We start from the raw sequence: 288358 nt of genomic DNA, 5'->3' as shown, positions 1-288358 counted from the left end.
GGGGCCGATTCACTAAATTCGAGTGAAGGATTCGAAGTAAAAAAACTTCGAATTTCGAAGTATTTTTTGGGCTACTTCGACCATCGAATGGGCTACTTCGACCTTCGACTACGACTTCGAATCGAAGGATTCGAAGTAAAAATCGTTCGACTATTCGACCATTCGATAGTCGAAGTACTGTCTCTTTAAAAAAAAACTTCGACCCCCTAGTTCGGCAAATAAAAGCTACCGAAGTCAATGTTAGCCTATGGGGAAGGTCCTAAGTTTTTTTGATCGAAGGATATTCCTTCGATCGTTGGATTTAAATCCTTCGAATCGTTCGATTCGAAGGATTTAATTGTTCGATCGAAGGAATAATCCTTTGATCGTACAATCACAGAATTTGCGCTAAATCCTTCGACTTCGATATTCGAAGTCGAAGGATTTCAATTCCTAGTCGGATATCGAGGTTTAATTAACCCTCGATATTCGACCCATAGTGAATCAGCCCCTAAGTATGATGTAGAGAGAGATTTTCTGAGACAATTTTCAATTGGTTTTCATTTTTTATTATTTGTGGTTTTTGAGTTATTTAGCTTTTTATTCAGCTGCTCTCCAGTTTGTAATTTCAGCCATCTGGTTGTTAGGGTCCAAATTAACCAGGATAAGAGACTGGAATATGAATAGAAAGATGAGTAATAAAAAGTAGCAATAACAATACATTTGTAGCCTTACAGAGCATTAGTTTTTTTAGATGGTGTTGGTGGCCCCTAGGGTTGCCACCTGTCTGGTTTTGACCCGGACAGCTTGGTATTTTGAAGGGCTGCCTGGGTCAAAACTTCCTGCTCAGTTTTTCAAATAAAGAAAACCGGGCAGGATTCCCCATGATTGACACGATTATCCCCATGTCATAGCCGCACCCCTCATGTCTGAAATCACACTTGAAACTAATATCAATAATGGCAGCTGGCAGTTACAGAAAGACAAATTTATTTAATCACACTTAGTAAACATGGGAGCTGTATTAATGGGTGATTAACTGCAGACACATTTTTGTTTGTCTTGTACTTTGATTCACATGAGAATTATAGTATTGGTAGAGGCTGTTATGCAAGGCTGGAACTAGGTGCAATTTGGAGGAGGAAAAACTGCACTATTCCTTCTGCTCTACTCTTCTCTGGGGAGCAATGGGAAAAAGGGTGTTGACAGCAAAGGATCCAACTGGGAAGGAGCGTGGGATTGTTTCTGGCAGCAGGAGCAGTGAAGGCCCAGCAGAAAAAGGAGGTGGATTTGCAGGTCTGGACTGGGATTCAAAATAGGCCCTGGCATTATTGGTACACATAGTCCCAAACAGCCCCCCATCAACTGACTGTCTATGGCATCTTGCAGCAGCCCCTCTGGCATTTGCCAGAACCTACAGATTGCCAGTCCTGGCCTGTGGGTTTGTGTTTGGCAGTGGTGTGTGCTGTGGTAGGCTTAGTGTGGCCTTGGGCACCCAAATCTCTTGGCCTGGCTGTGCTATGTTTCGCCAGGACTGTCATTACAAATCATGATGTCCCTAGTTAGTAGAACTGCTCTCCCCAGAGCGTCCCAGATTTTTACATAGTAGTAAGTAAGGTTGAAAAAAGACACACGTCCATCAAGTTCAACCTTTTTTTTTCATCTGCCTAACTGGCAGTTGATCCAGAGGAAGGCAACCAACTCATCTGAAGCCTCTCCAATTTGCCTCAAAGGGGGAAAAATTCCTTCCTGACAATGGGACTAGTCCCTGGTCAACTTGTACTATGAGCTATCTTCCATATCCCTGTATTCCCTCACTTGCTAAACACCATCCAACCCCTTCTTATACCTATCTAATGTATCAGCCTGTACCACTGATTCAGGGAGACAATTCCACATCTTCACAGCTCTCACTGTAACAAACCCTTCCCAATATTTAGGCGGAACCTCTTTTCTTCTAATCGGAATGGGTGACCTCGTATTAGCCCAATACCTGATTCTGGGTCACCTAGAATGTGGCCTGGGGAAAAAAGTAAGCAACTTTATTTACTGTGGGGTGCTGACATCCCCAGTTTACTGACTTTCTCTCTCCGTTAAGGTAGCCCACTATTCTGGTCAGTAGAGTGATAGAATGTGGCCTTGTCTATACACATTTAATAACAAACTCTTGAATTCACTTAAAGGAGAACTAAACCCTAAAAATAAATATGGCTAGAAATGCCATATCTTATATTCTGAACTTGTTGCAAGTCTAAAGGTTTAGCATCTCTGTATTAGTAATGATTTAGAAGTTGTCATGGGAGCTCCCCATCTCAGATTTCTTTTTAGAAATGTCAGTGGGTCTGTCACAAATTAGGCAAAAAATAAAGTTTGCCTATCAGGTAAACTGATCTACGGGACTGATTATTAAATCTGAATTATTTACAAATCAGCCGTATATTGTGATATTATTATATTACAGGTATGGAACCTGTTATCCAGAATGCTCGAGACCTGGGGGTTTCCGGATAACGAATCTTTCCGCAATTTGGCTCTTCATGCCTTGTCTACTAGAAAATCATGTAAACATTAAATAAACCCAAATTCATCTGCTTCCAATAAGGATTGAGTATATCTTAGTTTGGATCAAGTACAAGGTATTGTTTTATTATTACAGAGAAAAAGGAAATCATTTTTAAAAATTTACATTATTGGATTGTAATGGAGTCTATGGGAGATGGCCTTCCTGTAATTCTGAGCTTTCTGGATAACCGGTTTCCAGATAATGGATCCCATACTTGTATATATACATATATAGAGACAGAGTGTATTGTGCATCACCTCTTGCGGAAAAGAAGATTATTGTTATTGTGTTTTTTTGCTAGAAGACCCCACACATATGATAAGACCTTCATAGGGGCACATAGGAAAAGTAAGATTGGGTAATGGCCCCTTAGTATTTGCTTATAAAACACAAGAGCCATGAATATCCTGTAAATTATATTCTTATAAATAAATCCTTAGAAATTGTTATAATCAGAGCTTAGTGATGTTATTTTTGACACATGAATCACTGAAAATTGTGTATTATAATAAATAAATTGCTGTTGCAAAATATGAGGATATTAGAATTCACCTCGGAGTTCCTCTGTAACTTAACCTTATTTTACAAGAGGGGGTTCTTTATACAGTATGGGGCAAATTTACTAAAGGGCAAAGCGACTAGCGCTGGTGAAAATTCGCCAGCATGACATCATTTCGGGACTTCGCCAATTTACTAAAGGGCGCTGGCATAAATTGGCTAGCGAAGAAGATAGACTTTAGCGCTATACGCTTTAGCACTCTAACGCCAGGCGAATTTACGCTCTGGTGAATGGACGTAACTTCGCAAATTCACTAAGATGCGGATTTTAATGAACGTTACCTCTTGCGCCAGACTTGCTTAGCCTCCTCAGACCAGGCGAAGTGCAATAGAGTAGATAGGAGTTCCTCCAAAAAAATTTGACAATTTTTCTAAGTCCCAAAAGATTTTTCAGGGTGATAGGCTGCAAAAGATCGTACATTTTTTTAGGGTACCGGGATTCCCCCCTACATTTCCTTACATATGGCACATAAACTATACACTGGGCTCATGTGTAGGGCAATATAACAACTTTATTTTATTAAGGTTCCCCGGGCTTGTGTAGTGTAATGTATTTGCTGCAACATATACGTCCATTGAAATTTAGCTTCCAAACATACTCATTGTGCAGTAGAGTATAAGATATAGGTTTTGTACGTACAGGAGTGATTCTACCTCTAAGAATTAAATAAGCATTAGCTCTAAACTCTGCCTATTTCTCTATTTGTCTTTATTTTACAAGCACTTTCTCCTGGGTGAGAAGATGTGAAAGAAAGGTTATAGACTTTCCAATAAACTTCCATTGGGATAAATTATCCACAGTCTGAAAACCCTTTTCTCAACTTATTAACTTGGGCGACAAAAAAAAAGTGTCAGAAGTGGGGAAAAGTATTTAAATTGTGGTAAAAAGTTTTCATAAAATGTGATGAAAATAAAATTCAAATTGTGCAAAGGATATTCAATATATGTAAATTTGACCTGTCTGAAATATAAAAACAAAAACGGCTTCTGATAAATCTGAAGCCTGTCGACCAATCAGAATGTCCAGGCCCGGACTCCCAATACCAATCATAGAGCTGCTATTGAAGGTGAGTTGGCTTGCATTATCCGTGCTTCTTTTGGAGGAATACAGTCCTCACCAAAAAAAAAAAACTGTCAGCACTGACGTAAGTTGAAACCCTTCATTTTGTGATTAAGTGCTGTTTAAATCAAGAGCTATTGAGAGCAGGTTTAATTGTGTTTACCTGGGTTAGACCACCATGATCCATAACCTGAGGGCTCTTCCAAGCCAGCCACCCAAATTGTCATTCACTTACCATCTAATTAAATGCACAGGCCAACCACTCTCTCACTGGGAATACAGTAAAGTGAATCCACCTGTCAAGCAAAGGGACATTTACATTAATGACTTGCTGTAGTTCATCCAGAAATCATTTAAAAAAGCAAAAAAAATATGTTTTATTTTTGTATTTCCTGTTAATGATTTTAATGTGTTTTTCTTCTATTGATAGGATGAAAAAATCTGATCGACAAAAAATGCCAGAAGTATTAAGAATATATACAAGTTTCCATAGACTTAAGTGGGTCCAAGCAAGATCGATTGGTCTTTTGGGCCTCCAAACAGTGAGGTCCCTGCAGAGAAGCAATTGCAGGCAGAAGGACTGTGGGTAAACAGCTCAGATGTATTTCTTGATTGTGCCTGCAGTGACTGTGTTATTATTATTATTATTATTATACATGGGTATATGTATGGGACCTGTTATCCAGAATGCTCAGGGCCTGGGTTTTTGTTTTTTGCATAAGGGGCCTTTCTGTAATTTGAATCTCCATGCCTTAAAGGAATTGTTCAGTATAAAAATAAAAACTGATTAAATAGATAGGCTGTGCATAAAGGCTGAAGTGAGTGGATGTCTAACATAATAGCCAGAACACTAATTCCTGCTTTGCAGCTTTCTTGGTTTCCACTGATTGGTTACCAGACAGTAACCAATCAATTACTTGAGGGGGGGGGCAAATAAGTCATAACTGTTGCTTTTGAATCTGAGCTGAATGCTGAGGATCAATTGCAAACTCACTGAACAGTGGCCCCCCTTATAGTCACTGACTAACTCAGATTTAGAGAGCTGAAATGCAGGAAGTAGTGTTCTGGCTATTATGTTAGACATCCAGTCACTCCAGCCTTTATACATTACATTTTTGCCTTACTAACTATTTTAGAAACATTTATGATTTCGCACAGCCTATCTATTTACCTAGTTTACATACGTGTATGTATGTATATTTTTATTTGTATAGCGCTACTTGAGGGAAAAGCACTGTACAGCAAAACAATAAATTAGTAGTAAGAAACAAGGGGTCAATGCAATAATAAGTAACAATAAGTGCATTATTAGAAATACAATTCACATAAATATAATTACAATACAGATAAAGGGGCAGATGTATCAAGGGTTAATTAATCCTCGATATTCGACTGCCGAATTAAAATCCTTCGACTTCGAATATCCTTCGAATCTAATGGTTCGAAGGATTTTAGTCCATCGATCGAAGGATTATCCTTCGATCATAAAATTGTTAGCAAGCCTATTGGCCTCGGTAGGTTTTAGGTGGCGAACTAGGGGGTCGAAGAATTTTTTAAAGAGACAGTACTTCGACTATTGAATAGTCGAATAGTCGAACGATTTTTAGTTAGAATCAATTCGAAGTCGAAGGTTGTAGTAGCCCATTCGATGGTTGAAGTAGCCATATTCGACCATTCGAAATTCAAACTTTTTTTTCCTCTATTCCTTCACTCGAACTTAGAGAATGGGCCCCTAAGTGTTCAGTATCAAGGAGACAAAAGGGTGGAGGACCCTAACCCATAGGGCTTACAGTCTAAATGGGAGGGTAACTTACAGACACAATTTGGAGGGGTATTAAAGTGCTATAGCAAACAACCAATAACCAATACAATTTACAGAGGGCCCTACCCAAAAGTGCTTACTGTAGGCATTGGATAATCGCCTGTGGCCAAAAAGTAGCTGTGAGAATGGGATGCAGTGGCGTAACGGGGCCCAGTCCCCCTCACCAGACCTACCTGAAAATTTGCAGTGTGCAAGTGAGTGGCTGGGAGGGGGGGGCATTGATACAGCGGTTGATGATACGGGGGGGGGTGATGCCCGGTGAAGTTAAGTAATGCCACTGATGGGATGTCAATATATACACAAGATAATAATAATTTTCGCCCTGAGTGTTTTGAGAGCACACACTGTCCCCTTGTCTGTATTGAAAGGATGGGATTTTCATTTGGCACCCTTTCACTCTGAACACTGATACAAGTGCTTCTATATGCCCATGTGTACTCACTGAACAACACTTTGGAGGAGAGTACAGGAACTTGCTCTGAAAATGATTACATTTGTGCAAGGCTAAAGTGCCAGTGCCACTGCAAATAGATAAAATCACAGTGGTGAAGTAGCCTAGCAGCAAGTGGGTCCTTGTTTGAACTTTAGTCAGGGCACCATGTGCTAGGAGTTTGTATGTTCTTTCTGTGTCTATAGGGTATTCTGGTTTCCTCCCAATGCCAACAATATACAGTCAGGTATGGAGCAGGGACTGGTGAATACAGCACTACAGACTATGTCGGTGCCATATAAATACAATTGAACATATATATACATAACGGCTTTAATATATAAAAATAGCTACACATGAAGACAGTTGTTAAACCGTTAGTTCCCCCTGCACAATTATCCACAGTGAGTATAAAACAAAGACCTCTCTCCATGAGATTAGCTAATAGATGCACAAAGACAACAGAAAAGTAAGTGTCAGCTCTGTGTGACAACACACTGTCTCCTACTGGCCCGGCACTTCTCTCCGCTGAAAGGGATGCCTTCAGGGATCAGGTCACTTGAATTCCCTGCAAATTCAGTGTCATCTTGGCTTGACCAGTTCTGGAAGGGCATATTAACCTCCTCTTGTGATTTTCAGAGGACCATTTGAGTTTAGTGAGTAATTAAGGGTCACATGCAGGATAAAGAACCAGATAATCTTGGATTACGCACAGGAAGCTTTGTTTCCAAGACAACCCTGGCCGAGGGGGGTGTTAAAGCTGAGGTCAATCAGTTAATGAACTGGCAATGGGCAATGACTCCAGAACTTATTGGAACTAACAAGACTGGAAGTTAAAGGAACTCTTATAAAATTGGTTTCTGGCTCAGAAAAAAAAACAAAGACTGTTTTGGATACACAGTCTAAAGTGCTATTGGCAAAGTTACACAAGTATTTATATAGGAGAAGAACAGTATAAAAGTTAATATTTTATTTGCTAAACACAAAGCTAACTGACAATGAAAGGGATGTCATAAAACAAAAGGAAAGAAAGACAAAGAAAATCTTACTTTTATCAAAAACAGAGTTCCTCTTTGTGACTGCAAACAATGTGTAGGGTTTAGTAGTGTAGACACATATTTATTTTTCCTTCAGTGGTTACATAGTTACATAGTTAAATCGGGTTGAAAAAAGACAAAGTCCATCAAGTCCAACCCCTCCAAATGAAAACCCAGCATCCATACACACACCCCTCCCTACTTTCATACAAATTCTATATACCATACTTATATTAACTATAGAGTTTAGTATCACAATAGCCTTTGATATTATGTCTGTCCAAAAAATCATCCAAGCCATTCTTATAGTCATTAACTGAATCAGCATCACAACATCACCCGGCAGTGAATTCCACAACCTCACTGTCCTGACTGTGAATAACCCCCTACGTTGCTTCAAATGAAAGTTCTTTTCTTCTAAAGGGGTGGCCTCTGGTACGGTGATCCACTTGATGGGTAAAAAGGTCCCCTGCTATTTGTCTATAATGTCCTCTAATGTACTTGTAAAGTGTAATCATGTCCCCTCGCAAGCGCCTTTTTTCGAGAGAAAACAACCCCAACCTTGACAGTCTCACCTCATAATTTAAGTCTTCCCTCCCTCTAACCAATTTAGTTTCACTTAGTCTCTGCACTCTCTCCATCTCATTTATATCCCTTTTAAGGACTGGAGTCCAAAACTGCACCGCATACTTCAGATGAGGTTCTACTGGCAGAGACTCACGTCAGTTTTAAGACAAGACTGGATGCCTGTTTAGACAGTGAGAAAATATTCGGTTTGTAGCCTTCCTCTGTGTCCACTAGATTTTAAGTAGTAATGGTGGTGCAGAAGTGAAGTCTTAGGTTCAAATCTGTCCAGACAAAAAGAAGAGATCTTCTGCACTCATCCATATCAATATATGAAGGTGTTTTGTGCTTGAAGCTACTAAGTAGAAATGGGATTGCTTTTCCATACATTGCATTATATGCAAGCTGACCAACTACGACAAGCCTGGCAAGTCCTACACCCACATTCATTGGATTCATAAAGGATTCCAGCATTTCATTAGGCATTTATAAAGGTACAAATTTAGGGTTTGATCAATGCAATGCAATGTGGATTTGAGTCCTAGCCTCAAATCTAGCCAGAAAACAGTTTGTATGTTGTGTTCAAGGGTTTTGAACTATTGTATAGCAGACACACAGAACATACTAGTTCTACTAGAGAGCCTACATGTTACTCGTTGTTTCCATCACTGTAGTATTTTAACTTCTTAAAGGAGAACAAACTTCATTCCAATCAGTCTTTTCTCTGCCAAGTTTGGTCTGCCTTCTCTGAAACTCTATTATCTTCTCATCTAAGATCTGCCTCCTTCCCCTGCAACTTCTTGCATTTTCTGAAGAGGTACAAGGATAGGAGGCAGGTCTCAGGCACCAGATGATATAGGCCTACACAAGGAGCAGACTGGTTGGAAATGGATTGGTAGGGTTCACTCTCCTTTAAGCTGGGGCCATATGGGTGACTAGGTCATCCAGCATAGCCTATGTAATGCAGCTAGCTCTGTAGCATCTAAAAAGTTGGGATCCTTAATATCATATCTAGATTGAAAGTTCAAATAAGCAGGGAAATTTAAAATTGGTGACATTTACATTATAAGCCCTGATGCTCAAGACTGTTTAGTATCACTGATCTTTAGATTGTAAGCTCTGCAGGGCTGAGAAGGTTTCCAACCCCACTTAGAAACGGAAAGAAAATGTACAAATTATTATCTTGTTTAATCAGTGTCAGGCATAACAATCATGTCTTCATACAGTTGATTTGTAAATAACAAATCTTTTAAAGAAAAGTAAAACCATCATTGCCTCCCACTTTTTTGATATAGTAGGAGCTGTGAATCTCTCCCAGCACTTTGTCCTTATAGTTCTTGCTCAAGCACTGTAAATATTGAACAAAGAACTCAAGCTCTTTGTCTGATGATAGGAAGAAACCTCTTCCAATAAAGGTAGAGAGTATTTCCGTTTACAGTTGATCACATTGTGTTCCTCGCTATTTCTGTTATTCAATATCTTCCTAACTACTTTGATGTGGAAGAACAGAAAGATTTACTGGAGATTTTCTATTAAATAATTATTGTGAAAGTTGACACTGGAGCCAAAATAGTAAGTGGGAGACCTTGAGTCTATGAACATTGAAGAAAAGATAAATTGGGACTTTGTAGATAAGGAGATTGATTACTGGACAGCCCAAGTCATGCCTAATGTGCACTCAATGCTATGGGAAAAACATTTCCACTGGGAACCCAATTTACACAGTCATTTTACATTCAAATCAGGCAGCCTACTGAGACTTTTACATATTTTAGGCATCTTGGACTCTTGGTCCCACCTTATGCAAACCTTTAGTAAGAACCACACATATATTTACTATTTCATCAGGAAAAACCCCATAAATAACCCCCTTTTGCCTCTTGCAGTCATGGGTTGGCTATATATGTTGAAAAGATCTAATTCAGACATTCTTTGCTGTGGAACATTTGACCAAGCCTGCCCTTAGCTCATAACAAATTTACAAGCACACAAAACATGACCCTGACAACTGTTCAGTTTGGGATTATGCATAGTTACATTTTAAGGATCTACCCATACATTTCAACCTATTTGCCACTGATTTGAATCATAGTTAGGGTGCAGCCACACTGCTTGGGAACCTCACATCTCTGCATTTCTCTGTATAAGTGGCTTACTGGTGTGATCCAGCGATGAAGGAGCAGTAATCGCCTCACACAAAACACATGGCAACACAAAACTCACCTTGAGTGTGGACAGGGGGGGGGGGTGGAGTGGAGAGTAACCAGTGAGACTTAAGCTGGCCATACATAGGGAGATCCACTCGTTTGGCGACATCACCAAATGAGTGGATCTCTTCCCAATATGCCCACCTTGGGGTGGGCAATATCAGGCTGATCCGATTGTGGGCCCTATGTCCCAATGATCGGATCACAACGAGGATAATAGGGGCATTTGGATTGAGGACCACATTAATGAACCGATGCAGTCCTTGACCCAATGGGATATTTACACTCGCCCGATCATCATCTGCCCAACTTTTGGCCAGATATCGATTGGTGAAGCCTGTCGGAGGGCACCATACACTGCCCAATAAGCTGCCGATAATCTGTTGGTAGTTTTTGTCTGCTTGTTTATGGGGGGCTTAAGCGAGCGAGGTACCAAGTGTTCCTTGTGGCCGAATACGACGTAACGACGATCGCACACAGGCACACATCTGTGAGCAAATTCGTACGCCTGTGCATGTGTTGAAAGGGCTGTGAAGATGCAACCTGGAGACGGAAGCACATCCGAGTATGCCCCTAATCGTTATTGGAAAAATTTGTTGAGACATATGCAGCTTACCATTACTGATCTTACAAATCGGAAAGCAATTATTTAATCACCTTGCATCCTGTACATATTGTTCAAATATATTACTGTTGTCAGAATGCCACATGTTTCTATTGAAAGGTTAATAGTGGCCCAAGAAAGTGCTATCCTGAATCATTTCATTTCACACATGGTCACTTCCTCTTATTTTAACACCTAATTGTCAGATCCAATTACGTCTGGAGAAGGGTAATTGTGCCGCTTTTGTTTGGAATGTTAGAGTTTCATCTGATAACCGGTGATCATCTGATCTGGATACTTTTATGGCCTCAAACTTTGTATCTCTAAAGAGAAAACCTAACAAACACTTGAAGTTAATGACACAATTATATGTACCATAATCACAAATAATCTCTTATTTGTAGCTGTGTAGACCACCTGCACACTCTCTAGCCCTGCTTTGTGATATAGTGATATATGGAACCCTGGGTAATTATATATATAGAGTTCCCACACCTACAAACTGCAAATAAAAGGGTGGGAGAAGCCTGGATTGTATGGTGGCCTATATTTCAGACATGCTAAAGCTCAATCACAAAAAATTATATTTTTGGGGTTCAAACCCTGTGAGTTTAAGGGTGGCGACTATGATCTTCTTGAACACAACAACAGCTATTCTTACACATAATATATTTAATTAGTAAATATAGCATGAATAATAATGATGATAATTATGTGTAGATGATAGCCAGCGATATTAAACTCATTGGTTGCTCTATGCTAGAGTTTTCCATAGAACATGAAATAAGAGGGAGACAAGCAGCAGCCTGCTTTGTGGCTGGATCACTACTACATGTATTGATAACATAAAAAAAGAAGGGGCACCTTCTACAGGGATAAAAAATACTTGTCTAGTCACACAGCATACTACACCATTGTGAGGCTTGGGGCAACCTTGGGATTTAGTTGTTAAAGTCTTAATGCAAGGTAGACCTCTCCAACCAAGGATAATACTAAACACAATACAGCAGTCTAGTAGTTGTGGATCTCAGTGGCTAGAGATAAGGACTTGCAGTCCATAGCAGTGGCTTTTAGAGAAAAAGGGCTGAATTGTAGACCAATTTAGGCAAACTTTGATGCCCTATAACAATAATCCCCAAACAGTGGCTCATGAGTATCATGTTGCTCATCAACCCCTTGGATGTTGCTCCCAGTGGCCTCAAAGCAGGTGATTATTTTTGAATTCCAGGCTTGGAAGCAAGTTTTAGTTGAATAAAACCAGATGCATTGCCAAACAGAGTCTCCTGTAGGCTTCCAATCCACATAGGGACTACCAAATAGCCAATAGCATCCCTCATTTGGTACTCCAGTTTTTCATGCTTGTGTTGCTCTCCAACTCTTTTTACATTTAAATGTGGCTCATGGGTAAAAAGATTGAGGACCCATGCCTATAGTCTGGGAATCTATGATCTTGAATAGGACCCATCAGGTCTGATTTGCTGGTTACCAACATCTGCTTTCTGTGAGACTGGGTGCCACTTTTACGATACTGTTACCCTCATATTCGGCGTCTGAAGAGAGGATCCACCGCCGGCGTCTGAAGAGAGGATCCACCGCCGGCGTCTGAAGAGAGGATCCACCGCTGTCTGAAGAGAAGATCCACCGACGCCGTCTAAAGAGAGGATCCACCGCCGTCTGAAGAGAGGATCCACCGCCGCCAAAGGAGAAGAAGAAGCCACCGCCGAGGAAGAAGACGTCACTAAGAAGAAACTGCGTGAAAGGGCCTCGGCGAACTTGACAGGTAAGTCCCACTGGCCACCAATGTTAACCCCCCCTGGCCACCAATGTTAACCCCCCCTGGCCACCAATGTTAACCCCCCTGGCCACTAATGATAACACCCCCCTGGCCACCAATGTTAACCCCCCTGGCCACCAATGTTAACACCCCCCTGGCCACCAATGTTAACCCCCCTGGCCACCAATGTTAACACCCCCCTGGCCACCAATGTTAACCCCCCCTGGCCACCACCCCCCTGGCCAACAATGTTAAAGGAAAACTATACCCCCCAAACAATGTAGGTCTCTATTAAAAGATACTGAGTAAAACAGCTCATGTGTAAAACCCTGCTTCATGTAAATGAACCATTATCATAATAATATACTTTTTTAGTAGTATGTGCCATTAGGTAATCATAAATAGAAAATTGCCATTTTAAAAAATAAGGGCCGCCCCCTGAGATCGTAAGATTCACTGTGCACACATACAAACCACATGTAAGGTCACATGAGCCAATTAACAGACAGAGTTGTGCCTTTTGCTTCCTCACTTATTCCTGTTACAGTTAGTGTTGTAGTATTTCTGGTCAGGTGATCTCTGAGGCAGCACAGATAGAGTCACGAAATGGTGGCTCAAGGCAAGAGATGTAAAAGGGCAATATTTATGTAAATATATATTCCAGTTTGGTAAGATTCTTTAATATGTCATTCAATTTGATATAAACTATCTGTTGCTTAAGTATTCATTTTGGGAGTATAGTTTTCCTTTAACACCCCCCTGGCCACCAATGTTAACCCCCCTGGCCACCAATGTTAACCCCCCTGGCCACCAATGTTAACCCCCTGGCCACCAATGATAACACCCCTGGCCACAAATGTTAACCCCCCCTGGCCACCAATGTTAACCCCCCCTGGCCACCAATGTTAACCCCCCTGGCCACCAATTTTAACAACCCCCTGGCCACCAATGTTAACACCCCCTGGCCACCAATGTTAACCCCCCCTGACCACCAATGTTAACCCCCCCTGGCCACCAATGTTAACCCCCCTGGCCACCAATGTTAACCCCCCTGCCCACCAATGTTAACCCCCCTGGCCACCAATGTTAACCCCCCAGCCACCAATGTTAACACCCCCTGGGCACCAGCATTAACCCCCTGGCCACCAGTGCAACAAAGGGGGCCCTGCATACTAATGTTACCCATTCTGAAATGTTGGGAGGTATGTGACGACATATGTTCTAGCGCCCGTTAATTTAACGGGCTTAATGTCTAGTAAATTATAATAATGTTGGATCAGTTACAGACCAACTAGTTTGCGTTCAAATGTAAATGCACATTTAAAAGTTATTTCAGGACACTCATGTCATTTGGTCCTTATTTATATCTCTGTAAGACTACAGATTACAAGGCCCTAAAAGGTCAAGTAGTCAGGGCAGACACAAGGCATCTGGAAGCAGACAGAAAGAGTGGTTGGATAGCAACAAAACTCATCGTACAAGAGGATTATTTTTGTAGGTTATACTGAATTTAACAGAAAATCAATGAGGGGATTTGTAGAGTAGACAGAAGGCATCTTTCTAAGGGTTGGAGGCAAGATGGGATAATAAGGAGCAGACTAGCGGAAATTTACCAGATAATGCTTTTTTTTTTAATTTTTCTATCAAGAACCTGGGCTGGATTTACTTATGAGCTTTGCAGAAATGCAGGAAAATTGGAAGATTTCTTTCTTGGAATGTGCATTTATTGCTCTCCCAACTGTCTGCTCAATTTATATCAAAAGTGAAATAATCTCTATGTTTATATCTCTGTGTTTATGAATCCCAGAGTATCTCTTTTTGTATAGCTAGAGTACAGATATGCAATAGTATGTAATAGTTTAATATTCTGTAACTTGTGGATCTATTCTATGCTATTGATGATTGTTTCATCACACCGGATTCATGTGTAGGTTTCCACCTATTTAAGGGCACGTTAGAAACGATTCAAACTTTTCTCACGTTCTTGTAAAAGGGAAAAATATATTTTTTGTAAATCCATAATATCCACTGAAATATATTCACTGAACAAAATGTTTCTGTAGACCACTGTAGGCCATTAAGAAAATGTTGGCTTTATAATAACAGTTGAACAAACCCAACAGAAAAAAAAGATTTCTTAATAGTTCTTAAAGGGGTTGTTCACCTTCCAAACATTTTTTTAAGTTGTTTTCAGATTGTTCACCAGAAATAAAGACTTTTTTCAATTACTTTCCATTTTTTTTTTCTTCCAAAATTGAAGTTTAATGTTTTGGGGGTTATTTACTAAAATCTAAATTTATCTCATAATATTAAAGGGGTGCTTCACCTTTAAGTTAACTTTTAGTATGTTATAAAATGGCTAATTCTAAGCAACAATTCAGTTTTAAATTTTTTATAGTTTTCAAATTGTTTGCCTTCTTCTTCTGACGCTTTTCAGCTTTCAAATGTGGGTCACTGACCCCATCTAAAAACAAATGATCTGTAAGGCTACATATTTATTTTTACTTTTTATTACTTTTCTTTCTATTCGGGCCTCTCCTATTCATATTCCAGTCTCTTGTTAAAATCAATGCATGGTTGCTAGGGTAATTTTGACCCTAGCAACCCAATTACTGAACTTTCAAACTGGAGAGCTGCTGAATAAAAAGCTAAATAACTCAACCTATCTTTTGCAACCTATACACCTCCCCATCAGCCTTTTTCACAGTGAACAATATAAACTCTCACTGATTCCCTATAAGAAAAGGCACTAGACAAGGCTGCCCCTGTCCCCTCTTTTCTTTAACATAGCATTAGACCCACTACTCTGACACCTGGCACAAAACAATAAATTCCAAGGCTTCACCATAGGACAAGAACAATACGAAATAATAGCATTTGCAGATGATATCTTCCTATTCACAAACAAGCCAAATTGTGATATTCCTGTAATTATGGAAACTATTAACAGATATACCACCTTCTCAGTTTTAAAAATAAACTATGATAAATCAGAAGCCATTAAGTTAAAACACACTACAGATACAGATTAGAAACAAGATATCCCTTTTAAAAAAGCAAAGCATCACATCACCTATTTGGGCATTAAATTCACAAACCACCATACAGAGACCTATAAATTAAATATAAGCCAAACCATATCCGATATCCAGAGTGACCTAGCAAACTGGAAGACCGCAAGCCTCTCATTTTTGGGAAGAGCACACCTTATCAAAATGATATACTTTCCCAAAATATTATATAAAATGCAGATGTTAACCTACTACTTAAAACAATCAGATCACAAATTAATAAACAAAATATTTAGAAATTTTATAGGGGGGGGGAATGTCCCCGGATTGCCTTGTTCAACACCCCAAAACAAATGGAGGCATAAATTTCCCAAACATGACAGATTACAATGAAGCATCCCTGCTGCGTCACATTGGAGACTGGATATATAACACTGACACATACAGCAACATAGACCTAGAACAATAACTTATGGGAACCACATATTTGAATCCCCTAATACATCCTCCTCCCAAGTAACTTACACAAGCACAAAAAGATAATCCCTTATTCATAAATACATACAAATCCTGTTCATACGCCACAGATGGAAAACCACACAACCACTCTCTATCTATCGTGGACTGGTAATAAAGAATTCACAAGTGGCCTACTGACAAACACCTTTAATAACTGGCACAAAGAAGGAATCTATTGTATAAGGGATATACTTACTAAAAATATATGACATATTCAGAAGCCTTGGCCAAATTCCCTGCCCTCTGTGATCAACACTTCTATTACCTCCAGGCCTCACGTTATGCGAGAGATGTCTTTCGAAGGAAGCAAAACCAAGATCTTTCAAACCTCCTTTCCCCTCACATATGGAAAGGAGTCAACACCTCACATTCTACATCCTATATTTATAAACTCATTAGGGTAACCCCAGATTCATCGACAAACGACACTCCTTTCGGAAAATGGTCAGAAGCTATACCAACTATCACCACGTCTGACGTAACTAAACTCCACTCCCACTCCATGAGACTAATACCATGTAGCCAATACCAGATCATGGCCTTACAACTGCTACATCAATCATCCCTAACTCCCCTAAAGAGATTCAAAATGGGCATGCTATTCAATTCAACATGCCTAAGATGCTCAGAAATGGAAGCCTCACTGATACACCTGCCTGCGCGGTACGAATCAATTAATTGTAGCCACAACGACTCCAATCTGACGTAAATGACAGCTGAGTCCACCAACATAGGTAACTTGAAACCTGAAAAAGGGCCCTTGCTGCCCGAAACATGTCTTGTGGATGCACAATAAATACTGAATAGCAGGTACTCTGCTTTTTGCTGTTTCTTGATTTACCAATTTAATGCATTGAAGTTATTCCTGTGGTTGCCGTTGACGGAGCACCAGTGTGAATCAAGAATATCCATCAAATGCTGGGTGAATGTGTGTTATCTCTAAATGTGATAGGTAACTAAGGATGACCTATATCTTACAATACAAATAATAGGCATGTTTGACTCTAGTTCAATTATCTTGTTTATTTTGTTGTTAAAGTTTTTCAAAAATATAAAATGAATCTTCAGTACCTATCCTATGTAGTTGTGGTGGTAATTTAAGAAGTGTGAACACCGCCACCCCATCATAACAAGTTTTAGATTTCACCTAATGTGCTTTTCTTTTGCATACATTCATGTAATATGTATGTGTAGAGACCCTGAGATTTGGGTGTATTTATCTCAGGCATTCCTCTTTAGTATTTGGACACCTAAGGGTTCTTTAGTTAAGTTAGGCAGCTATGTCCCTAGTGGGGTCCACACTAGTACCTGGGGATTGTCCACTAGATGGCACTGTTTGATAATATAAAAGGGTTTAGCACCATGCGGTCTGGGTCTGTCCTGGGACTTTGCCTCAGTGTGAGGTACTACAGGTCCAGATCTGCCGGAAAAGTTAGTTAAGCGTGAGATAGGGATAGTACTACAGTAATAGTCGCTCTAGGAGTGAAAGTTAGCCCAGGGTAGCTAGAGAGCAGACGTGGCTCCAACGAGGAGAAATAGTGGGGTTAGGACCCCGTGGTATTTGAACCACTAGTGCAGGGACTACAGTGGGTGAGTTGAGGACCAGATAGGATACCAAGACCCAAGATCCCAGGCTGAATACAGTGGGTGAGGTGAGGATCAAGTCCGGTGCCAAGATACAAGACCCCATGCTGAGAAACCCATGCCTTAGTGCTCAACCATAAGGATAGTGCCAGTGAGAGTGGTAACTATTTCCCAAGTCTATTGTTACTGATCTATATTGATTTCTACTCCGTCTGTTGCATCTTCTAACCCCCTGGAGGGAATATTGTTGTTGGAGACTACTCTATAACTGCCAAGGAACTTCAAAGTACTGTAACCTATGATCTTGCCGGTGCTCTGTTAATAAACCAGTTATAATTTACTGCAAAGGACTTGTCTGGCTGAATCTACTGCTGCATTTATCCACACCAGGTACCGGGAGTTGCAGGGAGTTGCACGGGTACACTTGGGGTCTGGGGCACACTACAAGCAGTGTTAGCCTGGTCACACACAGCCTTAATACACAGCAAAAGTACACTCAAGGGTGTGCTACATATGCTTAAAGGAGAAGGAAAGCTACTGAAACATTTTATTGCCAATAGATTAGCCACAGTAGTGCAAGTTATAACACTATATTTATTCTGCAAAATGCTTTACCATACCTGAGTAAACAGCTCTAGAAACTTTCTCTGTTTGCTTAGGATAGCAGCTGCCATATTAACTTGGTGTGACATCACTTCCTGCCTGAGTCTCTTCATGCTCATTCATAGCTCTGGACTCAGATTACAGCAGGGAGAGGAGGAGGTAGGGGGAGAGGAGCAAACTGAGCATGCTCAAGCCCTAGCCCTGGAGGTTTAAGCTGAAGGCAGGAAGTCTGATACAGAAGCCCATGAGTACACAATAGAAGGAAAGAAATCCTGTGTTTCCTTTGACAGAGGACTCAGAGCAGCATTATTTTGAGGGTTTACTGGTGTATTTATATAGACCTTTCTAATAAAGCTTACTTAGTTTTAACGTTTCCTTCTCCTTTCAATAACAATCATTTAAGACCTCCATATGTGTAAAACAACACTTTATTAGTCATGCACTTATGTACAAATTTCAATAACACAACTGTAGCTTTACAAAAGTGAAATCCATTGTTTAGATATGCTGGACTTTCAATAAAAACTATTTTGAAAAAAAAAAATCCAAATTTTAAATATTATTCCTTTTTTCTCTGTAATAATAAAACAGTAGCTTGTACTTGATCCCAACTAAGATATAATTAATCCTTATCGGAAGCAAAACCAGTCTATTGGGTTTATATAATGTTTACATGATTTTCTGGTAGACTTAATTATGGAAAGATCCCTTATCCGGAATACCCCAGGCTCGGAGCATTCTGGATAACAGGTCCCATATCCGTATAATAAAAATATCATAATGATATAATATCTTCTTCCATGATTAATTCTCAGCCCTGCAACATTGTCTGCTCTTTGGCAAATACACAACAGCACTGGGTCTTTAAAGGGGTTGTTCACCTTTGTGTTAACATTTAGTATGATGTAGAGAGTGATATTCTGAGACAATTTGCATTTGGTTTTAATTTTTTTTATTATTTGTGTTTTTTGAGTTATTTAGATTTTTATTCAGCAGCTCTCCAGTTTGCAATTTCAGCAGTCTGGCTGCTATGGTACAAATTACCCTAGCAACCATGCACTGTATTGAATAAGAGACTGAAAGAGGAGTAATAACAATTATCAATAACAATAAATCTGTAGCCTTACAGAGCATGTTTTAGAAGGGGTCAGTGACCCCCATTTGAAAGCTGGAAACAGAAGAAGAAGGCAAATAATAAACTATGAAAAATAAACAATGAAGATCAACTGAAAGGTTGCTCAGAATTAGCCATTCTATAACATACTAAAAGTTACCTTGAAGGTGAACTAGGAGGAGAACTAAAGCTTAACTAAAGAAGTAGCTAGAAATGTTGTACATGATGTTTTGTGCTTCTGTACCAGCCCAAGGCAACCACAGCCCTTTAGTAGTAAAGATCTGTGTCTCCAAAGATGCCCCAGTAGCTCCCCATCTTCTTTTCTGCTGATTCACTGCACATGCTCTGTGCTGCTGTCACTTACTGAGCTTAGGGACCCACTCACAATATACAGTACACATAGAATAGAAATGTCACAATATAAGGCTGATTAGTAATTAATACAGATAATTACTACATGGCAGCATAGAAACCAGTGCAATTAGCATCAGAATTTAATAATCAGCAAACCTGCAGCATCAGCTTATATTACAGGGGAAGCTCATTTTCTGCTGGATAATTAGTGACGAGCCCTAAGCTTAGCTTCTCAACAGCCAATCAGAGCCCACTGAGCATGTGAGTGTCACAGACACTTTCCAAGATGGTGACCCCCTGTGACAAGTTTGAAGTCCTGGATCATTGCTGCTATTGACAAGCTGAAACTTTAGCCTCGTGCAATAAATTCACTATATAAAATATGGCATTTTTGGCCACATTCATTTTTAGGGTTTAGTTCTTCTTTAATATGATTTTATCACAGCCTTGGGCAATACCCCTGCAAGGATTTGAAACCCTGACTGGCACATGGGCTGGATATGTAAATTATACGGTGAGGATGCTATAAACAAACAAACAAGGTCAGCAAGATCTGGAGAACTGTATTAATAATTGTGATAAACACACGGAACAGCATTTCTGCATATGTAGCAGGGACTAACTTAGTAAAATCATTTAAATGCTGAGGATAAATGCAAAGAGATGTTAATGAGAACTAGAATTCTGCACTGGACTAGCAGAAGAGACTGGCCATCTGGTTCTTTTTTGCTGTCAAAGTTAATGTTTCTTTTTTTTTTACCCTCTACCTTGTACAGGTATGGGACCTGTTATCTAGAATGTTCGGAATAATGGATCTTTCTGTCATTTTGGATCTCCATACCTTAAGTCCACTAAATTTAAATGTTAAATAAACCCAATAGGATCATTCTGCTTCCAATAAGGATTAATTATATCTTAGTTGGGATCATCTATCTATCATCTATCTATCCATCCATTATCTATCTATCTATCTATCTATCCATCCATTATCTATCTATCCATTTATCCATCCATTATCTATCTATCTATCCATCCATTATCTATCTATCTATCTATCCATCCATTATCTATCTATCTATCTATCTATCTATCTATCTATCTATCATCTATCTATCTATCTATCTATCTATCTATCATCCATCTATTATCTGTTGTCTATCTATTATCTATCTATCTATCTATCCATCTATCCATTCATTATCTATCTATCTATCTATCTATCTATCTATCTATCTATCTATTATCTATCTATCTATCTATCCATCTATCAATCCATTATCTATCTATCTATCTATCTATCTATCTATCTATCTATCTATCTATCTATCTATCTATCTATCTATCTTTCTATCTATCTATCTATCTATCTATCTATCTATCTATCTATCTATCTATCTATCATCTATCTATCTACCTACCACCTATCCATCCATCCATCTATATATGAACGTAAGGACCCCCCCCACACACACACATATTTTTGTTTCTTTTCCTTAGTTCAAGTTGTGCAGGTACAGCACCCGATTTCTATCTTTTTCTAGGGCCCAGCAGAATATCCTGACACAAAAGGCTTTATTTGATTAGGGGATTGGGTGCAACAATAGCCATACACAGTGCACTGATGGGCCCACATTGTTTGTTGTGTAGTGAAATTTGCTCATTAGAAAGTGCCAGTGGGGCGGCAAAGTAAAGCTTTATTCTTGTGCTAATGGGAGAACTGTTTGTATCAATAGACCTGTATGCAGAGGTTAGTAATGCTTTAAATATCAATAGGAGGTACAAATTGCTTGGGATAAACATTTAGATAGAGTCCACAGGGGGCAGGTATGGAAGCAGGACTAAACAAATATATTTATTTAACATTTCTTTTCTACCTCGTCCCGGTCTTGCTTTGGGAGATGCAGGTTTGCAGGGGGCTCTATATAAGCTCAGAAGGCTTAGTGCCAAATCTTGGGGGTCATTTGCCTTTATGTTATGGCACCAACTAAAACAGTAGAAATAAAGTATTACAATTCATAGTGCAAGATTTATTTTGCCTTTAATCAAAATAAACTGGCTCAGGAAACAAAAATTAGACATTTCTGTTTATGTTATGTTATGGGATCATCTCCATAACGTGTCTGTACTATGGAACACAAATTGGTTTTATGTATTCTGCATTCCATCAATGGGGGTACAATTACTGACTCACTGGTAAGAACTACTGTTAGATAGGAAAGGTGGGAGAATAGGGCAAAAAATGACTGACACAACAAGGAGATGTTGCAAAAACAGTGCTGGATGGTAAGACCAGGGGTCCATGAGAAAAACTTACCCAGTAGACCTACTCTCCAAACAATTCTTCCTCCTCTCTCTCTTTACTCACTTTCTGAATTTGCATAGTCTCTTCTCTTTACGTACCTCATCTAGCCTTCCATTCATTTCTGCCCTTTGTTTTTTATGCAGAAATTTGGAACTGCCATGCCATAGAGCAGTGCTCCCCAATTCTTGGCTCGTGAGCAACGTGTTGCTTCACCAACCCCTTGGATGTTGCTCCCAGTGGCCTCAAAGCAGGAGTTTATTTTTGAATTCCAGTTGTACTGCCAAACAGAGTCTCCTGTAGGCTGTACCACCCAGGAACACTTTTCACTATTTTGCTATTTTGTTGCGACCCAACTCTTTTTACATCTGAATGTGGCTCATGGCTAAAAAAAAAGTTTGGGAACCCCCGCTGTAGACATACAAGGCAAAATTTTGGGTGACCATGAGGGACAACTGACACTTCGGACCTTTGCCCGAAAAATCTGAATATTTTGTGGTTTTCGTACTTTATGGCCCAAAAACCCCGAAATCATCGGATAACGGTACTGACATAAGCGCAGACACTGGGACCTTCCCCATTGACAGGACACAGAGAGCTTTGAGATGCCGGGTTTTTGGATTCTGAGTTTTCATACCATCCTGAAAAATTCTGATTTTTTTTAAGGTCTATCTAAAAAAGGTTGGGAACCCCCGTTATAGACATACAAGGCAAAATTTTGGGTGACCATGAGGGACAACTGACACCTTGGCTGACCTGGTGTTTTCCTGGTTCCCTGGTGGGCCAGTGAGACACTATAAATGAACACACATTAATTTCTACAAAGGGAAAATTATAACAATTTTTGGACTCAAAAAAAGAATTATATCAATAAATAATGGTGCTATAATTGTATCCACTGGTTTCATACATTAATTTAAGTAATTGGACATGGTGGTTGATAGTTTCACACGTTTGGTGAGAGAGAAGGAACAATAGTTGTTGTACACATTAGTGACAATTACAAAACGGCTTCTGATTTTTTAGCTCAGATTTTGTTTCGTAAAAGAATGTTTTGTTTTGTGCTAGAAACGAAAATTGGTTAATTCCCTGTATAGTGATTGGATTTTATCAAAATGGCTCACTAGGGGACAGATTTTTCAATGAAAAATCCTTTCTGTTCACATTTTATCAAGAATGTGAAAAAATACAAAACTGTTAGGGATTCTATTTTTTTTTCTTTATTAAAAAGTTGCACCTTGGTCCACTGCTCAAATGTGACCCATCGACCCATAGAATAAAATTGTTGTAAGTGTTCAAAACCGGAGAACACTTTCTGGGTAAAGCGGGAAATGCTATTATAAATAAGCCAGATCATTAAAAAAATTGTTTTGATTCTGGAGCAAAAATATGAAGAACTGCAAAAATGTAGGGAGAACTTTCAGAATTTCTGGAAAAGTTTTCAGGACATCAGGAAAATGTGAAAAAAAAACTATTTGACCAGTGGGGAAAAAAAAGCAAAAATGTATTAATAACAATATAATCTTTTTTCATAAATGTTATGTTAAACTTTTTCAAAACACCAAACAAAAATTTTAAAAAAATACAAATGAATAAAATCATGACTACATTGTGGGGGTTATTTATCAAGCTCTGACTTTACCTCATTATTTCTAAGATAAAAATCCAAGCAACTCCGAATTCCCGAATGGACCTTATTTATCATTCAAAAAAATAGGTTCGGGCAAACTTCGGACCCTTGCCCTGAAAAATCAGAATTTTTCTTGGTTTTCTGACTTTTTGGCCCAAAAACCCCGAAATCATCGGTTATCGGTACTGACGGCAGCACAGACACTGGGACCTTCCCCATTGACAGGACACCGAGAGCTTTGAGATGCCGGGTTTCGGATTTGGAGTTTTCATACCACCCCGAAAAATTTGCATTTTTTTAAGGTCCAAAAAATTTGAATTTTTTGGATTTTGGGTATTCTGAGCTTAATAAATAACCCCCTGTGTTATAAAATACACAAAAGCCATGAATATCCTGTAAATTATATCCTTATAAATGGTGAGTTCTAATGTCATCAGTTATAAACGGTGAGTTCTGATGTCATTTCTGTCACATGACTCACTGAAACTTGTGTCTTATAATAAATAAAGAACCCCCAGTTGCAAAATATGAGGATATTAGAAGTTACCTCGGAGTTCCATGACCTTCAGCATCGTGTTTTTATATGGTAGCAGATATTCAAGAGCGCTCACAGATGTAACAGTAAATGAATATTTTTGAAGTTCACAAAATCGCCCACATCATGATGTCACATCGTAACTTAGGGGCAGATTTATCAATGGTCGAATTTTGAAGTAATGGGAGTTTTTTTGAACTCCCATAACTTCAATATTCGAAGAAAAAAGACCAATCGATATTTTTTTGCAGGTGAATAGGCTGTATTCGAATACTTCGAACCAAAGTAAGGTCGGATTCGATCGAATTCGATTCGAAGTGTTTTAAAAAAAAACTTTCGATTTCTCAAAGTCCACCATAGGCTAAAACAGCAATTCGGCAGGTTTTAGATGCCGAATGCTTGAAGTCAAGTTTTAAAGAGTCAGTACGTGATAAATGTCGATATTCAAATTCAAAACGAATTTTGGCCTATTCAATAGTCGAAGTACACAAAAATAGCTCCAAATTCAAATTTATTTACTATGTCTTTAATGAGGAGCTCCCAGACATTGATTGATTGGAGCCTGGTTCAATCAACTGGTAATTTCTAATATCCTCATATTTTGCAACAGGTGGTAGTTTATTTATTATAATACACAAGTTTCAGTGAGTCGTGTGAAAGAAATGACATCAGAACTCACCGTTTATAACTGATGACATCAGTACTCACTGTTTATAAGGATATAATTTACAAGATATTCATGGCTTTGTGTATTTTATATATATATATAGAGGAGTGGAAGCCGGCACAACTTGTAAACAGGTACAGGTTGCCTGGGTGCAACAAGCCTAAAAAATGTAAGGTAGAAAACAGCAAAAGGAAAAAAGCTTGCACTCACAGGTCGTATGAAAATACTAAAACGTTAGTTGCTCGTTTTTGATCCATTAAACATTTTAGTTTTTTCATAAGACCCGTGAGTGCAAGCTTTTTTCTTTTTTCTACTATATATATATATATATATATATATATATATATATATATATATATATATATGTACTGTATATCTACAGTTTATATAAAGAAGAAGAGACTCTCGCAGTGAAGTGCCAGTGCAAGGACCTGTTTGATTTAATGTGGGTCTCACAATACAAAGCTCTATACATTTCAGATAAATATACGTGGACGCAGAGGTAGCACAACTACACCAAATATTCTCTCTCTCTTGGGGACTAACAATTCCCTAAAACGTAAAGGAGTTTTTTTTTTTTTTTGTCATTGCTAAACCCTCATTAACTCCACTCATGCTGTCTCTCTCTCTGCTTGCCGGTTCTTAAGTAGCATTTTTCTCCAAAAAAGGGAACCAATTAGCACCTCATCAGCTCCAATTAGAGGAGACAAAGGCAGGGTACAGATAACTCAATGAGAGGCCCTGGCATGACAACATGTAATCACTTAAGACAGTATTCAGCATTCATTGTGCTTGCTGTGCTGCCTCTATTCTTTTTTTTTTTTTTTAGCCTTCCTTTTGGATGCTCTTAAAATTGTTTTTGTGGGAAGACTGGCCTCCCGGGAGTCTCATGGAGTCCATTCTTAGTGTACCTGTTTATAGCTTCTCAAGCAGGCTGGCCGCAACAATTGCATATTGTATCTTTAGTGCTTCCTTAAACTCAGCCCTTAATTACAGAATGTTTTCAGTGAACAAGTTAGACATTGGCTTTATGCTCATTAATTGTTCTGGTGCTACTGTCTTCTAATTACGCAGGAGAGCTACAATGTAATTTTTTTTTTTACCTCCTCCTTATCTTCGGCTGACGGGGGTTCTTTGGAGCAGTTAATATGTTGCCTGTTCTAAATACCCACCATCGTTAATTAGTGTGGACAGATCCCTAATTTCCTCAGCAGCTTTCCTCTCCATTTAACCCTGTTGTTTTCACATAGGCTTGGATGGCTCTCCATAATGAAATTACCTCATTAATGCCTTTTATATCTACACAGTTACTTGTCCGCCATCCACCATTTAGATTTAATTGACCGCTGTCAAAAGCAACGTGGGCATTCTTGTCTCCGATTAGGGAATTTTTGGGGAGATTTTTTTGTTTTTGTTTTTAGGGGGGCGGACAGATTTAAATTATTAGGATGGTGAGCAGTGAGTTATAATTGAGTACAAGCAGCACTTCAGCAAAATATTTCATGCGTTCAAAGCCGGTTAGTCTGGTCTACTGACTATTAACCACTTCTGCCGGGGGGTTGGTTTGAGGGTTTTAAACTGATAGCACGGAATGTAGCAGCGGCAAGCCATTTTTAATTTTTACATTTCTAATTTAATTTATTCTTTTTATTTTATTTTTTGACAATTTTTTCATTATTCTATTTAAAATATTATTTATTATTATTTTATTAAATATTAATTATTATTATTTATTATTGAAAAAATAAGGGTATGGAACCTGTTAACCTGCGCGGGACCTGGGGGTTGCCAGATAAGGGATCTTTCCGTTATTTGGATCTTCATACCTTCAGGGGCAGATTTATCAAGGGTCGAATTGAAATTTTGAAGTAAAAAAAAATCGAATTTCGAGCTATTTTTGTGTACTAGGGAATAGTCCAAATTCAATTTGAATTTGAAAAAAAATTATAAAATTCAAATATCGAAATTTATCCTGTACTGTCTCTTTAAAAATTCAACTCTGACCATTCACCATCTAAAACCTGCCAATTTGCTGTTTTAGCCTATGGGGGACCTCCTAGAACCTATTTGGAATCAATTGGTGGATTTTGAAAAATCAAAGTTTTTTTTTTGAAAATACTTCCAATTGAATTCCATCGAATACAATCTTACTTCAATTCGAAGGATCGAATACAGCCTTTTTTTTTTAGAATTTCAAAGTTATGGGATTTCAAAAAAACTCCCATTACTTCGAAATTCGACCCTTGATAAATCTGCCCCTTACTCTACTAAAAATTAAATTAAACATTAAACCCAATAGGCTGGTTTTGCTTCCAATAAGGATTAATTATATCTTATTTGGGATCAAGTACACGGCATACATTTAATATTACAGAGAATTAGGGAATTCAGTTTATCATTTTATTTATTTGGTTAAAATGTAGTCTAAGGGAGATGGCCTTCTCATAATTTGGAGCTTTCTGGATAAGGGGTTTCTGGTTAACTGATCCTGTACCTGTGCACCCCCTTTAAGAAAAATATTCAGGCTAGGTTTCCTGTACCCCATTGGCCAGGAATTCTTTGGAATCATCAATATTATTATTTTAAATAAATAAAATTATTATATTAAAAATTGCCCAAGCCTTCATGATTCATTATACAGGTATGGATTTGTTATGCAGAATTCTAGGGACCTGGGCCTTTCCAGATAAGGGATCTTTCCAGAATTTGGAAACCTTACCTCAAGTCTATAGAAAATCATGTAAATATTAAATAAACCCAATAGGCTGGGTTTGCTTCCAATAAGGATTAATTATATCTTAGTTGGGATCAAGTACAAGCAACTGTTTATTTATTACAGAGAAAAAGGATTATTTAATAAAATAATAAAAGATTATTTCATTCTAATGGAGTCTATGGGAGATGGCCATCATGTAATTTGAAGCTTTCTGGATAACGGGTTTCTGGCTAACGGATCCCATACCTGTACCAAAACATCCGAAATACTGACTGATTTGAGATGTGAATTTCTATATTGATACAGCTGGTCGTATAATTGTAAATTATTCAAAAGTGTAAACTTACTTCTTTTTTTAGGTTCACTAAAACATATAATTGATGTAGCTTGTCCTGCCCAGGAAGCCTTATCTATCTATATATATATATATATATAGAGAGATATATATATATATATATATATATATATATATATATATATATATATATATATATATATATATATATATATATATATATATAAATGCATTTATAGGAGTGGGTGCAGCCTCAATTGCTCTGATGAGTAAATTCAATCCAGAGAAATGAATAAAAGAAAGCCCTCTAATGGCCAAATGATAAAAATGAATGCTGGTTTGGGATGATCAAGAGAGAGCTTTACATTTGTATTTAGCAAGCTCAACTGTACAGAACCTGATGAATTACAGTTGCTACCTGGCACTTCTTGGACTATAATTCAAGGCTAAGGCCTCAGTACAATAGTGTACAATAGCAAAGTGGGACAATTGATTTTTTTAGACATTTTATTGAACATCCCTGACATATGTGGTGCAAGCAGAACAGCTTCTCAGGACATTGGTGTTTTCAAAAGATGGCCAATGTATCATTGTATAGTAATAATTTATCATATATAGTGATGGGCGAATTTATTCGCCAGGCACAAATTCGCAGGGAATTCCCAGCGATTGGTTGCGGTTGCAAAAATTTGCTGGCGTCCAAAAAAATGGACGCCGGTGTCTGTTTTTTTGGACGCCGGCGCGTTTTCACCAGCGTAAAAAAAACGGACGCCGGCGTCAAAAACAGATGCCGCATCAAAAACGAGGCGCTGTTTCACAAATTTTCCCTGGAAATTTGCGAATTATTCGGTGACACGCCACAGATTCGCCCATCGCTAATCATATATAGGTATGGAATCCGTTATCCAGAAACTCATGATCCATAGACTCCATTTTATCCAAAATAATCAAAATTTTTAAAAATTATTTCCTTTTTCTCTGTAATAATAAAACAGTAGCTTGTACTTGATCCCAACTAAGATATAATTAATCCTTATCGGAGGCAAAACCAGCCTATTGGGTTTAATTAATGTTTATTTGATTTTCTAGTAGATTTAAGGTATGAAGATCCAAGTTACGGAAAAACCCCAGGTCCAGAGCATTCTAGATTACAGAACCTGTATTTCACTTGGATATGGATAAATGTTTTTGCAACTTTTTAAAAAAAATAACATGGTAAAATTCTGTCAATCCTCTACGTTGTTTGTAAAGTTTTAAATGGTTTTTGCAACCTCACAACACACAGAAAACAAAACCCAGAGGGAACATTTACATTTGCTTTATTAAATGGCTCAAATATCTACATTTCTGGAAATAAATCAAAAAAAGTAATACGAATTGGAGTTTTCATGGATGGCAACTTGTCAAAAAAAAACCGAGTTCGTCCATTTGGAAATATTCCTTTAACTTTTCCCTATTTTTTTCTGCAATTTACACTTTTTCGAGTGCCAAAATCAGCACCAACTAAAAAAAATGTTGCGGATGGTCATTTTAACATGAATAATTTAGGCAATTTATATAATTTAAAACTATACAGTTAAGGGAACTGTTATACAGAATGCTCAGGACAAAAGGTTTTATGGATTTAAAATTTAAACATTAAATAAACCCAGTAGGCTGGTTTTGCTTCCAATAAAAATTAATTATATCTTAGTTGGGATCAAGTACAAGTTACTGTTTTATTATTACACAGAAAAAGGAAATCAATTTTAATAATTTGGATTATTAGGATAAAATAGAGTCTAGGGAGATGGCCTTTTTGTAATTCGCAGCTTTCTGGATAAAAGTTTTCTGGATAACGGATCCTATACCTGTATAAAAATTAACTTGGTGCAAAAAAAATGTTCTGCAAGTTTAAAAAATAACATAATCCTGGCAATAACTTTTCTTTTTTTAAAAAAAGGCCTAGAGAGAAATTTGGGAAAATAAATTTAAATTGCTAAAAAAACAACAACATATTTTTGGAAAAAAAGTGTAATAAAAATAAATGGCAAATATGTAAGTCAATTGGAGAAAAAAAAAATCAACCTATAGTAAATTTTCAATATGTCCCATAGTCTGTGGGTGTTGTTTACTAAACTACGAATTTATCTGGTCAGGCTTTTTCGTTTTTTAAAAACTAAATTTTTTGAGATTTAATATAGCCCGATGCTGCAAAAAGCTCAAATCTGAAAATCCGCCTTCTCATTCCTACAGAGGTTGTATATAAGTCAATGGCAGAGGTCCTTATCCTATTTGGAAGCTCTGCGCTGAAATTAGCCTGAAAATCTGACCGTTAGGAGCGATTCGGGAATAAAAAAACCCCAAAAAATTATACGATTTGGGGTAAATAAATAAATAAGGTAAAACTGGGTATGGGAGTTTGGTTGTGGTTTTTTTTATTTAAATAATGAGATAAATTCCGATTTTAGTAAATAACCCCCTGTGTGTAAATGATACTGCAGAGTGTATTGTGTATCAGTTCAAACAGATTTTAAAAAATGACTTGTACGTCCAGTTCAGCAACTCTTGAACATTCCATTATTGAGTTTACAACTGATAAATTGATTTAATTATGTTCTTAGGCCCAGCTTGTGTACTTTGGCACTTCAGTAATAAAGTCTTAGTAACTTGGAAATTATTACTAATTTGTTCATTATCCCGGCAAAGAATGAGGCTTTAACCTTGCGCTCGCTGCTTTAGGGATTATGGGATGTTATACCAACACTGCAGCGAGTAACAAAGGCCGGGCACAACATAATGAACTCTCATGTTTGTTTTTGCCGTTTGCGTATCCCAAAGACTGCCCTTTGTTCACACACAAAACTTTTCCTGGGAGAAATCTTCCCGCAGCACCAGCCCTCAAACTTCCAGTTGGATATTCTCCTAACAGAAGGAATCCTGCAAAGCTGTAAAGCACCCTGGGTAGTAAAGGGGCTCACGTAGGAGGAGTATTTCTGACTTAGTGTATAAACTAAAAAATGCCAAAAATTGCCAAAAGCTAAAAGACTTTAGAGATAAATCAGTGTTTGGCATGAAAACTAGTGATGGGCGAATAAATTCAGCAATTCGCAGTGAATTTCCGCGTTTCACCAACGACTTATAAACTTGAGAAACTGCGGACAAAATTTGCCGGCGAAAAATCTGCTGCGTCGAAAAAATTGATGCACGTCAAAATTACTCGGACGCCCGTTGACTTTAATGCATTTGGACAAAATAGGCGCGCATATAAAAATTGTCGTAGGCGGTGAAATTGATGCGGGTCAAAATAATTTTGACGCCCATTGACTTCAATGCATTTCACAAATTTTGCGGCGTTTGATGAATTTCGCAGAAAATTCACAAATTTTTTGACGGAGCGAAACGGGGCAAAGTTCTCCTGCCTCAAATTACGGAAAGAATGTCTCCCATAAACTCTATTTCATCCAAATAATGCAATTTTTTTAAATTTTTCTTTCTCTCTCTATAATAATAATAAAACAGTACCTTGTACTTGATCCCAGCTAAGCATAACCAGTTTATTGGGTTTATTTAGGGGGTTATTTATTAAAATACAAATATTTCACTAGAAAACGCAAATTTTTAGAGGAAAACAAACTTTCATTTTTCAAGATTTAGGGGCAGATTTATCAAGGGTCAAATTTCGAGGGGTTAAATCCCTTGAAATTTGACTGGGGAATAGAATCGAATAGGGAATTCGGGCGAATTTACGCGCTGGCGAATAGAATGGGCGAATAGTCGAGCGATCGAATATTCGATCGAAGGATTTTCATTCATCGAATGCCTTTTTATTCGATCAAAAACTTAGGAAAAAAAAAGGCGAAGTAGGCAGTCGAATGATTTTTAAAAGAGACAGTACTTCGACTATCGAATGGGCGAATAGTCGCAGCGTTTTTTCACTCAATCTATTCGAATCATTCTACTCAGGCGAATTTACGCCAATTTGATATTCGAGGAGCACAAAACCTGAGCTTAGTAAATGTGCGCCTTATTCTACCTCGATGCTGCAAAAAGCCAGAATCCAAAAATCTGCCATCTCTGACCTGTCGAGGTCCTGTATAAGTCACTGGGAGAGGCACCTAGCTCAATTTGAAGTTTTTGTGGTCTTCACTGAAAATCAGGCAAAAACATAAAAAATTCAAGCACTTCGGCAAAAAAGCCCAAAAAATTCCAGCAATTCAGGAAAAAGCCTGAAAAATTCAAGCTATAGGGTTTTCACTTGATTTTATAGGGTTTTTTCTGCGATATATTAAAATGAATAAATAAGCTAAAATCGGGCATGGGAGTTTAGTCATGTTTTTTTTTTTAAATAAAATATGAGATATATTTGGATTTAAGTAAATAACCTCCTTAAAGGAACAGTAACACCAAGGGGCACATTTACTATTGGTCGAATATCTAGGGTTAATTAACCCTCAATATTCGACCGTCAAAATAATATCCTTCGAATATCGAAGTTAAAGGATTTACCGCATTTCCTTCGTTCTATCGATCGAAGGAAAAATCGATTTTAATCCATCGATCTAATGATTTTCCTTCGATCAAAAAAGCTTGGAAAGCCTATGGGGACCTTCCGCATAGGCTAACATTGGTGCTCGGTAGGTTTTAGGTGGCAAAGTAGGTGGTCAAAGTTTTTTTTAAAGAGACAGTACTTCGACGATTTTTAGTTCAAATCGTTCGATTCAAAGTAGTAGTCGAAGGTCTAAGTAGCCAATTCGATGGTCAAAGTAGCCAAAAAAATACTTCGAAATTCAAAGTATTTTTTATTCTAACTCTTCACTCGAGCTAAGTAAATGTGCCCCTAAGAAATGAAAGTGTTTTAAAGTAATTAAAATTTCATGTAGTGTTGTCCTGCACTGGTAAAACTGATGTGTTTGCTACAGAAACACTACTATAGTTCATATAAACAAGCTGCTGTGTAGCAATGGCAGAAATTTAAAAAAGACTATATGGCACAGGATTAATAATGGATAACAGATAATATTATGTTCTACAGAGCTTATCTGCTGTGTAACATTTCTGGCCAATCCGTGAAATACAGTATTTTGGCAGAAGGCTTTTTGGAAGGACTCCTATCATGGGGGCTGGTTATGTCACCATTAGACCTAGACATAAAGCAGCTGCTGTCCCTCAAACCAAGTAAAATAATGATTGCAGGGGCCCCAACTAGTGATGGGCGAATAAATTCAGCAGGCGCGAATTTGCAGCGAATCTCTGTGTTTCGCTGCTGACGAATAAATTCACAAAACTGCAGCGAAAGTTTGCTGACATCAAAATGTTTTGGAGGCGCGTCGGAAAAGTCACTCGCGTCGAAACCATTGTGTGTTAACATTATTCAGACGCCCATTGACTTTAACTCTGGCATCAAAATTGACGTGAGCATCAGAATTTTTCTGCGAATCTAAATGGGACAAATTCTCCCATCACTAGCCCCAACAAAGACTACGGCTGTACCCCATTTACCACCATGCCCTCATCCAGGTGGTGCCCAGCTGAACATAGAGGGCCCATATGTGGCCAGTTGATATCATTGCTGTAGGCCAGGGATCCCCAACCTTTTGAACCTGTGAGCAACTTACAGAAGTATAAGGAGTTGGGGAGCAACACTAGCATGAAAAATGTTTTCGGATGCCAAATAACTGCTGTAATTGGCCATTTGGTAGCCCCTATGTGGATTTTCAACCTACATTGAGACTCTGTTTGGCATTGTACCTGTTTTTTTTACAACCAAAACTTCAATTCAAAAATAAGTATCTGCTTGAGGCCACTGGGAGCAACATCCAAGGGGTTGGAGAGCAACATGTTACTCACGAGTCACTGGTTGGGGATCACTGCTGTAGGCAGATGAAGACACAAAAAGTAATGTATCTAACTGATATCAGCGTCTCCGACATATGTCAGCCATATTGCACTTTCTGGAATTCCGATAATAGGACTGGCCATTAAAACAGTTTTTTTAACCCTTTTTCCCAAAAAAGTGACCTGATCTTGGCATAGACATCTGTTGTTAGGTTTTTAACACAATTACTCCATTTAATAGGATATGCACATAGAATAGCACAAATATTTGGATTCAAGTGGGCATGGAAACAGGGATCAATTGAACTCATCATAATGAAGCCCTGTGGGAACCAACCACGGATAAAAGAAGCTGAGGAGTATGTCTAAATGGAGAGGGTACTATAGAGAAAGAGAGGGAAGCTGCCCTCACAGTCGTTTGGATGAGTGCAGTGCAAATTATTCAATGTTGGCCCGACAGAAGTGTTGGAGCTAATTAAAAGCAAATTCCCCCGAGGCATCTGTTGAAGGCAGGACCACCGTATTCTGCAATTGCTAAAAGCTGATTGGGCAGCTATAGGTTTTAAAGGGATAGAGATGCTTAACGTGGAAGAGTCCTTTGTAATAATACTATCAAATGGTTATTGAAGTCAGTGATGGCAGATGCTCAGCTCAATAACTGCTAGCTGCTGTTGTTGAACTACAAAGGCCTATCTTTATTAATGGAGGGGCCCAAGATAGAGACTTCGTGGGCGGCCTATTATTTATATAAAGTAGGACAGTTCTACGGTCCTTCAAGTTAAGTTTTCAGCAATCTGCACATGTAATTCTACAAGAGCCTAAGGGCTGCAGGTTAAGCAAATGTCCCTATTTGGCCCCTATTGCTAAAGTCTTACCCGATATACCCCATATGCCATATACCACACTCCCTTCCCAAAGACTATGGTAGTATCCCCACTGTTACTATAGGCACCACCTCTCCCTACTATACCTGCTATCCTACAGTCACTGTCCCCTTCCCAGAGACTATTATCCCACTGTTACTATAGACACCATCTCTCCCTACTATACCTCCTATCCCACAGTCACACTCCCTTCCCAGAGACTATTATCCCACAGTCACACTCCCTTACCAGAGACTATTATCCACTGTTACTATAGGCACCATCTCTCCCTACTATACCTGCTATCCCACAGTCACACTCCCTTCCCAGAGACTATTATCCCACTTTTACTATAGACACCATCTCTCCCTACTATACCTGCTATCCCACAGTCACACTCCCTTCCCAGAGACTATTATCCCACTGTTACTATAGGCACATAGGCACCATCTCTCCCTACTATACCTGCTATCCCACAGTCAAACTCCCTTCCCAGAGACTATTATCCCACTGTTACTATAGACACCATCTCTCCCTACTATACCTGCTATCCCACAGTCACACTCCCTTCCCAGAGACTATTATCCCACTGTTACTATAGACACCATCTCTCTCTACTATACCTGCTATCCCACAGTCACACTCCCTTCCCAGAGACTATTATCCCACTGTTACTATAGACACCATCTCTCCCTACTATACCTGCTATCCCACAGTTACACTCCCTTCCCAGAGACTATTATCCACTGTTACTATAGGCACCATCTCTCCCTACTATACCTGCTATCCCACAGTCACACTCCCTTCCCAGAGACTATTATCCACTGTTACTATAGGCACCATCTCTCCCTACTATACCTGCTATCCCACAGTCACACTCCCTTCCCAGAGACTATTATCCCACTGTTACTATAGACACCATCTCTCCCTACTATACCTGCTATCTCACAGTCACACTCCCTTCCCAGAGACTATTATCCACTGTTACTATAGGCACCATCTCTCCCTACTATACCTGCTATCCCACAGTCACACTCCCTTACCAGAGACTATTATCCACTGTTACTATAGGCACCATCTCTTCCTACTATATCTGCTATCCCACAGTCACACTCCCTTCCCAGAATCTATAATCCCACTGTTACTATAGGCACCATCTCTCCCTACTATACCTGCTATCCCACAGTCACACTCCCTTCCCAGAGACTATTATCCCACTGTTACTATAGGCACCATCTCTCCCTACTATACCTGCTATCCCACAGTCACACTCCCTTCACAGAGACTATTATCCAACTGTTACTATAGACACCATCTCTCCCTACTATACCTGCTATCCCACAGTCACACTCCCTTCCCAGAGACTATTATCCCACTGTTACTATAGGCACCATCTCTCCCTACTATACCTGCTATCCCACAGTCACACTCCCTTCCCAGAGACTATTATCCCACTGTTACTATAGGCACCATCTCTCCCTACTATACCTGCTATCCCACAGTCACACTCCCTTCCCAGAGACTATTATCCACTGTTACTATAGGCACCATCTCTCCCTACTATACCTGCTATCCCACAGTCACACTCCCTTCCCAGAGACTATTATCCCACTGTTACTATAGGCACCATCTCTCCCTACTATACCTGTTATTCCACAGCCACACTCCCCTCCCAGAGACTATTATCCCACTGTTACTATAGGCACCATCTCTCCCTACTATACCTGCTATCCCACAGTCACACTCCCTTCCCAGAGACTATTATCCCACTGTTACTATAGGCACCATCTCTCCCTACTATACCTGTTATTCCACAGCCACACTCCCCTCCCAGAGACTATTATCCCACTGTTACTATAGGCACCATATCTCCCTACTATACCTGCTATCCCACAGTCACGCTCCCTTCCCAGAGACTATTATCCCACTGTTACTATAGGCACCATCTCTCCCTACTATACCTGCTATCCCACAGTCACACTCCCTTCCCAGAGACTATTATCCCACTGTTACTATAGGCACCATCTCTCCCTACTATACCTGCTATCCCACAGTCACACTCCCTTCCCAGAGACTATTATCCCACTGTTACTATAGGCACCATCTCTCCCTACTATACCTGCTATCCCACAGTCACACTCCCTTCCCAGAGACTATTATCCACTGTTACTATAGGCACCATCTCTCCCTACTATACCTGCTATCCCACAGTCACACTCCCTTCCCAGAGACTATTATCCCACTGTTACTATAGGCACCATCTCTCCCTACTATACCTGTTATTCCACAGCCACACTCCCCTCCCAGAGACTATTATCCCACTGTTACTATAGGCACCATCTCTCCCTACTATACCTGCTATCCCACAGTCACACTCCCTTCCCAGAGACTATTATCCCACTGTTACTATAGGCACCATCTCTCCCTACTATACCTGTTATTCCACAGCCACACTCCCCTCCCAGAGACTATTATCCCACTGTTACTATAGGCACCATATCTCCCTACTATACCTGCTATCCCACAGTCACGCTCCCTTCCCAGAGACTATTATCCCACTGTTACTATAGGCACCATCTCTCCCTACTATACCTGCTATCCCACAGTCACACTCCCTTCCCAGAGACTATTATCCCACTGTTACTATAGGCACCATCTCTCCCTACTATACCTGCTATCCCACAGTCACACTCCCTTCCCAGAGACTATTATCCCACTGTTACTATAGGCACCATCTCTCCCTACTATACCTGCTATCCCACAGTCACACTCCCTTCCCAGAGACTATTATCCACTGTTACTATAGGCACCATCTCTCCCTACTATACCTGCTATCCCACAGTCACACTCCCTTCCCAGAGACTATTATCCCACTGTTACTATAGGCACCATCTCTCCCTACTATACCTGTTATTCCACAGCCACACTCCCCTCCCAGAGACTATTATCCCACTGTTACTATAGGCACCATCTCTCCCTACTATACCTGCTATCCCACAGTCACACTCCCTTCCCAGAGACTATTATCCCACTGTTACTATAGGCACCATCTCTCCCTACTATACCTGTTATTCCACAGCCACACTCCCCTCCCAGAGACTATTATCCCACTGTTACTATAGGCACCATCTCTCCCTACTATACCTGCTATCCCACAGTCACACTCCCTTCCCAGAGACTATTATCCCACTGTTACTATAGGCACCATCTCTCCCTACTATACCTGTTATTCCACAGCCACACTCCCCTCCCAGAGACTATTATCCCACTGTTACTATAGGCACCATATCTCCCTACTATACCTGCTATCCCACAGTCACGCTCCCTTCCCAGAGACTATTATCCCACTGTTACTATAGGCACCATCTCTCCCTACTATACCTGCTATCCCACAGTCACACTCCCTTCCCAGAGACTATTATCCCACTGTTACTATAGGCACCATCTCTCCCTACTATACCTGCTATCCCACAGTCACACTCCCTTCCCAGAGACTATTATCCCACTGTTACTATAGGCACCATCTCTCCCTACTATACCTGCTATCCCACAGTCACACTCCCTTCCCAGAGACTATTATCCACTGTTACTATAGGCACCATCTCTCCCTACTATACCTGCTATCCCACAGTCACACTCCCTTCCCAGAGACTATTATCCCACTGTTACTATAGGCACCATCTCTCCCTACTATACCTGTTATTCCACAGCCACACTCCCCTCCCAGAGACTATTATCCCACTGTTACTATAGGCACCATCTCTCCCTACTATACCTGCTATCCCACAGTCACACTCCCTTCCCAGAGACTATTATCCCACTGTTACTATAGGCACCATCTCTCCCTACTATACCTGTTATTCCACAGCCACACTCCCCTCCCAGAGACTATTATCCCACTGTTACTATAGGCACCATATCTCCCTACTATACCTGCTATCCCACAGTCACGCTCCCTTCCCAGAGACTATTATCCCACTGTTACTATAGGCACCATCTCTCCCTACTATACCTGCTATCCCACAGTCACACTCCCTTCCCAGAGACTATTATCCCACTGTTACTATAGGCACCATCTCTCCCTACTATACCTGCTATCCCACAGTCACACTCCCTTCCCAGAGGACTATTATCCCACTGTTACTATAGGCACCATCTCTCCCTACTATACCTGCTATCCCACAGTCACACTCCCTTCCCAGAGACTATTATCCACTGTTACTATAGGCACCATCTCTCCCTACTATACCTGCTATCCCACAGTCACACTCCCTTCCCAGAGACTATTATCCCACTGTTACTATAGGCACCATCTCTCCCTACTATACCTGTTATTCCACAGCCACACTCCCCTCCCAGAGACTATTATCCCACTGTTACTATAGGCACCATCTCTCCCTACTATACCTGCTATCCCACAGTCACACTCCCTTCCCAGAGACTATTATCCCACTGTTACTATAGGCACCATCTCTCCCTACTATACCTGTTATTCCACAGCCACACTCCCCTCCCAGAGACTATTATCCCACTGTTACTATAGGCACCATATCTCCCTACTATACCTGCTATCCCACAGTCACGCTCCCTTCCCAGAGACTATTATCCCACTGTTACTATAGGCACCATCTCTCCCTACTATACCTGTTATTCCACAGCCACACTCCCTTCCCAAAGGCTTCTGTTGCATTACATCCAGAGAATTGAATATGTATTATATGGATGACCTTTATGAGTCTCTTTTCTATCTATATGTGCTGCCAGGTTATTGGATTTACAGTAGACAATGCCTACCATTTGCAACACTGCTATTTGAACAGTAGGGTGGTTTTACATCTTAAAGGCGAACTAACCCCCCACCCCCAATGTGAAAAGCCCCATCCACTACTCTCCATAGTGCCCCCTCCTGCTTCCTCCCCACATAGTTCAGTAGTGAAAATGTGTCCCAAATTGTGAATCTCACATATCTGTGCAGAGTAGCAGAGAGCTCAAGGGTGCAATTTTCCTCATCTTCGGTTTTCTTCGGATCCTCTTCCTTTTCTTCGGCCATTTATGGAGTTTTCTGCGCAGTTGGTGTGAACACCGGACTGGCTCCAACTGGGCATGCGCAAATATCTCAGTATCTCTTCCTGAAGAAAACCGAAGATGTGGAAGATGGCAGCCTTTAGCTTTACTGCGATACTCTGCACGGATACGTGATATTCACAATTCACATTTTTCACTAATGCGGGGAGGGGGCACTATGGAGGGTAGTGGATGGGGCTTTTCACATTGGGGGGGTTTAGTTCTCCTTTAAGCAATAAAAGCAGGAGTGCACCCATGGAAATGCCTCACCTGTTGTAGGAGGTGCAGTGAATATCAACTCCCAGGGATGTGGATCAACAACTGTGCCAAAAAATAGCTGGAATAGGTACATAACTAAGCAGTCCTATGTTTCCTATGAACAGTCATTTTATTTTGTTAAGAAATAAATTTGCCTCAAGGTGGCAGTGCAGTTGCGGTGATGGAGTGAAAATATTAAAAAAAAGGCTGCTCTGCTCCCCCTGGTGTTAGTTTAGCACATAAACACATTTATAATACAACTTGCTGGAATATTACAAATATTTATGTGTGCAGTGGTCATTTGTGGGGTGCTGGAAAGTGCAGAATAGAGAAATGCTAGGAAATTATAATTGAAATATATTCAGAGCCTAAATAAATCCTTCTTCTTGGATGTGTAGTTCTCTCCTGCCATGGAGTGCAGGTGCAATTAACTGGGTTTTCATCATGAGGGAAATAAAGCTTCATAGCACACATGCAAGTAATTACTGTATATCACACTTAAGAACCATCCAACTTGTAAATATGCCTGTGCTTCAAGCAGCTGGTAACATATTGATATTAATACCCTTTGCAGCTGAGACAATAGTTAACTGGGGGCTGCATTTGCTGCCTCACTGTGTGTCTCAAACACTTGTCTTTAATAGGTAGGCTGCTATTCAGACTATACATTTTCATACTTTATTAAAGTTTCCCAAACATTTCAAAGGGGTTGAAAATCAGATTGCACCCTGACGCCTTTCATGCTGATCTCACCTAATCATAGACTGAAATGGCAGAACTCACTGTTGCTTGCTTTATCCCTCGTTTAGCCAAAACATCATAAAAAAGGGGTCAATTATAAAACATCTGCCTCCAATTCCAGAGTACGAAGCTACAAAATTGTACCCCTTAATGCTAATTTACATAGGCAGGCAGTAAGGACACTGTTCCATGGCACCATTTGCCCACTGGTACATCCCTCTTTGTACAAATTGGTGGGATAGGGGACCCCTATGTACCTCACCTAACCCACCTCCCATGAAGACAGAGCTGCAGACCACTGTTATATCCCCTGTCAAGGAAAAGGTTCCTGCCCTCAATTATGGAGCTCATGTATGGGTGCTTACCACAAGGCAGGGTACAAAAACATGGCAGTTAGCACATGACAGTCAGAAGAAAGGCATAGGAACATAGGCCCCAATGTCTAACTGTATCACTTCCTGGGACCAATTGCATATGTGCTAGATTACTGTCAGGCACAAAATTACATTCAGTAACCATTTGAGTTCAGGACATGGCACAGAGCCCATGGCATGTTTAATGTGGCTGCTTTGCCTTTAATTAAAAATAAGCTCATTTAAAATTGACAAGGTTGATATTCTAAGAACTTTTGCAATGTACATTTATTATTTGTTTTCTTTTAATTCCAAGATATTAAACGATACATGTACTGTTAAAGGAAAACTATACCCCCCAAACAATGTAGGTCTCAATTAAAAGATACTGAGTAAAACAGCTCATGTGTAAAACCCTGCTTCATGTAAATGAACCATTATCATAATAATATACTTTTTTAGTAGTATGGGCCATTGGGTAATCATAAATAGAAAATTGCCATTTTAAAAAATAAGGGCCGCCCCCTGAGATCGTAAGATTCACTGTGTACACATACAAACCACATGTTAGGTCACATGAGCCAATTAACAGACAGAGTTCTGCCTTTTGCTTCAACACTTCTTCCTGTTACAGTTAGTGTTGTAGTATTTCTGGTCAGGTGATCTCTGAGGCAGCACAGATAGAGTCACGAAATGGTGGTTCAAGGCAAGAGATGTAAAAGGACAATATTTATGTAAATATATATTCCAGTTTGGTAAGATTCTTTAATATGTCATTCAATTTGATATAATCTGTTGCTTAAGTATTCATTTTGGGGGTATAGTTTTCCTTTAACATGAATGAATTTTGTTACAACAGCGCCACCTGCTGGTCATTTTCCCACCAGTCTGACCACCAAGTAGTCAAGGAAGTTGTCAGGAGAAAGAAAGAGGCTGCTCTGATGTTCTTCTGCTTAGGAAAAAAAAATAAAAACCTTTCTTAAATCTTTCCTAAGCAGAAGAACATCAGAGCAGCCTCTTTCTTTCTCCTGACAACTTCCTTGACTACTTGGTGGTCAGACTGGTGGGAAAATGACCAGCATTCATGTTAACATATCTTGGAATTAAAAATAAATAAATAAATAAATAATGAAGGTAGATTGCAAAAGTGCTTAGAATAGCACCCTCAGCAATTTTACATTCACTTATTTTTAAGTTTACTTATCCTTTACCAGTACATGTATCGTTTAATATCTTGGAATCAAAATAAATAAATAATGAATGTACATTAGTGCTTACAATATCACCTTCATTAATTTTACATTCACTTAATTTTGAGGTTAATTTATCCTTTAAAACTTGTCATGGGGCAGGTGAAAAGTAAAGGGATCTGTTGTACCCTGTACCCCCCAGCACTCCCCAACTTCCATATTTGAATGATGTGGGAGATAGGTAGGGTAAACACTTACATGTCTAAGGGTGTGAATGTTGATTGTTTGTTCCCCCAATAGTTTTTGCACTTTGTATTATATAAATGAGCCCTCTGTATAGTAGTAGCGATGTCCAACCAGAAACATGCACACTGGAATCCAGGGAACTGTACCCAGCCAATCAAAACCCATGCAAAGGTTCCCCAGAACCACCTGTTTAATGAGTGGGTTACATGCTGGTATATTATATAGTTCCCCTTTAATCAAGACCGGAGCTGCGTATTATTTGTAATTGCCAAACATAAGTCAAGATAAGTCTGCTTAACAGTCTGGTTTGGGTGTTTAAGTGTGAATCAGTATCACATTCCCCCACCCTAAAAAACAAGTGGGTGTGAATTTTAACTCCAATGCCAGAGGTCGGTAAACAACCAGAAACCTTTATTTTGAGCCGTTTCAATAAATGCCAAAAGATTTGAGGAATTAATAGCAGCTTTGTAATTTACAAGGGGAAACAAAGCATATTTTTATTACTTTACATATTTTCCTTTGGAAATGTCGCCATTAATGTGAGTATATATATGTATATATATATATATATATATATATTTTTTTTTTTTTTTTTCTCTGCGTATCAGTTGTATGTGGAAAGGTTATTAAGCAGCACATGGATCTAGGTGTTAAATGTGTCACATGTGAGGAATCAGGATGGGCTATGAAATGCAATATCCGCACAGTGCATCTCCCAAGCTCTCGTGGCTCATATTTGGGTTTTAAAAAGGATTTTTTTTTTATATATATAAAAAGGAAAAAGTAGTGAAACATTTTCAGAGCAGGTTTAAAGGAAAGTGCGGCTCAATAGCAATTTCACTTAAAAGAACATATACTATATATTTTAATACTGTATTATCCACTGTATTTCTAATGAGTGCCATGGAATTGCAAAGGTTCTCCATTGAAGTTCTGATTGGCCACTGGCTGAACTTGCACAACATCCAATCAAAACACTAAACCACTGTCAGTAAAAGCAGCAGAACATGAATGACAGAGGGTTCTTTATACAGGTGCAGGTATGGATCCATTATCCAGAAACCCATTATCCAGAAAGCTTTGAATTACGGTAAGGCCATCTCCTATAGGCTCAATTTTATCCAAATTTTATCATCTGTCAGGAAATTGATCGGCCAGGTCAAAAAATCTTTGTCGGTCCCAGTGCAATGTATCTATGTTTGCAGGGCCAAGCAGGCAGCTCCCCTTTGATTTCCTGGCAAATTGGTCTTTTTAGTTGATGGTAAATTCGTATGATCGTTCAGAGAAAATCGTGGTCTCACGATGAGGATCGGATCTTTTAAAAATCTCAACATCTATGGCCAGCTTTACTTATTCAAAACAGAAGTAAATCACATTCTGCTCCTTAGATAACACTATTACATTGCAAATTCTTCTTCCGGCCCAGTAGGAGGTCATAAACAAAGTGCAGGATAAGATGCACAGTTGCGTGCTGCTGTATTTCATGCTTCATTGACTTGCACTCCCCCCATGAATACAGCGGTGCCAGTATGTAGAAGAGCTGTATTCATGAGTAGCAGCCTGCGGGTGGCTTAAGGAATGAGCACTAAAAAGGTAAAATGATGTGCTCCTTAGTGTGCTAGCACTTGCGTCGAGGGCTCTTAAACCCCTAAACGTCATATAAGCAGCCCCGGTATAATTCCAGGTTTTCATTGGCCAGTTGCGCCTGTCTCATACCACTTTTCCTACATTCATATTTAGAAATGTTTTCATTTTCCTGCCTTTTTTAAAATGCATCCAGCTGGTGGGGGGTTCTGTGGACAATCTGAAAGCAATTTGGCTGGTACAGCACTCGCTCTTCCAGGATATCAAACGTTCCATTACAAACACATGCCCGCAGAATGCTAACCAAATACTTTCCCTCTCTCTCGTGTCACAGAGATTCAACCCCAATGGCCTAATGTGCTGCTAATAAGTGGAGACAGCAGACGAAATGGATTCCCAGTCATGTTTTGCGGCAGAATGCGATGGGTGGAACGTGCTTGCAACACGGAAACGCGATGTCACTGCGGCAGTTGGACGGGATTCATGGTAAACGGGTCGGAGTGAGAAAGGGTGAAAAGGACAAATACAGCATGAATCAGTTCAGAACATATTCTGTCAATAGTCTCCTTGTTTCAATCTTTAAACAGCATTTTGAGCATTAGAGTGGAAATTCTACTTCTACACTGGCTCTAGTTCAGTTTATTTTTCTATACTGTATGTTCTGGAGGCGTAGATTTTTTTGTCACGTGATACATAAAATGGAATACTTCTTCCTCCAAAGCCTCTAATACAGTGACCCCCAACCAGTGTCTCATGAGTAACATGTTTCTCACCAACCCCTTAGATGTTGCTCCCTGTGGCCTCAAAGCAGTTGATTATTTTTGAATTCCTGGCTTGAAGGCAAGTTTTGGTTGTATAAAACCCAGGTGTACTGTCAAACAGAGTCTCCTGTAGGCTGTCAGTCCACCTAGTCAATAGTTGATGATATCTGCAGTACTATCTTGAACCTGATTTGCTTGGAGGCCCACCTGAAACCAAAGACCCATGTCCTGCAAACCAACATTCTCTTCTCTTTAACTTTCCGCTTCCCTTCATATTTATAATTTAATCTTCCCTCTCTCTGCCTCCTTTCTCTCTCCATTCGGTCTTTCATTGTTCCATTGTTAATCATCCCCTCGTACCGCTCTTCTATCCCTGGAATAACTGGAACCACTTAAAAATATCAACCGATATCTTTGTACCACAGTCAATTATTATGTAGACTTGATGCTGATGGACCATGTCCCCATTGACAGGTAAGGAGGTGATTAGCTACAGTTTGTGCTTTCTGCAAGTCCGCTCTTTTAGGATGTCTGCCCAAAAAATGTAACAATAGATGATGTACGTTATCTGTTCCCTGGTAGTCAGTCATACATATGTATAGGTCTCATGCAGTTGTCTAGGGTAAGGGACTAGACAAGTCAGTTGAGTACAATAAATGCCAGTTTTTTTTCTCCATCAGCATATTTGTTCAGCAGTGACAGGTGCATTCTGGCCTGAAAATGCGCAATAATAGGCAGCTGCCTTTCAGGTCAATGGTGGGCATTGTGGGTGGGCAGTGCGAATTCTCCAGCATAGAAACCCCATAATGAGCCTTAAAGTGGTGGTACACCTGTAAGTTAACGTTTAGTATGTTATAGAATGGCCAATTCTAAGCAACTTTTCAACTGGTCTACATTATTTTTTTTATGGTTTTAAAATGATTTGCCTATTACTTCTGACTCGAGCTTTAAAATGGGGGTCATTGACCTCATTTAATAAACAAATGCTCTGTAAGGCTACAAATTTATTGTGTTTGCTTCTTTTTTATTCAGAATTGAATGTGTGGCCAGTCCACAAAGGCCCCGGTCTAGGGTGGCAACATTTTAGGGGTCGCATTCTAGTTTTTTCAGTAGTACTCCATCACGAACTGGAGCATGCGCAGGCTCGAGAGGGAGTGGTGAGCTCGAGTGGGGGTGTGAGAGCTAGGACCAACTGGACAAGGGGCAACCCAATTAGAAATCCAGGCCTGTTTTTATTACTCATCTTTCTATTCAGGCCTCTCCTATTCATATTCCAGTCTCTTACTCAAATCAATGCATGGTTGCTAGGGTCATTTGATCCCTGGCTACCAGATTGCTGAAATTTCAAACTGGAGAGCTGCTAAATAAAAAGCTAAATAACTAAAATACCCCAAATAATAAAAAATGAAAACCAATTGCAAAGTGTCTCAGAATATCACTCCCTACATCATACTAACAGTGAACGCAAGAGTGAACAACCCCTTTAAAGTTGCTTTTTGTGCAGAAAAACCAACAATAGATACTTTTTCCCATCAGTAAGAGTAATAGATCCAATGATAAGCTCTTGGGACCCTGCAGAAAAAGCAGATGTTCTGTTACTTGGAAAAATCCAGTAGTAAATCAACATTCAAGGCACCTGGAGATAAATCATCTCAGAACATTGGCTATGGAATAATCCCGGCATTTTTAATTCAATTTTCAGTTCTGTTGCTGTTCCACCGGGGCTTCATATTCCTGGATTTTCCGTGCCAGACTGACATTCGCGTCTTCAAGCAAAGACCATAATTAGCTCGTTGGCTGTTTGTGGTCGCATAAAGGTTATTAATGGGTTCAAACTCAGGAGATAAGAACACAATGATTTAAATGTATAGTAATTACATGAGCTATGAATGATTTCCCTTTCTGGTCGATCCCTCTCCGATGTATTATTCAAACTGCGATGTGAACCTGTAGCGGCGTGACATGCTACTGACTAACCAGCTGGGTCTGATTAGCCTCAGGCGTCTAATTAGCACTCCTTAAAGGAGAAGGAAATGTTAAAACTGAGTAAGCCTAAGGGCAGGACTACATGACACGCTTGGACCCGACACGTTGCAATGCGACTTAATGTGTCGGATGTTTTACATAAAACGGAAGTGAAGGAGAAATCGCATGTTACAACTACATTGATCCGACGTCGGATGAAATCACAGCTGCTAATCTGTTGTGTAACTTGAGCCTTTTCTCCTTTGAATGGCTGCTCCCATTACTACACAGCAGCTTATTTATATAAACTATAGCAGTGTTTCTGAAGCAAACACATCAGTTTTACCAGTGCAGGGCAACAATATATTATATTTGTATTACTTTAAAAACACTTTAATTTTTTGATGTTAATGTCCCCATAAGTTATAGTTATATGTTATAGAATGGGCAATTATAAGGGCTTAAAGGAATAGTTCAGCGTGAAAATAAGAACTGTGTAAATAGATAGGCTGTGCAAAATAAAAAATGTTTCTAATATAGTAAGTTAGCCAAAAATGTAATGTATACAGGCTGGAGTGACTGGATGTGTAACACAATAGCCAGAACACTACTTCCTGCTTTTCAGCTCTCTAACTCTGAGTTAGTCAGTGACTATAAGGGGGGCCACATGGGACATAACTGTTCAGTGAGTTTGCAATTGATCCTCAGCATTAAAGGAATAGTTCAGTGTGAAAATAAAAACTGGACAAATAGATAAACTGTGCAAAATAAAAAATGTTTCTAATATAGTTAGTTAGCCAAAAATGTAATATATAAAGACTGGAGTGAACAGATGTCTAATAAAACAGCCAGAATCCAACTTCCTGCTTTTCAGCTCTATAAGTCTGAGTTAGTCAGTGACTTGAAGGGGGGCCACATGGTACATTTCTGTTCAGTGAATTTGTAATTGATCCTCAGCATTCAGCTCAGATTCAAAAGCAACAGTTATGATCCATGTGGCCCTCCCTCAAGTCTCTGATTGGTTGGTAACCAGGGTAACCAGTCAGTGTAAACCAAGAGAGCTGAAAAGCAGGAAGTAGTGTTCTGGCTATTATGTTACACATCCAGTCACTCCAGCCTTTATTCATTACATTTTTGGCTAACTAACTATATTAGAAACATTTTTTATTTGCACAGCCTATCTATTTACACAGTTTTTATTTTTACACTGAACAATTCCTTTAAGCTCAGATTCAGAAGCAACAGATATGAACCATGTGCCCCCCCCCTCAACCCACTGTTTGGTTACTGCCTGGTAACCAATCAGTGGAAACCAAGAGAGCTGAAAAGCAGGAAGTAGTGTTCTGGCTATTATGTTACACATCCAGCCACTCCAGCCTTTATACATTACATTTTTGGCTAACTTACTATATTAGAGACATTTTTTATTTTGCACAGCCTATCTATTTACCCAGTTTTTATTTTTACACTGAACAATTCCTTTAATTATTTCTTTTTTAAAGGTTTTTAATTATTTACAAACGATAATTTGAATGGAACACGCACTCCAGGAGCCAAGCAGTGGCGATAAAACAATTATTAATTAATTATTGTTGGTATTATTCCCCAAGCTACGGGTTCGGGGCTCTGTCACTTACTGAGCTTAGGGACCCACTCACAATATACAGTTCACATAGAATAGAAATGTCACAATATAAGGCTGATTAGTAATTAATACAGATAATTACTACATGGCAGCACAGAAACCAGTGCAATTAGCATCAGAATTTAATAATCAGCAAACCTGTAGCATCAGCTTATATTACAGGGGAAGCTCATTTTCTGCTGGATAATTAGTGACGAGCCCTAAGCTTAGCTTCTCAACAGCCAATCAGAGCCCACTGAGCATGTGAGTGTCACAGACACTTTCCAAGATGGTGATCTCTGCCCATTTCAGGGGCTATAAATCATGTTTGGATGTAGTTATATGACAGGAGATTCTAAGCAATTGTTTTCTGTGACCATCAGCAATTTATTTTTTTTCATATAAACAAGAATTACTATGCTGCTTGCCTCAAGTGAGCCACTCCTCATGACCTTCAGTGGAACTGTACCCTCTGCTTTGGATTACTTGAAATATATATATATATATCAACCTGTGCCAAAAGAGCAAATTGAGCACTTTTGGCTCCATTAATAAATGAGTCCCCCACTCATCACATTGCTTTTTACAGGGGTGGTTTGCCTTTAAGTTAATTTTTAGTTTGTTATAGAATGGCTAATTGGACTTCATTTTATCTTTTATATAGTTTTTGAATTATTTGTCTTCTTCCTCTATTCTTTCCAGCTTTTAAATTGGGGGTCACTGACCAAATTTAATATTCAAATGCTCTGTAAGTCTACTAATATATTGTTATTGCGACTTTTTACTATCTTTCTATCCAGGTCTCTCCTATTCATATTCCAGTCTCTTATTCAAATCAATGCATGGTTGCTAGGGTCATTTGGACCCTAGTAGGGTTGTAACTAAAGAGGAAGCAGACCCTGCGGCTGCAGGGGGCCCAGGAGGTATAGGGGGAGAATATATGTAAATTCTACATATATTGGCAAAACAGGACAACCTCTGGATATGTTGGGGGCTCAGTAAAATCTAGGGGCAGATTTACATAGGGTCGAATATCGAGGGTTAGTTAACCCTCGATATTCGACTGCCGAATGTAAATCCTTTGACTTTGAATATCGAAGTCGAAGGATTTAACGCTAATCCTACGATCGAAGGATTAATCATTCGATCGAATGATTAAATCCTTCAAATCGAACGATTCGAAGGATTTTAATCCATCGATCGAAGGATTTTCCTTTCATCAGAAAATGCTTAGGAAGCCTATGGGGACCTTCCCCATAGGCTAACATTGGCCTTGGTAGGTTTTAGGTGGCGAAATAGGGTCGAAGTATTTTTTAAAGAGACAGTACTTCGACTTTCAAATGGTCGAACGATTTTTAGTTCAATCGTTCAGATTCGAAGTCGAAGGTCGAAGTAGCACATTCGATGGTCGAAGTAGCCATATTCGACCATTCGAAATTCTAAGTATTTTTTCTTCTATTCCTTCACTCGAGCTAAGTAAATGGGCCCCCTAGTTACACCCCTAGACCATAGAAACCAGATTGCTGAAATAAAAAGCAAAATAACTCAAAAAATGAAAAGTATATGAAAGTGAATACACCGGGTGCTACTCCCTGTTGATCTATGCTGCACCATGTGTTTAGCTGCAATACTCGGAGCTAACGGCTCCCATACACGGGCCGATAAAAGCTGCCGACAGACTGAGTCAGCTTATTGGACCGTGTGAGGAACCATCCGACGAGCTTCCCCGGTCGATATCTGGCCGAAAGTCGGGCAGATGTAGGCGACTGTTAGAACAAATCGATTCCAGAAGACTGGCGGTTCCCACTGTCAGCTGTTATCAAGATGTTAACCACTGGTGCTTAGCAGTATGTAGAAGATTGCACATGCAATAAAACTTTGATAAAAATATAAACACAGTAAAGAAAAGACAACCAATTGTGAAATCTGCCCAGAGCACAGGGTACAGGGTTACATTTAATAATTGTCATCAGGAATGGTTACAATATGGAACTGTAAAAAAAAAAAAAATAGACTAATGTAGTTTTAAAGGCCAAGGAAAGTTAAATTACGAGGGCACACCCCGCAGTGAGCAATACAGGTATGAAGATTTGTTATCCAAAAACCCATTATCCAGAAAGCACTGAATTACAAAAAAGCTCCCATAGACTCCATTTTTTCCAAATAATCCAAATTTTTAAAATGATTTCCTTTTTCTCTGTAATAATAAAACAGTAGCTTGTACTTGCTCCCAACTAAGATACAATTAATCCTTATTGGAGGCAAAACCAGCCTATTGGGTTTATTTAATGTTTAGATGATTTTCTAGTAGACTTATGGTATGCAAATCCAATTCACAGAAACATTCCTTTTCCTGAAAAGCCCCAGGTCCGGATAACAGGTCCTATGCCTCTATAACTAACTTCACCCGAGTACCCCACTTCTATAAAGAATGAACTAACCAGGGGTACCTTGCAGGGTAGCATGGTGGCATGATTTTTATTCTACTCCCAGATGTTCCTTGCATGGGATTGGGGTGGGCACATGCGAGGAACATTTCAACTTCCAAAATAAATGTATTACACATGGATCCAGTCCAAGCCAGAAGGAACACCTGAATAAAAATGGAGCCAATGTGCTCCCCCTGCAAAGTTCCCATTCCGGCTTGATTTTCTATAGAAGAGATGCACCAACCCGTGTCATAATGTTATCAAATTGCTCAGTGGAGCTCTCACTGTTAGGGGTCTGTCTTGCTGAAGCTATGCCTGCGGTTGTCCATTTGTCCATCTGTAGTGTAGCTGGCCAGTCCCCCAGCCATAAGTCCAGCCTTTTGCTTGGATATTGTAATAAAGCCTTAATACTATACGAGAGCTATGGGAGAAGATAAGGATATGTCCTATTTAAAGGACATAATCCCTTAGGGTGCCAAAAATTAGTCTCCCCATCAGGCTACAAATGTATTGTTATTGCTACTTTTTATGACACATCTTTCCTCTCCTATTCATATTCCAGGCTCTCATTTAAATAAGTGCATGGTTGGTAGGGTAATTTGCACCCTAGCAACCAGATGGCTTAAATTGCAAAAGAGACTCAAAAACCACAAATAGTAAAAATGAAAAACAATTGCAAATAGTCTCAGAATATCACTCTCTACATCATACTAAAAGGTGAACAAGCCATTTAAATTTGCTGGGACAGACATATGTGCGGCAGTATAAAAAGCTGGCTTTTTACACTGTGCAAACAGGACAGGGCAGTTTTCTACTGATAGAAGCACAGGCGCAGGGAATCAGGTAAGTGAATACAATCACAGGGGGGTGCCTACGTTTTGGCACCCCCTAGTGATTTTTGTCTTTCCTTCTCCATGCATGAGTGAAACGAAGCAAAATGAAAATAATTATACATTTATATGTATCTTAATACCACCATTAGACATGTACAACAGGAGAATAGAACAGAAGAAACATATGGACCCCAGATTAAAAAATTCAGGAAATTACTGTTGCCCTTTTATTCATCCCCCTATTTATAAGATCAATGCCCAGCAACAGTGACGGAACTGCCACTACCGGGGGAATAGGGGGTGCAACTGGACCAGGGCCCGCACTCCCCCCTCTCCGGTAAGAAGATCGTGTACAGAGGGGGGTGGGGGGCACGGCTTGCTGCCAGCTAGTTAAGTTACTGAACAGCAACCTTGCTACCAATACAGAATAATGGTTCCTTAATATACAATAAAATGTATTTAATCCCACACACTCAGATTCGGGGAGATTAGTCGCCCGGTCACAAATCTCCTCTTCTTCAGGACGACTAATCTCTTCAAACTGCCTTCCCCTACCTTCCCGCCGGCTTGAATGTAAATCGCTGGTGGGGTGGCACTTGGAGCAATTCGTTTTCTGAAGTTGCCTCACGAGGAAACTTCGGGCGAAGTGCAATCCCATCGGCGATTTACATTCTAGCCAGCGGGAAGGCAGTTCAGGGAGATTAGTCGCCCTGAAGAAGAGGAGATTTGTCGTCGGGCTACTAATCTCCCCAAATCTGAGCGTGTCTCTGCCCTTAAACAAGCAAGGGTAGAAACTGATACTGGGGTAAAGAAAGAGATGGGCATAAGGACTAAGAAATAAAGAGGAAGTGATACAGAGGCAGAATCAGTGGAACAAAGTGGGCTGGGAAACAAGACAGGACACATCTAGTATAGGAAAATCTAAAAACAACTGGACTTGCTGAGTAATCAATGAAGACGTTTCACCACTCATCCGAGCATCTTCTTCAGTACAACTGACTGGTGTGGGAAGTTCTCGGCATATAAACTCTTCCACTAATCCAATCACAATGGCACATTGTAACTCTTCAGAGAGGTGACATCTGAAGAAATTCACAGAGGTGTTGATTCTGTGTAGTTACTGTGATAGGATTATCTAATGTGTCATGTAACTCCTAGATACAGGTGTTGTGAGAGTTGCATGAATGGATGTGTGAAGTGTTCTTAAACCGCCGGGGTACAGATGTTAGAACAGCATTGTATGTATCAGACAGGTGGTGTCGATGGCCCCCGCCTCTGTTCAGGGATGGTTTCTCCACCTTGACATGAATCGCCTCTTTCATGCCTTCTTCAAACCAGCGGTCTTCTTTATCCAATATTTGGACCTTGCTATCTTCAAAGGAGTGTCCCTTGTCTTTTAGGTGTAGAAAGACAGCTGAGTTTTGCCCTGTAGAGTTTGCCCTCCTATGCTGAGCCATTCATGTCAAGGTGGAGAAACCATCCCTGAACAGAGGCGGGGGCCTTCGACACCACCTGTCTGCTACATACAATGCTGTTCTAACATCTGTACACTGAGGTTTCAGAACACTTAACACATCCATTTTTGCAACTCTCACAAGTAACACCTGTTTCTAGGAGTTACATGACACATTGGATAATCCTATCACAGTAACTACACAGAATCTACACCTCTGTGAATTTCCTCAGACGTCACCTCTCTGAAGAGTTACAATGTGCCATTGTGATTGGATTAGTGGAAGAGTTTATATGACGAGAATTTCCCACACCAATCAGTTGTACTGAAGAAGCTGCTCGGATGAGTAGTGAAACATCTTCATTGATTACTCAGCAAGTCCTGGAATCTTCTGACAGCCGCAGATGCTGATTTTTGTACTTCAACAGTGACTAAAGAACCATCAAAACAAATTTATTTAAAATAGCTCACTATAGTTCTCGTTTTCAAGATAATGTCAGATTTTAAACTACTAATACAATGAATGTAAAACAATACCCCACCTGCTGGTCATTTTATCCAACTGATAAAAATTAATTTCTTGAGAAAAGAAACATTTTGTGGTGTTGATCTGCTTAGAATTGACCTGAGACAGATTGTATGACTCTTCTCTTCTCACTAACTTTATTTTCTAATTAGAGTAACACGACAAGATGCTTTTTTCCTCAAGAGATTCATTTTCAGGCGACTGTACTGGCCAGCAGTTTCGAATTCGGTGGATGGTTTAAGTTTCCTTTAAGCATTATTGATATGAAGTTTTTGTGGAGAGAGGTTAAATGTTTTCACATTTTTCCATATAACATTGTTTTTCTGAGGGGCTCCATGGCAGTCACCCCTGCTCAGACCCCCTACAGGCAGCTCCATCTTAACATAAACCATTACATGGAATAAACAGACAACGTTGACCTCTAGTTTTGGGCAAATTTCGCGAAACGGCGAAAAATTCACAAAATAAATCGTGAAATCGGAAAAGTTCACGTAAAAATTGCAGAATTCGGACATTTTCACGAAAAAAATTTGAAATTCGGCCATTTTCACAAAAAATTTTTGTGAAAATTCGCCTGGCAAATTAGTGCCAGGCGAATTTATTCGCCTATCACTATTGACCTCTCTTTACTTGTGGTTTGCAATATAATGCTACATATGCAAGTCAAACATATATATATACTGTATCATCTGCCAGCCAATTATCAAATATATAAAATATTTAGGGGCCCATATTTATAGTTGTAATCTTCCATTTTTGTGTGTTTGTCTTTCACCTCTGGCCAATGGGAGCTGTAGAATCTGGATATTCCATAGAGGGATTCTGGCTACATTTTCACAATGGCGAAGCAACACAATAATACAAAATAATAATATTAATAACAATAAATTCAAAAGTCAAAAATAGATACTCTTTACATTTTCAGTGCATCTTTTTTTTTTTTATACATTGAGAAAAAAATATAAAGTTATTTCCGTCTGGAGTTGCGGCAGTTAATGGCGGCTGGATTTGTCTGTTCTTAGGTTCTTTGATACAGTTCTGTGTTTATAGTCCTCTCCTGAACCAAAGTCCACTGAATCGTGATGGTTTGTAAACTCGTGAGGTAAGGGAAACTCTTCTGCTGAAGAATGTGTCCTGCGTCCAAAGACTCTGTCCTGTAATTCGGCAATGTCGTTCCTTATGTCTGCCATCATCAGGAGCAGGAAGTCAAAGGAACCTGGTGGGCCCTACAAAAGAGTATATAGAGATGTCGTCATAAGAGCTTCATGGTGATACTTTGTGACCAACCATTTTATAATGAAACATGGAAATTCACAGCGAATTTGCGCCTGCTGAATAAATTCGCCCACTGAGCACCAATTGTCAAGTCAAGATTCTCTAGGGGTGATGTCTGTGTGACTTTCCTATATGAAGTCCTAAACCATGTGCTCAGATTCAGTTAAGGTACCTATCTTCCATTCCTTTTTCCTATATTGCTCTATTCCTTTTCTCCTATTGATCGTTTGGTTCTAAAGGTGGCCATACACGGGCCGATAAAAGCTGCCGACAGACCGTGTCGGCAGCTTATTGGCCCGTGTATGGGGCCCCCCGACGGGCTTCACCGATCGAGATCTGGCCGATCGGATGGGACAAAAAATCCCGTCGGATCGCGGCCGCATCTATTCGTTGATGTGGTCCCGCGATCCGACCGCCCGTTTAGGTATCGTTAGGATCCGATCGTTGGGCCCTAGGGTCCACGATCGGATCAGCCCGATATTGCCCACCTCAAGGTGGGCATATCGGAGGGAGATCCGCTTGTTTGGGGACATTGCCAAACGAACGGATCTCTCAGTGTATGGGCACCTTTAGACTCGCCCTGATCTTGAACTTCCTCTGCCTTCATCCTCAGATCAAGAAGCCGATGGGATGCTGCTGTGACAATTTTTTTTGGCAAACTACTTCCATACAGCCAGGTGCAATGCAAATTGTTCCTTTACAAGAGCTTTCCTTTTTAAGCTCTGGTGTCTGGTGTCGCGAGTGGGTGCAAGAACGAGGGCTTGTCCACTGGATGTGGAACTAGGAGGAGGCCTAGTGGGTTAGGACAATACATGGTGGACAATTGGGGTGGGGGTAGAGGTGCAGGAAAAAGCTGAGAGCTGAGTGAGGTGAAATGTTGGAGACCAGGCTGTGCCTTAATAATACTGAGTGCCTTACTGTCATTAAATGCTGGGGGGGCTTGAACTATGCCACAATTAAATGGTAGGTGGGTGGTAATATGCTATTAAATGCTGGTGCCACACTGTGCCATTAAATGCTAAAGCTGCTAAGTTTTTAAATACTAGAGGTCAGGACATACCATCAATCCAACATTCCATCAGAGAACATTCTACTATTCCAGTTATGGTAACATTCAAGCCTGTAGAGCTGTGCCAGTTGTTGTTCCTCCTCAAATCTTGGTATATTTTACACTTTTGCCTATAATGCACTAAGATCTGGAAGCACCTAGAGGTCAGGCTTTCATAGACAAATCACCATTCTGAGACCAAAGTCCCTCATAGTTTGAGTCAATAATAAGGATAGTCTACCTATGTTTGAGGAGACCCTGAAAACAGAACACTTGGTTCCCATTGAGTAGCAAAGCTGAGCACCAAATATCTTAATAAAGTTATAAAGAAGATTATGTTACCTTTGCAGTAACAGGGACAATACAAGGCTTATTCATTTTACATTTAGACATTCAAATCAACACATATATATGATATCCATACTATAAAGATTGCTCACTTGGAGGAAAAGAAGACAATATTATTTTACTTGGAGTCTGGTTCCATTTAGGCAATAAGAGCTGAACAATGGGAGAACTTTTGTAGAAATATGGTTCAATATAAAAAACATCAACATCCTGACGCTTATGTACTCCATAACACGTGTTAAGCTGTATAAGTTGAGCCTGGGATTTCTCCCAAACGTTGATCTTCCGAGATGGGTGTGACCATGCTGGCAAAGTCCTTCACATTCGCTGGACCCGCCCTGGGGTGTTATGGAAATCAGTAAGAACTTAAACAAAATATACAGCTAAAATGGGTAGATTTTGGATGCCTTGACCATCTTTCCGCTACACCTTTGTCTATTTAGTTTTGCTCTTGGTAAATGAATACCTTGCTAAATGCTCAGACCACAGACTAGAGAACCAGCCAACATGAAGGAACTTGCCAACTTCCAAGTGCTGGTTTTGTTCAAGGCTTTGCGATATATCTTTACAAAGAGATGCTTGGCAGATACATGAAATACAGAACGTAGATCATGAAAAAGCCCTGCAATAAGCGCAGGAATGTTGGGATTAGGCTGCCAGTTACAGGTGTTTTGATCCCATCATTTTTCCCTGAGAAGTGCAGGAATCGAGCTATTAATGCTACAGCCATGTAGGGGGTAATATATGGGTAATATTTGCTCAAAGCCTCTGTTTTGTGGGTGTCTGGTAACAGTGGTGGTGCAAAAACATGTCATAGAGAAGTCAAGCACTTGATAAGAATAACTGGTCAGCGCTGCGGAATATGTTGACCACTCTATATACACAAGTTAATAATAACGTTAATTTAATATTTTCATATTTAGGTGAAACTTACCGGAGGTCCTCTTGGTCCCGGAGCACCTCTGTCTCCCTGAAAAGAAGGAAAAGATTCCTTAATATTATTGAAGGAATACAAAGAGATGATAGCAAATTTAAAGGAAATTCTGCTCTTCTCTTACATTTGGAATGTCTAAGTCCCTTAGTACCCTGTCTCATAGCGGCACTGGCAAACATATACGCAATAAGGCCGGATTTCGTGGATAGGCTCCCTCCCCAGCATAGTACAGATATGGGATCTATTTTCCAGAATGCTTGAGGTTTTCTGGATACGAGATCTTTCTGTGATTTGGTGCACTGATAATACACTGATAACCTGCAGTTACCCCCATGAATACAATGCTTTATAAGGGGTGGGCCATGGGAGGCATGAAGGTGTTCCTTCTCTTTTTCATTGAAGGGGTTGTTCACCTTTAAAGTAACAAGCAGTGATAGGGAATATTGTCCCAGTGCTCATATGGATTAAGGTTCATGAATTAAACAGTCTCGTGTTAAATATCACAATGATTCATCTTTAACCGTCCAAGGGTCACACTCTATGACAAGCCCGGCTATTATTTTTCCTGCACTTCTGTGCTGTTGCAAGTGTATATGTTCTATATTAATGTGACTCCAAGCCCAAACTAACACTACAAATCCTATAGCTTGTGTTTGATTAAAGGGGTTGTTCCCCTACTTTTAGTATGACGAAGAGAGGGATATTCTGAAACAATTTGCAATTGGTTTTCATTTTGTGGTTTTTGAGTTATTTAGCTTTTTATTTGGCAGCTCTCCAGTTTTCGATTTCCGCAATCTGGTTGCCAGGGTTCAAATGACCCTAGCAACCATGCATTGATTTGATCAAGAGACTGGAATCTGTATAGAAAGATGAGCAATTAAAACTAGCAATAACAATAAAGCTGTAGCCTTACAGAGAATCCCCATTTAAAAACTGGAAAGAGTCAGAAGAAGAAGGCAAATAATTCAAAAACTATAAAAAAAAATTAGGAAAAAATGAAAAAGTTTGCTTAGAATTCTCATCTACTGTATGTATAAAATGGACTGTGCCCGTACCTTTGTGCCATCCTTTCCTGGTGCCCCTGGTGGTCCCTGGAGAATAAAAGGATACTTTTGAATTAATTCTGAACCACATATTAAAGGGGAACTCCACACATAACTTGAACATTTTGAAAAGTAAACATATTTCAAGCAACTTTGCAATATATATCAGTATATATTCAAAAACTATGCAGACTTTTCATGATTTCTAGTGTTCCCGAAGCCTAGCCCCCTGCTCTCCTGCTGATCTGTCTGACTACTTTGCTGAGCTGACTGACAACTGTTACTTTGTATCAACAGCCATCTGTCCTGCATCCTCCAAAGCCCACAATTCCCTGCACACGTGATTTCAACAAGGAAAGGAACATCCCAGTGCAATGCATTGTGGGTTATGTAGTTTCTGCATGCTGTCTGTAAGCTGTAGAGAAGTTGTTACAATTTGTAACATCAGTGTTTTAGTTTCTCCTTCCCTGCCAGGATTTCAAGTGATGCAGAAAGAGAAGAACTGTTAAACAGCTGGATTTCAGCACAGAAATGGCATTTATTCATACTTTTTGAAGAAACAGGTAACTGTGATGGGTATATTATGGGTTTCTGTGTTATGTGAGCCTCTTTCTCAAATCTGGAAGCCGGGGTTCCGCTTTAAAGAAAAACACGTAAGCTCTGATAACATCAGTTCACCCAATTCTCCCCTGTTAAAAGCAAGGGATTCCCAAACTGAATAAATAAATTTGAACTGGTGGAGTTTCTCAAAACATTCCAGCATTTCCAGGTGCACATACCTTGAAACCTTCACCCAAAGAAAGGATAGCAACTGTTATTGAAAAATATTAAAGGTTGGCACAATACAAAAGAGTGGTTAAAAACATTTATTTTAAATTAAAAACATTACAAAAAATCAACCTTCTCCCTAAAGGGAAACTGGCCATCTAATAAATACTTACAAGGGGGCCTCTCCGGCCTTGTTTGTGGTGAGAGATTTCGGGAGACGGCCCAACTGGACCCATCAATCCTCTTGGACCCGGTGGGCCAGGAGGTCCCGGTATCCCAGGTTGACCCTCACTTCCTTTCGGTCCAGGTAATCCTTTAAACACAAAGAGAAAACAAAAAAGAATCCTCAAGTTTCACCTAAACAAAGTGGGAAAATGAAAAACATGTGCCGTTCCCCAGACCCTTTTTATTCAAGTACAAGTTATTAGGATGCTTATAGGAAGGAATGTGGGGTTCCCAGTGAAAACAAGAGTCTGGCAATTAACTCTGCCCCGTGCACCATGGATTCATTTACAACGAGCAGTCATCATAACACTGGCACGCTGAGTATTTATGTCTGTTTTTCCAACATACAAATAGTTTACGTGTTACACTGCAGATCAGTATTATTCTAGGTTTTGATATATATCGCTTTCATTTCTAGTCAATGTTCAGAATAGAAGAGCTCCGTCAGGCTGGAATTCTTTTAGGAGGATTTTCAATGAGCTCCAGATAAGAGACTGCAATGAAGAAAGTTGTAACTGCAGGGGAAGAATGTTTTTAAATGCCTCCAACATGCAATTAACTATTTAACATGTGAAGAATAACGATGAGCACATTTTTACGTCAGCCACATATATGCATGAAATTCCACATTTCGCCATCCAATTTTTTTTTGCGAAACTGCTGCAAGAATTTGCAGTGGAAAAAATTGACAAAAAAGAAAAATTAACATAAGAAAATACTAGGGATGCAACGAATCCACTATTTTGGATTTGGCCGAGCCCTCGAATCCTTCTTGAAAGATTCGGCCGAATACCAGACCGAATCCGAATCCTAATTAGCATATGCAAATTAGGGGTGGGAAGGGGAAAACATTTTTTACTTTCTTCAAATTCGGATTCAGTTCGGCCAGGCAGAAGGATTCGGGCCAATCCGAATCTTGCTGAAAAAGGCAGACTCCTGGCTGAATCCTGAACTGAATCCTGGATTCAGTGCGTCCCTAGAAAAAATACACCCATTGACTTTAATGCATTTGAACAAAAAAGTCACAGAGACAAAAAAAGTTGCCACAAGGAAAAACACCCATTGACTTCAATGCATTTGATGCGAGAAAAAGTTTTACGCATAAAAAAAAAATGTTGCCGCCCATTGGCTTCAATGCGTTTCGCAATTTATTCACAGCTTCACAATTTTTTTGCCGAACCAAAATGGGACAGATTCGTTCATCTCTAGGGAAGGATACAATGCACACTGTCACTGCCTTGGTTCAGTTCCATCCCAGATGAAAGCCATGAAAGCAGTTCTCTCCAGCTCTTCTGAGCACTTACGCATTTACATTCATTCTTTTATTATTATATTTTAGACCGTTTTTGAAACTGCTGATAAAATAAATCTGAAACAACACTTACATTGTGACTGACAGGCTACAGTGGGCTGAAAACTACTATTGTTAAAGTTGGTACCGTATATACTTGAGTATAAGCCGTCCCGAGTATAAGCTGAGGTGCCTCATTTTACCTACGAAAGTATGAATTGACTCGAGTATGAGCCTAGGGTGAGAAATGCAGTAGCTACTAGTAAGTTTCAATAATCAAAAAACCCTTCTTAAAAAAAATCTCTGCAGGCTGTAGCATTTGCTAAAGTCTGTTTGACTGAATTGGCACATATTATTATTTATTTTAGTCATCAGACAGATTATTATCAATATAATTCATTGTTTAATTTTCCAAGTGAGTGAAAGATTTGCAATAAAAGAAAAAATACAATAATCCATCCTGTTATGGCTGGTTAGTGTTTCACTGTCTGCATTTCTCACTGTCTGCCAAATATATAAGACATATATAAGACATTAAAATTTAAAAACATTCGCATCGGCAGGATTGTAGAGGAATAAAAGATAGTCACATAGTTATCCTCAGGGTTAGGTCAGATTCGCATCCAGAACCGCATCCAGCGGTAAAAACATAGTGCAGGTGCATCGCGGTGCAGCGTTCGTGAAGCAGTAGGGGACTGTTGCTCGCTCAGTCCATGTCCACTCAGAGGCGCAAACAGCACAGCCGCGTGCAGTGACATTGTGCAGAGACACGTGGCACGTGATGACGTCATCGCGCACGACCAGGAAGGTACGGGGCCGGTTCCCTCTACTCTCCCTTCTGAGTCTTTTCGGGGAGTGATTATGAGCAAAGTTGTGGGGCACGGGACACCTGTCAGTAGCTCAGACATTCGTGAAGTAGTAGGGGGCTGTTGCTCGCTGACTCGAGTATAAGCCGAGGTAGACTTTTTCAGCACATTTTTGGTGCTGAAAAACTCGGCTTATACTCGAGTATATACGGTAACTTAAATAGGTAAACAGAAAAAATACCTGTCCCTTATTTTAAAGGGGTGGTTCACCTTTACATTAACTTTTGGTATGTTATAGAATGGCTAATTCTAAGCAACTTCTGATGCTTTCCATTTTTTAAATAGGGGTCGCTGACCCCATCTAAAGAAAATGCTCTGTAAGCCTATCAGGGCCTCTCCTATTCATATTCTCTTGATTCAAATCAATGCACGATTGCTAGGGTAATCTAGACTCTAGCAACCAGATTGCTGAAATTGCGAACTGGAGAGCTGCTGAATAAAAAGCTAAAAAACTCCAAAACCACAAATGAAAACCAATTGCAAATTGTCTCAGAATATCACTCTCTAGTCTACATCATGCTAAAAGTTAATTTAAAGGTGTACGACCCATTTGAAGCAAACCTTAAAAATAAGTGAATATAAAAATGTGCTATTCTAAGCACTTTTGCAGTGTACATTCATTATTTATTTATTTTTAATTCCAAGATATTAGGATACATGTACTGTTACAATGAATGAATTTCGTTACAACAGCGCCACCTGCTGGTCATTTTCCCACCAGTCTGACCACCAAGTAGTCAAGGAAGTTGTCAGGAGAAAGAAAGAGGCTGCTCTGATGTTCTTCTGCTTAGGAAAGATTTGAGAAAGGTTTCAGAGCAGCTAGGGTTGCCACTTTTTCCAAAAAATGTTACCGACCAGTGGTGGGGGCGGGAACTAAAGAGGTGGGCCATGGCACAAAAAGGGGTGGAGCCGCAGGGACCATGACGCAAAAAAGGGCGTGGTCACGCCACACGATGTCCAGAAGAGGAAAAAATTGTACGTTTTCACAGGAGGGCCAAGAGCTTTGTTAAGGGTATTACGAATAACCGGCAACTACATTGCCGGTAAATTTGCAATACCGTCCTTGGCAGATGTTTTACTGGCTAGGCCGGTAAAATACCTGCCGGGTGGCAACCCTAAGAGCAGCCCCCTAGGCTTTGCCCCCCCCCCCACTTCTCAAGGCCTTCTCACAAGGGCCAACCCCACAGTTTGGGAATCCTAACGTTGAATTGTTTACAAGAGGCCTTAGCAAACTAGGAGACAGTGACCTTCGAATGCATCAACCTCTGGGCTTTTTAGGCAGATTAGAACAATGATGCAGTAATAGCCCCTGAACATGAATACTGAATAATCTGCCCACCACAAGGAGAAAGTTGGGCATATCACAAGGTGTCAAAATAATCAGCAGCCCCCCAGATACAACACTGTGTTCTATTACTTCTATACAACGTAATAAAGAGCAGGAACCCACCCACAACAGTTATTATAAGCCATTAGATGTATAACATTGCCTGGGTGGTGTACACAGAGCAGCAGAACATTATCTAATATTGTTGACGGCTAAGATTTATGAGGCTTCATCAGAAAGATTAGGAACTGCTGGGTCGTGCCGGGGAATGGGGAGTCGACAAAGAGCGAATGGAACAGTTGAAAGTGGAATCCTAGAGATGAACTGCAATTACTGAACACGCATTGTTTCAACTGTTTCCAGATCATTTGTGGAATGTAATCCTCTGCCTTTTATTCCTCAGCATAACGGGGATGGAAAATGGGTAACAAGCACTTAAGGGAAAATGGCAGCCTTTATTCTGAACTCCCTATCTCCAATAATTCTGCTTTATGGAATACACAATCTGCATTCAATCCCCATTCTTCCCTTATAGGGCCAGAACTGGTCACACACGAGTGAATAAAGGATTCCTTATCTAACCCAATAATAGAAACACCAGTCCTCGTCTCTATGTATAAATCACCTGGTGCAGAGGTAAAAAGATTGGGCTTGTTTAAAGGATAAGTAAACCTTAAAAATAAGTTAATGTAAAATGAACGAGGCTGCTATTCTAAGCACTTTTGCAATGTACATTCATTATTTATTTTTATTAATTCCAAAATATTAAAGGATACGTGTTCTATTAATATGATCTCATTTTGTTACAACAGCGCCACCTGCTGGTCATTTTCCCACCAGTCTGACCACCAAGTAGTCAAGGAAGTTGTCAGGAGAAAGAAAGAGGCTGCTCTGATGTTCTTCTGCTTAGGAAAAAAATTAGAAAACTTTCTCAAATCTTTCCTTAGCAGAAGAACATCAGAGCAGCCTCTTTCTTTCTCCTGACAACTTCCTTGACTACTTGGTGGTCAGACTGGTGGGAAAATGACCAGCAGGTGGCGCTGTTGTAACACAATTCATTCATGTTACCAGGACATGTATCCTTTAATATCTTGGAATTAAAAATAAATAAATAATGAATGTACATTGCAGAAGTGTTTAAAATAGCACCCTTATTAATTTTATATTTACTTATTTTTATGGTTTCCTTATCCTTTATTGAAAAAAAAGTGAATATTATTGCAAAGTCTGGTAGATCACTTGACTATGGCAATAACAGTGCCTGGTACAAACAGATATCTTTTAAAGCAGACATATACCCAAGAATGTTCTGTGTAATTTACATTAATCATATATTTTTCTTTTACTTGTTATCATATTAGCAGTGAAAAATGTCAGCAATCTGATTGCTAAGGTCCAAATTCCCCTAGCAACCATGCATTGATTTGAATAGGAGACTGGAATATGAATAGGAGAGGCCTGAACAGAAAGATGAGTAAAAAAAAGTAGCAATAACAATACACGTGTAGCTTTAAAGATTATATGTTTTTAAATGGAAGTCAGACTCAGTGACCCCCATTTGAAAATCTGGAAAGAGTCAGAAGCAGGCAAATAATAAAGAAACTATAAAAAAAATTAAAAATGATGGCCAATTGGAAAGATGCTTAGAATTGGCCATTCTATTATATACTAAGAGCTAACTTTAAGGTGAACACCCTTTTGAATAGCCAAAATACTGGCTGATGAATTCACAAAACAAATAATCAGTATATAGTTAATTTCAACTTAGCACCTGAGGATTCTGCACTTCAGCAAATTCTATTCCCTATGTTTCAGCTGTTAGTGCTTAATATGCCTCATTCTTATCTTATGAGCGTTCAGTTGTTTATACACATTTCGTCGTACACATTTCATTACACATTTGGTTTTTATTTTTGCTCCTTTATTACCGAAGTTCTTTTTCCATAACGGCATTTATTTCACGATTCAGCTGCCTTAGCAAAGTGGCTCATCTCATCTTTGTATCTCTTCCTAATAATGACTCACTCTGGGCCGCGCTGCTGCTCCCCTGTTTATTCATCTTTAGCTGTTTACTGACTTGGCGCTAATAGAGAATTTGTCAGGTCAACAACCATCTTTTGGCTTGTCATTCCCTCCCAGATTTATACATCTATTTTTCCATGTGCCGAGGGAGGAGGTGGTCATACTGGATAGATTTATACTCATGATAATTGTGTTTGGATTGACCCTGTTCCAAACTGATCCGTTAAACCTTTACAAGTGTGAGAATTTACAGGTGTGAAGATTCTTAGGATTCCTGAATGCAGATTTTAGGCATTAGAGCTTTTTCCCCCTTAGCCTCGGGCTATTTCCTTTTTTACTTTCCACAACCATTCTCCTTTCCATGCCCCCATATTCTGTGTAATCCTGCCCTTCTGTTCCTCTCATTTTCTTTCCCTTCACTTTACTATATTCTGCTTCTCTTTGTTTCTCTTATACTCTTACCTCCTCTTTAACTCCAAGTTCTTCTCACCTCTGTTTTTCATTCATCTGCTTTTTTTTTCTTGTCACTCCCCTTTCCCTTCAACCTTTTACTTCAACTTCTATACATGCTAACTTCTCTATCTCTATCTAACTTCTCTACATGCAAAGATGCTCTCTTTTGGCAAGGTAGACGGTGGAGCAGATCTCTTCCCTATATGGGCACCTTGAAGTATGATCAGATCAGCCCTATATTACATAGGGCTGATCTGATCGTGGCCCCCAGGACTGAACAATCGGATCACAATACCAGGAATGCAGGCGATGGGCGCGTGGACCGATGGGGTCCTCGATCCAACAGGATTTTTAAACCTGCCTGATTGACATATGCCCGATTTTCTGCCAGAAATCATTTGGGGAAGCTTGTTGGAAGGCCCCATATTCTGGCCAGTAAGCTGCCGACTTGGCCTGTTGGCAGCTTTTATCATCCCAGGTATGGCTGCATTAAGTCTCCACCAGCTTTACTTTCTGTTTATTCATTCTTCTCAATACTTCTACTTATGTTTATATCTCATTAATTTCTTCACTTCTTCACTGCCCTTTTATTTCTTCCCTTCAACACTTACCTCCTGTCTAATTCTCCAGCAGTTTTTCTCTCCTTGTCCTCCATTCTATCTTCTCTGCCTTCTATTTACTGCTTTTTTTACCTTTGTCACTAATCCCAATCTTTCAAAAAGCCCTCCTACCCTCCTCTCCTTCCCCTCATCCTTCCTACTTTTTGCATTCCTACCTTCAGTGTGACAATCAACCAGGTTCTCTCTCATCTTCTTCCTCCGATCTTTCACAGTTGTATTTTCTGTTTTCTCACCATTTTTGTGACACTCCACATTTCCTATCACCATCCCTATACTCCCTCTTCCCTACTACTCCCTCTTCTCTGCAGTAAGATATAAAACAAACAAGGAAAGCACTAGATAACTCAAGTGGGATATATCCTATGTTATTGAATAGTGGCCTATATCAAATGGAGTGTCTACAAACCAATGAGAATATATATATATATGTACACAGAGGGACTTCACCTCCAATTCGAATAGCCCACTAATATTACTTTACAAATTCACGACTTAAATGTTGTATATAAAATTAAAAGGCAATTTTTATAAGTCACCATGCCATAAGATATTAAAACATTTAGAACTAGCAGTGCTGCGAGTAAGATGAGGGATCCCTCTCCACTGAGTGTTTGCTCGCCAAGTGATTCAAACGAGTCGTGTGTGAGAAGTGCATGCATCAAAGAAATGTACTAACAAAGCTATTGCAATTAATATGTAATGACCACTGTAGATGGCCTTAATTATATTATGCTATGAAGAGGTGTGCATGTGGAAAATGTAGAATCCATATGTTGGTAAGGACGCTGTCCCGGATGGCACCAAATGAGAGAGTTTGTCAGGACAATAATGCTCCCAGTTAAAGCTCCTGGGTCCACAGAGCAATGGTAATGGGTCCCATGATGATGATATAAACTAATCAGCTTTAAATGGAATGGCAGGGTCAGTGAGGGGCTTTTTGATAAATGTAAACAGCGTTGTAATCAATATTGTGCTGAGTAGGCATCTGGTCGGGTAAAATCCCCATATAAAGATTTGTGTGCCAAAAGGCCAGTTTAGTAATTTAGCAGTCGCGTTAGTTCAACTTATGGGTGATATAATGTCCTGTGGATAATCCCAAACTCTGCCACAGCTAGCCCCAAAAAGATGAAAGTACGATTACCGACTGTAGTGCATTCTCATTCAACACGGCGTCCCTTTATCCTACTCAGTAGGTCCCAGATATCTTGCCCTCTCGACAAAGTCATTTCTGTCACATGACTCACTGAAATTTGTGTATTATAATAAATAAAGTACCCCCAGTTGCAAAATATGAGGATATTAGAAGTCACCTCGGAGTTCCATGACCTGTATAAAAACACTCGGCCTTCAGCCTCGTGTTTTTATATGGTCATGAAACTCCTCTGTAACTGTAATAATATCCTTAATAAACATATTCCTTTCTAAGTACTCTTGTGTCCAGCTCTTTTCTGCACTATAGAACGTCTGTTTCTATGAATAAGTCTGATACCACATCAGGACTTTTCCATCCCTACAACCATGGTAAATTGAACCTGCCCAAGAGAAGCTGCCTGGAGATCCCTCAGAAGAAACCCAAGCATGGATTTGGATAATATTATGATCATGCATCCAACACACAAGCACAATTAAATGTCTTAAGAAAGTAGAGATCCAAGCTGCCAGGTCACCCTGATTTCACAAGAATAGTTTAGTATTGAGGAAGGTGTAACAGGAACAAGGTATACAGATTTGCCCAACACAAAACTCTTGACGGTGGTGCAACTGTTATATGTTCAAGTTTGATTTATGGGGCAATAACACAATGAAACTTTTTATAACATGTGAAATTTAGTCTGGAAGTTTGTTCTTACCTGGGGGTCCTTGTGCACCAGGTAAGCCAGGAGGACCCTGCACGTATGTGGTAGAGGCCAACACCTTCTCAGCAGTTATATGTTTGCTGGATTCCAATACACTGTTTGGGAGAAAAGCAAGCTAAAAAAAGGAGACATGGCTGTTAGTGAACAGGGAGTTACAGGCTACAGAAACAGAAATATATTAAACAATGGAGCACAGAGATCTACTGCAGGGCAGAAAACAAAGTGCAAAAAAGATGGCAGACTTGTACCCTGGCCTGAAGGTAATGAATAGGCCCATGTCTCATGTAGCATCAAATCTAAATTTTATATATTTCCGGTATATATTTTTTCTTCCAAATCTTTTATTTCCATGGACACTGCCAGATCTTAGTAGAGACCGACTACTGTGTCAGAATTTGCAGAGTAGGGAAAGGGACTTGGATATACATACAGAATATATACATTGTAACATAAGCTGCTCTTAAGCAGAAAGCTGTGCCGGCTCGATGAAACTGTTCTCAGGGAATTATTTTTGGATGTACCTGATTAGCCCTTTGATTGGCTGCCAGATGTAGGAAAGAATATGTGGTGAAAATTGCAAAATTGCAAATTGAGAATAAATGGCTTTGGAGTTGCGCAAGTAAATCCAAAGAGCACGTTGCTTTCCTGAGCGGTTCTCACGCCGGCTTAGGCTGCAGTTCGTTATTAATGGCCGGCCTGCGGTGTATTCCCTTTATGTGCTGTCTGGGCTTTTAGACATTAATATAGAGATTTTTTTTTTGACAGCAGTCCCTCAGTCTGATTTATGCTATACACTAAATGCTTTTAATCACACGGGTGTCGTACAGACCTAAAACATAATGACAGCTCAGAGTTTTAAGCCAATGATTTCCAAGGCCATATTAAGTGCCGGTAGGGACGGAGGCAATAAGTCTTTGTGATGGGGCTGACTCAAAGAAAAGGTGAGTGAGCTAGATGCCATAGACTAGTGATACACAATGTTTTATACCACCCCTAACCACTTGTGCAGACACACACACTGGCATTAATGGCAGTCACAGTTCACATCAAGCAGATTCTGGCCCAGAAAACTCAAGGAATGAACCTGCCATGTGTGCACAGTGTCAGGCAGTTGCCATTAAAGTCAGCTCACTTAACGGGTGGTTCAGAATATTACAGGTATGGGATCCTGTATATTATCCAGAAAGCTACGAATTAAGAAAAGGCCGTCTCCCATAGATCCATTTTATCCAAATAATCCACATTTTTAAAAAATATTTCCCTTTTCTCTGCAAAAATAAAACAGTAGCTTGTACTTGATCCAAACTAAGATATAATTAATGCTTATTGGAAGCAAATCCAGCCTATTGGGTTTATTTAATGTTTACATGATTTTATAGTAGACTTAAGGTATCAAGAGCCAAATTATGGAAGGATCTGTTATCTGGCAAACTCCAGGTCCCGAGCATTCTAGATCTTATACCTGTAAATTAACTCTAGCAACTAACTTGTGGGCAGCAGGGTTTAATACAGGTAGACCTGGCCGGTAAAAATGATGGTTGATCCCAATGTTATCAATAGGGAAAAAAGATAAATATATAGGAATGCCCGTATTTTTTTCTAGAAAAGGTGTCAACCCTAAATACAGGTATGGGATCACTTAACCCTGAGACCAGAACGTTTGGAATTATGGGAAGGCCGTTTCCCATAGACTCCATTTTATCCAAATGATCCAGATTTGTATAAACCATTCTTCTTTGTCTGTAATAATAAAACAGTCGCTTGTACTTGATCCCAACTAATACATAATTAATCCTTATTGGAAAATAGTCATTTGGGTTTATTTCATATTTACACGATTTTCTGGTAGATTTAACGTACGAAGATCCAAGTTACGGAAGGATCTATAATCCTGAAAACCCCAGGTTCCAAGCATTCTGGATAACAGATCCCATGCCTGTAGATTAATTCTTGTAAATATCTCGTGGGCAGCTACTGGGTCAGGGTGTAACATCATTAACTAATATTAAAGCTGCTCCATCAGTCTCCCTCTGGGCCCCTGGTAGCTCCTGGGCCCACAAGTCATTGCAAAAAAGTTGGTCTGGCCAAGAAGGTGGATGTATATGGGGACTACTGACATTTTGTGATATGAGTTTCATATGGTCATGAAGAATATATATATAGAGAGAGAGAGAGAGAGAGAGAGAGAGAGAGAGAGAGAGAGAGAGAGAGAGAGAGAGAGAGAGAGAGAGAGAGAGAGAGAGAGAGACATAGAGATTAATATAAAATCTTATGGGGAAGTGAACAGTGTCTTTATGGAACACAATGGAATTGTATTATTTATATAATTGGGCGACCCAAGCATATGTTTAGGAAAGGCAAATCCTACATCAAATGCAACACAAAGTCATTTCAGCTAGGTGGTCGAAGTGTTTCATATCTTCCTCCAATCCTGGGGGGTTTTCAGCAAATTCAAGGCATGTATGGAAAAAATCAGGTACCTTTTGCTTGAGCTGTAAAACGGTCTGTTTTATTTGGTGGAAATCCTTGCACGTCTCCGAGCAGACCCCGGCCTTCATCACATTGTTGGATTTCTCGAAATCTCCTTAAAATCAAAGCATAAGTCGGAATGAGAAATCGTTAGGAGATGAATGAGCTTGGGTGCTGGGCTTTCCCTTTGCAAAGTGCATTCAGGGTGCCGCAGAGCAAAGGAACGCAACCACACCAACTGAAATTGACTGTACGCATTTTTAAAATGCAGTTAGTATTTCTATGGCCATGAGTTCAATTTCCACCAGGGTCGTACCTGCATGGGGTTTTTAAAGGTCACACCAGGCAAACTTGACAATGGGCAGTAACCCATGGCAACCAATCAATTGCTGCATTCATTGTTCTACTTGCAGCTTGCTTCAAAAAGCTAATCACTGATTGGTTGCTATAGGTAACTGCCCATAGGCAAATTAACCTAGTGTTAATAAATGAGTCCCACTGACACAAGCTTCAGTTTTGCCATGTGATTGCGTTCCATTATCCACACTGGTCCTCTTTCCCCCTCCTCTCCTTTAGCTTAAGCCCGGTGCTGGTTATAGAGGCCGGTGCCTCTCCTACTTGAAGATCCGTAAAGCATACCAGACACACGATGGCAAGTGTAGCGGGGTTTATTGCGTCATTGCGTTCCATTACTCAGTTCATTCAGCGGTGAACGAGAATATCAGGGACAACTGTTTTTCCATGCTAGGCTACTTGTTGCACATTCATTATTAAAGGAGAAGGAAAGTCATTGCCCAAATGTTAGGCACCCCCAAATGGTTGTATTTACTTACCTGACACCCCGGGGCCGGTGCTCCTATCAGCAGAAAACTGCACCGGCCCGGAGTTATTCCAGCAAGCACCATGGAACGTCAATCTTCAATTTCCCGGGGAAGACGTATGCGCACTAAATAGTTGGCTTTTTCATTGAAATTCAGCTTTTCGCACTAATTCACATGCACACCCGCGAAAAGAAAGAAGAAGAGGATCTCTCTGAGGTGCTCGCTGGAATAACCCCGGTGCAGTTTTATGGGGGTTTAAGGTAAGTAAATAGATTCACTTGGGGGTACCTAACATTTGGCACCCCAAGTGGGATACAACTTTTTTTCTCCTTTAGAGGAAACTCACGCCATGTACAAAGTATATTCCTGCCTGGGCCAATGCATTTTTTGAGCAATATGGAATGGAATTCAAAAAAGGGGTTGTCTATCTTAAAATAAATGTATTATTGTGCAAACATGGGTCCTAGTTCAACCCACTGCTTGTTTTAACCCTTTTTTGTGCTGGCGACACTTTGAGTTCCCATGGGAATATTGTCATGGCATAGATAAATGAATAAACCGGAAACACAGAATATAAATAGATACATGTACAGTATGAGCCGGCAGTTTACAGCCTGTATTCTGCAGATGGTGGCATTTTAAATATTGTCTGTCCTGTCCCTATAGACTGGCATTAGAGAGTTTCTCAGTGGGTATCACTTCTGCCGTACAGTGCTGGGTCCTGAATTTAATTCCAGCCAGGGGCACTATCTGCAAGGAATGTGTATATCACCCTGTGTCTGCCTGGGTTTCCTTCACGTAATACTACGCTTTCCTCCTACACTCCAACAACATACAGTCATGTTAATTGGCTCCTGATAAAATTCATCATATTGGGGCATAAATATGATAGGGACATTAAGGTAATGGCACGTGGGACTGTGGATAAGCGAGGCCCCTCGCTGGCATCAACCTTCTCCTGCGACTGCACCCAGAGACACTGCGATGGCCGAGTACAGGCACATGGAGCAGAAATTCACACTCCACTCGCACTAATGAGCAATCTTTATAATGGCTTCAGAATATGTCAGCTGCTGGTGCTTTAAAGGACAACTTAACTCTAAAAATTAATGTGGCTAAAAATGGCATATTTTATATAGTGAACTTATTGCACGAGGCTAAAGTTTGAGCTTGTCAATAGCAGCAACGATCCAGGACTTCAAACTTGTCACAGGGGGTCACCATCTTGGAAAGTGTCTGTGACACTCACATGCTCAGTGGGCTCTGATTGGCTGTTGAGAAGCTAAGCTTAGGGCTCGTCACTAATTATCCAGCAGAAAATGAGCTTCCCCTGTAATATAAGCTGATGCTACAGGGCTGAATATTAAATTCTGATGCTAATTGCACTGGTTTCTGTGCTGCCATGTAGTAATTATCTGTATTAATTACTAATCAGCCTTATAATGTGACATATCTATTCTATGTGTACTGTATATTGTGAGTGGGTCCCTAAGCTCAGTAAGTGACAGCAGCACAGAGCATGTGCAGTGAATCAGCAGAAAAGAAGATGGGGAGCTACTGGGGCATCTTTGGAGACACAGATCTTTACTGCTAAAGGGCTGTGGTTGCCTTGGGCTGGTACAGAAGCCCAAAACATTTCTACCTACTTTTAAGTTTAACTTTCCTTGTCCTTTACGATAACAGGGTACATGAAATCAGTTTATTAGGATATATATATTAAATAAGGAGTGCCTTGCCTTACGTGATATTATATACAGGTGGATCTATATGGGGACCACTGAGTGGCTGACTTTGTGATCATTAGTGATGGGCGAATTTAGAATTGTCGACAGGAGCGAATTCGCTGCGAATCTCCACGTTTCACGCAGGTAAATAAGTTCCCAAAATTGCCACGAAGATTCGCCAGCAAAAATTGGCTGGCATCAAAATATTTCGCAGCAATTTTGCGAATTTCTTCGCCAGCGGCGAAACATGGAGATTCACAGTGAATTCGCTCCTGGCAACAATTCTACGTGTCCATTGACTTTAATGGGCATCAGAATTGTCGCCAGTGTCAGAATTGTTGCTGGTGTCAAAATTTGCGTTTCGCAAATTCTTCGCCTTTTCTCGAATTGTGCAGGAAATTCGCAAATTGTCATCGAATCGAAACGGATGAAATTCGCCCATCACTAGTGATCATATGAGTTTCATATGGTCATGATAAATAAATATTGAGAGAGAGACAGAGAGAGACAGAGAGAGAGACAGAGAGAGAGAGAGAGAGAATATATAGAGAGTGTACCTTGTGATCCCTTTGTACAGGTTTTCCCATCTTCCTCCAGGGAGTAGCCCTCAGGACACTCACATCTGTAACTCCCCGGGGTATTGATGCAGATATGAGAGCAAACCGTCTCGTTCTTGGAGGCGCACTCATCAATATCTAGAATTAGAGAGAATATAGATCATGAATAAAGGGTGAAATCTATTGCCGTGGAGTTGGAGAAGAGAAGAAAAAGTACTGCTGTCTTTTCCCCAGGGCCTTACACTAGTCTCACTTGCCCCTTGATGTCAGACCTCTTACACTGCAATAACCGGGGTCTGCGTCAGGCCACAATGCGGTCGCTGGCTGATGTAGGAAGAAACCACAGTGTTGGGTTTTAACCAAAGTTGCACAAAGCTGGAAGTGCAGTTTAATCCCCTGTAGGGATCTGGTTACATTATTTTCCAGCAGATCCAGAGATCTTTTTTATGTTTATGACACTTAGCAGTGAAGGACTTTCCTGCAGAGCCCAACAAAGCCCATGTTGGGGGGGGGGATCACTGACAGACTGGGGGTGCAGCACTAGAAAGCAAGAGAGTGTAGCATTTAGTCAGTACTGGGGTGCACGGGATCCCCTTCTCCTGTACTTGCCAATGGTGAGAGCATATAGAAAGTCTTACATCAGATTGCACAGAGCAGATGTACCAGAGGAAAAGCAAACCATGGCTCGTTATTAACGTATTTAGCACAGGGCTTTCCAACATAAATATACAAACAGAGCCGGGCAAGGGTCACGCTGAGAGCCCGCAGCTATTCAGGGCACTGTTTGTGCTTTTAATTCAAAGTGAATGTTACAGAATAATAAACCCGACGAGCTATTTAATCCTTGAGCTACATTTGGGTTGCAGTGAGAAAAAATAGAGGGGAAAGAATTCTGAGCAGCCAAACGTGATTCCTGATAAGATTCTATTTCTATGTTTCTATGTTTAAAGGCAAAGTAAAGGGCAACGAGGAGTGGGCTGTATCACTCTCTGCATCATACTAACAGTTCATTTAAGGGCTCTTACATACGGCCGTTTTTGCCTGCACTCTCCTGCGTTTCGTTTTCTTCCGTTCAGCCGCAGGGGAGCGCAGGAGTAGACGCAGTCAATTATTTTGAAGGGGGCTGTACCCACACAGATGTATATATGTGCCAAACGCAGGTTGAGAATGCATTTGTCGCATACATGCGTCTGTGTGAGTACAGCCCCCTTCAAAATAATTGACTGTGTCTACTCCTGCGCTCCATTGCGGCTGAATGGAAGAAAGCGGGAAGCGCAGGCAAAAACGGCCGTGTGTAAGAGCCCTAAAGGTGAACAATCCCTTAAACTCACATTATATCACAAATATCTAAAAAAACCCAGTTTCTTTCTCTCGCCTTTCTCTCCAAACACATAAATAATTCTGGTGTTTCTCTGCCACTGATCATAATCCTCAAGGTAAATCATTTTTCCGAGCGTGACTTTAATAAATATCGCCTTAAACGTCTCCATCTGGTGCGAGGGGTGTCCAACATCAATGAAAGGCAGAACTCCCCGGTGCCCTGAAGATTTATTCTGTGACAAGAGAAGAACTTTATAAAGCAGCGAGACCCGACGGGCTGCCAGGCGATTCCTGACATTTAATGAAATTGTCCAATAACACATGTCACTGAATCCAAGGGAATGAAGATGATGCAGCGCTCCAGCCAAACAGATACTTCTATATATAAAACTAACCCAATTATCTAAATAGCACAACTATTAGTGGATTGGTATGGGGAAAGTGCTCAGTGGGCTGCTGGTTATAATAGTACCAGTCCCCCAACTCTCTCTATTCTTGGAATAAATATGTTTATTTTCTATTGTCTTTCTGCTTTTGGCTTCTGTGAGTCAAAAAATGCAATGTAGTGTTAGTAGAAAATCCTATCCCAGATATTAATCAGGGGGAGAATGTAGTGAAAGTGCAAATAGGGCATCTATCTTGTGCAAACTTGCCCTATATTGATCCACCCATGAGGGCTGAAAATTAGTGATGGGTGAATTTATTCGACAGGTGCTAATCTGCGGTGAATTCGCGCGATTCGCCGCTGGCAAATAAATTTGCGAAATCGCCGCGAAAATTCGCCAGCGTCAAAAAAATGGACGCCGGCGTCTGTTTTTTGGACAGTGGCGCAGCTGGCGAATTTTTGCAGCGGTTTCTCAAATGTATTCGCCGGTGACGAATCGCGTGAATTCAACGCAAATTCTTTTGTGTTGCTTCCTGCACTCACACCATTCCACTGAATGCTGTTCTTGGACTTCCAAGAAACGGACGCCGGCGTCAAAAACGGATGCCGGAATGAAAAACAAGATGCTGGCGCCGTTTCACAAATTTTTGGCCGTTTCGGCAAAGCGAAATGCCCCAAATTTGCCCATCACTACTGAAAATCAGTTCAAACTCACAGAGTTAAAAGAAGCTAACTGACCCCATAAACATCTAGGTTCCCCTTCAAGGAGGTGAGCACCTTGCAATTACTGCAAACATCACTTTTTCTGCACTTATTTGCAAAAAGGGGTTGTTCACCTTTAAACGAATTTTTAGTATGACACAGAGACTGATATTCTGAGACAATTTGCAACTGTTTTTTATTTTTTATTATTGATTGTTTTTGAGTTATTTCGATTTTTTATTCAGCAGCTCTCCAGTTTGCAATTTCAGCCATCTGGCTGCTATGATACAAATTACCCTAGCAACCATGCATTGATATGAATAAGAGACTGGAATATGAATAGGAGACGGACTGAATAGAAAGATGAGTGATTAAAAGTATCAATAACAATACATTTGTAGCCTTACAGAGCGTTTGTTTTTAGATGGGGGTCGGTGACTCCAACCTGAAAGTTGGAAAGAGTCAGAAGGAAAAGGCAAATAGTTCAAAAACTGTAAAAATAAATAAATAATGAAGACCAACTGAAAAGTTGTGTAGAATTGGCCATTCTACAACATCGTAAAAGTGAATTTAAAAGGGGTTGTCTCCTTTGACTTTACTTTTATCATGATGTAGAGAGGGATATTCTGAGGCCATTTGCAACTGGTTTTCATTTTTTATTTTTGTGGTTTTTGAGTTATTTAGCTTTTTATTCAGCAGCTCTCCGGTTTGCAGTTTATGCAGTCTGGTTGTTAAGGTCCAAATTATCCTAGCAACTATGTATTGATTTGAATAAGAGGCAGGAATATAAATAGGAGAGGCCTGAATATGCCTCCCATGCACTTAGACTGTAAGCTCTATGGGGCAGGGACCTCCTTCCCACCATGTCTCTTACCACATAGCACTTAAGCTCCTTGTCCTGATATGATTCTGTATATATTTATTATGTGATTTGTCTTCCCTGTGTATACTTTGTACTTGTACTTTTATGCAATGTACAGTGCTGCGGCTCCTTAACAGCGCTTTACAAATAAAGTTATACATAAATACAAACATACAATACATTTGTAGCCTTACAGGGCATTTGTTTTTTTAGATGGGGACAGTGACCCTCATTTGTAAGCTGGAAAGAGTCAGAAGAAAAAAAGCAAATAATTCAAAAACTAGAAAGAGTCAGAAGAAGAAGGCAAATAATTCAAAAACTATAAAAAAATAAATAAAGACCAATTGAAAAGTTGCTTAGAATTGACCATTCTATACTAAAGAGTAACTTAAAGGTGAACCACCCTTTTTAACCACACTTATGTTACAGCTGTACAGAGTAGTAGAGAAGTGGAATTCCACCCACCTCTGACTCATAGAGAACATCCGTGTTTACATGGTAAATTAAAAGGAACCCTTCCTATACTGATGGTTAAATTTCCTTTCCTTAGTTTGCCACAGCCAAGCCCTTCACTAAACCCTTCTGCTTTTATTTACAGCTGAAATGCAAAATCTCCAATATTGTTACTGATATTCCTTGTCCTTTACTTACCCCCCAGGCATTTTCGATGGAGAGAGACTATCACTAAACTGCCAGAACGCTGACTATTGTAGGACAGTTTACTAAGTTACATCTGCCCTATGACAACAATGTGCTAATTTATACTGTAATAATGAACTGAGCCGTATATGCTTCATACAGTAATGTAAGTAGCAGACGTTGCTAAGGGGGGAACAAGGCAGGGGCTCCCTGTTAAGGTGAAACGAGGATGAAACGTGAGAATCCTGGCACCGGCCCATCTCCCTGTCGGCACTGTCCTGTTTGGCAAGTGGCTCTGAGCTGCACTTATTGGTCTCAGTGATCACAATACATTTGTCCAGTTCTCTCCATGCAGTCGGGACTAAGAAACTTCCAAATATTTCTTCCTTAATTGAACTGTGCAGCTTTCTGTGCCAATAAAGACCTCTCTAGGCATATACTGTATACAGGGACCTGGCACAGTAATGGAACGGTTTACGTTAAATGGGCACAATGTACATTGAAAGCCACTACTTGCACCAGGATCCTGAGCTAATTAATCAGCTAACAATAAGCAAGAGGTTGGATCCCTTGACTTGAAGAAGAAAGCCCAGCTGTATTTATTGGTTGCTGGCGTAAAATAATTTCCACGGCTCCATTTATATTAAGTAGGACCAGGGGTGATCCTGCCCATTTTGCCGTCTGAGGTGGCCTTTGTTCTGCGCTACAGCAATTGCAATCTCTGCACTAGAAGAGCCGAATTTCTGGGTTGAAAAAACAGTTCTTCGGCTCTTTGTTACCAACAACGGGGAAGCTGCCGATTAAGGCGAGTTTCTCAGCTCCTCATTGGTGGAATGCCCCTGAGTAGGACTTTGTCACTATTGACTGTGAGCTTAAAGGAACAGTAACACCAAAAAATTAAAGTGTTTTAAAGTAATGAAAATCTCATGTACTGTTGCCCTGCACTGGTAAACCAGATGTGTTTGCTTCAGAAACACTTAGTGATCATCTAAGGTCGGCTACTCTCTTCATGTAGTGCTGAATGTAATATCTGGTTTAGAATGCAGCACCAACAGGCAGAGCAACTTCAGCAGCAGCTTGATAGTTTTTATTGCTCAACGTTCTATTCAGGCCTCTCCTTTTCATATTCCAGTCTCTTGTTAAAATCAGTGCATGGTTGCTAGGGTAATTTGGACCCTAGCAACCAGATTGCTGAAACTGCAAAATGGAGAGCTGCTGAATAAAAAGCTAAATAATGCAAAGACAACACGGGAAATTTGTAATTTTTCAACGAAGCGAAATGGGAGAAATTTGCCCATCACTACTCTAGACATTTTGGGGGTCTGAAAATTAATTTGCTGTGGGGCCCAGTAACATCTAATTACATATTCCTAAAACAAAACAGTATGAATTCAGCAGTATGATGTTCTAAAATGTGACTCTGGTTTGCGGCACAGACACCCCTAGAATTATCCATTTGAACAAGATTTGATTCTATCTCACCGCCTCTAGGTGTCAGTGTCGGGAAGCAGTTGGCACATAGATTTTCCTATAATAAGATCACTCGAATTGCCTTAATACATGATATCTTTGATAATATGGAAACTATACAGTCTGACTTGTTTATATTTTAATTATGATGTTTGCTATTACTATACATTTTAATTATTTTATGTTTTTGTTTATTTATTTTTTTGTCTGTTATATCCTCCTTTGGGAAGAGAGACAGGGGATATATAACAGGGGGCTATATGATAGGGGGCTGTATATATATAAACACATCATCTGTAAAATATCCTCCCTTAGTCTGGGGTGAGACAGGGAAAATATGAAACACAGAACATTCATCCATCATATCAATAAAATGCAGGAAAAGTTTAAAAAAAATTAGACTCCTACTAGAATACTGAGAATTCCATTCTCTATATGTTTTATATAAACTATCACTGTGAATTTGATTTAAAACTGTTACTTTTAGGCAGAAGTCAGAGTCTGTCCTTTCAGTGGTAACTGCCATTTGCCATAATGTCATATTTTATTACTTTTCTAAGCAACTTTTCAATTGCTCCTGAACGATTTTTTTTTATATATAGTTTTTTTAAGTATTTGCCTTCTTCTTCTTACTCTGTCCAGCTTTCTAATGGGGGTCATTGACCCCATCTAAAAAACAAATGCTCTTGAGGCTACACAACTCTTGGTAATGCTACTATTTAGTACACGTCTTTCTATACAGGCCCTCTCCTATTCATATTCTTATTCAAGTCAATACATGGTTGCTAGGGTAATTTGGAACCTAGCAACTAGACTGCTGAAATTACAAACTGGAGTGCTGCTGAATAAAAAGCTAAATAACTCAAAAACCACAAATTGTAAAAAAATTCAAACAATTGCAAATTATCTCAGAATATCTCTCTCTTCATCATACTAAAAGTTAATTTGAAGACGAACAAACCCTTTAGGTATTAATTAATTAACCTTTAGGTATTCAGGGTCGGACTGGGAGAAAACCTTATTGGCCCTGGCTCTCATGGGCCCTGCTGGCCCAGATTCGGTCCCTGTCACGGCTGCCCTGAACCTCCTCTTGGTCCTGGTTGTGAAAGGTAAATGGTGCGAGAACACGTGGGAGTGAGGGGTATGCGAGTTCAGCAGGGGCCCCAGAGGGGGTTTTGTGGTATGGGTGGGTGGGGGGTCACAGGGGGACCTCAAGACAGTAGCCACAGGCCCCCGAATCCGACCCTGAAGGTATTCCAAAGGTATTTTGGGATTATTGTTGCTGAAATCTAAATTTTCTTCCAAAATTCAGTTTTTAAACAGCGGAGACAACAGCCTCTTGCAGTGTTCCTGGAGTTTTGCACCATCCACTAGTTACTGAAAAGAAGCCCCACAGTAGAAGGAAGCAGAATCAGCTGGCCACCCCAACTAAAAAAGGCCACCACAACTGAAGAAGCCCCCCTATCCTGTCCATGCCTTTGCTGGACATAGAAGGCAAAAGAAATGAGCACAACTTTGGGTCAAGTGCAACCAAAAAGCACCTCCTTGTTCCAATAACCATGCCATTCCATGCCTTGTCTCTCAGCAAGACACCAACCTTAACTTTCAGCTCAATCATATTTTGGTTTCCAGGGTCCTTATCTCACTTTCTAATCTCCTCTCATCATATGTATTTCATTGACTGTGGGTTTTCCCCTCTAACCAACATTCCGTACTCTTGGGTGTGTTGAATATGATAGATGAAGCCTGTGCCGTGTTTGCTCTGTATACAGTCCCTGGGGTATATATTAGCAATTATCTGCTTAGAAAGCACTTTATAAATGACTCTACTCCATACAGGTAATATGGGTTTCTATCATCAGGTCCATGACAAAATTCCTAAAGGCCGATCCGGGAAATCCCGTTGCTTGTCGGACGCTGCCTTCTAATGACAGTAATAGAGATTACAGTGGGATACTTGCCTCTTACCGTGACAGTGATTCATTAGACACTGATATATCAGTTACAAGAGAAATACTTTGAGCATTGTTATTAATTAGCCTATTATATTCAATGACAATATAACAGACTCTAAAGCTCCATCAAAGGAACATGTGAGTGAATTCCACTAAAGCCCCTCCGGGGAGCACAAGACTGAGAGATGGATATAGGGAATATTAAAGGTAATTTCTTGCCGATTATCTACAATAGATACAATATTAATATATCAAAGGTTCTTTGTTGACCCTCAATGCTTTCATTTTCCCCTTCACATTTGTCTTATACAAATATCAATAGAGAGAATTATTAATCTCTTTACTTTGCTTTCCATTTGAAGACCAACGCTGGAAGCTCTCACCAGGGGGCTGTCCCAATGGGTGTGGTCTTATGTCATGGGGTGTGGCCAGCTAAAGCTGCCTGCAAAGAATTTTTAACGGGGTTAGAATAAAGAAATCTTATGATTGTTCCTATCCTGTTAAGTGGCATACAATGCAATGGCCAGGTGTTCCCCTGTACTAAATCGAAAGCACAATTTTAATGTACAGTATTGTGGCCCTTAAATTAGGGGTGTGGCCAAGGCAATTGTGATACCATTTATAGGCATAGGGTTAGCAGCGAGAAACCCTACATTTGCTCCTAGTCTGTATATGAGTAACCATCCAACTGTCAGCATATATATTCCCCTGGACTAAATACAAACCTACAACAAACTGTAAATGTATGGTATAGAGGCCTTTATAAAGGGGTTGTTCACATTTGAGTTAACTTTTAGTATAATGTAGAGAGTGAAATTCTGAGACAATTCCCAACTGGTTTTCATTTTTTATTATTTGTGTTTTTTTAGTTATTTTATTAGCTTTTTATTCAGCAGCTCTCCAGTTTGCAATTTCAAAAATCTGGTTGCTAGGGTCTACATTACCCTAGCAACCATGCATTGATTTGCATAAGAGACTGAAAGATGAATAGGAGAGGCCTGAACTGAAAGACAAGTAATAAAAAATAGCAATAATAATAGATTTGCATTTTTAGATTTGAAAGCTGGAAAGAGTCAGAAGAAGAAGGCAAATAATTAAAAAAAATATAAAAAAGAAATATTGAAGGCCAATTGACAAGTTGTTTAGAATTAGCCATTTCATAACATACTAAAAGTTAACTCAAAGGTGAACTACTCCTTTAAACTATCTATTATTTCCCTCTGAGACAGCCAGACCCTGATTATAAATTCTAATCCCTGCTTCGATTTTTGACTATTAAGGAGAAACTTTAAAAAAAAAAAAAAAAGAAATATTACTGGAGATTAAGTTTATGAATTCCTCTGTCTTCCAAACAATTAGCAATCTCAGAAAAATGCATGAGGCTTGTGCATATTTATAATAACATAATTGAATAAAACAATTCAAGAGAAGGACAAGGGATGAGTTACTAAACGAGTGCTAAGGAATGAGTCTTGTAGTGCCAGGGCTTTGTTTTCCCTATGAAAGCAGCAATAGTGTATGGGGAGGAGACAGAGCTTTGTGTGGTTTATGTTGGACCTTGATACATAATGGTCACAAGTGCCTCCAATAAATATTCTCCTACTCCATTGGCTTTGTCAGTCTGTGATAGAACAATGCCATGAACTTGGCTTTCATTATAGTAGGTAAATACCAAATTACTTATGTTGCATTAAGATTATATATTGGAGTCTAATCCGTCCAAATATTAGCCTCATGTTCTTAAGTGTTTGCAGTTCACTGTGTCCATGGCAAATTGCCTTAGCCGAAGGGAAAGCCAATACATCAACAGACATTAGAAGTGATCAAGAAGTTCCATAGTGACCATAAAGAGCCAAGCTGTCCAAGATTTTTCATGCCGCTGGATAGTAATCTGCTATGACATGAAAGGGGCCAGATTATTATAAAACAATGATGGTTTTTGGAGATCTTGGCCATACTGGGGCCATAGGAAAATCACAATCACATCGGGGCTGTAGGTTTTACTTGGACAGCCATGATACAGAGGGAGAAGGCTAAAGGCTCACTGTCTTTATGTAGGACATATAATGATACGATGAAGAAGGTATGAAGAGCTGGAGGGCTGTTCCATTAACCATTCCATTGTCTGTGAAGTGTTTCGGAATTAACCTCCATATTAAGGACAAAATGTTCTTATTGGCTACTGGATAATATGGTCAAGCAGTAGCACTAGGAATGTTTTAATGCTCTGGCCGGCTAAACATTGTTCTATTCATTTGACTATGGTCATGCCATGTGCTTGTTGGAATGTTCTTATAGCAGTGATTCACAATTGTTTTATTTGTGAGCCACATTCAAATATAAAAAAGAGTTGGGGAGCAACATGTGCATGAAAAAAGTCCCTGGGGTGCCAAATAAGGGATGTGATTGGCTATTTGGAAGCCCCTATGTGGACTGGCAGCCTACAGGAGACTCTGTTTGACAGTACAACTGGTTTTTATACAACCAAAACTTGCCTCCAATCCTGGAATTAAAAAATAAGCAGCTGCTTTGAGGCCACTGGGAGCAACAATGGGTTGGTGAGACATTTTAGTCACGAGCCACTGGTTGGGGATCACAGTTTTTATAAGCTACAGGATGATCTAGGCCTTTGAGCATATGCTGGTCAAACCCTATGAAAGTTATAATGGTAGGATTCACTGCCAGAAGGACTAATCCCAGCAAAATGTCCTCCAATTAAAGCACTTGCAAAAGGTTCAGCATGAAAAAGAGGCACCGGCTAGCATGAAACACAGAAGAGAGTGAAGGGATGACAGAAAAAAATAATAGTAATATAATTACCTAAGCAATAGGGCTTCTCTCTGTTCTTGTGCCTCTCCCGGTCATACAGGTACCCAGGATAACACGTACACAGGACTCTCCCAAAGTTGTCTGTGCACTGCTGCTCACATGGTGCCTCTGAACAAACATCATAGTCTGCCAAAAATAAATAGTAGGAAAACATGACTCCATGACTTACCCTTGTGTTGTACTAGTGTTTAGGTGGCAGAAGACACAAAATGATACAGATAATACTTTCTAGTGCATGAGGATAAATTCCCTTAATAAAAACACACCTTGACACCATAAAGAACTGTGCCCTTCACTTACACACAGCTGTGGCCCTTTTCTCCAGGTTATAACACAATATAGCACTTATGTTACTAAACAAGCATTTTATACCATTAAAAGAAGCTAACATGGGCGTACCTTAAAGGAGAAGGAAAGGCTAAAATTAAGTAAGCTTTATCAGAAAGGTCTATATAAATACACCAGTGAACCTTCAAAGTAATGCTGCTCTGAGTCCTCTGTCAAAAAAAACACCACATTTCTTTCCTTCTATTGTGTACTCATGGGCTTCTGTATCAGACTTCCTGCCTTCAGCTTAAACCTCCAGGGCTAGGGCTTGAGCATGCTCAGTTTGCTCCTCTCTCCCTCTCCCTTCCCCCCTTCCTCCTTCCCTCCCTGCTGTAATCTGAGCTCAGAGCTATGAGTGAGCAGGGAGAGACTCAGTCAGGAAGTGATGTCACACCAAGCTAATATGGCAGCTCCTATCCTAAACAAACAGAGAGAGCTTCTAGAGCTGTTTACTCAGGTATGGTAAAGCATTCTGCAGAATAGATATAGTCATATCGCTTGCACTATTGTGGCTAATCTATTGGCAATAAACTGCTTCAGTAGCTTTCCATCTCTTCTAAGCAGGTTTACTAAGGTTTGAGTTGTGTTTTCTACAAAAATCTGAGTTTGGAAGTTGTTTTTTTTGGTCAAAACTCACATTTTCGGGTTAAAAAAAGCCCTAAATCTCGAATTTTTTCGAGATTTATCATACCCCGATCCTGGAAATAGCTTGAGTCTGGGGTCATGTAGAAGTCAATGGCAGAGGTCCCTTGAACCATTTGAATATGTTAACAGCCTGCATGATATTCGAGTTGTTTTCAGAGGGTTTTTTCCTGATTCGAGCGATTAGAGGGTTTTTTTTCCCAAAAACTCGAGTTTTCGGGTTTCGCAACTTGAACTAGCAAAATCAAGTTTTTTCCATTCGAGGTTTCTCTTAAATAAGAAACCATTCAATTTATGAGTTCATTCAAGTTCATAAAAAAATTCAACCGTTGATAAATAACCCCCTAGATGCCATGGGGGCACTGCCATTACTGGGGATGTGGCCAGCTAATAATCACATGTAATAGATTACCCCAGGTATAGTATTAGCTGGGATACACCCTTACATTTGCTCATAGAAATTTCCATGTACTAAAAACAATTCAGCATGAACAGTCCCTAAATTTACTTTCAGAATGGGTAATGCCTTATACTAAGTACAGTTCAGCAGGAACAGTCCCTAAATTTACTTTCAGAATGGGTAATGCCTTATACTAAGTACAGTTCAGCAGGAACAGTTTCTAAATGTACTTATAGCCTGTACAGAGGGGTACTATAAATCTATACTATCATGGGTAATTCAGCAGGAACAGCCCCATAGGTGTGTTCAGTGCAGAGAGATCACATAAATCAGTGCTAGAATACCGTAAGTATTCCCCTGTATTAATACACTTGGCCTTTAAGTGGTGGACCTCTTCCAAGCGCAAGTCTATTATCCCTATAGCTACATTCTGAGAATATAAATGCCAGTACCAATTGTTCTTCTGGATCAGGATATATTTTGACTAATAATAGTTTAGAGGGCAGATCCATTCACCGAAAAAATATTTTCGTTATTAATAAATGGAATGTGAAAAATCTAAACCGTACTTTCTCAGCTGAGAGAGACCCCGATGGCGGGGCAGGGAATAAGAGCTGTCATCACATGGAGCGAATGGAAGAAAGACATTCTGCATCTCTATAAGCCACATTAATGCCAAAGAAACCACTTTTATGGGATTGTTCTCTGAAATCTACCCCTTTCCACTTCAGGGGGCTTTAATGCAAGCTGGTCATCAACTGCCATAAGTTATGACTCATGACGAGTCGGGATGCCAAAGACCTGCTAATCCCCATGAAATGCACGGATAAACTTTAACGCCTGCAGAGCTTTGCTTGCCCTTGGGGGGAATGGAAAGGTTCGAGTTAATGGTGTAAATCCTTTGGATTAGGACCAAGGAGTGAGGTACTGTAAATTGGCTCTAATGAGAACAAGATTGATCAAATTGCCTATTGTCAAGCTCAGAATGGCTTTCTAATATACAGGGCAATGGCAACTGTCTCTTATCTGATTGATTTCAAGGGCAATTAAACCTCAGGTTTTATTTTCTCTTTGTAATTTGTCTAATGGCAGTATTGTCAAGTATGGGACCTGTTATCCAGAATGCTTAGGGCCTGGGCTTTTCTGGGTAATGGATCTTTCTGTAATTTGGATCTTCATACCTTAAGTCTACTAGAAAATCATGTAAACATTAAATAAACCCAATAAGTTGGGTTTGCCTCCAATAAGGATTAATTATATCTTAGTTGGGATCAAGTACAAGTTACTGTTTTATTATTACAGAGAAGAAGGAAATCATTTTTCAAAATTGGATATTATGAGAGATGGCCTTTCTGCAATTCAGAGCTTTTCCGGATAACGAATTCCATACCTGTATTACTCAGTTGTTATAGCAACAAAGGAAAACATACAGGTTTCGATTAGCACAATCATATACAACTGCACTGACAGGGACTGAGAATCCATTACAGTAGTGTAACTAGAATGTCCCCCTGCAAAAAAATCTTCAGAAGGGCCGAGCGCACTTCGATCCCCATCCTCCTGCCCTCTTCCCACCTCCGCCAACTTCCCACTCTGACTCCGCCCACTCCCTGTCTGGAATCCGCCCACTCGGAAGGGGGGTTTTCTTGTTTGCTATAAAGGAGGCTACTGCAGGTCTACTTCCTCTACAGTTATGCCACTGATCCATTGCACAGCTTGATGGAAGCTCATGTCTCAAAGAGCTTACACTCTATTAGCAAAACAAATACTAGACTGATTCCAGTTATAAATAAATGAAACACACATATATAGAGGTCAAGCAAGAGGGACAGTTGGGTTGCGGCCTGGAACCGTTCCCATGTTTCTACACTTAGCAGAAAGCCACGTACCTTCTGGAATGCACTGACCCAGGACGAATTTATATCCTTTGCAGCATTTTTTCCTGAAAGACAAAATAAAAGTAAAATATCGGACATATAATAAAATAGCATTGTGTTATAGCACAAGCTACACAGAGTGGAATTCTTGATACATTTTACTGTATTAAATAATGAAACAATGCAAGGGCAGCTGGTAGGTTGGACAGTAAGGATCAATTTACCAGAAAATATACACTATATGGACAAAAGTATCCAGATACCTGCCTGTCCAACATCTCATTCTAAAACCAAGGGGAGTAATACGAAGTTGGTCCTCACTTCGCTTGCTCCTCTACTCTTCAGGGAAGGCTTTGAACCAGATGTTGGAACAATGTTGGTGGGATTGATAACAATTTATACATAAAAGGTTGATGTTGGGTAGTCAGGCTAGTTGGGTTAAGGCCAAGGTTCTGTATAGGAGTCAAGTTCTTCAACCCCGTCACAGCAAATACATTTTGTATAGCCCTTACTTGGAGTATTGGGGATCATTGTTGTATTAAGCCTTCCCCCAAACTAGCAATGGCATGTGTACTGGCAGTGAAGGGTGTGCCTTAACATACTTGGCCATATAGTGTATTTAATAAAAGAATAATTGTTAATACCATTAGTTTTAGTTCAATGAGCTACCCTGGTGATCATCATTGATTGCACCATTGCATCTAGATCAGTGATCCCAAACCAACCCCTTGTTGCTCCAAGTGGCCTCAAATGCTTACTTTTGAATTCCTGGCTTGGAGCCCAGTTTTGCCAAACAGAGCCTCTTGTAGGCTGCCAATCCAAATAGGGACTACCGATAGCCAATCACAGTCCTTATTTGGCACCCCCAGGAACTCTTTTCATGCTCGTGTTGCTCCCCAACTCCTTTTTAAATTTGAATGTGACTCACTAGTAAAAAAGGTTGGGGACCCCTGAATTACATAATAAGAGAATGTAAAGGGTTGAAGCATTTGGAGACAGACAATAGGGACCTGGTTATCTCTAGTGATGTCATTGAGGTATTACAGAAAGGGGTAATGGCAACTGGCTAGCAAAGTATTGTGGTGCTTTCATTGCCTTAAGAACAAATGTTGCCATTGCTCAGCTTTACTACAAGTTACTATTGCTTGGAAAATACCTCCTTGTAGTGTTGTATGTTTACAGGGAAGGGACCCCATTTTAATCATTTCTTTTGAAAATATTTGATCCAAACTGGATATGAATAACTGGTCATATATTGTAGATAAATACTGTCATAACAATTCTTACATTTAAATCCAGCAATAAAATCCTATGAGAAACAGGTTCCAGGATGTTCTCTAGCTCCCTATGGAACTCGCTGCACTTTACACCCCCCCCCCCCCCATTGAGCTTCTGGGGAGGTTTTTTTTTATTGTCTTTATAGTATCCAGGAAAAAAACCTTTATGTCATAAATACTTTATTTTAGCTGTCGTTGCTGACATTAAAGTTTATGCTGATTCATGGCCAATAAAATATAGGTAAAGCTTTCTCATCTGCAAGCCAGGTTGCCCTATAATGGAGATTAACAGGAAACTGAATCCAGAGATGCAGGACGTGGTGTTTGTCCCGGGGCCTGATTTCTATTATGTGTCGGCCCAGAGAGCTTTCATGTGGGATAGGGACCATCTCACACTACTTATAAATCTCCTGCTGTAGAAATGCCTGAGAAAGGTGACATCCACAACAGATCATATCTGACAGGTCACCTACTGGCACGTTCCATTAAAAAGTATTTACAGTTATGGATCTGTTATCCGCAAACCTGTTATCCAGTAAGCTCTGAACACGGGAAGGCTGTCTCCCATAGACCCTACTTTAATCAAATAATTCAAACTTCTAAAAATGATTTCCTTTTCCTCTGTAAAATAAACAGTAGTTGGTACTTGATCAAAACTAAGATATAAGTAATCCTTATTGGAAGCAAAACCATCTTATTGGGTTTTAAAAAATGTTTAAATCACTTTTTAGTAAAGGAAAAGTAACCTCAGTATCTTTGTGAACTGAGCACCAACACTTGAGCTTTTGGAGTATGCGCAATTGGAAAAAGAAAGCTCTGTAAATTACAGAGAAGAAAGAAGAGGATCAGGAAGATACCAAAGCTACCGAACATGGTGCCCCTGAGCTCCGCACATACATTATAGTCAGTGTTGCTGGACGGGTCATTTTTTTAGTAGAAAACCATGCGGGGGGGGGGGGGAAGCAGGGAGGGAGCCAGTGGATGGGGGTCAATGGGGTTTTTAGTTGTAGGGAGGTTTACTTCTCCTTTAAGGTATGGAGATCCAAATTATGGAAAGACCTCTTATTTGGAAAACTCTAGGTCCCAATCATTCTGGATAACAGGTTCCATACCCTTAATAAAAACCATTCATGATGGGGGTTGCCCGATTAATTTTGTACAGTATGTCAGAAACAATAAAACAGTAGCTAATCCCTTTTAAAGGAGAACTAAACCACCCATAATGCTGTAAATGAGTCCCTACAGACCATATCACTCCCACTGTTTCCCCCAACTTGCTGCAGATCAGTGCCATGTTTGGCTGCATAACTTTTGTCCCTTGGTTCCATGGTGGTGATGACCCAACAAGGGTCAATTCCATTCCTCTACTCCATGGAGGTGATCAGCTGCCAGGACTACGCCAACTAGAAGACCCTTGTGTCCTTGTGTGCATGCACAGGGACTACAGCATTAAACATATCTGTTCAGAAGGAGATGACTGAGCACCTATAATATTCACCCACAGACCATTTACAGTAATGCTGCACAACCACTGCAACTTTACCCAAGGAAAAGAGGACAAATCCCCAGCAGGCCATTGTAGTTTAAGTGCTTAGAATGCTCAACAGGGTAACCTTTCAAGAAAAGAAGTCATCAGACGTTATGGCTTCTCTCCCAGGTATTTCAACCCAAAAGTGGTTTTAAGTTACTGTGATTTGTTTAAGGTCTGCCACAGACATTTCCCCCCGAGGGCTGGAAAACAAAGCAAATCATTCCACTCTGCAAGAGCTGCTCAGGTTCATCAGATCAGGAGTCGGAGCAGGTTTTCTGGGAGTTGGAAGTCACTTTGGGAAAGGTTCTTTGAGGCTGTAAATAGCAATATCCCTATAACAAGGAGAGCTGGCGCCAGGAACAATCACTTTTTTAAATGTCAGAATACTGGTAACCTACCAGAAAGGCTTATACACCCAATTTCCTATCATAAGGATTGTGTGGAAACAGGTGCAGCTTCAAGGAGGTTCTCAGCAGGGTTGTATTTATGTCCTCCAAGCTATTTGTGGACCTTGCGCTGCACTAGAACTCAACAAATGGGGGCCAGGTGTTGTCCTTAAAGACTAAGAACCTCCAGGTGGAGCAATATTCATATACGCTGTTACTACTGCCATCTTGCCCGGGACTAGTTCTGCATTGCCCACTAGAACCAGTAGCTGTCTCCAGGGGCTCCAAACAAGGCCGGACCTTCCATAGTAACATCCTCCAGAACAATGGTTGTAGGTAGGAAAAGTTGGGAAAAACGTACTACAGAATAAAATGGTGACATTGATCCCCTGTGGAGAGTCCACCCCTGTTGAACCCCTGGAAACAGCTAATGGTTCTAGTTGGTAATTCATTATCTATGCATAGGCACTGCTTTGCTCACAGTACAAGGGTGAAACTAGGCAGTAGTGATGAGCGAATCTATTCCGAACAATTCGCAAAACACAAATAACAATGGTCGTCAACATTTTTTTTTACATGCGTCTAAATTTTTTATGTGTGACAATTATTTTATGCGCGTGACAAATTTTCTCACTTCAAATGCATTAAAGTCAATGGGCGTGTTTTCTTATGGCGACTTGTTTGACCAAATGCATTAAAGTCATTGGGCGTATATTCTTTCGCCAACTTTTTTTTGTCCAAATGCATTAGTCAATGGGTGTTTTTTCTTATGGGTGTTTTTTGTCAGCTTCTTTTTTTTGGTTGCGGCAAATTTTTGCCGCTGTTTCCCAAACAAATTGCAGATCCATGGCTGGCGAAAAAATTACTACTAGGCAGATGATTATGTACTATGAGAAGCTCTTTGCCTCATTATTACTATGAGGTAGCCTAACACTAGTACATGTTGGCTCTTGATGCACCTTGTACCTACATGTGCTTCTTCTACTCCCATGAACTTGATTGCTAGCGAGGGATTTACAGGTACTGTCCCTTGCATCGTACAGGTACTCACTTGCCATGCTCCCTTGTCTGCTAGTCAATGTAGTGAGTGCAGTTTGCAACCTATGATCTGCTATCAAACACAACACTGTGTTTCAAGGATAAGTAAACCTTTAAAATAAGTGACTGTAAAATTGATGAGAGTGTCATTCTAAGCCTGTTTGTCATTTATATTAATCATTTATTATTTTTTTTATTCCAAGATATTAATGGATATATGTACTGTTAATATGAATGAAATGTGTTACAACAGAGCCACCTGCTGGTCAGTTCCCCACCAGTCTGACCACCAAGTAGTCAAGGAAGTTGTCAGGAGAAAGAAAGAGGCTGCTCTGATGTTCTTCTGCTTAGGAAAACAATTAGAAACCTTTCTCAAATCTTTCCTAAGCAGAAGAACATCAGAGCAGCCTCTTTCTTTCTCCTGACAACTTCCTTGACTACTTGGTGGTCAGACTGGTGGGAAAATGACCAGCAGGTGGCGCTGTTGTAACAAAATTCATTCATATTAACAGCACATGTATCCCTTAATATCTTGGAATAAAAAGAAAATAAATAATGAATGTAAATGACAAAGTGCTTAAAATAGCACTCTCATCCATTTTACATTCACTTGTTTTAAGGTTTACTTATCCTTTAAAACAAGTGACTGACTGACTGATCCCCAGTCAGTACAGAAAGTCATAGGTTTTGTAGCTACACCCAAGCTCACAGCAGTAAATTCAACTTTGAATCATATAAGAAGTATTTATTGTAACATGAAATCACTTGTAACTATAACTCTTTCTCCCTTTCTTCATCCTGGAACCTGTCAAATGTAATTCGCTGATAGGGATAAAGCTGCGCAGAACATTTCATTGAACACGTGCAAATCTCATATGCTCCTTGAGGAACATTATTAAATGATGCTGAGGAAATCCTAGGTAAGTCCTCCATAGAAGGCACTAGATTGAGTTTCAAAAAGAAATTGGACAGTTTTATGACAACCACGGTAGAGGACTGCAAATCCCGGTTTAAGATTGGGATTTTTTCCTTCAATGTCATTGGAAATCCTGAGACAACCGATAAAAGATTTGGTTGCAAGATTTATTGAAACTTAGATCAGTCAATGTACAATCCTTCCCCTTGGAAGGTCCAACTATGCCATTGTCTGGTCAGAAGGTAGCAATGGTTGGCATAGTTCTGGGTTCAGCATATAGTACAACTTTTAAATTTACAACTCTAAATTTCAACTTTTAAGGGGAGGTCCCCAAAAAAGCAATTGCATGCCCAATCTGTCACCCCTGTGCTGGGCCCAATGGAGCAATGATAAGATCATAACGCATGCCTATGAAGACCCATTGGGAGAACGATGGCCCTTGCCTGGTGGGATTTCTTAACCTGCTTGAAAATATCCGGACAATTTTCATCCAGATTTCATTTAGGCAGGTCTTGAGACTCAATGAGAAAGAGTAGGATACAAGAAAAGTTCTGTATACTGGGAAAACACAGCTTTACATGGTAGGTAATATTCTGGGTGAGAACCACAGACAAGCCTAGGTGCATAGGCCTAACTACATGGGAAGCAGACCCTGCAGTGGCAGGGGGGCCCAGGAGGTATAGGGGGATACATGATGCCCTAATTCATTTACAATTTCAATAAATATTGGTAAAACAGGTCAACCTCTAGACATTTTGGGGGCCTGAAAAGTAATTTACTGTAGGGCCCAATAATATCTAGTTACACCACTGCCTTGGTGTAAGAAGGTTAGTTATAAATTATAAATTGTTCTATAACATGTAAAGATCGAGTTTATCATTTCAGCACTGAGAAAGTTACATTACCAGAATTTACTTTAATCCCACCATGCGGCACGGCTTCATCTGAACCAGAGCCTGAGACATTACGATTGATGTGCCCCAAAAGCTCTGATGACTTCTGGTGAAAGTATTATGAGCTGCTAACAGCGTTAATGTACCCTGCAAACTCACAGGCAACACGCCAATGTCCCCCTGCTGAATTTATCAAGGAGTTCCCAAGCTACTGATGGGCCTCACAATTCATCAATTACAGGCAAAACAGAGAGAAATGTGAATGTGAGTTTGTAAATCACCACTGTCTTAACTTCACATTCTGACGCCCAGCGTTTTATATGGATACTCTTCTTGTAATACATTAGCTCCCAGGCCAACTTTGTCACCCCCAATGAACTGGCCTTTCCTTGTCGTTTAAATGCAAGAGGAGACGCACAGAGGAGTAAAGCACTAGCGAGAATGGGGGATATGAGCTCAGCTTCTCTATATATTTATTTTTCACTCACTTACACACGCGGGAACTCCAAGTACTGCTTTAACCTTCAATCATGCAGCACAATGGTGTGAGTAAATATCAATGGATGATGTAAATTGCACTTAGCCTGCAGAGAACATCCAGCAGTCATCGGGGCACATTTACTAAAGAGTGAATTTTCTCTTCATCTAACTTCATTGAAGTTTACCTCACTTTGCCAGGTGAATTTTCACAACACGTGGGAAATTTACTAAACGGTGAAGTGGCAAACGGTGGCGAAAATTCACCAGTGTGACGTCATTTCGGCACTTCGCAAATTTACTAACGGGCGCTGGCGTAATTACACTAGCGATTGAGATAGACTCTGGGGCAACTTCGCATTCTAACGCCAGGCGTATTTTCGCTCTGGCAAAAGAGCGTTACTTTGCAAATTCACTGATTTTTTGATTTTACTGAACATTACCTCTATCGCCAGACTTGCCTTCGCCACCCCAGACCAGGCGAAGTGCAATAGAGTAGATAGGACTTGGTCCAAAAAAAGTTGAAATTTTTTCTAAGTCCCAAAAAACGTTTTTTACAGGGTTATAGGCTGAAAAAGATCAAAAAATTTTTTTTGGGGTACCTTCCTTCCCCCCTATATTTGATAACATATATATATAAGCTATACTGTAGGCACATGTGTAGGGCAATATAACAACTCTTTTTTATTTAATTAAGGTTCCCTGGGCTTGTGTAATGTAATGTAGTTGCTGCAACATATACTGCCATTGTACTTTAACCGCATGCCGTATGCAAATTAGCCAACGCTAGCGCAACTTCGATCTGATGATCGTAACTTCGCAAGAGTTCGGTACCCTGTGCACAACCTGTGCGGATCTTCGTGAATTAGCGTTGTCCAGGTAGAATTTACACCTGGCGAAGTGTTGCGATGTGCGCAAAGCCAGCTCTGGCGGATTTTCGGAGGTAAGTAAATTTACCCCTTCATCTCCATATTTACTTAAAATTGTAAGTTCCCGTTTTTAAGAGAAATGTGGTGAATTTTCTCCAGGCGTTAATTGTCTGTGAAAATTCACCAGTAAATTTCCCCATACAATAGTAGTAGGGAATATTCTTTAGAGAATTTTTCACCATGGTGACAATAAGCATGGAAAGGGTGATGTGTAGTGATGGGAGAATAAATTCAACAGAAACTTAATTTCCGAGTTTCAGCACCGGCAAATAAATTTACGAAACTGTTGCGAAAATTTGCCGGCGTATTCAAAACATTTTGGGCACGCGCCAGAAAAGTTGGCACATGTCAACATTATTCAGACGCCCATTGACTTTAACGCCAGCGTTAAAATTGACGTGAGCGTCAAAATTTAAGCAGGTGTCAAAATTCACTGGAATTTTGCTAATTTTTCGGCTAAATGGGACAAATTTGCCCATCACTAGTGATGTGTATTGTGATTTAAAAGTGGCTGCTCTATCTTTATAATGGAAGTAGCCAGCCTGAACCTGGCAAAGTAGGCTTTGGTGAAAAGGGTAATGTTTGATAAATTAGCAATTTTACTCTTCTTCACCTCAGCTGCCTAAATGGCATGTAACTAGATGTAACTGGGCCCACAGCAAATTTATTTTAGGGCCCCAAAAATATCCAGAGGTTGTCCTGTTTTACCCATATATATTGAAATTGCTCATTAAGTAGGGCCTAATGGGGCCCCCTATACCTCAAGGGCCCCCTACAGATAGGTTCTGCTTCCTCTGTAGTTACACAGATAAGTAATCCTTATTGGAAGCAAAACCAACCTATTGGGTTTCTTACTCAAATGGAAACATAAGGTATGGAGATCCAAATTACAGATCCCTTATTCGGAAGGGCATTCTGGATAACAGGTCCCATACCTGTATAGGAAAACATTGGTGTATCAACCATTCAGCCATAGTCCCAAAAATACAGTATCTTCAATAAGCAAATAAGTTTCCACTCCAACTGAAACCTAAGCGACCTTCAAGCTGAGCTTTCAGATGTATCTAGGAGAGTCAAAAAGCACACGCTTCCAGGTCTTCAGTTTGATCCCCCATGCCCCATGCACAGTCTTTGAACCACTGCCTTCCAATAAAGTAATTATTTACTGAATATCACATGTTGATGGTGAAACCTCTTTCCTAGCTGTAGAGCAGGAGAACGTTCCTTTTGGGCAGCGCACCTGCCCCAGTCATTGTGCTCATCTCTAATATTCCCAAAGGCTTTCCAAAGAAATAGCTACTATTACTATTATTTACACGTACTATTGCAATCCTTAAACAGACAAGGACCAGCAAGGTTCTTATATCCCTTATATCCATGTGCAGATGAGGATGGTATCTAAGAAGTATTGCTGTTCTGCAAGAGCCGCTCTTTCTCCCCACATTTTTTGACTCTCGATTAGAACCAAATGGAGATGCCTCCGCCATCTGCTTTTTATACTCTGCAACCGCATCAAGCCATCTGTTTCCATTTCTTGGTTTCTATTTTGATTGTAGTATCTAAGGTATGATCCCAGAAATGCTGATCACACGTTTAAATAGTCTAAAATCACAGGAGTCTTTTATCATTACCGGGGATGGTACAGGAAGCCTTTCAGTTCGCTAATAAAGGGTTTTGTTTCGGTGCCAGCTACAAGTGCCGAAATAAATTGGAGTGATTGCTTAGAGCTTCCCTTCCATGTTTTGTCTTCCTGTTATATGAAATACTGCTCAGAGATCTGTTCCCCATTAGAAGTACTTTAAAATAGCTGCAGCCTCCTTCCTGGCAAAAAAGGTTGGGCAGCAAACGGAAAACTGGCGTGCGCTCGGAAAACGGAGGATGGTTGGATTCCAAAGAGAGACAAAACAATCTGCGTGCAGAAACTTGACTTGTATGGAGTCTCACCGACCGGTAAATAAACCCCAGCATCAATTAATGGCTTGTCCTCACCAGTGATTGACAGTTTTCTATTGGACACCTAAGCAGGGACATGTGTAATGGATGAGAAGAAACAGTGCGTGTTGGGAGCTGTCATGATTTTCCTGATGGGTCCCTTAATGTGAGTGAATTCAATAACAGGCCTAGACTTCTGTCGACATAAGGAAGATATGAATCATTAGCTCAACATTTACAGGTATCCCTGTTCTACCCTTTAACTATGGGAAGGCCAACTCTCATATACTCAATTTTAATCAAATAATTACAATTTTTAAAAATGATTTTCTTTTTCAGTGTAATAATAAAACAGTCGGTTGTGCTGGATCCCAACTAAGATATAATTAATCCTTATTGGAAGCAAAACCAGCCTATTGGGTTTATTTAATATTTACATGATTTTTTAGTAGACTTAAAGGAGAAGGAAAGCTACCAAAGCATTTTATTGCCAATAGATTATCTGCAATAGCCCAAGCTATAACACTATATTTATTCTGCAAAATGCTTTAAATACCTGAGCAAACAGCCCTAAAAGCTCTCTGTTTGTTTAGGATAGCAGCTACCATATTAGCTTGGTGTGACATCACTTCCTGCCCGAGTCTATCCCTGCTCACTCATAGCTCTGGGCTCAGATTACAGCAGGGAGGGGAGGAGGGAGGGAGAGAGGAGCAAACTGAGCATGCTCAAGCCCTAGCCCTGGAGGTGTAAGCTGAAAACAGGAAGTCTGATACAGAAGCCCATGAGTACACAATAGAAGGAAAGAAATGCGGTGTTTCTTTTGACAGAGGACTCAGAGTAGCAGTAATTACTTTGAGGGTTTACTGGTGTATTTATATTGACCTTTCTGATAAATCTTTCTTAGTTTTAGCTTTTCCTTCTTCTGGATAACTGGTCCCATACCTGTACATGTAAAATCAGTTCCTTCTAAACTCCTGTAGCTCTTACTCACCTAGTGCTTGTTACCCACCTTGTTACCCCAAACCTGCAGCCACTTCCCTTAGCCTAAGAGAAGGAAATGGACTAAAGGTGGCCATAGATTAAGACTTTTAAACAATATTTTCAATATGGAAGGACCTGAAATGATCATTTAAATACACAATTTGACCATCACCATCAACCAAAAAGACCATTTCAAGCAATATCATATAGTTGAAGCTAGGAAACCGTGGGTAGCTCTCTGCTTGGCCCTACAAATAATTGGACAATGGATACATTTTACTGTGACAGATGAACATTTTCTTACTGATTGATTTTTCTGACTGATGTTAGATGAAAATCATTAGATGCATGCTTGTTCGGTGCCCACTAACCTCATGATAATTTGACAGGTTTATTGGACCTGACGAAAACTGGTACTGTCTATGGCTACCTTTAGACATTGTCTGATTGGATAGCTACGTATCGCTCTGCCATGTGCCTCCTATTGTATTATAATCAATAGCATTGTATCATTAGAGTCCTGTGCAGTATCTGGGGTCATAAATGGCCTTCTCCACAGCAGAGACAACTTCATAGGTTTCCTCATAGCATTTATAGTCCGATACCATAAAACAAAGCCAGTATTGATATTGCTATTCAAGTAGTGGCCGACAGGATCCAGGGGCATTATTCTAAAGGGGGTCCAGACAGGTATGACAGTCCAGATTTACAGGTACCAAAAGGGTAGAACTTGGAGTTGACAAAGGTTGGTTGGATTGGTCTACATCAGGGATCCCCAACCTTTTGAACCCATGAGCAACGTTCAGAAGTAAAAGGAGCTGGGGAGCAACATTAGCATGAAAAATGTTCTTGGGGTGCCAAATAAGGGCTGTGATGGTGAAACTTCAGGTGAGTACTACAGGTATGGGACCTGTTATCCAGAATGCTCAGGACCTGGGGCTTTCCGGATAACAGATTTTTCCGTAATTTGGATCTTCATACCTTAAGTCTACAAGAAAATATAAACATTATAAAACCCAATAGGCTGGTTTTGCCTCCAATAAAGATTAATTATATCTTAGTTGGGATCAAGTACAAGCTACTGTTTTATTATTACAGATAAAAGGGAAATCATTTTCTAAAAATGTGGATTGTTTGGATAAAATGGAGTCTGTAGGAGGCAGCCTTTCTGTAATTTGTAGCTTTCTGGATCCCATACCTTTACTAGACAGATACAAAGGAGTAACAAACACTATAGAGAGAAAGTCTCAGTTAGTGAAAGAGAATGGCAGGGCTCTGCGTGTGTACGACTGCCAATTGCACTGTAATGCTACGCTTAAAGTTTGCTCGAAAACATGTGTTGTTTGTGCAATATTTCACCATTACCGAATGCTATACATGTACATAACACATACAGTTCTCTCTCTCTCTATTCAGGGTCACAGATTGCACTCACAAGCCAAAACATCTGCTTCCCAGAGATGAGAATGTGTTGGGTATCGACCAATGGCTCTCATGCACTAATGTGGATATGGACGGATAACGCACATAAAACCCTCGCAGGGTACACTCTCTGTATATTAAAATGCAAGTATTGGTGTAGTGCAAAGGTCTCTGATATGGCTACTGCTGTTTATTGTTTTTCCTCGTTTTACGATATTTAGTACATGTGTGATCAATAGATGAATGTATTGGTTTCCTAGTGTCATTTTAATGGTTCTTGTGATATTGTGACTGTTCTTTACAATTTAAATGCTCGTTATATACAGGGCTGGTAATGCACAGAGCTTCCTTGGCTCCTAACTTATTGGAACTAGTCATAGATAGCTGCATATATACAGGTATGGGATTATCCAGAATATTCGGGACCTGGGCTTTTCCAAATAAGGGATCTTTCTACTTTAAGCTAATAAAACATGATTTAAACATTAATTAAACCCAATAGGATTGTTTGCCTCCAATAAGGATTAATTATATATTAGTTGGGATCAAGTACAAGATACTGTTTTATTATTACAGAGAAAAAGGAAATAATTTTTTTTAAAAAAGTAATTGATTGAAATGGAGTCTATGGGGATTGCCTTCCCGTAATTTAGAGCTTTCCAGATAATGGATTCCATACCTGTATATTAAAAGCATCAAATCTTGCAGTATTTAAGAACTTTGCAGTTGTAAATAAGCCTCAGTCTAAAGCATCTAGACAAAGAAAATATCAAGAGAATGAGGAGGTCACGGATTAAAGAGAGTTTAGCTTGGGGATCGGTAAAACAAGAGTACAGATATGGGACCTGTTATCCAAAATGCTTGGGACCTGGAGTTCTCTTGATAACGGGTCTTTCCATAATTTGGATCACCATACTTTAAGTCTACTAAAATATAATTTAAGCATTAAATAAACCCAACAGGGTTGTTTTGCCTCCAGTAAGGATTAATTTTCTCTTAGCACTAGGTACTGTAGTATTATTAATGAAAAAAGGAAATAATTTTTAAAAACTGGAATTATTTGATTTGGCCCAATAATTTGGAGCTTTCTAGATAGTGGGTTTCCTGATAATGGATGCTATACCTGTATCAGGCTCTCCAGGACAGACTGAGGGATTAAACCGCCTCTAATAGACATTCTCTTCTCTTGACACCATATTGAATCCGGATTTCATATGAGCTTAATAAAATTCATATATATATATATGTACCAAGTCATGCATATAAAAATATAGGGTTGCAATGAATGTAAGAAATAAACGATGTTTGCAAATTCCCTTTAATTGACATCAGACTTTGCTCAACTTAACTTATGAATCGCACAAAGTTGAAATAGAAAGGCATCACCTGCTTGTAAATCTCCTTCTGGCCGGAATTAAGAGACTCTTGCCCTTGGAATGTTTAGTTCAGAAACAATTATCAAAGGATCTATCTGTCTTCATACGATAGGGAGGGGGATTATATCTGTTTAAGTTGAAGACAAGCTGTTTTTCCGTTTTTATTGGAAAAGAGAAGACGTTATCTGATGGAGAACCTCTGCTGACACTGGAAAGTCTATTCACCTAAATACCTAATAAGGTTGGTATGTTGATGAACTGCACCTCTCACAGTCATTGGGACAATTTGTATTCTTTACAAGGTGTGTAATCTTTTAACTATTCAGATTTAAAAAACAGCCAAATGCAGGCAATATAGTTATGTATGAACTCATCAAACCTGAATATTCACATCTAGAGACCCATTTATCAACATTCTCATTTTAGTGGTTTTAGAGGTTTTTGAAACCTCGAATAAACTCATTTTCTTTAAAATCACAAAAGCCATGTAATTTATTACAAGATCCGAATATAAGAAGCACAAATGGAAACAAGAAATCTGTGCAAAACGATGTGCAAAGAAAACCCCAGAAAACCTCTAAAAAATCAAGGTTTTCAGACAAATACTAACTAACGAAAAAAAATTGGAAAAACTCTAAAAGTCTGAAAGGCTAAAAAAAATGTCCAATTGGATCAGAACAGCTCCCATCGACTTCTATGGGATCTCGACTGTTTTAACTTGGCGAAAGTTCTATATTTAAGTTTTTACACTTGATAATCTTGGTGGACCTTGAGAAAAGTGGCAATTGGTGGGCCCATACCATTGCACAAAGCGTAGCAATATTTTTAAACCATGCTTACTTTTTTGGCCACACCAAAGAGATGGGGAACAAGACATTCATGAAAAAAATCTCTGGGGTGCCAAATAAGGGCTGTGATTGGCTATTTGGTAGCCCCTATGTGGACTGACAGCCTACAGGAGACTCTGTTTGACAGTACAACTGTTTTTTATACAACCAAAACTTGCCTCCAAGTCTGGAATTCAAAAATAAGCTCCTGCTTTGAGGCCACCAGGAGCAACATCCAAGGGGTTGGGGAGCAACATGTTGTTCTTGAGCCACTGATTGGGGATCACTGGTCAAAAGTGTCCTTGGCATTAGTAGCAAGTTTGGTAATTACTTTAATGGAATCTTAAAGGGGCACTATGTTTTGCCCTTAAACACCATAAGCTAGCTGGCAGACAGATTGACACTCACTAGAGGACTGATTTGGAGTAGAAGTCTACTTATTTACGTAGTCCATTATTTTGTCTTCTACAGCACAAGGTTCAAAAACTCTTTTCAGTAACATGTGAGTCGACAACAATTCAAGAAATTGTTCAGATCATGCCCAGGAACCTCTGTTTTTGGGATGATAGGTAAATATATGTTTTTTAGTGCAAGTTCGAAGGTAGAGCACTCAGGGTCTTGAAAATCTAGCCAAAATTGTGATTGCATTACAGAAGAATTTACCCCTCTATAGTTACTAATTTAAAGGGGTTGTTCACCTTTGAGTTCACTTTAGAATGATGTGGAGAGTGATATTCTAAGACAATTTGCAATTGGTTTTCTTTTTTTTATTATTTGTGATTTTTGAGTTATTTAGCTTTTTATTCAGCAGCTCTCCAGTTTGCAGTTTCAGCAGTCTGGTAGCTAGGGTCCAAATTCCCCTAGCAACCATGCACTGATTTGAATAAGCGACTGGAATATGAATAGGAGAGGCCTCTATAGAAAGACGAGTAATAAAAAGTAATAATAACGATACATTTGCAGCCTTACAGAGCATTTGTTTTTTAGATGGGGTCAATGACCCCCATCGAGTAATAAAAAGTAATAATAACGATACATTTGCAGCCTTACAGAGCATTTGTTTTTTAGATGGGGTCAATGACCCCCATTTAAAAGCTGGAAAGAGTCAGAACAGAAAGGCAAATAATTCAAAAACTATAGAAAAGAAATAATAAGACATTGAAAAGTTGCTTAGAACTGGCCATTCTATAACATACTAAGGTGGTTATTTATCAAGGTCCGAATTTATCTCAATATCGGCTGCTACAAACTCCGATCTAACCTGCTTGGCTTTTTAACGCATTTTATTATTTCATTTTTCCAAAAATTAGCTTTGGGGGAAAAGCTCAGATTTTCACAATTTTTTCATGAATTTTCCCCGAAATCTCCGAATTTTTTGGAGTTTTCACCCGAAAGCTCCGAAAACATTGTGAAATTGCCCGAAACCTCAGACACAACCAAAAATCAATGGGACTGTTCCCATTGACTTTTATGCAATCTCGACAGGTTTGACATGCTGTGGTTTTTATATTCGGGCTTTTTAGCCCTCGGGGTTTAGTAAATTCCAAAAAATTCGTGATTTTATAAAAAAAAATCTTAATTTTTTTTGGATTTCGGGGAATTTCGGGTATTCGGAGCTTAGTAAATAACCCCCTAAAAGTGAACTTGAAGGTGAACCACTCCTTTAATGAAACAGAGAGAAGTAAAAAAAACTGACATGATGACAATTGGTCTATTTCATATATTAGTATTGAATGACTTTAATAGATAACCACCTTATCCCCAAATAAGCTCAGAAACCCCATCAGCACATCTGAAATAATAATGAACATTTCAAAAAGAAAGATGTTTATTGTATTTATGGCATTTCTGAAGGAATGGCATGACAGATAAATGTGGGAAATGCAAATCCGACTTGGCACATTCCCCAATATATAAAACATTTTAGTGTTTTTATATGACCGCACCCTGAGAGGCTCGCTGGTCCCTATAAAATATATCATGAGACATGAGGAGTTCAAACGCAAGTGTTCTCACCAGTTGGAATTGCTCAGCAATACCTTGATATATAGAGAGACACGCAGCCAATGGTAGATCTTGATTCCATTTATCATCACCTCCAACACTTTTCCCAAGATTTTCTTGCCTTTTTTAGGAAAGTGTTGGAAAGAGAAATATTAAGAGAAAGCGCCACGCTGCAGATGGCCGTTCATTTTCATTTGAGATAAAGTGTTTAATATTCAGGGGATTTGTATGTTTATTTTACCCAGGCCCTTTAAACGAGGTAACAAATTCATGTTTTTTTGACACTAATCCAATTTTGGGTGTAAATGAAAATTGTTTTCCTAATGATGAAGCCCCAGATAATCTGAGATAACCCTAAAAAACTAATTTTCAGGAGATCAGAAACTGTACTGCAGAACAAGATCTATCCTGAGATATAACAAATGTAACAGACAAATGCCCTTGGCCGGATTTAATGATTTCTCAGGTTCTCTTACACCAGAAAAGGCTAACGATCTCTGATCTACACACAACAGCTGCCAGGAGTAGTTTCTGAACCCAAAAATAACCATATAGGGGGTTCCACGTGGACTTCAACAGATTACTAGGTCTACATTGAGAGGTAGTGCCACGTTGCTATACTAACATTTATTGCCACCACTAAGATGGTGGTGGTATGGGTGTAGGATTGGCCTGCAAACATCATAAAGTTGATTTCCTGCATAAACTTTGACTCATTTGATATTACAAATGGATTCACAAGCAGCCAATCCAGTGTGCCTTGCAAAATCAAAGTTACAAGAAGGATATTACTGCCACTGATCTCATATTGCAGTGATATTGAACACGAGTTTCAATCAAGGCTGTTAAAGTTGGGTTTGGGTAATTTTTGCCATATTTATGATGTTTGCATGTGATTCTTTAGGCATAAGTCTACTTTGTCTGTTGACACAGCTCTGGGATGTGCCAATAATCGTTCTTCCATGCAGTTTATAGACAGACGCAGTAGATGCAATGGCACTCGACCCTTTAACGAATAATATGTGCTACAATCGTGTACATTTTACAACAATCATACTTGCAATTTGAGAATTAGCTTTTATGTTCCAAGATGATATCACCATATTTTGAGGGTTATTTATCAAAATTTGGATTTGTGTACTTTTTTCAATCTCGACTAAACTAACTTTTTTTTAGAAAGCATAAATGTCTCCTTATTTATTGAAAAAACATAGCATGAAAAGCACAAGCGAATGCAAGTTCATAACAAATACAACCATGAAAACTTTTTGTGCGGTTACAACCAAAAGAAATCCCGAAAAACCTCTATTATTTTGATATAATTTGATATGGCCAGCTCACAGTGACTTCTACATAACCTAGCCAGCTTTTAGATGGCAACGTTTTTTATTAAAGTTTTTCATGCTTTTTACACTAAGGGGCAGATTTATTAAGGTTTTAGTTGTGTTTTCCACGACAATCCGAGTTTTTTCGTTTTTTTTGGACAAAATGTACTTTTTCAGTTTAAAAAAACCCCTAAAATTCTTGTACCCCAGCCCTGGGAATAGCTTGAATCCGAAAATACACCATCTAAAACCTGTAGAGGTCATGTAGAAGTCAATGGCAGAGGTCCATTGAACCATTTGAAGAGGTTAACAGCCTGCTTGGTGTTTTTGTTTTTTTTCCCGAGGATTTTGCAGGAAAACTCAAATGATTTGAGTTTTTTTTTCACCGAAAAACTCGATCAATTTGAGTTTTCAGGTTGCGGGACTTGAACTTTAGGTTTATCACATTCAAGAGGTAAAAAAATAATACATAAAAACTTTGGTGGTTCATAGTAATTATTCTAATAATTCTAATAAAGATTTTTAGCACTAAAAAGTTTGATTCAGGGAAATTAATAAAAAAAAAAAAATAGGAATGTTAATAAATCGGCCCCTTTATTTTTTTATTAAGAATGTATAAAAATTAAAGACAACTCGAGTCATGTGATCCTTTTACCAAATCTTAGGTTTGGCAACACGTCTGCAATGCTTCAAACCATATATTGCCCAATCATGCTTTTCCTTATAAGAAACTGTTGATGATGAACGTGGGGTTTGGAGGTTTGCGGGACACAATGCAGAGTTCTCAATTCAGATTTTTGTCTATACTTCACTGTTTATATATGATCTTTTCATTACAATGGACGTGCCAAGCACAAGGAGAACTTAGGAACCAGCACAAGTGCATATGAAGGCGAGTTATGGAATATGAATGATTTCCTTCCCATAACTGTAACAGATGGAAACGGATTATACAAAAGGATTCACTTGAGTTGATAAGTAATTCTCGGCTCCTTCACATCTCTCTTACAAAATCTCTTGGCAGTACGAGAGAGTTCGGTGCCAGTGTATAGATTTGATATCAAAGGCGCCACGGCAGCACTTGAAATGCAGGTTTGATTGTGTAATTCTTAGATATAATAATATGAAGAAGGTACAGTGCCAAGATCCAACCAGAAGTAGTTACATACCATTATAATAAGCACGGAGATTGCTTTCCATTTCCAAGGGATAAGTACAGAAGAATGAAGTTGGCAACTTTAAAATGAACTGCTTCTCTCTTTCAGGGGTTCAAAACTCTCAGGATTTCAGTAGGTCAGTGCAGCAACTCCCAGTATCCCAAGCCAGCCCATGTTTCTTAACTAAACAAAGCAGAGATGCCTACAAAATGCAGCAATCTTCAAAACTGGGCCACAGGGTTGACATTCATTATATGCCAAACATTTTTGTCCCATGGCGTGTTTTTCTATAATTAGTACAGATATGGGACCTATTATCCAGAAGGCACGGGACCTGGGGTTTCACGGAAACCCCAGGTTCGAGTGAAGGATTCAAAGTAAAAAAACTTCGAATTTCAAAGTTTTTTTTGGGCTACTTCGACCATCGAATGGGCTACTTCGACCATCGAATGGGCTACTTCGACCTTCGACTACGACTTCGAATCGAAGGATTAGAAGTAAAAATCGTTCGACTATTCAACCATTCGATAGTCGAAGTACTGTCTCTTTAAATAAAACTTCGACCCCCTAGTTCGCCATCTAAAAGCTACCGAAGTCAATGTTAGCCTATGGGGAAGGTCCCCATAGGCTTGCCTAACTTTTTTTGATTGAAGGATATTCCTTCGATCGTTGGATTTAAATCCTTCGAATCGTGCGATTCGAAGGATTTTATCGTTCGATCGAAGGAATAATCCTTCGATTGTTCGATCGTACTATCTGCGCTAAATCCTTCGACTTCGATATTCGAAGTCGAAGGATTTCAATTCCCAGTCAAATATCAAGGGTTAATTAACCCTCGATAATCGACCCTTAGTGAATCAGCCCCTAAATCTACTAGAAAATCATGTAAACATTAAGGGGCTGATTCACTAAGGGTAGTTCGATAGTCGTAGTCAAAGGTCGAAGTAGCCCATTCGATGGTCGAAGTAGCCCATCCTTCACTCGAAGTTAGTGAATTTTGTAGGTCTCTATAAAAAGATATTGCATAAAACATCTCATATGTAAAACCCTGCTTCATGTAAATAAACAATTTTCATAATAATTTACTTTTTTAGTAGTATGTGCCATTGGGTAATCCTAAATAAAAAATTCAAGACAGATCTGGACCGAGATTCAAAATAGGGCCTGGCATTTGGGGTAAACAGAGGCCCATACAGCCCACACGGGGGCCCAAACTGTCCCCCACCAGCCCAATAAATAGTCACTGTCTATGGCAACTTACAGCAGCCCTTCTGGTATTTGCCAGAACCCGCAGATTGCCAGTCCAGGCCTGATTCAAGGTGCACACAAACAAACTATACATGTTAGGTCACATGAGCCAATTAACAGACAGAGTTGTGTCTTTTGCTTCCACACTTCTTCCTGTTACAGTTAGAGCTGCAGTATTTCTGGTCAGGTGATCTCTGAGGCAGCACACAGACCATCACTAAATGGTGGTTCAAGGCAAGAGATGTAAAAGGACAATATTTACTAAAATATATACACCCGTTAGGTAAGATTCTTTATATGTCACTTAATATGATATAAATTATCTGTTGCTCAAGTATTCATTTTGGGGGTATAGTTTTCTTTTAATACAGCATTGCCAACTGCCAAACGCAGACAGCTCTATATTCATGGGGCAAATGAATTTCTCTCCAAAACAGAGAAACATGTATTGTACAGAGCACCAACGGGGTCTATTTGGTAAAATCAATCCTTTATTCATGATGATTAAAATACAGGAGCTTTCATGAACATGATGAGGACTTCTGGGGGTGCGGCAGACTGTGCGTTGTAGCACGGCGTGGAGTGAGGTCCAATGAGTGCTACTGGTTTGTCCCTTTTCTCCAAAACAGAGGTCAGAGACCTGCAGCAATTCTGCAATACCTCGGTGCCCACTTCCCAGGAGGTCATCAATGACCCCTTTGGTCTTTTAAAAGACCATAAACATAAAAAAAAAATTTTAAAAAAAAATTTGTTTCTACATGACGAAAAAAAACCACCAAGACACAATTAACTTTAAATTCGCAAAGTCTTTATTAAGAAATAACTTACCGATTCTCCACTTTGTGCGGCGCTCGATTTCTCCTCCCTGGCTATCTCCTATAGAAGGCAGGGAGGAGAAATCGAGCGCTGCACGATGGATCGTCGCCGTTTCTGTAAAGGAGCGCAAGCGGAGAATCGGTAAGTTATTTCTTAATATGGACTTTGCGAATTTCAAGTTAAATGTGTCTTGGTGGTTTTTTTTTCATTTAGTACAAACACATTTTTTTAAAAATATTTTATGTTACTGGTCCTTTAATCCACATTCCACCTTGTTTAGACACCAGTCCTTTGTCAAGTACCTGTCAATGCAGTTTTACGTCTCCCCAACTGGAAGAGCTCTCCTTGGGTTGGCAAATAGAGGCAACTACCTTGGACCCTAAACTTGATCAGGACAGTGAGGGGCAGGCCTGGACTTGGAGTCAAAATAGGCCCTGCCATTCCAAGTACACAGAGGCCCAAACAGCCCCCTACCAGCCCACTATATGGTATCTTTCTATTGAACTATACACTAGCCCCTCTGGCATTTGCTAGAACGCACAGATTGCCAGTCCGGGCCTGGTGAGGGGTCCTGCACTGTTTACAAAATAATTTGCCTATTGACTCCTCCATGAATATGGGGGTCCCTGCAGTGGATAGCTTTCCCAAAGCCCCTCAACCCCTTAGGACTGCTCTGCCCAATGGCTTATGGCTTCTTTGATTCTTCAGAACTAATGCTCTCTCTAACCAGGCCTGTTTTCTGATCCTCTACATTAGTGATAAATGGGTCAGAAAACTTGTGACCAGTACCCAACCCTAAATTGTCCTTAAGGGATAGGTAAACCTTAAAAATAACTAAATATAAAATTAATGAGGGTGCTATTCTAAGCACTTTTGTAATGTACATTCATTATTTATTTATTTTTAATTCCAAGATATTAAAGGATACATGTACTGTTAACATGAATGAATTGTGTTACAACAGCGCCACCTGCTGGTCATTTTCCCACCAGTCTGACCACCAAGTAGTCAAGGAAGTTGTCAGGAGAAAGAAAGAGGCTGCTCTGATGTTCTTCTGCTTAGGGAAAAAATGATAAACCTTTCTCAAATCTTTGTCTCAGTGAGACGCCCATTGGATAAAGGCCACTGCTTCACTGCTTTACAAAGATATCCTCTGCCTTCTCTTTCAGAACAAATACATTTGATAAAATTGTGTTGCCAGGCGGAAAATATTTTCTTTAACTGATAAAAGATAACATAAAGTATTATTTTGCATGGAAAACAGTCCTTTCCAAAAATTATAATATAAAATAGTCAGGGATTTGCTAAATGCATTGAAATTGGCGACTGTTTCGAGTGCTGTTACCACGGTGATGTTTAATGTGTGTAATGTATACAGGCCTTTATAGCAGATCTTCTTGCCCATATACACATGTATGATTCACAAAGATCTCCGGATACTGTAATCTGAGAATGTTTTGTTCTGTGGGCTATAAATGAGCTTTTGGAATATTTTGGACTCTAATGGCATTCTTGCCAAAATAAAAAGTTCCAATGTAAATAAAGCAAAGCTTTTTTTATTGCATTAGAAGACAACAGTAAAAAATAATTATCCTGTTACCTGCTGTCCAATCTTTTAAAGCATTAAATTACGTAATTATTAATATTGCCAAATCTACCAATACCATAACAGGGGGGAGTAAATTCCATAAAGGACAGATTTAACAGAAGAATTAGAAGTAGGGCCGGGTATCTATACAGCCCCTAACACTGCTGCTCTCATATCAAATCTACTACTCTGTTGTAACAGGTTTGCACCACATTTGCTCTCAAATAGCTCCCATTCCAATCGTTTATTTCGCAGTACAAAAAATAATTGTGTACGGCTCCTCTTGCTGATGTTAGACATACTGCAGCATTCTGTTATCATTTGGCCCCTTTATTGGACTAAATGATATTTTATTTGGCTAAAGGAAGCTGCAGGATTGCCCCACCCATAATAATATATAAAAAATTGAATAAAATAAAATAAATAAATAAAATAACTTATGTCCACAATCATTTCCCCTTTCTCTTTGGATACAGATATCTGAGGTTCATACTGTACAGATTTTTGACCCAACTGCAACATTAAAGGGCATGTAAAGGCGAAAAAAATAAAAATCCCATTTTTACTTATCTCCAATATACTTTAATTAAAAAATGTGTACTGTTTTTATAAGAAACCTGACTGTATGCAGTGAAACTCTCCCTTCATTTACTGCTGTGGAAAAGAATTGTCAGACGGTCCCTAACTGCTCTGCAGGGAAACAATCATACTTATGAACAGCCATGCAGAACTCAAGCAGCTTTGTTTGTTTCCCTGTAGAGCAGTTAGCGACTGTGTAGAGATTTGTATTGGATTTTATTTTTGCCTATGCCAGTGAAAGAAGATCTATGATTTTTAAATTATTTAAATTATTAATGTAATGTAAAGTAGGGATTCACCGAATCCACTATTTGGTATTCGGCCCAATCCCTGAATCCTTCATGAAAGATTCATTCGAATACCAAACCCATTAGGAATCCTAATTTTGCATATAGGGTCAGGAAGGAAAAAGTTGAAAAAAATTTAAACTTTGTTTTGTGACAAAAAGCCACATGATTTCCCTTCCTGACCCTAATTCCCGTATGTAAATTAGGATTCAGATTCAGTTCGACCAGGCACACGGATTTGGGTGAATGTGAATTCTGCTGAAAAAGACTGAATCCTGGCTGAATCCCAAACTGGATCCTGATTCAGTTTGGGATCTTAGCTTAGCTTCCCTAATGTAATATAATTATCTGGAAGTTATGGACGCTTGGAATATGACTGCAGCTTAGTTGAAGACTCAGTCAAGAGCAGTCAAGTTGGAAGTCAGTGTCCACCCATGGGCTCTTTTAGTCCAAGGTTTGAAAAAATTACTTACTGAAAAACAGATTACTTGGGGCTTATTTACAATTCATTGGCACTAAGCACCAACGCATGAGCACAATTAAGCCAAATAAAATTATATATATATAAATATATATATATATATATATATATATATATATATTGCACTTGTGCCTTCCAAGTTGGTGCCAGTGTTACAGGGGATAATGTCGTGTAAGCCCCTTAGTGTTATTATCTGAATTGAAGCAAAGTTTTTAAATCCCACAGTCTGCAGCCAAAATACACGTACGAGCTGTACAGTACGAATGGTTCAGGTTTAAACAACAAAACGTATATGCCAAAAATCATCTTAAAATGAAGGACAGATTCCTTGGCTGTTTGGGGTTTTTTTTCAATAAGAAATGCAGATAAGATATAAAGTTATGGACTTCATTTCAGGTTTATAACGGAAGGAGAGCCCAAAGCTGTGAAGTCAGGAATGCGGTATTTATGAGTTGGCTGAGGGAGAGCTAGGAGGCCGTATTGCTGGCAAGCGGGTGAGATTTTGGGGAAGGTCAGTTTGGGTTTGTGTACCTCACAAACACGATTCCAGATGTCTCTACTGAAGAGATTAGGGGCATGATATCCTCAACACTGAAGAATGAAGCTTGGAGGCACGCGTGGATTTGCATACGGAGAGAGAAGATCAGAGATCATCAGACGTTCTTTTGATATTCCAGCAGTTCCTAACAGATTCTCAGGTTCAGCAATTACCAAATGAAGAACAGAGAATTTTTACAATGTCAACCAAGTTAAAGAGGGATTCCACCCCAAAACAGTTTTATGAATAATAGCAGAGAATGTAATTCCAAGCAGCTGTCCAATATACAGTAATTGTCATTGGTTTTCAGGTTATTTGTAAATGTATTTGCTTCTGAAAGCAGATTCTGTCTCTTACAATTCCCTCTTCTTCTTCCCCTGTCGGCTCCCATTGTAACACTGTGTCAATAGTCAGCTCTCCCCCAGCCAAGACTACAGTTCCCACAATGCCTTGCAGGTTCTGTCAAGTTTGCAATTGGTCTTCATTATTTTTTAATAGTTTTTTTAATTATTTGTTTTCTGACTCTTTCAGCTTTCAAACGGGGGTCACTGACCCCATCTAAAAACAAATGGTCTGTAAGGCTACACATTTAGGGCCTTATTTATCAAAGTTTGTATTTTAATCGAAAAAGTCCAACCAAACTAGAATCCATGATTGGACCTTATTTATTAATAAAAAAAAGCATAATTTATTCAAATCGGGGACAAACCAGAAAACGTGAAAATCTGAATCGTGCATTTTTCAAGTTTTTTCCTGAATTGCTAGATTTATTCGGGCTTTTTCTCGAAAAGCCCAAATTTTTCAGGCTTTCGCCCAAAAAGACTGAGATCGATTTTCAGGCAAATTCCAGTGCATATAGAAGTAACTTCCAAATAGGTAGGACTTATATACAACCTCGGCAGGTCTGAGATGTCGGATTTTCAGATTTGGACTTTTTCCATCCTCGGAGTATATTATAATTATAATTATAATTAAAAAAAACCTTTAATTTTTCAAGTTTTTGGCATGCGGACTTTAATAAATTTACTGTTATTTCTACGTTTTATTACTCATCTTTCTATTATACTGGCCTCTCCTATTCATATTCCAGTCTCTTATTCAAATCAATGCATGGTTGCTAGGGTAATTTAGACCCTAGCAACCATGATTGCTGAAATTGCAAACTGGAGAGCTGCTGAATAATAAACTAAATAACTAAAAAAAAAAACACAAATAATAATAAATGAAAACCAATCGCAAATTGTCTCGGAAAATCACTCTCTTCATCATACTAAAAGTGAATCAAAGTGAACCACCCCCATAACAGACTTGAGAAAAAAGTTAATAATAGATGTGTGCAAGGCATTGTGGGAACGCATTGTTTCTGTAGTTGGCCAATTGGTGAAAGGAAAAGCAAAGGACAGACAGAAACTGCTTTCAACTGCAATTTCATTTACAATTAACTAACTGTAGGCAATTATACCATCCATAGTCTTTAAAGGAATAGTAACACCAACAAATACAAGAGTAATGAAAATATCACGTAGAGTTGTCCTGCACTGGTAAAACTGATGTGTTTGCTTCAGAAACACTACTATAGTTCATATAAACAAGCTGCTGTGTAGCAATGGTGGAAACTGAAAATATGTCTCAGGTTTTACAGAGCTTATTTGCTATCTGCTGTGTAAACTGAGCCTTTTCTACTTTGAATGGCTGCCCCCATTGCTACACAGCAGCTTATTTATATAAACAATAGTAGTGTTTCTGAAGCAAACACAGCAGTTTTACCAGTTCAGGGCAACACTGCTTTATATTTTTATTACTACGAAACACTTTCATTTTTTGATGTTACTGTTCCTTTAATCAGAGACACACAAGGATTGGTGCCTGTCACGAGTGGGCGGGGCTGTGGGCAGGTGTAGATGTGACTGACAGAGAAGGTTTGGGGAGACCAGGGGCATTGTCTATATGTGACACATTTGCATTGATGAATACTAGCAGGCGATCCAGGCATGTATTATTTATGGGGCCTAAACAGGCAATAATAGTTGCACTTTATGATCAGGGACTCCCAATCTGGAATACATCTGGAATGTATTAAACTACAACTCTCAGTATCCACTGGCAGCCCTCAGCTGTTGGTAGATATCTAAAATAAAAAGAGAGAAAGTGCACACCCTTAGATTGAGCTACAGGGTGCTAATCCATAGGTGACTCCGCATAAGGGTCTCCAGAAAAATTTACAAGAATTCAAATAATGGATAGCACACCCAATTTGAAGAAAAATAAGTAAATTTAATACAAAAAAAATAATAAACAAAAAATAATAATAAGGTAAGAAGGTGAGCCCAACGCGTTTCAACCTTAAGGGTCTTCCTCAGGGGCAAAAAATCAAACAAAAATAAAGAAAGGCAGGTTGGTAGAAATCTAGACGTTACAGTTAACGGGCAGAAGGTAGGACATTTGGGACTATGTAATAAAACACTTATGGGGGAATGTAATAAAAGTCGGTAATGGAAAAATTATTCGCAATGTGAAAAGTTATGCTTTTGCGCAAAAAAACTTTGCTTTGGGCGAATTTAATATAGCTTTTGCGAACCCGGAAACTGTTTAACGGCCACTTCCGACAGAATGTTTGCAAATGTTATAGTTTGCACCAATGTGCAGTAGATGTAATAAAACTTCTTACTGAAAAAATCGTTATGTTTGCTCCAAAAGATTACGACACCTTCAAGCACTCCTTAAGAGTGCGCAATTAAAATTCGCAATGCACAATTACAATTCGCAATGTCATAACAGTTTAAGGATTTTGAGGAGATGTGGATTTTTATTCTTATTAGTGCAAATTGTTTTTCTCTTTGCGACTTTTATTACATTCCCCCGATTATGTTTGCCCAGGAGCAGTAACCCATATCAACCAATCAGCAGGTAGCATTTACTGGTCACCTGTTTAAAAGCAAAAATCTTACTGGCTGTTATAGGTTACTAGTCCTGGCAAACTTAATGCCTTTTATTACATTTGGGGGCTTAGTTTAGAAACTCTAAAAATGGCAACACACCATTTAAATTTCTTGCCAAGAAAACTGGGCACTTAAGCACACATCTTCTTTGCTTTGCCTTAAACCAAACAACATTTTGGGGCTGAAAGCATCTCACAGCGGCTGAACCAGCGCACATGCCGGGCCTGTAACTGACTGTGATGTGCAGCAGATGATTTATCCCTGAATATAACCATGCAGTGAGACAATATTATTACCATCATAAATAAGGCTGGGATAGTTGTGAGTGTTGACAGCACCTCGTCTTATTCCAAAGCCTCTTCCACTGAGCAGAGAAAATGCTGATTGACTTGGGCACCAGCCACGAGCGAGCGCCTGATTATTGCTCTTGCACAATTCCCATCCGAAAAGCTCAGTCCCATCCAGAAAAAGTCTTTGCTTCTGTTAATATAATACCTGGCTCTGCATGGGCCTTGTAGTATGTTCATTTATCAGTTTTATTTGTACATTCTGATGGGAAAGCTGAAGCATCTCCTCCTCTGCTCTTCCTTCGAGCTAAGAGAGCATCTGCATGTATATATATATATATATGTTGTTATCTGGGTTCAGAATACTGTAGTGATGCAGGGATGGTCAGGAAATTGCTGTCCTTAGAGCCCCATGCACAAAGCATTTACGTAAAGTATTTGAAAGACAAGGAAAGTTAAACTAAAGAAGTAGCTAGAAATGTTGTACATTATGTTGTTGGCTTACAGTATGTACCAGCCCAAGGCAACCACAGCCCTTTACAAGTAAAGATCTGTGTCTCCAAAGATGCCCCAGTAGCTCCCCATCTTCTTTTCTGCTGATTCACTGCACATGCTCTGTGCTGCTGTCACTTACTGAGCTTAGGGAGCCACTCACAATATACAGTACACATAGAATAGAAATGTCACAATATAAGGCTGATTAGTAATTAATACAGATAATTACTACATGCCTGAGAACACAAAGCTAGCATGAATACAGGGCAGACTTCATGTTAATGCCATCAGTGGACATAGCCGATATAATTCAAACTTTGAATAACGCCCTAGAAGACATACATAGCTAGTATAAATGCAGAGCAAACCATGTTTAATGCCCCTGGAACACATATGAGTATAAATGCAGTGCCAACATCACGTTTTAATGCCCCTGAATACATAAATACAGCAGAAATGTCATAATTCATGATCCCGGTATACATATAGGGCTTATTTATCAAGGTCCGAATTAATCTCAGTATTTCTAATATCCAACTCTGAATTCCCGAATGGACCTTATCTTTGATGAAAAAAGCCTGAAAAAATAGGCTCGGGCAAAACTCAGAAAACTTCTGAGCTTTCCCCGAAAACTCTGAATTGTTTTCTGAGATTTTTGCTCTGAATCCCGAAAACCTTTGAATCCCGGCATGGACATCAGCGCAGACACTGGGACCTTCCCCATTGACTTATACAGGACCTTGAGAGCTTTAAGATGCCGGGGTTTCGGAGTTTTTAGACCATCAAACTTTAATAAATATAGAATAATTCATAGTTTTTTTTTTTGCTCCGAAAACGACTAATTATTCGAGGTTCAGATATTCGAACCTTGATAAATAACCCCCATAATGTATAAATCTAGTGGTGATTCCATGTTTAACGCCTGAGGACACATAGCAAGTAATGCAGAGTAAACTTCATGTCTACTGCCCCCAGAACAATTAGTTGTATCCATATAGTGCCACATGTTGTTCACTGGGCTCATACCTCAGCAGCTGGGCATAGAGGTGCAAGGCCAGAACAGTTCTCATATATTTCATTCAGTGAAATTAACAGAAGTTGCTAAGGGGTTGCAGGTAGTTGTAGTTCAGTGACAGCTGAAGGGCTGTACGTAGCATATAATTCTCTAATAATATAATAATTAGTGATGGGCGAATTTTGCGCCATTCACTAATTTCATGCGAAATTTGCGAAACTGTGAAAAATTCGCGAAATGGCGCCGTCTCGTTTTTGACGCCGGAGCCCGTTTTTGACGGCGGCGTCCGTTTTTTCCGACGCATCGATAAAAATTTTTTGACGCAGGCGAATTTTTGCCGCAAATTTTCACGGGCGTTTCGCAAATTTATTCGCTGGCGGCGAATCGCGCAAATTCGCTGCGAATTTGCGCCTGGCGAATTGATTCGCCCATCACTAATAATAATATAATTCTCTAATAAGATAGGGGTCCAGATTACCTGCCTTACCAGGGGCTTCAAAATCGGTGTACATTTTACAACATATGACACCAACTTAAAATTAATGTAAAATGATTATTGTAAAATGATTGTAAATTGTGTGAAAGAATGAGCGCTAGTATACCTCCTGCCCCCCCCTTCTGCCCCCTGTAGTTACACCCCTGATCCTAAGCACAAAAGCCTTATGAATCGCTAGTACCATCTTATAGTAGCGCTGCGCTACTATAAGATGGTACTAGCGATTCATAAGGCTTTTGTGCTTAGGATCAGGGGTGTAACTACAGGGGGCAGAAGGGGGGGCAGGAGGTATAGGGGTCCATGAGGCCCTAATTAATTTACAATTTGTAAACCAGGTCAACATCTAATTAATTTGCTGTGGGGCCCAGTAATATCTAGGTATGCCACTGCATAGGATATTCTTTAAGCCTTTTGTCTTTCTTACTCCACTAGTGTCGTTGTCTTCTCTGAAAGTTCAGCCCAAATGTATCAGCCAATGAGAGGGTCTAGAATAATACGGGGAATTATTATAACAATAACCATATTGTTTCTGTACATCTGAGCTGGTGCAAATCCACTAAGCACAGCAAAAGGATTTCAGCGTGTATAACAATCCGCCCACATTTCATTACGAGATTTCCATTACCTTTTAGCTCTGCTAGAGAGAGAGACATGCCATCCAGCAAAAGCTCCAACGAAGGGGATCCCTTGGGCCTTATTATCCAATGTCTCTGATTGGTGTTTATTCATTTAGCGGCTACATCTCATTTAGCACGGGGAGAGCAAACAGCGGTTTGTTGTGTTTATCGAGGCTATTAAATTATAATGCTTTATTATAGCAGATCATTCACTTGTGTTCACGTTTCCTCCCTCCCCGTAAAGAACCCATTTATTTTCCCCCGAAACTGGCCACCAATGTAGCTGAGTGAATTAACTGCCCAGAATGAAAACAGTTCAGTACAGTGTTTATTATTTATAAGCAGCGATCATTATAAGCAGCGATCATTTGTTTGTCTGTCTCGGGAGCAATGAAGGATTTCCGTGGGACTGCGATGCTGCAGCCAAACCAAATTCTACAGCTGATGACCGGTGTAAGGAGCCATGCCTTGTAATGCTAGTAGCCTGCAAATCAGATTGGGCTGCCATTGATTAGGGTGGCACAGATACCCTTGGCATGGGCTGGGCTGAATGATCCTTAAAGGAGAAGGAAAGGCTAAAATTAAGTAAACGTTATCAGAAAGGTCAATATAAATACACTTATAAACCCTCAAAGTAATGCTGCTCTGAGTCCTCTTTCAAAAGAAACTCGTCATTTCTTTCCTTCTATTGTGTACTCATGGGCTTCTGTATCAGACTTCCTGTTCTCATCTTAAACCTCCAGGGCTAAGGCTTGAGCATGCTCAGTTTGCTCCTTTCTCCCCCCTCCCTGCTGTAATCTGAGCCCAGAGCTATGAGGGAGCAGGCAGAGACTCAGGCAGGAAGTAAAGTCACACCAAGCTAATACGGCAGCTGCTATCCTAAACAAAGAAAGATCTACTAGAGCTGTTTACTCAGGTATGGTAAAGCATTCTGCAAAATAAATATAGCGTTCTAGCTTGTACTATTGTGGCTACTCTATTGGCAATAAACTGATTCTGCAGCTTTCCTTCTCCTATAAAGAGGTGGTTCACCTTTAAAGTAACTTTTATTTAGTATGTTGTCGAATGGCCAGTTCTAAGCAACTTTTCAATTGGTCTTCATTATTTATTTATTTTTATAGTTTTTGAATTATTTGCCTTTTTCTCTGATTCTTTCCAGCTTCAAACGGGGGTCACTGACCCCATTTGAAAAACAAATGCTCTATAAGGCAACAAATTTAGTGGTATTGCTACTTATCTTAATATTCAGGCCTGTCCTATTCATATTCCAGTATCTTATGCAAATCAATGTAGTGCTGAAACTGCAAAACTGGAGAGCTGCTGAATAAAAAGCTAAATAACTAAAAAAACACAAGTAATAAAAAATGAAAACCAATTGCAAATTGTCGCAAAATATCCCTCTCTACATCATTCTAAAAGTTAACTCAAAGGTGAACAACCCCTTTAAGGCACACAATGTTGGTTTAGCAGGGCAGTCATTAGAGGAGGAGAGCCTTCTGGCAATTTCAGGAACCTTGGTCCCCTTTAAAAGAAAATGAAGAATTAAAATAGGTATGCCAAGTCTTTGGGGTTATTTACTAATTTATCTCATATTTTATTTAAAAAAAAAACACAACCAAACTCCCATGCCTGATTTTAGCTTATTTATTAATAAAAAAAACTCGGTTTAATCAGATCCCGGATAAACTTGATAAAATCTAGAGAAACCCCCGAATTGCTCAAATTTTTGGGGCTTTTTCTCCATCTGCTCTAATTTTTAGGGTTTTTTTTCCTGAATCACTTGAAGTTTTTGAATTTTTGCCCAAAAACCCCAAAAAAGTCAGATTTTCAGGCTTCACCCAGCGCAGACCATGAAAATGTCAAATTAAGGAGCCTCTCCCATTAACTTATGCAAGACCTTGACAGGTCGGAGATGGCGGATTTTCGGATCTGGGCTTTTTGCAGCATCGGGGTATAATAAATCTCAAAGAATTCAAGTTTTTTTTTTGTAAAAAATCAAGTTCTCTAGTGAAAAAAATTCGAACTTTTAGAGATTTTAATAAATAACCCCCTTTAAAGGAGAACTAAAACCTAACTAAAGAAGTAGCTAGAAATGTTGTAGATTATGTTTTGGGCTTATGTACCAGCCGAAGGCAACAACAGCCATTTAGCAATAAAGATCTGTGTCTCCAAAGATGCCCCAGTAGCTCCCCATCTTCTTTTCTGCTGATTCACTGCACATGCTCTGTGCTGCTGTCACTTACTGAGCTTAGGGAGCCACTCACAATATACAGTACACATAGAATAGAAATGTCACAATATAAGGCTGATTAGTAATTAATACAGATAATTACTACATGGCAGCACAGAAACCAGTACAATTAGCATCAGAATTTAATAAACACTTCCAGAACATCTAGACCAGTGATCCCCAACCAGTAGCTCGTGAGCAACATGTTGCTCTCCAACCCCTTGTATATTGCTCCCAGTGGCCTCAAAGCAGGAGCTTATTTTTGAATTCCAGGCTTGGAGGCAAGTTTTGGTTGTATAAAAACCAGGTGCACTGCCAAACAGAGCCTCAATGTAGGTTTACAATCCACATAGGGGCTACCAAATGGCCAATCACAGCCCTTATTTGGCACCCTAAGAACATTTTTCATGCTAGTGTTGCTCCCCAACTCTGTTTACTTCTGAATGTTGCTCATGGGATCAAATGGTTGGGGATCCCTGATCTAGACAGAAGGGTGGCATTGGTTGTGTTTATATGTGGTCAGGGAAGTCCAGCAAATTGCATTAATTAGGACCCTGATTAGCAAAACATGATCAGAGTTAGGAAATAAACAATAATCCAATCATTCCCCCCCCATGCTGCGAGCCATTAGAAAGTATGAAACGGACTAAATACATTCCATGCATAAAACTGTGTAAATTATCCCATTTTCTCCAAGCCTTATCCAAACCAGATGCTAACCCATTACCCTCCATATGTGTAACAACTGTAGTCATTATTCTGACCCTGAAAATCAATATTTACTATGCAATTGGGGTCCCTAAGGGGCCAATTCACCAAGCTCAAGTGAAGGATTCGAAGTAAAAAAACTTCTAATTTCGAAGTTTTTTTTGGGCTACTTCGATCATCGAATGGGCTACTTCGACCTTCGACTACGACTTCGAATCGAAGGATTCGAACTAAAAATCGTTCGACTATTCGACCATTCGTTAGTCGAAGTACTGTCTCTTTAAGAAAAAACTTCGACCCCCTAGATCGCCACCTAAAAGCTACTGAACCAATGTTGGCCTAAGGGGAAGGTCCCCATAGGCTTGGCTAAGTTTTTTTTGTCGAAGGATAATCCATCGATCGTTGGATTAAAATCCTTCGAATCGTTCGATTCAAAGGATTTAATCGTTTGATCGATGGATTATTCCTTTGATCGCTCGATCGAACTTTTTGCGCAAAATCCTTCGACTTCGATATTCAAAGTCGAAGGATTTTCATTCCCCAGTCAAATATCGAGGGTAAATTAACCCTCAATATTCGACCCTTGATGCATCGGCCCCTAAATGTGACTACTTGTACTGGACACCATTCAAAAAGGAAGTGTTCTTGTGTGAGCAAAACTGCCACATGCTAAGACTGACACCTTGTGCTCTCATCCTCACAGCATGCTCATCTGAAATTAAAGGGGCACTTCTACTAAATGCAGTCTCTGGCACATGTATATTGAAAACACCATGGGGGTCATTTTCTATGTGTGGCAAGGTGCAAAGTGCAAAAAAACAAATTAAAATTTTTAGCTTAACTATTTAAGTACCGTATCCTGTGTTAGCCATCTGTACCACTGCAGACTGGGTCCTGAAACTGTGATTTCTCTATTGTATATACACCAAAGAAACCAACTGATTAAGAACCAAAATATTTGTGTGGAGGATAAGAGTGGATAAAACCTTTTCGCTATGGATATAAATAAACATTACTGGGGGGGGGGGGGGATTAGCCTTTACCTTTGAAGCAATCAGTTCCTCATTTTCTATATTTCCCCTCAGATTTGTGTTTTACCAAACCTGTTGCAGTATTTATATGCTCTAAAACAATCATCTCTCCCTTCTGGTTTCACTCCAATTAACTTCCTTCCATCTGAGCTGAGCCACAAAGGGAGGTGCTTTTCTTGATGGAATGAACTGCAAACAGTAATGATTTAATATCATTTCAAATGACAGGCATTTTTGTTCCGTGTTTTTAGCTGAAAACTTAGGGGGTTATTTATCAAGGTCCGAATGTATCTTAATATTTTCTGCTACAAACTCCAATCAAATCGCTTATTTATTATTACATTTCCCTGAAAATTTGCTTTGCGGGAAAAAATCAGATTTTCTTGAATTTCTCTGGCTTTTTCATCACTTTTTCACAATTTTCACGATTTTTTTCAGCTGAAAACTCAGAAAATCTCAAGGTATTGCACGAAACCCAGTGCACATCAAAAAATCATTGGGACTTCTCCTATTGACTTAAATGCAACCTCGACAGGTCTGAGATGCTGGATTTTCAGATTTGGACTTTTCCATCCTTATATATATATATATATATATATATATATATATATATATATATATATATATATATATATATATATATATATATATATATATGTTTTTGTTGACAGACATAAATATAATCTGTGGTTGTACACTAAGGGGCAGATTTACATAGGGTCGAATATCGAGGGTTGATTAAGGAGGATTTAGCGCAAATAGTTCGATCGAGCGATCAAAAGAACGATTATATCCTTCAAATCGTTCAATTCGAAGGATTTTAATCCATCAATCGAACGATTTTTCTTCAACCTAAAAAACATTAGAAAGCCTATGGGGACTTTCCCCATAGGCTAACATGGCACTTCGGTAGGTTTTAGGTGGCGAAGTAGGGGGTCGAAGTTTTTTTTAAAGAGACAGTACTGCGACTATCGAATGGTCGAATAGTCGAACGATTTTTAGTTCGAATCGTTCGATTCAAAGCCGTAGTCGAAGTAGCCAATTCGATGATTGAAGTAGCCAAAAAAATCATTCTAAATTTTTTTTATTCTATTCCTTCACTCGAGCTAAGTAAATGGGCCCCTAAATGTCATGATGAAGTGAATTCAGTGAGCCTACATTTTGTTAGAACATATTTTGTTTTGTGACAGCCACGCCATACTTTATTTGTTTTCAAAGGATTCATTAGGGCTCACGCAAAAATAGACACAGTCATTGTGTAGATTGATGCTATTCATAAGAGGCATCACCAAAGTTGCTCCCTGAACTTCTGCATAGTTGCAGCAAGCGCTGTTAAGTCAGTCCATCCCACTGTAACACATTGTGCACAAGTGCAACTATTGAGGCTTGGGAAGAATCCAGTCAGTTGATGCAGTGCAGTGCCCAATGAATGATGTGCTTGGAGGAATGAAGAAATCCCAACTCCGAAAATGTTTTAAATCAGCGGATGTAATTGCCTCACACACATCACACCCTGGCAGCGACAATTAGGCTGGGATTGTTAGGAAAACACTGCATTGTGGGTAAAAACATGGTGACTTTTGCCCTTTAAACACTGCACTTGTAATTGTAAATGAGCCGTACTTTATGCTGCAAAATTAATTTTGTGAGCAGAAAATGCTTTATTTGTTCACCAAATGAACTCAGATTAAATACATTTTCTGACCATGACATATATTCTGTGATCAAAAATTGAATTCTAAAGGGGTTATTTATCTTTACCTTGCAAAGAGGGTTATTTATCAAAGTCCGAATTTATCTCAATATTTTCTGCTACAAACTCCGATCAAATCCGCTCTGGTTTTTCACGCTCATTTATTATTACATTTTCCCGAAAATTTGCTTTGCAGGAAAAAATCTAATTTTTCACAATTTTTTTCGCATTTTTCATCCGATTTTCAAGATTTTTCACCCGAAAACTCAGATTTGTGGGGTATTGCAGGAAACCCAGCGCACATCAAAAAAATCATTGGGACTTCTCCCATTGACTTATATGCAAACTCGACAGGTCTGAGGTGACGGATTTTCAGATTCAGACTTTTCCATCCTCAAGGTTTAATAAATTCTGAAAAATTCGTGGTTTTTAAAAATACAATTTTTGCATTCGGAGTTTCATAAATAACCTCCTAAGAGTACACAATACAATGCAGCAATTTTAGATTTTGTGCATCATTCTAAATTATTCATCCACTTTTTTTTTTTTATATATTTTTACTATGGCAGATATTAGTTTTCTCTACACGTAAAAGTCCCTACAACTGTCTCCTAAAGCACATACTAAATAGTCAATCTGTTGCCAGAGATGTCTAATGGGCCGTTGCCGGGAGTAATGATATGGTAAGTGCAAACATATTAGCTGCCAGGGTCTGTGGCGGAGAACTGGGCGGCAGAGCGTAGCAGAACCTACATAATCCCCGGGAAAGGAGCTGCTGACAGGGATAATGATAACTACACACAAACATATTCAGGGTCAGCGCTAGAGTTATTCAGGGGTTCATTTTACTTAATGGAAAGTGCATGAGGTCATGGTTTAAATGCCCACACACATACAGACGCACTCCTAGTCCTCTATATACAAACCATCATCATATCTGGTTTTATAGCCGATGTCTGAGGAAACCAGAGTTGCCTTTAGCTGCCCAGTGGTGGGGGCTACTGACATGAACTGGAACAAGGTAAAGCTGAGCACACTCCCTCTTTTCTTCAGATAGCCTGGTGCACATGTAAGAGGGTATGGAAAACCCCAAATAGGGCAATTGTGTAGAAATACACTGGCACTCAAGGCAATTAAAGTGCAGGGTTACCCCTTGCTGTTTATTTTGTGCGAACCACTGACATGACCCTGACACATAGTGAGACCCCAAAAAGCAGGATCTGCCAGGAGGAATAGATTAAGGGGCCCATTCACTAAGCTCGAGTGAAGGAATAGAGGAAAATAGAGGAAAAATAGTTCGAATTTCGAATGTTTTTTTTGGCTACTTCGACCATCAAATTGGCTACTTCGACCTTCGACTTCGAATCGAACGATTCAAACTAAAAATCGTTCGAATATTCGACCATTCGATAATCGAAGTACTGTCTCTTTAAAAAAAACTTCGACCCCCTAGTTCGCCACCTAAAACCTACCGAGGCCAATGTTAGCCTATGGGGTAGGTCCCCATAGGCTTTACACGGTTTTTCTGATCGAAGAATAATCGTTCGATCGATGGATTAAAATCCTGAGAATCGTTCGATTCGAAGGATTTAATCGTTCGATCGAATGATTATTCCTTGCGCTAAATCCTTCGACTTCTATATGCAAAGTCGAAGGATTTTAATTCGGCAGTCGAATATCGAGGGTTAATTAACCCTCTATATTCGACCCTAGGTAAATGTGCCCGTAAGCTTTACTTGGGGCTGTTCAGTTCAGATCTGTCTGTTTGGGTTTCAGCATTGTAAAACTTGAACCTAAATCTGCCCAATACCCACCTCCAATGTCAAAGCCCTAATGCATCACTTTGCCCCCTGATGACACTAGTCGTGTTGTGTCGGATACACGCTGCGACTTTCCGACATTTCTATTTCTTACCTTATTTCCCGCGCATCCGACTTGACGCCAGCGTATCGTCGCGTGGCGTCTGATAAATCCCCCATGTAGTTCTACCCTTATATTCTCTGCACAGCTGGTTGTAGCTCCTGAAACATGTAGCATAAACCATCTGACCCGCAGAAGAACTGACTTCTGATACGCTGTTTCAAGAGTCAGAACCAGCGAACAGAAATGGGTAAATAAACACTACTTTCTATTGCAAATACATTTACGCTGCTGTAGGTCAGAGCAGACAAAAGGTCGAGTATGTTACTTCTTTGGTTTTCGATCCCACGGGCTTCTCTTTGTTTCTCTATTGCCCGGGTTACAGAGGGCGAGTGTTTTTATTCTGCTTTTCTGTTTGATTGCAAAGAAAACAAATAACGCTGCACAAATTCCATTGATTTGCTATCACATGCCTGCAGGCCCTTTGCTCAGGTGGTTTTAATACGCCGCTTTGTGACATGAATCCCCAATGGTCTGGCGAGGCTACTGAAGGTATTCGTGGAATGAGCTGGGGGTTTCTTCATTCCTTCAGGATCTAATTAAAGGTATTACGTAGGGCTTTATAAAATGTTACTCGGGAGTTAAGAAAAAATATGAGAAAATGCTGCCAGTCCAGTGACCTGTAACAACCAATCGGCAGTTGGTATTTACTAGTCTAGCACAGGTATAAATATTAAAGCAGACATCTGATTGGTTGCTATGGGTAACTAGACCAGGATATAACAGATTCAATAAGGCTACTCCATGTTTGTTCCTTGCGAGGCAGATAATTAGATTACCAGTGCACAGACGATTGTCTAATTTAATTATCTGCCTTGCATGGAACAAACATGGAGTAGCCTCATTGAATCTGTTATATTGTCTATTTAATTATCTGCCAGGCAAGGAAAAAACATGGAGTAGCTTCAATGAATGTTATCCTGGTCTAGTTACCCAAAGCAACCAATCAGATGTCTGCTTTAGTACTTCTACCTGTGCTAGACTAGTAAATACCAAGTAAAATGCATAACGGACTCGTGATAATAAAACAATCACAACAAAAGGTAGATAGTGATTAAAGCAATAGGTAAAACATATTCTCTTGTTGAACAATGGGGTGTGTACTGCCCATTGAAGCTCAAAACCAATTATTTTAATACAAATATGATATTAGCTAATGCTGGCAGGTATGCATGCCTATAATGTACAGTAAATGGAAGCATACAGGGTGCTGAGAAAATTGGCGCCAAACTTTGAAGAAGTAGGGGGGAGCCAAATAGCAATCCTCTTCAAATGAGGCTGGTAAAAATGATGGTTGATCCCAATGTTATTAATAGGGAAAAAAGATAAATACTGTATATATAGGAAGGCAGGTATTTTTTCCAAAAAAGGTGGCAACCCTAGCTTCCAATATTCTGGCTGGTGATTAGTGTGATATTGGAGCGGCCGTGTGCATGGCTCCTGTATATAAAAGCTATATAAAAGCACTGCCAGTTCTATATAAAATCATTTGTATAATATATATATATATTTTTTTATAGAGTGTGACCAAAGGCACACATTTTGTGGGGTGTTTTAAAACAGTTTTAATCACTGCCCTGGGTCCCAGGCTCCAGCCTCTGCACAACTGGTATGAAGATATTTGCGGTCACAGCCGCTACCCTTGTGAATATGTTGTTACATAACAATGTTTTTATTGCCCCAGTTAAATCCGATAGTGCTTCAATGGGGCTCTGAAGTCACACCCAAAATATTGGGCTGCACCCCCTGTTCTGGAACAATCATTTCACAACAGACACTACAAACCGCAGCTCACGCAGTGCCTTGTAAACTCCTCCGTCCCCATGTACATTCATATTCTCATGCCTGGAAGCAATAAAATCCCACATTTATTAATTAAAGAAAGGTTTTCTACTTATTCGAGGGATGATGTCTATATGAGACAGAGCAATCATAGCCATAGTAGTGTCACACTGAGGGGCACATTTACCTAGGGTTGAATATCGAGGGTTAATTAACCCTCGATATTTGACCGTCAAAGTAAAATCCTTCGACTTCGAATATCGAAGTCAAAGGATTTACCGATATTCCTACGATCTAACGTTTCGAAGGCTTTTAATCCATCGATCGAAGGATATTCCTTCGATCAGGAAATTGTTAAGAAGTCTATGGGGACCTTCCCCATAGGCTAACATTGGCCTCGGTAGGTTTTAGGTGGCGAACTAGGGGGTCGAAGTTTTTTTTAAAGAGACAGTACTTCGACTATCGAATGGTCGAATAGTCGAACGATTTTTGGTTCGAATCGTTCGATACGAAGTCGAAGGTCGTAGACGAAGGTCGAAGTAGCCCATTCGATGGTCAAAGTAGCCATATTCGACCATTCGAAATTCGAACTATTTTTTCTCTATTCCTTCACTCTAACTAAGTAAATGGGCCCCTGAATATTACAGAATTTATACTGAATTTCAGCCAATGAAAGTGTCTGTATCTAATAATACAAATTCATACCTTTAAATTCTCCCTATTTAGACAACTTTTTAATTTAAAATGACAGGTTTACATTTACAAAAGAGCCCTGAGCCATGCAGCACAGCAATGGCTAATAAAACTCATTATGGGGAACCAGCAATGAATTGTTACGTCAAATCTTTTTATTTAAACCTTGCAACCAAAACTTTTAAAGGCGGGTCTCTGACCACACTGCTCTGGTTTTTGCACAATGAAAAAAAATGCAATTATAAGCAATCTGGCCCATGTATTGCATTGCTGGTTCTGTCTCTTGAAACAATATACCCTTGCATGCTTCTTTTAAAATTATTAATCCGCTGGCTGCTATTTTGTTTCAGAAGTCAGAACCAGCAGGGCAGAGAACAGCCAGGGACAAACAAGATACTGTTTTCAATAGCAATTACAAATAACTTTTAAACTACTGGCAATATTTCATGACTTGTGATGAGAGAATCTGTCCCATTTTGGTGGAAAAATCTGAGAAACTGCAAAAATAATTTGCGAATTTGAAGTCAATGGAAATGTTTAGGCTGCGTTTTTTTTGTTTGTTTGTTTTTTGCGGAATCTCTGCGTTAATCCGTGTCTGGTAAAAAAATGACATCACTATTCATGACTGTAGATAGAAAGGTTGCTTAGGATTATATTTTCATTTATCAAGTAAAAATGTATATAGGACCTTTTATCCAGAATGCTGTAAACCTGGGTTTTCTTTATAGAGGATCTTAATGTAATTTGGAACCCCATATCTTAAATCTGCTAAAAAATCATGTAAACATTAAATAAACCCAATAGGCTGGTTTTGCTTCCAATAAGGATTAATTATATCATATATAATTTTAATTATATATAGTTGGGATCAAGTACAAGCTACTGTTTTATTATTACAGAGAAAAAGAAACTGTGTTTAAAAATTTGAATTATTTGGATAAAATGGAGTCTATGGGAGCTCTCTGGATAACAGGTTGCCAGGTAATTGATCCCATACCTGTATATATTTTTATAACTAATAAAAGGAAATAATACACAGGAATAAATAGGGACTGTTTATAGAATTCGAACCAAAAGCAGATCATAAAGAGTGGTTTACTGAGTGTTCTCTCCTCCAGATAAACCGTTAGATACTCTGATTTACTTAGGGATGATCGCTAATGAGCTGACAAGGAGTTCACGGAAACAGGATCAATATGGACACAATGAATATTCTGACACTTTATTTTAGAATTAGGGCTTTTCCTGAACTCGCTGCTAAGCCTAAAGCATAATTATCATGGTATGGATTATACGCAGCTGTTAATGTATCAAGTTGAACAAACTTTTATGATTCTTGACGATCGGCCAAAGAATCTCGCAGTTTTGTGCTGTGTTTGCCGATGACCTAATTCTATGTGTTTAGCGGAGCGATTTGTTTTCCCATCACACAACATTCTTATGTAAAAACGATTTTCTTAAATGCACATGGGGGGGGAGAAGTGATTTTAATTAAGTGGAAATGACTCTGCTCTTTGCCGATCTGTGTATCATCTGTTTGAAGGAATGACAAAAGCTCGGCAAGAATACAGGGGGGATAAATTTAGCCGCTTGTCTGGTTTCAATAAATTGTCAAGTTGCGATTGTTATTATTGGCTCCTCGGAGGCCTTGGCAAGAACAGGAATGAGGAAATACTAAATTGTTTACCAAGCGAGAGAACTGATTTGTTATTTGTAACAACAGGACTCCGGTGGTGTAAGGCTACGGGGTACATTTATGAACCCCTTGTTTGTGTTTAACGATCAGTAACAACTATTATTTCTCCTGAAATTGCCTATAAAAGAGACTGCATAACATTTAACACAAACCTAATTTTTTGTGGGTTTGGGTTGTTAGAGTTCAATGCCATGTGCTGAGCTCTAACACCTGTATTAAAGAGTTGAATCCATTTGCTGTTTTTTTCTGAAGAAGTGACACATGCTCTGATCTGCTTTGACACGTCAGTCTATTCATGTTCCTGAAAACTGTTAATAACAGTGAGAAAATTTGATTTGCTCAAAATCCTACAGAATTTCCCAGTTGGAATTTTAGTAAATCCTTCCTGTATTATTATTATTTCTTGGGTGTATCTTTGGATAAGCCTGTTAAAGCAGAAGTATAGCCAGATACAAAGGGGCCTCTGCTGCAACTACGTTCCCATGAAAGCCCAGATTCCCAGTACAGAGATTTGCGCAGCAGGGTTGACAGCCACCATGATTGCTGGACAGGAGCATGCCCACTAAAAGCCAATCTATTTTTATTCCAGTGCACATGGTCTTGGACTGTGACCCCCAACCAGTAGCGCGTGAGCAACTTGTTTCTCACCAACCCCTTGGATGTTGCTCCCAGTGGCCTCAAAGCAGGGGCTTATTTTCGAATTCCAGGCTTGGAGGCAAGTTTTGGCTGTATAAAAACCAGATGTACTGTCAAACAGAGTCTCAGTGTAGGTTGACAATCCTCAAAGGGGGTACTAAATGGGCAATTACAGCACTTATTTGGCAACCCCGGAACATTTTTCATGCTAGTATTGCTCCCCAACTACTTTTACTTCTGAATGTTGCTCACGGGTTCAAAAGGTTGGGGATCCCTGGTCTTGGATAATAAACTCCAGGAAGCCCGGCAGGGGAAGTCAAGTAGCCAAATATGGCACAGTTAACCCCACTTTGAATCTCTAGACAGGAACAGGGGAGTAGGGCCATTCTTGGGAGTGTACTTGATGCAGTTGTAAAGGAGGCCTATACAGTAGTGATACAAGGGTCAAAAACTATTCCAATAATGTCCAACCTTAATATTCCCTCTCCTAACCTGGACCCAACTCAACCCGCTGTGATGTCATCATCAGTTATAGCCTTCTCAGCTTGCCCATCTCTGATGTGACCGGAGTGGGTGGGACAGACAGAGTGACTGGCGCACAATGACATCACAGGCAGGGAGAAGAATAGGCAGAGTGAGACCCACCACCCTCCTTCAACCTGTTAAAAAAGTGTTTGGCAAGATGAAGTTCAAGACAGCCCACTCAATACTACTGTGCCGGGCCCTACTGGCTGTATCTAGCATTATGTCTCTTTTAGTGGAGGTAAGCTTTTGTGTTGACTTTCCTGGAAAGTGAGCAGCGGCTCTCCAGTTAACTTCACTGTTACATGGATATGTCTGGGTGGAAAAGATAACTGTTCATCAAGTTCAACCTTTCTGTGAAGCCATCAAGCAGCATTGACCAACTCTAAGTAAAAAAAAAAAAACTTGTCAGCTGATCCCTTCTGTCTGCAAATAGCTGCAAATATATTATTATTAACATGTATTTGTATAGTGCCAATATATTGCATAGTGCTGTAAAATATAATATATATGTATCCACACAAAAACAGATATATTTATACTATCCTTTCTGTCTGGGTAAATTGCCTGGTCAAGAAGACATGCAAGCCATTCTTAAAGACATTAAGTGAACCTAACATTCCCTTAATGATAACTGCATAAGGTTTTGGAATATGTAAGTTGAGATATCCAAACCCAAATCTATGAATCATGGATAGCGATTGGTTTTTCTATAGCGGGGGGCCCACAACCTTTTTTTATCCAAGTTGTAAAAGGAGTAAGGGAGCAATGTAGTCTTGAAAATTGTTCCTGGTTGGTGCATAAAAAATGCCATCACAGGCCATTTGGTAGGCTGGCAGCTTACAGGAGACTCTAGCAGTACACCTGGTTTTTATGCAACTAAAACTTGCCTCCAAGCCTGGAATTCAAAAATAATCACCTGCTGTAAAGGCCACTGGGAGCAACATCCAAGGGGTTGGTGACCAACATGTTGCTTGTGAGCTACTGGTTGGGGATCACTGGTCCATACGTCTGAAAATGTCATTGGCCAACACAAAGGTGACCATACAGTGCCCTTATGGGTTTAGGCCCAACCACTCATCGGGATACGATACATCCTAGTTCACAAGAAAGATCACAACAATTCTGAGAATTCTGGTTCTGTGCAATTTTTTAAGATTTATGCAAGTCTGGTGAGTGGGGATCTCTTGTAGCAACCTGAACGCAAAGCAAAGTTTAGTTCCCAGACAGAATGATTCTGAGAGGCAGTAAGTACGGCAATGGGGGCGCACCACAATTTTATTTAATGGCCGGTCTCTATAGAGTAAAGCAGTTTACTAGATGCTCTACTCATAAAAGCAAATAGAGAACTCGGCACTGACATTTTTTGTCAAAACAATGAATAAGAAGAATTTGTTAAGGGCTTAGAGCGTCCATCTCCAGGGAGCCGTTAAGAGACTGACTAACTGTTAAGAGAGCACAAGTATGGCGCAGCGCGAAGGGAAAATCATTAGCAAGGGGATGATCCGACTGCCAAAATAACATAAAGAGGTTTCAAAAGTCCAAAATGGAATTTATGGCCTTAAAGATACAGCTTTACGTTGCAGCATAAATCGTATTTGCAATAAAGCGTAATCCCCCTGTGAAATAAAACACCTTGTGCACTGAATGGCACGGATGTGCTGATATTATTCTCAGGGAGGATGGGGGGGAGGCAGTTTATCAGCTGAACGTTCATATAAAATCCTTCCTCAGGTGGAAAGTGTCAGGAACAGACGGGATAAGAGCCGCACTGGAAAGCTTCACTTTTTAACTTTAAACGCACCTCTCATTGCTGTAAATAACGCTCACCTTAACTTAAAGGGGAACTTTTATGTATAAAAAAGAATCAATCTGTAATGTATGCTTAATACATGTGTATGTCATCTAGTTATTATTCCTCTGATTGTTTTTTATATAGAGAATTGCAGAAACTCAGCATCCCTCAGTCTGAAGTTCATTCCACTACAACCGACTGATGGATATATAGTGAATAAAGTAACCTTTATTGTAAAATATAAGGATATTATAAGTCACAGAGGAGTTCCATGACCATATAGAAGCATGAGGCCCAAGGCCAAGTGTTTTTAATCAGGTCATGGTAATCCGAGGATACTTCTAATATCTAGGGATGCACCGAATCCAGGATTTGGTTTGGGATTCGGCCAGGATTCGCCCCTAATCCTCCGGCCAAACCGAATCGGAATACTAATTTGCATATGCAAATTAGGGTGGGGAGGGAAATCGCATGATTTTTTGTCACAACAAGGAAGTAAAATATGTTTTCCCCTTCCCACCCCTAATTTGCATATACAAATTAGGATTCGGATTTGGTTTGGTATTCGGCCAAAACTGATGGATATATAGTGAATAAAGTACCCTTTATTGTAAAATATAAGTATAATAAGTCACAGGGGAGTTCCATGACCATATAAAAGCATGAGGCCAAAGGCCAAGTGTTTTTAATCAGGTCATGGAACTCCGAGGTCACTTCTCATATCTAGGGATGCATTGAATCCAGGATTCGGTTCGGTATTCGGCCTTTTTTAGCAGGATTCGGCCGAATCCTTCTGCCAAATCTGAATCCTAATTTGCATATGCAAATTAGGGGCGGGGAGGGAACTCCCGTGACTTTTTAGTAAAAAATGTTTTCCCCTTCCCACCCCTAACGTGCATATGCAAATTAGGATTTGGATTTGATTTGGATATTTATGGATATTTACTCTTTATTGTAAAATATAAGGATTATAAGTCACAGAGGAGTTCCGTGACCATGTAAAAGCATGAGGCAAATATAAGTTACTTCTAATATCCTCATATTTTCCAACAAGGGATACTTTATTTATAATAATAATAATTAGTGAGTCATGTGACAAAAATGACATCACTAAGCTCCGTTTATAACCGATGACATTGATAAGAGCCATTTATAAGGATATAATTTACAGGATATTCATGGCTTTTGTGTATAGGAACACCACCATTGCGTCACTTTCTGTACATGAGCACTGAGTATCAGACCAAGACACAAATTTATTGAACAGTGAAATCAGACTTCCGCCAGAGTAGAATTCCCACACTCTCTATCCATTTCTATGGGATTTTTAAAGACCTACGGGTGAAAGTGAATCATCGGCATTTGATAAATACACCTTTACAGGGGTTGTTTACATTCAACACTTTTTTCAGTTCAGTTGGTTTCAGATAGTTCACCAGAAATAGAGACTTTGTTCTTTTTTGTGACAGTTTTCCTAATATTGAAGTTTAATTTTTCACCTTATGTCTTTTTGAAGCAGCTCTGGGGTGGGGGGGGGGGTCGCCGACTCTGTAACTGTCCTAAATTGATACTTTAGTTCGGCATCGGACTGGAGCACTGGGGACTCACCAGGGATGTGCCAACAAGGGCCCTCCTGGCAGCCCCCTTCTGACTCCCAAACTTACTTAAAGTGATACTGACACTAAACATTTTCTTTTTAAAATATGAATGTACATTGAAAGTTACCTATAGGTTATGTTGATTGTTTCTTGCTGAGAGGTCTGTTTTTGTAAGTAACATTTAGTTGAAGTTCCTAAACCTGACAGTTTTGCCAACCTGACTGTCCTATCTCAGCCCGTCAGAGTTTCTAATGCTAATAGGAATGCAACTAATCCACTATTTGGGATTCAGCCGAATCCCCGAATCCTTTTGTGAAAGATTCGGCCGAATACCGAACCGAATTCGAATCCTAATTTGCATACGCAAATTAGGCCCAGGAAAGGAAAAAGTGGAAAGAAATCTTCCTTTGTGACGAAAAGTCACGTGATTTCCCTACCTGCCCCTAATTTACATATGCAAATTAGGATTTGGATTCGGTTGGTCCAGACACAAGGATTCTGCTGAATCCAAATCTTGCTGAAAAAGCCCGTATCCTGGCCGAATCCCGAACCGAATCCTTGATTGGGTGCATCTCTAAATGCTAACCGACTACTGGCAGCCACCTCATAGAGGAAAATGGGGGTAAGAAAGGTAATTGAACTTGAAAAATGCCCGAACGCAGGCCTGAAACATTGTATTGTTGCAGTTCATAAAGCCATGTGCTAAATAAAGGCTTTTTAAACTTTAAATTTCTGAACGAAGCTGTGTCATATATTGGGGTAAGAAAGGTAATGTAAAAGCATCAGGCAAATACTTTTATGGAAAAATTATAAATAGCATTGAAAGACAATGTTATTATGGATATAAAAAAAGGTTATTTTCTGGTGTCAGTATCTCTTTAAAGGGCCTGGGCCAGCGAGGGCCCATGAGGGCAGCGGCCCACCGTGTTTTTCCCGACCCTGCATTAAATAATGCATTTTGTTATGTTTTGGTAGCCGAGGATGAGTAGAGTATAACAGTGCTTCATACCTCCCAACATTTTGGAAATAAAAAGAGGGACAAAAAAGTTGCAGCGCGTAGCGTGGCGGGTTTATTTTTACCACGCCCATTTTTGTGGCCACACCCCCTAATTACCATGTTCATTTTAAAAAATTTCGCAGGTTATAAAAATTTGAACATCTTTCTGTGTTTTTTTCCCAGTTATTACAGTTTTGCTAATGAAGGTGAATTGCCCTTAAAGCTGTGAGTCGAACATTTCCCAAGGGACCTGTTACAATTACTTATTTGCTTATCTGGATACATTTGAATTGTTACAAATGTATCTCATCTTCTTGTGTGGCTGTTGGGGCTCTCTGCCAAAAGCCAATTAAGTTAGAAACTTTTTCTGGCTGTTCAGGGCTTAGAAAAACTGGACTTTCCAGTACAAATGAGGGACTGCAGGTTGAGCTGTCAAAAGAGGGACTTTCTCTCTAAAAACGGGACAGTTGGGAGGATATGGCTTTATTAGCAGGCTCATGCAGCCATTACACAACAGTAAGCAACTCTAACACCACAAGCTGTATAGAAAGTATGCACAGTATAAATCTTGAGGACAGTGACATCTACACACTACATATTTCTTATCTTTGGCCCTACTGAGCCGAATGCTGGAGTTTAGTGTTTCAAAAGTGAACATCCCCTTTAATCCTATAGAAACGGATAGAGAGAGTCATAATTCCACTCTTTGGTAAATGCTCCCCAAATGCTCATACTTTTTCTATAATTCATTATCAAACGCACCTTGTCGGCCATGTATCACCTAAGGATTGGGAACCTAAATATGGGTCCCATGCAAATGAATGCATCTAAATTATTACATGGCCTGTAGTCATTATTGGTTCATTTTTAAAGGGATGCAGCAGCCACAGTTCCTTATCCACTGCAACATGCAATACGAATATAACTGTAATTCCGACATGTCAACTATTGAAAGTAAGAATCAATTCCTGAAATTGGCTGGCCCAAAGCACATACTAGCAGCGGGTTATATACAAGCGGCTCATGTATTCCGTCCCAAAGCAGCTCCCTGCACCTCTAATAGAATAATTGCTGCCTTTAACCAAATGGAATAGTTACAATTACAAGGTTATTCTGACCTCTTGTAATAACAGCTTCAAAGTCAACCTTCCCCTTCAGCTCCAATTCAGATACTAATTAAACAAAATACACCACGGGGATTGTGGGAGTTTGAGAAATTGTTACATGCCTACAAAGAATTCAGTAGGCGGAATACTCACACAGACGGAAATACTGTAGCTACCGCTGGTGTAAAGTATCACTTGTATCTGACACTTCAATAATTATTGTGTGCCCTGGGTGGTTTCTAAAATTCGGGGAACACACTCAGATTTGGGGAGATTAGTCGCCCGGCGACAAAACTACCCATCTGCGGGGCGACTAATCTCCCCAAACTGCCTCCCGCCAGCTGGAATGTAAGTCGCCAGCGGGATGGCACTCAGAGCTCTTCGTTTTCCGAAGTCGCCCTAAGTTGCCTCACGAGGAAGCTTCGGACAACTTCGGAAAATGAATCGCTCCGAGTGCCATTCCGCTGGCAATTTACATTCTAGCTGGCAGTTCAGAGAGAAGAGGAGATTTGTCTCCAGGCGACTAATCTCCCCAAATCTGAGCCTCGGCCCTGACCCTAACATTAATTGTATTTGCTGTAACACAAATCCAGTACATTTAGATTTATCTTAACATGCACAATCTATCATCACTTACACATTAAAGGGGTTCACCTTTAAATTAACTCTTAGTATGATGTAGAAAGTGATATTCTGAGACAATTTGCAATTGGTTTTTATTTTTTTCAATTTCAGCTGGTTGCTAGGGTCCAAATTACCTTAGAAACCATGCATTGATTTGAATAAGAGACTGGAATATGAATAGGAGAGACCTGAATAGAAAGATGAGTAATAAAAAACAGCAATAAAATAAATGTGTAGCATTACAGAGCATTTGTTTGTAGATGGGGTCAGTGACCCCCATTTAAAAGCTAGAAAGACTCAAGAATTCAAAAACTATAAAAAAAAAATTAAGACGCGTTGAAAAGTTGCTTAGAATTAGCCATTCAATAGCATAGCAAAAGTTAACGGCCATCAAGTTCAACCTTTTTCCTGACAGTATTTGTTTTGTATCGTTTCTTAATAAAAAACCTTGCTGTTCCCCTTATTTTCAGGTTGTAATAGAAAATAATGTCTGGTTGTCAGGGACACTGACCCCGGCAACCATCATGTAAGACTGAGCACCTGCCAGCAAACCAAAACTACAGTTTGAGATCCAAGTGCAGACCATGAAAAATGTAAATACTACAGGTATGGGATCTGTTATCTGGAAATCCATTATCCAGAAAGCTCCGCATTACAGAAAGGCCGTCTCCCATAGACTCCAATTTAGCCAAATAATCCAAATTTTTAAAAATGATTTCCTTTGTCTCTGTAATGATAAAACAGTAGCTTGTACTTGATCCGAACTAAAATATAATTAATCCTTATTGGAAGCAAAACCAGCCTATTGGGTTTATTTAATGTTTACAAGATTTTCTAGTAGACTTTGGGCATGAAGATCCAAATTATGGAAAGATCCATTATCCAGAAAACCCTAGGTCTCGAGCATTCTGGATAACAGGTCCCATGCCTGTATATGTGAAAATATAAAGTAGCCAATCAGCAAATACTTTTTATCAGAACCATTTAGTGTGAATTATGAAAATGATGACTCGATTTCTCTGACATTTATGGGACCGTAACGTCAATGTAACCTCTTTTAGCATAAAAAATCTACGTGTAAAATGTACACTTTATGGGTATTTATATTTGTGCAAGGAGTTGCCTATAATCTGCTATGTAAGACACAAACATTTGCTGGGATTTATTTCCGCACTGCAACAATAAAAGTTAAGTGGCTCTTTTACTGGGCTCTTGGGGTCAGAATGTCTCAGCTAATATCTGCGTACAGACTCTAATGCTACTCGGTTCTCTCTAATGCTACTCGGTCCTGCTATAAACAGGTGAAACAAGGTCGTCTTGTTAATAAAATAGCAAAATAGAAGTGTATTGTGCAACTGCACGTTCCTTTCTGCTCTGCTGGATCCCTCGTGTTAAGTTCTGGTGATGTACTGGAACAATGAGCTCCAATCACATGTACTGTATATTCCATGACTATTATCCCACCGTTACTATAGACACCATCTCTCCCTACTATACCTGTTATCTCACAGTCACACTCCCTTCCCAGAGACTATTATCCACTGTTACTATAGGCACCATCTCTCCCTACTATACCTGCTATCCCACAGTCACACTCCCTTCCCAGAGACTATTATCCACTGTTACTATAGACACATCTCTCCCTACTATACCTGCTATCCCACAGTCACACTCCCTTCCCAGAGACTATTATCCCACTGTTACTATAGGCACCATCTCTCCCTACTATACCTGCTATCCCACAGTCACACTCCCTTCCCAGAGACTATTATCCACTGTTACTATAGACACCATCTCTCCCTACTATATCTGCTATCCCACAGTCACACTCCCTTCCCAGAGACTATTATCCACTGTTACTATAGACACATCTCTCCCTACTATACCTGCTATCCCACAGTCACACTCCCTTCCCAGAGACTATTATCCCACTGTTACTATAGGCACCATCTCTCCCTACTATACCTGCTATCCCACAGTCACACTCCCTTCCCAGAGACTATTATCCACTGTTACTATAGGCACCATCTCTCCCTACTATACCTGCTATCCCACAGTCACACTCCCTTCCCAGAGACTATTATCCACTGGTACTATAGACACCATCTCTCCCTACTATATCTGCTATCCCACAGTCACACTCCCTTCCCAGAGACTATTATCCACTGTTACTATAGGCACCATCTCTCCCTACTATACCTGCTATCCCACAGTTACACTCCCTTCCCAGAGACTATTATCCACTGTTACTATAGGCACCATCTCTCCCTACTATACCTGCTATCCCACAGTTACACTCCCTTCCCAGAGACTATTATCCCACTGTTACTATAGGCACAATCTCTCCCTACTATACCTGCTATCCCACAGTCACACTCCCTTCCCAGAGACCATTACCCCACTGTTACTATAGGCACCATCTCTACCTACTATACCTGCTATCTCACAGTCACACTCCCTTCCCAGAGACTATTATCCACTGTTACTATAGGCACCATCTCTCCCTACTATACCTGCTATCCCACAGTTACACTCCCTTCCCAGAGACTATTATCCCACTGTTACTATAGGCACAATCTCTCCCTACTATACCTGCTATCCCACAGTCACACTCCCTTCCCAGAGACTATTATCCCACTGTTACTATAGACACCATCTCTCCCTACTATACCTGCTTTCCCACAGTCACACTCCCTTCCCAGAGACTATTATCACACTGTTACTAAAGACACCATCTCTCCCTACTATACCTGCTATCCCACAGTCACACTCCCTTCCCAGAGACTATTATCCCACTGTTACTATAGGCACCATCTCTCCCTACTATACCTGCTATCCCACAGTCACACTCCCTTCCCAGAGACTATTATCCCACTGTTACTATAGGCACCATCTCTCCCTACTATACCTGCTATCCCACAGTCACACTCCCTTCCCAGAGACTATTATCCCACTGTTACTATAGGCACCATCTCTCCCTACTATACCTGCTATCCCACAGCCACACTCCCTTCCCAGAGACTATTATCCACTGTTACTATAGGCACCATCTCTCCCTACAATACCTGCTATCCCACAGTCACACTCCCTTCCCAGAGACTATTATCCACTGCTACTATAGACCCCATCTCTCCCTACTATAACTGCTATCCCACAGTCACACTCCCTTCCCAGAGAATTATCCCACTGTTACTATAGGCACCATCTCTCCCTACTATACCTGCTATCCCACAGTCACACTCCCTTCCCGGAGACTATTATCCACTGTTACTATAGGCAATATCTCTCCCTACTATACCTGCTATCCCACAGTTACACTCCCTTCCCAGAGACTATTATCCACTGTTACTATAGACACCATCTCTCCCTACTATACCTGCTATCCCACAGTCACACTCCCTTCCCAGAGACTATTATCCCACTGTTACTATAGGCACCATCTCTCCCTACAATACCTGCTATCCCACAGTCACACTCTCTTCCCAGAGACTATTATCCACTGTTACTATAGGCACCATCTCTCCCTACTATACCTGCTATCCCACAGTTACACTCCCTTCCCAGAGACTATTATCCACTGTTACTATAGGCACCATCTCTCCCTACTATACCTGCTATCCCACAGTTACACTCCCTTCCCAGAGACTATTATCCCACTGTTACTATAGGCACAATCTCTCCCTACTATACCTGCTATCCCACAGTCACACTCCCTTCCCAGAGACCATTACCCCACTGTTACTATAGGCACCATCTCTACCTACTATACCTGCTATCTCACAGTCACACTCCCTTCCCAGAGACTATTATCCACTGTTACTATAGGCACCATCTCTCCCTACTATACCTGCTATCCCACAGTTACACTCCCTTCCCAGAGACTATTATCCCACTGTTACTATAGGCACAATCTCTCCCTACTATACCTGCTATCCCACAGTCACACTCCCTTCCCAGAGACTATTATCCCACTGTTACTATAGACACCATCTCTCCCTACTATACCTGCTATCCCACAGTCACACTCCCTTCCCAGAGACTATTATCACACTGTTACTAAAGACACCATCTCTCCCTACTATACCTGCTATCCCACAGTCACACTCCCTTCCCAGAGACTATTATCCCACTGTTACTATAGGCACCATCTCTCCCTACTATACCTGCTATCCCACAGTCACACTCCCTTCCCAGAGACTATTATCCCACTGTTACTATAGGCACCATCTCTCCCTACTATACCTGCTATCCCACAGTCACACTCCCTTCCCAGAGACTATTATCCCACTGTTACTATAGGCACCATCTCTCCCTACTATACCTGCTATCCCACAGCCACACTCCCTTCCCAGAGACTATTATCCACTGTTACTATAGGCACCATCTCTCCCTACAATACCTGCTATCCCACAGTCACACTCCCTTCCCAGAGACTATTATTCACTGCTACTATAGACCCCATCTCTCCCTACTATAACTGCTATCCCACAGTCACACTCCCTTCCCAGAGAATTATCCCACTGTTACTATAGGCACCATCTCTCCCTACTATACCTGCTATCCCACAGTCACACTCCCTTCCCGGAGACTATTATCCACTGTTACTATAGGCAATATCTCTCCCTACTATACCTGCTATCCCACAGTTACACTCCCTTCCCAGAGACTATTATCCACTGTTACTATAGACACCATCTCTCCCTACTATACCTGCTATCCCACAGTCACACTCCCTTCCCAGAGACTATTATCCCACTGTTACTATAGGCACCATCTCTCCCTACAATACCTGCTATCCCACAGTCACACTCCCCTCCCAGAGACTATTATCCACTGTTACTATAGGCACCATCTCTCCCTACTATACCTGCTATCCCACAGTCACACTCCCTTCCCAGAGACTATTATCCCACTGTTACTATAGGCACCATCTCTCCCTACAATACCTGCTATCCCACAGTCACACTCCCTTCCCAGAGACTATTATCCACTGTTACTATAGGCACCATCTCTCCCTACTATACCTGCTATCCCACAGTCACACTCCCCTCCCAGAGACTATTATCCACTGTTACTATAGGCACCATCTCTCCCTACTATACCTGCTATCCCACAGTCACACTCCCTTCCCAGAGACTATTATCCCACTGTTACTATAGGCACCATCTCTCCCTACTATACCTGCTATCCCACAGTCACACTCCCTTCCCAGAGACTATTACCCCACTGTTACTATAGGCACCATCTCTCCCTACTATACCTGCTATCCCACATCCACAGTTCCTTCTAAGAGGCGTTTATCCCCACAGATACAGGGGTACTAAGACTACCAACTATTTGTTGTGTAGTCTCCACACTGTCCTAGTTTCTTCCTACAAAAGGTGCCAACCGTGCCATAAGGGGCCGCCATTATTTGCACAGCCTTAGGCACTTGACTTGACCCTGCATAGATCCCTTAAGGACAGATCTGGAAATTACAAGTTTCATTAAATGTCACATGAGTAAATTGCCAAACATTCTTACAAATAAAAGGCTGATAAAATGAGCACATTCTAACATACTTTTCATTCTCTGTTACTGTTCTTATGTGATAAAAAACAATTCCCATTCCATAGGGAAAGTGGCAAAGCTCCAACATACACACTAAATTAGCCTAATAAGGGTTTATGGCCCCTGAGAACATTAATACCTGAAAAATAGAATTGTCTTAACCTAATGGGGCCTAAATAAGCCCTGTACTTGCCCCACGTGGGAGTGACATAAATAACAGGAGACTTTCGCCATCGCTATTATTGCATAGGTGGGCGGCAGCCAAGGGAGTGCTATAAGGTTTTTGTTTAAAATTAAGTAATGTTTCTTAGCGACATTAGTTCACATTCTTCTCAAGATGCTTGATCCTTAGTTTCCACCCCGCAGAATACGCTTGGCAGTGTTATTTTGTGTTGTGTAGCCATATGGATTGCCAATTTCCATTAGGAAGTCACAGTGCGGGGGCCGACCTATCAAACCGCAGGTATAAGAACCTCCTTTTCTCCGAAACACTTGAAATCATTCATATTACCAGAGTCCAAGCTCGTGTTCCCCCCCCAACATTTCTTTTGCTTAGGGAAAACCACATTTTAAGGGCTGATTTTAAGAGGCACTTGAGCTGTGTATTTTTGTTTTGTCTCAATGCTCAGTCCTGCTGTACAATTCTCTAACTAAACCAGCCCTATCCCCCCATGCCCCCTATGACCTTCAGTATGGCCTGTCTTCTTTATTAAGAGCTGGGGCGTTGGGTAGGCCATGATATTACAATATAGACTGTGAATCAGCTCCATCTCCTGAGATACAAAACAAAATATAGTCTAATGTACATTTACACACAGGGTATGGCCTTGAGGGTCAGACAGGGTGGGCTTTTCTGTGAGCCCCAGAGAATGCCTTTTCAATTGGAGAAGCCACACAGACGCTGACTGAATAACTCTGCAGCCGTGCGTCTTTGTATTGCCTCAGTACTCCTCCTTATAAGGTACAGTAGGGGGCAAATTATCCCTTATAACTCCTTATAACAAGCCTTGTGCCTTGTGCCTTTATATGGTCAATGTGACTTCTAATATCCTTATCATTTACACTAGGGGGTACATTATCCCTTATAATACATGAGTGATACTCAGAGTTCCCTGTGTAACTCAGTCTGTAGCCTTGTGCCTTTATATGGTCACAGAACAACCCCTCAGTGACTTCTAATATCCTTATCATTTACAGTGGGGGGGAACATTATCCCTTATAATACATGAGTGATACTCAGAGTTCCCTGTATAACTCAGCCTGCAGCCTTGTGTCTTTATATGGTCACAGAACAACCCCTCAGTGACTTGTAATATCCTTATCATTTGCAGTAGGGGGTACATTATCCCTTATAATACATGAGTGATACTCAGAGATCCCTGTATAACTCAGCCTGCAGCCTTGTGCCTTTATATGGTCACAGAACAACCCCTCAGTGACTTCTAATATCCTTATCATTTACAGTAGGGGGTACATTATCCCTTATAATACATGAGTGATACTTAGAGTTCCCTGTATAACTCAGCCTTGTGCCTTGTGTCTTTATATGGTCACAGAACAACCCCTCAGTGACTTCTAATATCCTTATCATTTACAGTAGGGGGTACATTATCCCTTATAATACATGAGTGATACCTTTCGATATCTTTAGAATTTATAGCATATGGGGGTTTCAATTTTATGGTATATAATAGTTATAGCAAGGATCTATCCAGACGACTTTGTGTAAATATTTGTCCATATTATAATCTTGTTATCTAATGGAATATGCAATTAAGTAACAATAAATTATATTTTGCCACAAGTGCAGCAAACAGCACCGGGTCATTACAATGTTCCTGGTGATGGAGAGTGAGTTGTGCAATAGCCGGCAATGAGCGAAAGCCCTGTATCTGGATGTCCATTAAATAAAACGATGTACTGATAGTTCAGGAGAAGGAGGACAGATCTGGAGACATCAGTGTTTCCTTTGTGCCGCACTCTCTGGGGAGGATGGATTAGCGGGAGCTTTTAACTTCTCATTAATCTTCTAACATAAAAGTCATATTTGTCATCGGCAGATCTCAATCCCAGGATTAAACGATACTTATTTCATGGGATTGTGTTATTTATTTTTTGTAACCTAAACTTAAAGAAGAGCTAAGCCTCAACAAAGAAGAAAGTTAGAAATAGGTGTTGGGCTTCTATACCAACCTAAGCAAACAACAGCCCTTAAGCAGGGAAGTATGATCCCCTGAAGATGCCCCAGTATCTCCCAATATTCTTTTCTGCTGATTCCCAGCTGTCATCTGAGCTTAGGGACACACAACATATTGTAAAAATACAATAAAACAGTCACAATACAAGGCTGATTAGTAATTAATTCAGCTCCGAAATCAGTTAAGTCTGCATCAGTATATAATAGTCAGCTCTGTAGCATCAGCTTCTGTAACAGACGTAACCTCACTTCCTGCTTCTCAACAACAGCCCAGAACACACTGAGCATGTGCAGTGCCACTGACACTCAATAAAGGGCCTAACAAGAAAGGAAAAGTAAAGATATGAGAAAGTATTCTATTTTTTTTTCCTAAGCAGAAGGACATCAGAGCAGCCTCTTTCTTTCTCCTGACAACTTCCTTGACTACTTGGTGGTCAGACTGGTGGGAAAATGACCAGCAGGTGGCGCTGTTGTAACAAAATTCATTCATGTTAAGAGTACATGTATCCTTTAATATCTTGGAATTAAAAATACATAAGTAATGAATGTACATTGCAAAAGTGCTTAGAATAGCACCCTCATCAGTTGTACATTCACTTATTTTTAAGGTTTATTTATCCTTTAAAGCGGCGGTTCAATTTTAAATGAACTTTTAGCATGTTATAGAATGGCTAATAGAATGGCTAATTATAAGCAATTGTTCAACTGGCCTGCATTTTTTTTCTTTTTACAGTTTTTTTTAATTATCTGCCTTCTTCTTCTGACTCTTTCCATCTTAAAAATGGGGGTCACTGACCCCATCTAAAAAACAAATGCTCTGTAAGACTACCCATTTATTGTTATTGCTACTTGTTCTTACTCATCTTTATATTCAGGCCTCTCCTGTTCATATTCCAGTCTCTTATTCAAATCAATGCATGGTTGCTACAGCAACTTGGTTCCTAGCAACCAGATGGCTGAACTTGCAAACTGGAGAGTTGCTGAATAAAAAGCTAAATAAATCAAAAACCACAAATAATAAAAAAATGAAAACCAATTGCAAATTGTCTCAGAATATCACTCTCTATGTGATTCTAAAAACAACCCCCTTTAAAATGTATCGATATATTTAGTGGCATCAAAGGGACTAAGAGAACCAACTTTGTAGCTGGCTAGTGCTGCCTATAAGACTGGATATGGTTGGGGCTGCCATATAACCCTGTCTTTGTAAATATCACATTATTGTCAAGAGCCCCTCTTCTCTGTAACTGACCCAGAGTGCTAAAACAGTACATTCAGCAGCTCTCTGTTAATTCAGTTCCAAAGAAGTCATATTTTTGGACATTGACATTAAAAGCTATAAAAGTATCTTCCTTCACTTAAGCTTAATTAGGGGGGACGTTCCTCCCCGGGCCTGACCTCTGTAGGTGGTGGGAGGACGTGTAAAGATGGTTTAAAAGCTTTTTTTTTTTTTATAATCCTATCCATATCCAGTATATATATTAGGTGTGACAGATAAGCCTCATTAACGGCACTTCCTTCAATCCCTTAACCGTGGATTACTCCCAATGATCGGCATTAAAATAAAGGCCAAACAATACACATTCAAATGTGTCCAAGTCTGTGTTTTTTTTAATGGCTGCCTTTTATTTAAAAGGACAATTCCCCAATGAGGTGCTTTCTCTTTCTCTCTCACTCTCTGCCTTCGTTTCTGATGCTGAGAAATTCGTACAAAATAAAACAGAAATAAATTACAGAGGGATTTGATCTGATGATTTTTGCCAAACAATTTAAATGGCCACTCACTGGGAAATAGCGATCTCTATCAGATTTGCCAGATGACCGATTGGCTGGCCACAGCTCTCACAGCCACAGCCAATCCCTCTGAGCCTCATGGGGTGTCCGTTTGCCAAGACGCCCACTGCTCAACTCCCTGTCACCAGCAGGTAAAAATACTGATCATTTATAAGGTGATGTGCTTAACCTGCTGCAAGTGGATATGTTTTGTATTATTCACAAATATGTTGCATTCAGGGGCGTAACTATAGAGGAAGCAGACCCTGCGGTTGCAGGGGGGCCCAGGAGTGTAGGGGGCCCAGTGAGACCCTAATTAATTAGCAATTTTAATATATCTTGGTAAAATAGGCCAACTTATAAATATTAAAAACTTAAATTGAATTTGCTATGGGGCCCAGTAACAACTAGTTACGCCACTGGTTGCATTCAGAGTTCTTTTCTCTATTATAGGTTTCTGCAGTGTCAGACTGGGGTATCTGGGCCCACTAGGGCGGTCACCCCAAGGCCCTACCACCTAAGCTGTGGGTGCCCCCTCCGCCCCACTGTGTACCCCCTCTTGCTGCCACTGCCTTGTCCCACAAATTTTCGGCTGCTGGAGAACAGTTCCCCTCACACCACAGATCTCGGGCAGGTAGTGGGCCTGGAGCACATGGTCGGACTGGGCTAGTGGTCCTTGCAGACCCAGACCAGCTCCCTGCCAAAAACTGTGGGTGCTCTCCCCTGATCTCCCCACCAATCATGGCCACAAGGGACAGGTACAAGGTAAACTTGGGGGAGGGGTTGCAATGTTGGGTAGTGATGGGCGAATTTCTCCCGTTTTGACGCAGGTGGTAAAACACCGGGCCAGGTGGCAACCCTACTCCCAAGTCTTGAAGTCCTCCATATGGAATACCCAACATTACTGATGGGCAAATTTATTTTGATGCTGGCGTCAAAACTTTTTTGACACCAGTGATAATTCCGACGCGGTGATAATTTGAAGTTAATGAGCGTCGGAATTGTCACCGGTGTTGGAATTGTCGCCGACACCAGAATTGTCACCGGTGTCCAAAAAATGTTGACGCCAGCGTCAAAATTTTCGTTTTGCCGCAAATTCACACCTGCCGAATAAATTCGCCCATCAGTAATGTTGGGTATTCCATATGGAGGACTTCAAGACTTGGGAGTAAGGTTGCCACCTGGCCGTCATATTACCAGCCCGGCTGGTAAAAATGATGGTTGATGGCAATGTTATTAATAGGGAAAAAAGTTAAATATATAGGAAGGCCGGTATTTTTTTCCAGAAAAGATAACAACCCTACTTTGGAGGGGGGCCCGGGGTGTGTGAGGGCCCCGGAGGTGGCAGCCCATTCTGACGATGCTGGGAAGCAGGGTTCACTGGGATTTTTCCTGGTATCCCACTGATCCAGTCTAACCATGGTTTTCTAAGAAACCTGCCAGGTCCTGACTGACAGAAGATGGAATAGGTTGTACCAGCTGAAACTTTTTAGGTTACGGGTGCAATTCTGTTAGTAATTCCTTTTTGACCCAGTTAATACCTAGATGCAGTTCAACTATGAGCTGTAGTGGGTCTTGCAGGGGAGGAGCAGCCTGAAATCTCTAGCTATTAGTGATGGGCGAGTTTGCGCCGCTTCGCCGAAAAATTTGCGAATTTCCATCGAAATTTGTGAAACAGCGAAAAATTTGCGAAACGGCACCGGCGTCTCATTTTTGGCGCCGGCATCTGTTTTTTTACGCTGGCGGCCGTTTTTGATGCCGGTGTCCGTTTTTGACACCAGCGTCCGTTTTTTTTACGCAATTTTTTTTGACACCAGCGAATTTTTGCAGGTGTTTTGCGAATTTATTCGCTGGCGGCGGATCACGCAAATTCGCGCCTGGCGAATAAATTCGCCCATCACTACTAGCTATGCCCCTGCAGGACAATATGGCCATACTGTCACTATTCTGTGCAGCCCAGCAGAAGCTTGCAACTCACCACTATGTCTTCTTATCCGAAATACTTAAATGGAAAAGTAACATTAGCCAGACCTCAGCATTATGTCTCCCAAATGCTCCGCGGTATCTCCAGCGCTGCGCAAGGTATGACTGCTTGTTGACTGCACAGTGATTTGTAACCCAGCGAGCACTTCAGGGGGAATTAAGAGAATGGTAAATGATCGGGCAAAATGAAAAGAAAGGTCGGATATGGAATCTCGAACTTAATGCCAAGGTATACAATGTAACGCTTTTAGAGTATTAACATTTCATGCTTATCTTCTACCCTATTCGACATAATATTTAGGCTGTATTCCTTAAAAAAAAGGTGCAGTGACCGGGGCATGTTAATACATAACAGTCAGATGAGAGGGATAACAGGAACGTTGTGTTGTATCACATAATCCAGACAGGACACAACCATTCTGTATTGTGATTTATCTCAGCACTTAGGCTCCTTTTATGCTGAAATGGTAAATGCAATGATTATTATGACATACTAATACATGAACTATAAGTATGGGGCCTGTTATCCAGAATGCTCAGGACCTGGGGTTTTCCGGATAACAGGATCTTTATACCTTAAGTCTACTAGAAAATCATTAAAAATTAAACATTAAATAAACCCAATAGGCTGGTTTTGCCTCCAATAAGGATTAATTATATCTTAGTTGGGATCAAGTACAAACTACTGTTTTATTATTAAAGAGAAAAGGGAAATCATTTATAAAAAATTTAATTATTTGGATAAAATGGAGACGGTCTTTCCATAATTTGGAGCTTTCTGGATAGCAGGTTTCCGGATAACGGATCCCATACCTGTATAAAATCCATTGGACAGTTCATCTGCACATCACTGGGTACTTGTGGCAAATCTAATAAAGGAATCATTTTGGTCGGAAACAATCTTATACTGTACAAAAATAGATTTGAGATTTGGAGAATTTGACAGTCAAATGCAATGTAATATGTTTTCATATGTGCAGGATAGAGGAAGGGTATTATAATACAGGTATGGGACCCGTTATCCAGAATGCTTGGGACCTGGAGTTTTCTGGATAATGGATCTTCATAAGTCTACTTGAAAATCATTTAAACATTAAATAAACCGAATAAGCTGATTTTGCTTCCAATAAGGATTAATTATATCTTAGTTGGGATCAAGTACAAGCTACTGTTTTATTATTACACAGAAAAAGGAAATAATTTTGAAAGGAAAAGTAAACCTTAAAAATAAGTGAGTGTAAAATTGATGAGGGTGCTATTCTATACACTTTTGCAGTGTACATTCATTATTTATTTATTTTTATAATTCCAAGATATTAAAGGATACATGTAATGTTAACATGAATGAATTTTGTTACATCGCCACTTGCTGGTCATTTTCCCACCAGTCTGACCACCAAGTAGTCAAGGAAGTTGTCAGGAGAAAGAAAGAAAGAGGCTGCTCTGATGTTCTTCTGCTTAGGAAAGATTTGAGAAAGGTTTCTAATTTTTTACAACAGAGCAGCCTCTTTCTTTCTCCTGACAACTTCCTTGACTACTTGGTGGTCAGACTGGTGGGAAAATGACCAGCAAGTGGCGATGTAACACAATTCATTCATATTAACAGTACATGTATCCTTTAATATCTTGGAATTCAAAAATTAATAATGAATGTACATTGCAAAAATACTTAGAATAGCACCCCCTCCATTTTACATTCACTTATTTTTAAGGTTTACTTATCCTTTAAAAAATATGGCTTATTTGCATAAAATGGAGTCTATGGGAGACAGACTTTCCGTAATTCTGAGCTTTCTGGATAAAGAAAATCTGGATAACAGATCCCAAACCTGTACAGAGAGGTTATTTACAGTAAATAATTAAAAGTAATTACAACAACCTTTTAGTCAATATTTTAAGTGTAAATACATGGATCTGGCACATTTGTAAAACTTACAACTCCCAGAATCCCTCCTAAATAAATCCAGTGCACCATGGGTATATTATAGGTGGGTGATCCAAGCAAAGAATCCTAAATGAATCAGTTATTAAAGGAGAAACGAACCCCGTATTTGTTTTGTCATATATATTAAATGTGCTATAATATATTACTAAATACAAGCAAAAGTATGCTTAATTTTTAGTAAACGTCACAAATACCAACATCAGCTGAGCTGCGCTGGGCATGCTGGGAGTTGTAGTGCTGCCACATCAGGGGCACTAAAAACTTGCCTGTTCTTGTAAAGCTTTTACAAAAATCCTTCCTAGAAATGATGTTTATAGATGGGAATGGTCTCCAGCAACAGTAAGGGAGGCAACGAGTGTTATCAGGTGCAGGAAAAAATGGCAAAAAATCTGAATATCAGTGGTTCTCATCTGTCAGCAGTGTCCGCTCCTATGAAAAACTGACTTCTAACAAGATCCCAGATGCATAAGGTTTCTTCTTTCATTTAAATTCCCAGTAAAGAAAAAGAAAAAACACACATAAATGTCTATGAAATCAGAGGATTTGTGGGGCCACGACTATTCTAAATACACAAAAGACGGTATTAATGCCTATGCCATTGCCTGGAATGTATAGGCACGGGATCTGTTATCCAGAAACACGTTATCTATAAAGCTCTGAATTATGGATAGGCCATCTCCCATAGACTCTGTTTTATCCAAATAATCCAAGTTTTAAAACAATTTCCTTTTTTCTCTGTAATAATAAAACAGTAGCTTGTACTTGATCCCAACTAAGATATAATTAATCCTTATTGGAAGCAAAACCAGCCTATTGGGTTCAATTAATAATTACATGATTTTCTACTAGACTTAAGGTATGAAGATCCAAATTATAGAAAGATCTGTTATCCAGAAAACCCCAGGTCCTGAGCATTCTGGGTAACAGGTCCCATACCTGTATTAGTATAATGCCGGCACAGAACCCTTTCTTTGTGCTTGTATTTCATAGAAACAGTTTAGGTTCATGGACTTTTTTTTTTTTAGCATCAGGCGACACAGCTGAATCCTGTCTCTATAAGGGCAAGAGAGAATGTTCCCAAACGGCTGGATGCTACAGTTTCATATCAGCAAAGAATACAGCTGAACTGTAAGAACAACAGGCCTCCCCAGCATTCTTTCTCTGATAAATGAACTAGTCCCTTACAGTGTTTTCAATCAATTACTGCATCTCCCAATTATGTTCTGTTTATGGCATGTCTTCAAATAACAAAAAACTATGTTACAAGAGGCAGCTGCTGTTTTGCTGGCTCATATTATTCTTGTCAAAGCTGGCATTAGTTGCAGTTGGACTAAACCTACTATCCCTTCCCAGAGACTATTATCCACTGTTACTATAGGCACCATCTCTCCCTACTATACCTGCTATCCCACAGTCACACTCCCTTCCCAGAGACTATTATCCACAGTTACTATAGGCACCATCTTCTCCCTACTTACCTGCTATCCCACAGTCACACTCCCTTCCCAGAGACTTATTATCCACTGTTCTATAAGACGCCATCTCTCCCTACTTACCTGCTATCCCACAGTCACACTCCCTTCCCAGAGGACTATTATCCCACTGTTACTATAGGCACCATCCTCTCCCTACAATACCTGCTATCCCACAGTCACACTCCCTTCCAGAGACTATTATCCACTGTTTACTATAGACACCTCTCCTTCCCTACTTATACCTGCAATCCCACAGTCACACTTCCCTTCCCCAGAGACTATTTTATCCCACTGTGCTACTTATAGGCCACCATCTTCTCCCTACCTTATCCTGCTATCCCACAGTCACACTCCCTTCCCAGAGACTATTATCCCACTGTTACTATAGGCACCATCTCCCTACTATACCTGCTATCCACAGTCACACTCCCTTCCCAGAGACTATTATCCATGTTACTATAGGCACCATCTCTCCCTACTATACCTGCTATCCCACAGTCACACTCCCTTCCCAGAGACAATTATCCACTGTTACTATAGGCACTATCTCTCCCTACTATACCTGCTATCCCACAGTCACACTCCCTTCCCAGAGACTATTATCCCACTGTTACTATAGGCACCATCTCTCCCTACTATACCTGCTATCCCACAGTCACACTCCCTTCCCAGAGACTATTATCCCACTGTTACTATAGGCACCATCTCTCCCTACTATACCTGCTATCCCACAGTCACACTCCCTTCCCAGAGACTATTATCCCACTGTTACTATAGACACCATCTCTCCCTACTATACCTGTTATCCCTCAGTCACACTCCCTCCCAGAGACTATTATCCACTGTTACTATAGGCACCATCTCTCCCTACTATACCTGCTATCCCACAGTCACAGTACCTTCCCAGAGACTATTATCCACTGTTACTATAGGCACCATCTCTCCCTACTATTCCTGCTATCCCACAGTCACACTCCCTTCCCAGAGACTATTATCCCACTGTTACTATAGGCACCATCTCTCCCTACTATACCTGCTATCCCACAGTCACACTCCCTTCCCAGAGACTATTATCCACTGTTACTATAGGCACCATCTCTCCCTACTATACCTGCAATCCCACAGTCACACTCCCATCCCAGAGACTATTATCCACTGTTACTATAGGCACCATCTCTCCCTACTATACCTGCTATCTCACAGTCACACTCCCTTCCCAGAGACTATTATCCACTGTTACTATAGGCACCATCTCTCCCTACTATACCTGCTATCCCACAGTCACACTCCCTTCCCAGAGACTATTATCCCACTGTTACTATAGACACCATCTCTCCCTACTATACCTGCTATCCCACAGTCACACTCCCTTCCCAGAGACTATTATCCACTGTTACTATAGGCACCATCTCTCCCTACTATACCTGCTATCCCACAGTCACACTCCCTTCCCAGAGACTATTATCCACTGTTACTATAGGCACCATCTCTCCCTACTATACCTGCTATCCCACAGTCACACTCCCTTCCCAGAGACAATTATCCACTGTTACTATAGGCACTATCTCTCCCTACTATACCTGCTATCCCACAGTCACACTCCCTTCCCAGAGACTATTATCCCACTGTTACTATAGGCACCATCTCTCCCTACTATACCTGCTATCCCACAGTCACACTCCCTTCCCAGAGACTATTATCCCACTGTTACTATAGGCACCATCTCTCCCTACTATACCTGCTATCCCACAGTCACACTCCCTTCCCAGAGACTATTATCCCACTGTTACTATAGACACCATCTCTCCCTACTATACCTGTTATCCCTCAGTCACACTCCCTTCCCAGAGACTATTATCCACTGTTACTATAGGCACCATCTCTCCCTACTATACCTGCTATCCCACAGTCACAGTACCTTCCCAGAGACTATTATCCACTGTTACTATAGGCACCATCTCTCCCTACTATTCCTGCTATCCCACAGTCACACTCCCTTCCCAGAGACTATTATCCCACTGTTACTATAGGCACCATCTCTCCCTACTATACCTGCTATCCCACAGTCACACTCCCTTCCCAGAGACTATTATCCACTGTTACTATAGGCACCATCTCTCCCTACTATTCCTGCTATCCCACGGTCACACTCCCTTCCCAGAGACTATTATCACACTGTTACTATAGGCACCATCTCTCCCTACTATACCTGCTATCCCACAGTCACACTACCTTCCCAGAGACTATTATCCACTGTTACTATAGGCACCATCTCTCCCTACTATACCTGCTATCCCACAGTCACACTCCCTTCCCAGAGACTATTATCCCACTGTTACTATAGACACCATCTCTCCCTACTATACCTGCTATCCCACAGTCACACTCCCTTCCCAGAGACTATTATTCACTGTTACTATAGGCACCATCTCTCCCTACTATACCTGCTATCCCACAGTCACACTCCCTTCCCAGAGACTATTATCCACTGTTACTATAGGCACTATCTCTCCCTACTATACCTGCTATCCCACAGTCCCTTCCCAGAGACTATTATCCCACTGTTACTATAGGCACCATCTCTCCCTACTATACCTGCTATCTAACAACCATAGCCACTTTTGCTTTTGTGTAAAGCCCGATCTATGTGATGTATGTCCTTATAATACACAAAAGCTATGAATTTCTTGTAAATTATGTCCTTATAAACGGTGAGTTCTGATGTCATCAGTTATAAACAGTGAGTTCTGATGTCATTTCTGTCACATGACTCACTGAAACTTGTGTATTATAATAAATAAAGTACCCCCAGTTGCAAAAGGATATTAGAAGTAACCTTGGAGTTTCATGCCCTGTATGGTCATGAAACTCCTCAGTAACTTATAATATCCTTATAATTTACAAGAGGGGGTACTTTATTTACTATATTATAACCTCCCTAAACACAGCTCTGATTCTTGTCATTGGACACAAGAAACAATGCATGGCATCTTTAAAAACAAGCATTAAGCAACTGTAGAGCTGGAAAACTGTGAAGTGGGGTACGTTCTAGTTCATAACTATCGCCTCCCATCTGATTTTTGTATAGGGGGGGGACTGTATACTGAAGAGAGTAACTTTGGAAACCAGATCTATTAACCAGACAGTGCACAGGCAGATGACTCTTAGGTGGTGAATAGACGGCATTGAGGGGGTATTGGGATGATGTTTAGGGGCAGAGGGATGATTTTTAGAGGGGAAATTTTTAGAAGCAGAGAGATGATATTTAGGGGAAAAGGGTTGATGTTAGGGGGCCACCAGAGGCCTCCCCTTTAGACTAGAAGAAAAGAACTTTCATTTGAAGCAACGTAGGGGGTTCTTCACAGTCAGGACAGTGAGGTTGTGGAATGCACTGCCGGGTGATGTTGTGATGCTGATTCAGTTAATGACTATAAGAGGGACTTGGATGATTTTTTGGACAGACATAATATCAAAGGCTAATGTGATACTAAACTCTATAGTTAGTATAGGTATGGGTATATAGAATTTATGTGAAAGTAGGGAGGGGTATGTGTATGGATGCTGGATTTTCATTGGAGGGGTTGAACTTGATGGACTTTGTCTTTTTTCAACCCAATTTAACTATGTAACTATGTAACTATGATGTTTAGGAGTGGATGTTTTTTGTGAAGAGGCACAGTTATTACGTGGATTAGTCTATTTTGGAAGCCCCAGCTACTGCTTTTTTTCTGAAACCCAGACATGCATGCCTAGGTAAAAACCAGACACATGGCATACCATTGTCCATTGTAGCTGCCAGATGTAGTTCAACAGAAATCAAGGACTCTGAGTAAATCTTACCCTGAATTTGGCTCTAGGAACCATAAGTGCAGTGTTAAATTGGGACCCAGAGGCTCTCCCAGTGGGCCCTACCACATTGGCTCTATCTTTCTTTTACCAGTGGCCTGTATAACGTCCATACCATTTGATACTGTGTTCATTTAATTATTGTGAGAGTTGTCATTGGACATCTAGTCAATACAGCCACTAGCATGGCTATCATTTCCGCAAGCCTAAAGGTGGCCATACACAGGGAGATCCACTTGTTTGGCGACGTCAGATCTCTCCCAAATATGCCCACATTGAAGTAGGTGATATCAGGCTGATCAGATTGTGGGCCCTGGGGGCCAGTTCGGAGGTAAAGTGGCCGGTCGGATCGTGGGACCACATAAGCGAAAAGATGAAGCCACGATCCAACTGGATTTTTTAACTTGCCAATCGGCATCTGCCCGACTTTCGGCCAGATATCGATCGGGAAAGCCCGTCGGGGGATCTACACACGGGCGGATAAGCTGCCAACTTGGTCTGTTGGCAGCTTTTTTTCACCCGTGTATGGGGGCCTTAAGGCAAATGGCTCTCCATCTGTCTCGCTAGGGCTGCAAGAAGCACATATGGGGAGGAATGGTTTCACAATGAATGAATTGTTACCTGTTACTTTAAATATCTTCCTGCATACAGCCTCCTTATCTACTGGCCAATCACCTGGGGGAGATTTACTAGAGGCCATATTTCAGCCTGAATTTGCACGGTCAATTTCTCTGTGGAATCAAGCAAATTAGCCAGTGATTGTTATCTGATTGAACCAAGGCAGCTATTTCCTATGAGATAACACTGCGTGCGCATGTTTCCAATGAGCGAGCCTGGAAATTTCACAGCTAATCTCACTCGGCAAGTGAAAGAGTACGTGGGCACGCCCTTCTCTGAGAAATGCCTAGTTGGAAAGTTATTGCTTAGCAAAGCCAAGCAAATATTCTGATAGTTCTCTTCTCGTTTAAAGGGGCAGTTACCATGCATAACTCAGTGCTTTAAATTAATCTGCATGATTTCCATCAGGGGTTTATCTCTAGAGCAGGGGTCCCCAACTGCCGGGCCGCGGGCCAGAACCGGGGCGCTGACAGTCTTGAACTGGACCGTCGAGCCTTGCGACTGAATTGGACGCTGATGCGCCAAAATTGGATGCCGACCCCCCCCCCAATCCTTGCAAAAAATTTGGCTCTACATCGGTCCTCGGCCCAAAAAAGGTTGGGGACCGCTGCTCTAGAGGGTGCAGGGTTAGTTAGCTGCATTACAAGATAAGTAAACCTTAAAGGGATACTGTCATTGCAAAAAAAAAATTTTTCAAAATGAATCAGTTAATAGTGCTACTCCAGCAGAATTCTGCACTGAAATCCATTTTTCAAAAGAGCAAACTGATTTTTTTATATTCAATTTTGAAATCTGACATGGGGCTAGACGTTTTGTCAATTTCCCAGCTACCCCTGGTCATGTGACTTGTGCCTGCACTTTAGGAGAGAAATGCTTTCTGGCAGGCTGCTGTTTTTCCTTCTCAATGTAACTGAATGTGTCTCAGTGAGACATGGGTTTTTACTATTGAGTGTTGTTCTTAGATCTACCAGGCAGCTGTTATCTTGTGTTAGGGAGCTGTTATCTGGTTACCTTCCCATTGTTCTTTTGTTTGGCTGCTGGGGGGGGGAAAGGGAGGGGTGATATCACTCCAACTTGCAGTACAGCAGTAAAGAGTGATTGAAGTTTATCAGAACACAAGTCACATGACTTGGGGCAGCTGGGAAATTGACAATATGTCTAGCCCCATGTCAGATTTCAAAATTGAATATAAAAAAATCTGTTTGCTCGTTTGAGAAATGAATCTCAGTGCAGAATTCTGCTGGAGCAACAATATTAACTGATTCATTTTGAAAAAAAAATTTTTTCCCATGACAGTATCCCTTTAACAACAAGTGAATGTAAAATGAATGAGGGTGCTATTCTAAGCACTTTTGCTATGTACATTCATTATTTATTTTTTAAATTCCAAGATATTAAAGGATACATGTACTGATAACATGAATGAATTTTGTTACAACAGCGCCACCTGCTGGTCATTTTCCCACCAGTCTGACCACCAAGTAGTCAAGGAAGTTGTCAGGAGAGAGAAAGAGGCTGCTCTGATGTTCTTCTGCTTAGGAAAGATTTTCCTAACCAGAAGAACATCAGAGCAGCCTCTTTCTGATATAGACAAAATAAAATTTGAAGAAAGAAGAAGCAGGAAGACGATCGATTTGTGGTGCTCGCTGGAAGAACCCCGGACCAGTGCAGTTTTCTCCTGCTGTCAGGTAACTAAATGCGATCACTTGGGGGTGTCTAACTTTTACCACCTTCAGGTAAAAATAACTTCCCTTCTCCTTTAAATATCAGTAATGTTGCAGGTTTTTGTATTTTCTGTGGCCAGACCAGGTGGCACTGTGTTTAAACAACATACCAAAGATTGCTGAAATTGCTGAAACCATAGAAATAATAACAAACACAATGCAAAAATAGTAATAAAAATAGTTTTTTTGATTTTATCTGGCAAGTAACACACCATGTCCATACCATAAAGGAAGAAATTGGCCTTCCCAGTTAATTTGATCCTCTTGATATTAAGAGGATAAAATGAACTGATAAGGCCAATTCCTTCCTTTACTATATGTCTATTGTGTGTTACTTGCCAGAATGAATTTATTTATCTGCCTCCTGAGATGCTGGTGGGTCCTACAGAACCAACAAAAACCACAACATGCTGCAGAATAACATTCATAGTTTTCAAGGGGACATTCCGATAAATGAAAAAGGGAAGGAAAAATAAACAAGGTTTTTAGCAGGGGTGGATTCATGAATAGGCTACCCTAGGCATACCTCCCAACTGTCCCGTTTCACGTGGGACAGTCCCGATTTTGACAGCTCAACCTGCAGTCCCGGGTTTGTTACTGAAACGGTCTGAGATTTTCTTTGCTCTCCTGCACTGAACATCCAGAAAAAGATACAACCTTTCTAACTTAATTGGCTTTTGGCAGAGAGCCCAGAATATATACTTTTGTAACAATTTAAGATAAGCAGGTCTCTTGGGGAAACTGATCTGCAGCTTAAAGGGCAAGTCACCTTCATTTTCAAACTGAAATAACACATAAAAACCACAGAAATGTGTTCAAACTGTCATAACATGGCAAATGGACATGGAAATTAGGGGATGTGGTCACAAAAATGGGCATGGTCAAAAACGTTTTCACCGCGCTGCAAATCTTTTTGTCCCTCTTTCTATTTCCGAAATGTTGGGAGGTATGCCCAAGGGAGGGGTGCAGAGTACCTGCTTGGAGAAGGTTGGGCAGCCAGACAAGACATGTCTTGTGAGTGGAGTGCACCTGAGCTCTATCAAAAAGATCTATTTAAATACACCAGTAAACCCTCAAAGTAATGCTGCTCTGAGTCCTCTGTCAAAAGAAATACTGTATTTCTTTCCTTCTATTGTGTACTCATGGGCTTCTGTATCAGACTTCTTGTTTTCAGTTTAAACCTCCAGGGCTAGGGCTTGAGCATGCTCAGTTTGCTCCTCTCTCCCCCTCCTTTTTCCACCCTACCTGCTGTAATCTGAGCCCAGAGCTATGAGTCAGCAGGGAGAGACTCAGGCAGGAAGTGATGTCACACCAAGCTAATATGGCAGCTGCTATCCTAAACAAACAGAGAGCTTCTAGAGCTGTTTACTCAGGTATGGTAAAGCATTCTGCAGAATAAATATAGTCTTATAGCTTGCACTATTGTGGTTAATCTATTGGCAATAAACTGCTTGGATAGCTTTCCTTCTCCTTTAAGACAAGATGGGTTGCCTAATATTCTCCCAGCAGGTACCATGCACCAGGCCGGAATGTCAATCTGTGAGTTTTGGCTAATGCCAGAGGGGCTGCTGTAAGGTCCCATAGGTAGTCACTATTTAGTGGGCTGATGGAGGACTATTTGGGCCTCTGTGTTCTTGGAATGCCAGGGCCTATTTTGACTTCCAGTCCAGACCTGCCATGCACCCATCCAGAACCAAGCCCAGCAGCACAGATACAAATAAATGTAAAATAAAATACAAATAAAAATCAAAATGCCAGATTATACTTGAAAAAATAGATTATGGTCCTCTTGTGTCTCCAGATGCACCCAGGACCCTGATAATTGTTGCATGTTTCTAAACTTTTGGGAGTGGGATCAGCCTAGAAGGGAGGTCTGTGGAAAGCGTAGCCTAGGGGCCTCACATCTTATTAATCCGCCTCTGGTTGTTAGGTACCTCAAAGTCATTCTAGCCATTTATCAGCTACTCCAAGCATTGCACCACCAATCCTTCCCCCAGATGTTTTTAGGAGGGAATGTGCACAAAACAGAAATCTTGGAAAACATTCTGTACTGCGCATTCAATTGCCCAATCCTGATAGGGCAAACTTTGCAGACCAGAAGAAGTTGGTGCAGTGGCCAGTAGTGATGGGCGAATAAATTCGGCAGGTACGAATTTGCAGTGAACTTCCGCATTTTGCCGCCAGTGAATATACATTTGCAAAACTGTTGAGTAAAATTCTCCGGCAAAAAAAACACGCGTCAAAAAAAAATTGGGCGCTCGTAAGAATAGTCAAAATTATTCAGACGCCCATTGACTTTTCGGACAAAATAGGCACGTGTATTAAAATTGTTGCGGGCGTCGAAATTGACGCGCATCAAAATAATTTTGATGCTCATTGACTCAATGTGTTTCACAATTTTTTTGGCGAAACAGGACAAATTCGCCCATCACTAGTGACCAGGAAACTGTCCCAGACTGGTGCATTTTTTGAAAAAGAGAAGCAAAGCAGGTACGGGACGAAAATCATTTGATAAACCCCCTCCCCCAGTGAATTTACCTTTCATTCTCCTTTATGTGTTTTGTACAGTTATGCAATCTAAAGACATTTGCAACTGAAATTGAATTTTTAATATCTTTCATTCTGTTGAGGGACATGTCCTATTATTATATTTTATTTATACAATTTCATATTCCACATTGTTTCCATCTGTCCCTGCCCCAGTGGAGCTTACAATCTAATCTAATTCCTATGACCCCCACACACTGTGGCTATGGGCAGTGCACTCAAGAGCCAATTAAGTGGTCTCTATGAATTCAGTGTTTCTAGGAAAAATATTTTTAGAACAGAATTTATTTTTCTTTACTCTGTTTCAAACTTAAAACGACCCTTCAGGTGTCCTGCCGCTAATTATACGGTTATGTCACATACAATAAATAAGCCGATATCTATCCAGCGAGTCCAGCTTGGCGTTTCATAAATACGCTCCCCAGGTTACTGCCTGCACACAACTCTCAGATATCCAATCCAATTTGGCGATGTTGTTCCCCTGAAATCAATGCGCCATCTTGACAGAACAATATTTACATTGTCAGCGAACAAAATACTTGACCTTATTGATACACAAAATAATCGTCTCTGTGATCCCCACCACCAGCAGACTCAACTTTCACCTCTCTTTCAAGTGGAATTTAAACTGGGTTACCCTCAGACTCCACGTATTAAATAGCAGTTCTCTCTCTCACTCTGTAAGCACCGAAAAATATTTCTGTTATATAAAACATTAGTCTGTTTGTAATTCTAGAGGCTCTGCTGCCTTTTGGGAAGCTCACCCCCTGCTTTCAATCAGAGGTGCCCATATAACTCTGTCTCTTGTCTCCTAGAGTGAAGCCATGCTTGTGCAAGACAAAGTGCCCTGGATTAAGTTTTCCACGTATTTGGGTATTTTACCAATTCAGTAGTAACACAACACCCATGTTCCCAATTCTGATGCCAAGATTGCTTATGTATGTATGCGTTTATTTATTTATATAGCACCACAATTGTGAGCACAAACAGGGGTATAGTAATAATTAAGTTATAGATTAACAACAGATAAATAAATAGAGCCGTTTGGATGAGGTCCCTTGCCCAAGGAGTTAAAATATATTAGATTTATAAATGTAATTTATCTTTATAATTACATACTTCTAAGGAGGGATTTCATTGGACAGCTGTCCAGTGCATACTTTCCCCATGAACCACCCAGGCATTCTATTCTGCACACGGGTTCTTCAGAACTTCAGCCCTTTAATCTATAACCTCCAAGCTAAGGGCAGTTGTGTGGCCCACAAAATCCATTTTATCACTGCAGAGTTTATTATAGCACCGGATCAGGGGTCAGGGACACCCTTTGTTACAGTTATAGGAAACAATGGTGTATTAGTCATTCAGCCATGGTTGCAAGAATATCTAGTGCAGAAAATAAGTTTTATCACCCTAATTAACGTCAAGCTGAGCTCAATTGCTGCTGCTCCAAGACTCCCCAGGCGACTGAAAAAAAGCATAGCCACTTGCAATGGTCTCACAGGCAGCAATGTCCCAGCAACACCCAAATGTCACAAGGAACATGAGTAGATTTGCATATGAAGAATCAGAAGAGGAACAATGGGCAGATGTTAAGCTGGCCATAGATGTTGAGATTTTTAAAAGATCAGATCCTCATTGTGAGACCACGATTTTCTCGGAACGATCGTACGAATCAACTAAAAAGACCAATTTGGTAGGAAAACAAAGGGGAGCTGCCTGCTTGGCCCTGCAAACATAGATAGATTGCACTGGGACCAACAAAGATTTTTTTGACCTGGCCGATCAATTTCCCTATAGATGTCGGCCGAAAAATCGTAAGATGTACGATCGTTCGAATCCCACTAACCGCACGATAATTTCGAAGGATTGACGGACTTCCCTAAAATCGGTCGTTCGGCAAGAAGAATCGTCACGTCTATGGGGAGCTTAAGTCTGCAGGCAACTAATCCCAGCAAGGCACCTTACAGATATGGTGCCAATGAGTGGTTATTCCTGGTACAGAGACATTCTCCAAAACTGTCTTCGTATTTTTTTAATTATAATAATAATTATTATTATTATTTGACATACGGTATTTACCTACTCAGTGGTTATGCTTAACCAACATTGTTTAGCAGTGGAAAAAGTACATGTGACAGTCAATACAGGTCGTCTTGGGGTATCTCCAGGGTTGGTGGTGTCTATATATAGTCAAAAGGCTCAATCCCAGGAGACAAGTCAGTAGAAGAATATAACTTACATTCTCCAAGGACGCCTGAGAAATTGCCAGATTTGGATTTATTAGCCCCTTATACTATGGATGCTCAGAATCCAGATTTGGTTCAGGATTTGGCCAAAATAAATCTGAAACCATTAAAATCAAGGGGCTTTAGACCATGTCAACATGGAAGGTGCCATTTTTGAATTCATATTTTTTTTATAGAATTTGCCTAATTTGCATTTGCAAATACGATTCGATTTTGGATAGGGATTTGCCCAAATCATAAATGGAAGGATTGTTATTCTGTAGAATCAGAAAAAGTGCATTTGGTGTGTCCCTTCTGAATACTGATGTAATGGTGGGAGTCCAGGGAAAACAGCAAGTCATTCAGGGCTGAAAAAGCTTATTGCCCTCCTTTCCACTGCTGCCTCAGCTCTCATGAGCCCACCATCCTCCACCAATTTGTATATATGACTACCCTGCACTGCTGGCTGTCCCAGAACATATGCACTAACCTCCAGCATTGGTTGTGTGCTTGACCGGATATTCTCTATTGGCCACACTCAATATTTTACATTTAGTAATGAAGAAGCTGCTCGGATGAAACGTCTTCAATGATTGATAAGCAAGTACAGTTGCTCTAGATTTACTTCTACTAGATCAGTGATCCCCAACCAGTAGCTAGTGAGTAACATGTTGCTCTCCAACCCTTTGGATGTTGCTCCCAGTGGCCTCAAAGCAGGTGATTATTTTTAAATTCCAGGCTTGGAAGCAAGTTTTGGTTGTATAAAAACCAGGTGTACTGCTAAACAGAACCTCAATGTAGGTTGACAATCCACATAGGGGCTACTAAATGGCCAATCACAGCCCATATTTGGCACCCCAAGAACATTTTTCATGCTAGTGTTGCTCCCCAACTCCTTTTACTTCTGAATGTTGCTCACGGGTTCAAAAAGGTTGGGGATCCCTGTACTAGATATACCATGACCTGGATGAATGAAAACCTTCATAGACTTACATTTAAGATGTGTTTCCTCCCTAGATTTTGGCCAGATGACTAAGATGCCAGCTAAAGATGAGTAAGCAGTAAAAAATGGTTTACACCACATCTGTCTGCTTTAGATTTGCAGCCCCCCTGCAATTCAACACAAAAACATTCATGTAACTCATCAGGTAACGAGTTTCACAATGCAAATTCCAGGCCAGATCACGTTCCTGCTCACCCCACAAATAGAAAAGCAGCACGTGTATCGCCATCCATCTATGACAAGTACCATAAGCATTTCCAGAAGAACTGGAGCAGCCCCAGGTTTGAAATTCACTAAACTATGCAATGTAGTCATACGTGGGGCAGAAACTGGGGGTCTGACCATCATTTCATTGTAAAAATGAGCATTGAAGGAATCTTATATCATTTTCATTCTAAAACTTTAGTACCCATGCCTATAAATATACGAACTGTTAATATAATAATTCTCACCAGAAGTGCACTGTGCACTGAAAAATTAAGTTACATATTCCATACTCCTTCCTTTATTGCAGGCTGATGAGATTGTTATAATGAGGTCACTACTAAAGGTAGTAATTGGTATCTTATTGGAAGGTCTCAAACAATGGAACAAACTGAAGTTACTGACCCCAGAACTTCCATCAGGAGAGATGAAGGGATCCCCTTGGGCAGGTATGGGGGGAGGCATGAGAGAGAGAGAGAGAGAGATAGAGAGAGAGAGAGAGAGAGAGAGAGAGAGAGAGTCAGGCATAATGGGGTGTAATGGGCAAATTGGGGAGTGGCAAGGCATAAAATATCGGTAGCCTTTTTTTCATTGATTTTCTGTTAGACTTAGATGGCAGGGTCCACCACCCAGGGGTCAGTATGCTAATAACCTAGGCTCCTTTGGGTGGAGGCGCTACTAACTAAGTAGTATGGAAACCCCTTGATTGCTGAGCAAGGGCCATGACTGGTTTCACAGCAACATCATAAATCAGTCAGTGCCCTACTAGGCCCCCTAAATCTCCTTGTGCCCCTCCAGAACTGCAGCCTTTATAGCGCTTCTGCAATATGGGGCCTCTAGTTAAAATTACTCATACACTGAGATACTACAACAGGTTTGTCCCTAAAGCGTTATACTGTCACTTTATTCTTTTAAAATAGAAATTAATGGCAGAAAGAAAACCATGAAAATAAGTCATTTTGAGGCAATTCAGCAGAATTTGGCTGCAGTTGACTTATATCCTTTCAGTGCCTGTTCCCTTGCGGCGGCCGTTGTGTATACAGTATTTCTACAAACCCACTGTAGCCGCTCATTAATGTTTCATCGTGTAGCAGCACTCAGTCATGTAACAGTTATTACATCTGATAAGATGCATGTGTAAGGAGTAGGGCGTTCCAGTCTCTGCAGCACAGGATCTTTCATACGGAGCCCAATAAGACATTCTACATAAGCAGCGCAAGGGGAACCCACACAAATGACATATTTGGGAAGTCAAAATTCCTCGGGGACAGTAGGAATGTGAAATGGCACAATAGGGCTGAGTGATTTGTGCTTATTTATAAGATGTGCCATGGAATTTAGCAGTGGGGTAACTATAGGGGAGCAGCGCCTACTGGGAAAGAGGGGGCAGTTAAGGTGTCATTGTGGGGTGTAAGTCCTAGCAACTGCACAAGAGGAGGAGACCAAAAAAATGTAATAAAGAAATTACATAATGTTTAGCCTGCAGCCCTTGAGCTGTTGCAGAGCTACTATATCTACTATATATTATACTTCTTTACTCTGTGCATCATATGGTGCTATGTTCACACCTGTCAACCCTACATCATTTTTGGAGATTTTGCCATATTTGTACTCCCTAGTAATTAGGGTTGCCACCTTTCTGGGACATGCAGTTCAGGCAGGGGGAGTGCACCAGCGCCGCCACGGGGTAAACCGTTGACATTGTGGGGTATATTTATCAAAGAGTGAAGTTAATAGCGAAGTTCCGCCACTAGAGTGAAATGCCGCCACTCCCCATTCATTTATATGGGATTTTTAAAGGCGTATTTATCAAAGGGTGAACTTTCACTTTCACCATTGATAAAAACGACTTTCAAAATGAATTGAGAGCTGCGGAATTTCACTCTAGTGGCGGAACTTCACTCTTTGATAAATTTACCCCTACGGGTCCTCCCCCCCCCCCATTGGTCACAGTGTCTGCTTCCTCTATAGCAGTGATCCCCAACCAGTAGCTCGTGAGCAACATGTTGCTCTCCAACCCCTTGGATGTTGCTCCCACTGGCCTCAAAGCAGGTGCTTATTTTTGAACTCCAGACTTGGAGGCAAGTTTTGGTTGCATAAAAACCAGATGTACTACCAAACAGAACCTCCTGTAGGCTGTCAGTCCACATAGGGGCTACCAATAGCCAATCACAGCCCTTTTTTGGCACCACCCAGGAACATTTTCTGTGGTTGTGTTGCTCCCCGACTCTTTTTTAAATCTGAATGTTGCTCACGGGTGAAAAAGGTTGGGGACCCCTGCTCTATAGTTACACCACTGGCCACAACATTTGCACCAGGGCTAGTAACACACACAGCAACCAATCAACAGACAGCAGTTACGGTTGCTATGGGTGCCTGGTGCCGGCTTTGTGTTTTTATTACAAGGTATAGGGCCAGTGTAATTACAATCAGCAGGTACAGTAACATTTGCTGGTCTGCTGTTTAAAGCGAATATATGATTGGTCGACACATGTTACTTGACATTTAGCAACCTTTCTAGCAGTTTTATGTCCCCCTCCACTCTCACCTTAACTTTTAAGCCAATAAGTATTTACCATTTGTAATATAAGGTAACCTATAACTTTATTTCAACTTTAGTTTTGTCAAAACTGCGGTTGCTTTAAGGGGGCTGACCAAAGCCTTTATTTTCCCCTCCTGTTCTACCTAAAATGTGTTATAAGTCCTTTAGCAAATTGACCTAAGAGCAAGATCACTAGCGAAGTTTCCGTAGGCACAAATGAATGCTGGTGCATCTTCGCTATGGAATGCTCGAACAGCTGAAGTAACGCTAGTGAAAAGTCGCCAGCGTTTGACGCCTGGGATGAAACTTCGCATTTTAGTGTATTAGCGTATTCGTAGCGCATTTGTGCCATGCAAAGTGGTGCGATGGGTGCGAAGCTGGTGCTGGTGAAAATTCGCCCCCGTTAGTGAATGCTTTCTAATAGGATACAAGTAAATGCTGCCTGTTGATTGGTTAACGTGGGTTGTATTACATTACTTGGGCGGCCCAGGTGCTCACATGTCCAGTCCACTCTTTGCTTCCAGGAGGCAGAAAATGTTTTTATCATTCACACTGAAGGAATTTCCCAAAGATACACACTGGAAAGCCTTCGCTTACTCACATTACCAAAAATGATAAATCATAGCGTAACATTTTCATTGAACTGGACGTCTCTTTGGCCGCCGGTGGGAAGGAAATGGCTGTGCCGTTAATCTGGCAGCCGGGAAGAGCTTGCAGGATGAGTACCAGAGAATTCACATTCGTTCCCAGCAGGGGCCCTATAGGAATGGGAAGCCGCTTAAACACGTGTTGTTGGAGTTATTAACACAATGGGTCCGGGGAGCCATTAGAAATCACCGCACAGGCGCAGGGTAAAAGAGAGTTTTCTACTGGCTTTCTGATTTTAGGTGAAATTTAAACTGAAACGTCCCCTGCACCTATCCTGTTAGATTGTAAGCTCACTGGGCTACAAGACGCTTTCCACTGGACTGTTACTCCCAGCCACCCACTAACAACAATAATGATATTTTATTACAGTTTGATGTTCTTAGTATTCCTGTCATGGCTGAACAACCTGGGGGCCCTCAAGCTGTTGCTGTACTGGAACTCTCAACTTCCCTTACATTCCAAATGAAAATATTGGGAGATGTGCTATTATAGGGTCAGATTGGGCCGGTGGGACACCTGGAAAAAGCCCGGTGGGCCCCACTGACCCAGGCTCGATCCCCGCTGGGAACTGTGGGTGCTCCTCTTGTTGTGGCCACAAAAATGTACACTAGGGGCTAGTGACTCGGACACCCAAGTACAAGCCTGGGCTTTTGTACCAGATATGTCTCCTGTACTTTTCAAGAGTAACCATGATAAAAGGGGTGGTTCACTTACAAGTTATCTTTTAGTATGTTGTAGAATGGTTAATTCTAAGCAACTTTCTTTTTTTTTTTTTATAGTTTAATTTCCCTTCTTCTTCTGACTCCTTCCAGCTTTAAAAAGGGGGTCACTGATTTAAAAAAACAAATGCTCCGTAAGGCTACAAATGTATTGTTATTGTTACTTTTTATTATTCTTTTTATTCAGCACTTTCATACTCATATTCCAGTCTCCTATTCAAATCAATGCATGGTTGGTAATTTGGGCTCTAGCAACCAGATTGTTAAAATCTCAATCTGGAGAGCTGCTGAATAAAAAGCCAAAAAACTCAAAAACCACAAATAATAAAAAAATTAAAACAAATTGCAACTTGTCTCAGAATATCACTCTCTATATCACACTAAAAAATTAAAGGTGAACAACCCACAGCCCAGTCCAGTCACCCGATGCCCCTGAATCATTTGCTTACATCGCCATGGAAACTGAAATGCAAATGAAATCCTCAAAAGCAGCCTAAGCCTGGTTGGGGTAGATCAGGGGCTAAACTAGAGCTAATCTGGGCCAGACACACCTGGATGTCTTTAGATCTGGGTATGCCTTCCAAAATGTAAGTCCCCCAAACTATATAATTTAAGACACACCCCTAGTCTAACCACTCTGTGCCTATTTATACCCTGATACAACCCTGATCTTAAACCCAGCCCTTAACTGGGGCCCACGATTTGGGACTATGCTGAAAAATGACGGACCATTGGGAGGTAAGCAACCAACCAAATATTTCCACCCATTATTCACCATGCAGCAGACTAATGAAAGCTAAAGGTGGCCATAGACTCAAAGATCCGCTTGTTTGGCGACATCGCCAAACGAGCGGATCTTTCCCCGATATGCCACTAACGCCATGGCTATATCGGGGGTAATTTGAACTTTCGGCCTTATGGCCGATCGATCGAATTACTATGCGCCAAGGGGCTCCGACGGGTCGGTCGGTTAAAAATCAAACCTTCTCAATCGATATCGTGGAAGATATCGGGAAGACCCGTCGGAAGCCCCCATACAAAGGCAGATAAGCTGTCAAATCGGTCCAAACGACCGATGTCGGCAGCTTTATCTGCCCGTGTATGGCCACCTTAAGTTGAGATTGGTTGCTCTGGGTTACTGCACTGGAGTCAATTTTCCCTGGATTAATAAAGGGACCCCAACAACTGGAGAAACATTTGTTCCTGAGAATCTTTTTCCTTGAAACAAATGAACGGCTTCTGAGCTGCGTCGGGCCAGAGCGAGGTCACCATGATGAGCTTTCCTGGCAGGGACGCGATGAAGAATTCCATATTTCTGGCTATTGTTCTTCAGTAATGGTTCCACCATACCGCTTGCCAGGATGTGTCCTGATACATTGCTGTCATGTTAAACCCATTCCAGCTCCAAATAGACTTGTTTCCATCACAACATCTCCACGGATTCTTCTGCTGAATACTTTAATGGCTAATCCATTGCCCTTAAGCAATAAACAGAGGCCATGGAATAAGTTTAGACAGGGATATCCAGCAGCCTTTCATCTTTAACTTGTGATTCCCCCACTCCCACAACAAGCACTTTAGTTGCAAGAGGAAGGTTGATAGTTGCACTTCAGTAACGCAGTCACAGTCTCGATATCCCTGCAGTGTATTAAAGGAGTGGTTCGCCACCCAAAAATTTTTTTTGCATTATTAAAAAATGTTATGTAGTGGCGGTCACCTTTTAACACCTCACCTTTAACACTAGGGCCATGCCGGTGAAGGGCCATGCCTAGAGCAGCACTGGAAATAGGTCTAGAACTAATTCTGAATACCATAACTGTAGACCAGTGATCCACAACCAGTGGCTCGTGAGTAACATGCTGCTCACCAACCTCTCAGATGTTGCTTCCAGTGGCCTCAAAGCAGGTGCTTATTTTTCAATTTCCGGCTTGGAGGCAAGTTTTGGTTGCATAAAAAACAGATGTACTGGCAAAAAGAGCCTCATGTAGGCTGCCAGTTCATATATGGGCTACCAAATAGCCAATCAGAGCCCTTATTTGGTACCAGAGGAACTTTTTTCACGCTTGAGTTGCTCTCCAAATTTTTTACACTTGAATGTGGCTCATGAATAAAAAAGTTTGGGGATCCCTGCTGTTGACAATAATGTAACTTCATGAACCTCAACCTCCAGGAAAAAAAAGTTCTGGTCTCCTAAACTATATGTACATAGAGACTATAACTATTGGATAAATTGGAACAGCTTAGGGACCTGTTATGGGATCTGTTATCCGGAAACCTCCAAATTATGGGAAGGCCATCTCCTGTAGACTACATTTTACTCCGTGAAGGGCGATGCCTAGAGCAGCACTGGAATAGGTCTAGTACTAATTCTGAATACCATAACTGTAGACAATGGTGTAAAAGCATGACCCTCAACCTCCAGAAAAAAAAGTTCTGGCCTCTTAAACTATATGTGCATAGAGACTACGACTATTGGATAAACATGGAACAGCTCAGGGACCTGTTATGGGATCTGTTATCTGGAAAGCTCCAAATTACAGGAAGGCCATCTCCTATAGACTACATTTTAATGAAATGATTTAAAATTTTAAAACATATTTCCTTTTTCTCTGTAATAATAAAACAGTAGCTTATACTTGATCCCAACTAATATATAATTAATCCTTATTGGAGGCAAAACCAGCCTATTGGGTTTATTTAATGTTCAAATTATTTTTTAAGTAGACTGAAGGAATGGAGATCCAAATTACAGAAAGATCTCTTTTCCAGAAAACCTCAGGTCCCAAACATTCTGTATAACAGGTCCCATACCTGTACTATGTAGAGTAGCAGAACTGTGATGGTGGAAGGGATCGGGGAGTTGCACTACTACTAGTTCTATGGAAGCTTTTGCTCTGTTTCCCCTGAATGTCTCCATCTGATATAATGCATTCTTAATGCTCTCTACTGTTGGGAATGTACAGTAAATAGAGCAATTTATTCTCATTAGATCACTGCTAAGCCAAATATTCCTCCTTTTCAGTGTAAATGGAACGACTAATGTTTTAATCATTAGAGCTGTAGAGAGCTTGTGTAATGCTGAGGAAAGTATCTCCGTGCTATAAGCAAGTGACTAGTGATGGGCGAATTTGGGGCGTTTCACTTCACCAAGAAATTCGCGAAACGGAGAAAAATTTGCTAAATGGCGCCAGCGAATCGCGGGAATTCACCGTGAATTTGCGCCTCACTACAAGTGACATGGCACCCACCAACACCACTGCTCTACCTTTTCATTTAGATTCAAGAGGGAGGCCTCCTCAGGGCTACTAACTTTTATTTATGGAATTCATTTTCCTTTAAGCGACTATATCTTTCCTGTGTCCCTCAAACCCAAGCTGCTGCACCTTGGACCCCAAGAAAGATATTACCACTGAGCTCTGGAGCAAAGTACCCCCTATCCAAAGGTCCTTCCGGGGGTTTTGACATTATGTGAGTTTAAGTAACAACATACAGTATATTACAACAAATGTGCTATTAATGCAGCCTGTCACCTTCTCCTTAATCCACGTTCACATGATCCAATTAGTCTACATGCGTTAAGCTTTCATTATATGTTGGCATATGCTGGAATTTGTAGTCCACCAAGGTTTGTGGACAAATTCAAGAACCAGAGAACATATATTGGTAAAATAGGACAACCTCTGGATATGTTTGGGGCCTAAAATTCATTTGCTGTGGGGCCCGGTGACATCTAATTATGCCCCTGTCTCCTACATTCTTTGGAGGTCCCTTAGGGCAGAGCCAGACGAGAAGATTCAAGGAGATTAGTCACCTGGCAACAATCACCTCTTCTTCGGGCGACTAATCTAACCAAACTGCCTTCCCGCTGGCTAGAATCTAAGCTGCCGGAGGGGTGGCACTCGGAGTGCTTCGTTTTCCGAAGTCGCCCGAAGTTTCAGGGAGATTAGTCGCACGAAGAAGAGGAGATTTTGTCACCGGGCGACTAAATCTCCCCAAATCCCCATGTGTGTCTCTGCTCTTACAGAGAGATTTAGGTGAACATTTGTTGATGTCCTAGATAGCCTTGGAATTATATCAGCATGGTGGATTAAATAATGTTTTCATTTGTTTGAACCTTGTTATGGCTGAATGTTGGACCTCAAAGTGGTGGGTTCAACTATACCAGTACAATGTCCACTAATAAAGTTAGAGCAGATAAAAGGTTCTGCTCCTCTACAGGAAATATGAGTGACATATAAAAATACATTAAATGTCACCTAGAATATTCCCAAAAAAATGAATGTCCTCTTAAATTCCGATCAAGCAAAAACTGTAATGATGACTCAGGTATTGTAGCAAGTCCAGGGTGTCCTAGTAATTAAAATCCTAAAAATAACTAATAGTGTGTAGGACTTGTTCTGTCATCACATTGCCATTACTTTTTCATTCAGCCCAGGAAATTTGATCAATCTTTTATATAATCAGTTCCTTTGTTTGGAGAAACCAATTAGTAGATTTAAGGGCAAGTTAATGGTTCATATGTATAATATCCAGCGACATGGAACATGCCAAAACAAGCAACGCTCATTTGTAAAGACCACCAATATCACACCGACGCCCCTGCCCGCTTGAATGGATGTTCTCCAAATACTGGCCGTATTCCACAATCAAATAATAAACGAGAATCAGGAAAAAAAACTCAAATTCAGTGTAAAAAATGCAAATTGCAGCTTTAATTGACAGGCGTTATAAATAATTAAGCTTGACTTAACACGTCGTGCCAGCCAGAAACGGACGCCTGGGACTTTAACGTAAACCTGGGGTGTTAGCCAACCATACGCAATCTAATCAAAGGTCTGACTGTGAACAGATTGAAGTCTAATTATGACCTGAGAAAAGTAATAATTCTGTAATGTTTTGAAGCCCTCAGAATTTGAGAGGACGATGAATCAAGAGCCCACCCATACTTTCCATGTATTCAAGGGACTTACTACAACTGCTGTTAATATAACTGGAATAAAACATGTTACTATGGACTCTACACAGGGAATACTGTTACAGTATAACCCATATAACTTAAATAGGTATTCCATTTGATTTTCAATACAGATAAGAGCATGAATGTGTTATTATTGTGGTTTCACACTCTTCTGTTTACGCATAGTAAGGCCTTTCTGTGCTGAAGAGACGCAAATATAAGTCATGGAAACCCAACATAAGAAGAGGATAACTCAGGGGTCCCCAACCTTTTTTTTACCTGTGAGCCACATTCCAATCTAAAAAAAGTTGGAGAGCAATAAAGGCATGCAAAAAGTTCCTGGGGGTGCCAATTATGGACTGTGATTGATGGGGATACCAATTATGGACTATGGTAGCCTCTTTGTCAACTGGCAGTTCTGTTTGGCTGTACACCTGGTTTTTATGCAACCTCCAAGCCTGGAATTCATAAATAAGCACCTGCTCTGAGCCACTGGGAGCAACAACCAAGGAGTTGGTGAACATGTTGCTGGTGAGCCACTGGTTGGGGATCACTGGGATAAGTGCTAATAATTAACTGCCAACCATTTGTTTTTTCTAAAGTTTCTCATGGCTGGTCAGTCAATTTGGACCATACTACCCAACCATGTTGGCAGGATGGCTTGCAGTTTAGCATATAGTTACACTAGCACACCCGGGCTCCTATTTAACAATCCTGCCTGGGCCCCTGGGGAAAAGCATTCCCCCAGCAACATTGTCACTTGATGAAGGGGCACACCACTGAAACACAAGGGCCTTATCCCCTGTTTTCATTGCCTTGAGTGCTCGTACCTTTTCCATTCCTAGTTTGGGGCAGTTTTAACAGACCACCATGAGATCCTATCAGAGATAATCTATATAATGCTGATGCACCTTTTTGGGAAGTGTTTGGGCAGGGCTGTATTTAGGTCCGGTGCCATCCTAAGTAACCCCAACTGATGTATATGACATCACGAGCAGTTACTTCTAATCGCCAATGCACCATGGCTTATATCTCCCCTCCCCCAGCTCCGCCAGTGGATTTAGGAGGTGTTCTTTGAAAATAATATATTCTATTAAACGCTTGATTCATTGTTCAGAGGCAACTGGACTACAATACAGTTGTCTTTGACAGAAGGAAGGCTGATATCAATGACTGCTACAGGCTTTCATTCTGCATTATAAAGTAGAGCAGTACTATTGGACTTTTCCATATAGTGTGGCAATGATCCCTTACATCAGTGATCCCCAAACAGTAGCTCGTGAGCAACATGTTGATCTCCAACCCCTTGGATGTTGCTCCCAGTGGCCTCAAAGCAGGTGCTTATATTTGAAATCCAGGCTTGGAGGCAAGTTTTGGCTGCATAAAAAACAGGTGTACTGCCAAACAGAGCCTCAATGTAGGTTGACACATAGGGGTTACTAAATGGCCAATCACAAGACTTATTTGGCACCCCAGGAACATTTTTCATGCTAGTGTTGCTCCCCAACTCCTTTTACTTCTGAATGTTTCTTATGGGCTCTAAAGTTTGGGGATCCCTGCCTTACATCATACATTCACATGACCAGGTGTATTTCATTATTCATTTACTTTTTATTAACCAAAAAGTTTATGGCAATTCTAGTACAGGCATGGGACCTGCTATCCAGAATGCTCGGGACATAGGGTTTTGCGGATAATGGATTCAGCGCATCGGAGTTCACGGCTACCATCTTCTTCTCTTTGGTAACCTTTGGGTCTTCTTCTTCCAGTGCTTTCGGCAATTTCCGCGACTTTCGGCACACTGGCAGACTGCTTCAACTACTTCTTGAAGATAACCGAAGAGAAGAAGATGGCACCCGTGAACTCCGATGCGCTGAATCTGCAACGAGGGGTAAGTAAAGAGTTGGGGCATTTTCCCAGGGTAACACCTAGGCTAGGGGGAGCAGGGAGGCATCTATGTAGGGTAGGGGGGTAGCGGATTTTAATATAAAGGGTTTGGTTCTCCTTTAAGGCCAAAATATTTCACTGCATTTTTAGATGTAGTCATTGATAAAGTGCAACAGTGCAAGAGAGACATTAATCTGCCTTGATTTAGATGGTGTCAGGTACTCCCTCGTCGTATCTGCTGGGATACACCCTGAAATCTGTGGTCTGTATTTGGCCAAATAATGAAAACCACAAACAGCAATTATTTCTGATATGGTTATATATTGTGTAGGCTCAGTTCCACACACAGGCTCAGTCTGCTGGAGTCAGTTATTCTCTGCTTACTGGGAAATATACAGGTATGGGATTGTTATCGGGAAACCCATTATCCAGAAAGCTCCGAATTATGGAAAGGTTGTCCCATAGATTCCACTTTATCCAAATAATCCAAATTTTTAAAAATGATTTCTCTTTTCTCTGTAATAATAAAACAATACAGTGTACTTAATCCAAACTAAGATGTAATTAATCCTTATTAGAAGCAAAACCCAATATTGGGTTTATTTAATGTTTACATGATTTTCTAGTAGACATAATGTATGGAGATCCAAATTACAGAAAAAACCCTTTTCCAGAAAAGCCCATGTTCCGTGCATTCTGGATAACAGGTCCTATACCTGTACATTATTTACTACATAAACTAAAAGTGATCACAGCGATCTCTATAAACAGACACTATGTGCAACACTCACCAGACACAAAATGATTGAGCTTTGTACAACTGCACTCAACAGCCTGCGAGATGAATGGCTGCTGCTCCCTTTGATTGAGCCCAGGAGAAGTTCTGCCGGAGGCTAATGAGGTCTGAGTCCCTCTCAGTGTGAGTAGGAATGACAGACCAGGAGATTTATGGTATAATTGTAATGGATGATGGTGCTTTTGCCACCGGATTTAAAAGTTGAAATGTATTGCCTGTGCCTAAGTCCAAGGCAGGAGTTAGAGCCCCAAGGAATGTGTGAAGGCTGGTGAACTAGTTTGTAATAGGGTAATCTAAAGCAAACATATCAAACCTTATGACCCTACAGCTTTTGTTGAACTAAACTTTCTAGTACATTTCATAAAATATGTTTTTGTTTTGCTGTCTGACTCCATATTAACCACACAAGGACAGGGCAGGTGCTAAAGGTGGCCATAAAGATGCAGATTTTATCTGTCGATTTGGGCCCTTTAATCCAATATTGCAGTTTATCTGCTAGTGTATGGGGACCTACGATGGGCCCACCCAATATCTGGTCAAAAATCGACCAAATTTCGATTAGGAAGGTTTGATTTTCCCATCAGATAATATACCCACTGTTGTAGGCTCATCATAGGTTGGCCTTCAAGCCAATGGTAGGATTAAAGCCCCATACTGTCCTCCTTAGGTTGGCATATTACTCACCAAATGAGTAGATCTTATAGTGGAAAGGGAGTCAGCAGGCCCCTCTTTGGGAGGAATTGGATTGGCCCATTGTTTGCAGCCATGTCACACATCATGCAATTAGTGTAATAGTAACGCTTAGTTTTTGCACTTTGACAGCAGAACCAATGTCACATTCCCCCTCACTACAGCTAGGGTTGCCACCTTTTCTGGAAAAAAAATACCGGCTTTCCTATATATTTATATTTTTTCCCTATTAATAACATTGGAATCAACCATCATTTTTACCAGCCAGGCCGGTAAAATATCAGCCAGTTGGCAACTTTAGCTACAGCTGAACCATCAGATTGGCCAGACAGTCTTTGTTTTGGAATAAGTGGCAGGTGTCCTTCTCCCAAAATAGCTGAACACAATTCAAGAAAGACACATCAATCTAAGAATGTTAGACCACCATATTATATATATATATATAATCCTAATGTCTCAATTGTACCCTAACCTTTAGTTTGTAAACTCTAATCTCTAGGTCCTTCTAACCCTATTGTACTCTGTAATCCTTGTTTGTTATCCACCATTTATTCCCTGTTTGCTATAACTGCAGTAAAGCACTGCGTATCTTGACAGCGCTATATAAATAAATGATGATGATGATGATTATACCATGCTTCCTGGCCAGGATCACAAGTTCAAGAACTCTTTGGGCTGTGCCATATATGTGTACCATGCATTCACCGGCTGCTACTTATCCAAATAATACCAGGAACTAAGCCCATTGGATGGTCTGGTCTTCAGTAGCAGGTTAGGAGACTAGAACACACAGCAATATGCCTCATTATCTTACATCTTATTGATCTCCTTCCACGGCATAAAATATGTGGCCCCAGGACGTCCCTACCAGTATCCTAGAAGGTCCAAAGTGATTGGTTGCTCACTGTGTATTCTAAATAATGATGGGGCTTCTGCCGAGCCATTCATCTTCTACCAGCTGGGTCTATAAGGAAGCACACAAATGCCACAGTCAATCCTATTCAGAGGTGTCCATGAGTGGGTGTCAGGTCTGATACTTGTGTGATTACTCAATAAGCATGGCTGCCTGCAAACAAACAAGGATAACTTCTACAGAAGCAGTAACCACTGACATGATTTAGTAGTAGAGTAATCCTGTGATCCAGGTTCCCAGCTTGTGTAAATAACTCATGATCTTTCATGCCCTCTAGCTACAGACCATTCCATTTTCCCTTTCCAGAAAATGCTTCTCCCAGGAGGGGGGCCCTGACGTGAGGGAAAGTCACAAAAAGAAACAAGGGCTTTACATGCTGATTTCACATCTTATTTGGGTTATTCAGAACAGCAGCTAATGACACGTGGTGGGTTCTGGGGACACTTTGATGTGGGGATTGAATTACACACCAAAGGGGCTTCATATGGTCGGCATGAATATTTTCCTCCTTGCTGAGTACACAGGCGCAGCTAATAAAAGCTGAAAAGCAAACACATTTGCTGCAGTTTCTAGGTCACAAGAAGTCTACTAAATAAATTCACTTTATTCTGCGCTTATGGCACGTTATGTCACAGGCGTTTGAATTATAAGTATGCGAAACCTCCCAGGGAGAATAAAGCCGGGACAGAGACTTGGAATTCAGTGTTAATGGCTGAACAGAACATTATATTCTGAATGTTCCTCGGCTTATATGACAGACCCGAAGTGTATTGGAAGCAAAAGTGTAAATAGAAATGATGCCTTGCTTATAGAGATGGTTCCTTTGTTATAGTTTCATCTTCCTCTGCAGACCAGAGAATAAAGGCAGCCATATACAGGCAGATAACAGATGCTGACCCGGCCCTCCAGCAATTTATTGGCCCCTGCCCAAGCAATGTTTGGAACCCCTATCCCTCCAAAGCCTACCCAGGTATTCAAAGAGTCAGGGCCTTGTATTGTTTTTCCCCTGAACATATTAATTGCTGCACCTCATAGTTTTAAATAGAGTTGCACTGCACTGTATGATCACATGTCCCAATATCTGCCAATAGGTTCCTTTACACACCGACATACTGTATATTCTTCAAAGCCGGCATTAAGGAATATATTTAGCCAGGAACACAATTGGATGGTGGAGGCAGACAGGACAGAAGAGATTTGTCAGGGGCCCAGAAGTAAAAGGGGGGGGCTGAACAGCAGACAAAGGGGGGTTGAGAGCCACCAATGACCACAGTGCTTACCTTGAAATTGAGTTTTGAAAGGGGAAATAAGCACTTTTGTGGTCTTGGGACTAAATGAGTCGACTTTCCAGCTCTTCTCTGGTAGAGTGCATCGTAAGGCAATATTGGAATGCAAGAAATGGTGCAAAGAATGCTCCGGTCTTGTAACCCATAGCAACCAATTAAATGCAGATTGATTGCTATAATTTATTAGACTTGATGCAAAATTGTGAGTTTAATTGCATTAACTATACCCTTCCTTCATTAGGAGCCAGGGCTGTATTTAGGTTTGGTCCCACCCTAGGCACTAGTCCTTACAGTGACTCCCAACATGCGGAATGACACACTTCTGCAAATGTCACATCCAGATTACCCTGCACTGGGCCCTGTACCCCTGCCCCCACCAGCTCTGCCACCGGATTTAAGCAGTAAGGAGAGGGTATTTTTCTTTTACATTTTTTTCAATTATATTGGCACCCAGGTGCTGCCACCCAAAAGCTACTGCCCTAGGCACAGGTCCTTGGGTGCCTATATACAAATACAGACCTGTTAGAACCCAAAAAGGTTTAGGGGCTAGACCAGGGCTAGGAGACTAAGCCATTGCATTGGCCATCTTTAATGTTAGTTGGCCTTTGACCTCTTAGCTGTTGGTGGCAGGGCCATGTGCAAAATATATGCTGACCTATGGGTCTTAAACTGTTGTTGAAATACAGTTCTCAGCATTCTGTCTAAGCAAGTAAAAGGGCCCAGGTTGGACAGCAATGAGCTTATTATTACCATCTTGTCCTAGTGCCACCATCTTGTCCTACTATACCAAATCATTAGCAATGGTTTTATTGCCATAATCTATCTCTATCATTTATGGATTGGTCATCCCTGTAGCTACAGCCTGACTCACTGGTGTTGATAGAGCCATAAAGGAACTTGAAGATAGCGATACCCATAGATAGTCAGTCTAGGACTTCTGCCCTACAGCTGGGACTAAAGAACTAATTGTACCTTTGTGATCTATTCCATCTGATAGCTGCTCTCAATAGGCCACAATATAAGATAGATGTGCCATTATAGCATTCGTCCCTATCACTTTAAATAATATCCTTTCTTTCATTTGCATTTAACGCAATTTTGAGTTAACAATTGGAATTATTTCTTCCTTTGGCAACGTCCAATAACAGAACTCCAGGACATTTCAGTCTCGCTGTGGGTAGAGATCCTTTGTTCCCTATAGCCCGGCGTGTGGCTGAATATTTTGACATTTGTGAAACACTTTCTGCTCCAAAAACTCAATATTGCTAAAACAAAACATCACAACTGGTTATTTAAAATGCCATAAAGTATCTAACGCCATCCAGAATCTGGATCCATATAATCTGATACTGAGGAACATCTGATTGCTGTCAGGCATCGGAGCCAGGTCCGGACTGAGAATTAAACTAGGCCCTGGCATTTCAGGTACACAGAGGCCCAATCAGCCCACACAGAGGCCCAAACAGCCCCCACCAGCCCACTAAATACTGACTTTCTATGGCACCTTATAGCAGCCCCTCTGGCATTTGCCAGAACCCACAGATTGCCAGTCCGGGCCTGATCGGAGCCATAGCGGAACAGCATCAACGCCACAGATCTCAAACATGGGATGGCAATGGGCGGCGGAAGGTTGCCTTTCAGATTGACGTTCATATTTATATTCATGTTAATATAGATTAACCTATTCTAAGCAACTTTGAAATTGGTCTTCATCATTTCTTTTGTATGTTGTTTGAACTATTAGGATTCATTTCCAGCCTGCAACTGAAAATAGAGCCTAGTTGTCAGGGTCGCTGACCCCAGCTGTGAGTATGTGGTTTTATTATTTGTTTTGCTTCTCTTCTGCTTTCTTTTCATTTTCGTTGCTACTTGAGCTATTATTGAAAGCTAACGCCCAGCAAACACTGATAGCAGAACTGCTGGGAGTTGCCTTTCAATAACAGCTGAAGGTACTATGTAGAATAGTCCCAATGGTGTAACTAGATGTTACTGGGCCCCACAGCAAAACAATTTTAGGGCCCCCCAAAAATCAAGAGGTTGTCCTGTTTACAAATATACAGTGAACTTGCTAATTAATTAGGGCCTCATGGGGCCCCTTTACCCTCTGGGTCCTCCTGTAACCGCAAGGTCTGCTTCCTCTGTAGTTACGACCAGGACTGCCATCAGAAATTGCCGGGCCCCATACGTCAAAATTTCCTGGGCCCCCTGGGCTGCACCCACCGCAAGCCCCACCTACAGGTCCGCCCTCCCCACCCCCACAGGTCCGCCCCCCCCCACCACACAGTAAAAAAACAAAAAAAATATTGGTGGCTAGGGTTCCCACATGTTAATAAAAAGATATTGGTGGTCAGGGCCCCCCATAAAAAAACATTTGTGGCCAGGCCCCCCCATTAAAAAATATTTCTGGCTAGGAGCCCACATGAGAAAACAAATTGGTGGCCAGGCCCCCTCCCACATTATGAGAAAATTGGTGGCCAGGGCCCCTTAAACGTCCATGCCTTCCGGAAGTCAGTAGAAAGATGGGGGGCTGGCTAATCACCCTTACCCTTGGGGCCCCCTACAACTCTCCCCCCTGTCCCCCCCGATGGCTGCCCTGGTTACGACCCTGAATAGTCTGCTTTATATAAGTCTATTTTGCCTAAGCACTGGTACAACTAAAGACATAGAAACGCCACTGCAAGACAAATTAGGAAACCCTTGTAACAGAGAAGAAATATTCAGCTCTGTCTTCTGCGTGCTAAGGACGAACAACAGCTAAAAAAATTCAGAGTATGGTAGAAATTAGAAACACATTACATGGTTTTATGGGAATGAGACAGGGTACAACAAACAAACGTTGCTCCACTACAAGAAAAAGCCTAAAATCTAAAAAAGAAAAAAGAAAATCAGACCAGGTGGAGAAGTGTGGGGAATAGCACTTATTCCAAACAACATTAGAACTGCCCCACAAACACAATGATAAATGAGGTGCAGAGTGAGTTGAGTGTAGTCACACCACAGACGCACAAACAAGTATTTATAATGGACGTAGTTCAGAATTGTGGAAATACACTGCCCTGGGGTTGCGAGGGGCTGCTCCACTCCAATCAATTACATGAATTATAGCACAATCTAGTCAAAATTGATGTGAGTTCCACACTAGCCTACTGGTGCATTTAACTTTTTGCGATAAAAACTATTACCAGATATACATACTGGTATGCAGTTAAACATTAAGAAGAACATCAGCTGTCCAAATTGTTATGTTTTGGGTAGCCAAGGATGAGTAGAGTATAACAGTGCTTTATTAGCAGGCTCTCATGCAGCCATTACACAATAGTAAGCTTTCACTTTCACTTTTTAAGCTGTCAGGAAGTATGCACAGATAAGTCTGAGCACAGTGACATCTACAGGCCATTTGTATAAACACAACATAGTCCCACTATAATAGGAAAGCATTTGGGCAAATGTAATAAACAACAACAATGCATCTTAAAGGAATAATATACATTATGCACATCACATAGTCCTTGGTCCATGCAAGTTGTTTTCTGATTCTCTCAGTACGCCTTATAGGTTCAAGTTCTTCAGGCCTATTGCAGTTGACATCAGGAGTAGGAACATGTCCTTCATCGAATGGAGCTTCTCCAAAGTCATATCTAACAGGAGCAAGATGACTTGCATTCCATATGCGTCCATCAGACAGTTCATATTTGTATGGTCCTCGCTGGCGTCTCACTTCAAGTGGTGTAGTAGATTTAGATTGTCCTTGTTTCAGTATTCCTGGTTTCTTAATTCTGACTAAAAATCCAAGCTGAAAGTGTACTTCTCTGGCACCATGTTTTCTGTCCATATAAGCCTTGCATTTGGCTTATTGACGTTTCACAATCTCAGCAGTAGATGATTTTGTAGGCACAGTATTTCGTGGAAGTTTGATGTCTGCAACATGTAACTTAGTGCGCATTTGTCTGCATCTGTCTGTCATGTAATAATTCAGCTGGAGATGATTGAGTTGTTGCATGGCGCGTTGCTCTGTAGTTATATAGGAAATCTGCTGTAAATAATTTCCAAGATTTCCCAGTAAGATTTGCTGTCTGTAGTGCTTCTTTCAGACTTCTGTTGAATCACTCGATTTCTACATTTGCTTGTGGGTAATACACTGAAGATTTCCTATGCTCAATATTCCTCTCTCTCAGAAAGAATTTAAACTCAGATGAGACAAACTGTGGTCCGTTGTCTGATATTAACTCCTTTGGATTACCTTCTCTGCTGAAGACTGTAGACTGAAATGTTATTACTGTAGCTGATATTATATGAGAAACAAATGCAATTTCAGGCCATTTACTGTAATAGTCTATCAAGGTTATAGCAAATCTGCAGTCTACAGGAGCATCTGTAAAAGGACCGACAATATCAATAACAAGTTTTTCCCATGCTGAATCAGGGAATGGTACTGTTTTTACATCTGGTCTCCACTTAACTTTGTGTACAAAGTTCTTTGCACAGCCCAGTGAAGTGTTGCTTTGTGGTGACATTTTAGACATTGGCTGTGTGCAGGCCTGGACTGGCAATCTGTGGGTTCTGGCAAATGCCAGAGGGGCTGCTATAAGGTGCCATAGAAAGTCAATATTTAGTGGGCTGGTGGGGGCTATTTGGGCCTCTATGTACCTGAAATGTCAGGGCCTATTTTAATTCTCAGTCCAGACCTGGCTGTGTGGGAGGCACTGGTGCTGTAGTAATGAGACCATCAACTAATTCTAGGTTTAATGCAGCAAAGAGATTCCTTCCAAGTATAGCAGATCCCTTATTCACAATGTAAAAGTCATATTTTTCAGTATTTGATTCAAATTATAAAGTCACTGGCAAGCAACCAAGCACAGGGATTGGATTCTTTAAGTAACTGACCAGTTTCAGGGCAGGTGCAACAAGCGGATCTTTTGCAAAGTATTTCAAGTAAATCTCCTTTGGTAGTATAGAAACAGCTGAACCTTTATCAAGCATGAGGTTAATGGAGTGTCCCTTGTCAGCAGAAGCAGTACTGACACTGACTCTGGAATAAATGTACCAGCTTTATCCACACTTAATACTGCGACATTTGTAGTAGTGACTTCATGAACATCTTTAGCAGAACTACCACAGAGAAAGCAGTATTTTCTATTTGTATTTGCTGTATGGTTTTGCAGTGTAGGTGAATCCCTTTCCTTAGCACTGTATTGTGCCTGTGACTGTGCATTATTAGGCCACAGTGCTGAATTCACAGTCTGTACATTCCCAGCAGTTCCCTGACTGAGAGTTTTAGGGGCAAATTCAATAAGATTCGTAGTTGCGCCAGGTGTAACTTTGCCGCACTTTGCCACACTTCGCCAGGCGTAGTTTCGCCAGCGCTTCGCAAATTCACTAAAATCCGAAGTTGCGCTCAGGGGTAGCGTAAGGTTGTGAAGTTTCGCTAGCGTTGATTCGCTAAGTAAAGCGAAGTTACGCTAGCGAAGGCTAATTTGCATACGGCGCCAAATTCAAATTTCAATGGAGGAATACGTATCAGCACTACAAATGCCTAGAAAACCTTCAAAACATCAAATAAAAATTTTATTTTGCCCTATACATGTGCCCACTGTCTAGGTAAGTTGCCATGAGTCAGGAAATGTAGGGGGGAAGGAGGGGAGCCCCAAAATTTTTTTCGATCTTTTCCAGCCTATCACCCATAATGTAGAAAACACGCCAGCGTTTTTTGGGACTTATAAAAAATTTTAACTTTTTTTGAAGCAATCCCTATCTACTCTATTGCGCTTCGCCAGGTCTGAGGTGGCGAAGGAAGTCTAGCGTAAAAGGTAACGTTCAGTACACTGCGCGCGTTAGTGAATTTTCGTAGTTACGTCACTAGCGAAATTTAGCCAGGCGAAAGGGTGGGAAGTAACACTAGCGAAACTACGCCAGCGTTCGTTAGTGAATTTGTGCAGTAACGAAAATGCCAAACGCTAGCGAAGTAACTGCGCTTAGTGAAATTGCCCCTTAGCCTTTGCCACTGCTGTTTCAATTTGGCTAGTAACTGTAATAGCCTTTGCAAGGGTTAAATCCTGCTCTAGGAGTAGTCTCTCTCTAATGAGAGGTGAGATTGTTTTTTCCACTATTTGGTCTCTTAGCATTTCATATGTTAGATTCCCAAACTCACAGGTAACAACCAGCTCTCTCAAAGCTGCTACAAATTGTTCTGTGGATTCGCCATTACACTGTCCACGTTGGCGCGTTTCCGCCACCACATTTACTCTTTACTCACGAAAAAGTTCTTTATAGCAGTAAGAGCAGTTTCATAAGTATCATCAGCTAATGGTAATGTATAGCATCCAGGCAGTGAATAAGTAAAGCACTCTTTCTAGCAACAGAAATCTCCCCTTGGTCAGCAGCAATAATGTAATTTTCAAACATACGGATCCAAGTAGTAAAAGTTATGGTAGGCTCACCAGGGTTTGGAAGAAAAGGCGCAGAGGTAGAAGAGCCATCCTTGTCATCAATTTGTTATGTTTTGGGTAGCCGAGGATGAGTAGAGTATAACAGTGCTTTATTAGCAGGCTCTCATGCAGCCATTTCACAACAGTAACTTTCACTTTTTAAGCTGAAGTATGCACAGATAAGTCTCAGCACAGTGACATCTACAGGCCATTTGTATAAACACCACACAAATTCCTGTTGCTGGAGGAGGAAGGAATTTGGCAACCAAAGTGGTGGACAGCAGTGAGAATTGCAACAGATGTATGCTTGCAGAGGCCTTCAGGCCAATTTCTACCTGCCATATTGGATTTTTGTTTCTATATGGCCTACAAGACATGTTATACTAGTTCCCACTCCTAGTTAAATGTCCATTCTACCCCACCTTCCAGCCTACCTTGACAATATTAATACAGTAGAGAACTGAGCATTCCTTGAATACACAATTTCATGCACAACGTAAAAGTAATTTCTTTTGATAACGCATAGGATTCTGGAACTGAAATCTGATGGTGTCCCAAGAGATCAATCTGGTTACAAAAAAGCATTTAGTTAAAATATGCAAAACACATTAAAGCTTCCAGCTGTTTAACGGAGCGTGAAGATGAGGTTTAACGTGCGTTGACTCTGAACCAAAAAAAAAGGGCAAGAATATTATGTTCCGCTGTAAATGCCATCGCTGTTGGTTAAACCAACTGATTTAATCAATGTTATGTTAAATTAGCTCTACAAAGAAGAGTCTAAAAGTAGCAATCTACAATGATTATTATTTTTACCTCAAAGAGGATTTTTCTGATCTGAAACTTGAGCAGCCCTAAGGACTCTGGAGGAATGTGTATCCAAATCCATACAGATTAGTACAAGAAAAGTCATACAATATGGCCCAGCACACATTCTCCTCTAAAATAATTATAGAACACTCAACTGTCATTGCCCAGTTCCCACCAGAATCTTGAAGATGGCTGCAGCATCATATAGGGGAGACAAATCAATGCCCAGTAAAGAGGGTTTTGATACTGTAGACTGAAGCAAATTGGAAGATGGAACACTACAAGGGATTACTTCTCCTTTAATTAGATTTGTGTAAAGCCATTTCTGTAAGTACTAGATTTCTTCATGGCAATATTCTATGCATTTAAGAGGGTTGAGGCCACTGATTATTACATTTAACTCAAAGTTGCCTGGAGACAACAGGAGCCAACCCACCTACACTGCAAAAGAGGATTCTCTCAGTTAAGGTGCCACATACTACTCAATATTCTATACTTTCCAACTGATAGGGCCAACAGACAAATACCATTAATACAATACGAATGCAATTAGTCGCCAGGATAAAAATCTCCTCTTCTTCGTGGCGACTAATGTCCCCAATCTGCCTTCCACCGGCTAAAATGGAAATCGCCTGGGGACAGGCACACGGAATGCTTTGTTTTCCGAAGTCGCCCGTAATTGCCTCACAAGGAAACTTCAGGTCGACTTTGGAAAGAGATTAGTCGCCGAGAAGAAGAGGAGATTTGTTGCCTGGCGACTCATCTACCTGAATCTACCCATCTGGCCAGACCCTAAAACAAACTGGTTTTTGAGGGCCTCCTTCTTTTTCAGTCCGCATTCGTTTTAGGGTCTGTCCACATGGGCAGATTCAGGGAGTTGTCGTCAGGCAACAAATCTCCTCTTCTTCGTGGTGACTTATCTCCCCAAACTGCCTTCCCCTGCCTTCTGCTTGCTAAAATGTAAGTCGCCTGTTTTCCGAAGTTGCCTCACTAGGAAACTTTGGGCGACTTCAGAAAACGAACCACCGCGAGGGCCATGCCGCAGGCGGTTTTTTCATTGCAGCAGGCGGAAGACAGGGGGAAGCAGTTCGGGGGGATTAGTCGCCCCAAAGAAGAGGCGATTAGTCACCGGGCGACTAAATCTCCCAGAATCTCCAGGTGTGACATCAGCCTTATGGTTTGAGGAAGAACTTTCTAATTTGGTATCTTGCCATTCATGTTTTTAACTGATTTTTGGTGTTGACACTAGTGATAATGTAGAGGATAGTCAATTGAATGATAAAGTAATTCCTTTCAGTCCATGCCAAGGTAGGATTGTGAACTTTTCTTGGATAAAAAACATGCTGGCCTTCCTTTATTTCTATCTGTCTTCACTAATAACGAAAGAGGCTGCTCTGATGTTCTTCTGCTTAGGAAAAAAATAGAAACCTTTCTCAAATCTTTCCTAAGCAGAAGAACATCAGAGCAGCCTCTTTCTTTCTCCTGACAACTTCCTTGACTACTTGGTGGTCAGACTGGTGGGAAAATGACCAGCAGGTGGCGCTGTTGTAACAAAATTCATTCATATTAACAGTACATGTATCCTTTAATATCTTGGGATTAAAAATAAATAATGAATGTACATTGCCAGAGTGCTTAGAATATCAGCCTCATCAATTTTATACTTATTTTTAAGGTTTATTTATCCTTTAAACACAAAACGGTCGTATTTTTATCAAAGTACCTTAATGCACAATTTGTTTATAATTTATTAAGTGTTCACAACATAAAATAGATGAATACAAAAGTACACCAAATAAATTCTGGATGTAGAACTCAATGGCTGTCCTTTTCTTGCAAAGATCTGTCTTTCATTCATGGTTTTAGAGGTTTTCGGAGATCCGTTTATTGGTTGTCGTACGTTCACAAAAAGAATTTGAGGTTTTCTGATTTTTTTTTTCTGAGTGGCTAATTTTGCTTGTGCTTTTTATGATCTGATCTTTCATATCATTCATGGTTTTAGAGAAAATGAGTTATCATGGTTTCAAAAAGCTTTAATACCACTACAATTCGACCTTTAATAAATGGGCCTCCCAGTGTAATTTTTACTGGCCATTTGCTAACATGCCAGATGGCAACCCTATGCCCAGGAACATTATCAATGTGTCACGTTTGGCACCTTATATCCAGAACCAGTGTTGGGCTCCCTGGTCTCGGCTCTTGCTTCTGCCTTTAACAGCCGCCTTTCACCTTGGGAGGAGCCCTCAGCTAATTGGATGCCGCAAGGTCTTAATAAGAGAGGAGCAAAACTACAGGTTCTGGACGAGCAAAGGGGCACGATCGTTTCACCAAGGATACTGAATGGAAGACAACACAGCTTGGAAGACAGACTAGACTATGCAGCATGGACAGACAGGCTGGGCCAGCACAAGCAGAGTTAAGAATAGTCAGACAGGCCAGAATCAGGATTGGAGAACGTGGAATAATCAGTCAGGCAAGGGTCAGTTTGGAGAGGTCAGAATAAACAGGCAGACAAGGGTCAGGATACAGAGTTCAGAATAGTCAGGCAAGGGTCAATAACCAACAGGATTCACTTAGAAATAGCACTAGAAACAAACTAAATTGAACCTAACAATGGGCAATGTGTTCAGTACTGAAATCCCTAAATACTTTTGAATTTCACGCCAATGCGCGATGACGTCATCACACCGGCGCATAAACCGAGAAGCCCACGGCCGCACGTGTCATAGGGGAACCAGCAAAGGAGGAAGCAGCCCACCAGGGAGAGCCACTGGACCACCAGGGTAAACTAATTCGTTACACAAGGAGCCTGACCCATGCCTAGGACCTATTACAAAGATCCAAGATATATTGATCTGCTAGGACAGATTGAGCGAGGGAGAGCAAGAATCTGAGCCTTTAGTACAGACAGAAAGATGAAGAGCGAGACACAAAGGTACAGAAAGACAAAAAGAAAGTGAAATCCCCACTGAGAAGCCCCAGCTGTTGCAGATCAGCCCTGTACATTGTATTTGCTGACAGGAGTGATTTAGGGTCCCACAAAGCTAATTCATTTACATGCATTTTAAATTACAACTGACTCAAAGAACTGAAACTGTCAGAAAAGAAGTTATTGGCCCCGTAACCCCCAGAACCCTGCATGAGTGAAATCTGGGGGGCAGTTCTTGGGCAGAATTCAGAACTGTGTGCACTTACAATATCCCTGTTTGATTAAACAATAGGATCAGAGAAACACAAGGATGTGGAGCCTCTACTGTTTTACTGCTTGTTTACAGGCACTTCATTTCACTGCGACTCAATAAAACAGTGGCGTATCACAGCTCAGCCCGCTGAATTTTACGTTTCTACTGTGGCCACTTTACAGCCAGATCATTGCCCCTGTACGTGGCATTAAAGGATTAGATGACTTCTCTCTCTTTTGGCATATTCATCATGAGCCTTCTGTAATATCTACCAGCTGAAGGCTTCTCCCTCTCAGGCAACCTTCTCTGTCCCCACTGAACTTTCACCTCCCAAAATCCATTTTGGCTTGTGTTCCAAATGTGAGTCTTATTAATTTGAATTTGAGTTTCCTAATTGTTTATGCATTAGCTGCAAGGCTGAATACAAGGCAGACACAGTTCACTTACTCCAGGGATTGCCTGGTTTTTATTTTTAGTGCAAGCCCTCCTTGAAGGTCCAGTCTTTGGTGAGCTTATATATATATATGGCAAATATTGTCTACCAGTTATTCCACTACAGTTCCAAGAATATGTAGAACAACAAATAAGTTCTCACCTCCAAATATCAACCTAATAAACCTTTAAGCAGGGCATCAGACATATCTAGAATTTTTCATAAATCTGACCAAAACTGGCCTTAAGCTGCCCATACACGGAGAGATCCGATCGCCTAGCAATGTTGCCAAACGAGCGGATCTCTCCCCGATATGCCTACTTTTAAGTGGGCGATATCGGGCTGATCCGATCATGGGCCCTAGGGTCCAACGATCGGATCCAAATGCTGCCAATACGGGCAGTGGGATTGCAGGACCGCATCTACGAACAGATGCGGCCGCGATCTGACAGGATTTTTAAACCTGCCCGATCGATGTCTGCCCAACTTTCTGGCAGATATCAATCGGAGAAGCCCATTGGAGGGCTCCACGCATGGGCTGATAAGCTGCCGACTTGGTCTGTCAGCAGCTTTTATCGCCCAGTGCATGGCCACATTTAGGCTGAGATTTCAGGCTTATCTAGGAGAGCAAAGAGACTGTCTCCCATTATCTTGCCCTAACTGGCCTTCAAGCTGGACTTTCAGGTGTATCACGAAAAGCCAATGGGCATTCTACCTAAAATTCAACCTAAATATCACCTCAACTGGCCTGTAAGCTGTGCTTTTTAGGCAAATCTGTTGGCTTCATTTATTCTTCTGCCAATGGGCATTCTCACCTTAACTAGCCTGCTAGCTGGGCTTTTCAGTAAAATCTGTTGGGTTTATATATTCTTCTTCCTATATATTCTCCCTTAAAATTACCCTATCTGGCCTTCAAGCTGGGCTTTTCAGTCAAATCTGTCGGGTTCATATATTCGGAATTCTCCCTAAATCTCACCTTAAATATCTTCCAAGCTTGGCTTTTTAGACATATCTTTAGGGTTCATATATTCTTCTTCCTATAGGCATTCTCCCTAAATATTACCTAAAATGACCTTCAAATTGGGCTACCAGGTGTATCTAGCAGAATAAATACACATTATTTACATATCTTCCACTAAATGGAAGATAAACCACCACTGCTCCTTAAAACCCCAAGCACAGCATCCCATTAGGGAACCACAGACTTAGGCTCAGGTGAAGGAGAAACCCTTGGACCCAGCCTTGCAGTTACTCATTAATAAAACACTGTTTACCTATTCTATGGTGTCAGCTTGATACAAACTGCATTTGCAGAGCCTTCTTCTATATAGTCATGGTTTGCCCTCCTGACGGAGAAAGTCAATTATTGGACCAGTTCATTGTATAGAAATAAAATAGTTGGGAATCCACAACTGTAAAATAAATGTTGTGTCAGAAGCCTCCCCTACATCTCACGTTTCTACATGCTTTAGATATCATTCATGGTTGCAAATGTAATGTTAGCTATCTGTAATGTCATCAACCCAATTTTCTTGCATTTAAATGATCTATAGGATCATATTTTTAGGGAGATTTCCAAAGGACGTGGTACTGACATCCACATTCATCTTATTGCCAGTGGTCCCAATCTACATAGAAAAATCATCTTAATGATCTGCAGTTGCCGCACCCCACTCTTTGGCTGTTCCCATTTTTTAACCTTCTTCTTTATCATTTAATATTTATCACATGATGTGTCAGGATCCATGGTTTATCAAAGTGATAACATTAATGCAGTTCAGATGTACACCGTACTTATGGAGCGTTTATCTTTCTGTTATCTTCCTCCATATATATGTATGCTGTAATCTACAAGCAAATAAAAGAATGAAGGAAAAAAATGCCCTAACCTGATAAGGAATAAATAATGTTGTGTTTCCATTGCATTCTATTACCAGGAACACAAGGCTAAAGGTTTTATCCTGCGACCAATTATAGAGCCACAATATCAGCCTAATAGAGTCAAATGCAAAAATATTAACTGTTTGCTTTATTTATTTATAAGATTATATTAAGGTGTACAGGCAGTGTTAGCCTTGCCTAAGCAGCCATCATCTTTCCGGCAGGCTAGCCAAAAGATCCCTTATGTCCTTATATACTGCCCTACAATTGCACTCCAATCGATATATATGGATGGCTAGACAAGTTGAGATATATAAACTGGTGATCGTTGAGGAGTTAGATGCTTACGGATCTCTTTGTTAGAAATGTATTCTATTGCTAATAAGGTTGCCACCCAACCAATAAAACCGGTGGGTCCCGGTCCAGTTGGACCCTATGGTCCAGGCACATAAGCAATCAATTAAGTTCAGTGGAGGAGCACTAGGAGCGATATTCGGCACAGCACTGGAGTATAGGAGGTGTTGGTTTGTTTGTTGGAAGGGGCCCTTAATTGAGATAGTGGACCCTTATCTTGGGCTTTCCGGTGGGCCCTACCTCCCCTAGTCTGAGACTACTGCCAATGTACCCAGTATAGGAATTTTTTGGCTCCTGTTTCATTGAATAAACTAAAATCAATTAGTCTTCTTTAATCCCTTCAATTTAGGGTTATTTCTTATTATATATTTTATAAGGTTTCCACCTGGACAGTGTTTTACCAACCCAGCCCATAGCCAAGAAATAAGCTGGGTTGGTAAAAAAACTGGCCTGGTGGAAACATGGAAACCTTATAAAATATATAATGAAGAAAAACTCTAAATTGAAGGGACTGTTAAATGTTAATTATGTATGCAATACATCTTCTGTGCCAATGACATTTCCCCCAGTGTTCAGCAGGTGCCAAGGCGTAACTAAACTAATATCTCAAATTCGAAATAATGTAAAATAATAATATAAATGATTTTGATAAAAGAAGAGAATCATTCTCGATCTATATATTTAAATCTTTCACTGACCCGATTGCTAAATAAATAACATTTTGTTGTTGGATTTTACTAGGGTAAAACACTGATTGTGGTTGGTTCAGTCGTCAGTATATATTTCGGTTGGGATTGGCTGTGCAGGACATGCGATGAGAGAAAAGTAGCCAGCGAGCGAGGATAATGGGTAATAATTATTGTGCAGAGATAAGGAGAATGAGAGAAGCCCATCTGTGTAAAAGGGTGATCCTCCAGCTTGTCACGCAAAAGAAAGTTCTTGGCCAACGAGGATTTCCAGCAATTTCTATCAGCCCTATGATACAGTTACTGTGCCAAATCAAGATTATAGCTGTCAGTATTAAAGGACCCAGAGGGGAAACATTTGGGTGTTGAAGACAGAACACTTCCCTTGAATTAGATAATGCTGAGACTTCAAAAGCCATGGCTTGTAGTCTGGTGCTTGTTACTGACATCCCGTCCCCATGGCAAGCTAATAACTCTCAGGCTTGTGTCGGAATAAGAATAGTATAATATAATAAAGGTATAATACAAAAAGATAAACTCCACACACTCCTTACAGCTTGCACCAAACAGAGCTATTTATTGAGTGAAAACCTATACAAATGCGCAGAATAGCACCGGTTATTTTTTTGTACTTGCAAAAATGGAGTTTTGTTCAAACTATCTCCACCCGTGTTGCTGCTCACTCTCCTACTAAGGCCACACCAGCCAGGCCAAACTTATACTCATGCAATAGTGTAGGATAGGAAGGAGCTGACCAGGCCCGGATTTGCGGCAAGGCCGCATAGGCCCGGGCCTAGGGCGGCAAAAAATAGGGGCAGCATGCCGCCCAGCCGCATTATGGGGACGGTCGCGTCCCCATTCAACGACATCAGCTGTGCCGGCGTTTTTTCGCCTGGTCGGACCGCGCGGCCTAGGGGCGGCCGGAGAGGAAATCCGGCGCTGGAGCTAACGATCCACAGACTTTGCTGCAAAATAGGATCATCAGCTCCTTCCTATCCTACACTATTGCATGATTATTTTTTTGTACTGTACTGTTTAGATATCAAGTCAAACAGAAAATCTAAAACATTGAATGAGGGTGATACCTACTGTCTCTCGCTGTACATAATGTATCTGGGTGCCAGCACCCACTCGTTTTCACTGTATATGATGTAACTACTGGCACTCGTATTAAAATGTGATTGTGATGTCAGTAACACTTTCTCTTATTATAAATAATGGGCGTGCTCACTACTTCTCACAGTATACTTCTCTCCGGGATCTGGCTGCACTTTACCCCTTGCACTGGATAAAAAATCCCTATTGGGGTGCAGAGCATCCTGGCAGCCCTGTCCATAGCGGGACCCAGTAAAGGGCCCCAGGGGCCATGAATATAACACTGCCGATTGCAGGCAGCACTGTATTCATGGGGCAAATGTAGATCTCTGCAATCCAAACCAGAAGCACAAATATCTCAATAAATTCTGCTCTCTTTCTGAAGAAAAGTGCAAAAAGCATGGCGGATTAAGCAAATGCTCTGCATTTTTCACTCTGCCCTACAGGTAGTAAACAGTCCCTGTTGTCTTTTACTGTATTATGTCCTTTAGGTGTCAGTGCCGCCTGTCTTATTCTGTATAATTTACAAGGGCAGGGGCATAACTACGGATGATGCAGACCCTGCGGCTGTAGGGGGGCTCAGGAGGTACAGGGACCCAATGAGGCTGTAATTCATATTTAATAAATATTGGTAAAACAGGTTAACCTCTCTAGACATTTAAGGGCCTGAAAAACTCATTGCTGTGGGGCCCAGTAATATCTAGTTACGCCACTGTACAAGGGGATACCGGTGCCCATTTCGTCTTTCTGTAAATAAAGTGCCTCTTATTCTATATATAATGTTCTTTGGGAACACCCAGCTTTGTCAGGATTCTGTTCCGTGGAAACAATTACTTAAATATTTATTGCTATATTTAACAAACAACTATTTCTTATGTAACCTTAACATAATAAATATCTGAATGAAAAGCATGAAACAGGAGGGTGATTTAACTATGGAGGGGTTGTGGATGCACACCTGAGGCCAATTTCAAAATTCCTGTCTAAGTAATTCAAGTAAATATGCAAGTGCATGTAATTTTGAAACAGGGTTTTTTTGTTACAAAGTTATGATCATAATATTGATAAGCCACCAGGAGGGTGATTTAGACAAGCTGATTGTTGACAGTGTCTTGAGATCTATTGATCACCAGCTAAAGGTCTACTGGTAGATCCCCATCTACCTTTTGGGCACCCCTGGTTTAGGGTGTCAGTACTCACTCTCTGTCACTATGCTTGGGGTGGCAGAACCAATCACTGTATAATAAGATGGGGTGCTATTTCCCACTGCCTTTCATTGTATATTGTCCTTGGGGTACTGGACCCACTTCATTCTTATTATACAATGTATGACGGCGATGCCATTAGCCATTTGTCTCACAATATAATGTGCGAAAAAGACATTGACAATGTAAACCAGCTATCTAGCTGACAGTGAGAGCTTCCAGAACATATAGTTGCTCCCAACACCCATGGATATGTCAAGCCATTGTACAACACTTCCTACTTGCTGTAACTGTCTTCCCCCCCCCCCCGCCAGGCACCACTGAAACTGTTTCTTACTCCTTTAGGCAAAAGCCTGAAAATTATAAAACTTGTTATAATTTACCTATTAGTTTTTATTAGCTTTAGGCTAATTTATCTCTTGGACTTAGAGGTACCCAAGCTTCCACAGTCCACTGGTTTATACTTAACAGAACTCACTGTTGTTAATATAGTTCCAGGCTCTGGAATATTATTGACAACCTTGGGCAGATAACTGGCTTTTTGTATATATTTTTTGGCTTAAATTAGAATCACAAGGATTGTGTATGCCCATGTAGTTCAGCTCAATGATGACCTGATATATGTTATAGTAGGGATCCCCAACCTTTTGAACCCATGAGCAACATTCAGAAGTAAAAGGAGTTGGGGAGCAACACTAGCATGAAAAATGTTCTTGGGTGCCAAATAAGTGCTGTGATTGGCCATTTGGTAGCCCCTATGTGGATTGTTAACCTACATTGAGGCTCTGTTTGGCAGTGCACCTGGTTTTTGTACAACTTAAAATTGCCTCCAATCTTGGAATTCAGAAATAAGCACCTGCTCTGAGGCCACTGAGCGCAACATCCAAGGGGTTGGAGAGCAACATGTTGCTCACAAGCTACTGGTTGGGGATCACTGAGTTATAGTATAGTTGGAAATTAAAACTATTGGTGGCCACCAGGGTATATGTTTACCATTCATTTCTGAAGCTGGCCATAGAAGTGCAGATTTTATTCTTTGTGTGACGAAAGATCGTTCGTTTAAATGTAACAACCTACCACTAACCGTTCGGATTAAGTAAAGTAGTAAAAATAACAATTCTGATGATCTGGCCATTAATTGACAGACAGCAATCGTGCGAAAATTATTTCCGACATATAGTACTGACAGTCTCCCCTTGATATTGTACATAGGCAATAAATGCAGAGATATTATCATTAGCCGACAGAAATCTTCTAACCTGTCCAATAGACTAAACGACTAGTCGCCATGTTGCGAAAAATGATCCACATATGATCCGAAAACTGTACAAACCTTTGTTTCATACAACTTTATCTTTGCGTCTTTGCGTCTATGGTCAGCTAAGTCCTGTAAGTGCTGTGTATGTTCAGCACTTGAGCCCCTGAAAGCTACAGGAGATCTGGCTTTTACACCAATGTACAGATACAAAAACCCCAGTGCCATTACATATAGTAACACAATCCAAGCTCTGCAAACTGCAAAGTTTCATGGGTCGCTGGGATGACTTCATTTTCGTCTTTCTTAGCAAAAAGCTGTGCTAGATCCGAGATTTCCTGACATATAGTTGGCCGGGGCAGAAGCAACGCAGTACGGATATTGCTCATTTGCCAAATGTTTACAGTTGAGAGTAAAGAAGCTCGGAGGTGGGAAGGGGAACCAAGGAGTTGAGTAGAGATTAAAGACATTGTCATTTTCAGATGACAATCAAGAACGTTAAGAAAAAACATGATGAGCACCACAGGGACCAATGGAAAAATGATGTGTGGAGCTCTAGCAGACTTGCAGTCTCAAGGGACAATCTCTGTTCCAAATCAGGCCTCCGTTATGTAAGTTCTCACCACATTTATGCAACATGAATCCGACACTAATAATTAAAGAAGCTGTAGCGTAATGAAAGGTATAATGACTTCCCGCGAGGCCTTATAATCCGTAAAGCTTTTCACTTATTTCATTTGTGGACATCACAGGTCATTAAATGTGGCTGACAACCGACAACTGTTAGATGGAAAGCGATGCCTCTGAATTTGTGTTTCATACTGGACGTGTGTCCTCTCCTGTTAGTCTGTCCCACCACAGGCCTTCCTGCCCAGCTCAGCCTCACATGTCAACATGTTGGTAATAGCCATTGGGTTTGTGTGTATACTAACACAATATGGCTACATTCTGACAAGGGATATACGCTATTCCATCTATAGAAGGCTGTTAGTTGAGGAACATGCCTTTTTACAAGCGTTCCCATGTAGAGGAGAGGCCTGGTACGTAATTGCATCTGTAATTCAGTAACAATGTGATGCATCTCTGTAGAATTCACACTTGTGTTAAAGATTTCCAGAGCTGCGCTAGAACCGTTCATCCTCCATGCAAAATTAGACAGCACATTGGATGAAATCCATCAGGACTGTCCCCTCAAAGACCTCTCTGGAATCGGAGTGTAAACATACTGGCAGATTTCTTAATTTAAATGTATTTGTATACTAATCAACTAAACATTAGCAACACAACTACAGTGCTGGCAAACAATGTTTGCTGCGCTCATTGAGACCTTTAAAGGGAAAGTATCAACATATTTTTTCATAGTGATTAAAGTGGGCTTTTTTACAGCCACATTTTATTCCACTTTGAACCCGAGTTTTATGTCTGCAGTTTAGGAAACTACAGAGAAAGTAATGATTTATGGTTACGGCCATACATCTATAGGGTAAGGAAGGCAGATAAGCAAAGGCAGGCTAAGAACTTACACCTATAGGATAAGGGAATGCAGGGTAAGGACATATACCTGTAGGATAAGAGAATGCAAGGTAAGGACATACACCTATAGGATAAGGGAAGGCAGAGTAAGGACATACACCTAAAGGTTAAAGGAAAGCGGGGTAAAGACATAAACCTATAGGATAAGGGTAGACGGGGTAAGGACATACACCTATAGTTTAAGGGAAAGCGGGGTAAAGACATACACCTATAGGATAAGAGAATGCAGGGTAAGGACATACACCTAAAAGATAAGGGAAGGCAGAGTAAAGCGGTGGAAAGCGGTGTAAAGACATATACTTATAGGATAAGGAAAGGCAGAGTACCTATGGGTTAAGGGAAAGTGGGGTAAGGACATACACCTATAGGATAAGGGAAAGCGGAGTAAGGACATACACCTATAGGTTAAGGGAAGGCGGAGTAAGGACATACACCTATAAGATAAGGGAAAGCGGGATAAAGACATACACCTATAGGATAAGGGAAGGCAGAATACCTATAGGTTAAGGGAAAGCAGGGTAAGGACATACACCTATAGGATAAGGGAAGGCGGGCTAAGGACATGCACCTATAGGATAAGGGAAAGTGGGGTAAAGACATACACCTATAGGATAAGGGAAGGTGGGTAAAGACATACACCTATAGAATAAGGGATGGCATGGGTAAGGACATACACCTATAGGATAAGGGAAAGTGCGGTAAGGACATACACCTTTAGGATATGGGAAGGTGGGGTAAGGACATACACCTACACGATAAGGGAAGGCAGAGTAAGGACATACACCTATAGAATAAGGGATGGCATGGGTAAGGACATACACCTATAGGATAAGGGAAAGTGAGGTAAGGACATACACCGCTAGGATAAGGGAAGGAAGGCTAAGCACATACACCTATGGGGTAGCAAAGACAGGATAAGAACATACAAACAGATCACTTACTCAATATAAATGCTCTGGCAGAAGTATAAGCTGGAGAAAGACAATCAGTTAATGTGCACATGGTGAGTAATGAGAGCAAATTCTGGTGCTCTCTCGAGAAAGAGAAAGAATGTCCTGTAGTGAGAGCTCATGCACAGAGATTGCCACACTTGATGGGAAACTGAGAGTAAGAAACAGGGGAGGTGCAGAAATAGCAGATAATAAATAAAACGAATCCCTTGTCCTCTTCAGCTCCTGGCAATTTCACTGAATTATTAAAGGCTGGTTATTACATAGACTTCATTAAATGGTTTCTAACATATTGGTTGCATCTGGATTAAAGGGTGAAAACTATTCTTACTTTAACAGGGTTGTTCATTCATGATTACTGACCTGATTCATATCTGACTGTGGCTGACAGTTGGTGGTCCCATCAAACGATGGATATAGTGCCCTATAAATAAGTCCCAAGCACTGCCATAGTACAGTGTCTCTGCATGCTCATTCAGGAGGTGCTGGGAGTTACAGTTTACAGTGACAGAAAGTGCTGGAAGAGTGCCCAGCAGAGCTGATACTTTTTCAGTCTGCTTAATGTGACATTTGCCCTTTGTGATAAAATCTGTTCCCAAGGTAAGAGCAATGGGCTTCACTTGTTTGCTGGGGACATAAGAGAGAAGTAAATAAATCCCAGTCCCCTGGAGTATGTACCAGCACCTAACTCACTTTCATGTGTCCCTGTGTGTCAGCCGGGGGACAGACAGTGAACACATGGCCAGAAAACATCAGGAGGAGACACGGCTCTGCTAGTTCTCTACTACTAAAGTGGCAAATTATTATCTTTTATTTATACAACGCTATCACATTAATGCTGCACAGACTTATGAAGGGGCACTGTGTATAATGTTTGGCCATTCCCACTTAACCATGCCCAGCTCCTAGTTAGAGACATCTGTTGCCTTGAACAATTATGAAGATGGTGTTTTTAAAGGAATTGTTCAGTTTAAAAATAAAAACTGGGTAAATAAAAAAAAAATGTTTCTAATATAGTTAGTTAGCTAAAAATGTAATGTATAAAGGCTGGAGTGACTGGATGTGTAACATAATAGCTAGAACACTACTTCCTGCTAGTCAGCTCTCTTGGTTTCCACTTCCAAACAGTAACCAATCAATGACGTAAGGGGGCCACATGGGTCATAACTATTGCTTTTGAATCTGAGCTGAATGCTGAGGATCAATTGCAAACTCACTCATCAGTTATGTCCCATGTGGCCCCCCTTCAAGTCACTGACTAACTCAGAGTTAGAGAGCTGAAAAGCAGGAAGTAGTGTTCTGGCTATTATGTTACACATCCAGTCACTCCAGCCTTTATACATTACATTTTTGGCTAACTAACTATATTAGATAAATTTTTTATTTTGCACAGCCTGTCTATTTACGCAGTTTTCATTTTTACACTGAACTGTTCCTTTAACATGAGCCTGACTACATTGCTTTGAAGTTTCCACTTCCTGCAGATAGAGATTAACTTTGGGGACACTTTTGGCCAGGCACAGAGCTCCTGAAATTGGTCTTGTCCCTGGAAAATCGGGTTAAACCAGAACTTTATCCAATCACTAGCACACATCCCATGTCAGTATTAGATTCATCTCAGGAGCCAACTGACCTGCCTGCATGGTTGTCACCTTTGTGCTAGGGCTGACATGCTGCTATTTCGGGAGATTAGTCACCCAGTGACAAATCGCTTCTTCTTCGGACGACTAATCTCCACGAATTGCCTTCCCACCGGTTAGAATGTAAATCGCCAGCAAATGGATCGTTTCGGCTTTCCGAAGTCGCCCGAACTTTCCTCGTGATGCAACTTCAGACGACTTCAAGTGCCATCCCATCAGTATTTTACATTCTAGCCAGTGGAAAGGCAGTTCAGAGAGATTAGTCGTCCGAAGAAGAATCGGTTTGTCGCTGGGCGACTAATCTCCCGAAATAGCATCGTGTATCTGCCCTTAGACTATTACTCGCGCGTCTGTCTGATTATGACAGTGGGAAAGGCAATGACATGTTGGGAGTGGGGCAATGATGCAAATAAAATGGGGATTAGGAAGGTCTATCAGGGATGTGCTTTGGGGAGGGTCAGGGTCAACTTGGGGGGGGGGTTCAAATTTCCCACCAAGTACATAGATGGTAAATTTGCAATACCCGCCTCAATTGGAGCTTTATTAGCTTGGCCGGTGAATTACTGGTCGGGTACCTACCTGCTGATTCTGCTCTGATCAGAATCAAACTCAGACCTAAAAGGTTCTTCATGGTCTTTGTGTACTATAACAATATAAGTTTATCCATAGAGCTTTAACCTGCATTGGTCAATGGCTGACTCTCCAGCTGTTGTTAAACTGCATCTCTTGCCGGATGTGCTACGAGTTGTAGTTCAACAATCTCGGCAATATTTTCTTCCGTCCATCCCTGGCGGACAGATTATTGTAAACAAATGTGGTCAGAATCCACAGATGAAACCAGGACAACTCCGAGCACTACAGTAACTTGGTGGGTGATTGCAGGAATTTCCAATGAAATGAATGAACTCACAGGCGTAGGAAGGAACGCTGGCAAGCCGCACATTGAAACTGATTGATTTGTGGTTTGGAGAGAGTAAATTAACTTGGCCACACATTTTACTGTAAATGCATTTTTAAGCCAAGTTTAAAAAAAATGTAAATATGACAGTTTTCCTTAAAAATATCTGTTCCTCCCCAATCTGTACAAACTCTTATCTAGTTGCAAAAAACAAAGCTGAATTAACCCCTTTGCAACCCTGCCATGTATTCGTATATAAAGGTGGCCATAGATAATATCGTACAAAACAAATTTTTATACAATATTCGGTGCGTGTATGGTGGGCAAAGAGCCGACTGATATCAGCAGAAGACTTGGATATCAGTCGGCTCGTCGATCGGGCTGGACAGAAAATTTTGATTGGGTGCCTGAACTGAAAAAAAAGTGTTGGAAGGTGAACAACCCCTTTAATAATTAAGAAAAATGTATAGCAACGAGGTACCTGTCTATGCAGTCCTAATTTACCACCATATCCCAGATACCAGTGTTTATGTCGTACTAACACCAAACTGTCACGAAACTGGGCTCAGGTTTTGGTATCTTGTTCTGGTGCCAGATTACAATCATTCCCCAGTTATTCCCAGTACAAATGTATGGTGGAGTGTCTACATACAGTAAATGGCTGGCATAGCTCTCTCTAAATAACCGCTTGTTGCCATACTACACATACCTGTTTTTATCCCCATTCAATTCCAAGGGCTGCCTTGCTGCATATTCACGCACATGTTATATTCTATAGCTCCTAGTTAACACTACAGCCTTTATTTATTGATGTCAACTCTTATCCTCCAAGTACCTAGTACAGGTATGAGACCTGTTATCCAGAATGCTCAAGACCTAGGGTTTGCTGGATAATGGGTCTTTCCATAGCTTGGATCACTATCCTAAAAATTCATTTGAACCTTAAAGGGGTTGTTCACCTTTAAATTAACTTTTATTATGATGTAGAGAGTGATATTCTGACACAATTTTGCAATTGGTTTTCATTTTTTATCATTTGTGGTTTTTGAGTTATTTGGCTTTTTAATTCAGCAGCTCTCCAGTTTGCAATTTCAGCAATCTAGTTACTAGGATCCAAGTTACCCTAGCAACCATGCATTGATTTCAACAAGAGACTGGAATATGAATAGGAAAGGAATAAAAAGATGAATAATAAAAAGTAGCAATAACAATACATTTGTAGCTTTACTACAATGAAGAAGTCATTGTACAAACATTTTTTGAAACTGCACCCACCCGGGGGAGTTCAAGTTAGACCCCTGCAATATTGCAGTGTAATTGGGATTGTCGGGAAATGGACACTATTGTGTGTGTAAATTAGATTGTCAGCTCCACTGATGTAGAAAGGTATGTGGATCATTCGGCATTGGCTGTAATGGGATGTGTTATATGGGATGGAAAGATAATACCAGGTGTGTCACATGAGTATAAAGAGGATGTATCCCAATGAGAAGGAGGACTAGTCCTGACCTAAACAAGGTATGTTTAACTGTGATGGGTCGGACATCACTGACCCATAGAATAACGCATTTAATAATCCCCTAATGATCCCTTTGTCCCTCTTACAATTCAGGAGCCCCCCTTTAGCAAATGGCTCAACCCATCCATGATTGCTCATTGGCCTAAAAAAAGATAAGTATTGGCTAAATCCACGTAATTAAGTCATTATCACATTACGTTTCGCACAGCCCATTCCCTGTGAGACGGCAGGAGCCGAAGCCGAGTCTTTTCTATTTATCCAGAAATGAGGGGCAGTTTTTTATTTTAAAGGCCAAGTTAATGGGCTATTTTTAAAACAGGATACCGCTTAATAAACCAAACAGTGAGTTATTACAGGATGTCGGTTCCTTGTTAATGAAACATACAGCGTCCCTCTTTTTTTTGAGTCAGTTATGTTATTTTTCAGTAATTGATATTTATATATTGTTTCTAAACATTCATTTCTCTTCCATCTCCTTCCCGGTACAATAAACTTGCTGAAATTGGTGAGCTGCTACTTTTCCTTCAGTTTTGGCTGCATTCTTAGATGGAATGCTATTTTGTAGAGGGCAACAGTGTTTATGTTAGCAGAACCAGTCACCTGTGGCCCTAAAGGTGCCCATAGATGTTACAATTAAGATCTTTCCAGGAAATATCATTCTTTTCAATACACAGGTAGAATTCTACCTGTATCTGATGATTCAGCACTAACAATGGCTGATGTTTGGATGCGTTCAAAGTAGGGATGCACCGAATCCACTATTTTGGATACGGCCGAACCCCCGAATCCTTCATGAAAGATTTGGCTGAATACTGAACTGAATCTGAATCCTAATTTGCATATACAAATTAGGGGTGGGAAAGGGAAAAAATTACTTCCTGGTTTTGTCACAAAAAGTCACGCGATTTCCATCCCTGCCCATAATTTGCATATGCAAATTAGGATTCGGATTCAGTTGGTCTGGGCAGAATCCCGAACCGAATCCTGGATTCGGTGCATCCCTACTTCAAAGGTGCCCGATCAAAATTTTCCAAAATGTTCTGATATCCAAGTCTTCTGCTGATATCAATGGCTTGTCTCCCACCATACATGCACCAGATATTGTACGAGGATTAGTTTCGTACAATATAATTGGTGCGTCTATGGCCACCTTAAGATTCTTACTCTCCAAGGGTTTATGGCTAGGGTCAGTCAATTGTGGGTTTTGGCCTGAGAATCCTCTCCCCCACTGCTCCTCAACTCCTGCTCTGTCTGCAACTGGAAGTATGGTTTCCTCTCCGGTGCAGGTAGACATGGCAGATTTCAGCACTGAAACGCATCAGTTTGCATTTTGCACCAAAATCCGTCCTGCCTGAATTAAAGACGGTAGCAGCAGGGCAGTGGATTCTCTGCCTGAGGAGCCAAAATGGCAGCCCTGCTGGGCCTAGGGTCCCTAGTCTGACGCTGCCCTGATTATCCTATGTGCCAGTTCAGGTGTACTGAACATTGGTAACATAGAAAGAGGATTCACCCTGTGTGTGCCACCACTTCACTGAGGCAACATTACTGATGTTATAGTTACCTCCTGCCTTAGCCACCCCCAGGAACCTGATGGATCCCAAAAAGCATGACAGAGGAATAAGGGTCAAGAAAGGGTAGCACTAAACCCTAACATTAAATTGACTAACAAGATGATGACTAACAAGATTGATCAGCATGGGAATTAGAAACAGTTATAATAACCACAGTTCCAAATTCAGCCCCCATTAGACTGAATATTTGTACAATCCAACATATTTTATGATTCATATACATTGCCCCCGATAATGTTTACATTCCGGTGGGATTGCTACAAAAACCTGAGCCAACTGATGATCTTCTTCAGCAGGGGCGTAACTACAGAGGAAGCAGACCCTGCGGCTGCAGGGGGGCCCAGGAGTTAAAAGGGACCCCATGAGGCCCTAAATAATGAGCAGTTTCTATACATTTTGGCAAAACGGGGCAACCTCTGAATATGCTGGGGGCCCTAAAATTAATTTGCTATGGGGCCCAGTAACATCTAGTTATGCCACTGTTCTTCAGGTCAACAACCAACCTATCATTGTACAGGTTGTACTACCCTACACTTCCATGAGAAGAAGCAAGTGACTATCTTGATATACAAACTGCAAAATGGCAGCATGTACAACTTTGGATTGGTTACCATAATATGATCACATGCCCAATACTTAAGCATCTAAATACAATTTACAGTATAGACAGTCAGGCAGGAATCCATCCAATGTTTATGATGATCATATCATAATGGAGGCCTAGGTAGAGCATTCAGGAGAAAACCACATTAAGGGGCCGATTCACAAAGGGTCGAATATCGAGGGTTAATTAACCCTCGATATTCGACTGGGAATTATCGAAGTCGAAGGATTTTAGCGCAAATAGTGCGATCGAACGATCGAAGGATTATTCCTTCGATCAAACAATAAAATCCTTCGAATCAAACGATTCGAAGGATTTTAATCCAACGATCGAAGGAATATCCTTAGATCAAAAAAACTTAGGAAAGCCTATGGGGACCTTCCCCATAGGCTAACATTGAGTTCAGTAGCTTTTAGGTGGTGAACTAGGGGGTCGAAGTTTTTTCTTAAAGAGACAGTACTTCGACTATCGAATGGTCGAATGGTCGAATGATTTTTAGTTCGAATAGTTTGATTCAAAGTCGTAGTCGAAGGTCGTAGTAGCCCATTCGATGGTCGAAGTAGCCCAAAAAACACTTCGAAATTCGAAGTTTTTTTACTTCGAATCCTTCCCTCGAAGTTAGTGAATCGGCCCCTTAATGTCCTCGTTCTAAGGAATTTTCTAACCAGTCGGATAAATTTACCATACGTAGAAGCTCCAGTATATACATTTGATGTCAGCCCCTGCCTTGCAGAGTTTACAGTATAACTGGATGTATAGCACAACAAAAAAGGAGTATCTGGCATCAATTTCCCTGCATATTATTGCTATATACACAGCTGAAAGGCCCTCCCTAGTGCAGAATTATTGTGAGGGTCAAGGCAATCATAAAACTGTGATATTTATGGCTAAACACAGTTTGTACTGCGAGTCGGAGCTGCTGTACAGCGAGAAGCCTGGGGAGCTGCGGAGGCTCAAGCCAAGACTCCACATACTAATATTTTGCTGACCTGCCATATTCTTTGTTTAGGAAGATAATTTAACTATAACAAGTAAGCAAAGATTTTATTAGGCTGATTAACTTCCTCATCTCAGATTCTTCTTTTTTTATTAAACACAGATGCATCTAATTATATCCAATTCTCCTGCAAAGAAATGCTAATCTGGGAATTATATGATACACTGCCCTCCAGCCTACAGTCTCCAGCATCCTCAGCAAGACTATGAAACACTTATAAAAGTAGAGAATGATATATATATATATATATATATATATATATATATATATATATACCCAGTGTCGCACTGGGCTGGCAGGACACTTGGAAAAAACCCAGTGGACCCCCCTTGGCTCTTTTGGAACCCGCCGGCCCACACCCACTCCTGCACTCGCACCCAAAAAACGTCGGGGAAGGCGGTGGCAGCGGCATAGAGGTGGTTGTGGTGCCTGGGAGATGGTGTGGGGAGCCCCTGAGGCTGCAGGCCCGGTGGGCCCCGGGCCCCCGAGTCGACACTGTATATACCTAGTTTAAAGGGATACTGTCATGGGAAAAAAAATTTTTTCAAAATGAATCAGTTAATAGTGCTGCTCCAGCAGAATTCTGCACTGAAATCTATTTCTCAAAAGAGCAAAAAGATTTTTTTTATATTCAATTTTGAAATCTGACATGGGGCTAGACATATTGTCAATTTCCCAGCTGCCCCAAGTCATGTGACTTGTGCTCTGATAAACTTCAATCACTCTTTACTGCTGTACTGCAAGTTGGAGTGATATCACCCCCTCCCTTTTCCCCCCCCCCAGCAGCCAAACAAAAGAACAATGGGAAGGTAACCAGATAGCAGCTCCCTAACACAAGATAACAGCTGCCTGGTAGATCTAAGAACAGCACTCAATAGTAAAAACCCATGTCCCACTGAGACACATTCAGTTACATTGAGAAGGAAAAACAGCAGCCTGCCAGAAAGCATTTCTCTCCTAAAGTGCAGGCACAAGTAACATGACCAGAGGCAGCTGGGAAATTGACAAAATGTCTAGCCCCGTGTCAGATTTCAAAATTGAATATAAAAAAATCTGTTTGCTCTTTTGAGAATTGGATTTCAGTGCAGAATTCTACTGGAGCAGCACTATTAACTGATGCGTTTTGAAAAAAACATGTTTTCCGATGACAGGATCCCTTTAACTGTTCCCTCCTTGGCATTAGTTATGGAGCCTGTGCCCTTGCTGTGCTCTGAGTTGTGAAGATTCAATACAGTGGTTAATGGGACGTTTTATCATGGTCTAGATCAGTGATCCCCAACCAGTGGCTCGTGAGCAACATGTTACTCACCAACCACTTGGATGTTGCTGTCAGAAGGCCTCATTTTTGAATTCCATGCCCGGAGGCAACTTTTGGTATAAAAAAGCAGATGTACTGCCAAACAGAGACTCCTGTAGGCTGCCAGTCCACATAACAAAACCCTTATGTGGCACCCCGGGAACATTTTCCATGCTTGTGTTGCTCCTCAACTCTTTTTACATTTGAATGGGACTCATGGGTAAAAAAGGTTGGGGACCCCTTGTCTAGATTCACCTCCCTACCATAGCTATCACTACATTCCATGGACAGTGTCTGCTTTGGCTTGTTTCCGGTCCTTGAAAAAGCTGCAGGTTTTTAAAGAAGAACCGTGTCAACAGTCAACATAGAGTCCCTGCCTAAGCCGGCCCTTCCTGAACCATCAAATCATTGCTCCCAAAAATGGGTTTGTTCCCCTTTACAAGTCCTCCTAAGGCAGAGTGAAGCAGCAAGGTTGGCATCCACCATGTTCAGCCACTTACATTTACTTGAGGTTTTGTGATAAATATGAATGTCAAAAAGAAGAATGTTGCTAGAAACTGATCTGATTCTGGTTTCTAGTGTGCATGCTCCTGGACTATGAAGCACTCCACTCTGTTTGAAAAGGCATGATAGTGGTATGGGAAGGCAATTTTACTGAGGACTAATGTGTTTAGTAAGGGAAGATGTTTCAGTTATGTTTTATATCACTGCTGTCATATATGTAGCCTCCAGCGTTAAAAAAAAAACAAAACATACCCGTATGTCAGAGTATAGTTTAACAAGATCTGCCTTCATCATTGCGTGTAACATAGACTAACAAAACGTATTTTGCCTCGGGCTCCTCCGCCACAAGGGACATCCCTGATGAAGAATTTTCCAATTTACAATCTGGGTTTCACTACTTTCAAATTGTAATAATGAAAATAACTTGCATTATGGAGACCCCCCGGAATCAAATGCCTCCGGCTGGGACACTTGATGGAATATTTGTCCAGAACATCCAGGGAAGTGACAGATTGATGGGTGTTTGGTTATTGAGATGTGTAAGTATGTGGATAATACGTCTTCTTGGGTTTATAAACATGTAATGGCTGTAATACACAGGCCTGATGGATGGTAAGAAGAGTTTTATGAGTAATATTGTTTTGTATTTCCCAGTGTCCGCTCTTCCTTATTTCCATCTAATTATGTCTCCTCATTCAGAATAAAAATGAAATTCTCACTTAGGAGCTGATTTACTAAAGGGCTAATTGACTAACGCTGGCAACGATTCAGCAGCGTTACCGCTTTCAGGCACTTCGCCGATTTACTAACAGGCGCAGGCATAACATCGCCAGCGAAAGAGACAGACGCTAGCAGTCATTTGCACTCTATCGCCAGGCGAATTTTCGCTCTGGCGAATGGAAGTTACTCAGCAAATTCACTAAGATGTGGATTTTACTGAACGTTACCTCTTTCGCCAGACTTGCCTTCACCAGCTCAGACCAGGCGAAGTGCACTGGAGTGTATAGATCTTCCTCAATCTTCTGTTACTTCATATTACTACATCATATTTTTTAGTGGAAAAAGTCCAAAAAACGCCGGCTTCTTTTCCTTGAGTGATAGGCTGCAAAAGTCCTTAAAATTTCTTTTGGGTAACTGGTTTCCCCCATACATTTCCCAACACATGGAACATAAACTATACAATGGGCTCATGTGCAGGGCATTATAACAACTCTATTGTCTTTATTAAGGTTCCCTGGACTTGTGTAGTGTAAAGTATTTGCTGCAACATATACGTCCCTTCAACTTTATAATTTCTCGCCGTATGCAAATTGGCCTGAGCAAAGACCTCTAACGAAGTTTCACTAGGCATAATTGAATGCTAGCGCATCTTCGCTTTGATTGCTGAAGTAATGCTAGTGAAAATTCGACAGCGTTCTGCATCTGGACGCAACTTCACATTTTAGTAAATTAGCGTTGTCTCAGCAAATTTTCCCCTGGCGAAGTGTTGCGATGGCTGCGAAGCCGTTGCTGGTGAATTTTCCCCATAGTGACATAGTGAGTGTGCTGCTTCTCTGGTCAGACCAATAACTGGCAGGTATGACCAGAGAACATCTCAGGCTTGGGGTATGTATACCTCCCAACATTTCAAAAACAGAAAGAGGCCGTGGTGAAAATTTTTATACCACATCCATTTTACAGAATTTGGCAGGTTATGGAAAGTTTTAACACATTTCTGGGGGTTTTAGGGTCAGGTTTTATGTGTTATTACAGTTTTGCTAATGGAGGCGAATTGCTCTTTAAGATGCAAGCCACAGTTTCCCCAAGAGACCTGCTTATCTTAAATCGTTACAATTGCAACTGCTGAGTATTCTAGGCTCTCTGCCAAAAAAGCATCTTGTTTAATTAAGGTTTAGAAAAATTGGGGTATATTTATCAAAGAGTGAAGTTAGAGATGGCCACAGTCCGCTAGAGTGAAATTCTGCCATTCTTTTTATGTCATTCTTTCAAATCCACCTTTTTTCTACAGCTCTTCTTTTCTACTCTCTCCACCTCTTCAGCTATCTTTCCCTTTATTGTATGTACTGAATATATTTATTTATTTATTTATTATAGCACCACAATTGTACAATATGTAGCGCTTAACAAGGCTTAAACGCAAACAGGGGTACAGTTATTCTAAAGTTATACTGTAGAAAATAGAAAAATCTATGCTAAAATGCTTTGTTGGAATGAGGTCCCTGCCCCATAGAGCTTTCCACCTTATTCTTCCTTCTCTCCCCACCCTCAACTCTTCTCTTTCATCTATTCTCTGTACATTCAGCTCTATCCTTTCTTCTTATGTCCTCCTTCAACTCACTTCTGTTCCCAATCTTTCTTCTGCTATTTTCAGCCCTCAGCTCTCTTCAACTTCATCCTTTATTATTCTCCCCCTTTCTGCTTCACTTCTCTTCTTTATCGCCATTTCTTCTTCTCACTTTCCCCTTCAAATCACTTTTGTTTTCTATTTTTTCCTCTCTTCTGTCTACCCTCTTTTTTCTACTATCGTTTCCTTTGCCTATCTTCATTCTTCACTCTACTCCTCTTTTCCTTCACTTTCTTTTCTCCTTTCTTACTACTTCTAACTTCTCCTCGTGCACTTTTCCCTCTTCCACTACTGTTCTGAATGAGGTGCCCATAGCTAGTGGCTCTGCAAAAGGTTCAACGTCCAAAGCTATCATTTCTATAACTATAATGGAGGGATCCCTAACCTTCTTCTTTTTTTTTTTTTTTTTTACCCCTGAGCCACTTCCAAACCTAAAAGAAGTTGGAGAGCAACATAAATATGCCAAAAAAGTTCTTGGAGGTGCCAAATAAGGGCCTACAGAAACCAAAACTTGCCTCCAAGCCAGGAACTCAAAAATAAGCACTTGCTTTGAGGCCAACCCACTAGTTGGGGATCACTGCCTCAACCAATACAAGAAATAAGGAAACTTCCACAATTGTACAGATCTTTGCAAATATGCAAAGAAGAAAAAACGATAACCAATAATAACTACAACCTTATGTTCTACTGCCTAAGGGTAAATGAAAATCAGATAAGGCCCGTAAATAAACTTTAATATTGCCGCTTTACACTAAAGGGCTGCTATATCTTTTGTTTGAGTACAAACATATCTTTTGTCTGAGTAGAAAGAAAAAGCCAGAATGTACTTGCAAGTTTCAGTACCACGCGACCGGCCAGCCTTCATTACACCGAATCATTCCGCAAGCCGCAGACACAGGCTAAGGATACATTTAAAGTATATGAATTTGTGTGGTATCACTGAACAAACCACAACAGATTACCAAACTATGCATGGGATTGTTTCCTTCGAAAACAGAGCAATGTGATTTATCATGTGCCATAAAACACAGCTCATTAAATTGTACAGCACACTCTTCATTGCTTTATCTTCAGTGGAAAAACGAGGTACATCACCTCGTTATGCTCTTTAATCTGACACCTAATTTGCAGAAGATTAGTCTATCAGCATATCATTCTAAAGAGAGTTCACAATGCACAATGTCTCCAAACACAGACAGATAACAACGGGAAAAAAAAAAAAACCCTCAGCTTCGTGTATGAAGAAATATCATTGAGGGCTTCACACAATCTGCGTAGGCAACATCACCAATGAAGAATTACCGTATGTGCGGGATGTCAAATTCACACACTTAGTTTCAAGTTTTGGCAATAACTATACTAGTGGTTTCCAAAATATGGGGAGTGCCAAGACTGAAAGCCCCTCGGGTTGATGTTTGGGTAGAATGCAAGTTCTGTAAATGCTCCTGGAGAACTAACTCAATTGGGGAGGCTTGGAGTGAATACTTATTAACTGTCCTTCATAATCTTGGAAAATTCATTTGAATGGCTGATACAGCATTGGTCTATTGTGTTTAACCTTATAATACACAAGAGCCATGAATATCCTGAATTAATATCCCTATAACCGATGACTAGTGATGTCATCGGTTATTAACGGTGAGTAGTCATGTCATTGTTGTCACATGACTCACTAAAACTTGTGTATTATAATAAATAAAGTACCCTTTGCTGGAAAATATGAGGATATTAGAAGTAACCGGCCTTCGGCCTCGTGTTTTTATATGGTCATGAAACTCCTCGGTGACTTATAATATCCTTATAATTTACAAGAGGGGGTACTTTATTCACTATATAACAAGGTATGGAAAGTATATCTCAGAGGGTTCTATAGCCTCTTACCCAGTGTCCAGATTTTGCTCATATTTCCTAGAAAACCGGGTGCATTCAAAGACTTTCATAGACTAGGTTGACAAAACTTTCAGTAATTCAAGCACTTCTAGACCTAGGGGCAGATTCACGAAAGCGCGAATTGTCACCAGCGACCGCTTCGCACACATCGCACCACTTCTCCAGATGCAAATTCGCTAACGATACGCCAGTTCACTAATATGCGAAGTTGCGCCCTGGGCGTCGAACGCTGGCGACTTTTCACTATTATTACTTTGGCAGTGTGAGCATTTCAGGATGCGCTAGCGTTCGTTTGTGCCTAGCGAGAATTCCTAAAGGCATAGAGGAGGGGGAGACAATATTTGATTGACAGCTGAGATTCTTACAACAGCTATGAATGCTTTAATAAAAAAATTGAAATTGGATTTCATATTTAATTTGAAAAGGACTTTAATTATACAGATTTTTGTGTCTGAATGACAGATCCACTTTAATAAAGACAAGAGAGTTAATATAATGCCCTACACATGATCCCACTGTAAAAATAATTTTCCATGTTAGAAAATGTCTGGAGAAAACTGGTTGCCCAAAAAAAGTTAGGACTTTTGCAGGCAATTCCTCTTCAAAAAACGAAAATTCGGCAGCATTTTTGTAACTTTAATGCATTTTCAGCACACAGGATATGATGTAAGTGACAGAAGATTGAGGAAGATGTAGCTGCTTTATAGCACTTCGTCTGGTCTGAGGTGGTGAAGTCAACTCTGGCGAAAGAGGTAACATTCAGTAAAATCCGCACTTTTCTGAATTTGCGGAGTAACGACCATTCCCCAGAGCGGAAAGTCGGCTGGCGATAGAGTTGAACGAACGCTAGCGATGATCTCTTTCGTTAGCGAATAGGTGTCTGCACATGTTATTGAATTGGGGATGTCGCTGCGGATTGTACCGCGGACGAAAAGTCACTAGTGTTAGCCACTTCGCCCTTGACTGATGTTAGGGTTTTGGGGATTTCCAAGTCCTTTAAAGGAGAAGGAAAGGCTAAAACTAAGTAAGATTTATCAGAAAGGTCTATATAAATACACCAGTAAACCCTCAAAGTAATGCTGCTCTGAGTCCTCTGTCAAAAGAAACACCACATTTCTTTCCTTCTATTGTGTACTCATGGGCTTCTGTATCAGACTTCCTGTTTTCAACTTAAACCTCCAGGGCTAGGGCTTGAGCATGCTCAGTTTGCTCCTCTCTCCCTCCCCCCCTCAATTTTCCCTCGTCCCTCCTCCCCTCCCTGCTGTAATCTGAACCCAGAGCTATGAGTGAGCAGGGAGAGACTCAGGCAGGAAATGATGTTGCAACAAGCTAATATGGCAGCTGCAATCCTAATCAAACAAAGAGAGCTTCTACAGCTGTTTACTCAGGTATGGTAAAGAATTCTGCAGAATAAATATAGTGTTATAGCTTGCACTCTTGTGGCTAATCTATTGGCAATAAACTGCTTCAGTAACTTTCCTTCTCCTTTAAGGCTACTTAAAAAGTGTAAAAATCAAGATGGATGGTTTTACCACCAACATGTATTTATGAAGTTTAGTTCCCAGCAAGTTCATGGCCCTGTCTTATTATTACAGGTATGGGATCTGTTATCCAGAATGCTCAGAACCTGGGGGCTTTCCAGATAATGGATCTTTAAATATTCTGGATCACCATTAAAAAAACGCTTAAACATGAATTAAACCAAGTACTGCCTCCAGTAACGATTAATAATATCTTAGTTGGGATCAAGTACAAGCTACTGTTTTATTATTACAGAGAAAAAGGAAATCATTTTTTTTAAAAATTGAATTATTTGATTAAAATTTGCAGGCCTGGATTTATGGGAAGGCCACAAAGGGCCAGGCTTAGGGTGGTGTAATTTCAGGGATGGTATGCCACCTAGTCGCATTTTGGTGTGTTTTTTGGAGCACTGGGGAATGGGTGAGCAGGAGATTTGACAGTTCTTTATATCTGCTGTGCACATAGTCCAAAGTGATCCAAGAGCAAAGAGAAACATTCAGCACCGGACTGGGGACCGTCCACCAAACCCGCAAACAGCACCCTGCCCAATCACAATCCCCCTCAGTCTGCCTCCACTCTCTATTCATTTACATGAGATTTTTAAAAACCTATTAATCAATGGGTAAAAGTGAGAGTTCACCCTTTCATTGATAAACTCTTACAAAAATCCCATAGAACTGACTTGAGAGTGCAGGAATTTCACACTAGCAGCTCTAAATTCACTTTTTGGTAAATATACCCCTATGGGAGATGACCTTCCCATAATCTGGAGCTTTCTGGATGAAAGGTTTCCACATAACGGATCCCATAGCCGTATATAGAGGAAAAGGAGATCAGTCAAAGAATAGAAATGATTTGCTTAAGTAGAAGAAGGGTATTTATGGATAATAGTTTTCCAGATAATAAATTCCATACCTGTAACAGATTTTGGTAGTTCTCCTTCCTGAATCCCCTCTGTTACTTTGCAGAATAAATAACACTGATTCAGTCCTGCAAGTCACATGTGCAGCACATTTTATACCCCAAAGTATGGAAGCCCCCCGATCTTTATGTGGGTGCCATCTCGCTGGTTTCCCCGACACGCATGCTCTATGTTTCTTTTCTATTTGTCAGCGTAAGTTTTTTTTGTTTTTTTTTGGGTCATTCGTCAAACTGACCCCGAATCATTTAAAAAATAATTAGCATCTTATTTCTGGCAGCAGAGAGCACTTTGTCAGTGTGTTACGCAAGACGCATTATTCAAAAGCGAATTTCTCAGATGAAGGAATGGCACATGGGAGAAGAGAAACAGATGCAGCAGTGTCACTAGAGTTAATGAGTCGGAATTCGGCGCCATCGATTACAGGAACCATTCCCCTGTCACCTTGCTGATAAGCTTCATTTTTTAATTTTTTCTTTTGTTGTTGTTGTTGCTGATTTTTGTTCATTTATGGCATTTGGCGTAATAAAAAAAAATGTAGGTTATTTTGTAGGTTCGGGTTCACTCAGGACCGACTCTTCTCTGGATTCGTTCCAAAGGTTTCGCTGTTCACATACTGTACTTACACGCAGTGGAATTTTGAAAGAATATTTTACACTTTAAGAAAACATCCCAGCTAATGTATTCAGTCTCTCCGGACGCGCTGACCGGAGTCACGGCAGTTCTGCAAAGCACGCCACATGTAAATATTTTTTTACTACATAAAGTGGATGGGTGATCCATCAGTGTGATGAGGATATAATGCACCGAATGAAACAGATCAGCTGCTCGACTTTGAAATAGAGTAGAGGCCTATCCCTGAACAGCATGGAGACAGTGTGGGCCCCTTGATTTACATTATATACAAGGACTGGCCATCCCATGGCTCTTGTTGAACTACAACTGTAAATGCATTTAAGAATTAGAAGCTGTGCAATACTAATACTCCAGGGACACAAGCTGAGAAACTCTGATCTAATATGTCTTTGCTATTCCACCATAGTATGTTTACTGCACAGACCCTTTTTAAAAACTATTATCCCCAATGCTACTAATAGACACCATCTCTCCCTACTATACCTGCTATCCCACAGTCACACTCCCTTCCCAGAGACTATTATCCACTGTTACTATAGACACCACCTCTCCCTACTATACCAGCTATCCCACAGTCACACTCCCTTCCCAGAGACTATTATCCCACTGTTACTATAGACACCATCTCTCCCTACTATACCTGCTGTCCCACAGTCACACTCCCTTCCCAGAGACTATTATCCACTGTTACTATAGGCACCATCTCTCCCTACTATACCTGCTATCCCACAGTCACACTCCCTTCCCAGAGACTATTATCCACTGTTACTATAGGCACCATCTCTCCCTACTATACCTGCTATCCCACAGTCACACTCCCTTCCCAGAGACTATTATCCCACTGTTACTATAGGCACCATCTCTCCCTACTATACCTGCTATCCTACAGCCACACTCCCTTCCCAGAGACTATTATCCCACTGTTACTATAGGCACCATCTCTCCCTACTATACCTGCTATCCCACAGTCACACTCCCTTCCCAGAGACTATTATCCACTGTTACTATAGGCACATCTCTCCCTACTATACCTGCTATCCCACAGTCACACTCCCTTCCCAGAGACTATTGTCCCACTGTTACTATAGGCACCATCTCTCCCTACTATACCTGCTATCCCACAGTCACACTCCCTTCCCAGAGACTATTATCCCACTGTTACTATAGGCACCATCTCTTCCTACTATACCTGCTATCCCACAGTCACACTCCCTTCCATAGACTATTATCCACTGTTACTATAGGCACCATCTCTCCCTACTATACCTGCTATCCCACAGTCACACTCCCTTCCCAGAGACTATTATCCCACTGTTACTATAGACACCATCTCTCCCTACTATACCTGCTATCCCACAGTCACACTCCCTTCCCAGAGACTATTATCCCACTGTTACTATAGACACCATCTCTCGCTACTATACCTGCTATCCTACAGCCACACTCCCTTCACAGAGAGTATTATCCAATGTTACTATAGGCACCATCTCTCCCTACTATACCTGCTATCCCACAGTCACACTCCCTTCCCAGAGACTATTATCCACTGTTACTATAGGCACCATCTCTCCCTACTATACCTGCTATCCCACAGTCACACTCCCTTTCCAGAGACTATTATCCACTGTTACTATAGGCACCATCTCTCCCTACTATACCTGCTATCCCACAGTCACACTCCCTTCCCAGAGACTATTATCCCACTGTTACTATAGGCACCATCTCTCCCTACTATACCTGCTATCCCACAGTCACACTCCCTTTCCAGAGACTATTATCCACTGTTACTATAGGCACCATCTCTCCCTACTATACCTGCTATCCCACAGTCACACTCCCTTTCCAGAGACTATTATCCACTGTTACTATAGGCACCATCTCTCCCTACTATACCTGCTATCCCACAGTCACACTCCCTTCCCAGAGACTATTATCCCACTGTTACTATAGGCACCATCTCTCCCTACTATACCTGCTATCCCACAGTCACACTCCCTTCCCAGAGACTATTATCCCACTGTTACTATAGACACCATCTCTCCCTACTATACCTGCTATCCCACAGTCACAATCCCTTCCCAGAGACTATTATCCCACTGTTACTATAGACACCATCTCTCCCTACTATACCTGCTATCCTACAGCCACACTCCCTTCCCAGAGAGTATTATCCACTGTTACTATAGGCACCATCTCTCCCTACTATACCTGCTATCCCACAGTCACACTCCCTTCCCAGAGACTATTATCCACTGTTACTATAGGCACCATCTCTCCCTACTATACCTGCTATCCCACAGTCACACTCCCTTTCCAGAGACTATTATCCACTGTTACTATAGGCACCATCTCTCCCTACTATACCTGCTATCCCACAGTCACACTCCCTTCCCAGAGACTATTATCCCACTGTTACTATAGGCACCATCTCTCCCTACTATACCTGCTATCCCACAGTCACACTCCCTTTCCAGAGACTATTATCCACTGTTACTATAGGCACCATCTCTCCCTACTATACCTGCTATCCCACAGTCACACTCCCTTTCCAGAGACTATTATCCACTGTTACTATAGGCACCATCTCTCCCTACTATACCTGCTATCCCACAGTCACACTCCCTTCCCAGAGACTATTATCCCACTGTTACTATAGGCACCATCTCTCCCTACTATACCTGCTATCCCACAGTCACACTCCCTTTCCAGAGACTATTATCCACTGTTACTATAGGCACCATCTCTCCCTACTATACCTGCTATCCCACAGTCACACTCCCTTTCCAGAGACTATTATCCACTGTTACTATAGGCACCATCTCTCCCTACTATACCTGCTATCCCACAGTCACACTCCCTTCCCAGAGACTATTATCCCACTGTTACTATAGGCACCATCTCTCCCTACTATACCTGCTATCCCACAGTCACACTCCCTTCCCAGAGACTATTATCCCACTGTTACTATAGACACCATCTCTCCCTACTATACCTGCTATCCCACAGTCACAATCCCTTCCCAGAGACTATTATCCCACTGTTACTATAGACACCATCTCTCCCTACTATACCTGCTATCCTACAGCCACACTCCCTTCCCAGAGAGTATTATCCACTGTTACTATAGGCACCATCTCTCCCTACTATACCTGCTATCCCACAGTCACACTCCCTTCCCAGAGACTATTATCCACTGTTACTATAGGCACCATCTCTCCCTACTATACCTGCTATCCCACAGTCACACTCCCTTTCCAGAGACTATTATCCACTGTTACTATAGGCACCATCTCTCCCTACTATACCTGCTATCCCACAGTCACACTCCCTTCCCAGAGACTATTATCCCACTGTTACTATAGGCACCATCTCTCCCTACTATACCTGCTATCCCACAGTCACACTCCCTTTCCAGAGACTATTATCCACTGTTACTATAGGCACCATCTCTCCCTACTATACCTGCTATCCCACAGTCACACTCCCTTTCCAGAGACTATTATCCACTGTTACTATAGACACCATCTCTCCCTACTATACCTGCTATCCCACAGTCACACTCCCTTCCCAGAGACTATTATCCCACTGTTACTATAGACACCATCTCTCCCTACTATACCTGCTATCCCACAGTCACAATCCCTTCCCAGAGACTATTATCCCACTGTTACTATAGACACCATCTCTCCCTACTATACCTGCTATCCCACAGTCACACTCCCTTCCCAGAGACTATTATCCCACTGTTACTATAGGCACCATCTCTCCCTACTATACCTGCTATCCCACAGTCACACTCCCTTCCCAGAGACTAATATCCCACTGTTACTATAGGCACTATCTCTACAATATCTTTTGATAAATGTGCCCCTCGGATTAGTACAGTACTGGTTTTAATCTTAATATTTTCTCTGTGCAGAACTATGTAATATGTGCTATGTAAATAAAGGATGGCAATAATATGTATTGCAGTTACTAGTATGACGATTATGCAGATTATTCACTCAATCTTCCTTTTTTCTTTTTTTTGTTACAGAAATAGTATATATTAAGCCAAATTTCAAATCTGTTCCCAACTATGAAAGCAATAAAAAAAACAAAAACAGCGATCATATTATTAAATTCTTATGGCTACATAAATTAACCTGAAAAAAAGCAGCTGACATTTCAACTACATGCGATTAAATGCAATCATGTTCAGACTATTCCACTGCTGTAAAACAGATGTTATGCGGCAAATTAACGTTTACTTGTAAATTCGTGACAGTTAGGTTTTATATGAAGATAATCTGTACCACATCAAATGAAATCTATGATATATCTGTGCCCATGGTACATATGTGATACTGGGTTAATGGCCTATAAATTCAAATAAAAATGTGTATGAGATTAAACATAAAGACTCCCCCCACCAACACCGGAAATTACATTTTCAATCAAATACACAAAGCACAAACCACTCTGCAAAAATGTGCAGGGAAATCCTATGCCACTTCTAAAGTGTCAGAAAATCCCTGCTAATAGTGGAAATGTACCATTCAGTCATAGCTGCACTATGTATTCCACTCATAAGTTGGAGATGTGCTCATGCACAGTTGCATTGTTAATAATGTAGGGATGCACTGAATCCACTATTTTGGATTCGGCCGAACCAACGAATTCTTTAGCCGAATACCGAATCTGAATTTGCATATGCAAATTGGGGGTGGGAAGGGGATAACATTTTTTACTTCCTACCTTTGTGACAAAAAGTCACGCCATTTCCCTCCTGCCCCTAATTTGCATATGCAAATTAGGATTAGGATTCAGTTCGGCCTGGCAGACTCAGAATCCTGCTGAAAAATGCAGAATCCTGAACTGAATCCTAGATTTGGTGCATCCCTAATATAATATACAGTATAGCTGTACAGGTATGGGACCTGTTATCCAGAATACTTGGGACCTGGGATTTTCCGGATAACGGATCTTTCCGTAATATGGGTCTTCATGCCTTAAGTCTACTAGAAATTCATTTAAACATGAAATAAACCCAACAGGCTGGTTTTGCTTCCAATAAGGATTAATTATATCTTAGTTGGGATCAAGTGCAAGCTACTGTTTTATTATTACAGAGAAAAGGGAAATGATTTTTAGAAATGTGGATTATTTGGATAAAATGGAGTCTATGGGAGACAGCCTTTCCGTAATTCGGAGGTTTCTGGTTATCGGGTTTCTGGATAAGGTATCCTATACCTGTACTATACAATACCTTCAGGCAGTTTTGGACTGGGGGAGATGGGGCCCACTGTAAAACCTGAGCTAAGCCCCATCTCCCTGTCCCCCCAGCTAAGGATCCCCCACTTCTTCCACCAGCTAAGGATCCATCACCCGATCCCCCCAGATAAGGGCCCACTACTCCGGCATCCCCCCCATAATTACCGCTGCCACAAGCACCCATGATTACCACCCTATTCCCACACTCCCACTGCCCTCCACCACCTTCCCATGTGTCCAGGGCCCAACAAGACCACCAGGTTATTTTAAAGTGCGTGGGCTGGCCAGTCCAACACTGCCTTCAGGATGGCTAATCACTCAGCCTCAGATGCACTTTGCAATCTATTTAGATTGCCAACACATTTATAGAGGCGATCAGCTACAGCTGCACCTCTTCTTTTAGCTGGGCAAAGCATTGTTACATACTAGCTGAGTTCGACATATGTCCATGAAGTTTTTGCCCAATTCATCCTTCCTAACTTGTAACTGATCCAGAGAGTTGCCTCTAACTCAAAAATTCCTTAGCTCCAAAAGGAGCCAAGTAACTGACGTGAGTAGGCAATGATTCTTGTTCCCATCTACAGTGCTGTGCTGAACCATTGCCCTTGGATTAATCCTCCATTATTGTAATTTCAACGTATGGTTTTATGTCATCTGGAAAGATCTGGTGGATACACAGCAGAGATTCACTAAGTCCTCTTTTCTGAAACCACCTCTTTCATCAGCCATAAAGGCATGGAGCAACATTGTGTAAGTTAATGCATTCTCCTCATATGATTCCCTTATCCAAGGCACCACCCAGATCTGAATTAAGGTGTGAACTCGGGTGTGTGACCTATTTGTACCAAAACTAAGTTATGGTATGGCTAAGTGAATTCTATGAAGGGAATGCATTATCTTACACTATGTTACTCCATGATATACTGATAAATGAGGTGGTTGGGCTTAATGGCACAGGGGTCAGGTTTAGGACTAAAGCACAGACATTGCTGGCTGAAGGAGCATGTTCCAGATGGATTTGAGTTTGGCCACTGATTTTCATATTGGGAATGATAGGAGTTTGGTTAGCTTTATATATACCATATACACAAATTTAATAAAATTATTTGGGCACCTGCCTGTCTAACATCTCATCCGGAAACACAGGGAATTTATATAGAGCTGGTCCTCCTGTTGCTCTGGTAACATCCTCCACTCTTCTGGAAAAATCCATCATTGCATATTGAAACTTTGCTGGTGGGGTTAGCTTCAGCCACAAGAGCATCAGTGAGGTTGTGTACTAATGTACATCAGTCCTGGCTCACAATTTCAATTGATTCAATACTTGTTAATCTGCATTGAGGGCTCTGTGCAGGCCATTCTCTCTCATCTACCAGGAAACCAATCTTATTTTGTACATGGGTCGTATTACTTTCAATACTCCCACAAATCAAGATGCACCACATTTTCAGGAATACCATTATACAATTAGACATTGTGGAATCAAATCTGCCTTTTACTGGAACCAGAAGCCATAGCCCAAAACAAGAACAGCTGAGGACCATGAATCCTAAACCAAAATTTTTATTTAGTATTATACATTCAGGCAGTTAGCATTCTCCAGGCACCTTCCACAGTCGGACTCCTCTATCAGCAGGTGCATTTTTCTGTCTTTCAGAGTTTACAGAAAGAAGTCCATTGACGTATTAAAGAGGAGAAGATACACTTTATGTTATATGTGTCAGTAAGCTATGGTCGGCTTAAAGACATTTTTAAACTAATGGCACAGCTTAAAGGGATTTTTATATTAGTAATCCAATACAGCCATTCGTTTAGAAGAGTCAGGATCACTTATGTATATAGTGTTCCACCAAATCTATTAAGTACCCTTCAAGCTACAAAGCTGCAAATAAAAAAAACATACAACTCTTCTAGACATCCAGTAATTTTAATGGCTGCCTATGTGAAATACAGCATGGCAGTACTGCTGTTTTGTGACAAGAGGTAAGTAGATACATCACGTGTCCACCAGGAAATGTGCCCTAACCTGAAACCTATACTTGCCAGCCACATAAAAGCAAATGCAGTGAAAATTAGATAATAAACTCTGCTGTTTTCCTCGTCGTCAGCATGTAATTACATTCACATGTGTCGGGTCAAAAATCCACGTCTCGTTTAATAATCATATTGTGATTTTAGGAACTCTGGGGATTCTGGAAAACTATAAGCAAACTATTTCACCAAGTGTATCGTGTGTATTTATAGTGGCAGCATAGAGGATAATATTCCAGTCAACTGTGAGCAACTCCAACGGCAATAACCAGCAAGAGATGGCTCAGAGTCTCAGCCACTTTAATTTTTCCCAACTGAGCCTCTTCTACGCTTGGCTAAGAGAGGAGCAGCTCCTCCACTTTTGAAATCTCCCCAGTTAATAACTTTTAATACACAAAAGCCAGGAATATCTTGTAAATTATATCCTTATAAACGGTGACTGGTGATGTCATCAGTTATAAACGGTGAGTAATGTCATTTTTGTCACATGACTCACTAAAACGTGTGTATTATAATAAATAAAGTACCCCTTGTTGAAAAATATGAGGATCTTAGAAGTAACCTCGGAGTTCCATGACCTGTATAAAAGCACTCGGCCTTCAGCCTCTACTTTTATATGGTCATGGAACTCCTCGGTAACGTAAAATATCCTTATATTGTACAGTACTTTATTCACTATATAAACTCCCTCTCTTGACTTGTCTCTTGTGCCTCTTTGCATACCCCGATGTCTCCTAATACCACCCCTTCCACTAATTTTCTTTCCCTTAAAGCCGTTTTCTCTAGCTCAGTGATTCCGAACCAGTGGCTTGTGAGCAACATGTTGCTCACCAACCCCTTTGATGTTGCTTACATTGACCTCAAAGCAGGTGCTCATTTATAGGTAGCGTTTTGGAGGCCTAAAGATACAGGCTTATTCCAAATGGAGTCTTCGGGCTGGCAGTCCACACAGGGCTACTAAAAAGCCACCAACTTTTCATGCATGTGTTGCTCCCCAACAATTTTACATTTGAATGTAGTTGACAGGTAAAGCGTTGGGGACCTCTGCTCTAGCTGCTCCTGACTTCTGGTATTCCAATCATTTCTCCATGAGGGACTTTCCTTCATCCTTGTCAAAACTTAACTTAAATCCTAGCTTCCTGAAGACTATCACAGTATCTGGTTCAGTCTTGACTTTCATGAACCAAGCAGGGGCCTCCTTCCTCCTGTATCTTGTTGTTTGCTTGGTACTATCATCTATTATAAGAAATAATGTACCCTCCATGTAAAATATGAGGATAGTAGATATCATCCTGGAGTTTCATGACCTGTATAAAAATACCCAATCAATAGCCTGTTGCCTTTATATGATCATGGAATTCTGCAATATCCTTATCTATTACAATAGGGGGTACATTATTCCCTAAATAACTGCATATATTTATGTTCTATTTCTTGTACAGAACAGTTACTGATTGAAATGTAAAGTGAATGCAGATCTTTACAGAGAGTATACTTTATTTACATCAGTCCCTGCTCGATATAGTAAACAATCTAAGGTCCCTATCACACGCATAACAACTATGGTCAGTTTTATCAGGAGCCAATTGACCTGCCTGTATGTTTTTGGAGTGTGAGGGGAGCCCGGGGGCAACCAATACAAGCTCAGGTTTAATAATCAAGCTCACTGCAAATAGTGCCCTGGCTAGAACCAAATCCAGACACCACCATTAAAAAGCAGCAATAATAACCAATGGTCCATGTTTGCCCGATGTGGTCACCAAAAAATCCATTAAAGCTATATAGCTAGAATATAATTGTCATTAAGTAATGGTAGATATTAAATAACGTTATTTTTCAGAAGACAGGAAAGGACACAGAAATAACCAGTTTCCTGCCATATAATATACACTGCATGTAACCTTTGTCATCTAGGGAGCCTCATACATGACCAAATGGCAATAACCAGCTGCCGCCATCTTGTCATTCTCACACGCCAATCAGGAAGCCACACATTTCTCAGCCCTGATAAGTCTTGACAATAAAGACATATGGTTACATTCTAGTTAGTGTGGTTCCAATCAAAGTGTATTACAAGTCATCACATTACATTCTGAATTTTTCACTGATTCTCATCTGTTTGCTATAAATATTTTTTCTTAGTTTTGAGACAAAAAGTTTAGTTTTACAAATAAAGTTTAGTATTACCAGTAAAGGTGAGTCTATACTAGACATGATAGAGCAGGTATGTCCAACCTTCGTGGTGGTGGATGCTGAGAATTGCTAAGAGGAAGCAGGTTGTTGTTGATTTTTGTAAATATATTAGAACAACCTTATCTATGTACAATATTTGACATGACTCACATCACATTTACTAACAGGATCCAGCACTTTTACTGTATACCTCCCTCTCTGCACCAATTAGGCTTAAAGGAGAAGGAAAGTCTTCTTCCACTTGGGGGTGTCAAATGTTAGGCACCTCCAAATGATTGTATATACTTACCTGAAACCCCGGGCCGGTGCTCCTGATGGCAGAAAACTGCACCGGCCCAGGGTTCTTCAAGCAAACACCACGGATCGATCTTCTTCTGGCTTCTCGCGGTTTGAGTGAAAAGCCGAACTTTAACTAAAAAGCCAACTATTTTGTTCTACTGCGAATGTGTCTTCCCCGGGAAATTTGAAGAAAGAAGAAGACGGAAGAGGATCGCTCTGTGGTGCTCGATGGAAGAACCCCCGGGCCGGTACAGTTTTCTGCTGATAGGAGCACCGACCAGGGGTTTCAGGTAAGTAAATATATTCACTTGGGGGTGTATAACAATTGGCACCCCCAAGTGGAAGAAGACTTTCCTTCTCCTTTAAAGGGGTGGTTCACCTTTAGGTTAACTTTTAGTATGTTATAGAATGGCTAATCCTAATCAGTTTTTCAAATGGTCTTTTTTTATGGTTTTTTTTATAGTCTTATGACTCTTTCCAGCTTTCAAATGAGCTTTCAAATGACCCCATCTAAAAAACACAAATGCTCTGGTACTTTTTATTTCTCATCTGTCTAGTCAGACCCTCTCCTATTCATATTCCAGTCTCTTATTCAAATCAGTGCATAGTTGATGGGGTAATTTGTACCCTAGCAACCGGGATTGCTGAAATTGCAAACCGGAGAGCTGCTAAATAAAAAGCTTAATAACTCAAAAACCACAAATAATAAAAAAAAAATGAAAACCAATTGCAAATTGTCTCAGAATATCACTCTCTATATAATACTAGAAGTTAACTCCAAGGTGAACAACCCCTTTAACATCAAATATTCCCCATAATCTAAATTGACTGGAGGCAAAAGAGGACAAAGTCCCCTTTCCCCTTCACTGTTTGCCTTTGCAACAGATCTTCTGGCCATGGTGGTCCATCAGTCTCAGGTTAGTAGTTAATTTCAGATTCTGAAAAGCTCATTATATCAAGAACTTATATTTGGATCACTAGAGGCAACTTCAAAGACCTTCAATCCTTAATCTCTAGAACCCTGTATCCCTTTGAGCAGTGGTTCCCAATGTAGCCCCTGGGGTTGTAACAGTTGCTTAGAAGGCCCAGCTTGAAGGCCAATAAGTTTGAGGTTGGGTGACTGACACTCCAGGTTAGAGTGGCTTCCCACTGACCATACCTCTCAGTTGTTACTATTTAGGATGGACAGTCCAAGTCTGCAGGATGAAAAAAGTTTATTTTGTTTAAGTCCCTATTTGAAACCCAACATTTGGCCTTAGCCCCCCTTTAGTTCATAACAAGGTTACAGACATTTAAAAACATTTCTGTATCAGCCATATTCCTAATAACATCTAGGACATCGAAGAGGTGTCCACCTAATGCTTTAGCTAACTTGTAAAGTGGATTACCAGTATCTTGGATAGAAGAGGCATTCTAACCCAAATATAAAGGCCCATTCAGACTGCCCTCCCTTTAATTGTGACTCTGAGCCCTGCAGTTTGGACCACTGCTCTACGGTGCCACAAGCCTAGTCTGCAGACCTAACAAATAAAACAAAAGGTGGGTCATATAGAGGACATGGTTTAATTATAGGCACAGCTCCATTTCAACTTCAAAATGGAATACAAAAGCAAATATGGTGCATTATAAGATAAAATGTTCCTGAATGTCTGAAAAGCAAAACAACTAACGTCCCTGATACATCGTTGGTATCATCTGGGCACATGTGTGTACAGAAAACTATACAAAATATTTTATATAGTCATAGTCTTTATTGTCTTTCCTTGATATTCTTGGAATTATAGCATGGAGGTTGTTATGACAAAGTTTTTTTATTTGAACATGTAACATTTTTATTTGCAAAGAGGGGCCTGACTAAATTCTAGATGAAAAGAGAGCACCAATAAATGATTTAACAGCTTATTCCAAGCCCTCGCAGTTAATTCCCTTCACTCATCAACCCTGTTCCAAGGGCTGCCAAGGGATGGTGGGAGTTGAAGCTCAAAGCCAGCAGGTTGGATGTGATTTATGGAAAGACGCAGTAGAACTGAGCACGGCATAAGGAACCTATTTGCCTGCCACCCTGGTTATCCTATCCCATGATGAGAGGAAAGAAATTGCCACCTTGTGTTATCTGAAATCCTGCTTTCATCATAATATTTACTCAGAAGAGGGCATGGTTATACTGACAGAAACTTCCAGGCAATCCATGAAAAATGATTCTGTAATTGAAATTAAGCTCTTTTGAAGGTTAATAATCTACATACACATGGTGCCCTTCTGCGTGTGTCATAATTCTGGGGAAACGGAAAGATGTTTCACCAGGAATGTTATTAGGGCTGAGTAATATCCAGTAACACACATCATTTTTATTGCAACAGACTGAACCCATGCAGGCAGAATAAACAGCGCTATGTCCATTTTAGACTAATCAGCCAGTTTTTTATTAGTGGAGCGAAAACAAAAATGATCAAGCAAATCCAGAGCGAAGAGGGTCACTAAAAATGCCAAAAATATATTGTATATTTCCTACACATTCAGAAGATGTCATGCATCTGGTACAGCCGTAATAAAATGATGATTTATATCCTTCATCATTTCACCATGAGAAATGCTCAAGTGCAGATACCAAACTGTATTTCCCAAAATATTACATTCCATGACAAATGTGGCATTTGAATCACTTTCTAGTAAAATATTTTATATGGAATTAGGCTTTTTACTTTTTATATTTATATAGTGCAGTAGAGAAAGGGTCCAGTGTGACCTGATAACCCAGTCATTTGCAGCAAAAACTGTTGAAGTGTGCGCTCTTTCCACTTTAAAGTGGGTCTCTGTACTGTTGATTGCCTATAGGGTACTGACCCATAAGCACTCTTTGATGGAGCCAGCGCTGCTTGCTCTACACCACCTTAACTGCCACATGTTGCTATAGCACCCTCACAGCAAAACTAGGTCTACAATCGTTCTAAGGGCCCCTAACACATACAATTTTCCTTCCCTCTGCTCTGGCAATCCAAAAAAGCAGAATTCTCCTTTCCATTTCTAGACTCAGGAGGTCAATTGACCCTGTCTGTCATATTGGGGTTCTATAAGCACACCTATAAAGTATATACATAACTGATGGGGCTAACAGAACACCTCTCAGTAGTTTTTTCTCCAGGGAAACACCAAACACACCTGTAGGTAGAGTTCCCCATATCTCTTACCCTGTAAGGAAGAAAGTAGTCTTCTGACTTGTTTGGTTTAAGCCCCCATTTGAAACCCAACATTTAGCCTTAGCCCCTTTTAGTCCATAGCAAGGCTACAGACATTTAAACACATTTCTGTATCAGCCATATTCCTAATAATATCTAGGTCGAGGACATCAAACAGGTGTTCCCTACTGCTCTAGCTCAGTGATCCCCAACCAGTGGCTCATGAGCAACATGTTGCTCTCTAAGCCCATGGATGCTCTCAGTGAGGCAACTTTGGGCGACTATTGAAAACGCATCGCCGCGTGTGCATTAGCGTTGGCGATTTTGCGCTGTAGCCTATGGGGAAAAGATGCTGAGGCAGTTCGGGGGGAGATAGTCGCGCAAAAGACGTGGCGATAAGTCGCCAGGCGACAAAATCACCCCGAATCCCCTCGTCTGGCCTTACCCTTGAAGCAGGTGCTTCTTTTTGACAAGCTTTATTTGCATAAAGACCATGCAGGCTACAAGTCCACCTAGTTGAAACCAATAGCCAAACACAACCCATTTTTGGCACCCCAAGAACTTTCCCATGCTTATGATGCTCTCCAACTTTTTTTGTGTTTAAATGTGGCTCACAGGGAAAGAAGAATGTGGACCCCTGCTCTGGCTGACCTTCAAGGTGGACTTCCATGAGTATCTTGGACAGAAAAGGCATTCTAACTCAAATATATGCCTATATATGCCCTTCAGCCCCTTTAATTGCAGCTCTGAACCCCACCGTTTGGACCACTGCTCTACAGTGCCACTAACACAGGCCTCACACACCTATCATTATAGCACATACATATCATTTTTAACATATTAACAGTACAGACAGGTTCCCAGACATAACAAATGTTCGTTCCAGCTGATACGATTAGAAGAAAGGAGGTCCCGTCTAAATATTCAAAAATGTTTTTTTTTTACAGTGAGAGCTGTGAAGATATGGAATTCTCTCCATAAAGCAGTCGTACAAGCGGATACATTAGATAGCTTCAAGAAGGGCTTGGATGGCAAATGAGGAAATGTAGGGCTAAGAAAAATAGCTCATTGTACAAGTTGATCCGGGGACTGGTCCAATTGCCATCTTGGAGTCAGTACATTTTTCCTCTTTGAGGCAAATTGGAGAAAATTCAGAAGGGGTTTTTTGCCTTCCTCTGGATCAGCTGGCAGTTAGGCAGTGTATTTATCTTCTAGGCAAACAAGGTGCATACCAAAGGATCATCAGCACTAATTTTAGTATACGTGACGATTAAATGGCCTTATAATCACACATTATTTTATTAGATGTGATTAAAACATAAAGACGAAGTCTTTGGTTGGACAGAGTTGCCCTAACTGTATCACACTGATTAGCAGAGAAAGAATAAAGGGTAATCTCCTGCACTTTGTTAGGTTTGGAATGACTTGTGATGTAGGGTAGGCTCGAAGTGTTAGGGCCTGCTCAGAACATCCCAGGTGTTAGCAATATTGCAGCTTGAGCCCATGTCATTTGCTATAAATAACTGAGCTGGTTATTATTCCAGGCCTGGGAACCCTTGCATTCTGACCTGATAGGGCCACTTTGGAACAAAGTTGAAAACCATTAGATGTGAGGATGCACCAGTGAGTATAACAATATGGCATGCTATTATACTAAATATATGCAGATGCTCTGACTTCTACTGGTGATTTAAGTGACATGTATATGAAAGTTATTAAAAGCTGCCTAATTATCAGCAGTGCCTTTATGCTTCCTTTAATAAGTGGCATAAGGAAAAACTGTCACTTGCCTATAAAAGAGGTTTTATTGCTTGTCTACTAGTCAGTAAAACACATGCACATGTTCATCTGTACAGAAGAACGCTATATACACTATGTTTTCTCTGTTAGCTGCTACACTGCTCGCTCTTTGGATCTGAAAAATATATCACTCAAATATGAAAATAGTCTAAATAACACAGAAATGAGTCCAATGTCTTTAACACACACACATAAGGCTTTAACACACAATGCAGATAATGGAATAAAAGGTACAAACTTTGGTACAAATCTAGTAAGAACAGCAGGGAGTATTTAATGGTTAGCTTGGAAAACTTATTTGTATAAATATCTTTAGGAGACCATGGGACAAATTTACTTACATGAAAATATTTGTTTTGGAAGCCATACTTCGTGCAACTACATCAGACATAATTTCGTAGCGAATACTCTTATTTATCAAAATGAGAAACTCTGCAACATCTCGGCAAATGCATCGCCAGCAAAAATTCATCAGTGCAGAGGTTTCTTATCAAATTTTCTCTAGCGTTATTTTCTTCCTAGCGAAAGTTTGTTAACATTTGCTTTTGTCATGTGTGTCTTTATTAGAGATGTTGGTGCGAATGCTGGAAGTGACCACTTAATATTAACAATGTCCAAGGAAGCAAAATAAAGACAAAATAGACCCTCTATTGTCCTAGACATGAGCCCACCCTAAAACAAATGTGGCTTGAGCTTTAACAGTTACAATTGGTTAACATAATCCCACATTAAAATATGAAAAAAAGACAACGTTTTTGACTTTTTTTGGAATACAGGATATGATGTCACTGATATAATAATGTTGAGGATGTCGTTTCGTTTTATCAATTCAGGTAGAGCCTAACAAAATAGACTTTGCCAAAAAGAGTAACTTATTGAAAAGTTCATAATTTGATAAATTTGCGGATTAACAAGCGTTCGCCTTAGCAAAAAAACACCTGGTGAAACAGCACGAAACTTCTCTTTCACTACCGAATTGTCTTCTTTGCCTTTTAGGAAACTGGCGATGTCCCTGCGAATCGTTGTTTTGGCGAATTTTCACAAGAAAAAACATGCTTTGCTCTTTAGTAAATTTACCCCCATATCTGCCCTTAAAGAACACTATTGTTTTAGTCTGAACCTCAAGAAATAAAAGATCTACTTTATGTACAAAAATGCTTTAAAATTGTTCGAAATTATAGTAAAATAGTCCATATTATGTTTTTGTTTTTATTTTATTAGCAGAGTCTGTGGGTTGTACTCTCCATCAAATTGAATGATAACAGAGAAGACCATAAAGACCCAGGAATAGGGCAGAAGCCTTAAGCAGAGCAGTATGCAATCCTGCACAACTAACAACATTTTTATTGTTCCAATACACATAAATGATTGACCTTTCAGTAGGTTCCAGATTTGTTATTCAGCATTGTGCTAAACTGTATAACTATGGGACTAGAGTGAAAAATATATGACTGGCTCCTATTAATAAGCAAAATATTTGTGGGTATTTAAGATATGTATATATATGAATAAGACAGTTGCAAGCAACAATCCCTGATCCCTTTTTGAATATAATAGGCCTTATTTAAGCCAGTGACCTGTTTTTGGCAGTTTGCATGTTGCCCCATGTGTAGTCCCTGAGTTTATGTATTTGAGCTCCTAGAATAAGCAACTTCTGCAGAGACAATAATAGTTAATAATAACTAGTCAATCTGCCATAGTCTGATAAAAGCAAATAGCTAATTGGTTTCATTGGTAATTGCAGGGGTCCCCCAATCTTTTTTTTACCAGTGAGCCACATTCAAATGTAAAAAGAGTTGGGGAGCAACACAAATAAAGGTTGTGATGGGCCATTTAGTAGTCCCTATGTGGACTGGCAGCCTACAGGAGGCTCAGTTTGGCAGTACACTTCATTTTTATGCAACCAAAACTTGCCTCCAAGCCTGGAATTCAAAAATAAGCACCTGAGTTGAGGCCGCTGGGTGCAACAACAAAGGGTTTGGTGAGCAATATGTAGTTTGCCCGTGGTCCCATCACCACCAAGGACAGTTGTGATCATCTTATATTCTAACCAAGTGTCCACTGCTCATTATTCCCTGCAGACCATATCCAATTCTCGCCGAGGTGCCAGTCAGGATGAGACGATGCTTCAATGAAGAAATGTCTCAAAGCAGATTGAGCATCTGGCAACCATAAATTTCACTACATATTAATGTATTCCCGGTTGGTCAGGGCTGAACCCATATGGTACTAATACCATAGTAATAAAAGAGGAGATTAAGTATGGATAATGTGTAGCACCACCCTACTTAACTGCCTGTTTTTAGCTTGAAAGGTGATGGAATCTGGCAAAGGAAGGGATGGGTGAGAACAATGGCGAGCTGAGTGAATGGTTAGTGTTTCATTTTCAAGCGTTTCCAGTAAAAATGTGAGAGATATATATTTATACAGCAATGCAACGTTGGCAGAGCCAGTCAACTTGCCTCACGCTGCTTCCCACAATTCCCAGCAAGAGCAAGTGTGAGGCATACCGGCTGCATTTGGACATGCTGATGGATGAACAGCCTGGGCTCTAACCTCTAAAGCATGCTTTATATAAACATCACCACGAGAGCCGGACATTACTTTGAGATCTGTCCAACTCATTGCAATGGTAATCCTTAATATAACCATGGAAGGCTGTTTGATATGTTATAAACATCTGCCAGCACTTCTGTTTTTCCTAAGGCTACCCCAAACCTTTTAGCAACAGGGTCCAAGGCTTGATGGGAAAGGTACATGATCAGAACCCATCTGGATCAGATTAAGGTGCATTGGCCAAACGGTCCAAAAGCTTCTGCCTGGTGTTGAAAGGCGTGAAGATATGGTCATGAATAAAGGAAGATGTTGCCTTCACCCAACACCCAATCAGCAGGTAGCTTATACAGTTCACCAGTTATAGATAAAGATATTTTATTATATATTTCTCAACTGCCTGTTACTGGCATTTCAGCTGTGAAAGAAGAAGGATCTTGGCAGGACTAGCAGTAGAGGGCTAACATAGAGGTGGATAGGCTGGACTCCAACTCTAGCTTTGTAAAAGCTAATAAAGCAAGGTAGCCAGGATTGGCTATAATAACATGCACTTGGCTGTGGAACAGATATAATTAATCAATTTCTCCATTATGAGGGTTAGTCAACTTGCGGCTCTCCAGATGGTCCTGAATAAGAATCCATCCTTTGGCTGTCAGGGGATGCTGGGATATATCACTCAACAGCAGCTGAAGAGATGCAGGTTTCAGACCCCCATTCCATATGAACATCAGGCTTTTCATAATACATTGTGGCTTTTTTACCTTAACAAATCAGCTCTGACGAGTCTGTATCCGATGAGGATGAAATATAAAAACCTCAAGCAGAACAGACCAGCCCGGGGGGATTATGCTGCCCTATTGCACGGCAGAAGCCTCCGGAACTCGCTCACTAAAGGGGGAATGTAATATGTTCCGTTATCGCAAAAAACATTCGCAAAGACTTTTGCGCCTGTTAGAGACCATGTTTTTGTGCCATTTTTGACTGATTAAGACCTCAATGACTTTCTCTCAAAGTTTGCGACCAAACTGTTTTTGTAAACCTTCTCAGTGTACGTAAAAAATTTCCCAATTGGAAACCGTTTTTTTTAATGACAAAATATTCAAGAGCAGGTGTTAAAGGTTCGCAATGCACAATTAAGATTCGCAATGCAATAAAAGCCTAACAAAGAATATTTTTTTGCAAATTGTATTACCTTCCCCCTCCTTTATGTCATTTCATCATTTCGGCACTACAATTTTTTTTTGTTGGGGGTAATTATGGATTAATTATCAAGTGAAAAAAGACCCTGTACTTATCTGGCTGGTGGTGGCCATATAATTAATGATTAACAATCAAACAAGACATTTATAGCGGCCTAGTTTGGATTTAGGAATGTATTTGTATCGTGGGTAACTTTTCTTATTTCTATGTTGAAGAAAACCTGTGCACCAAAGTTATAGCTTGCTAAACCAAGAACATTTTCCATAATTATTTCACATTATAATCCTTTTACTACAATTGATTGTGGCAGATTAGTAATAATGTTTTATTGTGCCATGCAAATGGAAAACACAACTGTTTTGTGCTTCAATTATAGTTGATATAGGAGGGTTGAGTCTTGAGTCCAATACTTAAGTATAAGACTCATTCCAGTCCCTTTAGGCTGCTGTGAGAGGGTTGTAGTCTGGCCCACTACTGAGTGGGTGAAGAGATAAAAGAGTAGCCATATAGAAGCTGGCACACACCCTGGTCCGATGTTCAAGTCGGAAAAGGGATCATTTAAGAAGAACATGGCTGGATGGATACAAGTTAAACAAATGTTCAGCGCTACAAAGTGATCTTCACAAACAAATGTCCAATATCCAAATAGTGAATTGCAGCTTCCTGAACCATCCCCTCTGTGACTCCCAAATATGATAGAGAAGTTGTTGAACTACAAGGAAACACAAATTAAATAAAAACAGTATAGTGTAGTAAGTGGGGATCCACCGAATCCACTATTTTGGATTCAGCCGAACCTCCGAATCCTTCAAGAAAGATTCGGCCGAATACCGAACCGAATTCTAATTTGCATATGCAAATTACTGGTGGGAAGGGGAAAACATTTTTTACTTCCTTGTTTTGTGACAAAAAGTCTATTTCCCTCTCTGAACCAAAAGGTGGCCATAGACACACATTTTTTCGTACAATATTCAGTGCGTGTATGGTGGGAAAAGAGCCGACAAATATCGGCAGAAGACTTGAATATTGGCTCATCGATCGGGCTGGATGGAAAATTTTGATCGGGTGTCTTTGAAGGAACCCAAACATCGGCCATTGTTAGTGCAGAATTACAGTCAGATACAGGTAGAATTCTATTGTTTCTGTCTGTATATCTGACCATTCAGCTCTACACGTGTGTATTGAAACAAACGATCTTTCTTGGAAAGATCTTTTTCAAGAAAGATCGTAATTGTTACATCTATGGCCACCTTAATGTATGCAAAATTATGTGTGAAAAATTCACTTACAGAGACTTGTGCACAGGGCCGGAACTAGGGGTAGGCAGAGTAGGCACATGCCTAGGGCGCAAAAGCTGGCGGACGCCAGGCACGTAACTCCTCCGCCTACCCATGTACAGTCCCCTTTCTCCCCATCTGTGCTATTGCCCTGTCTATTTACGGTTCCTCGCACATGAGTCAATGTGCACGAACAGCCAGCGCAACAACTGGCCAGGTTGACGCCTAGGATGTCTTGCCGGCCTGGCCCGACTTGTGCACTTGTGTGATTTCTCCATTATGGCACACCCAGTGAGTCAGCCTATATACCACATCAGTATTAAGCGAATGGAAAGGAATAAAGGTGCATATGGTTTTGCAATAGATCTTCAAATGCCCCAGCAGTGGAAAAATGTTCCAATGCTCCACAGGTTGGACATAAAACGTACAAGCCAGTATAATGTGCTTTCTCCCACAGGCTTCGTGGCAGCGTTGAGTCCCGAAAGAATATGAAGCGGCAGAAGATGGTGCCCTGAAGCTCCGCTGCGCTACTCTGCATTTTAGGATCAGATTTTCTTTAAGGGTTTTTGTTTACTAATGCACAATGTACAGGGAGGGAGAGGGGGGGCAATGCCAGACACTTAAGGGGGGCTTTTTTTTAGGGGAGTTTAGTTCTCTTTTAAGTGGATTATATCTGTCAGTTTATACACACATATTTTTGGATACACAAATCTGCATCAACTTAGTTAGGCAGGTTAAAATAGAGTCAAAAGGTTGAACTTGATGGACGTGTGTCTTTTTTCAACCAAACGTTCTATGTTACTATAACTTACTACACTATAGACGTTTTTTCATTCAGTTGTTTCCAGATTGTTCACCAGAAATTAAAAAAAAATTTTCAATTGCTTTCCATGTTTTATTTTTTACCATTTTTCCAAAATTGAAACTAAGGGGCACATTTACAAAGCTCGAGTGAAGGATTCGAATAAAAAAAACTTCGAATTTCGAAGTGTTTTTTTGGCTACTTCGACCATCGAATGGGCTAGTTCGACCTTCGACTACGACTTCGAATCGAACGATTCGAACTAAAAATCGTTCGACTATTCGATCGTTCGATAATCGAAGTACTGTCTCTTTAAGAAAAACTTCGACCCCCTAGTTCGGCAGCTAAAAGCTACCGAACTCAATGTTAGCCTATGGGGAAGGTCCCCATAAGCTTGCCTATGTTTTTTGGATCGAAGGATATTCGTTCAATCGAACGATTAAAATCCTTCGAATCGTTCGATTCGAAGGATTTAATCGTTCGATCGAACGAAAAATCGTTCGATCGTTCGATCGAAGTATTAGCGCTAAATCGTTCGACTTCGATATTCGAAGTCGAACGATTTTAGTTCCTGGTCGAATATCGAGGGTTAATTAACCCTCGATATTCGACCCTTAGTAAATGTGCCCCTTAAAGTTGTATGTTCTTGTCTCCTCTGGAAGCAACATGATCCAGGAGGGACGGCCCAATGGATGCTACTCAATCTGTGCGAGGCTCGAAACGTTGCTATGCTGCCCTGCTGTTTGTAAATAAAGGCAATTTTTACTTTATCCTGGAGTGCTGCCCATCTCTTCTCTGGCTACTCAATCTCAAGTCAAACCCTAGGTTTTAAGAATACAATAGAGTTTGCCTTTTATAAAGCATTTCTGTACCTCTGACATTACACTATGGGGGTTATTTATCCAAATCTAAAAAACTCAAGGAAATTGCATTTTTTTTGTTAACAATAAAATCCGAATTTTTAGTAAAAAAAACTTGAATTTTTAGAGATTTATTATACCCCGAGGATGGAAAAAGTCCAAATCTGAAAATCCGGCATCTCAGACCTGCCAAGGTTGTACAGTACATAAGTCAATAGACCCTATACTATTTGGAAGACTTTTGTGGTCTATGCTGGAATTAGCCTGAAAAACGGACTATTTCAGACTTTTCAAGCAAATATCCGGAAAAAAAATTTGTGCTTTCCATGAAAAAACTCGAAAAATTGAGCGAAAAATTGACTACAAAAAATCGTACAATACAGATTTTCACTCAATTTTTTCGTGTTTGTCCCCGATCCGGTTAAATCATGCTTTTTTTATTTATAAATAAGGTCCAATCGTGGATTCTAGTTTCGTCTGACATTTTATTTTATTGAAATAGCCAGAAAATTTGGATTTTGATAAATAATAAACAATGTAGAGTTATTTTGTATCATTTTGTGGCAGTACTTGATAGCTTATAAGGTAATAGTTGTGGTATAGCCATGAGCCCAGCAGTAACAGAGTCATTCATCATCAGCATACATGTCTCGATGGCCCCTGCACTTTAAAGGAACAAGTCTTATCAAACAGCTATTAAGGGCTTTTAAAGCTTTGAAAGAGGGGCTCATAAATCATCATTTTAAGACAGCGAGACCCTTTGATTCTCTCTTTCACTAAGCAGCTCTCATTCCTGGGATTATGTATGGAGACTATTTAAGAAAGCTGGATATGTTATCTTTTATGTTTGGGCGAATGAGATACGTAGAGTCAGGGTAAGGGCCACAATAAAGATGGTAGAAAGTAAATGGGACATGATTGTTGCTGGAAATGCACCTGCGGAATGTTTTAATCAATAGATTATTGGCACAGCAGTTCTTCTATAGTGGGAAGCAACCCATAGTGATCATCAACATTTTCATTGCTGCAACTTACCTAGAGGAAAGCAGCCGCTATCAACAATCCTTTGTTCTACAGTCATAATATCACTCACCAATGGCCATGGTAAGGAGCTAGCAGCACCCTGGAGAGTGAACACAGTTACACTTACACCTAGGGGTGATTGGATAGTAAGCACAGCTACACCTTGATCTACCTACACCTTGTATAGTAAGCACAGCTGTACCTAGATCTAGCTACACATTGGGTAGTAAGCACAGCTGCACCTAGATCTAGCTACATATTGGATAGAAAGCACAGCTACACCTTGATCTACCTACACCTTGGATAGTAAGCACAGGTACAACTAGATCTAGCTGCAACTTGAAGGGTAAACACAACTGCACCTATTCTTAGTTACTTCTTGCAGAGCACAGATACACCATCGACTAACTATATTTTGCAGAGGAAGATAAGCTACTTCACCTACATCTACCTACACCTTGCAAAGTAAGCACAGTTACACCTAGTTACACCTTGCAGAGTAAACATAGCTACACATACACCCAACTACTCTTTGGAGATTAAGAACAGCTTTCAACACCCCTATAGTCTGTATGTCACAAACCGATGGCCATGGTAAGATGCAAGCTGAAACTAGTAGAGTGAGCACTCCTACACCTAAACCTAGGGGTGCTTGAAGAGTAAGCACAACTACATCTTGATCTAGTTATACCTTGGATAGTAAGCACAGCTACACCTATTCTTACTTACTTCTTGCAGAGTAAGTTAAACAGTCACCTAGCTATATTTTGTAGAGTAAGCTAAGCTACACCTACATCTACACCTACATCCACCTTGGAAAGTAACCACAGCTACACCTAACTATACCTACACCTAGCCACACCTTGCAGATTAAGCATAGCTATGCATATATCTAGCTACACTTTGGAGATTAAGAACAGTTCCACCAATTTACATCTTTACAATACTTTGGAGAGTAATCTACACCTAATTACCCCTTGAAGAGTAAGCTCAGTTGAACATACATCAACTTATATTTTACAGATGAAGCAAATCTACACCTTCACTTAGATATAGTGCGTTTAGAGCACTTGACCACTCCAGTCCCCACTTGTCAGTTCTGGTACTTTTGCTTGTAGATGAGTGCTGGCCACAATAGAATCATTACAATAAAGCTGAAAAATAGACCACACCTCTACAGAAAAGTTAAAAAATTCTTTTATTTGCAGCTATTAAAAGAACATAAGGGCAAATAGACGCATCACCACCTGACGCATTTTGGACACATCCGTCCTTGGTCATAGGCACAATCCTATTCACCCTGGACCAAGATTAAATACAAATCAATAAAATCACATGACTGGTACTAGCCAATCAAATATAAGCACAATATTATCAGGGCATTTCCCAAAGGAATTATTACAGAATAAAGAAACAAAATAAAAAAGGTAAGCATAGCATCTTCAAATAGCATTTGATGTCCATATCAGCAGCAGATACTGGGAGTCACATTTAATCACTTTAAATATAGGCAACCTCATTGTTAATCATCAGTGGGTCACCTTGTCTAACTGAAAGAAGGACTTTTTCTATAACTTGTACTTTCTTATCGCTGCTACAACAATGTGCAAAGTGCTTCCTCCCTGGAGTTTCTCTATTCAAATTCTCAATAGAAAATAAATGCATTCTGATAAAATCTTTAAATCTGCGTATAGGTATGGGACCCAGAATGCTTGGGACATGGGGTTTTCCGGATAATGGATCTTTCTGTAATTTGGCTAGTGACACGCTAAGATTTAAGATTCAAAAAGCCTTACCGCTGGCTAGAATCTAAATCGCCGGTGGGATGGCACCCTTCGTTTGCTGAAGTCTCCCAAAGTTTCCAAGTGAGGCAACTTCCGGCGACTTCGGAAAACTAAGCGATCCGTGTGCCATCCCACCGGGCGATTTAGATTCCATCCTGTGGTAAGGCTGTTGGCGGAGATTAGTCACCTAAGAAGAGGCTATTTGTCGACGGGCGACTAAATCTCCCTGAATCTTAGCATGTGTCACCACCCTAAATCTACTAGAAAATCATGTAAACATTAAATAAACCCAATAGGCTGGTTTTGTTCCAATAAGGATTAATTATATCTTAGGTGGGATCAAGTACAAGGTCTTGTTTTATTATTACAGAGAAAAAGGAAATATTTTTTAAAAATTTGGAGTATTTGGATAAAATGGAGTCTATGAGAGACGGCCTTTCCATAATTCGGATTTCTGGATAATGGATCCCATACCTGTAGTACATCCCACGTATTGGATCTGGCACTTAGCACATTGTAACAGATACACCACAGATTTACTATTACAATAACAGTGCCCTTTAATCTCATATTTCTCACCAGTAATATGGGATGCAAAATATTTATTTCTATTGATAGTTCCACAGCATAGACACTTTTGACTGCCACATTGAAGATTTCCAGCTATATCTAACCACATATTTCCCATAGTAACTTTTTTGCTGCACCACCTGTCTGTAATAGGAATGCACCGAATCCAGGACTTGGTTTGGTATTCTGCCTTTTTCAGCACGATTTGGCTGAATCCTTCTGCCCAGCTGAACCCGAATCCTAATTTGCATATGCAAATTAGGGATGGGGAGGGAAATCACATGACTGTTTGTCACAAAACAAGGAAGTAAAAAATGTTTTCCCCTTCCCACCCCTAATTTGCATATGCAAATTCGGATTTGGTTCGGTATTTGGCCGAATCTTTCGCAAAGGATTCTGAGTTTCGGCTGAATCCAAAATAGTGGATTCGGTGCATCCCTAGTCTGTAATACATTGGTGAAAAAATATTAGCCAAAGTTGAGGCCTTCTGCAACAAATTTGATTATAGTATCACCCAAAATCTTTTTTCAGTTTTTGATCATCATATAAAATTGGTAAATATTTATACATAACTGCTTTTTGCCATATGGGAATTTTTGCGTGAAACTGCAGCAAAAATTTGTAGCGGAAAAAAGTTGACACAAAAAAAAACTCCCATTGACTTTAATGCATTTGGAGCGAGAAAAATTGCTGCATGCGTCAAAAATTGTTGCATGTAAAAAAAATTGACACCCATTGAATTAAATGCGATTTTCGTAAAATTTTTCCCCGTTTCTCACATTTTTCACCATTCCACACAATTTTCGGGACAGATTCACTCGTCACTAATTATCAGTGGAACACAGAGAAATTGAGAATATGGTTTAGCTTTTATTGTATGATCTGGGTCACAGCTTCTAGATCTCACTTTCTACAAATCTTCCATATTCAACTATCAATGTAATATCTAAAAAGTCTATTTTGTAATTACTCTGGCTCACTGCAAAGGACTCACTTAGCTATAGTTTGGAGAGTAAGAATAGCTACACCTATGTACAACCTGAGGAGTAAGTGAAGCTGCACTTTCAGCTACTTCAACTTTACAGAGAAGAGCAGAATTGGGCACCGGCACTTAATTTCCCTGAGCAACCCTTGCCTATCTGTTCTCTAACGAGGATCTTTGCTGAAGTCCATCTGGATGCAAAAACTTATTATACAGGACAGTTTTGGGAAACAAGTGAGTGACTTCAGTGCTGCCAGAAAGTCTTTTTGTCCCCAGCAAGGAAAGTACGGAGCACCAGCGGGATCTATTCTAATAAAACCAGTCTTTTATTCATATCATTAAAATACAGGAGCTTAAATAGTCAACCGTTTACCACACACTTGACACGTTTCGTGGCTACCAGCCACTTTCTCAAAAGCCATAACAAGAACATTGGCAAGAACATTGCCCAGCATGGTCCTACCAGCCTCTGGTGAAGACCCACTCTAAATGAAGCACGGTTGTTGGCTATTAGTTAAACCCAGAGGATCCATCGGTAATATATCTAAAGCAAGTGCACAATTTTCAATTAGAAAGTGATTCTGTTCTACATCTGGATTAGGTTCCTGTGCCAGAATGTACCAGAATCCTAACTGGGCAGATTCTGACACTAAGTAAAACATACAACTCCGCATATGCCAATCTACTTCAAAGAGCCCTCTAATTTAGTGAGACGAACCCAGACAGAGTGAAATTATTCATAAATGTACTTGGCTTTCCTTGAAAGCTTTAATTAGACTTAAAAGTAAATGTTACAGTTATAAGAGCCATTTAGACTTTATCAAGCATATCAGTTGATCGTGTTTATAGGCTTATTATAACCAATGCTGGCTTAAGCTTTGCTACTAGTGCCAGGATTAGGTTCACTCAAAATTAAAAGAGAAAATGCCCCCTCCCTGCACAAGGTCAACATCTATTTCTGGATACCGGCACTGTAGGATCCCCAAAGTCATGTGACTACAGTGGTTGAGGTGCCTGTAGTATAATGTGGACTTCACTACCTTAGGGCTGTGGGAGAACCTGCTTTTTAATAATTCAACACACCTCCCAATATTCCAGCTTTAAACGTTGAGACATATAGGCCAGGGACCACACCTGCACACTAGAGAAGCACCTTACGAGGCCCCACCAGGGGTAGAGAATCCTACTAAAGTATTATATAAATAGGGTCTTTGGTGGTGGTCTTTGTAGGACAGAAACAGATACTGAACCTCTTCAGCTAGGCTAAGAATTGTAAAAAGAAGTTAGGTAATTTACCAATACTGGCCATGTTTTAGCTGGTGAATACCGATGTGGTTGAGACCCTACTTGGTTCTGAAGTTTATTATTGATTATTTCACCCATTTAGTATTATTCCATATTAGTAACATTGTCATCAATTTTACCTGGCAGGGCTGGTGACAAATCTCTAACTTTTTTAAGCTCCCTTTCTTAGTCTTGTCAAGTACATAGTAACATATTAACATAGTTAATTGGGTTGAAAAAGACACATATTCATCAAGTTCAACCTTATGAGTCTATATATAAAGTTGATCCAGAGGAAGGCAAAAAAAAAACCCCATCTGAAGCCTCTCCAATTTGCGTCAGAAGAAGAAAAAATTCCTTCCTGACTCCAAGGGGTATATTTATCAAAGAATGAAGTTAAAAGTTAATAATTAAAAGTTCCGCCACTAGAGTGAAATTCTGCCACTTCCCATTCATTTCTATGGGTTTTTTAAAGGCGTATTTATCAAAGGGTGAAATCTCACTTTCACCCATTGATAAATACGCCTTTCAAAAACCCATAGAAATGAATGGAGAGCTGCGGATTTTCACTCTAGTGGCGGAACTTCACTCTTTGATAAATTTACCCCTAAGATGGCAATGGGACCAGTCCCTGGATCAACTTGTACTATGAGCTATCTCCCATAACCCTGTATTCCATCACTTGCTAAACACCATCCAACCCCTTCTTATACCTATCTAATGTATCAGCCTGTACCACTGATTCAGGGAGAATTCCCTATGTTTACATAGTACCGACTACTGACACAGTCATCGAGATTGATAATCATTTACATTTACTGGCACTGAGGAGCTTTCAATCTAAGGTCCCAGTCAAGAATTTTTGAAGATTTTGATCAGGAGCAAATTAACCAGAGTACCCAGAGGGAACTAATGCAGACATGGGGGGAACATACACAGGGTCGGACTGGACTGGCGGGACACCAGAAGAAAACCTGGTGGGTGCCTCTGACCAAGACCCGAGTCCTACCTGTAAGTACATTGCTCCCCTCTGACTTCTGGCGGTGGTGAGTGAGCGGGTGGTGGGGGCCCCTGTAGCAGCAGCCCCAGTGGGCCTCAGACAACCAGTCTAACGTTGAACATACAAACTCCTTGCAGATATTATCCAGGTTGGAACTGAACTCAGAACCTCAGTAATATACGGCAAAGTTAGTTAGATCCACAAAACCTTCCTATGTGGCACAGGCTCAAATGTCAACCTATCTGAGGTCTCAGTCACTGCATCCCTTGATGGACATTGAACATTAAATAAAGAGCAGCAGTTGCTGGGATTGGTCAGAATGATAAAGTGCAACGAGCCAGGGCTAAATACCAAGGAGCAGGGGTTAAAGAGGAATGCAGGAGAAAGAGAAGATGGATGGGGAGGCTTAATTAAAACCAAAGGAGCAACAATTAAACATGACAAATTAGATCAGTCAAAGGTTTCTTCAAGCACAGCTCAGATAGCACTAAAGTGGCCCAGATAAAGAGACACAGAGCAGAGCAGGAGTGAGGAGAGCAAGGGAGCATGGGAGAATGTGCAGGAAAAATTGCTGACTAGACTTCTTGTATCCCACCTTCAAACAGAAAAGGAACAGCTTTTAAATGGTCGTATATTTATCCTGCTCATATTATTAGCTAGTTACATTCATGAAAACATGGATAACAGCATTCCTCCAGGTATAGGTTTGATTCCAGCCAGGGCACTATCTGCAAGGTTGACTTCCAATATAGAGTTGTTCAATGACATTGGGATTATGTGCCCCATCTCCTTACTAAATCAATTTAACATGACTAGTATAGGCGGATGATCCATCCTTAGCCTCCCCAAACAAAACTTTCACCCTCTGCCTATCATAACTAGGGTTGGAACTAGGGGCAGACAGATGAGACACATGCCTAAGGCACATCAGAGGGGGCACTAGGCCCCCCCCCCACCAACCACTGATCATTTTGGACATACACAGAGGAACAAGATGGCTGTCCGGGTTGTCTAGGGTGCTTAAACTTCAAAGTCTGAACAAACAGCAGACATATAGGGAACCAAAAACGTTCCACCTTGGGGGTGTCTATTTCTTTTACCCTAAAGCACATCTAATATGGTCACCCAGATCCCACATAATCTAAAATGTCACTAGTGTTTGGGATGTTCTAGCACAGACAAAAAAATGGTTATTAGATTAAAACTGCCATGCCCACCCTGGGGAAAAAGGGGGTAGAGGGCAGGGACAGGGGATTTTTGGGAAGTCTGCTAGATCCTATGAGATACACCTGAAAGCCAAGCTGGAAAGTTAGTGAGGGAGAGATAGGGGGAACACTTATTTGCTTAATATTGTTCTTGATAAATTAATGTTCCTTAGACCTTCTAGCTGGGCTTTCAGGTATATCTAAATGCCCCTATACACGAGCCGATAAAAGCTGACGACTAAGTCGGCAGCTTATTGGCTGCGTGTAGAGCCCCCCGATGGGCTTTCCTGATCGATATCTGGCCAAAAGTCGGCCAGATGCCAATTGGGCAGGTTAGAAAATCCCATTGGATCACGGCTGCATCTTTTCGTTGATGTAGTCCCGCGATCAGACCGCCAGTTTGGCCTCAGTTCTGATCCGATCATTGGGCCCTAGGGCCCACGGTTGGATCAGCCCAATATCGCCCACATCAATATGGGCATATTGGGGAGAGATCCACTCATTTGGCAGCATCGCCAAACTAGTGGATCTCTACATCTATGGCCACCTTTAAAGAACAAATAGGCTTTAACCCTAAATTGCCTTCAGACTGAGACAGAGGAGCCCTGATCAAAGGTTTGCCCTTCAAGGGGAGCTGGAACTGAAAAGTCCAACCACCACTGTTTTAGAAGAACACACTTGAATTGAAGAGCTGTGGTTCAGCCAGGTTACTTAGTTTAGCTTTAAAAACCCATGTTATTATATAAATGTTTTTGAATTTCAAAAAGGTCAGCAATCTGACCACATAACACTTGGGCGAGCCATGTAAGGTTCTGCTGTGATGCTATCTGTAGATAAGGAGTACTCGGGACTGCCTCCTACATCTGTTTGTACTTCCAAAGCCACAGAAAACACAAAAGAAAAAGCCACAATGGTTGTGACCGTGGCTTATCTCGAATTCTCCATTAAGTGGAACACGCATGCGGTTTCTTGTGATGCAATCTCAGCTTTCTCAGAGGAATCCAAAGTTCTAGTGAGAAACTGAGGCGTTACACACAGATTGTGCTTTGTTTAATTTGTTAGGAGAAGGAAAGCCTGAACTGCTTTATAACCAAACATAAAACCCAAACTGCCATATTTGAATTATGAAATACTGCCTCAATGTGCAGAATGGTGAAGTAAAAGCTTTCCTTGTGGTGCTTTATGACCCAAGACCAAGTACAAGAGCAAGCAAGGCTGAAGCAAGGGTGGGGGACACCATTGTGATTTTTTATTCTATCATTGTCCAAAACCAAAAGAAAATACACAAGACTAAAGCAATGACTAAGGCCATCAATGTTTAGAGCTAAAACTGGTTCTGTTTCTCATGACATTTCCCTTGTCAACAAGACATAAATTCAATAGCAAAAAAGGGTTGCTTCAGTTAAAAATTGCCTTTAATTCTTTATTTTCAGTGGCAGGCCAAGTAGTATTGACTTGGGCACTAATACTACTTGGTCATGAACTGTGTATGGTTCTAAAAATACATGTTAATAATAATAATAATAATAATACTCTTACGCCTGTTCACAACCAGCAACTGATAATGCTATTTGGTTGTTAGAGGTCACTGACCCTGGCAACCAACACACATACAATATAGATCAGTAAGGGTTCAGTTTTTCTGTTATTTTTCATTTTTCTTACTATTTGTTTATTATTTGCTTCTCCTACTGATCTCACATTCTCACTTCCTAACTATTTGCTAGTGTGAGGATTACTCAACCTGGTGGACTAGTGGGCCGGTCTTCCTCTTCTGATGCGCCGGTTCCTAAGGGCGTGCGCGGCGCGCCTCCTCCTTCTTTATAGGCGCAGTCGCGCTGGCGTCATTGGCACGAAATTTAAACAAATTTGAAGGGACAAATTGTATTTTGTCTTTGCCTGTTATAGGTTTCTTCCTTGTGAGTTCCTGGTGCCTCTGTGCTGTTTAAGCTTCTGTATTCTGTGATCTGATTACCTGTTGTGACCCCTGCCTGCTACTGACAATCCTGACTTCTGAAATCCTGACCCTGCCTGGTAACCGACTCCTCTATATCCGTAACCCTCCTGATTGATCTCCTGGTTTGATCCTTGCCTGTCTGACTCTGCTTGCACTCTGCATGCCCAGACCCGGCCTGATTTGACTCCGCTTTCTGCCTACGCCTTGTACTGTGACCTTCTGCCAAAAAGACTTTTGCTTTACCGTCGGTCCCCTTTGCTCATCCAGAACCTTTCGCTTGGCACCTCTCTTAATAAGACCTGGCAGCATCCGATTATCTGAGGGCTCTTCCCAAGGTGAAACAGGCGGCTGTTAAAGGCAGAAGCAAGAGCCGAGAACAGGGTGCTTAGCATTGGTTCTGGATTTAGGGTCCCGACCGTGACACCTAGTTGCTAGGGTATGTAAGCCCTAGTGACCAGATAGCAGATGCAATTCCCAGCCCGCCAGACAGAAATATTACAAACACCATAACAAATGAAGACTGTCTGCGGATTGTCTTGGAATCCTGGCGTCTACATGATACTAAAAGTTAATTTTCAAGTGAGCTGCCCCTTTAAGCCTTATGTGTGCAGATCAGTTAAACAAATTGCTAAACAAACAGATTTCGACACTGCTGTGTTTCTTATCAGATGTCAGAGCGAGATTGCGTTTCATGTACAATGTCAAATCTGTGGCACTCAGAGGTTAATTGCAAATGCCTTCAGGCTCCTAGGGGGCTGCATAGAGTTACCATCCAGATCAGCCCTCTGCTGGTAGTTACCAAGTGGTAGCTAGAGAGAGAGAGAACACAAACTTAATCAGAAACTCAGAGGAAACTTCTAATATCCTCGTAGTTTTGAACTGGGGGTTTACATGAGTCATGGGACCCAAATTACATCACTAAGCACTGTTTATAACTGATCACTAAGCATCATTTTTAAGGATATCATTTACAGGGTATGTATATGCTCATGGAGAGAGAGAGAGAGAGAGAGAGAGAGAGAGAGAGAGAGAGAGAGAGAGAGAGAGAGAGAGAGAGAGAGAGAGAGAGAGAGAGAGAGAGAGAGAGAGAGAGATTATAGATAGATAGTTAGATAGATAGAGATAGATAGATAGATAGATAGATAGATAGATAGATAGATAGATAGATAGTTAGATAGAGAGAGAGAGAGAGAGAGAGAGAGAGAGAGAGAGAGAGAGAGAGAGAGAGAGAGAGAGAGATAGATAGATAGATAGATAGATAGATAGATAGATAGATAGATAGATAGATAGATAGATAGATAGAAAGATAGATAGATAGATAGAAAGATAGGATGATAGGATGATAGATAGATGGGTGGATGGGTGGATAGATAGATGGATAGATAGATAGAGAGAGAGAGAGAGAGAGAGAGAGAGAGAGAGAGAGAGAGAGAGAGAGAGAGAGAGAGAGAGAGAGAGAGAGAGAGAGATGATAGATAGATAGATAGATAGATAGATAGATAGATAGATAGATGATAGATAGATAGATAGATAGATAGATAGATAGACAGATGATAGATAGATAATAGATAGATAGATAGATAGATAGATAGTTTACATTAATTACAAGGTACTGGTTTATTATTACAGAGGAAAAGGAAACCACTTTTAGAAACCAGAAATTATTTGATTAAAATGAAGTCTATGGGAGAAGGGCATCCTGTAATTCAGAGTTTTCTGGATAATGGACTTCCAGATAACGGATCCCATACCTGTACTGTTTTAATATTATACAGGAAAAAAATAAAGTACTTAAAATGGATACATCACTCTATATGTGCTGCCTACAGAATGAAAACTAACATACCTGTCTGAAATTCCCCCCGAGAATTGCAAATCTTGCAACAATAGGAAAATATCTAAAACCTATAGTAGGAAAGTGTGTGCAATGAAAGGAATGCATCTCAAGAGCCATTTGTGCCGCTGAAGCACTCTCTGAACAGTTTAATCTCAACTGACAGTTTAACCATGCAGTGCTCTGATTGGTCCACTGCTTTAGCCAGCTCATTATAGAGCCAAGCTCTTTATGAAAGTAGAGTAGACCTCCAGGTACAGTTAGACATCAAACTGTCTGCATACAGAGAAATGAGAGCTTAGAAGTACTTTATGAAGAACATTTATCAAAGGTCGAATTTCAAATTCACGTGAGTTTTTTTAAATTCCCTTAAATTTGATTGAATTCAAAATTCGACATGGGGAAATTTATTCATAGAATTGAATTGTTAAAACTCAGTCGAATTTTACTGATCTGAAAACTCTAATTGAATTCATATTCGAATTAAAAAAAACTTGATTCGAGTTTTTTTCTCTGAAAAAAACTTGAATGTCAGGAAGGCTACATGCATCACCAAATTGATCCCTGGACCTCACCCATTAACTTATACAGTAATTTGGCAGGTTTTAGGTGGCGAATAGTAATATTCTAATTCTTCAAGGGCTGGAGTATGATAAATCTCGAAAATCGAATTCCAATTTTTTTAAAAACTTGAGTTTGGAGTGCAGAGAAAGTCAGAACTTTTCAGTACAAATGCGGGACTGTGGATTGAGCTGTCACATGCGGGACAGTCCCACTGAAAACGGGACAGTTGAGAAGTATGTGTAATACACCATGGTTGGTCCCACACTTTTCGTATTGAGCTTTTCACCTACTGGTTAAAACTATATGTTATGTAATGTATTTTAATTGGTCAACACCCATTTAAAAGGATTGTACCAAGGGGAGACCTGCAGCCTATGCGTAAGAGCTCACACAGGCAAGAAAAATTTTAACTCATAAAAACTTGAGCTACTGCTTTACTGGGAGATGGATCTCACCTGGATGATCTGCAATTGGTCTACTTTTTTATTATTTGTGGCTTTTTTAATTATGTAGCTTTTTGTTCAGCAGCATTCCAGTTTGGAATTTGAGCATGTATCTGATTGCTAGGGTCCAGTTTACCATAGCGACCAGTCAGTGGTTTTAATGAGAGACCAGTATATGAAAAGTAGGTTATGAATATAACATTAAATTGTAGCCACACAAATCAATGGGTTTCTTTTGCATTCTGGGGTCAGTGGCCCTCATTTGAAAGCTGGAAAGAGTCAGAAGTAGTGATGGACGAATAAATTCGCCTGGCATGAATTTGCGGCGAATTTCCACGTTGTGTCGTAGGCAAATAAATTTGTGAATCTCCCAGTGACAATTTCCGATTTTCACGATTTTTCTGTGAAAACGTTAGAATTTCACGATTTTTTGCATGAACTTTCCGACTTCACGATTTTTCGCCGATATTTCGCCGTTTTGCGAATTTCGTGAATTTTGCAGGAAATTTGCGAATTTTTCGGAGAAAGAGAAACGGGAGAAATTCACCCATCTACAAAAGACGAGATCAAATAATTTATAAGAAATAAAAATGAGGACCTAAGAAGTAGGTGTTTTATAACATACTAAAATGTAACTTAAAGGTGACCTACCCCCTTTAAGAACTGAAATTTCAAGCGTTGTGACCCCAATCCACTGCTTGAGCCCTTTTTTTCCTGTAATCTTTGTCCTAAAGTTCGAAATCAGAATGTATTTAATCATCTTGGCACCACAGCTGATCTACCAACAATCATGTGCACCCCAAAACTGACCCAATGTTCTATGAACTGCTGCCGATTAGAACACACTAAGCACCCTGACTGCAGCTTCGTCTAACTGGGTCAGAGCTCAGCTAGATGATTGGACACTGGGCCACTGAAAATCCTTGGCTTTGAACAAACAAGATGTGTTACCCATGAAATCAGCTCTTATACTGTATATGACACAGACATGGGGACAGATTTACTAAACGGCGAAGTGGCCGTCGCTAGCGAAAATTCATCAGAAATCTCATCTGCAGTCACATTTACTAACAATTTACTAACAGACGTAGAGGACAACTCGCTAGAGAAAGAGACCGTCGCTATCAGAGTTTTTGCCCCTTATCGCCAGGTGAATTTTTGCTCAGGAGAATGATCATTAATCGATTCATGGCCCCATGGTGGTTAAAAAAAACCAGGAAAATAAACACACAACCATGCAGCAAATAAACGATAAAATTTTTAGAATTCAACTACAAACCTAATCCCCCCCCCACCCAAATAGACAATATTATACACTCCACGGAAGCAAAAATTAACTTTTGGGTTTTTTTATTTAATGACTGTATCCTTTAAATATGAACAAAAAGGAAAACACTTTGTTATATGAAAACACAGCAGGAGTTCCCCTTTAATGGTTCCATACGGGAAATTAAAGAACAAATGTAATTACAGGTTTTTCTTTTTGTTAAGTACTTAAGTACTAACTCCTTAAGGACGTTATCCAGTTAGCGAAGGGTTAACTAGGAGCAGCTCTTTACAGGCGACTGTTTGCCATTAAGGCCGGCATGTCACAATGAGCCGGGGCCCGTGATTTAACGAACACTTAAACTGATACGATTATTTTACAGGCGGCAGATACCAAGATGCAGTTGATTAAACTCCTAATTGCCACTTGCGTTCCACAAAATATCAAGTATCTCCTCCTGCGCTATTAGCGCTTTACTATGTCTGTAACATTCCCCGCCACTGATCAGTAGCCGCTCATAATTACACATAGAAGAGTCAAGAAAGAAACGTAAGTAGACATTTACAGGGGAAGAAAAATGTTGGCAATCCGTCAAATATTTATTTTTTCCATGACTCTTAAAATAAGCATTTTTATTGGGTAAACCCACTTCTGTGCATCCTGAGACTGGCATAGTCATATAGGGGGGTGAGGAACCTACGGACATTGGTGTGCCAGCAGCAGCACTATTTGCCTAAATCTATTATTTTAGGGGGTTATTTATCAAAGCTCAATTTGTTTATACCGAAAAAAATTCAAGTTTTCGAGGGTATTTTTTAAGTCAAGAAGAGGCACATTTAAAGGTCGGATTTCGAATTCATGTGCTTTTTTAAAAACTCCCATTGACTCTAAATTCAACCAATCAAACTTTTTTTAAAAAAAAAAAATTGATTTTTGTAAAACTCGGGTGAATAGGATAGATATGAAAACGCGTCTTGAATTCGATTCGAGTTTTAAAAACTCAGATGTCAGGAAGGCTTCAAACAACTCCAAATTGGTTCCAGGACTAACTAAAACAGCAATTCAGCAGGTTTTAGATGGCGAATAGTCAAATTCGAGTTCTTAAAAGGCCAGAGTATGATAATTCTTGAAAATCACATTCAAACTCTAAATTTGAACAGTTCCCTAGTCAAATTTGACAGTTTGGCCATTAAAAAACAAAAAAAAAATCGAATTTTTAATTCGACCCTTGATAAATCTGCCCCGAAGTGTCGGGTTAAAAAATAAACTCAAATTTTTTGTGTTTTATTTAAAAAAAAACTCAAATTTTTCAAGATTTAGTAAACCTCGAAGCTGGAAACAACTCTAATCCAAAAATACTGCAGCTAAAAACTTGTCGAGGTCATGTAAAAGTCAATGGCCGAGGTCCCTTGAACCATTTAAAGATGTTTGAGAGAGAGTGAGTTTGCAATTGGTTTTCATTTTTTATTATTTGTGGCTTTTGAGTTATTTAGCTATTTATTCAGCAGCTCTCCAGTTTGCTATTTCAGCAGGTTGGTTGCTAGGGTCTAAATTACCCTAGCAGCCATATATGAATATGAATAAGAGAGACTGAATAGAAAGATGAGTAATAAAAATTAGAAATAACAATACATTTGTAGCCTTACAGAGCATTTTTTTTCCAGATGGGATAAGTGACCCCCATTTGAAAGCTGGAAAGAAGGCAAATAATTTAAAAAAACTATAAAAAATAAATAATGAAGACCAGTTGAAAAGTTGCTTAGCATTAGCCATGTTATAACTAACTACTAAAGGTTACAGGGCAGGGACACACAAAGCTACTGGGTGAGATTAGTCGCCCAGAGACAAATAGCTTCTTCGGGCAACTAGTCTCCCCGAACAGTCTCCAATCTAAATCGCCGGCGGAATGGCACTCGGATCAATTCATTTTCCGAAGTCGCCAGATGTTGCCTCACAAGGAAACTGTGGGCGACTTGGAAACTAAGCGATCCGAGTGCCATCCTGCCAGGGATTTCGATTCTAGCTGGCGGGGAGGCAGTTCGGGGAGACTAGTCGCCCCAAGAAGAAGCGGTTTGTCGCTGGCCGACTAATCTCCCCAGTAGCTTTGTGTGCACCTGCCCTAAAGGTGAACCCTTTAATGAATTACCTTTGTAAATATAAATGTAATCATTCAGCAAATAAATGCACAGATACTGTACACCAGGCATCCACTAACTACTCTTTATGACATCACAGTGAGCAAAGAAGAGAAGTATGAAGAAGTGAGAAGTCTAATTCTAATGTAATTTTCCAGTTTCCAGTCATTACACATTGCCAGAGGGTTTTTAAGATATTGGTAAATATAATTGCTGTTGAAAGTTGCCTTTGTCCAATACTTTTTGTTCTGAGCACTCGCCCCTGGTTCTCTCTGGAAATGATGTAGCAGAAGTCAGTTTTCCCGCAGCTGTCTCAGTAGTGCAGATAAAGCAAACGACTGCTTTCTATAACAATTACATAAGCAAATAAACGCAAAGCCATTGAAACTGGTTAATCAATGTATCTGGCACAGAAGTTGCTCAAAATGACATTTCCTCTCGTTCTGCAAAAGAGCGTTTGGAGGTTGAGTTCCCCTTTAATGAAGCGATGTGGACTGCAGAGCCGAGACACAGACAGCAAACACTGAGCAGAGCATCTCTCATTAAACTAAAGCTGACCTTCCATGTAAAGATGTAATCATTTAGCAGGGTTGCAAAACAAGCAGATCTTGACAAGGTTTGGCCACCCTTGGACCCATAAACTGATCACAGTTCCAGGGGAGTGTAGTAAGGAAACCAAACCTTGACTTATTAACTCTTTGGGGCAGATTTACATATGGTCGAATATCAAGGGTTAATTAACCCTCGATATTCGACTGCCGAATGTAAATCCTTCAACTTCGAATATCGAAGTCGTAGGATTTACCGCAAATAGTTCGACCTAACGAAAAATCATTTGATCGAACGATTAAATCCTTCGAATTGTTTGATTCGAAGAATTTTAATCCATCGAACAAACGATTTTTCTTCTACCAAATAAATTGCTAGGAAGCCTATGGGGACCTTCCCCATAGGCTAACATTGCACCTCGGTAGGTTTTAGATGGCGAAGTAAGGGGTCTAAATTTTTTTTAAAGAGACAGTACCTCGATTATCGAATGGTCGAATAGTCGACCGATTTTTAGTTCGAATCGTTCAAGACGAAGTCGTAGTCGAAAGGTCGAAGTAGCCAATTCGATGGTCGAAGTAGCCAAAAAAACATTCGAAATTCGATGTTTTTTTTTATTCTATTCCTTCACTAGAACTAAGTAAATGGGCCCCTTAATCATATGTATAAGTGATATATATATATATATATATATATATATGGGGATTCTACGGGGGAACATAGCAAGTGCCTTAGAGCTCATTCTAAAAGAATTTGCGTCTTGATTGCCAAACCAGTGCTAAATGCAGAACTGAGCCCTAATGGGCACAAGGTAGCCCTGGCCATATGGTAAAAGGTAAGTACATGGCTCCATTGTGACCTGTTAGAAGAGAATAAGGTGCTCCAGAATAAAACAGAAAATGACTCACGAAACAGTGAAAGTGGTCCGGGTGCACCAGCCCCAGACCCCCAGCTTTAGGGAGCGGTACAGGAATATAGGGGCAGAGCTGAACGGCACTCAAACAGATCCACAGGACCAAAGGAGTTCAGTTAAAAAATAATTTTATTCGTAGAAAAATTAAAAATGTATCTGCATCTTTATCTACCCTACGTGTTTCGCACCCATTCAGGGCACTTAGTCATGGGCCCAAAAAGAAAAATCTACTGAGGGGGCGCAGCACAAACAGTCCCTCCTCCCGGCCCTCTAACTCTGCACCACCCAGCTTTTACCACGCCAGTATTTCAAAGGTACAACAAGGTCTGGGGAAAGGGTTAACACCTTTTTTTTTTTTGACCAAGACAGCCCTGTTTTTGAAGGGCTGTCTATTATTGACGCAGCGATCAGCCAATCGCCGATCAACATATCATAGCCCTGCCCCGACATTACAACCCTACCCCATCACATCACGAACCTGCCCCCATTGCAGAACGGCCGGCCCCCAGCGAGAGTTAGACAGGCCAAAATGTGGCAACCCTAAATGAGGAGGGGGGACTATGGAGCAGCAAACCCTATGGTCCAGGCCCCCCTTGTCGTCTGGGCCCCCTGCAACCACAGGGTCTGCTGTATAGGTAGTTACGCCACTAGTCTCTGCACTCTATTTCAGCACAATTACTCAGGGCACAAAGTACAAAAAAAAGGCTGGATGGGTAAGGTGTTAAAAATATACAGGTACATACAGGTATGGGACCTGTTATCCAGAATGCTCAGGACCTGGGGTTTTACAATTAAGGGATCATTCCATAATTTGGATAATTATTAAATAAACCCAATAGGCTGGTTTTGCCTCCAATAAGGATTAATTATATCTTAGTTGGGATCAGGTACAAGTTACTGTTTTATTTTTACAGAGAAATGGGAAACCATTTTTAAATAGTTGGATAGTTTGGGTAAAATTGAGTCTATGGGAGATGGCCTTTCTGTAAGTCAGAGCTTTCTGCATAACAGGTTTCCGGATAACAGATGCCATACCTGTGTATATTGAAGAAACAAGAGTGTAGATGCAGAAGAGGAAGGCCAGAAATGCTAGGGAATCCCCTGTAAGCTGAAGGGTGCCGAGGGTTGTTTTATTTAAAAAAAGGGGTGGCATTTTTTAGATTTTTTTCCTTTTTTAGATACAAGGTCTGAATGCAAAACTGTACTTGACATATACAAGCATTAACTCTGATACCCAACTCCAGGTCAGCGTTAAAAGCAGAATATTAAATCAGATGTTTCTATATAAATAAATGAGGATGATGATGATGGCGATTCCATGAATTTCAGAAACAAAACCCACCTCGGAATTCCATCCCAGCAGCAGCCGCACAACCTCCCCACTCCGTTGTAACTTCCCAGGAATTCCAGACAGAACAAACAACGCTCGGGACGCAATCTGTCTATGATTTCTCTGCAGTCACAACTTTCTTGCAACATTCATAAACAAGGGCAGGCGAAGGTCGAAACAGCAATCTGCCCGGCCAGTTACACAGGCACATTTGTTTATAGGCCAAGGCGAATTTCCCTGCTGTAAAATACTCAAACGTAATCACTGAGAACCTGCGAGTGACGCTGCGCAGTTGCACATCCAGAAATAATAAAATAACTTCCTTATTAGCAAAAAACATACATATTTAAAGGGGCTGTTCACCTTTCAATAAGCTTTTAGGATGTTATGGAATGGCTCATTCTAAGCAACTTTTCAGTTGGCCTTCATGATTTATTTTTTATAGTTTTTGTATTATTTGCCTTCTGACTCTTTCCAGCTTCCAAATGAGGGTCACTGACCCCATCTAAAAAGGCTACAAATGTATTGTTATTGCTAATTTTTATTACTCCTCTTTTTATTCAGGCCCCATATTCCAGTCTCTTTTTCTAATCAATGCATGGTTGCTAGGGTAATTTGGGCCCTAGCAACCGGATTGCTGAAACTGCAGAGCTGCTGAATAAAAAGCTAAATAAATCAAAAACCACAAATAACAATAAATGAAAACCAATTGCAAGTTGTCTCAGAATATCACTCTACTCATTATCATACTAAAAGCTGATTCACAGTGAGTTTAGATTTTACCTTTATTATGATTATAATGAGCTTTCTGTGTCCATGGCAACCATTAAAAGTAATCAGAAAAGGGGAAAAGCTTTCATAAGAACATGAAAAAATAAAAAAAGACCAACTGCAAGTCGCTTTAACATGTCATTGTCTATATACTATTTAGTGTTAAACCAGTGGTCCCAGGGGGACGTGTATTGAACAACATTATGAGGGAGGACAGGGTCATTTTGCCCAGCGCTATGCCATTACCTAGTTCAAAATGAACTGTTTTACATCATAATGAAATCTTGTAGCTGTATCATAGTATCTACTGAGTCGTCATCATCACCGCCAATCACAACACAAATCATCATTATCAAATGAAACAACCCCAAAACCACATGCAACAAATGACCTTTACATGACTCTATAAACAGGGATTTTTGGGGTTTATTTTCACCCCCTTATTATCTTGTTAATCAGTGAAACAGCAGAAAGGTTCCCAACAGCCTTTCATCAGCTCAGTGAACCTGAAATCGTACCTGAAGCACGTGGCTAATTCTCCTGTTGGCTTCACACACGGGTATTTAGTCGTCGTGATTTTATTCTCCGAGCAAACTTCCCTGGGAACAAAAGATGTATTTCTATATTATTAAACTGATTTGAATACTGACTGTTTCTCCTACCCAGTCCTCATGTAAATTATTGGCACAGGTATGGGACCTGTTATCCAGAATGCATGGGACCTGGGGTTTTCTGGATAAGGGATCTTTCCGTAATTGAAATCCCCATACTTACTTTACTAAAATAATGATTTAAACATTGAATAAACACAACAGGATTGTTTTGCCACCTATATTGAATGGTTATATCTTAATTAGGACAAAGTACAAGGTACTGTTTTATTATTACGGAGAAAAAGGAAATATTTTTTAAAATGTAATTTGTTTAAAATGGGAGATGGCCTTCCCGTAATTTCAGGATAAAGGGGGTTCTGAATAATGGATGCCACACCTGTATTACTGACATAGAATATGTTGGCCCTACATGGCAGAAAAGGAAATAGGATGGAGTTCCCCGTGAAATAATTAGCAGTTTAACATATGCAAATACAGTGTGCAGTTTAATGAGGCTTGCGGAGGTGGGGCAGATAAGCTTGATGAGGTATCCAGATATTTGTCTACTGCCTATAGTAATATAATGAGGTACCAAGGTGTATTTCTATGCTCACAGCAGCAGGGCTCCCTTAGTGGTAGATTAAACCTGGATTCCCAAAAATCAGTTCAGCTGGGGCAGCAAATGTGCTACTTATTATTATTGGAATATCAAGGCACATGCCAATTGGTTCACAGTATAATCTTACAGGTTACTTTATCTGCCCATAGTGATACAGGTTATACAGGTATAGGATCCCTTATCCAGAAACCCATTATCCAGAAAGCTCAGAATTATGGAAAGGCCATCTCCCATAGACTCCATTTTATCTCCATTTTATCTATCTATCTATTTTATTTATCAAATCTTTCCCATTTCTGTGTAATAATAAAACAGTAGCTTGTAGTTGATCCAAACTAAGATATAATTAATCCTTATTGGAGGCAAAACCAGCCTATTGTGTTTATGTAATGTTTACATGATTTTCTAGTAGACTTAAGGTATGGAGATCCAAATTACAGAAAGATCTGTCATCTGGGAAAAATCCCAGGTCACAAACATTCTGATTAAAAGGTCCCATACCTGAACAATAATATGGGGTGCTCCGAACTTATAATAACTGGCCTTATTGCTCAGAATACTGAGATGCCCACAGGCCGGGTTATTATAATAATATGGTACAAGCGTTGGACCCGTTATCCAGAATGTTCTGGACCTGCAGTATTCTGAAAAAGGGATCTTTCTGTAATTTGGATTAATGTACAGGAATGGGACCTGTTATCCAGAATGCTTAGGACCTTGGGTTTTCCGGATAACGGCTCTTTCCGCAATTTGGATCTTCATACCTTAAGTCTGCTAGAAAATCATGTAAACATTAAATAAACCCAATAGGCTGGTTTTGCTTCCAATAAGGATTAATTATATCTTAGTTGGGATCAAGTACAAGCTACTGTTTTATTATTACACAGAAAAAGGAAATCTTTTAACATTTTAAATAGTCTAGGGGACATGGCCTACTTGTAATTTGGAGCTTTCTGAATAATGGGTTTCTGGATAAAGGATCTCATACCCGCAAAACCCATAAATTGGGTTACCAGTCCACGGAAATATAGTATATAGTGGACCCCTTATATTAAGGTACCTGCCTATAAAGACACAGTATAATAAGACTGATCAGTCCATAGTAATACAGTAGAGTATTATATAATAGAGTTATAGTATAGGAGGCACCCATGAGTTGAGTTACCTGCCCACACTACAGCACAGTATGTGGCAGGGGGCTGAGCTGCCCATAATCTAATGTGATATGTCATGGAGCAGCGCAGGGGAATTCTAGTAATATAAAGTGATATAAAGTGATATAAAGTGATATAAAGTAATATCAGAGAAATGCACCCACCTGTCTGTCTCCAGCTCCTCTCGGTAAGTCCAAGCCAGTCCCAGGGAGAGCAGAAGTAAGAGGCAGCCCAGACACAGGCAAACTCTCGTGGCCCCTCTCTCACACATTGGCCTGTCTGTGGCGGGGCCCCTGGGTCGGTTCCGCGGTGCGAGCTCTGTCCCTCGCCTTCTCCTTACTCCGCTGTGAGACTCGGGACTAATAGTGTTGCGTGCGGGGCACCGGGAGACAGGTCACTGCACAGAATGGGCTGCAGGGGGCGCTCGCGAGAGGTTTAATTCTGGAGCCGGAGGTCAGACTGTGGATCGCGGAGCAGAGGGGATTTAGCTGAGCGGTGAGTTACACAGAGCGGCCCCAGCCTGGTGTATCCAGGGGAGGAGAGTCCTGGGAGAGAGAAGACAGTCACAGTTCTCTATGTGATTGGGGGATGGAGGGCTGCCTGAAGTTTAGGGGGCAAGTCCCCTGTATGACTGGTCGGTTATATATAGGATCCCGTTTATTACAGATGAGTGTAAATGTATAAATAAGGAGGGAGGTGCTGCCTGTGTGTGAGTGGGAGGGAAGCTCCTCTAAATGATTAGGGAGGGGGTTCCCTGTCTATCACAGCTGATGGCTGGAGGGCTGCCCGTGTATAATTGTATTCCAGGGGGGGGCACATAGGGACACACGGGATCTACTGAGCCGGACACCTCCTGTAATTGCCTGGAGTTACTGATATGTCTCTCCCTGTTCTGTCTGTTCCTCCCCTGACTCTTCCTTAACCAACCCACAAAATATTCTTAATATTGAGACTCCCACCCTCACTCACCTTCCTCTCTCTCCCCAGAATAACTTTGCTTTCTCCTAACTGTATACCCTGCACATCTTTTATCTGCCAACTATACCCCTACATATTCTGTATACCCCCACCTACTCAATTCTTTTATTTCTATACCCCTACATATTCTCTATACCCCCACCTACTCAATTCTTTTATTTCTATACCCCTACATATTCTCTATACCCCCACCTACTCAATTCTTTTATTTCTATACCCCTACATATTCTCTTCTCTCATAACTACACCCCCTATCTACATAGTAACATAGTAAGTAAGGTTGAAAAAAGACACATGTCCATCAAGTTCAACCTTTTAGTTTTTTTTTTTTTTTAATCCACCTAACTGCCAGTTGATCCAGAGGAAGGCAAAAAAAAACCCATCTGAAGCCTCTCCAATTTGCCTCAGAGGGGGAAAAAATCCTTCCTGACTCCAAAATGGCAATGGGACCAGTCCCTGGATCAACTTGTACTATGAGCTATCTCCCATAACACCTACTCAATTCTTTTATTTCTATACCCCCCTAAATATTCTCTATACCCCCACCTACTCAATTCTTTTATTTCTATACCCCTACATATTCTCTATACCCCCACCTACTCAATTCTTTTATTTCTATACCCCCTACATATTCTCTATACCCCCACCTACTCAATTCTTTTATTTCTATACCCCTACATATTCTCTATACCCCCACCTACTCAATTCTTTTATTTCTATACCCCCTACATATTCTCTATACCCCCACCTACTCAATTCTTTTATTTCTATATACACATACATATTCTCTATACCCCCAACCTACTCTATTCTTTTATTTCTATACCCCCTACATATTCTCTTGTCTCATTACTAAATCCTCTACACACTTTTGTCTCCTCGCTGTTCGCACACTATTCTTTGCTTCACACACACAGGCAAATGATTTCCTATCTATACTCCCTGCACACTCCCTCTTGTATCTTACTAAAGTTATCCACTCTACACACTCTGCACACTCACTGATTGTTGTCTATATACACTATACCCAGTGTATGGAGGATAGTTGCACCATTGCTTGTCCCCCCAGCCTTAGCAACACCCCATGGCCTCATATCAACTGTTGTCTGTGTAGTTAATAGTTTACATTGCTGCCCTTGTCCTATCTCCCAACTCCTGTCATTGCCTCTGTCACTTGTCTCTCCCCAGTACAGGTCTTCTCTCACTTATCAGGGCCTCTCCCCTTTGGCCTCTCCCCTCTGCTCAGCGTGTGCCTCATTCCCAGTTGCCCTCCTCTTATCTCAAACTGTCTCTGTGCTCTCTCCGCTCTTCATAAATCTCAGCCTATCTGTCCCTCCCCAGGAAAGGAAGATATCACTGTGTGGGGGTATTGTGTTTTGGTACAGTGTCACCTTTATCTGTTCCCTTGTCTCCCCGTCTCCCCCAGCACTTCTGCCCTTCCCTTCCCTCCATTCTCCTGCCTCTCTCCTGCTCAAGGTGGGATTGATTTGGAGCTTTCATGTGACACATTCACACTGTAAACTTTCTGGGATGTTTTCTTTCCTCTTTTTTTAGTGCCCAGAGGTTGAATGATCAGAGGAGGAGGAGCTGGGCTTTGCATGACATGTAATTCCATGGATCCAAAGGGGGGCCACGCAGGCTCCTTCGCCTTTCAATTGAATTCCAGTTATTTATAGGGGTTTCTATCAGTCATTTCCAGCTGCAAACTTAGGAAAAGCTGGCACAACATGATACAAATCATGTGAAACAAAATGCGATTATGTGCCATGTGTTCTTGTTACTGGCCTACTTCTAGATAAAGTATGATTTCATGTTCTTATAGCCGGACAGTTATATGATTCCTTTTTTAATGTAAGGCAGGGACTGTTCGTCCTATACCCTGCCAGACATTATTGCACTACAACTCCCAGCATCCCCCTGTAGCTACTAGATCACAATCATTCATATGCTTGCTTTCATCATTTTAATTGCTATATGAGTTTATGACTATACATTATATTATATTAATTGGCAAGGTTACCAAAAGAGCGGATCTTTAACCAATATGAGGTGGGAAATAGCGGTTGGCTCATAATTGCTCTATAAGGCTGTATAACGATGAGTTTTTACATGCAAGTTGAAAAGTTGTGTTTGGGAGTACCCACCTAAAAATACAATTAAGGAAAGTTAAAAACCCTTTCTTTTTTTTACAATAATCAAGGTGGTGGTGAGAACTACAAGGGTCTATTACACAGCGGTGGAATAAATAAAAAAATCCTACTTTTGAACACTAAGGTGGGGTTGGTTAAAACAATATTGGCCTTTTTTTTTTGTTTGATGGTCCTGTGCCTGTGGCGCTGGCTTTATATTTAGTTATTGAAATTTCGGGCTTGAAGGGATACAAGTGCGAGCCGGATAAGGATTGTGGACAAAATTGGATCTTGAGACTCTAAAAAAAACTTTGGACATATTGGATCATAATTGCTGCTTTTTCACAGGATTGAGGACCTTGATCTGCTGGGAAAATCAGAAATCAAATCTACCTGATCTACATGGGCAAATAAACTGCTGTATTTGTCTGAAGGTCCCAAATCAGCAGCTTAAGGGGTTGTTCTCCTTTAAATTAACTTTTAGTATGACGTAGAGAGTGATATTCTGAGTCAATTTACAATTGGTTTTCATTTTTTATTATTTGTGGCTTTTCGGTTATTTACCTTTTTGTTCAGCAGCTCTCCAGTTTGCAGTTTCAGCAATCTGGTTGCTAGGGTTCAAAGTACCCTAGCAACCAGGCACGTTTCAGGGGCTGCTGCCGCCTGAGGCAGCAGCCCCAATGCCGCCCCTCCTCCTGCTCCTGCAGGGGCCGCATCGCTAGTGCAGTAAGCGCTATTGCGCTCGCTGCGCTAGAAGAGCCGAATTTCCGTTTCGGCTCTTAAAGTTACCAGAGGCGAAAGTTACCAGAGGCGGCTTTTTGCCGCCCCTGGTAACTGGCCGCTCCGTGCCGCCTGAGGCAAGATTCTCACCTTGCCTCATGGCCGGAGCGGCCCTGCTAGCAACCATGTACTGATTTGAATAGGACACTTCAATATGAATAGGAGAGGCCTGAATAGAACAATGATTGATAGCCGGAATGTGTCAGAAGAAGAAGGCAAATAATTCAAAAACTATAAAAAAGAAAAAATGAAGACCAATTAAAAAGTTAACATAAAGGCAAACCACCCATTTAACCCTGACATTGTATGACCACCTTTACTCTAGAGGGGAGTAAGTTTGGGGCAGCCCTGCAGAAGTGGCTTCACTTGTGATAAATATTCCCCAATTATGATCAAATCTAAAGCCAAAACTGCTGGTGAGGCAGGAGCCCTAGGGCGGGGAACTTTTTTCGGGCCTCAATGAATATCAAGGTATGTTTCTGAAATATGCAAGTGGTTGCTTGGATAAGCAATCACATAGCCGAAAGGCCCTGATGAAAAAAATGATGATGACATAGGCCAACGAATAGGGACCAAGGTTTTTAAAGAGACAATTACCCCTGGCCAAAAAAGGGTTATGTAGTTCGTTAGGCAATCAGATCACTAGGAGACCATTTAAGTCTGAGATTGTTTAGCCTGTTTTGGGCCAAGTGGACTAACATTGTGCCAGTTTCATCAGAAATGGTCACAAAGTCAGTTAGGCACTTTTTGGATGTTGCCTGACCACAGCCTTCCCAATCACTGCCCATAGGTCTCTTTCTATGTTACCATGCCCCTAGGTAGGAATTTAGTTTATTGATAAAATACTATAACAAAGTAACAAATTCTTATTTCGTAAAACTAAGCAATATACAATCTTCTTTACAAAAAAACTTCATGTAATACATTTACAAACCAAACAGTTAATAAGCAAATTGTTTCTCCCCGAAAAACTTTCCCTTACAGCTGTATCATTAACTGAACGCTTCCTCTCCTTTCCCAGGGACTCCCTATATTAAATTGAATATATTAAATTAGTTGCCCCTTAAAGAGGACCCATCACCCAAAAAAATAATTTTATCATGTTAGTCAAGCAAAATGAACTTTAATTACACTGTATAAATTATTTGATTCTTGTTTCCATCAGTCTGGGAATTCATAATTATAACAAGCAGACAGGAGCCATTTTGTGGACACTGTTATTAAGACAAGCCTTGTATCATCTCAGAATCTTGTTTGTGCACCAGAATGGGGGACCTGATGTCCATCCCCATGTCCTGGTTACACAATTAAATGGTGAAGAGAACTGGGGGGGAATGTGGGGAGAGCAGTGATATCTAGGGAGTGCTGAATGGAAAGTGAAAGTAATTGCCTAAGGCATAGAGGAGGGGCAGACAATATTTGATTGACAGCTGAGATTTTGAATGGGTTTACAAGAACTATGAACACTTTAATAAAAAAAAAATTAAAAAAAAGAATTTGGACTTCATGTTTAATTAGAAAAGGACTTTTATTATACAGCTTTTTATGTCTGGTTGACAGGTCCACTTGAGGTCTTCCTTCAATCCTTCCCCCAATCTGTTTACCTGAATTCCCTTCACTCCTTGGGAATCAACTTCTCCCTGTGAAACTCCCCTTCCTTTTCTTTTCTTCCCCTGATCCTCTATGACGGGCTCCTTCCCCACATGCTCAGGGGTGCTTCGCCAATGAGGCGAGTTGAGGCTCTTGCCTCAGATGGCAGTGCCCCACTAGGTACCAGGGGTGGCAAAAATGCTGCTCCTGGTACTTTAAGAGGCCAGAGAGCGCAGTTAGGCTCTCTGCACTAGCGTCCTGGCCCTCTCTGCCGCCCTCGTGGACCCCCCTTGACCCCCTCAGGCGCAAAAAGGTAAGCGCATTGGGGGAGGGGGGCGGCAGCAACTCCTGCTGCCTCAGGCGGCGGAGGGGCCAGAATCGCCCCTGCACATGCTGCTCTTGCAGAAAAACAGGGGATTCACCTGCATGAACCTGCAACCTCCCTTTCTGTTCCTCCCGGCCTTTCTCCTGTCACTTTCTGCCTTATTACTCTGCCTTTTCTTTTTCTTCTCCTCTGTAACTTTCCTTTGTTCCTCTTCCCTCTCTATCCTTTACATCTCCTCCCCTGCTAGTTCCCCCCAGCTCTTCCCGTCTGGCAGGAGGTACTTGTTTGAGGTGTCATGCCCCTAGGTAGGAGCTATAGGGTGGCAGTAAACTAGCTCCAAGTATAAGTAGCCTGCTGCCAGCTTCCAGTGCCACAGATCTGTAGCTTGCCACCCTTCATCAGAAAGAGCCACATGGGGCACCTGTGACTACTATGGAAGCCGTAGCTGTAGTGCCCCCTACGGGGGGGGCCTGACTCACCACTGTGGTCACGCACTTAGCACTCACTTCACGCTTTTCATTTTGCTTTTCACTATTTTCTTTGCTCCGGCCTTTTGGCTAGGCAAGAAAAAATTTTTCTAACCGGCCGCCAGCCGGAGCCTTCATTGGCACATATGGCACAGCACTTATTACACTTTGCACTTATTTTTTTGTGTTTGTGTGTCCTTTTTTTTGTTTGCATAGATCTTTACACGGGCTTTGGGTGTTAATAGTCCTTTTGGACTCAACCCCTGGCCAGGTATTGGTGCCCTGGGGGAAGCTTCGGCAGAACCCAGGGTAAAGGGACTCCCCCTAGCCGTAAGGTGAAGGGGAGTCTAAAGACCCTAAGCCCCTCGTCGGTGCCTTTTGGCCGGAGGGGCTGGGGAAGACGGGGCTCACCCTAGCTTCGGCGAAGGTGAGCCCAACGATCCTTGTCGTCTCTGGGCCTGGCCTGGGACACTTGGGTATGGGAGCCCATGCCTTTGGGTAGGACTCCCGGTCCCGGGGAGCACCTTGCACTCTGCACTTGAGCACTGGGCACAAAGGGGCTCTGAAAGCACGTACTCCGGCTTTCAAAATAAAAAAACTGACTATAGGCGGGTGCATTCATAGAGCAGCTCCTTGCCGTCAGCTTTTGGCTTCAGTGAAACAAGAGCTGTTCCTCAGGTGTTTCTCTTATCTTCTGTCTCTTGGCTGCAAGTCTTGGGGAAATATGTTCCAAGACGCTGGTGTTAAAAGAATTCTAAAAATTAAATAAAAATAACTCACTCTGAGCAAATTTCCGTGCCGAGGTGGTTTGAATGCACTTTTTCTTTTACAGCTGGTACCCATTAATAATTGTCTTCCATGGACCTGTGAGGGTTGGTGTAAGGTAACATAAAGAGAATGATGTTCATTTTATAGATTCTCTGTGTTATAAATAAATCTGGAATGAACCAGTTGGTTCTGTACTGCCATTAAAGGAGAAACAAACCCATAATAAAAAAAAACCCTACCCCCCCTACCCTACATAGAACCGCCCCAAACTCTTTAATTACCCCTAAATGCAGATTCTGTTCAGCGGAGTTCATGGGCGCCATCTTTACCCGCTTCTATAATCTTCGGAATGAGACCGGCACTTTGGCAATTTTCGTGAGTTTAGGAGCATGAACCGGTCTCATTCCAAAGATGAGCAAAGTGAAGAAGATGCTGCTGTGAACTCCGCCTGAGAGAATCTGCACGGAGGGGTAAGTAAAAAGTTAGGGGCATTTGCCCGGGGTAGTAGCTAGGCTGGGGGGAAGAAGGGAGGGGGGTCTATGTAAGGTAGGGGGTAGGGTTGTTTTTTATTAAAGGTTTGTTTCTCCTTTAAAGGTTTCTAGAGTAATGACAATGGCATAGCACTGACAGTTCAACTGTTAGAACTCCTGCATTGCCATCTCATAAGGGCAAGTTCATTCTGAGACCTGGAGTTCAGCTGGAGTACTGGAGCTGACTATTGTTAAAAAGAGAACAATGGAGTAAAACAATGTAAAATATAAGATCATTTTTTCACATATACTGTACCTGTTGATGTATGGTTAATAATCCCTACCGTAAAAGCTCTTTATTGACACATGTCTGCATGATGAATTACCTTAAAGGGGTTGTTCCCCTTTAAATTAACTTTTAGTTTGATGAAGAGAGCGATCTCCTGAGACAATTTGCAATTGGTTTTCATGTTTTATTATTTGTGGTTTTTAGTTATTTAGCTTTTTATTCAGCAGCTCTCCAGTTTGCAGTTTCAGCAACCCGGTTGCTAGGGTCCACATTACCCTAGTAACCGTACATTGATCTGAAAAAGAAACTGGAATATGAATATGAGAAAGCCTGAATAGAAAGATGAGTAATAAAATGTAACTAAACTATATAAAATAAACAATGAACGCAAATTGAAATGTTTATTAGAATGGGCCATTCTATAACATACTAAAAGTTAACGCAAAGGTTAATCTCTCCTTAAAAGGGGTCATTCACTTTTAGTATGACGTAGAAAGTGATATTCTAAAACAATGTGCAACTGGTTTTCATTATTTATTTGTGCTTTTGTGTTATTTAGCTTTTTATTCAGTTTGCAATTTCAGCAATCTGGTTGCTAGGGTTCAAATGACCCTAGCAACCATGCATTTGAACAAGAGACTGGAATATGAATAGGAGAGGCCTGAATAGAAAGATGAAATATTTAGCAACAACACATTTGTAGCCTTACACAGTATTTGTTTTTTTTAGATCAGTCCCTCATTTGAAAGCTAGGAAGTAGATGAAGGCAAATGAGGAAAAAAAATAAATAAAAAATATTTTATATATATATATATATATATATATATATATATATATATATATATATATATATATATATATATACACAAAAGCTATGAATATCCTGTAAATTATATCCTTATAAACGGTGAGTTCTGATGTCATCAGTTATAAACGGTGAGTTCTGATGTCATTTCTGTCACATGACTCATTGAAATTTGTGTATTATAATTAATAAAGTACCCCCAGTTGCAAAATATGAGGATATTAGAAGTTACCTCGGAGTTCCATGACCTGTATAAAAACACTCGGCCTTCGGCCTCGTGGTCATGAAACTCCTCGGTAACTTATAATATCCTTATATTTTACAAGAGGGGGTACTTTATTCACTATATATATATATATATATATATATATATATATATATATATATATAAAATGAAGACCAATTGAAAAGTTGCTTAGAAATGGCCATTCTATAGCATACTAAAAGCTACCTCTTTATGGAGCTCATTAATCAACACTGGGCAATTTTGCCCATGAGTAGTTACCTACAGCAACCAATCAGTGATTAGCTTTTTAAAGCCAGCTGCAAGTAGAACAATTAATGCAGCAATCTGATTGGTTGCCATGGGTTACTGCCCATGGGTAAATTTGCCCAGTGTTGATAAATGACCCCCACTGTCTCTACATCAGATATCATAGCAGCACCTACTCCCTTTATTCTACTTCAGATTTTATAAAGACACCCACTCCCTACTTTCTACATCGGGTGTCCCCAACTTTTTTTTTTCCTCTGAGATATATTTAATAGTAAAACGAGTTGAGGAGCAACACAAGCATGAAAAAAGTTCCTGGGGTGCCAAATAAGGGCTGTTTGGTATCACCTATGTGGACTGGCAGCCTACAGGAGACTGTTTGGCAGTACAACTGGTTTTTATACAACAAAACCTTGTTACCAAGCCTGGAATTCAAAAAGAAGCAGCTGCTTTGCGGCCACTGGGAGCAACATCCAAGGGGTTGTGAGCAACATGCTGGTTGGGGAATCGCTGCTTAACACCATGTGCTCTTTATTCATATGCCGTGTCAGAGATTAAGCCTACAACAGTTTTCACAAGCCACTTACTTGTTGTGCCTCTCCATCATGTCATCAGTAGAAGTCTGTGCCGAGTCTGTAGCTCATTCCTTGACAAGATCCTTTGCACTGATAACATCCCTAAGGACAAGGAAGCCACTCACTGCACATCCTTATCTGCTCCCAGAAACAAAACAGTAGCAGCAGTGTTGGTGGATCTGGAGTTGAGTGGATCTAAACACAGGGAAGATACGTGTTGAGGTGGCGCTGCAGTTTCTGACATTTAACACCTGTTGCAGTTGGCTGCTTTTTCAATCAGGGCCGTGTTTAGTTGTGGCTGCACCTGGGGCAAAACTCACTTCAAGAGCCTGTTGTGTTATTTATATTAAATAATTGGTGCATTCCTGGGAAAGTATTATATGTGACCATTTATTGGTATATTTATTACCCCTAAGCATGGGCAATGGCACACCAGGAGATTAATCGCAAGCAATAAATCTCTGCTTCTGCGGGCAACTAATCTTTTTTAAAAACGTTCCCACCGTCAATTATGTAAATTGCTGCTGGTAAAACCCACGTTTCTTTTCAGAAATCAGAAAACACTGGGTCTGGAACATTTTACCGTGCATTTCCATTTTCGGTGGTTTCTCCCCAAATTCAGTCCCTGTCTTCTTTTTGTGCATACCTGATAGATAAGCATCAGATTCTTAATGAGATGATTTAAACATTAAGTTGACACTGTGTTAATAATGGTTTGATTTCTAGTGTGTTAAAATAAAGTTGGCACTGCATTCATCCCACTGTGGGTTCAGGGGCATTTAAATTCATCTGGCCTTTATTTATCCTGATATGCATTCTTGAGCAACTAAAGTGAAATCGTCACTGCATTTATCTTGCATTTATCTTGCTATGTGTTCTGCAGACATTAAATATGAGGTTGGCACTGCATTTATCCTATGGTGTAGTATACAGAAAATTGTCACAGCATTAATACTGCCCTGTGTTTTTGGTGCAGTAAATAAGAAGACGGCATTTCATCCAGCGACATATTCTAAGGACACAAACTTGAGGGGTTGCTCATAGATTGGGGGTCCCAAACCCTTTTTTTCCCCCATGAGCCACATCATTTTGTTTTTAAAAAGCTGGAGAGCAAAATATGCATGCAAAAAGTTCCTGGTAGTGCCAAATATGGGTTCTGATTGGCTATTGGTAGCTCCTACGTGCAGGGCAGCCATCGGGGGGGGGGGACAGGGGGGAGAGATGTAGGGGGCCCGAGGGTAAGGGGGCCCGGCCACTTGCCCTTATTGGTCACAGAGTTTAAGTCCTGGTTGAGCTGCTCAGGGATTGGATAGCTGAGGTTTGAACTTCTCCTCCAGCTCATCCAATCACCATGCAGCTTTACCGGGACTTGAAATTCTGTGACCAATAAGGGAAGAAAATGCTGTCACTGGAAGAAGATGCAGCCACCTGTGCTCCCCTCCTCCCTTCTGTAGTTGGCAGCTCACTGACAGCAGGTGGGCCACACTAATGAAGTAAGTGTAACATGGCAGGGCCCCCCTAAAAGTAACCCTATGTGGTCCCTGTTTTGTGGTGGGGCCCTGGGCACCAATTTTTTTTAAAGTTCTGGGGGGGCAAGTTTTTTTACATGGATGTTTAAGGGGGGCCCTGCCCACCAATTTTCTAATAACTTGGGGGGTGGGGCTGGCCAACAATTTTTTTTTTTACCATTTGGGGTCCTAGCCACCAGTATTTTTTAATGGGGTGCCTTGACCACAATTTTTTTTATGGGGGGCCCTGACCACAAATGTTTTTTTATGGGGGGCCCTGACCACAAATGTTTTTTTTAATGGGGGGCCCTGACCACAAATGTTTTTTTAATGGGGGGGCCCTGATCACATATGTTTTGTTTATAGGGGGCCCTGACCACCAATATTTTTTTTTTTACTGTGTGGTGGGGGGGGGACCTGTGGGGTGGGGAGTGTGGACCTGTAGGAGGGGCTTGCGGTGGGCGCAGCCCAGGGGCCCAGGCAATTTTGTCGTACGGGGCCCTTCGATTTCTGATGGGGGCCCTGCCTACGTGTTCTGACAGCCTACAGGAGGCTCTATTTAGCAGTACAAATCATTTGTGCAGCCATCCAAGCCAGGAATTCAAAAATAAGCAGCTGCTTTGAGGCCACTGGGAGCAACATCCAAGGGGTTGGAGAGCAACATGTTGTTCCCAAGACACTTGTTGGGGATCACTGTCATTATTTAGTGGGCAGGTTGGGGTCTGTTTGGGCCTCTGTGAATTTGAAGTGCCAGGGCCTAATTTAAATCTCAGCGCAAGCCTGGTTGCTACTGCTAAATGCACTTATACTGTTAAGCATCTGCTTTCTTATATCAGCCTCACAGTGAGCACTATACAAGTGAATACAAGGTAGCATCAGTACATCCATCATCCAGAGGCACAAATCCAGAGAGGGAATGGTAGAATAAAAGTACATAAAGTACATACAAGTACATAAAGTTACTCACTGCAAGAGTGCTATTAATATAATTACTGGAAAATAAATAAAAGAAAACAGAAATACCATAAAGTAGGGGAAAGTTAAAGGAATGAATTTGGCTGAGTGTTCAGCATGGAAATGCTGCTGTCTGCAATACAAATTCATCTCACAGAACGGGAAATCATGTTAGCCAAGGGAGAACATAAGCTATAGTTCTGCTCTTTGGGCAGCATACTGTCAAGGTGCCGAACCCCTTTTTTGGATAAAACATCCAGGATATTTTTGTAGACATTGTGAGATTGTGTTAGTGGTTGTGATGGGTAGTGTGCATATTGAAAGAGTTTTTGCATTCCATGATAGCATATATTATTGTTCATTTCATATAGATTGTCCCCAATGAGCCACTCACAAGGTATTTATTAGAAGGGACTAGTAAAGGGATTAGGAGATCAGTTAGGGGAAACTGGAAATGGCTGGGTCAGATCTGGAACATAGGCTAAGTTGTCTGATTTTGATGCAACAAACAGGCCAGAGTAAAAATATTTGCTAATAATAAAAACTAGGGATGCACCGAATCCACTATTTTGGATTGGGCCAAACCCCCGAATCCTTTGCAAAAGATTTGGCTGAATCCGAACCCTAATTTGCATACGCTAATTAGAGGTGGGAATGGGAAAACATTTTTTACTTACTTGTTTTGTGATGAAAAGTCACACGATTTCCCTCCCTGCCCCTAATTTACATATGCTGAAAAAGGCAGAATCCTGGCCGAATCCCGAACCGAATCCTGGATTCGGTGCATCCCTAATAAAAACCAATATGGCTGATCCACTTCATATGAGCTCCCCTCCCATAAATATGCCTAGAAATAACAGTCTCTGGGCAGAATAACATAAGCCTATACAGGTAGGAGATCCGTTATCCAGAAAGCTCCAAATTACAGAAAGGCCATCTCCCATAGACTCCATTTTATCCAAACAATATTTTTTTTTAAAAATATTTCCTTTATCTCTGTAATAATAAAACAGTAGCTTGTACTTGATCCCAACTAAGATATAATTAATCCTTATTGGAAGCAAAATCAGCCCCTTGGGTTTATTTAACGTATAAATGATTTTCTAGTAGATTTAAGGTATGATGATCTAAATTACAGAAAGATCCATTATCCAGAAAACCCCAGATCCCAAACATTCTGGATAACCGGTCCAATACCTGTACTGTATATAACATTGAGCATTTACAGATAAAATGAAGGTAAATTAGTCATGGATCAAATCCAGGATTTGGTTTGGGAAGTGCTATGGAAAACTGAATCCAAACTCTTAAAATAATTGGGGAACACAATGTATTTATAGCATTGTGCTCAAACCTGATTCTGCTCATTACGTTGTGCTCCCTGTATGTAAACTGTACAACTAAAGGTGACCATACACTGGCAGATTTTGTTCCAATTTTAGGACTATCCAATAAAATCTCCTACTTATCATTACATTGATGGTGTGCAAACGACTGTACCGACAACATTGTCCAAATTGTGTGTCGATTGTGATGAAATGAGTCGGTGAATGGGACAATCGGATAATCATTGCATGACTTTATTTTGAAGGGTTGGGTTAAATGCGAAAGCAACAACAGCCATTGGTTAATGTATGTGTCCTCTTGTAGCCAACACAACAAAGATACGTCAAAAGTCTCCTCACTTGTCATTAATCATTGATGGACAAATCATTCATTAGGATAATTGGTTAGCCAATAAGCTCGTTCATAGGGTAACAAAATCGGCCTGTGTTTGGCCATCTTAACTCACTCTCAGTATATTTTTGTTGGTTAGATGTATAGGAATATGTACTTTAAACATCTAAAACGTAAAAGTAAAGAGTCATATAACTTCACAGTAAATGCAACTGATGATTGACCAGTTGACAAAATAATGTTTGTACCATTTGTATGTGTAGATGCTGACCAGGGAATGAGGTCATGTAGGCCATATAAACATTTTGACCCATAAATCTCCTTACTAAAAGGCAATAATGTAGTGTGGGGCCATGACTGGGTCCTCCCTTCATGTCTACCTCTGTATCAATAAAGGTATATACAGTGGCATAAGAATCCCTCTATTCCACTAAGAATCCATCTACCCATCTAGGAATCCCTCTATAGGAAAAAGTAAACATTCTGTGAACTTTGGCTGCTATTCATGCACAAGTTCTTCACCAGATTGTTTACTTGTGAGGACCAGACTTAGGTGAGAGCATGACCTTTGGCCAAACATTCCATATCAGGGCACCCGGTGGCTCCCTGTTGAGTCTCTGATCAGCACATATGTTTTAATCACAACTGATGACATGCCTATACGTAATGTCCAAGGTCGGGCTATAGGTTTCCCTGAGGCCTAAATCCCACTAGTTACTTTAACTGGCACGTAGAGCATCAAAATGTTACAAATCTAAAAGCACTAGAGGACAAATCAAAGTCAATCTGAATCAAAGACTATCTGGCCCACATGGATAAAGATAGTAAATCCTTGGAAGGAATGAAAATAATCCAATAATCCAGAAAGTTCCAAATTATGGGAAAGATGTCTCCCCTAGGCTCCGCTATAATCAAATAATCCACATTTTTTAAAATGATTACCTCTGTACTAATAAAACAGTAGCTTGTATTTGATCCAAACTCAGATATAACTAATTCTAATTGGATGCAAAACTGGCCTATTGTGTTCATTTCATGTTTAAATGATTTAAGATTATCCAAATAACAGAAAGATCAGTTATGCGGAAAGCCCCAGGTCCCGAGTATTCTAGACAGGTCCCATAACTACTGTATATATAAAAAATGCAAGAGGATGATTAAGCACAGCTCCTCAGACAAACATGTAACAAAACAGAGGCCTTGGTTCTGAAACAAATATCCAAAAATGAACAATCACAAAGGAAACTATAGGAAAATTATTCAACAGCACCCCTGCATCCATCAGAATTCAGGATTATTATAGAGCCAAATTCAGTGAGGGAAAAGCCAGGCAGGTTCTTGCCAAACTTTCAAACTGCAGACCCTTCATCCTGCTGTCTAATCAGAAAACATGTCAAGAGCACAAAGAATTTAAAATATATAAAGAAATGAGTATGTGCACGATTTATGGATTTCATAAAGTAACACAGGCCTGTTCCTTAATACATTAGGCAATATAATAAGACGAAAAACATATGTTGTCATCCAACGGACATGACTACAAATGCAGTGTGAAGTTATATAGGACAGAAAGGAATCATTCTGTCCAACACTCTATACATATACTTCAAAGGGATAAATTAACGATCAGGCCACAGCGTTAGAATAATTATTTGCCCCCCAGCATCACATGACTCTCTTGGCAGCCAGTGTGGTTGCTGGGAGTAATAGTTGCCTCCAGATTGAGGATTACTGCACTACAAAATTTAGCTGCTAACTTGGAAAATTTAATCCAACCAAACATATTATAGGCTCATATATTGGTCCTTCTAGACCAGGGACACATGGGCAGGTTTAAAACCCCGTAGGGCATAGACCTCACAAGTTATCGATATTGCCACATCTTGGTGGCCCCTGTTTTTATCCGGTCATTGGCCGAGGGGTACAAAGTAATCGGATCAGCCCAATCTAGCCCACATTTGGATGGTCAAATCAGACCAAGATTTTGTTGTTTGCATATTCCTGTGACCCACCTTGTCATCGTTAGTGAACTGTAATGTTTGCAAACAATGAGTAAACACTGAAGGAAGATCTGAAATATAAATGGAAAGAAGCACAGAAATGTAAGGTAGGAAGACAGGAGACCTAAGCCCTCCTTTGGTACAAAGATAAGAGAAAGGTGTGCTTAATGACGATAATGGTGATGCCCAGGCTAGGTGGCCTAGTAGATTCTCATTTGTTGGGTTTTATCAAGGTGACAGTTCCCCTTTAAAACAGCTTATGGGGAAATTCTAGCATTTAATATTGTTCTGTATGTCTTGCAGTAATCACATAATGCTTTATCCACTTTCTCCACCACACATGGGACAGTTTTGCAGCCCACCAGCTGCATTTCTGGTCTAAATCCTTTGTTTGCTCTTAAATCATAACCCATCTACAGAACTGACAGGCCAGAAGATTTATCATATCCCATTCTTCATTCAGTCCAGCCAAGTTATTCCTTTGTGATTGGTTCCCTTTAATAATGCAGTAAATTATCCAGAGATAAAGCTTGTTGTCTTTGGTCACCTTTCCCAGCACCTCTCCCTCATATCTTAGCAAAAAATGATGCCAGGTTAGAACTTTTTGCTCGTCTCCTTTGAATTTAATTAACTCAAAATTAAAAAGATTTATACACTCGCTACCTTGGCCTTGCTGTTATATAGAGTAAAACTTGCCCAGGTTTCTGACCCAAGATGTTTTATATCATTGGGCAAAATTAGGGAAGCTTTAAAGTAGTATATATATATATATTTTGCAATGTGTGGTGCCTTATATGGCAGTTTTAATCCTTCTGATTGGACATCAATCAGAAGGATTAAACCTTCTGATTGATTCCTTGACCCCAATGTAGTATGTGATCGTACTGCAAAAATCACAAAAAAGAAAAGATTTTTGTTGCCTACTCGTTGCCTTTTAAAGGTATGTAAATTATTTAAATTTAACCCACTGTACCTTGCAACAAAAAAACACTGATCCACCAAGAAGATCGTGGGACCCTGTGAAAAAACTGTTTAAGGTCATAGTCTCAAGACTTTTCAGGCCCATGCTGATTATGAATGTATTGCCTTTATTTGAAAGGTACACTTTCATTTGCAGAATTATAGAACTTTAAATACATCCTCCCTGTATAGTTCATGTGCAGAAGGTACTGATACAGTAAAGGAGAGACAACTCAGAGCCATATTTCTCCATTTGCCATGAAGTTGATTTCCTAGTACCATCAGCCACTGGTGTAAGTGAAAGAGGAGGCTTTTCAGTAAATAGGCCCACAGTAGCTAATAATTCAAGATATACACAGCTGCTTAGGATATCCAGCTGCATTCAGCTGGCGATGGGAGAATTTAGTAAGTAATATGAGCCTGACTCTTCTGAACCAATGTGTTTATGTCTATAAGGAAGATGACTAGAAGGTAGGAGGAGATTCCAAACTTCCATTGGTGATCAATGTAAGAGAGGGTACCTAGAGGGCCTACAAAGCATTAGGTGTTACTGTAGGGAGACAGTAGGTATAGAAGGGCAAGATGGAGACATCTCATGCCAAATATCTGCAACAACCACCAGACGACTATTAATTTTTATATCATAAAGCCCCTGCAGAGGTGCAACATCCCCATTCCAAATCACTCCATTCACAGATGATGGTTCCACTCCCCTGTACCTGTATCAAAAAATGCAAAGCAGAGCTGGCTCTGTAACATCCAGTCCATGACTCTGGTTACCAATTCCTGCTCTGCAAAAGGCTCCATGGACTTGAAGTTACACTGCAAACATGGCACTCTCCATTTAATTAAAATGGAGTCTATAGGAGATGGCCTTCCCGTAACTTGGATCTGAGTAACAGGTTACCAAATCATGGATACCATACCTGTATACATCAAAGGTCTACAACAACACTACTTTAAGCATTATTTTGAATTGTTTTCACCCAAAAATACCGAACAATGACAGTATCCAATCAAATATTCCCTTATATTTTAAAAAAAATATAAAAAAGCTGCTGAAGTACCATTTATCTGCCAATTAACAACAGTTTCTTTCAGTGGGAACTTCCGCTTTCCAAAAAAAAAAAAAAACACAGCCCAAAATCTCTCAGTTATCTAAAATCTTAAATCCCACTTGATCTTTGGCCGGTTGTCATGGCTTATTTAACAAACATACACAAAATATCATAAATATTTCAAATATTCTCTGGACACAACGACTTGTTGTTCAGATTCTTTCCCCCCCCCGCTTATTTTTATATTCTAAACATTTATAATCATAGATCCTCATCGTACACTAATCCTTAAATGACTATTATTTTGTCGTGCTTGCAGAAATGTTATCATGTGTGTGTGGCTCTGTCTGCAAAGTTTAGCATCATTGTGTGTTTCTGTCCTCATCAACTTAAGCTTTCTATCAACAACCAAACCCTACAGATGTCCTGTAACGGTGCTGCCATGTGCAAAATGCAAAGTACATGGAGATTTGTTTGGGATTGCAAATATGAAATCTGAAGTACTATGTGACATTTTATAATATAAATGGATATATATCTGTTGTATGCCTCCTGCTTCTGGGAATTACCAATATGATGTATATAATAAACAAGAAGAAGAACAGATCACACAAAATTTACTTGACTGTAAAAATGGTGGCTGTACTTTATGAGGGGGACAGACAGACAAAAAAAATTATGGAAAAGAGATTGTGGAATGACAAATTGAGTTAAAGGGGAACTAAAGTCTAAAATAGAATAAGGCTAGAAATTCTGTATCTTGTATACTAAACATAAACACGAACTTACTGCACCAGAAGCCTTATTAAACAAATGATTTATGCTTTCAAAGTTGGCTGCAGGAGGTTACCATCTTGTAACTTTGTTAAACAAGACTGTGCACATGCTCAGTGTGGTCTGGGCTGCCGCTTAGGGATCGTCATAAGTTATCAAAACAGCACAAGTCAAATTATTTCTGCAATAGAAGTCAAACCAGCAAGACTGAGTAATAATCAGAATAGGCAGACTGCAGAATACATAGTCGCCGGCTGCTCTACAGGGAAACAAACAAAGCTGCTTGAGGTCAGGGAAGTAAGGTGGGGGGGCTGCCCCCTACTGTTTGAAATTATGATTGTTTTCCTGCAGAGCAGTTTCCTATCTGAAATAACAAGAAAATGTTTTGATTAAAGTATATTGGAGGGTAGATAAGAAAGATGGAGAAAATAGGCTTAGGAGGTAAAGAAAAAGTTGTTGAAGGTATTAGTAACATAAAAGTGGAAAGAGAGGGGTAGACTGAGAGGTAGAAAGACCAAACATTCGGGGAGAACTGGAACTTGTGAGAAGAAATAGATACAAAAGGGTTATACAGTAAAAGTAGGCAGGAGAAGTGAAAGGCTTATCAGGAGAGAAAAAGGCATTGTGAAAAGACAAAATCATGGAAGAAAAAAGAAGACTGAATAGTGGTTGTATCCAAGGTTTCCTGATGGACTTCAATTATCCAAGCCAACTTTTGACCATGGTTTACTCATATTTCTTCCATGAGTCCCACTGTGATGAGACTGAGTTATTGCTTAACTTTTCCTGTGTGGTTGGAACTATATCAAAATTGTACAAAACATTTGCCATGGAAATTAATTGCAAAGTGAAACCTGCTATCTTAAGAACTGATGCTAAATACCAGGTTTGAGGCTATGACCATGCTTTGAGTAAGGTGGAACAGGTTCAGGTCACATCCTGGGGTGCCACCTCCACTTGCTTGGTTACTAACCACCAAACTACCTTGTGTGACTAAAGGGAGTGAAAGCCAGAGCAAAATACCCAAATACTGAAAAACCCTGTCATATGAGATGTCCTTAGAGGGTTCAGTGCAATGTTTCCACCATATACAGATCTACTGGCCATCATTATTACAAACCAACTGAAACAATGGCTCGTTGTATTTGGCCAGTAACAAAACTTGCACAATTTCCAGAGGCGATATCCCAGTTTGTATCCATCTAGCACTGGTTACATCTTTAGAAGATTCATTGGAAGAAGACAGAGTTTTCCATGAGTGTCTTGTCACTTGCTCATTAACAACTTTGATTACCTTCATCTGTGTTTCCTTATATATGACCTAAGATGGCAAACTTTGCTTAGGAGGCTGGAGAGGTAAAAGAAGAGAAGAACATGAATTACAGATACACGTGACTGTGTGATTGAGGCCACGATGTCAACTCAAAATAGAGGCCTAATTGCCAATTACAGATAAAGAATACAGTCCTCGCTGTATTCAGTGGCCGGGCTCCCCCACTAAGATTTTTTTCATGGCCCCCTTTGCACATAATCACGGGTGACCCACAATCTCCCCCCCCAGCAGATACTTGTGGCTCACCTGTGCCACATACACAAGGGTTACCAACAAGGAAGTTTCCTCAGTAGTTACAACCCATGGTATGCCTCTGTATAGGGAGCTAATCCTGCTATTGTGGGATGCATTTTAGGTCCACATCAGCTGGCCAAACCTCTGATATAGTCATACCACCATCCAATAATTTCAGCTCATGGGGTTACAACACAATAGGGGAGTTCTGGGAGGTGATAAGGAAGAATGTTTCTATCCTCCCTGCAAAGTGAGCCAGTTATGCAAGTATAGAACCGTGGGGAAAAACAAAAGTAAAATGAACATTCAGCTGGAAAGTCATTCTGATTCTGTAAGTGCTGCCGTACTACTCTGTTATGTGTACTCAGATGCAGCTGGGATCCAAATATTTGGTTAAGCTGGCCATAGATGTTGAGATTTTTAAAAGATCAGATCCTGATCGTGAGACCACGATCTTCTCAGAACGATCGTACGATCGTACGAATCTACCATCAACTAAAAAGACCAATTTACCAGGAAAACAAAGGGGAGCTGCCTGCTTGGCCCTGCAAACATAGATAGATTGCACTGGGACCGACAAAGATTTTTTGACCTGGCCGATCAATTTCCCGACAGATGTCGGCCGAAAAATCGTAAGATGTACGATCGTTCGAATACCACTAACCGCACGATAATTTCGAAGGATCGGTCGGGCCTCCCTAAAATCGGTCGTTTGGCAAGAAGAATCGTCGCGTCTATGGGGACCTTTAGAGGGATTTAGTTTAACAGTTTCTGCCTAAAAATACATACTCAAGTTGTTTTTGTGAGACAAGATATTTCCCTAGATCTCTGTATTATAGAAAGTATAACACAGAAGTTGGTGGATATGGTACATGATTGGCCAGTCACTGGTACTCTTTTCAGAACTGTGTTCCAACCCCAGCCCAACAGAACACGGATGGATGGAATTCTCAGTACAATTGCTGGCAAGTTACTGGTCAAGGATTTTCCTACTGTTGGCAAATAACAGTTTAAAAAGCAGCAGTCTGCAGCAGCACAAAGCATTGCTAGGAGCAGTGGGCACCCAATGTAAGACCAATGGCAATTGCCCATTTTAATGTGCAGGATTACTGACCCAAAGAGGATTTATTCAAGCGCACTGTTTTCCTTGCACGATAAGGAAATGAGCAAAAAAAAAAAAAATACACGAGATCCTTATCAGAAAGTAGGTCTGTTTTTTTGTTTTGTGTTATTTCTCCTTTATGCATGGTGCAAGGAAATTTGTAGAAAGGGAGGCCAATGTGCTCCACAAAATACCACAAATTAATCACTTTCAGATTATTTCGCTGATGTCTGTCTGGCTCCTCATAATGATATTAAAGCATGAAGCGTAATCTCTAACATGTGTAATTTTTCGGCAATGTGGAAAGGACAAAAAGGAAAGAATTCATGAAGGAAGTATTCATACCCCGAGGTTGCCAGGCTTAGGGTTGACGTATTTGATATGTGGGGGCACACAGGGGCCACATAGAAGGGGTTTCTTAAAGTGTCCATCGTCTTTCTATGCAACTAATCATTAAATATTAGCCTGTGTTTGTGCACTGAAAGGAAGATATTACAAAGGTGAACTACTGTAATATGGGCACCTGTGTGATATTATGCAACTGAGGTGAGCCAACCAATAGTGCATGTACACTAGAGTGCATGTACATTAGAGTGCATGAGTTATTGGAGTGTGGTAGATAGTTGGGTGTGGGTATATTTAACTGCACCTGGATGAGGTTGTTGGTAGCAGGAGTGAGGGCTGGGTTACAGGTATATGTCCATTGGATAAGACAAGTCTCTTAACATATGTCATGCATTGGGATTGAAGAAAGGAAGGGCAACATCAACATCAACATCACTTGTGGAAAAAATATTAAAAAATATAATGTTACTTATTAGGGGTGTCCAGCCTGTGGGTCTTATGGATTTTTGTTGCACCACAACTGAGAGCATCCATTGTCTGGAGCCCCCAAACCCTTAACCCCAACTTTGAGGCGTAGGAAAGTGTTCTTGTTTTCTGTTACATCCCATTTTGGGTTGAGATAACTGTTCCAGAGATTGGGGGCAGGTAGGATCCTAGTGAAGTTATGTTTGGGGACCGCGGAAAGTAGGCTTTGTACTTGATCCTACACTGAGCTGCTTTTTGGAGTAATAGATAGGATGTGATTAGGGATTTTAGTCCCATTTTGGGCCTAAACCCATGTAACAGAGGCTACAGGTAAGGCATTTTTGTACTGTGTGTTAGGCAATAAATAAAGAGCTAAAACTACTGGCCTCAGTATAACTGATGGGTTGTTGAGAGTTGCATCTGAAGGGTCACACATTGAACATCCATATCTTATTTACAAGTGGTACCTGTGATGCTGGGGGCCAAGGGTAAATGCTTTCTCTCAGCCGTACCCTAAAACTAGCCCTGAAAGCAAAAAAAATGGTATGAAAGTGAAGGACGGCTCGTTCAGCCTGATGGCATTCATATTTATTACTAAAGATATTTTTGGTTTAAATAACAGTATTGAGTTTAACTGTTGTTGATGGATTGAAGAAACATTTTCCTTGGATAGAAACCCATTAGTTGTGTATGTTACTTTCTCCTTTTTCCCAAATATGAGTTTTCCATAAGGACAATTCTGAGTGATGGAAGGAACAATATATACAATTGAGCTGCTCTTAGTGATGGGCTGTCTTGTGTTGAGTGGGATGTCAGAACAGCTCAGGCATCGCCATGGAATATTATCATCCCACAGGGAAGATCTCTGCAACAACTCAGCTTCAGTCTAGCAGGTGCAATGAGGTGAATACAGACAGCAGGGTGGTGTAAAATATTCATTCAGATGCAGAGTATAAAAAAGTGCAGAATGGGATCCAGAGCTACAGTTTAGTTCCTGATCCTATTTTGCCAAGTCTATAATTCAGAAGTTGTCATAGTTCCATCCCCATTTACTGCTTGTGATTATTCCCCTGGCCGCTTATTGTGTATCTCTTTGGATGCATCTTCCACCTGGAGAAAGATCGTGGGTCACCATAGGCGATGGAAGTATCATGTCCATATTCAGAGGGCATTGTGTTTTGAAGTAATACAGCTTGAAAGCTACAGTTAATGGCACTCTATAAGTGAGCAAAAAAGAATAACTCTTTAGATGATTAGTTATTGCTTGTGGGGATTTATTTTAAGTAGCTTTATAAATGATATCATATTTAAGTAGAGCACTGGAACTAAAGAAGTAGCTAGAAATGTTGTACATTATGTTTTGTGCTTCTGTACCAGCCCAAGGCAACCACAGCCCATTAGCAGTAAAGATCTGTGTCTCCAAAGATGCCCCAGTAGCTCCCCATCTTCTTTTCTGCTGATTCACTGCACATGCTCTGTGCTGCTGTCACTTACTGAGCTTAGGGACCCACTCACAATATACAGTACACATAGAATAGAAATGCCACAATATAAGGCTGATTAGTAATTAATACAGATAATTACTACATGGCAGCACAGAAACCAGTGCAATTAGCATCAGAATTTAATAATCCGCAAACCTGTAGCATCAGCTTATATTACTGGGGAAGCTCATTTTCTGCTGGATAATTAGTGACGAGCCCTAAGCTTAGCTTCTCAACAGCCAATCAGAGCCCACTGAGCATGTGAGTGTCACAGACACTTTCCAAGATGGTGACCCCCTGTGACAAGTTTGAAGTCCTGGATCATTGCTGCTATTGACAAGCTGAAACTTTAGCCTCGTGCAATAAGTTCAGTATATAAAATAAAGTATTTCCCCTTACTTCTCTGAAGTCCTGTTACCTATTCCCTGTGGGAGGGAGGATTTTACAACTGACCCAGGGCTCTTGTAACCAGTTCCTGTCCATTGCTGATATAATGCGAGCACATGGTTCTTGAGGGCAGATTTATTAAGGTTCAAATGGTAAATTCCAATTTGAATTCGAATTTTCGAGCTGGATTTTTGGTCAAAACTCACAAATTCAAGTTGTAAATAATCCAAACTCAAATTTGAATTTGAGATTTACTCTATCAGACCTGAAATCAGACCCTGGGAACAACTCGAATTCGATAGTACCCCACCTAAAATCTGCCGAGTAAAAGTCAATGGCAGTGATCCATTTGAAGATGTTAATAGCCTTCCTGAAATTCAAGTTTTTTTCAGAGAAAAAACTTGATACAAGTTCGGGTCGGTAATATTTTTTCGAGTTTTAGACGTTAAGACGATTATACTTAAATAATATACTATTCGAGTTTCGAGGTCATAAGGTAAATAAAACTCTATCAATCGACCTTTGATAATAAATATGCCCCTTGGTCTCCAGCTAGTACTGTGGTGGATGCGCTGGATTCCCAGTATCAAGCATGGGACTCTAAACAGATTAATATGATAAGAGAACAAGATGAACAAGATAAGTAGATATCTGTTTCATAGCTTATGAATAGGGAGCCAAACAGTTCAGCTTAGTAAGAGCAGTACCGAGCTGGGGAGTAGTAATGTGACCTTAGTTCTCTGAGTCAACACCTAAACGAAGCATAGGGACCATTGACTGGAAAGGACTCCGGCTAGTGTAAAGGTGGCCATACACGGGCAAATTAGACCAATTTGACAGCTTATCTGCCCGTGTATGGCGGCTTCTGACGAGTCTTCCCGATCGATATCTGGCCACGATATCGATCGGGAAGATTTGATTTTTACCTGACGGACCCGTCTGAGCTCCTTGGCGTATCGTAATCCGATCGTTTTACCATACGGCCGAACGTTCGGATTACTTCCGATATAGCCATGCTGTTACTGGCATATCAGGGAAAGATCCACTCGTTTGGCGATGTCGCCAAACGAGCCTATCTTTGAGTCTATGGCCAGCTATATTCCTGAAAGATTTCCATTGGACGGAATATATTGTATGGAGGTGTGACTAATCTTTCACAAATTGTCACTGTGTAAGTGTTTCAGCCACTGTATGACTGTATGACCTTTACTATATCACTCAGTTGTGCTGCATCCATTACTGTACTCACAAAGCACCTTTGCACTGTCCATTGAATCTTCTTCTTGGTTTAAGTTCACAATTTCCCATCCTTTGATGGATTTTCCCTTCCAATTTTCCCAAAGCTTGGGCTAGTATTCCTATATCCAAAAAAAAAAAAAACTTGGAAATATTAATCTGGAATGTACCCTCTTGATTTGAATGCTTGCAATGTGTACCCTAGATAAGATCTTATCTGGGGATCATCAACTTGTATTATGATTCCAACCACATAGATGCTGTTTCCTACATATATAAGTGAGGATTAGAGGCTTTACCCTTTGAAATATTCCAGACTTTAATTTAGACTGAGTGGCACAGCAGGTCTGGTGAGTGTCTGGAAGTATTTCATCCCAACACCAGCGAGAGACAATCACAGACTTGAGTCCTGAATATTGACGCTCATTAATCTTGTTTATGGTTATCTTACTCATTCGCAGATTTTACTCTAATGACCAAAGATTATGAGAACCTCCATTCTTCCTAATGAATTTACTCATCTGCTTAGTGTCTCAACAGATAAACTGCAGAAATGCATCTATTTAAATGAGTTGGGTTTCAGAAGGATATATTAATATTTAGTCGCGAATCCACACCTGATTTCTGTGTATCAAACCAAAGGGACTTGTGCCAGTTCACAGGCAATCAGCATACAAAAGGTAAAAGTAAATATTTATTTAAAGTTGCATTCAAAAATTCGATACATACTGACCCCACGCGGTCCACCTTACGCTTTTCGTACCCTCAGGCACTTAGTCATAGGTGTTTCTATGTGCCGGAGGGTACGAAACGCGTAAGGTGGACCGTGTGGGGTCAGTATGTATTGAATTTTTTAATGCAACTTTAAATAAATATTTTGTTTTTACTTATGAAAAACCTGGGGACATATATATCTTTGGGTTTCAGAAGGACACATCTTTTATAGGGAGCTTTTTTCTGGTTAGACATTTTAAAGACTCTCCAGACTGTTGGATTAAGAATGGCATTACGCCTTTACTGTGGGTGAAATATAGTGCCCCACCACCCCATCTTTTGCCAGTCCCAATATGCAGATGTTTCCAATAAGATCTGTGGTCTCACCGCAGTCTTCGCCAAAAGGTTCAGTTCACTCATGTACAAACTGAGCCAGAAATACGAGAACTGAGCAGTAATTCACACAAATGGAAAGTGAGGCTTTTGTGATATTATGTACTTGTCTGCACAATCACTTTCACCTGCTGGAGTGCCACATGTGTTACCCATGTCAAACCACTAATTCCCTAAACACCAAAATAGGGCTCTTTATACTTCTGCATGATTTAATTTGTACATAAAGCAGAACAAAGTTATACAGTGATCCCACTTTCTACTGCTCCCTTTAAATCCCTAATTGAATTGTATTGAAACGTGTAAACAAGTAATAATGCAATTACATTTTGCCAGCCTCTGTTTGTGGGGATCTAGATGGTCCAGTGGGTGCCTAAAGACTTCTTTTCTTCTATCTAGAAGTATCTAAGACTAGCAGGACAAACTTTGTAGCTACAGCCTGTAAACAGTGGGATATGGTACCTGGCAATATTATGTTTTGGTTCTATTTTTGTGGACAAGTTCAGTCTATATATTGTTATAATACACAAAAGCCATGAATATCTTGTAAATTATATCCTTATAAACGGTGAGTTCTGATGTCATCAGTTATAAACGGTGAGTAGTGATGTTATTTCTGTCACATGACTCACTGAAATTTGTGTATTATAATAAATAAAGTACCCCCTGTTGCAAAATATGAGGATATTAGAAGTTACCTCGGAGTATCTTAGAAGTTACCTCGTGTTTTTATATGGTCAGGAAACTCCTCGGCAACTTATAATATCCTTATATTTTACAAGAGGGGGTACTTTATTCACTATATAATTAGTGATGAGTGAATCTTTCCCGTTTCTCTTTGCCAAAAAATTAACGAAACTCCGAAAAATTTGCAAAACTCATTGAAGTCAATAGGCATCAAAATTATTTTGACTCAACAATTGTTACACAAGCGACGAGTCAATGGGCATCAAAAAATTTTTATGTGCGACAACATTTTTTTTTTTATTTTAATATCTGAAATTTTTATTGATTTTCAATGTAACATATAAAAAATGAAATAAAGTACAACATCTATTCAGCTGCAGATTTGTCCGTCTAAATATGTTATATCGATCTTTGCGGAACATTCTCAGAGTCTGGTCACTTCCGTGACCCTTTGGGCTATTTCAATTCAAAGATATTAACGCAGCTGGCTTGTAGATGGGGAAAAAAGGAGGGGAAAAAGGGCAGCTATTGGGGAGGGGGGATAAAAGTAAGGGGGGAAGAAAGTTTAAGAAGAGATACAGTTATCATATCTATAATACATCTTTTCCAAACGACATCTTATCTGTTGCATTGTTCAAGAAGTTCCAGATTCAGGGGAGTTAGGCGACAACATTTTTGTTGCAGCAAATTTTACTCATTTGTAAAATATGCAGCAGTTTTGCAAAAAAATTTATAGGTGACGAAGTGCGGAAATTTGCTGCAAATCCATCCCTGGCGAATAAATTCACCCATCATTGATTATAATAATAGTAATATTGTTGTTAATAATAATTAGCAGTAGCAGAATGCCTACTAACAATTATACCATGAACTACATCCTCGATATTTACTCCCTGTGCATGTATTTTATCCATAGTTTGGGGTGATTTCTGTGTTATATAACTGTGCAGGCGTGATACATACTAGCTCCAATATTGAGAAAAGCAGAACTTGATTAACTAAATAAAGATAAAAGCCTGCAGGGAAGGAAGGGCAGAGTTATAATAAACCACTGTATCTGAAGTAATAACAATATCTCCTACATACTGAAAAAGATATGAAATGGTTTTCAGATTAAGGAATTTATTTACTAAAATCCTAATTTTTTATTTAAAAAAAACATGACTAAACTCCCATGCCCGATTTTACCTTATTTCTTAATAAAAAAAATTGATTTAATCAGTTTGAGGACAAATATTTATAAAATTGAGCAAAAACATGAATGGCTTGAATTTTTTGGGCTTTTTACCGAATTGCTCTAATTTTTCAGGATTTTATAGAAATTGCTCAAAAACTTAGAAAAAGTCGGATTTTCAGGCTAATCCCAGCTCAGACCATGAAAACTTCTATTTTGAATTGAGATAGGTGCCTCTCCCATTGACTTATACAGGCCCTCAACAGGTTTGAGATGTCTGATTTTCGGATTCAGGCTTTTTGCAGCATCAGGGTATAATACATTTCTAAAAAATTTTTGTTTTTTTCCCTCTAAAAATTAGTTTTGTAGTGCAAAAAAAACTCAAATTTTTTTAGAAATTTTAACATTCAGATTTTAATAAATAACCCCCTAAATGTAGATTAAATACCTTCTCCTTCCACAAATCTTCTTAAGAAACTGTTAAAATTAAATGTAAGAGGAAACCATTCTTCAGTTGCACTTATTCTACACCGAACAACAAACGATACTGACTTTTGTTTTTAATTGGAAAACCAGGCAGAACACACACTTGCAACACAAGCCGTAGTTATTGGATTTGTATTGAATCCAAAGGGTTTATTGCCCCTTTAAGACAAATAATTAGTCAGTGGGAGGAGTCTTGAGTGAAGATTACAACACAATCTACCAGATAAAATCAAATTAAATCTCACATTCGTTTCCAGATCGCATTTTTCACGCCCGGGAATCGACCCGACAATTTCTGGATTTGTTTCATCATCTATCCCTTATTTTAATATGAGATGGTTAAACCCCAGAGCCCTCGTGTGCAGGACACGGGATACACTCTCAGCTGATAAATGGAGTGGAACAGGCACGTTACATTGCATTTGTGTTTTATAGGGAATAAATCTCCAGCCCATGACACCCAGCTTTATTTTAACTAACTCCTCTATGTATAGTAAATTGAAGGGAGGACATGGATAAATTAGACTGCAGAGTACATCAGATCTTCCTTATAATCCAATAAAAATACAAGTTTTCCATTATTATTTCTAACATTTAACATTGCCTCTGGATTTATAGGCCAGAAATATTTGTACAGTCTGTTACATTTCTGAAGCTCAAAGCTGTTGTGTTGAACAAGTCAAATGGGAAAAGTCATGTTTGTGTTATTCAGGGCTGTCCTTAGAGGTGGTTGGGCCCCAGACAAAATACCCAGGGTAGGTAAACTCTAAAATAAAATTTTGAATAATGAAAGAAATTCTGTAATGTAATTCTAGGCAACTTTCCAAAATGAATTAATTACAAATCTTCAGCGGTTTTAAAGTTATTTGTAAATATAACTGCCGTATTCCTCTGTCGCTTTCTGTTTTCTGCTGGTTCTGACTTTTAAGACAGTGTAGCAGGAGCCGGATGTTTAAAGGATAAGTACATCTTAAAAATAAGTGAATATAAAATTAGCAAGGGTGCAATTCTAAGCACTTTTGCAATGTACAGTCATTATTTTTTTTTAATTCCAAGATATTAAAGGATACATGTACCGTTAACATGAATGAATTTTGTTACAACAGCGCCACCTGCTGGTCATTTTCCCACCAGTCTGACCACCAAGTAGTCAAGGAAGTTGTCAGGAGAAAGAAAGAGGCTGCTCTGATGTTCTTCTGCTTAGGAAAGATTTGAGAAAGATTTCTAATTTTTTTCCAAAGCAGAACATTTTTCTTTCCTTGACTACTTGGTGGTCAGACTGGTGGTAAAATGACCAGCAGGTGGCGCTGTTGTAACAAAATTCATTCATGTTAACAGTACACGTATCTTGGAATTAAAAATAAATATATTGAAAGTGCTTAGAATAGCACGCTCGTTAATTTTACATATTTTTAAGGTTTAGTTATCCTTTAACACTCCTGTGAAAATGTCTGCAAGGCTGAGACTCCTGCTACATTGTTTCAAGAGACAGAAGCAGCTAACAACTATTGCATTTTAATTACATTTATGTGTGTTGAAAGGTTACATAAAGTTACGTTCTCCTCAGTTAGGATACAAACACGTTTTTGGGTGTACCTCCCTTTTAGCTTTCTGTGTACATTTCCAAACCTACAAAGCATTGCAGTGGGTATAACCTGAAAATGTTATTTTCTCTTAAAGGGATTCTATCACTGGAAAACATTTGGTTTTGTTTTTTAAAATGTATCAGTTCATAGTGCTGCTGCAGCGTAATTCTGCACTGAAATGAATTTTTCAAAAGAACGAACAGATTTTTTTATATTTAATTTTGAAAATCTGACATGAGGCTAGACATGTTGTTAGTTTCCCAGTGCCCTCATTCATGTGACTTGTGTTGTGATAAACTTCAGTCTCTCCTTACTGCTGCTCTGCAACTGATATCACCTCCCCCCCCAGCAGCCTATCAGCAGAACAATGAGAAGGTAACCAGATAACAGCACCCATGAGGCCCAAATAAAGAGCAACTTCAACAGATATTAGTAAAACAGGACAACCTTTAAATATATTGGGGGCCCCTTACAATGAATTTGCTGTGGGGCCCAGTAACATCTAGATAAACCAATTGTGATAGAAACAGAGCTGGGACTAGACGCACAGATAATATCGTACAAAACGAATTTTCGTATGATATTCGTTGTGTGTATGGTGGGAAAAGAGCCGACCAATATGGCAGAAAACTTGGATATCAATCGGCTCGTCGATCAGGCTGGACAGAAAAATTATTATCGGGTGGCTTTGAAGACACCCAAACATCGGCCATTGTTAGTGGTGAATCATCAGCTACAGGTAGAATTCTATTGTTTCTGTCTGTATTAGGGATGCATCGAATCCAGGATTCGGTTCGGGATTCGGCCAGGATTCGGCCTTTTTCAGCAGGAACCGAATCCGAATCCTAATTTGCATATGCAAATTAGGGGTGGGGAGGGAAATTGCATGACTTTTTGTCAGAAAACAAGGAAGTAAAAAATATTTTCCCCTTCCCACCCCTAATTTGCATATGCAAATTAGGGTTCGGATTCGGTTCGGTATTCGGCCGAATCTTTCGTGAAGGATTTGGGGGTTCGGCCGAATCCAAAAAAGTGAATCATCAGCTACAGGTAGAATTCTATTGTTTCTGTCTGTATTAGGGATGCACCGAATCCAGGATTCGGTTCGGGATTCGGCCAGGATTCGGCCTTTTTCAGCAGGATTCGGATTCGGCCGAATCCTTCTGCCCGGCCGAACCGAATCCGAATCCTAATTTGCATATGCAAATTAGGGGTGGGGAGGGAAATTGCATGACTTTTTGTCAGAAAACAAGGAAGTAAAAAATATTTTCCCCTTCCCACCCCTAATTTGCATATGCAAATTAGGTTTCGGATTCGGTTCGGTATTCGGCCGAATCTTTTGCGAAGGATTCGGGGGTTCGGCCGAATCCAAAAAAGTGGATTCGGTGCATCCCTAGTCTGTATATCGGACCATTCAGCTCTACACGTGTGTATTGAAACTAACGATCTTTCTTGGAAAGATCTTTTCCAAGAAAGATTGTAATT

General features: G+C 40.5%; 1 protein-coding gene across 1 annotated transcript; it reads right to left on the bottom strand.

The window, feature by feature from the left end:
* Positions 1-53434: 53434 nt before the first annotated feature.
* LOC108695834 (collagen and calcium-binding EGF domain-containing protein 1) lies at positions 53435-257706 on the bottom strand. Its single transcript, XM_041569798.1, has 11 exons — positions 256812-257706; positions 254800-254880; positions 86700-86752; positions 83433-83567; positions 73280-73417; positions 70189-70292; positions 67703-67823; positions 59222-59361; positions 58293-58328; positions 57238-57273; positions 53435-54858 (listed from the first exon to the last, which is right to left on the bottom strand). Exons 1-11 carry the CDS (start codon positions 256916-256918, stop codon positions 54625-54627), a joined length of 1185 nt encoding a protein of 394 aa, XP_041425732.1. The 5' UTR covers positions 256919-257706; the 3' UTR covers positions 53435-54624.
* Positions 257707-288358: the final 30652 nt, after the last annotated feature.

This window comes from Xenopus laevis, chromosome 1L (genome assembly GCF_017654675.1).
Source record: "Xenopus laevis strain J_2021 chromosome 1L, Xenopus_laevis_v10.1, whole genome shotgun sequence".
NCBI classification, from domain to species: Eukaryota; Metazoa; Chordata; class Amphibia; order Anura; family Pipidae; genus Xenopus; species Xenopus laevis.
This window is presented reverse-complemented; position numbering and strand designations above follow the sequence as displayed.

What these genes read in the sequence shown, in the direction of transcription:
- LOC108695834 (XM_041569798.1), bottom strand. Translation starts at nt 256,918, where the DNA reads ATGTGTGAGAGAGGGGCCACGAGAGTTTGCCTGTGTCTGGGCTGCCTC. An exon ending in GGGTCAGTGCATTCCAGAAG is followed by an intron (nt 83,568 to 86,699) that starts GTACGTGGCTTT and finishes TATTTTTGGCAG; the next exon opens with ACTATGATGTTTGTTCAGAG. An exon ending in AGAGAAGCCCTATTGCTTAG is followed by an intron (nt 73,418 to 83,432) that starts GTAATTATATTA and finishes CTCTAATTCTAG; the next exon opens with ATATTGATGAGTGCGCCTCC.